Source organism: Equus przewalskii, chromosome 1, assembly GCF_037783145.1.
Source record: "Equus przewalskii isolate Varuska chromosome 1, EquPr2, whole genome shotgun sequence".
NCBI classification, from domain to species: Eukaryota; Metazoa; Chordata; class Mammalia; order Perissodactyla; family Equidae; genus Equus; species Equus przewalskii.
The window spans coordinates 14747819-15036176 of record NC_091831.1 but is presented as its reverse complement, the minus strand read 5'-3'; the positions used below and the strand labels follow the sequence as shown (position 1 = coordinate 15036176).

The window sequence follows — 288358 nt, the reverse complement described above, 5'->3', positions numbered from 1 at the left end:
TTGATGCTCCAACTCAAACCCAATCTCCAAACCTTCATCGGGACCTGCTGTCCCAAGAATGTGGGGTGGGCAGTCAGGGAGAGCTTCCCAGAGGAAGTGGCATTTGAGCTGAGATCTGGCAGGATAACTCCACAGTCCTGGGTTTCAGAAACTCCTAATAAGTAAACATCAAGGTCAGTTGCTCCCCCCGCCATCCTAGTTTTGAGTCATATTTAGCCTATTTTCCATCCGACTTTCCCAGGGAACACTAACCTGTTCTCGTCTCCCAAATGCGCAAATGTTATGTTTTACACAACAATAAGAATGAAACACACCTATTGGCAAAAGACACTGCCGAATAGTGTTTAGGCTTATAAATGGTTCTAACTGGGATCAACAGCCTATAATTAGACCTTAACAATCCAAGAGAGGAGTAATATGCACCCTGCAGGCCAGATTGGCGTCTTTTTCTTTAGTTCTGCAGGTTTGGTGGGTAGATTGGCCCCCGACTTGCCTCCTACAATAACTGTCCTGCCGAGGTAAACATGTCACAAACAAGAACAATGAGATCACCAATAATATAACACTAATACTATAAACAAAAGAAATGCCACCTTCCGTTCTGGCGGAATGAAAAACACAATGTGGACCAACTAACAGAGCTATTTAAAAAACAAATTACTCACGGCCAAGCTTCTTAGCTCTCCAAACGCAATTTTCTGGGAACCTCGGTACGAGTAGAAGTTTTTCTTGAAAGGGGCCCGCCTCTGCTGCTTTTTGGATGGCGCTTGTTTACAGATTTGAGGCGTTGGACAAAGAAGAAAATGTCCCACACAGACCCACCTCGACGCTTATTCTCACTTATTCCTCCTTATTTTCTCCCAAATCGAGATCTTTCTAGGGTCACAGGTTACTGTAAATGGAGAATCTGCATGCACATCTCCATCCATGACATTTTCCTGAAACCTCAGGCTTTTCCCAAATGCCAGAGCCCTCTGATCACAGGTCAGGCTTCCTTGATAAGGCCATCTTTCTTTATTTTCTTGAAGAATGGATAAATGGATATCAGAATGTTAGAGTTAAAGTGGACTTTAAGAGATTACTTGGTCCATCCCCTTCATTTTGTAGATGAGGAAAGAGGCTCCAGTGCAGCCTAGATGATATGAAAGGCCTCGCTGGGAAGACAGTACAACAGATCCTTAAACAAGTAAAGAAGACAGACTTGGGTATCAAGCAACATGCCTGGCTGCTTTCTTCTGGGCTTTGTAATTTGCCCTTCTTCTATGAATTAACTCATCTGACCAAGGCATGAGTAGCCAGAGTCCTCAGTTAACTTCCACGTAGCTTGACAAGAGGGACAGAGACAAGGACCAAGCCCACAGTCTAGAAAGGGAATGAATGTGTTTATAATAGGATGACTGGTGTTTGTGATAGAAGAGATGTTCCATTGGATAGGACCTTTGAGCCAACTCAAACTGGCCCAAGAAATAAAAGGCTTTTATTGGATCATATAACAAAAAAGTCCAGGGGAATGTTGGCTTTAGGCACAGGTATAGCCAGAGACCAATGATATCATCAGTTACCCTATCTCCGTCGCTCAGGTTCCTCATGGTGACGATATTGCTGCCAGACACCGCAGGCCTGCATGCTCCTAGGTTTAAGTGCTGTGAAAGAAGTGCCTGTCTCTTCATGATGACAGCAGGAGTCTCAGTGCTTCTGATTGGCCATGTGCTCATGCCTCAACCAATCACTGTGGCCAAGAGAAAGCAATGATCCAAATGGTCAAGTCAATGTCCATTCCTGATGCAAGTGAAACTGAATGTGAGGGAGAGTGGTTCCTCTTAGGAAAACTGAGGTATCCAGAGAAAGCAGCCTGGGTGCCGGATGGCAAAAACAAAGACATCCACCGTAGAGGTGAAATTGGACACAGGATAATACATAGAACATCAGCCTTCCAGTGGCAGAACCGGGCTGTGAATATTCTGGAATCCAGATGGTTATGCAGAGATTCCCCCAAATTCAGGAACAACTACTTGATCAATATGAAGTGCCTTGGATTAGCATTCTCTCCTCTGTGAGCTGGGCTTGTAAAATCAAGTCTGATTTCGGGACTATCAATTCTGCAGATTTGTAACCTAGTTCCTACTTCACCACAGACTTTTGGATGCTGGCAAGCCTCAGTTTCCTCATCTAATGGGGGTAATACAACAAAAGTGAAAGGTTTTTGTAAAACATAAAATACCACTCAGAGTATGTGAGAGTGGCTGGGGAAGCTGGGGAAGGCAGAGCCCAAGGTCACATGAGGATTCTAGGCCGTTTCAGATGAGGCACTAGCTGATGTTTGGGTGAAAACCACAGTGAACAGGACCGCTCATCTCTGAACCAAAACCCTGTGTGTGCACTGCCTCGAAGAGAGCCTGAGTTTTGACCACGCGTGAGAGGAAAGGGAACAGAAATGCACTCTTCGTTAACCCAGCTAGAACCCAGACATTCCATCCACCTGGATGGATGGCATCATCTGTGCACCTCAGGTGTGAGTCGTGAATGTGACATGAGGCCTGGGGGAAGGAGATAAGACTCAGGACAGCAGCAGCCACTTGTTGGTCCTGTCACCTGACTTGGCGAGCACTCAGAAGGTGCCACTTAGGGAACACTGGCCAGTGCAGGCCAGGGCGGTGGCTGAGGGGTGAACCCAGAGTAGTGGGTGCAGTCACCTATCAGCCTTCCAGGAGAAGCCCGGGGATGTCTGCCCCTTCCCAGACTTCTCCAGGAGCAGCTGCCATTACGGAGTGGTCACGCACTCCTCTGATGTCCTCTGAGTGCAGGAACAGTGCATCCGGTCACATTGACAAGTCCCTTCCCCACTGGCCTGCTGGCCTCCTTCAAGTCTGCAGCCCACAGCAGTGATCTGTGCTGAGCCCCGAAACCTGAAAGTCAGGGCCAATTCCCTCTGCCTCCCTGCTGGTTGCCCTCCGGGTTTGGCATAAACACCAAACGCCTATGGGCCCAAGGCAGCACCTCTCTTTACAGCTCTGTCTCCAAATGCATAAAAAAATGAAATTTCTGCAGGAGGGAAATGATCCTGAGAAGAGAGAAAAAGTAGTTATGACATCCTTACATGGTAATAAGGATGAAAACTTGGTGAATTCCAATTGTTCTAATCAACAAGCCATCTAGGGTGAGATTTGTCATGCTTTTGGATACGGCTGCAGCATCTCCTCCCTGGAAATCTGTGACTTCATCCTGGCAGCAGAACCCCACACTGCTGCATCCCCATCTGTACGGAGACGAGGATCTGCAGTAAAAAGGGGCACGTGGGATCTAGAAGCTGGAGGTAATCTCCACGTTAATTTCAATGCCTGTATAATGCAGTCTGTCACATCTGTGTTAGCACATATTCACAGGGCAGCGTGGAACAGAGGAGGGAGCCTGAGGGGTGGGGCCGGCGCTCCTGTAACTGCTGGAGGCAGGGTCTGGGTTTAGTTCCAGTTGGAAGAGCAGTTCCAGAGGCTGTGAATCCAGGCAGGGAGGGTGCGGGGGTTTGATCCTCTGGAGAGAGCACTATAGGCAGACTATAAAGGCAGGACTTCTGCTTTGGGGATCGTTTGAGTTAAATATTCATGGGAAACTCACGGTGTAGGGCAGCTGTTCTGTAAACTGCAGATCCAGCATCATTCTGCCATGCGCGCTTTCCACAAATTAGGAGTGAAGTTAAGGTGTTGTGGGTTTTTAACTGATCTTTGGACCTGATGGAAGCAGCGAGCAGCATTTTTCCCCCTCTTCTTCCTTCATAAATTCCAAGGAAGCAAAATCCAGACCTGTTCTTCGAGCTCCCTCTGGTGGCAGTTACCAAAAACCATCCAGCTCTGTGGGTTCTGCAGAGGGTTAGTGGCACAGAGGCCGCCTGGGTATTCAGTAAGAAGCAATAGGAGGAAAGATCCTCTCCTTTTTCAGTGGTGGAGCCAAGGGCCCGCTGTCCCCCTCTGCAAGGGGCTGCCATTTGGATTCTGAAGAGTTGGAATTCCTCCGGATGTCCGGCCTTGCTGATGCACACATGTGTCGTAGGGTGAATGATTTGAGCACAGGACTTGGAACTCGGCTCTGTGCCACTCTGGTGCTTGTATTCTTGTTGACCCGTTCCCAGATCAGTCTCAGCTCCCCAGCCATATTGGCAGCTTCTCCAGTGCTGAGATGGCATGCTAACCATCCTTGAAGGACGCCCCCTCGCCTCCAGCATCTAGCAGAGGGCTTTGCTGACTGGAGTGCTTCCTGGAGGAACTCTAGACCTGAGGCAGGTCACAAGGTGAAGCGCAGTGCACCCCTGAGGCTGATGCTGGGTGACTGAGCGCATCAGCCTCTTCGCCTGCCCCGTGCTGTGTGCGTTCTCATAGGTCTTGACAGATGGTGGAGGCTTTGACAGCTCATCAGCCCCTCGTGGACGCTCGTCCCCAGTCACTGCTCTCAGACTGCCAGCTCTGATTCCAAGTACCAGGCTTTTCTGCTAATGCTTTTGGCTTGGGAGGTGGGGGTGGGAACAGCGGGGTGGGAGTTTGAAGGCAGCAATGAGGGAGGTCGGCCCCAGGAATAACAGTGAGAAGTGCTCATGTTAACACACAGACATGACTTGGGCTGAACCCTCAAGAAAAGCTTAAGAGAGCAGGACGCTGTGGCACCAAGAGCACCAGACATCAAAAACACTAGACTCAGGTTCCAGGCCTGGCTCTGTGGCTCTAGGCTGGTCACTGAACCTCTCTGAACCCAGTTTCTGTATTTGTATAACAACCTTGCTGGAGATGTTTTCCAAAGATCCTTTTCCAGACCCAATATTCTCTTCAATATACTTACATATATTTTTAAATGGCTGATGATGTGTTCAGTGGCCTGGGGATATTTGCTACTACTTTCAATGATGAAAACTCAAGAAGCTGCAACTGAAGATTTTTATTAATTTGCTCCGCAACTAGGGCACCATCACCTGGACACCACTGCCCCCTTGTGGCACTTAATCTAATTTTGCAGAGTGGTGATGCAATTCTACCGCTCAGGGGCTCAGGCCTTATAAACTTGGATTCATAGCGGGGTTGAGTAGTGTCCCCCAAACTTTACTCATCCCAGGCAGGAAGCCTCCCCTGTAGCTACATCGGTTGCCTTAGTCCCTCACCCCCTCAATGCCTCGCCCCTACCTCCAGACAGTCTTTTGGAGGCAATCTTTAAGTGGATTTATAGCCAGATTACCTAAATCCACTCGTAGATCAACTCACAGGTTAAAATTTCCAAGCTTCTGAGACCTGGTGTGCTCCTCCTTCAGGGCAGAGTCGTTAAAAGGGGAAATGACACTCAGCCCAGGTGGCAGTTGTAGGTTTTAAACATCCTGTGTGTGTTAACACAATCTTTTCTTTTTATTGAGGTTTATATACCCTCAATTGAATTGCATTACATAACTAATCTCAATTTGTTGAAGATTTATACAACAGAAAATCAACCACTTTAAAATGAATGATTCAGTGGCATTTAGTAGATTCATGATGTTATGTAACCATCTGGTTCTAAAACACCTTCATCATTCCAAAAGAAAATGCCCGAATGCATGTGGTCAGTCCTCATTTCTGCCCCGGCTTCTGGAAACCACCAATTTGCTTTCCGTGTCTATGGATTTACTTATTCTAGATATTTCATAGAAATGGAATCATACAATATTTGTCCTCTCGTGTCTGGCTTCTTTCACTTAGCATAAGGTTTTGAGGTTTATACATGTTGTATCGTGTATCAGTACTTCATGCCTTTTAATGGCTGAATAATAATTCCACTACATATATACCACATTTCACTTATTCACTCATCCATTGGTGGACATTTGGGTCGTGTACAGCTTTTGGTTATTGTGGATAGTGCTACTATGAACATTTGTGTACAAGTATTTGAGTCCCTGTTTTCAATTCTTTTGAATAGATATTTAGGAGTAGAATTTATGAGTCATGCAGAAATTCTGTTTAACTTTTGTTTTTTTGCTGAGGAAGTTTCACCCTGCATTAACATCCATTGCCAATCCTCCTCTTTTTTTTTTTTTCGCTTGAGGAAGACCAGCCCTGAGCTAACATCTGTGCCAGTCTTCCTCTCTTTTGTATGTGGGATGCCTCCACAGCATGGCTAGTGAGTGGAGGATGACTGCACCAGGATCCCAACCTGCAAACCAAGGCTGCCGAAGCGGAGCACAGGGAACCTCAACCACTTGGCCACAGGGCCAGGCCCTGTTTAACTTTTGATGAATGAATCTTACATCGATGTGTCATTAGGAGAGGAAGACAACATGCTCCAGGATCAGCACTTCCTTGGTTATTCTCCAGGATCAGCTGCAGTTTTGACAGCCAGTTGGTGTGGCTTTGCTTGGGGTGGGGGTCGGGGGCTTTTGGTCGGCTCCACGTGTCTGGGACAAATGGCTCCCAGAAAATACTCGTCTTCAGATTTGTAGCAGAAGCCCAGGAACCCAAACCAATCCATGCAAACACATTTAAAAGCCTTCTCAGGCACCACATCGCTACCGCTTCACTGGCCAAAGTCGCACGGCCAAGCCCAGCTTTAACGGAGAGGAGACGTAATACTCGCCGGCTCTACCGGGAGGCACTGCAAAGTCATAGGACAGAAGGTGCGATGGATCATGGTTTTAGAGGCAAAGAGTAAGGAACTGGGCACAAGTATGTTCCCCACCATCCACAATGAGGTTTGTTCCCTCTTTGTGAGGGGCTGGGGTTATTTTACATAGTTACTTTACTTTTTCTACGTCACATTTACCTTGTATCAAAGACTTGATGATCTTGATGCAAATGTGTTTGCCCTGTGGGATGTTTGTAGTTAGAGGACCCTCCAGCCGCAGTGCCCGGCAGCCAAGCAGCCTGCCTGCCGGGAACGCCTCTGGGGAAGCTGGGCTGGCTCTCATGGAAAGCTTCAGGCTTCTTTAATCCAGGCCTCTTAAGGAATGGGAATCGATAAATGGCGTAAATCATTCCCCTCAAGGAATATTCTCGGAAGTGAACAACAGGCTGGAGAAATCGCCAGCAGAGTATTCTTACTTTTCAGCGTTTGGACCTCTGCTCACCTTCTGAATGGCTGGGCATTTCTAAACTGCTAAAAATGCAGGCCTCGGGGAGGGAAGAATGAGACTAAGTTGTGTGGAGATTTCCATGTGACCCTGAGTTATCTTTTCAGCCTCTTCTCGAGGGTCCAGCGAATGATGGTGTGGGGTGGGCTTGCTCCCGTGAGGTGCACCAGGCTGTCCCTGTGGGGTGACCTCAGTGCTGTCAGCCGAGATCTCAGAAGTTCATTCCACCATTTTGAGGGCTTTGCCTTTCAGAATGCAAAAACTTGGAAGAGAAGGGGAGGTAAACGAACATTTATCAAACACCTGTCACGTGGATACATCCTCGCCCAAGAGATAAATAATGCTTTACAAACTTTCTTTATTAGTTTTTCCCTTTAAAAAATTAATACATGACAGGAATATATAACATTAGAAAATAAAAGTAAAAAAACAGTCAGAGTCCCTTGCATTCCAGCCATCAGAGATAACCTCTGGTAATGGTGTGGTTTTCTCTGACTGATACTGGCATGTAGCAGTAGCGTCTTATTTGAACTGTCGGCAGCATTTGACTGGGTTGACTCCTCTGGGTTGTCCTCTTGGCTTCTGGGATGGCATCCTCCCTGATTTTCCACCTGCTGCTCTGGCTGCCCCACCTGAGTGGCCTCTGCAGATATCTCCTCTTTTTGCCCTGGTATGTTGGAGTTTCTCAGGGCTAAGCCATGGACCATCTTCTCTGCTCACTCCATACATGTTGGGAAGTCTTGTTCACTCCTTTACCATCCTCGTGTACCATCATATACCATGTGCCCAATTATGGATCTTCACCTCCTTCTCTCTTCTGAGCTTGGACCTAGACACCCAACTGCCTCCTGACATTTTTCACTGGTATGTCTTACAGGAACCCCAAACTTACTTTGAACAAAAGTGATGTTGATCTCTCTCTGTCAAAATCTGATACTCTCCCATCTCAGAAGTGCGAACTCCATCTCCTGAATTGCGACTTAATAGCTTCCTCTTGCTCACTCCCTTAGTTCAATCCATCAAATCCTGTTAATTCTGCCTGCAAATATATCCACATATTATGATATCTACATTTTATCAAATCTAAGAGCATGCTGCTGGTACTTTCTTTTCTTTCTTTTTTTTCCTAGACTGGCACCTGAGCTAACATCTGTTGCCAATCTTTTTTTCTTCTTCTTCTCCCTAAAGCCCCCCAGTACATAGTTGTGTATTCTAGTTGTAGGTCCTTCTGGTTGTGCTATGTGGGACACCACCTCAGCATGGCTTGATGAGCGGTGCTAGGTCCACACCCAGGATCCAAACAGGTGAACCCTGGGCCGCCCAAGCAGAGTGCATGAACTTAACCACTCGGCCACGGGGCCAGCCCCATGCCAGAACTTTCTTAATCTCACCAGAAAGCATCAGTGGAATGTTTTTACCACGAAACTACCTCACAGTTGTTTCACGGTTGATAGCACTGAAAGATGCTATTGACTGGAGAATACATCTTGATTCCAGAGAAGCATAAATGTGAAAAAAATGTGGATCTTAGAGTCAATGAAATAGAAAAACTTAAATCCATCTATTTCCATCTCTGTCACTGCTATTCCAACATAAGCCTTCTTCCATCTAGACTTCCTATTTCTTATCTCCGACCTCACGTTCACCCCTCTGCAAGCCTTCTGTTCTCCTGTTGATTGTTTGGTAAGTCCTGTTTACTCCATCTCCAAAGTAAATCTGGAGTCTGGTGATTTCTCAGTGTCTTCCCTGCTCTGACCCTAGTTCAAGCCCCCCCCCCCCCCATCTCTTGCCTGGACCACTGGTCTCGCTGCCTTCACTCCTGCCTCCTCTAGCAAGCCAGAGGGGACTTTCTAAAGAGTAAGCCAAACACATCACCTCTCATCTCAAAACTCTCCAAAGGTTTCCAGTTATCCCTGGATTACATTTAATGGCCTGCAAAGTCCAACTTGATGGTCCTCCATCTGCTGCTCCACCCTCGTTGTTCTCCCCTTGTCAGCTCGGTTGCTGTGCTCCCACCATCTGCACATCTTTCTCATGCCTCAAACATGCCAAGCTCATTCCCTTCTCAGGGCTTTCGAATTTGCCATTCTGCCTGCTTCAAAAGCTCTTATCCTGGAGCTTTGCATAGTCACCTCCTTCTCATCAGTTAGGGGTCTGCTCAAATGTCACCTCTGAGGAGAGGCCTTTCCCAAAACAGCCTCACTACAGCTGCCTCCCCACCTCTATTCCTGCCCTTGCCGACCGGTCCCGTCCTACCACATTTAATACCTGACAGTAACTGATTTGTGTATTCATTTCTCTTCCTCCCCTCACTAGAATGTAAGCTCCTTGAGGGCAGGGATTCTGTCTTGTTCACTGCTGCCACCTCAGCACCACAGTGCTTAGCGCAGTGTAGGCAATCGATGTTGATGAAATATTGGTTGATAGATGGGGGGGCCTGAACTAGGGTCAGAGCAGGGAAGACACTGAGAAATCACCAGACTCCAGATTTGCTTTGGAGATGGAGTAAACAGGACTCACCAAACAATCAACAGGAGAACAGAAGGCTTGCGGAGGGGTGAAGTCTAGATGGAAAAAGGCTTATGCTGGAATAGCAGTGACAGAGATGGAAATAGATGGATTTAAGCTTTTCTATTTCATTGACTCTAAGATCCACATTTTTTTCACATTTATGCTTCTCTGGAATCAAGATGTATTCTCCAGTCAATAGCATCTTTCAGTTCTACTCTCTCCTTTCTCTGTTGTCCTTCATGCCTCCTCTTACACCTGATTGCTAGACTGAGCCTTTAAAAATGAAAATCTGACCATGTCACTACTCTACTTTTAAAACCCATAACTGCCCATTCCAATACTTAATGCTTTAGCAGCATCCTACTATATGTGATCTGTTGTATTTTCATTCAGTTCAAAGTGCTTTGTAATTTCCCTTGTGATTTCTTCTTTGACTCACGAGTTATTTAGAAGTGTGTTACTTAGTTTCAAAATACTTGGGGATTTTCCAGATATCTTTCTGCTACTGATTTTTAATTTAATTCCATGGCAACCAAAGAACATATTTTGTATAACACGGATCCTTTTACACTTATTGAGATTTGTTTTATGATCCCAAATATGAACAGTCTTCGTAAACGCTCCATGTGCACTTGAGAAGAATGCATATTCTGCCGTGGTGGGGAGGGACGTTCTACAAATGTCAATTAGTCAGTTTGGTCGATAGTGTTGTTCAAGTCTGCTATATCTTTGATCCTTGTATCAACCATTTAGAGAGGGGTATTACAATTTCTGACTGTAATTATGGATTTGTTTATTTCTCCCTGAATTTTATAAGTTTTTATTTCATGTATTTTGAAACTCTGTTATGAGGAGTAAACTAATTAAGATTGTTACACTTCTTGATTGATTATCACTTTTCTTATCTTCTTGACCCATTTATCATTATGAAATGACCTTCATTATCTCTGACAATATTCTTTACTCTGAAATCTACTTTATCTGATATTAATATAGCCATTATAGCTTTTTCTTTTGACCAGGGTTAACATGGTATACCTTTCTCCATTCTCTTAACCTATTTGTGTCCTTATGTTTAAAGTGTGTCTGTTTTAGACAGCGTTTAGTTGGGTCTTGCTTCTTATTGAATCTGACAATCCACACCATTTAATTGGGATGTTTAAACCATATATATTTAAGGTGATTGTCGTTATGGTTAACTTTAAATCTACCATCTTTCTATTAAGTTTTTATTTGTCTCATCTGTTATTTTCTTTGTGGATCACTATCCTTTTGTTGCCTGATGTCCAGTTGTTGCTTTTTTTTTTTTAACATTATTTCCTGTAATTTGTCTTTTTTTTTTTTTTTCCGGTGGAGGGTAAATCTTATCCCTGTTATTCCACATTGACTGGACCTATTGATTGTCTTTGAGTTCATTAATTCCACCTTCTGTTATGTCCCAGTCTTCAGTGAAACCTGTTCAGTAAGTAAAATAGACTTTATGGGGCCAGCCCCATGGCTGAGTGGTTAAGTTCATGCACTCCACTTCAGTGGCCCAGCATTTCACTGGTTCGGATTCTGGGTGCAGACATGGCACTGCTTGTCAGGCCACGCTGAGGCGGCGTCCCACATAGCCCAACCAGAGGCACTTACAACCAGAATATACAACTACGTACTGGGGGTGCTTTGGGGAGAAGAAGAAGAAGGCAAAAAAAAAAAAGAAGAAGATTGGCAATAGATGTTAGCTCAGGTGCCAATCTTTAAAAATAAATAAATAAAATAAAATAAAAATAGACTTTATTTTTTAGAGGAGTTTTAGGCTCACAGCAAAACTGATCAGAAAGTACAGAGAGTTCCCATATACCCCTTGCCCTAATACGTGCACAACCTCTCTTACTATCAGCATCCTGCACCAGAGTGGTACATTTGTTACAGTCAATGAAGTTACACATCAGTATCACCCAAAGTCCATAGGTACATTAGGGTTCACTCTTGGTGTTGTACATTCTATGGCTTTTGATAAATCATCACATGTATCCACCATACAGTATCATCCAGAATAATTTCATTGCCCTAATTTGTCTATGCTCTGCCTATTCCTCCCTCCCTGCCCCCTAGCCCCTGGCAACCACTGATCTTTTTACTGTCTCTATAGTTTTGCCTTTTCCAGAATGTCATATAGTTGGTATCATACAGTATATACTCCTTTCAGATTGCCTTCTTTCACTTAGTAACATGCATTTAACGCTCCTCCATGTCTTTGCAAGGGTTGATAGCTCATTTCTTTTTTAGCACTGAATACTATTCCATTGTCTGGGTATACTACAGCTTATTTATCCATTCACATACTGAAGGACATCTTCGTTGCTTACAGGCTTTGGCAGTTATGAATAAAGCTGCTATAAACATTCACATGCATGTTTTTGTGTGGACATAAGTTTTCAGCTCCTTTGGGTAAATACCAAGGAGTGCAATTGCTGGATCATATGGAAAGAGTATGTTTATTTTTGTCAGAAACAACCAAACTTTCCTCAAAAGTGGCTGCACCATTTTGCACTCCCACCGCGATGAATGAGGGTTCCTGTTGCTCCACATCCTCACCAGCATTCGGTGTTGTGAGTGTTCCAGATTTTGGCCATTCTCGTAGGTGTGGAGTGGTATCTTCTTGTTGTTTTAATTTGCAATTCCCTAATGACACGTCATGCTGAGCATCTTTTCATGTGCTTATTTGTCACCTGTATATATTCTTTGAAGTGTCTGTTCAGATCTTTTGCCCATTTTAAAATGAGGTTATTGTTTTTCTTTTTAAAAAATGTTTATTTTATTACTTTCCAGTTTTATTGAGGTATAATTGACATTTAACATTGTGTAAACTTTGTCCATCCTGAGGCTGCATGTGTGGGCTGGACCACGCAAACAAGCTCTGAAGGCCTGGTTTTCACACTCCACTCCCACCTCCCTGCCTTCTCTCCACCAACCTGTTTGTGTTAAGACTTTCTTTCTCCAATTCCCACACTCTCTCCTAAGTGGTTAAACCTGCAGACTAGAAATATAAAGTGGGCTGCACGACTTGATTTAACACCGCAATTTGCTCTTAGGAACCAATGCCATATTTAACGTAGGAGTGTAACTGGCTCCTCATTATTTTTAAAAGAATAGGTGGCTTCTTCGTGACTGAGAAACCCACCCCCTGAATGCTTGTCCTCTCTCAAGAGTGAGAAATAGAAACACACAAACACACACACACACAGGGGAGAGAACATGGTGGCCACGTCTCTTCCAGGGCAGCCCAGGGCAGAACTCACGTAGGCCAGTGCTGCCGCTGTGGCCCCTGGGGAAGCCTGCTCAGGCCGTGTTCTTCCTCCCCAGCCTGGATGGGAAGGAATTTTCTTTGGCTGCTGGAATAACACCATCCCCTTCCCCACTGTCTGTGTACGCCATCCCTGCCTGAGTGAGGTCCCCGATTGGGTCTCAGGAGACCAGGAGTTGGCCTTAAAGCTTGATTTTATTTTATCTGCACCTTGTGTACCTGTGTTCTCTGCAAAGAGGCCACTCATTTGGAGGAAAAGAAATCTCTTGCTATTATTTCTACCCACCCTCACCTCCAGAACTAGAAAATTTGACCTCAGTCAGACCTATTACCACTGATCTGCTCTCAGTTGGCCATTATTCTGCTTGTCCTTTGACATCTTTTGAGCTTTTCTCTTTCACAAGGACTCTTTCACATCATCCCTCTTTCTTCTGACTCCATAAGCCACATAGTGTTTGCAACTCACTTCTTAATTCATTCCTCACTATATTTAAGTGTATGAATCCATGCATCTGCATCCTCTCCTTCAGTGGACAGTGGGGCCCTTTGTTGCCTTCCTATCATCTGGCCTCTAGCAGGCTCCCAGGAAGTGCTTTTTGGTTGGATTATGATGTCTATCTGATGCCTCATTAGGAGACAGATTTAGGCTTTAGGAAGAGGCAGCTAACCTGTCTCCCTTCCTACCTAGGAAATGGAGCTGGATAACCTATAGGACTGTAGGAAAATTCTTCTCCTTAAAACAAAAGGAACTCAGATCACCCCGGAGGAGGATCATGTAGTGGGGAGGGTCGGCTGGATCTCATGACCTGACTTCATCTGCAAGAGTCTCCTTCTCCTGTGGGCTTTCCCCCATTCCTGCCACCACCATCACACTGGTCCAAATGTGAACAAATGACTCTTGTACCTTGACAAAAAAACAAAACCGAGGAATATACACATTGAGTTACGTACAACTAGATAACCTGGCTAATGGGCTGGAGCTCACTTATCTTCAGTTTGTGGTCCATCACGGGATCTTTCCCTTCCAAGCTCCTTGTGTCCCCCCAGATGGTGCATGGCATCAAGGGTGATGGATACACAGGTACTTGTTATGTTATTCTTTACACTATTCTAGACGCTTGGAATATGTCTTCTAAAAAGACTTTAAAAGAGGAGTACAAATACTGACCGCCACCATCTAATACTTTCATCCATTAGCACTGCCCTCTGTGTGCGTTGGCGGTATAGTGGTGAACATAGCTGCCTTCCATTAACACTGCCCTCAAGCACACTAAATAGCACTTAGAATACATTACATAAGAAATAACAAATCTATTCTTATCTTAAAAAGTTGACTTGTGTGTGTGTGTGTGTGTGTGTGTGTGTGTGAGGAAGACTGGCTCTGAGCTAACATCTGTTGCCAGTCTTCCTCTTTTTGCTTGAGGAAGATTGTCACTCAACTAACATCTGTGCCAATCTTCATATGTTTTATGTGGGATGCCACCACAGCATGGCTTGATGAGCAATGGTAGGTCCACAACCGGGATGTGAACCTGCAAGCCCCAGGCAGATGAAGCAGAGTGCACAAACTTAACAACTATGCCACTGGGCCGGCCACTTAAAATGTTGATTCTTGGCTTGAGTAAAGAATGACGGGAGCACACTAAGGTGCTGTTCAAAAGTAATGGCCAAGAAAGACATACCATGTTCACAGACTGGAAGGCTTAACGTAATAAAGATGTCAAGTCTCACCACATAGGTCTATGGGTTTAGCGCAATTCCCATCAAAATCCCAGAGAGGTTTTATGTAGCTATAGATAAGATTATTTTAAAACTTGTATAGAAAGGCCTTACAATAGCTAAAACAATCTTGAAAAAGAAGACTAAGGTAGGAGGAATCACTGGACCTGATATTAAAGCCAATTACATAGCTACAGTAATTAGACAGTGTGGTATTAGTGGAAGGATGGACACATTGATCAATGGAACAGAAGAGAGAACCCAGAAATAGACCCACACAAATATGTTCAACAGATTCTTCACAAAAGTGAAAATAACCCAATGGAGTGAAGATAGCCTTTTCAACAATGGCGCTGGAGCAATTGTATATTTATAGGCAAAAACATGAGCCTTGACCTAAATATCACACTTTATGAAAAAACTAACTCAAATGGATCATGGACGTAAATGTAGACATAAAACTATAAAACTTTTAGGAGAAAACCTTGGGGATCTAGGGCGAGGCAAAGAGTTCCTAGACTTGACTCCCTCCAGAAGGCTGGATACAGATGTGGGGGTTGGGGGGAGACAGCGCAGTTGGCTTGTTCTAGGCTTGGAGATCTTGCCTTCTCTTTCTTAAGGGCAGTAAAGAAGCAATGAAGCATTGGCTGCTTTCCGTTTCAAACTGAGAATTACACGACCACATGCTTTCACTGTCTTCCATCGCCCCAACTCTGGGCTCTGCAGGGTTAGAGGTCCTGCTCCCAAGGGGAACACGATCACCAGGAAACCCAGCAAGGGACCCATTGAACTACATCCTATGGCTGCTGCCTGGGCACTTTAGGATCCTTGTGTCCAGGAGCCAGCAAGCAAGAAAAGGGGTGACATCTTGTTGAAGGCAATCGCCTGGTCAGCAGAGGAGGGAGGGCTGCTTTTATCCAATAGGGGCAGGGAGGAATATGGGTGGAACTCAGGTGACCCACTTGGGTACTTCTTGATACTTTGTATCCAATGGCAGCTGTGAATGGACAAACCCAAGCACCTCCAATCTGAAAAAGATATAGTCACCAAGGACTCAGAGGCCCCAGGAATGCAGATTTGGGCCATGCTATCAGGTAAGCAGTTGAGAGCAGAAGAGGTAGCAAAGGGAAATTAGAATGGATAGTGAAGGAAGAAGACACTGAGTATCAGTTTCAGTCCTGAGACCAGCGGCAGCAGAGGCTGTACATTGTCCTACTTATGTCCCTTTTCTACGTTTGCCTTTAGCACATCAATGCAACTTCATAATATCCATCCAAACTTATTATCCTTATCGTTATCATTCCTCCAAAAAGTTTTAAATGCCTGAGTCATTGCACTAGTCAACACACTGCCTTCCCCCTGCACACCATCCCAGCTCGCTACTGGCAAAAGTTGAACAGCTGGATGGCCACCTTGAGCCGAGAGCTGTCTGCCCACCACCTCCTTACCAGTTGGGTATTGAGCGACCCAGTCCCCAATTCCCATCTCGGAGCCTGCTCTCTCAGAACACTCCTGGCACCAACTATTGCAGGTGGATTCCTCTGTGAGGCAGACACGGAGATGAGTGTAAAAACCCTGCTGAGGGGTAAAGGAGAAGGGAGGAAGCAGGACGGGACAGGGGAAGCCTTCAGACCACGATGCAGAGCCGACAACCTCTCTGGCAGACCAACAGGGAGCTTTGGAACAAAGATGGCGGTTTGGAGCAGTCCCGCAGGGGTCAGCAATGGGTGAGCTCTTGTACCCTGACCTTGCTCAGTCAGTCATGGGACAGGGGCTTCCCTGAGAAGAAGGCTTGAAAGCTGAGGCAAACCTTGAAAGACCGAATAGCTGGAGGCTGTCACGAACCAAGATGCTTGAAGCTGCATAGAGAATCCTTTCATGGAGGGGGATCTGAGCGTGCGCACATCTCCATGTCTGCCCTCTGGGGCACGTTTTTCTTATGGCAGAGACGGGGCGCAGCGGAGCAGGTCCAACTGAACCAGCACATTTGAAGCCCCCGCTTACGGCAGGCCTGCTAACACCTGATTGCTGGAGCCAATCACATGGTCTAGTCTAAGGCGAGGGAGCATGGAGGTACGCTCCGCCCACCTTGAGGCCGCGGCCAGGGTGAATACGCCACACCGGAGGGAAGAGTTGGGACCAAGAGTTAGAGCCACACCGGAAAAAGGCCGTTTGTAAACGTTAGAGCTCTGTCCTTACTTGTTACTATTATTACTACCTGTCCAAGAGACCAGGTACCACAGACAACCCTTAGGAAGGAAAATCGCTTGACTGAAAAATCAGATTTAGTACCTGGAAGTCAAAATTGCGGTTCGGGATGGGAAAGGCCAAAGCACATCACCACCACCACGCCGTCCTCCAAAAGCCCCTGCAGAGCCGCTCCCAGGCTGACCCGGCTGCTGGACGCACGTCGGCCTGGTGGATCAATAGCAATTTGGGGCGCTAGCGGGGGCGCCATCTGAGTAACTCGGGTCATCTGAACACGATGAGTGCCGGCTGCTTTCCGTGTCCTTGGGGAGGCGCGCGCACCATCACTTAGCGCTGGAGCCTGGCCATTCTCGGGCACTCCCCCGCCTCCGCCTGGCGGGGCCTCGATGCTCCTGCCTCTTCACCAGTTCCTCCTGTCCTGCGCGCTCCGGGGAGGATGGAGGCTGCGGGGCCGCCCCAGGCCAGGAGGTGCTGCCGGGAGGCCCTGGAGAAGCTCTTCCCTCGCCTCTGCTTCCTCTGCTCCCTGGTGACCTACGCGCTGGTGGGTGCCGCCCTCTTCTCGGTCATTGAGGGAGGCCAGGACCTGGGGGCAGAGGATGGGGGTTTGGAGGAGTTCTTGGAGAAGCTCTGTGGCATCTTGAAATGCAACAGAACAGGTAGGTGGTTCACCTGGACAGGGCGGACCTTTTCTCGGTGGGTGGAGGCAGCCCCCAGATAGATAAGGGCTGCCTTTCAGGAGGCTGGGTCTGGGAGCCCTCTGCTTGTATCCACCCCATTCCTGGGCTACCTTAGGCAAGTGACTTCTCCTCTCTGAGCTTCAGTTTTCTCCTCTGTAAAATGGGGAGATTAAGGGCCTCTCAGGGTTTCTATGAAGAATGTAGGAAAAGCACTGAGCACCCAGTAGGTGCTCTGGAAAGACCACTCCCTTCCCTTTGCCTCAGCTCCCAGCCCCACCCAGACCCGCAGGCCCTGGGAAGGATGGATTGCTGGAGATTTGGTGAGGTGGGGTGGGGTGGTTGGGTGACCACATCTGGGGCTGGGGGTTCCTAGGCTGGTCCTCAGAACTACGCCTGTCCCACCTCATGATTCAGTTTACAGGGACTAGAATTCAAGGAACACTCCAAATTGGGGTTGGAACCCCCAAAACAGCAGCCTGCCCCCCTACTCTCTCACTTCCTCTTTCAAAGGGCCTTCTCTGTTGTCGGACTCAGGGGAAGCGGGGAGGGGTTGTGAGAAGAACTTAGCGGCCTGATTCTAGTCCCGAGTTGCTCTATCAGTTTGCTGTGTGATCCCAGGCAGACCTGTTGCTCTCTCTGGGTCTCAGTGTGCTGGGCAGAAGGGGGCCCACAGTCTCAGGGACCTGTGGGAAGCAGATGAGATAATGGACATGAAGCCTTTTAGAGGGCACACGGCACTTTACATCCATCCTTATTGCATTTCATTTGTATTTAGTCACTTATTTCTACCCTGCTCTGCTCCCCAGAGCTTGCAAAGATGTATTCAATGAGTAAGATAGAATAATAGAGAGTAAATAAGTAAAGGACAAAGGAAAAACAGACTCTAAAAGTCAGGGGAAGAACAGGATCCCTCTGCTGGTAGTCAGGCTGCTCATGGCTCCCCCCGACCTTGCTGTGGGAGCAGGTCCTTTCAGCTGGGCTCGCTAGAGGCTGGTCATGGGAGGCAGAGTCTCCCTCCATGGGGGGTCCTACTCCTTCTCTCTGCATCCGTACCAGACAGACGCATGCCTACGCAGCTGACCTGGGAGATACCATCTGCAGTTACTGCCACTCGGACACCCTAAGCCATCAGGGGTCTAGACTGTCCACAAGTCCAAGGCTTTCCAAACCTGGCCGTACATCAGAATCACCCAGGGAGCTTGTTTAAAATACGCATTCCCAGCTCTTCCCCCGAACCCACTTCATCAGGTCTCCAGGGCTGGGTTGGGAATCTTATTGTTAGAAAGTTTCCTCGGAGTGATTCTGATGCACGGAGTGATGTGGGAACACAGAGCTGGTCCGACCCCATTCTGTGCTGATTTTCGTTGGCGATTAGAACGCTCAATGAGTGCCAGCTAAGTACAGACCCTGTGCTGAGTACCTTTCTTGCATTATCTCACTGAATCCTCACACCAACCCTATGAGGTGGGTATGAATTGTTTCCCTTTTACAGATTAGGAAACTGAGGCACTGGGAGTTAACCAACTTGCCTAAGGTCATAAACTAGAAAATGGAGCCAGGGATTCCACCACAGGCATTTGGACACCAGAACCAGAGCTTTCTACCACCATGTCATGCTGCCTGCTTGATGGGGAAACTGAGGCTCAGCAAGAAGCCTGTTATCCAAGGCTTCAGGAACTAGTCAGGGTCAGAGCTGGGTCTAGAATGCAGGGGTCTGGACTCCCACGTTGGTGCTCATTCCAGTGAATAGTGACTTCCTGCTGTGGGCCAGGCCCTGTGACATCCTCTTATGACTGACTGTATCAGAGTCGGGCAAGTGGCTTCTGGGGTCCCAAAGCCCACTGGCTACAACCCAAAGGAACCATTTGGGAATCTCTCTGAGAAACCAGGGCCCCGACCCAGCTATGTTGGTCTAGGGGCGGATGTTTTGGAAGCCAAGGCTTCCCAGACATCCTCAGGCAGCTGGTGCCCACCGATCCCAGTGTGATCACCAAACTCCATCAGGCTTAATGAGCTCCAGGAGTGGGTACAGTTGCATCCACGTAACAGGTTGCATTTCATAAAAGCCTTTTTGCATTCAGTTCTCAAGAACTTGGTGAGAGAGAACAGCAGAAGTTGTTTTGCCCCTTTGCAATGTGAAAGAAATGAGGCTTAGAAAGTCCATAAAGCCCCCTAAGGCCGCACAGCAATTCCATGGCTGAGCGCAGGCAGACCCTCAGGGCGTCTCCCTTGGGTGCTCGTCTCATGGGGCTGTGTGGCTTCCTAATCTCTGCAGGCCCTGGAGCAGGACCTAAACTTCAGAGACATTTAAAAGCAAGGCTTTGATGTTGATGGGACCACAAGGCAGGGGGCCTGCTGGTGCCTCGGGCAGACCCTGCCCTTCACCTGGGTGGGACCTGTCTCGAAGGGTGGAACCCTCTTCCTCACTCTGGTTGTCTCTGTCTTGAGTTGAAGAAGGCAGGAAACAGGATCTCGGGAAGCTGCTGCAAGAGGTGAAGCCCCACTGGTTTAGCAAGTCTGCAGACTGGACCTTCCTGAGCTCACTCTTTTTCTGCTGCACAGTGCTCAGCACTGTGGGTAAGTCCACGGGCAGGGGCAGGCCTGGGAGAGGGACCTGGGGAAGAGGGTGGGGGAAGAGGCAGGCTAGGGACCCTTGGTGGGGATGCTGGAATGTTCAATTCATTTAGTGCAAGAAACGGTTGTACCGGGCCTACTGTGCATGGGTGGGCACTGCTCCCAGCTCGGGGATACAGCAGTGATCAGGGCTGCCACTGGCCCGCAAGGCACCTTTGTATCAATTAGAAAAGAGCGCCCTTCCTTCAGATGGGTGCAGCCCCATGCCTAGGCGTAGGCCCCAAGATGTGAGCATCTCATCCCCTCCCGCCCCTCAGCTGAGTGTTCTTGTACAAAACACCACCTGCCAGGGACCTGCCTGCCCAGGTTCCTGCAAGACAGAGGCACTTGGGCCAACCAAACGCTGTCAGCGTGTGATGTGCTCAGGGTATTGTGGGAGTACAGCTGCCCCAGCCTTGGGGGTGGTCCAAGATGCAAGACTTAAGTGGTGAGCACATGTTAAAGGCCCCCTGGGGGTGACAGCCATGCTGAGTCTGAGTGAGAGAGCAGGAGTCACCAGCGAGCGGGGAAGGTGGGGCCTGAAGAGGACACTCCAGGCCAGGAGGACAGTAAGGGCAAAGGCCCAGTGGCAAGAGGAATGACAGCATTGTAAGGAGGTTAAGTTAGGGGTGGAGAGGGGCGAGAGAGAGGAGGGGCCATACCATGGGAGGGCCCTGCCAGCCCGGCTAAGGAGGTTGGGTTTATCTTGAGAGCAATGGGGAGCATCCAGAGGGTTTTAAGTAAGGGAAGGACATGGTAGCCCAGCATTCCAGAAAGTTCATCCAGCTGCAGGGTGGAGGTGGACCAGAGAGGGTAAGATTGGCAGCAGGGAGATCAGTAGGGAGGTTACTGGAAGAGTCTAGGTGAGAGATGATGATGGGCTAGCCTAGACTATGGCCATGAGGGTGGAGAAGAGGGGTGGACTGCAGGAACACTTTAGAGGAAAATCTGCAGCAGGCAAATACAAGAGTGAGGGGAGGAAGATGCTAAGCCTTTAGCTTGGCTGCCCGGGATAGGTAGACTTGGGGGACGGTGGGGAGGATGCTGGGCCCGGGGGATGGAGGTGAGGATTCAGGGCCAGTCAAGGTTGAGGCTCCAGTAGTGCCTCCAAGGGGAGATGCCCAGCGCTGCTGGAAATGTGGGTCTGGGGCTCTGGGCAGGGCTGGCAAGGTGGGTTTCAGAGTCACCAGCATATAGATGGAGGAGAGCACTGGGGGGCGTGGCGTGGAGAGGGAGGGCCACATGCTGGAGTAGGACCTGGAGCACCAACATTTAGGTGAGGGAGGAGGGAGAGCTGCAGTGGTACGAGAGCCAGCAGTTACCCGTGGGGGTGTGCTAAGCTGCCTCCTGTAATGCTCACAGAGGTCTGTGAATCAGTTGGGGCATCCTGAGCCCAGGGAGGGTGATGTGAGGGGCCAAGGTCACTCAGTGAGTGGAGCTAATGCCCACAAATAGGCCTTAAGACTCCAAGCCCAGTGCTCTTTCCCCAAAGTACACTACCAGCCCTACAGGTTTGTGGGGTGCTTCAGGGACCCTTCCCACCTTCCTCAGGGAGCCTCAAGCTGTGCTTGGGAGGCAGGAGCAGCTCGGAGAAGATGGCCGTACCGGGAAGGGAAGGCAGCCGGGTTCACCTGTTCCCTGCACTTGCTTTATATTTGTCTCCAGCCCCCAAACAAAGGAAATTCCTTATGTGCAAGTCATCGACCCAGGGCAGTCCGTTCCAGAGCGTGGGGGGGACGGGGGCAGAGGGGAGTGTGCAGGGTCAGAGCTGCCCCCTGCAGTGACCACTCCCTCATCTAAAGACGGGCTCTGTGGACCCTCAAAGCCACAGACTCTCTTCTCAGTGGCCTTGCAAAGGATGGGCTCCTGGGTGACAGAGGACACTGGAACTGGGGTGAAGAGGTGGCCTTTGCAGGCAGCCTTCATTCATTCATTCATTCAACAAATATTTACTGAATACCTACGATTCCAACAGCAGCAGCTGCGCTGGCTAACACGTATGTGTTGAAGACGTGCCGGGCTCCGTCCGTTCTAAGTTCTCTATGGTGATTAGCCCATCTAACCCTCACGACAACCCCGAGGTAGCTGCTTGTTGTTATTCCCACACAGCCGGAGGCAGAGGCAGGTCCGCCACTTCTGCGAGTTGCACAGCTTGTGCGCATCTGAGCTCAGGCTGTCTGGGTCCTCACCCCAAACTCCACTGCCTCTCTGTACACGACCTTCCGTGTTCCTGTGCAGGGGCTGGACTGGCTGGATGGCTCCCTGCTCTCCTGGGGCTCCTGGTCTAATGGAGGGGAGGGACAGTGAACAGCTAAGCATGGTGGTGAGTGCTCAGGAGAACCGGAGGCTGTGGGAGTGGCTAAAGGGGATGGGGAGGGTGGTCCTGATTTGTGGGTTGGGGAGGCGAGGCTTCCCCATGGAAGTGACAAGTGACATTTGAGCTGAAAGATCAGTAGAAATTAAGCAGGTACAGAAGGGCGAGAGAGCTTTCCAGGCTGAGGACACAGTAGGGCAAAACTGAGGCTTATAGGCCCTTTCAGGAGAAGACCAGTGTGGCTGGAGGGCAGAGAACGGGCCAGGAGGGAGGCGGGAGACACTGCAGGAGAGTTGGGCCTCCGGGGCTATGGGGTACAGGGCTGGTCTTGCTCTTGGGCCCTGTGTCCCTAGGCCAGCATCCGAGGACCCTCTAGTAACGAAGGGCCCCCAGCTTCCCTCTCCTGTGGTGCACTAGGGTGGGCTGGGTTGGAGGAGCCAAGCCAGGGCTGGCAGGAGCCTCTCCTGCTGGGGGTGGGGGTCACAAGAGGGGAGGTGGTGGAGATGCCCTCAGCCACGGCTCAGGAGCTCCTGGGTCAGTGTCCCCACCAGGAGTGTGGCCCATCGCTCAGCCCCTGTCCCTCTTGGCTAGTGAAAAGGACTGGGGGCCCTGTCTTCATTCAAGAGAATACCACTCCCTGGGAGGGCTAGGCTCACAAGGGTCACAGAGCCCGGGCCCTGTCTGGGAGCTCCCCCACGGTCCCCTCACTTGTGGTGGTGGTGGAGCACAGTGGCCAGCTGTGGACTCTGGAGGCTGACCACCTTGGCTCAGAGCCGTGTGACGTCCAGTGAAGGATGCAGCCATTCAGAGCTTTGTTCCTTAATCAGTAACTCCTCCCAGACCTTCCTCTCAGAGTCAGCATGAGGATCAGCTGACAACCACGTTTGTAAGTGTCAGCCAGGACGCCTTCAGCTGCAGCCAATGGAAAACCCAACCCAACTGGCTTAAACTGCAAGAAAAATGTAACCTCCCAATGGAGGACAGCTCTAGGGCTGGTCAATGTGCAGCTCAGCTGTGGCACTTGAGCATCAGATTCTCTCCATCCTGCTCAGCAGGTCACGAGATGGCCACCAAGGTTACTCCCCGTGCGGCATAATCACGGGTGATAGAGAAAGAGGGCTGGCGGTCATAATCAGCAGGGAAACTTTTCCTAGAAGCTTCCATTCCCGGATCCAGTCCCTGGCAAGCGTATTGGATTACCAATCAGATCTATCCTTAAATCAGGTGGGGAGTATCCAAGGAAGGTTGGCAGAAGGGCTGCTGGGTGGACAACCAGTGTCTGCAGCAACACGTTTTATAAATGGGCTCAGGCTTGTGCCCAAGAGCGCCCCCACGTGGTTTCCTTCAGAACCACCTGAATTCACCTGAATGTTGATAGAGGCAGGACAGATAATGGCAGAAAGAATAATATGGAGCACTTACCAGTGCCAGGCACGGTGTCAGCGTGCTTTATATGCATTATCTTGTTTAATTCTCACAACAACCCTCTGAGGTAGGTGCTCTGACTGTCCCATTTGGTGGCAAGCTAAGGCTCTGATGAGGAACTCATTGCCAGAGAGGCAGAGGCAGGGCACGGCTGGCCTTTATCAGGGGGACTCTCAGCTCCAGGGAGCAGTTACAGGGGAGCAGCCACTACAAGGAAGATGCTGGAGATGAGCAAAGGGGCTGAGAGTCTGGGGTTGAGTTTGTTTTTCCTGAGGAACTTCAGGGGGTCGATCTAATGTGGTGTTTCTCAGCCTCAGCACTATTAGCGTCTTGGACTAGATGACTCTTTGCTGTAGGGGGGCCTGTCCTCTGCACTGTATGAGGTTTAGCAGCATCCCTGGCCTCAACTCATCAGAGGCTCCCATCTCTTTCCCTGCTGTCCCCACCAGTTGCAGCAGCCAAAAATGTCTCTAGACCTTGTCCCATGGGGGGCAAAATTGCCCTCTGTTGAGAACCACTGCTCTAATGGTTATCAAAGTGTGGCTCCTGGACCAGTAGCATAAGCATCACCTGAGAACTTATTAGAAACGCAAATTAATTCTCAGGCCCCATCCTAGACCTAGAGTCAGAAACTATGGTTGTGGGCCCCGTGCTCTGTGTTTTAACAAGTTCTCCAGGTGATTCTGACACACGCTAAATTTGAGAAGGCCTGACCTGCTGCAGGCCTTCTCAGCCCTTTCCGCACATTGGGGTCGCCTGGCTATCTTCTACATGCTCCCCTGCCTGGGCCCTACCCCACAACAAGTCAGAATCTCTAGGGACCAGCCCAGGCATCAGTCTTTTTCAGAGCCTTCCAGGTGATTCTAAGGGGAGTCCAGGCTGCAAAACACTCATCTAATGGAAATGCATTAGCTTGCTTTAAATCCCACGAAAGCAAAGCTACTGTCCACTGTCCAAGTCAATTACAACATCATGCTGTCCAGTAATTACAACTGGAAAGAGGATTCAGGGGTTTTCTGCGCTGCCCGTAATCAATGATGGTGTTGGAAGGCTGTGCTGGTAATCTTGCTTCCTATCCTGCATCTCTGGGTCACCTGAAATGTACCTGGCCTTGACACTGAGAAGGGACACCTGATGCTAGGTGTGAGGCTGGTCACTATCCAGTCATTTCCAGTTGGGTCAGCCCTCTTGGAGTAGAAAGTAAAGTGCATGGGCTATGAGATACCAGCTAAGTGGAGTGGACTGATGGCATTGGACTAAATGAATGCATGATAAGATGATATGATTTTCCATCATGCATTTCAGAATTCAGTAATTGGGGGAGTTAATGCATTCTCTTCCTGGGGGCCGTGTGCTCTCTAAGGCTTGCTTCCTTGATGCATTTTCTGGAATGTGGCATATCTTCTGGATTGTAACCATATCCCACCCAGAGGCAGCCCAAAGACTTTAGTTGTAATCCACAAAATCACATTTGCTAAGGGGAGCGTAGGGGGTGGGGGGGTGGGGGGGATGTGCAGTGGGGAGGTCTGTGGGTGAGCAGTGCACACCTTGTCAGCTGTGGGCTGTGTGACCCTGACTACCCTGTTCCTTGTCCATTAAATGCTTGGTAATTATGATGGTTGCTAGCAGTAGGGGTTTTGCTATGCAGGGAATTTTGACTCTTAAAGCCACTTTATAAATCCTGTAAGAAATGTGACATTCTTTTCTTTAAATAAAATAGATCTGACCCTGGGACCCCGTCCTGGAAGCTGGGGGGTTACTGCTGAGGAGCCTCTGCTGACTCTCCTAGGGTTGCATGAGAACTGGGGGGCTTATGCACTGTCTGGAGAACAAGGAGGACCCCTGTCTATGGGCCCTCATGGCTGCTGCCGATATCCCTAAGGGCTGATGGGGCCCATGACAAGCTTGGGCACAGGAATCTTTGCTGACACCCAGGGCTGGGACTCCTCCGGGACTGCATGGTAGGGCTTATCTGAGCTCCTGCCCCCCACCTTCTCTCTCCCTTTGATCCTGCCCCCACCATGATCTCCTCAGTGGTTCTGGGCTTTCACTGAAGCCTGGATGAGAAGCTGTCCTGAGGCCACTTCTGCAAGCTCCTCTCCCTGAGGGATGGGCTGGAGCTGCTGGAGACCTTTGGGGAACAGGGAAGGGAAATAGAGGCAATTGAAACCTCCCAGCACTCTCTCAACCCATGGAGCAAGCCTGGGTTTCTGATGGGAGGTTTGGCCAATGCAGCCCCCACTCCTGACCCCTGGAGCATGGCCCCTGCTGGGTCCTGGCTGCAGCGTCCTGCTGGAACGGAGGAGAACAGAGCTCAAGGCTCTGCTTCCCTCTCTGCTAGGAGCTCCTAGAGGGCGTGATCTCTGATCTCTGCCTGTTCGTCTTTGTACCCCCAACCCCGCCCGCAAGAGCCTGACATAAAGTAGGTGCTCAATAAATGCAGAATCCAGGATGAGTGCCTTTTTCTAATTGCACATAGAATATTCTGTTCTTTTACGTCCTTTATTGATCTCCATTTGTAATTACAGCCTCCTTAGTGTGGTTATGTGATTCATTATTTGCCCCATTTCTGCTTTGCTCACCACTGTGTCCCCAGCATGTGCAGTAAGCACCCAATATGTACATACATCAGCCCTCCATAGCCACAGAGTTTGCATCAGCTGAGTCAACCAACTGTAGATGGACAGGCCTATGACGGTTGTGTCTGTACTGAACACGTGCAGACTTTTGTTTTCTTGTATTGTCTAAACAATACAGTATAACAACTGTCTGCATAGCATGTACACTGTATTAGGTATTATAAGGAGTCTAGAGATGATTTAAAGCATACGGGAGGATGCATGTAGGTTATATGCAAATACTATGCCATTTTATAGAAGGGACTTGAGCATCTCCGGATTTTGGTATCCACAAGGGGTCCTGGAACCAATCCCGTGTGGATACTGAAGGATGACTATAATATGAATGTACATACAGAGTTAACAGCCCCTGCCATCCAATGGCGCCTCGTGGAACCAGCCTGGGTGGCATGGAGTGCTCTCCTACCCATGCAAACCGATGAGACCTGTCGAGGGCCACAGCCTTTTCCCAGGCCCGTGGTGAGCGTGGGCAACCTGAGCGCCTGCATGTTCCTGGAGGGCAGAGCCTGAGGCCAGGGTTTGGCACCGGGAGCTGCAGCCCTGGAGGAGATTGGGGCTTAGCCAGCCTAGGAAGTGCCTTCAAATTAATTTACATAATTGAGCTGGGATTTTCTGTATTAGTCATCCTTTATGGCATCAAAAATTAAACACAGACATTAAATACAAAAGCTTTTTCCTTTTTTTTTTAAAGATTGGCACCTGAGCTAACAACTGTTGTCAATTTTCTTTTTTTCCCTTTTTTTCTGCTTTTTCTTCCCAAAGCCCCCCAGTACATAGTTGCGTATTTTAGTTGTGGGTCCTTCTAGTTGTGACACGTGGGATGCTGCCTCAGCGTGGCCTGAGGAGCAAGTGCTAGGTCGTGCCCAAGATCCGAACTGGTGAAACCCTGGGCCACCTAACCGGAGCGCGTGAACTTAACCACCTGGCCACGGGCCCGGCCCTTCCCTGTTTGTTGAAGTCACTGAAGCTTGTCCACTCCAGAAGCTCCAGCCCCCTGCGCTGTGGGGTTTGATATCTCTCTGCTGCTGTCCTTCTGTGGACTAAGGGTGGGAGTTGGGGTGATGGGCGGAGGGGGCTCCTGAAGAGCACGGAGGCCTCAGCCCACCCTCACCCTTTGCTCTGCTGACCTGTTCTTGCAGGTCAGAGGATTCTGCCTCCTTGGTGATCCCGACCCAGTGGAGATAAGAGCACTGGTTTGGGAGCCAGATGACCCTGGGGGTTTGACTCCCGACTCCACTCTGTCGCATGTGCTCTTGGCCAAGTTGCTTCTGAGCCCTAGTTCCCACCCCGCACCACCCGTGAATGGTGATAACAATTCTTACCTAGGAAGGTTGATTGACACCCAGCCCACAGTGAGTGCTCCACAGGCAGCTATTTTTAGCTCCTGAGGGTGAGGACACTGACGTTTATCAGTCACCCTCTAAGTGTCAGGCACTGGTCCCATGTGGTCCTTCCAGCTAGTCAATGTACAAGGCAGGGGCTGTCATTCCTATTGCACAGATAGGAAACCTGAAATGTGGGCAATCTAGTAACTTTCTGGTAAAAGGCAGAGCTGGGATTGGAACCGAGGTGGGTAGGATTCTGGATGCTGGGGTTCTGACGCTGCCACTTGTGAACATGTTTGTCTGATCCACTAAACCACGATGGGCTCTGTGGGCAGTGTTTTTTATTCATCTTCCATCTTTCGATTGTCCCTAATACCATGCACACTGCTGTACACACCATTGGCACATAATAATTGCCTGTTATATAGAAACAAGTAAACTGAGAGGCCCAAACATACCAGGGGGACAAGGTTGGCTTCTTAAAAATGAATGCCTTCATGGAGGATGAAGGAGGTGGTGGGTGTGATCGCAGAGCCGTCCACGCCCTCTCACAGCACTCATCCTTCCTTCCAGGTGAGCCAGGCCCATCCTCACCGGGATGCTCAGAAATGGCCACGGCAAAATGAAGGGCAACCAGGTTGCTCCCAAACATGTGCTTGTCCCCTGCCAAGGGTATTTTGGGTCGAAGGTCTGGACATGAGTTTTTCCTTACCCTGCAGAGAAGCCAGGTGTCACCCCCTGCTCCCCCAGCAAAGCAGGCCTAATGCCAGACAAGTGGATGGATGTTTTAAGATGAATATTTTCAAACACGTTGTGTAAAATGTCATGCCAAGGAGGGGAACTGGCAGAAGGTCTCTTTAAAGTTTTTTGCGGGGAGGGGGCAGAGCAGACAACAATCCCGGGCTCTGTCTTCTTTTTCAGGTTACGGCCATATCTACCCCAGCACCAGGCTTGGCAAGTACTTGTTCATGCTCTATGCCCTCTTTGGCATCCCCCTGATGTTCCTGGTCCTCACCGACACAGGTGACATCCTAGCAACCATCTTGTCCACGTCCTACAATCGGTTCCGAAAACTCCCGTTCCTCCCTCCTCCCCTTGGCACATGGTGCTCCCGACTGCTCTGCAGGAGAAGGCCTGAGGCCAAGCCGGAGGACAAAGCTGTCCCGAAGATCAGCATCAGTGCCCAGGAGCTCCCGGGGCCCAGACCTGGCGGAGGCCCCTCAGCCCCAGGTGCCAACATGGAGCTGTTTGAGAGACTTCTCGCGCAAGAGAAACAGAACACACTGCAACTGCCCCCAGTGGCCATGGAGAGGAGCACCTCGTGTCCGGAGCTGGCGTCCGGGAGACCCTCATACTCCATCATCAGCAACCTGGATGAAGTGGGGCGGCAGGTGGAGACCTTTGACATCCCCCTCCCCATCATTGTCCTCGTCATTTTCGTTTACATTTCCTGTGCAGCTGCCATCCTCCCCATCTGGGAGAAGCAGCTGGACTTCGAGAACGCCTTCTATTTCTGCTTTGTCACTCTGACCACCATTGGGTTTGGGGATACCGTTTTAGAACACCCTCACTTCTTCCTGTTCTTCTCCATTTACATCATCATCGGGATGGAGATCGTGTGCATCGCTTTCAGGTTAGTGCAAAACAGGCTGATTCATATCTACAAACATCTCTTGCTGTTCTTTACCAAAGGGAAGGAAAATTTAAACACCCCGTTAAAGAGTGAAGACTCCACGTGACAGACTCTGGCCGAGATGGTTTCCTTGCCTTGTCTTTTGGGGCAATGTAGTCAGAGCTGATGGCACTGCAGTCTGTCACCTGAGACCCTGGGGCTTGGAGGCAAATCCTGCCTGAGGGCTGATTTCAGTCTTGAGGCCCTGAAGAAGCGTGGTCAATGCCCTTCGTATCAGGACTTGAGGCAAAAACTATCACCATCTCCAAAGTCCAATTAATTGCCCTGTCTTCATTTTTCAAAAGCCCCACCTTACATAGATGAAACCACTTTCCGGATGTCACTGGTTTTCTTGTGACGTGAGAAAAACTTACCTTTGTTCTTGCAATCTGTACTTTCTGCTAAATTAAAATCTTCCTGGGCTGCTCCCCATCTACCCTTGATGAAACAGAGCTAGCCTGAGCAACCTCTTTTCTTGACTGACTGTATGAATGCATGCAAGATCAGCTCAATCCCAGTCCTTGTCAGATACACTGATGCCACTGAGTGGAATTGTCACCTGTGTTCACAGGGGCCTGGGGTATTTCGGTTTCCAGATTCTGTGTAGATCAGTTTTCTCACTGACTGGCACATGATTGGCACCTCCCGAATGAGCTGGCGTGGGAGAGTGTTGATGCTTAAGTGACTGGAGTGGTACGTGAAGGGTCAGCACTCACTGGGTATACACACTCCTGAGTCATTCATGAATGGTTGGCATGTGAAGGGGCTGGTCTGGGTGCCAGGTGCTGTAGGTGCCCCACCCATATGCCTATATGGGACTCCAGCTCCGTTTGCCTGAGGACCTTCTCTGGCCACTAAAGTGTGGGCATGTGCAGAGCAGGCTAGAAGTGCCAAGGAGCAGCCTTCACCCAATGACTGATGGGAGTGGGTGGATGTATGGTGCTCAGTTTCTTGCTTCTCCCATGGGCCCATGTTCAACACTGTGCCGCTGATTTCCCCAGCAGAATCGCGCCTCAGGTGTCCTGATCACACCCTGGATTGCCCTCCATCTCCCTGTCTCGTTTCTCCACTGCTATTGAGATCACCTCCAAATAAGCCACTTGCACACAAATCCTTGTTCTCAGTCACTCCTGGGGACCCCAGCCTGGGAGAGGATGTAATGAGTCAGCATATAAACTGGTTGCCACATGCATGGGGTACTACAGGAGTCTTACTATTTCCCTGGTCGGTTATAAGAGATGTCTTCTTTGAGAGAATCAAAGTTTCTTGAATACTTCTTTGAGAAAATCTTGGAAAAATCAACTTGTGTCCTTTGATGAGCAAAATTAGTTAGTTCCTGGGTAAATGGTGAATTTTGCTCCAGGCTCTAGAACAAAAATTGCAAGAACCAATGAAAAGTGCCAGGAGGTTCCAGCTGAAGAGAAGGAAGCAGCTATCTTTTGAGGCTTCTCTGTTCTGTCTTAGGTTCTGGTAGTGCCAAGGGCCAGCTCTCAGAGGGATCTCAGGTCTTCCTTTCTGGATTTTTCCTCCTGTTCTGCACAACTATTAGGTTTTCTGCCCCTTTAACTCTTTAAGACCTACCTCAGGAAATGGAATTGACAAGGTGTGAGCAAGAACCACTGAGAGACGTGAAGCACCAAAAGTGGGGTTTCAGGCAGCAGCCGCCGGGACTCGGGTGTTACGGAGTTTCTTGACATCTCTGAAGTCACAGTAGCCCAGCTTAAGTGCAGCAAAGCCCCTTGAACCCAAAGGTAAGCAAGGCTGGCCGCTCAGGTGAGGGCACATGGTATCATTGAAACGTTCTTCAAAGTTCATTTCAACAGACGTTCCTTGAGTGCTTGCTGTTTTCCAGGCTCAGAGAGGATTCCAAAGACGAGTCAGGTACATCCTCAGAAACGTGCAGGTGATTACAGGTGGTCCCGAGTCCCTCAGCCACTCCCTTCTTGAGCCAGTGGAAAGTCCTGTTCAAGTGCAAACGTGGAGTTTGTCAGGGATACATATTATGCAAATTAAAGGTCACAATCATTTGCTTATTTCATTTGCTAGGGGGTATTCTTCTGTGGTCCTGAGGAAGTGACCCAGCATGCCTTCCTGCTCCTCGTTTCTTGTGCCTCTGCTGCATGCACCCCATATTCCAGCCTCCTTGGGCTATTTACTGCCGCCTCCCCATGCAGGAATGTGAATTCATTCCTCCAAGCCTCTGCTTGGTTCTCTACCTTGCCTCTACACTGACACCCCAGGGGCTTCACCCTCTCTCCCAAGATCCAGAAGTTATTGGTCTGGGTGCCACCTGGGCACTGGCTTTCTAAAAGGTCCCAGGTGATCCCAATGTGTGGTCAGAGTTGAGAACCATGCACCAGCTGCTCTGTCAGCATGAACGCCCTTCTCCCTTCTAGGACTGATGAAAGACTCACCTTCATGCCTCAGCCCACATGTCACCCACTCTGGGTAGTGATCCTGGAAGTGGTCTCTCTGGTCTCGCCTATGCTCCCACTGCATCTGCTGTGACCCCTTCCTCTGTTACAGGATTGTAACCATGTCCTCTCCAAATTCCAAGCTGCCCAAATAAAGCGATTGTGTCTCTTTTTATCATCATTGTTCTCTCCCCCTTTCAATCCTCCCATCCCTGCTCCACAGCATCTGCCGCAGATGGGAGAGCTCTGGGTGGAACGTAGGTGCACACAAATGCCAAGGAGAGTGGCCAGCACTTACTGCACACTTACCATGTGCCAGGCCCCAAGCGGAGTCCTTTATGAGCGCCACCTCGTCGAATGCTCCCTGCAACGCCGAGAGAACTGCCCCCATTTGTTCTGCCACATGCCCATGTGGGTGAGCAGTGTGGGATAGGTTGCCGAGAGACCAAAGACCCAGAGACAGCAAACGAGACATATGGGCTTATTGGGAGTTACTTACAGGGAAGGTCCAGTGGCGGCCAACTGGACAGCAACGTGCACCCGCTACCGCCCCCTGAGAGAAGCTTAAGTAGGCAGAGGAACAAAGGCTGCATGCTTGCCAAGGGGGATTGTCCCTGTATGACCTGCATTCCAAGGACCAGAGCGCCCCCAGAGAGCCTCTATGTTCCCTCAGACCACGAGGGTCTCAGTGCTAACTCTCCCATGAGAGCAGCTGGGTTGGCCAAGTCCAAGATAGTTATCATCTTGAGTGTTGGCACATAGCCCAGACAGGAGCCTTAAGGACACATGGTCTTTAAAGGGGCATGCCAGCTACTGCCCCTACATCATTTTACAGGGGAAGAAACTGGGGCCAAGTAACTAGCTCAAGGACTCACTGCTAGTAAGTGATAGAGTCAGGATTCACACCCAGGTCTAATTTGACTCTAAGTCAGCGGTCCTCAGTGGACCACCAGCATGCCCTGGGAACTTGTTGGAAATGCAGATTCTCAGGCTCCACCTGAGACCTGTTGAATCAAAATGCTGGGAGGTGAGCTCAGCAAAGCTTTAACAAGCCCTCCAGGTGGTTCCAATGTTTGATTCAGAATGTTTGATTCTCAGGCTTGAAAACCACTGCCCTCACTGCTCCTTCACAGCCTCCCTTATAGCCGGCACTCTGTGTGGACAGCCTTCTAGGGAAGGTGTGAGGTCCCTGCTCCTGGACAGGGGAAGGGGTTCTGAGGCGTAGGACCCTCTGGCCAGGGAGGCCTCCTGTAAGGTCACTGGAACTGACCCTGTCGCAATAAGAGCGAATACTCTGTCTTCTCCAAACTCAGGGTTTCTCTTGGTGGTCAGAGGAGGCTGCTTGCTGCCTGCCGGGCCTCACCTGGGGGCTCCTGATTAAAGCCCCAGCAGGACTTGGTTCTGTGACAGGGGCTTCCTGGGGCTCAGCTTGGCTAGAATCTGCCTGGAGAATGAGAGGGCCTAGAAGTTGCCCAGAAGCTTCTGGACTCAAAAGGCAAAAGGGAGTATGTTGGTGGTCACCTATTGCACCTGCCACTCATGGCGGAGAAACGCCCTGCCTCCAAGCACAGCTCAACTCTGACCTCCGGGCCCCGGACCGAAGCCTTTGGCGGGAGGCTGAGCCAGCAGCTGTGGAGTTCGTCCTGTCCAGGTGTCCACCAGCCTGGCACGTGGTATTTAGCTCCTCCCCCTCCCCCTTTTTTTTAACAGAAGAAGAAACTGAAGTTAAGGGGCGTTAAGCGACTCGCTGTAGATGACAGCCAAGGAGATAGAAGTGGGGGGAGGTCAAGGAGGAAGCGGCAGCTCCGGGAGGCTCAATCCCCGCGGACCCTGGGGCCTGCGGAGCGGAGCTGTCAAGGGAGGGGCACCTGGTCCCTGCTGGCGCTGCCAGGTGGGGTCGGGGAGCGGATGGAGAATCGCTCCGGCAGGCAGGTTCGCTAGGCTGGTGTCGGGCGGCCAGGCTGCCCTCGGCCGGCCAGACCGCGTTTCCCTGAGCGGCCACCAGGTGGCGCCGCCCGACCGCGCGGGCCCGCTCTCCGGGGCCGGCAGGTGGTGCGTCCTCTGCTCGGCTCCCGGCCGCTCCACCTCCCCGGGCCTCCGAGGACCGGGCCTCTGGGAGCTGATGTCTCCCGCCGTGGTCCTCCGGGAAGAGGAGCATCAGACCACGCTCTTCCTCTGTGACTCTCTGAGAGGGGACCTCTGACTTCTGTCCTCGCCGCGGTCCCCGAGGAGGAGGCTCCTCGGACCTTCCTTCCCAGGGGTGGACACTCGGGAAGGGGCACCTCGGATCCACGTCCATGGAGCAGCCCTCTCAAGAGGGCGCTTCGGACTCTTGTCCTCACCATGGCCCTGCGAGAGGGGGCGCCTTGGACCACTGTCCCCTATCCTTCAGTGCCTGAAATGTTACCACTTGAGCCTCTTGACAGGTGGTGTCCTGTCAATAACTCCCCCTTTCGCTCGCCTTCACCCTGGGCGCTGCCTTCTCCGATCCATCGGCCTCACTCCGAAGGGCAGGGCTTTTCGGCAGAGGGTCTGGAGCTTGCAAGAAAGACCTAGTAGCTTCTACAATGTGCGTATGCCCTGTCCCACCTGGGATCTGCTGGGATGGAGGCTCCGAAAGTGACACCCAAATGGCTGTGTTGTTGGGACTGTGGGTTTGCTTTCTGTTTCTAATGCTGCTGCCTGCTGGGTGATTCTCACCGCGTGGGGTTGAGAACCAGGGACTAAAGGGAGAATGCCCGAACAGGCAAGCTTTGACAGGAAGGGGCTTGGGGAGGCCCTAGGGACAGAGGGGCTGGGAGTCAGATGACCTGGCCGAGTGCCAGTCCTGGCTCTGACCCTGCCCTGCTGAGTGACCCAGACAAGTGAGGGATTGCTTCTGGGTCTCTCTGGAGAGGAGAGGGTTGGCCCAGGCAGCCCCTCTGGTCCTGCTGACCTCCAGGGCTTGAGCAGCTCCTGCTTTGATGGGTGGGAAGCAGAGGTGACCTGATCCCCTACAGCACTGGCCTGTGGGCTACCGGGTGCATTGCTCTGACCTGGGCCTCAGCTTCGGAGGGTGACTGGCAAAGGGGAAGAAGGGAAAGAAACCAATGTTTAGTGAGCAACTAGTATGTGCCAGGCTCTCTGCCCACATTACACCTTTAAACCTTTCTAGCTACATCTGCAGGGTTCATGGTGATACACCCCCTGGCCCTAGCATGGTGCTGGAGCATAGTAGGTACTCAGTAAACATCTGTTGGGTGAACAAATCCCTGTGATTGGTCTATGGAGAAGATAAATGTTGGTGCTTGGGTCATAGCTTTTGCCTCTGAATGCTTGTGCCAGACCACTGGGGTGGGCCCTGCTCAGAACTGCTGGAACCTTCCCAAACACTGCCCCCTCCCCAATTTGTGTGGGCCAGGCCAAACCCAGGAAGATGGTGCTGGAAGCAAAGGATCAGAGATGTCCACTGACTCTGATCAAGGTCAGTGTGTCACGGGCAGAGGTAATTTACCTGGGATGGACGAAGCGTGAGCTCAGGGTCCCTGGCTCACCTGGGACCTCCCATGGCCAGGAGAAGCTATGGCAGTGCGGTCACACAGTTGTGTGTTTTTGTATTTGTCAGCATTGTAATTTGTTATTTTTTCTCATTCCAAATATTCATGTTCACACCTCGTTTTGAATGGGTAATTTTGTATTTTTTTCTTAAAGAGGGCCCCTTAAGTTGAATAGGCATCCACAAAACCTGATTCCCCCCTGGCCAAGGGGTGCTAAACAGAAGGAAATGCTGTCCAGAGGGGCCACCCCTTGAGCTGGCCTCCTGCTGACTTTCTGATGTCCTCCCCAGGCAGAGGTCCAGCCTTGCTTCCATCAGGCGCTGATCCCCTCCTGCCACCTCAGCCTCTGCACACACGGTGAATAAGCTCAGGTTGGAGTCACAACGAACAAGATCCACGCCCTGGTTTCTGCCAGGTGCTAGGACTGCCCCTGTCCAGAGATGCCCAGACAGAAGGTGACTGACAGAAAGGGTCAAGAGCAAGGCAGTCCGATGCCAGCCCAGAAACTTCCCCCGGAGCACCCCTCAATGCCGTTCTGACCGGGAAGCCGCGTTGTGGCTAAGTGGTTAAGACTTTTGCCTGTGGAGACAGGCTGCCTGGCCAGCCTCGAGTCTTGGCAGTTTCTTTACCTATCAAGTCAACACCAAAATAGTACCACAAAAGGGTTGCCGTGAGGAACAAACAAGAGAATCCGTGGGAAGTGCTTTAGACCCATGCCCAGCTTTGTAAGCTCTTAAAGAAATCCTCGCTGAACCCATTCCCATGATTAGGAGGCAAACTGGCACTTTTCAGCTTTCTCCAGCACCCCCTCGTTGCCTGTGGTTGGGGGAAGGTGGTAGATCGCGAGGTGAGAGGCTGGGACCTGGTGTGTTCAGCATGAGCTTGCAGGACACTCTCAGCGAGCCACTGCTGATGCTGGGGTGGTCCGGATCTTGTGGATCCAGGCAGTATGGGCAGCTGGTGGGGCACCAGGTGACATCCCAGCATACACGGGATGGGAGGCGTTCTTCCCCAGCTCCCTTCTTGGTACCCTGGGGTCCCTGGTATTCTATGTCCTTCTTTCCCAGCCTGCGCTTGTCACTTTCTTGGCTTCTGCAACACCACGCTTGCCTGATGCTCTCCTTCTCTCATTGTCTTTTCTGGGCCCTCCTCACTGTCTCGTGTACTTAGGGCTTACACCCTGGACCCTTCGTTTCTCTCCTGTCTCCACTCCCTCCCTTTGGCCTCATCCACTCTGGTAGATATAAGCTCCATCTTCAGTCCTAGCTGCACCCCAGAACTCCAGACCCACAACTGCTTCCCTAGCCCCTCAACTTGACATGTCCAGGCTGGAGCTCTAATCTCACCCTCTGGTCCTGCTCCGCCCCCTGCAGGGAGTGCAGCCCAGCCTTCCAGTTGTTCAGGCCAGAAGCCTGGGATTGACTTGAGCTGTCTTGACTCGGTTTTCTTCTGTCTCCCACTCTGACCTGAGAGGCACATGTACAGCTTTTCAGAAGCCCCCCAGTTTTGAGTGTACCTCCCAGAGATTCTGATGTGACTGTTTGCTGGTGGGGCCTGGCATTTGTTTATTTTAGAAGCTCCCAGGTGACTCAGGTTGCTTATTCATTCATTCACTCATTCACAAGCCTTTGTTCTGTGACCACTGTGTGCCAGGCACTAGAAGTCTAGCCCTTAAGGCGAGCACTTCTGAAGTATAGGCACATAGTGGGTACTCGTGTTTGCTGGGTGAAGGTGCATCCGATGGAGGTGGTGACCCTGACCCCTCTCCCCCTAACAGAGAACCAATAAGATGGCTGGGTGACAGAGGGGCTGTGCAAGTCCTCAGACTCCCCACCCACCATAGCCCCTGTGTCCTCCCCCCACCCAGCTCCCTGGAAGCCAGGCGCACACCGCCATGGCTGGCAGGGGGCTGTTCAGGGTCTGGCGGCCTGGGAAGCTCGGTTGTTGCCATGGTGATGATGTGCGTCTGTTCAGCAGAGAACTTTGAAGTTGACTTGGATGGGGGACAACAAAGGCACCTCCATCTTGGATGCAAATTGTGGCTTCCTTTCATCCTCCTGGGCCCTTTCCTGCTCTGCTTTTGTTCTTGCCATTTAGATCAGAGAATAAAACCCTTTCAAATGTTGTAAATTCAAAACATAGGCAATTAAGGGGCCTCTCAGAGGTTCAAGGCCCCCTTAGTCTCTTTAAGAAGCAGTTGCATGTGTAGAAAAACAGAGATGATTGTGAAAAGGGAGTCAGCATCTCCTGGATGTTACAATCCAACCAACATCTACTGAGCGCCTACTGTGTGCCAGGACCCGGGAGGCACTGGGGATCCGGTGTGGTACAGGACCCACCAAATCTCTGTTCCTCAGAGCTTACTTTCAGGACCATGGCTCCGTGCCTCAGTTTCCCCAGTGTACAACAAGGAGGCTGAAGTAGCCCAGGGGTTTTCATACGGTGTTTTCTGAAACCCAGGCGAAGGTCCCAGTCGCTTCCCCCCGTTTTGGCCTGAAGAGCTTTGCTTTGCTCTGTTTTATGTACTCTGTTCCCTATAATATTGTTTTTGAGGAAAGAAGTCCAAAACAAAAAAAAACCCCAAAAAACAAAGGATGGGATGGAAATGAAAACCACTGGTCAAGGATTCCCTAAGGCTTTTTCCAGAAGGAATGTTCTCTCATGTTCACCACTAAGGAAAGTGCAGATTCCCCGGGCTGTTTGGCCACATAGAGACTCACACACAGAAGGCAAGCTGCCTTTAGGATGTACACCCACCTGGATGGCTGACATCCTGCCTTCATTTTAAATAAAGTAAGAAGCCTCAGACAGGGTTGGAAAGAGCAAATCCTGTTACGTTTCTCACCCAGTAGACCCAGGGCTTCACTTCTAAGGCATCTGTCCTTCTCAGACTCTGGACCCGCCCTCGCCCCTTCCTCAGGGAGCTTTGCCTGGCCGGCAGCCTGCAGGGCCCACGCCCTCCTCCGAGCTCCCCTGGCCCACCCTGGCCTCCACACACCCACCAGCGAGGACCTGGGGCCTGTCTTGTCTCCCCAGCGGGACCACGTGTTCTCACAGCGCGATGTGTCCTGAAGAAATGTAATTCGATGAGCAACTGGGCGCCCCGCTGGTACTGCTTGTTCTCTGGGCCCTGCCCCTCACCCTGTACCTTGCCTGGGTTGTCTCCTGAAGTGCAGGAGAGCCTGGTGGGCAGTGCGCAGAGCCACCTGCCTTCCCTCCCTCAGCAGCACCCTCCCCTCCTCCTTCCCAACAGGTGACTGAGAGACACCAGGCCTGATTACAGCGGCGACATGAGTCTTTCCCAAAAGCCATTTATACTGTCTGGGTGGGGAACCGGGAAGTAGGTCGGGGACCATGTTTTATTGACTATCTCTTGTCTTGAGGAGCCACAGGAAAGCTTTATTAACACAACCAGACAATCTCATTTAGGGCCATTGCACGGCCTGGGCCCACTTGAGGTTCAAGCCGGTATTTTACCCCGGGCTGAGTCTTCTCGTATTGATTTCTTTAGAAGGCATGTTACCTTTCTCCCTGAAGGCCAAGCTGATGCAAAGAGCAAAGAGAGATTCTGGACTGGAGAACCACTTCTATCAAAACACCCTGAGCTTGGCGAAGTCGCCCCCCCTGTGTGGGGCTGTTGAAATTGTGCTCTGTGCTTGATCATCGTGGGATCCATCCAGAGATCAGAGGCTCCCAGGGGGCTGAGGCCGTGTCTCCCACTTCGCTCTGCACGGTTCCAGGCGCACAGTGGGCCTGCAGTAGAGACAGGAGTAGGGACTGTCTGCTGCCGGGCATGTAGGACAGCAGCCTCTTGGCGTCAACAGCTTTGGGGAACCCCTTCCTTCTGGTGATGTGGAGGTTAGTGTCTCCAGCATCCCAGGGCTGCCACCCAGCCCCTCCCTCACCCTCTGGGGAACGTGAGCTGTGGGGAGCAGAGGGGATGGAGCATGTCAAGATCTGCCACAGGCTGGTGAGTGGGGCACACAGTTTACAACCCACCTTCTCATCCGGCTGCCACAGCCCAGGGATAAGCCCCGGAAGTGGGAACTGCTACTGACACATTTGGAGGAAATGGCATCTTTGCTTGTGAATCTCAATACAAGTGGTTTTCATCCAGGGACACTTGGCCCCTGAGAAATCCTCCAGCCACCAGCGAGAGGGAAGGTTTCCGTGGAGCACACACCCACACGGCCTTTTCACACAGCGTTTCCCTGAGGCTTTCGTAACTCCCCCACTCTAGAGGGGAGTGGTCCTCATTCTCCAGAAGAGGGAGGAAGCCCTGCAGAAGGTGATGACTGCCCACAGATGGGCTTCCAGAAGGCGGACGGCCCGGGCGGGGCCCTAAGCAAGGCAGATGGCGCCTGCCCCCCTAGGTGGTGGACATCAGTCTCCCTGGCCTTCAGGGTGGCCCTCTGCCCGAGGATCCTGTGGCATGGCTTCCCTTGGCAGTGACTCCACGTCACTCAGGCCTGAGGCCTAACAGTTCCCCCTTCCCACTCCCCATTCCAGTCCTCCTCGAGCCTGGGACTTTGTTCTGAGCCCTCTTCCTCCCTCCTTGCCTCCGACAAGCCCACACTGCCGCATGTGCCCCGACAGGCGCATTAACTTCCCATCCCCCACTTGGGGCCTCCCACTCACCCCAGAATACCGTAGCCATGTGGACTTGGATATGGGATTTCACCCCATACCTGTGGTATATTGATGAGCGCCCCGCCCCCACTGCACCTACCTCCCTGAGGGCAGGACAACTGGTTTGCTCAGCACTATGTCCTCAGAGCCTAGCACAAGGCTAGGCACATAGTGGGTGCTCAGTAAAAATGAATGAATGAACATCAGACAACACAAGAGCGGCCTTAAATGTGTGGCCAGACTTCAGGCCACAGGAAGGCCTCCCAGAGGAGGCCACACCCCTGGTGTTAGGCTGGAAGGCTGAGCCAGGGTCTGGACCTGGGAGGACCCACTGCTCACCAAAGGAAGGACCCAGGGATGTGAGACGGGAAGAGTCAGAACAGCCCTTGCCGGGTACCAGACTCTCTGCTAAGTTCCTTACAGCCTTTATTCATCGCAAACCATCCACAGAAGGTGCTATTACTATCCCCATTTTACTGGTGAGTAAACCAAGGGGCTGAGAGGCGAAGGGACTTGCCTGAGGTCATAGAGGCAGTAAGTGGCAGAGCCAGAAAGTGATCCAGGTCAGACAGTTTGTCTCCAGAGCTTCGCTCTAACTTGGCCATGCATCCGTCACATGTAGGGCTCTTTCTTTGGGGGACCATTGGCTTTGGCTGCAGGTCACACCGTGAAGGGGCTGAAGACCTGTTTCCTGATGGTGGACCATGAATGTGCCTGTCATTGCCATGTCGTTATTGTCTCCTTTCAGAAATCAGGAAAAACACTCTTGCTGGCCACAATTACATGCGCCTTTGGGCCCTTGCCCATCAGCTGTGTCCTGGGGACTGTCAGCCCCATGTGGGCAGGGCCCTGGCCTGCCCCATGCACTCTGCTACCCCCAGCAACACAAAGCTCCATTCCGAATACCGCAAAGACCAGTGGGGATTGACAGTGAGTGAGGGGGTCAGTGGATGGACACTCAGTAAGAGGAGATATCAAGAGTAGGGGAATTCTTGCTAAACCCCCTTAACAGGATCCTTGCTGAAGGCAGACCAGTGATCAGATGTCAAGAGTGAGGGGTGAGGAATTTGATCAGATATCGAGGGGGATCAGGTATGGAGGGTGGGGGACCCTTACTAAACTGACCTGGAAGCTTCTTGCTACAGTAGCTGAACTACAGAGGCTGAAGACAGGCCTGAGAGCGAGGCCTCAATGGAAAGAGGGCTCAGAGGCGGCCGTCTGAAGTCGGGCCAACGGGAGTCTGCACTGCCCATCGGGCTGAGGGGCTGCTCTAAACAACCTTATCCGCTTTCTTCCATTTCCTCAAAGGTTTTCTTCCTTTAGTCTCTCCTAGAGAATCTTCTCGAGAAAGATTGGCAGCTGCTTAATTGGAGCAGAGTTCAATGGACAGAAAACAAAAACACAGATTTCTCCCTGAGGAAAACAACAAGACTTTGGATTTTTGAAAGGAACTGAAGTTATTTCCTAGGGAGTCGAGGTGTTTGGGGCCAGGAGCCGAGTCTGGGGGGCCCAGTGCCGGCGGGGTGTGGGGCTGGAGGGAGGCGAACTGGGGATGATACCCATCCATGGTTTCTACTTACTTTGTGTCCTTCCAGAACCTTCAAGGCTATGCTGACCAAGGCGCTGAGACCATGGACAGCTGGCCAGGACACGCCCACGCTGGGACACCCCCCCCGCCCCCCCCACCGCTGTGAGGCTCCCAGCACCTTTCTGGACTTTGTGCCATTTGAGACAGGAGGGTGGGAGCTGTCATCAGTCACGAGCTCAGAGGACGAGGGGAGGCGACCATGGTTTTATAGCAGATGGGTGAGAGAGAGGACTCCAGCCAGTGCCCTCCTCCCTCGACCCTCCCAACCACTGTGTTCTGCAGAGAACAGCCGGGAAAGGCGGGCAAACGGGCTTTTGAAATGGGCTCTGCCTGCAGTGCAAAATGTCCTGCTCTCTGGCCCCACTCTGAGGGATTTCCTGAAGGTGGTACTTACGCAGGTGTGAAGAGGTGGGTCATAGGGATGGCTCACCGCGGCCTGATTGATCATGGACCAACAACGCAGATGTCCATCAAAAGGGAGCAATGAGGTCAACAATTGTGCGATCAGACACTGGACTCCCTCGAACACTGAAAGTGAAACTTTCCACAATCAACGTATGTTACTTTTGTAGTAAGGCAAAAGCACAATAAAAAGAATTATTGGAATGGTTTGCCACAAAAGGACATTATTATCAAAATTAAACTCACTGGGCAATAATTATGCAAAGCCTTGTGCTAAGCTCGGGGTCGGGGGAGATGGGGTCATGACATTTGATGACAGTCGGTCTTGTCCTCTGGGGGTTCACAGAGAGAGCCGGCAGGGCGGGGCGCTGACAGACAACTGACTGTGTCAGGCCACAGGAGCCCTGGAGGGGCAGTGAAGCCTGCCGGGGGAGGGCAAGGCTTGGGTTCAAGTTCTTGAGTGGTGGGAGAGCAAGGTGGAAACAAAAGCCATTGGAGGGGCTGGGATACAGGTGTGCAAGCAGGGCAGGAGGAGTCGGGGGTGGTGAGGCTACTGAGGAAGCCTTGCTTCTCCTTCCCCCTGCCTCCTCCTCCCTACTCCTTTCTTTTCATTTGCATGAAGACCTTAAAAAGACCTTTAAAATTAGCAATATTCATGCAACTCTTTTGGAAGGCATTTGGCATTGCCTGGGAAGGGGGAAGCCGCGTGTATCCCGTGATCCAGCAGTTCCCCTCCCAGAAAAGAACCCTGGAGAAACTCGTACGCAAGTGCACCCAGGACCAGGACGCACAATTCCACAGCAGCATTGCTAATAATAGCCCCAAATGGGGGATGCCCCAGTGGCCATCCACAGGCTGGACAAAGAAATTGTGATATGGTCATACAAGGGGAGACCATCAGCTGTGAACACGGATGAACTCCAGTTGCGCACGAGATGGATGAATGTCACCAGCAATACTGTACAAAAGGAACCACAGAGAGAAAGAATACCTACAGAATGATTCCACTTACAAAAGGATAAAAAATAAGCAAACCTCAATTATACGCTTGTATATAATTTTATGGAAACACCATAGGTGGTAAAATTATAAAGAGCAAAGAACAGATAATCAGACAAGTCAGGAGAGCAGGTACTTCTAGGGGACGGGAGGTGACGTGACCGAGCAGAGGCACCCAGGCCTCTGGGGCTTCCAGCCGGGTTTTATATCTTGATTTGGGTGGGAGTTGTGTGGGGCTCAGTGAGCAATCTTTCTTTACACTGTAAACATATGTTTTGTGCCCTCTTTGTGTATGTATGATATATCTCATAATAAAAACATGAGAAAGAAGCAATAGAAGCTTGTGGTAAAGAACACCTCAAAAAATATGGAAAAGCATAAAATTACAAGTGGAAAGTAACCATCGTCACCCTCCTACACTCCCCTCCCTCTGATATTTTCACTTGATGGAACTAATTACTGTCAACACCGTCATGGGTTTACTGAAACCCATCCAGAACCGATCTGTCTGCATTTTGCACTAGCACATGTCTGTACAGCCTTTTTAATAAATTCATTTGTTTTCCTAACTTGGATCATAACAGACATGCCATCCTGGAGCTTTGGTTTCGCTGAAGAATAACACGTCTTGGCTATTTTTCTATGGTCAACACTGCATTACCTAATTTTCTTAAGCGGCCACTTGGTGTCTCACTGTGAGGGTGGCCACCACTTACTTTCACAGGCCTCAGTGTGCAGACACTCAGCAGGTTTCTGGATTTTTCCTATTGGAGTTCTAAAGTCACACAAGTGACTTAATTAATTTTCAAAAGATTTCTCATCCTTAAGGATTCTCTCCCATTTAGGGGGGTTGGTGAGTGCCTGGCGTTGTGGAAGACATTCTACAGTCTCTCGACGCTGCCGTTTTAAAGGGATTTGCATTCTGCTCTCCTCAGAGAGCGAAAAATCTGCAAGAGCTGCAAAATCTGGAACTTCAAAAATGAGGGCCAGAGGCTGGCCCGGTGGCACAGCGGTTAAGTTCGCACGTTCTGCTTCCGTGGCCTGGGGTTCCCTGGTTCGGATCCCGGGTGCAGACATGGCACCGCTTAGCACGCCATGCTGTGGCAGGCATCTCACATATAAAGTAGAGGAAGATGGGCACGGATGTTAGCTCAGGGCCAGTCTTCCTCAGAAAAAAGAGGAGGATTGGCAGCAGATGTTAGCTCAGGGCTAATCTTCCTCAAAAAAAAAAAAAAAAATGAGGCCCAGGGAGTCACCCTGGTAACAGCAGCTCAGGCCAAGTGTGTGAAAACGGTGGCCTAGAACTTTTCCAAAAGACTCCTAGGAAAAAGAAAGCTCTCCCGCGCTTCCGTGTGTGTGTCTGTGTGTGCGCGTGCATGTGCGTGTGTGTGTTTGTGTGTGTGTGTGTCTGGCACCCAAATAACACATTTGCAGGGCGACAACATCTTCTACAACAGTCAATATAAACCCAATTGGACATGATGACTGGATTTCTCCCCCCTCAGAGATGGTGACAGTGATTTCTCAGATGCCTTTTAGTTACAGACAAGTTTCTGAACAAAATAATTAGGTTTGGGTCTTTGCAGCCTGCCCTATTGGACTATTGATTATCCACTAAAATCTCCTGCCCTGCGGATGTCTGGGTTGGCAGTCGGCATAGCAAGTGGGTGCAGACAGCTCTGAGCAGGGGCTGTGGGAGCCCCCACAGAGCTGCGCCCTGAGCCTGTGGTCCCTCCCAGAGTCCCGTGCTGCTGAGGGCCACCTGTGTGCACCCACCTGTTGACACCCCCAGTGTCAGACATCAGCTGTCCCAGAGCCGTGAAGGTGCAGGAAGCAGCGTTCCCGTCCTCACTGCCCTGACCTCACACCTGTGTGACCTTGGGCAAGGCTCTGGCCCTCTCTGGGTCTGCTTTCTTGTGTAGAAAAGAAAGTCACTAGACTCCAAGGCCCCTTCCAGTCCTGATAGTCTATCCCAGCATCGTCCAATAGAAATATAACGTGAGCCACAGCTCAAGCCATGTAGGTAATTTGAAAGTTTCTAGCAGGCACGTTAAAAAAAAGTAAAAAGCAGGGCTGGCCTGGTGGCACAGTGGTTAAGTTCGCACATTCGTTTCTTGGGGCCTTGGGGTTCGCTGGTTTGCATCCCGGGTCCGGACACAGCATCGCATGGCACGCCATTCTGTGGTAGGCGTTCCACATGTAAGGTAGAGGAGGATGGGCACGGATGTTAGCTCAGGGCCAGCCTTCCTCAGCAAAAAGAGGAGGATTGGCAGTAGTTGGCTCAGGGCTAATCTTCCTCAAAAAAAAAAGTGAAAAAGCAACAGGTGAAATTAGTTTTAATATATTTTATTTAACGCAAATGTGTCTAAAATATTATTTCAGCATGTAAATAATATAAAAATTATTAATAAAGTATTTTACCTTTTTTTGTACTAAGCATTTGAAATTCGGTGTGTATTTTATAATTACGCATTTTAAGTGCTCCATGGTCACATGTGGCGAGTGGCTACTGGACTAGGCAGCACAGGTCTACCCGGTCCACCCGCTGTCTGTACAGATGAGGAAACTGAGGCCCAGCTGGCAGGGGCAGAACCAGCTCTAGCCTGGGACTCCTCACTGTGCATCTGAGGGTAGTCCTGTGGACCTACCCTCTGAGTAGCAAGCCGCTCTCAGGGAGACAGAGAAGAAAGAAATCGCCTCCTTTGCTGTCCAGTTGGCAGGGGGGTGGGGTGGGGTGGTGAGAATGAACCCAGATGAAGCCACTGGGGAGCAGCGCAAGCTGGCAAATGCTTTAGCGGGGCCGGCTAGCAGGGCTGTATGCGTTCTGGGGGGTAGAACCCCAGGGAGGCTGCAGTGGTTATCCTGGGCTTGACTTCCGTGTGGAGAGAGGACTTGAGTTGGGCTCTGGGGCTACGAATAAGATTTGGAAAGTCAGAGGGATGAGGAAAATATGAACAATGTCGGGCCGGCCCGGTGGTGCAGCGGTTAAGTTCGCACTTCCGCTTCTCGGCGGCCCGGGGTTCGCTGGTTCGGATCCCGGGTGCGGACATGGCACCGCTTGGCAGCCATGCTGTGGTAGGCGTCCCACATATAAAGTAGAGGAAGATGAGCACGGATGTTAGCTCAGAGCCAGTCTTCCTCAGCCAAAAGAGGAGGACTGGCAGTAGTTAGCTGAGGGCTAATCTTCCTCAAAAACAAAAACAAAAACAAAAAAAAAAGAAAATATGAATAATGTCTGCTGCTGGGGCATTGAGGGGGCTGGTCTGACCAGAGCAGAGGGTGGGGACTGGGGGGTAGTAGCGTGGATTGTGGAAGACCCTAAAAGTCAGGCAGAAGAGTTGAGGCATGAGCAATAGGGAGCTGCCTTAGGCTCTTGAGCTGGGGAGGGACTCATGGGAAGCAGTGGTTCATGGCGATCCGATGAGCCACTGACGGAGTGGAGGCAGCCCCTGGTGCCAGGGAGGCCGGTTAGGAGGCTGCTGGAGCAGGAGGTGGTGACGGGGACGGGCAGGGGGATAAGAGGAAAGAGGAGCTATTGTGCAGAATTGGAGGAAGCCTGTGCCATGGCTGTGGGCCTTCAGCTTTGATGGTGGAAACGTGACCATGCGATGACATCTGGACGTTTTGCTTCTTCCTGGGCTCCTCAGCCCAAGGGCAGGAAGGTCATTCTAGGTGGATGGATCTGCCTCAGCAAAGACTTGGAGTCAGGGAGGAACAGAGGTTGGGGTGGGGGGCCGGGATGGCAGCAGGCAGCTGCTAGGGAGGGAGGGGCATGAATGATTCAATTACCTGAGACTTTAACAAGCAGAGACAGCAATCCCTATGGCATCATAAATTGAGTGGGATACTTTTGTGAGTCGGTGGGATGGTGGGGAAAAGGTTTTTCAAGCCAAACCATGTAGGAGGAGGTGGGGGCTTGGCTAGTTAGAAGAAAGGGGGTGACATTGCAGGTGGAGGAAGTCACTTTGGCAAAGGCTTGGGGGCTGGACCAGGCATAGAACATCCCTGGGCCAGAAGTAGGCAGCCTGTTAGGGCAGGTCAGTTCAGTGAGTTCCCTTCAGGTGGTGCTCACCGCTTAAGTGGTCAGGAACTATGCCAACCACAGCACTGACTGAGTGCTTACTGTGCCAGTGAGGCTCTGGGGGAGGATGAGGGGGCGCTTGGAAAATGGTCCTCGGCGCTTTAAAATGATTGCTAAGGCTCGTGAGCCTCCACCTGAGAAACTTTGAGGAACGACATAATGTTTACCCTTAAAGGAACTAGACGGGAAGGCTTTGCTCCGCTCTGGCTCTCTTTTTGCTCAAATGTGGCCTACAGCTCCCAAGGAAACCAGTTTCCCTCCTACGTGGGACACGACATACCACGAACGAGCCTTCCTGGTGTTGAAGGACCAATGATGCTTTGATGGCTGATGAGTAATGCTTTTAATAGTCGACCAGCAACGCTTTCAAATGGTTGATCAGCGATGCTGTCAAAGAAAGATCGCCATCCAAAGGGGAAAATATCAAGGTTCACTGTAGCGGAGCCATTTAAAAATGGAGTCAAAGTTGCCTTTCCAGAGAGACTGTTTTGCTGTCTTGAACCTTAGACTGAACCAAATTTTTGGACCAGGGCCAAATGGCAATTGTTTTACAAGCAATTGTTTGAGAAGTCAGCAGGAGAATGGACATCCTGATCACAAGGACTGAGGGCTGTGGACTCTCTGAAGACAGAATCAATAGTCAATCAACGTATAGCCAAGACTGGCTCTCCGCCTCCAGCTCCAATTAAAATTCTTTGTAATACAACCTCTCTTCTTTGCCTTTAAAAGTCCCTGACTTTTACTCCCTAGTGGGACACTGTGTGGGTTTCTACCTGTATCTGTGCTCCCTGAATTGCAATTCTTGAGACCCCAAGTAAACTTTTTGCTTCTCTTGCAGTTTATTCCTCCTATTTGTTGACACTATCCATTTACTTTCAACTTACCTGTATCTTGATCTGAGACATAAGGGCTGAGGGGGAGTTAACTCCATAAAAGCAGAAAAAAGGAAGGACATTCTAGGCAGCAGGAATGGCCTGAGCAAAGGCCCTGGGGTGAGAAGGAGCACAGGTGTATGAACAGATGGGAGACTCAGAATGAGGAAGAGGAAATTAGACGAAGAGGAAGAGGAAGAGCTTCCCAGGCAGTGCAAAGGTCCTGAGGCGGAGAACCTGTAGGGAAAGGAGCCCAGTGTGGCTGGAGGGTGAAGGCAGGGGCTGAATGGCATAAGAGGAGATATGGAGGCTGCATGGTCCAGGCCGGGGAGGGCCTCCCAGGCCAGGGCTCCTCAGGCTGCACTGCTGGGACCCTTGGGATCCACGAAGACGTCTGAAGCCATGAGGGAGCCCAGATAATTATAAGGCAATCAGAGTTTTGATCAGAGGCAACGGCAGGATGGAGGAAGTGGTCTTGGATGGACCAGGCATATCCCATTGGACCACATTGAAGACATTTGCCGTTATCCTAAGTTCGAGGCCATCGAAGGGTTTTAGACCAGGGAGTGGCATGACCACACTGGTGCTTTGGAGCTCTCTCCAGCTGGTGAGGAGAGTGGCCTGTGGGACGCCTGAGCAGGTAGCCACTGGAGGTGACTGCAATAGTCCAGGTGAGGGTGGAGAAGCAAGGCATAAAGCTAATGAAACGCTGCTCTTCACAGCTGGCTGGCTCCTCTGCAGCCTTCAATTACAGTAAATGTCCTCAGACAGGGTGGTGATTCTATTAAAGTGGCCAAACCTGGAGACCTGCGTTTTACAGATAATGCTGCACGAAGCCAGTTAATCCCGTGATTGAATTATTAAGTTAGAGCGTCTATGACTTAATTTCATTGGCAGTCAGCAAGGCATCCTTCAAGTAAATTGACATTTATTTTCCCATTCCTTCTTAAAACCAGAACAGCAGATTTGGTTAAATTTTATACAGAAAATGTTCTTTTGCAGTATGCAGAAGAATTCAGGAAAGAATGAAAATGAAATGCATTTTTTTCTAATTGTAGCTCATTATTTATATGCATGTTAAACAGCTGAGAGGGCTGGTATTAAGAAAAAAAACCCTCTCACCGACTGAGACAGACCCTGGCCAAGACCTTCCACGCACATTTGAAAAGAATGTGAAGTCTGTTATTTTTCAGGGAAAATAAATATCAATTAAGCCAAGGTGGTTGATGGTATTGTTTTGATCTTCTATGTCTGCTGATTTTTTTGTCTAAGTGTTCTATCAGTTGTTGAGAAAGAGGTGTTAAATCCCCCAATTTGGATTGTGAAATTGTCTTTTTCTCCTTTTAATTCTGTCTGGTTTTTTTTCATACATTTTGAAGCTCTATTATTGGGTGCAATACGTTATGATTATTATGTCTTCCTATTGAATTAATCACTTTTATCATTATGAAAGCTCCTTCTTTATATCTCTGTTTAAAATTTTGTTCTTAATTCTATTTTATTTGATATTAATAGAGTCACTTTAGCCCTCTTATCCTTACAGTTGGCATGGTATATGTTTTCCATCCACTTACTTTCAACCTACCTGTGTCTTTATATTTAAACAGTGTCTCCTAGAGACAGCATCGAGTTCAGATTAGTTTTTTTTAATCCATTCTGATAATTTCTGTCTTGTAATTGTAGTGTCCATTAATGCTTAATGTAATTTTTGATATAGCTGGATTTCATCTATCATTTTATTTTTTTTTCTACTTGACTCCTCTGTTTTTTTGTTCATCTGTTCCTCCTTTCCTGCCTTTTAAAATTATTCAAATACTTTATAGAACTCCATTTAATTTTAATTTTCCTCTTAGCTGTTCAGCTATTCTCCTTTGTGTTATTTTTACAGTGGTTGCCCTAGAGATGATCATATACATCCTTAACCTTTTATAGCCCATTCACAGTTAATAATAAACCATTTCACATAAAATATACAACACTGGCCACTTTATAGCCCCATAACCAGCCTCATCCTTTAAGTTATAGTTGTTATAAGTAATACACTACACGTCATAAATCCTTCAAGACAATGTTATAATTTTAAATAGTTAAAGGTTTCTAAAATTAAAAATAAGAGGGAAAAGGCAAAAAACAAAACAAAAAGCCACCCAAGTCTATTGCATTTAGCCCGACATTTACCTCTTTGGATGCTCTTCCTTCTTTTCTGAGGATCCGAGTTTCCCGCTGCTCTCATATCCCTTCCGTCTGGCTTGAGACAGAGCACAGCCCTTCTGCCCCTGGGGGACGCGGCCGGCGTGTGCCACTGTGCTCACTACAGCCACTTCTCTACTGGAAGCTTTAGCCTTCCTAGGCATCCACGTTTGACAGCCTCTTTTAGGGGGAACCTTGTGTAGAGGGACTTGAGTTGATCATCTGTCTCAGTTCTGGCCATACTATGGTCATTGGTCCTCACAAAGTCCATTTTTTGGTTTATTTCCACTTTTTTCCACTTTCCCACCTCATCCCAGATCCCCACGCCTGGGCCCCTCCCCCACAAAGGCATCCACTCTGATGTTCTTAATACACACTGTCGACGAAAATAATCCGTAACCAATCTATAAATGAAAATTTGGGAGAGTTTATTCTGAGCTAAAATGTGAGGACCATGGCCCAGGGCCTTTCTTCCCAAAGGAAGAAAGGGCACCAAAGAAGTGAGGTACACAGAGTGGTTATATAGCCCCAAACAGGATGTTTCACATATGATTGAAATGTCCCTTTTACAATAGTCATGAGACTGCTCTGTCGGCACAGTGATTGATGGAAATAGCAGGTAGGTCTGCTGTCTCAGTGGACTCTGCAGGGTGGCAGGTCTGTTGTCTTGAGCTGAGTGGTCACAGGTGAGCTGGGTGGTCAAAGGTGAGCACAGCAATCAGTTCCTAGCCTAAGGAAAGATGCTTATCCCTAAGGAAACGCCAATGTGGGGGGAAGCTGCACCTTTATCTTAAGGGCATTTGTTCTTGCCATAGGAAATGTTTAAAGCAGATATACAATGCGTGCTCAACGGCTACAGTTAGGCCCTTTTGGAAAAAACAAAGTCAGGCCGAATTAGGTTTATACCAAATGTCTTCCTCATATACTCTAGTATATCCTATTGCTTGCCATTTCTATTTGTCAACACCCTTGAAGAGGAATGAAGCCTCCGATAGAGGTAGTGGTGCTCTGTGTGCCTTTACTGAGCCCACATGGCATCGTGCTATAGAACTTGCTCTTCTCCTGCTCTTTCATACTCGACAAGTCCTAAAATCTGTGCACAGATATATGGGTAATCCAGTGTGTCCCTTTACGTGGTGCTCCACCATGAGCATCCTCCACATCTCACTTATTTATTCCCTAGTGATGGAAACTGAGGTTGCCTTCAACTCCCCACTGCCACAGATAACACTGCAATGACTCTCCTTGTTCTTGTCCCTGGAGGGTTTTCCCTGAGACATAGACAGGGAGAGAGACGGCTGGATCAGAGCGTGTGCACTGACTTCATTCCACCAGGCACTTCTGATTCCTCTCCAGAAAGGCTGCACTGTCCCCATTTCTTTACATCTTCACCAACAAACGGCATTTACCCAACTTCTTCATTGTTGCCGGTCTAACGGGCATAGCTCACTATTGTTTTAACCAGCACTTCTCTGATCACTAGTGTGTCTGAGTGTCTCTTCATGAGCTTGGTAGCCATTTGGGCTTCCCCATCTATGAATTGCCTGTTCCGCCCTGTGCCCAGCTTTCCACTGGGTGTTCCACCTCCTTTCTCTACCCAGGTGGGAACTAGTATATCAGGTTTTGCTAACCTAGGAAACATCGTGTTTCTTTAGGACACCTTTGTTCATTTCTTCTCTGACGCATTATTTGCATTTCACAGCTTAATGCCCAAGGGAGAAGTCTGTCTCCCTTATTTCCAAGTTCTCTGTTTGGGGGAGCACTTGAAGATTTCCCCATGGACCGCCTACCCCTTGCGTGTATTCAGCACCCTCACTTTTCCAACACCAGAGAACGCTCAATGAGTGTGAGCCTCGGCTCTGTGACAGGCGCCATGCAAGAATCATCTTCCTTAATCCCATGACAACTCTGTGAGGGGGGCCTCATCATGCTGGAGTGACAGAAGAGAAACTGAGGCACATAAAAGTTTAGTAACACTCCCAAAGTCACATAACTTGTAAAAGTGACCCAGTCAGGATGCTATCTATAGCTTAAATGCATGTTAGTTTATCTCTAATAATGCCTATTTCACATAACTGCTATGTTCCAGGGGGCTCCATGCCTTATCATTCCTAAATATTGAAAGTCAGCGAAGAAAGTCAACCCCGGTGGCACCTTGTACCTTCTCAGTCCCTAGTGTCTGAAAAGGGTGGAGGAAGAGGGTTGGGTGGCTGAACCCGTCTGAGTTCCCCAGGAGAATAAATAAAGGTTGTGGTCACAATGGGCATCCTCAAAGCCTGGTCCTTGAGGAGTGGTTCCGGCCGGGGAGATGGAGCCAGGAACGTACTCTCCCCTTCGGGCAAAGGTGCTTTTCTCTCTGGTTCTCATGGCTCTGCATCAGAAGGGAAGCCCACCTGCCCAGTGCAGATCCCCTTTGCAGATATTTAAGGAGCACTAACTATGTTCTGGAATCTCAGTGATGAGCAAAAAGAGTGTCCCCAGTCCTGATACCTGGGGAGACAGAGATAACTGATCACGCTTATGGGAGTATTGTTCCTCATGGGCAGATACGAGAGACATATTCTGGAGGAAGTAATGGTTCCATGAGGGTTTGTAAGAAAAGTACCTGTCTGATACTGGGGGTGGGGTCCATGAAAGGGTGGCTTCCCCTGAGAAGTGACATTAGGGCTGGTAATGAAGAATGAGAGGGTGATAACTAGGAAAAGAGGAAGAACTTCCCAGGCAGAGGAAACAGAATGTGCAAAGGCACTGAGGCAGAGATACACTGAGAGGAATCAGTGTGGCTGCAGGGGGAAGGTGAGAACTAAGTGGGTTAACAGGAGGCTGTGGAGTCCCAAAGACCCAGACCAGGCAGGGCCTCCCAGGCTGGCTCCTCAACCTGGAACACCAGGACACTGGGTATATATGAAGACTTCCCAAGCCACTGGGGACTCTTGATTTCCATATGTCCTCTATTTTAAAATTGATCTGGCAGAGATGGACCCAGGTGGAGACATGAGGACGCTCCTTTATCCCCTTCCTTTTCAACAATCTCCTGTCTCCCACTGGACAAATGAAAGTCTCACTTTTCACCCAACCTGAGTCTTACCATCTTACATTGTCCTGAGACATAAAAACATCCAGAGAGAATACTGGTGTCTCTTTTATCAAGGCTCCAGAAATCCTCTCCCATCCATCTCACTAAGGAATGTACTTCTAACACAATTTTTCTTTGTATGTTTAATAATTATTTACCAAAATTCACATTATATGCATGATCATTTATGTACTGTGAATAATTGTTACAATAACACAATCCTAAATGGAAATTTAAAACTGACAGCTTTACAGCCTTAAGAAAAATTTAAAAAGCTAATGTATATTCACGTATTTGTTGCAGTTCATTTAATAGATAAGGTGATGACTAAAGAAATGATAAAAACATTACAGTTGGATAAAATTCTGTTGGAAGTGCATACTTTGAAGGCATAAAGAAAACAATGTAAACTTTTTGACTGTTAAAGAAAATCTTGTTTGTATAAGTATAATATGGTAGTTCTGCATTCTTATAATATTTATATTCCATTGGGTACATTTAAAAGTTATAATGGTTTTAGGGGCTGGCCTGGTGCCATAGTGGTTAAGTTCACGCACTCTGCTTCAGTGGCTTGGGGTTCACAGGTTAACATGCCAGGCATGGACCTACACACCACTCACTAAGCCATGCTGCAGTGACATCTCACATACAAAGCAGAGGAAGATTGGCACAGATGTTAGATCAGGGCCAGTCTCCCTCACCAAAAAAAAAAAAAAAAAAAAAGAAGAAGAAGAAGTTATAAGGGTTTTATATATATAGGTCAATATATATGATATAACCCAACCTATTTAAATTTATGATAAAAAACCATTTTAGATGCCAACTTAAAAATGTGTGAGGCATACATATTTTTAAAAAATTCTTTTGGCAGGTGTCAACAAAAAGTCTGAAGATGCTGTTGTAGGCCATGGTGCTCTAGGGGTGGTGGCAGAGATCAGGAGGCAGGAGCACAGGGACTGGCATTTTCCCTGGCATCGTCTTCCTCCAGCTGGCCGGGGCTGGAGTCAGTGTGGCTTCCCATGTTCACCATCATGGCGTTGCTGCCAGAATGTGTAAGCACCTGAGGACGGGGAGTTTTGTCTGTCTGGGCCATGACCGTCTCCTCAGCATCGACCATAGCGCCTGGCACGTAGCAATCACTCAGGGAGTATTTGTTGGATGAATGAATGGCAGACACCTACTGAGCTCTCACGTCGTGCTGGGCACTGTGTTAAGAGGCGCCTGTGCATTCCCATTTAATCCCCACGACAACTCTGCAGTAGGTCCAGAGATGGGGAAACTAAGGCACAGAGAGGACACACAATCTGCCCAAGGTCACCGATCCAGGAAGCAGCAGACGGGGCCCCGGGGCATCCTGACATGATCCCTGACCCTTGATGCCTCTCTGCCCAGGGAGCTCTGGGACAGGGCCTGCATCTTCGGGCTCTGAAATTCTAGGCACTTTGGGGGAGTCCATGAAGGTGACACCCTTCACAGCCACATCTTAAACAGCTCTCTGCCATCTGCTCTCTCCTCCTAAGTGGTTTTCCTTCTCTCCTCTCTGTTTAATATTTAAGTGGCGCACATCCTGGGACATCCCGGAGTCCCCATGTCACTGACCTACTTACTTATCCAACCATCTTTCTCACACAGCAGGGGCAGCGGCGGGAAGCACGGGGGTCTGGAAGGGAGTGCGGAGGTGGAGAGAGCGGAGCAGCCCTCGCAGCCCTGCTGCTCTAAGCAGCCTCCCGCTGACGACTAGCGAACATTAATAAACCAGGGGCAACTCTATGGCTGAGAGACGCCACGGGATCACATTTATTCCAAGTGGCTTTTCAAGAAAATGGCTCCTGTTTCTCCTGCCTCCTAGAAGGGTCTCCAAAGTTCCAGCTATGGCAGGGGGACCATGTCTGTTTGCTTCTTTTCTGTTTATAAAATGGAGGGACTTGGAAATCAAAGGTGGGCTCTCACCCTTGCTGGTGAGGATTCCAGCTCTGCATCAGCCACAGACAGACACTGGGCCTGTCTTAACCATCTCTTAGCCAGACTCCCCCTGACACAGCCACGGCAGGGAGGACAGCACCCAGGGCCACAGCAGCTGGCCCCTGAGCACTTTTCCCAAGGCGCCAGGCACTCACCTAGTCTCCAGTGTCCCCTGCCCAGGGTGATGTGCTCCTGGTGGCCCCAAAGGCCCAGGCCCACTGCTCCTACTTTCTGAGACCTGACTTATGGGCCTGGGCCCTCACATCCCCACTCCCACTGTGGGGTGACACCCAGAGGTGTCCACAACACCAGCTTGAGGGTACCCAAGGATCTGAGGGTCAAGGACTCCAAGTGGCATCTTGCACGGGCTCCAGAGGTGGGAGAGGGGAGGGGCGGTGGGCTGGGGTGGGCTTCCCCAGGAAAGAGAGAACAGTGCCTGGCTCCCAACACCCTATGACGCCTTTCCCTGGCACACTCACCCAGTAGCTTTCATGTCCTCGTGGCCAATTCCAGGGACAGTGAGGCTCAAAGAGCAGCTCCAACCCCTATTTGGGGCCAGATGAGAGCACTAAGGCCTGACTTCTGACCCTGGCCCCTGACCCTTCACCTGGGGCCCTTGACCCATCGTCCTGGGCTCCCTGACTTCTTCCCTCTGCGCCCCAGTCGCTCCCCTTGGGCCGGGTCCCCAGGGCGCGCGGCGACGTGCAGGGTCGGGCGAGGGGCTGCTCTCGGGGCGGCTTAGGACGGGGGCGCCTCGGGGTCCAGGCGCAGAGCCGACAGGAGAGCGGGCCCGGGCAGGGGGCCGAGGCGCTGCGCCGGGCGGGGTGGGCGGAGGCCGGGGCGCCCCAGCCCCCTTCTCCTCCCCTCCCCGCGCCGCCCGTGACGTCAGAGCCGGACCCGGTAAACCGAGCGGCGGCGCCGGGGCGGAGACTGCGACCCGGAACCGCCGGACGGACGGACGGAGCCCACAGTGGCCAGGCCGGCAGCCGCAGGCGACCCCGAGGTAGCGCCGACCCCGCTTCCTGCCCGCGAGGCCGGCGGAGGGCAGGGGCACCCGACGAGGCGCTGCCCGGGGCTGCGGGGTGGCCCGGGAAAACAGGGCGCGGGGCGCGAGGCTCACAGTGCGCGGGGCTTTCCGAGCGCGCACTGGGAGAAGGGGACCCTCGGGGGCGGCGGGGAGCGGGACCGCACCGCGCGGGCCCGGGCTCGGGCCCCGACGGCCCACGGGGCGTTAGGAACAGGGAGCGCGGGTGCTCGTGGGGACGCACGCCCGGCTGGTGAGCCGAGGGGCGACGCCCGGGACCGTCCCGCGCCGCCCGTGCGCGCGGCTCCCGGACAGCCCCTTCGACCCGGGAAGTCTGAGCATCGGGGTGCGGGGATCCCCCGGCCCGCCCGGCCCCTGACCGCGCCCCGCGCCCGCAGCCGCGCCCCGGAGCCATGGCCCTGAGCGAGTTGGCGGTGCTCCGCTGGCTGCAGGAGAGGCGCCACTCGCAGAAGCTCATCCTCTTCATCGTGTTCCTCGCGCTGCTGCTGGACAACATGCTGCTCACCGTCGTGAGTACGTACCGACCGGGGTCCGCCCTCCCCGGGCGCCGCTGCCCGGGGCGCCCCACTTACCCGAGCGCGGTCCGGGAAAGCGGGAGAACAGGCTTTGCAAAAATACATCCCCCGAGACTGCAGCGCCTGGGCGAGTAGGAACCGCGTTTGTGGCTTCGTTTTCCTGGTGGTCAGGTCAAAAAATGTGACATCCGATAAGACCCAGAACTTGTGTTTCCTACTGATAATTTCCTGCTCCCCCCTGCCCACTTTCACTGCGATGAAAAAGATTTCTATTAAGGACTAGCAACTCCCAGGGTTCAAAATAATGTTATAATTATTATTATGCCCCCCGAAAAGGTGGGTTAATTGGTAACATCTAAAGGAACAAGTCAGCATCCTTCCCAACAAAACAGAGAACTGACGTTTACATATATTGTAACAGTGAATGACTAGAGATGGAAACATTTCAGGATCGTTTCAAAAGCAGTTTGAACAGTTTTGGTTTTAGCCTTTTTCCTATAATAGAGTTTTGTGAAAAACTAAATACTTGAAATCCGGATCTCTTAATTAGCTCCGTTAACAGCAAAGTATTCTCCAAGTTTTCCCTTCAAAATATACAAATTTTTAGTGAATAAAACAAGATGTTTTATTTGGACTCTCAGGGGTGGGTTATTTCCCTTCTTTGCATTTGCAGGTTCCCTCATGACGGTTTCAGAGCATCAAATAGTCAGGTTTTCACCTCAAGGATTATCAAAATGGTGGGCCCATCCCAGCTCAGTAACGCGGGCCTCAGTTCGCCTTTGTGGTGAATGCTGTTTTTATACACACGCTCAAAGCTTTTATTACATGAAACAGTTTTTCTTTGCCTTTATGAAAGTCTCAGAAATTCTTCTGTCTTCCAGGTTGTGTGAAAAATTGCAGATTCCCACTCAAGTAATAGAAAGATAAAGTGGGTCTTTTGCAGAATTTCCCGATTATTACTTCCTGCAGGTTTATTTTTTTCTGAGACACATAATGAAATTTAGGTTTCTGTTTCCTTGCTTCATTCATTTAAAGGTCTTCCTGAGAATCTGAGAAGCCCGGATTGACCCCAGGGCAGCACTGGCTAGACTTCAGACCGCATTTTGCTTTCCTAAAATAGTACCGTGAAGGACCCCTGTACTGAGAAACTCCACAAAGGACTCGAATCTGTGGGGCTGGTCGGTTCTGCACAGTCGCTGACCCTGAGGGCGGATGAGCTGTCAGAGCCGTGGGGGCTTTGTTCTTGATAGGGAGCTAAGCCGTGTGAAGTTGTTCCCGTGTCAGTGCGGGCCCCTGGCACGGGGGGCCTGTTCCTGAGGTAGATACATCATCTCCCTGGGCCTCGTTTGGCCTTTGCCCTGACCGTAGTTTTGCTGGCATTTGTCCCGAGGAGGATTTCGGTGCAATCACAGCCTTCCTGTTCTGCTCGTCCGCAGTCCCCATCATCCCAAGTTACCTGTACAGCATCGAGCATGAGAAGAACACTACAGAGATCCAGACTGCCAAGCCCGTGCTCACGGCCTCCACCTCAGGTAGCTTCCAGAGCATCTTCTCCTATTATGACAACTCCACCGTGGTCACTGGGAACACCACCAGAGACCTTCAGGGCGGGCTGCTGCTCAAGACCACCACACAGCAGATGGTGACTAACACGTCCACTGCACCTCCCGACTGTCCCAGTGAAGACAAAGACCTCCTGAATGAAAATGTGCAAGTTGGCCTGTTGTTTGCCTCTAAAGCCACTGTCCAGCTCCTCACCAACCCATTCGTGGGGCTGTTGACCAACAGGTAGGTTGTATTATCCTGGCCAAAGAGTTTTATATTTATCTCGTCCCGAGCTCATTTCCCTCTGAGCTTCTGTTCCTCATTCACTGAGCAGGGTCTGGAGAACCAGTGGTGGGTTTGCCAGGGGAAAATCAATCGCCTGCTCTTGTGTTTCTGTCCTTGGTTCATTGTGATTTCCCATTTGTTCCACCTTTTCAGTGCCACCTCTGTTGCTTAAAAAGTAAGAAAATATTAAAGAAAACAGAATAAAGAGGCCCTCCCCGAGTGGGAGAACTTTGATTCTGTCCAAACACCAGATTGCATAGGTCTGTTTGTCACCATTGCCCTTGGGCAGCAAGAACTGTGTAGCCACCACGGCCATCCTCATCGCCTTCTGTGTGCCACACTGCTTTCTCTTCTCATCTCTTCCACCCCTGGTCATGCTGTTCCCTATAGAAAGCCAGGATGGTTTCTTTAGAGCTGGCGTGGCAGAGGCTCGGGTAGGTGTTGGGGTGGGGGACGTGGGAAAAGATGGGTTGTCCTGCTGCAGAGACAAAACTCTTAGCCAACCTGAGGTCCTGCTAACAGGTAATGGTGTAACAGCTCTTCCCTCACCAGTCACTGAGCTCTGTCCATGTGCACAAAGGACGGAGAACCGAAGCTGTTTTCTGGATAATTCAAACTAGCTAATAATGCCCCACATAATGCCCACCCTACCTTTACATTAATCTGGATGTTCTGGATTTTTTTTTTTGGACTCACGTTGTTTTGAGTGACTGTTCACATTGCCGTTGTTGGTGGCCATCCAGCAAGTACCTTTCTTCTGCAGCTGAGGTGAGCCAGCTGGTCCCTGGGAGCTCAAAGCACAGGACAGGGGCTTGCAGTGGAGGGGAACAGGCAGCCCCTGAAGGTGTCAGTTGCAAAGAGAGGGTCTTGGCACAGTGCGAGTGGTGGGGGTGGGCTGCCGTGTAAATGGTGTGGCCCCAAAGGCAGAAATGCAAACAAATGGCAGAGGGCCGTGCGCAGAGTCCCACTTGTGAACCAGGCCTGGAAGCGTGAACAAAGACATAGACTAGAGCTGGAAGAGAGGAAGTAGGAGGGGCCAGGGTGAAACAAGGAGGGCAGGGCAGCGGGGACTGGGCAGGGCAGGCTATTAAGAGGCCCAGGTGCTAGGCCGAGAAGGGAGTGGGCTTTTGTTGCAGGGGTACTTGGGAGCCATTGGAGGTTCCAAAGCCGAGGTGAAGAGTCAGGGAGCCAAGCATCCCGTATAGCTGAGAGCAGGGACATCTTTACACTCACCTGGGCTTTGGCCTGGGGAAGGAGGAGGAGCACTGGCTACGTACGTTGCAGGCCCTCTTTTCAGATATTATTAAGTGTTTTAAGACAGCAGCAGTAGAGCATTAAACCAAGCATGGAGCCCTTCTGAGAGCGGGGCCAGCTCTGGGGGTAGGGGGGGTCAATGAAGGATGAGGCCTGGGGTAGTAGAGGCTCAGAAAGGGTACAGTAGATCTGGCCTTCCGCCAGCACGAGCTGCCCTTGAACACACGGAGGTTGCTGGTAATGTACCCATGGCAAGTCAGAAGGAAGCACATTATAAACTTTTGCAATTTGATTTTCTGGACCAAGTAATGCCGTTGAATCAATTTTAACCATCCCAAGCCACGTCCAGCCCTCCAGTCTGTGTCAAGCAATATTATGAAGCTGCCACATAAAGTATGCTAAGCAAATTAACCCAGCGAGGATGGGCTGATCGTGAGCCCACCAAGAAGCGCCCTTGTCAAGGGGACATTTGGCAGTTCCTCTCTCCAGAAGGAAAACCAGACAGACCTCAGTAGAGGCAGGGCTGTTTCTTTCTTTTTTCGAGACCAAGAGCACTTCTGAAAACACATCTGGTATAATTACAGAAAACGGCTCAGGGTTTTGTGTTCTGAGAAAGCAAACAGCTCAAATACTGTATGGGAAAATTGAGGGCATTATTGTAATGATGCCTTTGCCAGTCAGTTGGGCGTGAACGTTGCTAGCTGTACGGTGTAATAGTTAGAAACTCAGCTGAAGTGCTGTGGGTGTCCCGGGGTTCCAAATGCAAGTGGCAAATGAAAAGCTTTTTAAAAATCCCATTCTTGTTTTTAATGCTTTGCTTATGCCATGGGGAAAAAGCTTGCTTGAAGCAAGGGAGACCTTTCCCCTATTAAATACTCCAAATTCTTTGACATTTGGCTCACGTTTGGGGCTCCAAAAAAAAAAATTGTCTTCCAAGAGAAAAACCTAATTTGTTTTGTGACCTGTGAAATTTAGTCTATTCTGTGGTGAGTAATCCACTTTGGAACTTATCTGGAGCAAAATTTTAACTGGTTCCCTCACTCTTGCTACCAAGTGAATTTCAAAAGATTCTTTATCTTCTAGCGCTGCCTCGTAATGTGGAAACGCACACAAATTTTAAGCAGCAGAGAGAACTCTCTTGTTTCTCCGAAATGATCATGATCTGTAATTTTCCTACTATTGTCCAAGCCTGGTAGATGTGAATTTGGGGAGTTGCAGCGTTTCTGGGGGCTCCATGGCTCTGCTCAGAGAAGTGATGAATTCATTCCATTTCCCGTTGCACAGTCTTCCCTTGTGAGCCATTGCAAATAGTCTTTTGATGTAATTTGTGCCAATCACATCTTCAATTACCCACAAGATGTGTGACTCACGTTGTCGGTGTTGTAAACAAGAGTGTTTAAAACAGCATTTTACAGTTGGTTAATATGTTCCCGATTAAAGAGGAGCATCTGAACTGGAGGAGACTTTAGCAAAGGCTTTTGGGCCAGTCCTAGGATTTTATAGGCAAAGGAGTTTGCCACTTAGGAGAAAGCATCTGCCCACACCAGTGGCAGGAGTAAAGCCAGGTGTCCAGACTCTCTGTCCAGGTGTCTTCCTCCCTTCCCATTCCTGTTAGAAGGTTGTATGTCTAGCTGCTAAAAATAATACAGGTCAAAATCTGTCTTTCTTGCATCTTCCTGGGTTCTCCTTGGTCGTACCAGGCTGAACGAGTAAAGGCCCAAACAGTGAGTGATTGCTATTTGTAATCAGTGGGCAGAGAGTTTAGAAAAAAATCAGCCTGGTGTTTTGACCATGGGTCCTCCCTCACCTCCCTGGCCCCAGAAAAATAATACCTTTTTCCAGCCCCTGATGTGAGCTGGTCCAGCTTCCCAGCATCTGTGCAGTGCTTCTGACAGTGGAAAGATTTGGGGAAGCTGCCTAGAGGCAGGCTGGTGGGAACTGCTCCCTTCTAAAGACTCTTGCCGTAAGCGGGACCCACTGTGCAATGAGACACCCCACATCACACGTCGCAACCTGAACCCCTGTGTTATGACCTGGACCCTCATATTTGTGGTCCTGATACTGCTGTGTGAGTGGCTTTTGTGGGTGGGTGACACAAGAGGCAGGTTGCCTGTCTGTTGTTTTAAATATTAGATAAGATCTCATGCCAAACCCTGAAAATAAAAGCAGTTCTTTGGAAGCATCGATGTGTTCATCCAGCTGCTGATATGAGACCCATACTTCCTGTTTCACTTGCTCTGCAGGTACTGTATTTTTACTGAGAAATATGTGACCAGATAGGAAGCAGAGGACCTTTGATTTTGGCAAATGTAGTGATCACATACCCATTAACACACTTTCCAAAACCTGCGGGTGCCTTGGCTGACTGGCTTTCTGTCTTTGAGGCTCATGTGACTTATTTTATAATTCCAGTTTACCTATTCGTTTCACGATTGCAGTTGTGTGTAAAAGGGAATAGAAGAATTATGCTGGCAACACCTGTTATCATTTGGCCCAGCAAGTGAGTTTTAGACGTACACACACATAAGAGGAGTGTTCTAGGCAGGTAAACGATGTGAAAACAAACGGCTTTACATTTCTGTCTCCCATAAATCAGGTTAAGACCGTGGCATCATGGTCTTCACTTGCTTAACATGGGGCTTAAATAGTATTCACGTCTTTAGAACCGAAAGATGAACTGTGTGGCTTGGGAAAGGGTTAACTGGGTACTGGGCCGGCTCCCTCGGCTCCCTCCTTAGCTTGTCATCGTCTCAGTGTTCTGCTTTTTATCAAGCCAGTGTCAGTGGCTTAATTTATTTCCATAGTTACCTAGTATATTTGAAAGCCAGTTATTTTTCCTCACAAATCTTAGCCAACATCAGAACGACAAGGAGGAAGCTACAGGGCATGAAATCTCTATGAAATCTACTGTGGTTCTTTTTTTTTTCCTCTGGCTTCAGCCGGTGAGTCTGAAGTGGGCTTTGAAGGAAGAAGCAGTGACCTTTTCAGCTTCTCCTTGGACGGGTAAACCAGCTATTCTGGAAAGGGATCTCCTGTCCTAGACGTTGTTAGGATGGTAGGGATGGTGTGACAAGTCTTCGTTTCGGAAATCAGAAGCTGGCCGTGGAATTGGGCATTTCTTGTGGGAGCAAAGCCCCCTCTTGAGCTGTGTGTTGTCAGAGAATAGAAGTAACACCCAGGAGAGTAAGAAATCCATGGCTCCATAACTCCCCACACACCTCTAATAGCTGAACCTAAGGATTTTGTTTTATTTACAAAAATGCTTGACAGTAAACTTCCTCATATATCCTAGCAAATCTAAAGTACCATTCCATTTACTCGTGTTTACTTACCCTACCACCTTTCGGGAGCAAGTTGAGATAATTGGAAAGAGAGATGTCACCTCTTGTCTTATGTGGTGATAGTGTGTACCCTGCTGGGTTCCACACTCTGTGTCCTTGCTTTTGTCACCGCGGCAGAGGGAACCAAGGCCTTAGCAGGCCTGAGAATGGAGCTTGCGTTAGTCTCTGTGGCAAAGATAAACTAGTTATTAGCACTTTCTCTAGAGTATTGATTGTCGGTGATGATTTAGGAACGTGTGGGACTTCTCCATTGACTAGGTCTTTATAATGAGCATGACTTTTACTGTTTTACACTTTTCCCCAGGGATGCAGTATGTGATTTTTAGTCTTTTTCTAATTGGATTAACTGCTCCCTGATGCTCTACGGAGGATGACCGTGGGCCAGGATGACTCACTAGGGGATGATAATGGGACATTTGGTTAAAGGTTTGCCACGTCAGATCTAGCTCTGCTTAGCCATACTTAATGGAGATGGCATGGAATTGGAACAAGAGGCCACCTCAGACGTTTATGACTAATGTCAGTTGAGTTTCTGTCCATTTAGGAGACATTGTGGGGAAGGAGAGAGGGCGCTGGCCATCTGCCCATCGCTCAGTGACCCTGAGGCATTGGACAGCCTTGCTTCTGAGGTGGGTGTTCCGGGGGCCAGAGGAGTTCGAGAACAGAGATGCAGGAGCTGCCCATCGTGCCATCTTTGACTTGGGGCTGAGCTCCCGGGAGAGATGCTCCCCAGCACTTGCCACAGTGTGTCCCACCAGCAGCTTGGCCAGTGTTGAAAGTGTAGGTACACGTGTCCAGTAATGAGAGGGAGTCAGCGTGAGCTGAGTGGTACCCGAAGCGATTGGCTCCGCGTGGGTATCTGCGACTGTGGGAGACCTGCTCTGTCTCTGGAGCTCAGCGTTCTCACCCAGGATGAGGGTTTGGCCGGCCCTGCCTTTGAGTTTCCTTCCAGCATTGCCGTTTGGTTATTCCACACATGCTTTATTAAAATCCCAAAGGAATTAAAAAAAAATAGCTGCCGTGTTTTTGAAGAAAACACAGCGCCTGGGCTTGGTGAGAAGAATCCTCCATAAGCACACAGCCCCATGGGTACTGAGCCATCTGGTTTTAAATGAAACTGTGGACCCTCCATTCCACTCAGCCTGTGTGAACCTCTGCTCCCGTGACTGGCTTCCCCACCAAAGTGTACGCCAGCAGGACCTGGCATGCCTTAGACACTCAGGCTATGCCCACTGCTCTGAATTTGGGGCAAGTTACTTAAATTCCCTGAGCCTTAGTGTAGCCATCTGAAAAACAGGGATAAAGCCAGCTGCCTCACAGAACTGCCGGGAGACTCACAGGTGACCCTGCACGCTGGTTCTCCACTTCCAGCCTCGGAGGATGCCGGAGGCTCCTGGTGACAAGAGGCCCAACCCACCTGTGTCCTGCCAGGCGACCGTGGCCAGTGGCCAGGCTGCAGACTGGGCATGGCATCACTAATATTCCAACAGCTGGGACACATAGATTGTTTCCCAAGGAGTACTTTGAAAGGGGTGAGAAGCCTCTGTTTATTCCAGGGCAACTGCAAGTAATGTCCATTCTTCCCCCAGATGTGCAATAGATGCTGAGAACAATGCCTGCGAGTGCTCCTTACAGAGCCTCCTCGAAGTTTCCTTATCTGGTGTCCTGCAGTGCTGTGTGGGACTCCCTGTTGTGTATGGGTTTCTTTTGCCTATGTAAATAAAGAGTACAGAGCAGTCAGCGCCAGGCTAGTTGAGACACGAGAAGCTGCTGTTGGGCCATCTGAACCGCAGCTCAGAACCCTGGTGTCTTTCCTGGTTCACCTGAATGGCTTTGAGCCCCGCTTTGTGAACCACAAACTCATCTCAGGTCACAGCAGGGGAATCTTTGCCTGGGTTTGTGGGAGGGGCCTGCCTGGGAATCGGTCATGATTTTGAGTTGCTATTTGTGATTTTGGTATTTGGTTTCTGGATGCACATAAAGCAGTTATAAAAAAAAAAGAGTGTTACTAGGAGAACTTTTGGAAAGGTTCTGCTTAAAGCCACATATGCCCTTGGCTCCTGGTGCGATGGTAAAGTTTGCAAGGAAAAGCCCTCGACTGGACGGAATGGCCCCAAGCAAAATTAGCCCTAGTAGGTTTGACAAGTCACTTTTTCGTGCCTGAGTTTCCTCCTCTGTAAGATGGGGAGGTGGTCGTCTGCCCTTATCAAATCATTAAGTGCTAGAGAATTGAGTGGGAACTTTAAATGAAGGTTGCGTTATTATGATTTTTTATTCAAGCCTAAAATAGAAGAGGCCTTCCAGGCTGAGTGATGGGGCTCAGGACCCCTTGGTCCTCATTTGGTTCCTCTCCAGGATTTGTGGGGGTCTAGGCCAGAGGGAGATGAGGCCTAGAGATGCTCAGGGCTGTCCTGGGTTGACGCAGACCTCCCAGAGGGCAGTGGCTCAGTCGTTGTTGGCCCTCTTCTCAGGGTGGGGGACCAGGAAGCTCCTTTCACCCTCATGGCCCACCCACGTGTCAGGGGACCAAGCTGTCTCCTTAATCCGCAGAAACAGAGAGGCAAGAAGGAAGAACTCGAGGGAGGAAGTGAAATTTCTGAAGCACCCTCTATGTTCCAGGCCCCCTGGTAGAAATTAACATCCACATCCATTTTATATTCCGGTGCTGGCAGGTGGGCAGTGATCTCTCCGTGGGGTGGAGGGGAGACTTGCCTGGGTTAAGTGGCAGGGCAAGGTGTCCTAGCAGGGGTGAGATACCGGAAGGCCAGGGTCTTCCCAGCACCTCCATCGGCCTGGTGGCAGAGCCCTGTATGGACGGTCTTCTACAGAACAACTAGGAAGTGGAATTTTTTCACAGAAGATGAGCCTGTTTTTCTGTGCTGTCCTCATCGGGAATCTTCTTGCTTCCTAATGCCGTTTAGATCTTGTGCAGTTGTCTCTGCTGCCAGCTGAGCCACTCGGTGACCTTTCAGCAGAATCACTGGATTGCCGTGGGACCTCTGGGGAAGCTCCAGCCAAGACTATAATTAAAGAAATAATAATAACATAACGGAAACTGGGGCCGTGTGTTTTGGACGTGTTCTGGGTGACTTGCCAATATTGCATTAACATTTATTGCAGAGAAAGTTCTGTTCCGAATGGCAATCCATAAATGTATTCACGTTCCAAGATAGTCAAACACGAAAAGGTCACGTAGGAAGCACCAACTGTATGAGTTTTTAGAAAAGTTGACCAAACACTCATCCCCCTGATCCCAAAGGGCCAGCAGGAGAGACTCAATATAAAGCCTTAACAAAATACGAAGCCCTCGCCAGATTTTCCTTGTGGTTCTGTTTTCCAGAATCGGCTATCCAATTCCAATGTTTGCGGGATTCTGCATCATGTTCATCTCAACGATTAGTAAGTGTCTGATGTTTGCCTTCTGGCTGTGGGTCACCAGGTGGGCTCCAATGACCATGAGCTGGGAATTCAGAATACAACCTGGGGGTGGGGGGTTGTATATTGGCAAAAACTGCAGAAAGGAGTCGATGGAGAGAGGTCTTCCTGGACCAAAAGCACAGCGTAGTTAGTATGGAAATGCACCGTTGGGTTAAGGGGGGCTTCAGAAATGCCCGTTTGAGACAATTTGGTCATAGCATCAGCCAGCCTGCCCTGATGCGCGGTCCTGGCCCTGTCCTCTCCACAGTGTTCGCCTTCTCCACCAGCTACGCCTTCCTGCTCATCGCCAGGTCGCTACAGGGCATCGGCTCCTCCTGCTCGTCTGTAGCTGGTAGGTGTGGGAATACCTGAGTCAGTCAGTGCCCTGGGGGGCTTCGGTCTGTCGGAGGGGCCCCCAGCATTGCCCTGCCTGGCTGGCCCCTTACCGAATTAGCTGGATCATTTAGGGAATCAAGATATTGGTGGTGGTGATTGGCGGTGGCTTCTCAGAGAAAGTACCCGCCTCCTCCTTGGGTTCTGCTTAATCTCGTATTTTCATTAATCTGACAGGTTTGGGAAGATCGCATGTCTGGGCTGGAGAGGGAAGGCGAGGCATAGATTGTTCTCTTGGTGCTCCCAGAGCTTGGCTATCGATGATTTCTTTTCCTGTTTAGGCATGGGCATGCTGGCCAGTGTGTACACAGATGACGAAGAGAGAGGCAATGCCATGGGGATTGCCCTGGGAGGCCTGGCCATGGGGGTCTTAGGTGGGTAAGGTCCACCATGGAGGCGAACTGGGAGGAGGGGTCTGTCTGGCATCGGACGGCGAGTCCACATTCACGCTGACAGAGTCCTCAGCTATCCCCTTGTTATTCCCTACTCTCATGGGGCCTTTGAAAAATGATGGGAGCGTCCTGACCTGGGAGGATGTGGGCCTCCCCTGCCTCTACCCGTTAACTTGCTGGGTGACCTTGGGCAAACAAACCCCAGACTTCCGGGCCCAGATGTGAAATGAAGGCTTGAACAGGATGGTCTGCCAAGATCCTTCCTCTCGAACATTCTCCGAGTTACGATCCCACCTGAGGACCTTCCTAGCTTCCGCGTCTGCCTCCCCTACCTGCCCTGCTGACCCCCCAGAGCAGGGGCAAATATCTTCCCTGAGAGGAGATCCGGGTCCTCTCCCTTCTCTGTTCTGTTCCTGGCCTTCATTTGGGAGCCCGAAGGTCCTGTCTCTGCTGGTTTATAAGGAATGAAGTCCTCGCTGAGCCATTTTCCTGTCCTCCTTGAGCAGTGCGGTTCTGTGGCCTGGACCCTATTTACCTCTCATCTTTACCTTTGGGATGACCCTTATAGTCTCTTGCCCACGTCTTAGAGGTAGAACCGCCCGGAGGAAGTTGCCAGGGCAGCTTAGCCCTACTGAATAGGATGCAGGGTGGCCACCCCAAATAGTTTTTGGGACAAAGTAGAGAAAACACACAAAACAAATGGATGGTTCTAGTGGAGGGGATCAATGTCCCAGCCTGGCACTGGCCCCTCTTTCTCCTCCTCGCAGTGGGACCCCCTTTCGGGAGTGTGCTCTATGAATTTGTGGGGAAGACGGCTCCGTTCCTGGTGCTAGCTACCCTGGTGCTCTTCGATGGAGGTCAGTGAGTCCGCGTGGGCACCTTGGCCATGACCTCAGTGGTTGTGACCTTGGCATCTGTGTTGGCAGGTGCTTGGGGCCACACTATTTTTTTCTCTCATAGCTATTCAGCTCTTTGTGCTCCAGCCATCCCGGGTACAGCCAGAGGTAAGCCGCTGGGAAAGGAGGGGGCTGCAGTGGCCATGTCGACTCTTCTAACCCCTGTTTTTCGTTTGGCAGAGCCAGAAGGGGACACCACTAACCACCCTGCTGAAGGACCCGTATATCCTCATTGCTGCAGGTGGGGCTCCCCTCAGTCCTCCTGGTTCTCAGCCAAGGGGTGAATGACGAGGACCAGTGTTCATTTTGCTGCTGGAAACGTTGAGCTGTAGAAAAACATAAAAGGCAAAGAGGTTATACATCACAAGAAATTGTTTTCTTCCATCATTAATTTCTGACACTCAGCAAGAGAAGTTCTTTTGTTGTTTCTCATTTGGGGCAAAGATGTTGGGTCATGGAGATGCCCTGCCATCAAGGTTTGTTTTGGCCCAAGCTTGCTCACTGTGTTTGTGTCAAAGGCCATAGTTGTTTGGACGTGAACTTCCAGAAGGAGTCTGTGGCCTCAGGGCAGGCATCTTAGGTGGGCGGTCTGATCCGTCTTGGCGTGTATGAATAGAGACTGACAGCGGAGCCCCAGAGGGCAGAGAGGGTGCCTCCCTTCCCGCACAGGGCACCCTGTGCAGCAGCAGAGAAGCCGGCGGAAAATACCCTTTGGCTAAAGAAGGTCATGCCTTTGGGTCTTAGCCTAGATGGGCTCGAGGAAGCCCTGGAGTTCTGTGGCTCCCGGGGAGGATAAAGGGATGCATTTATCTAAGGGGCTGTCCCCTCAAGACCATCCCAGTGGCACAGGCTGGGGGCGGCCTAGCAAGGGGCCAGCCTTCTGCTGCCTGGGCCTGGATACTGTGGTCAGCAGCAGCCCTTGGGTTCGGGCCATGAGAGGGAAGCCCTGAAGTGTGGCATCAGACCCAGTTAGGCTTAGGTTTGTCTAAGCACGGGTCACAAACACAAGTGGGGCTGGGGGAGCCTGGGTGGACCGGGCACACCCTGCCTGTGGGCATTCCAGTTCAGCCTATTCAGAACCCAGGCTGGTTTTGCTTCAGCCTTCTGCTGCTGGGTCTGCTCAGGGCGGCACCTATGTGACCCCGGTCTAGACCCTGTCCATCATGCTTGTTGGCTGAAGGGTTGTAAGCCTGGTGTGGTGACCTCTTCATGTAGGGGGACCTCTCTGTGCCCCTGACAAGATGCAGGGAGCATTCCAGAGCCAAGGTGCTCCTGGAGCCCTGGCTGTCCAAGGGGGGATGAGGAGATGTGCGGTGAGAGTCGGGGCCCAGGGATGGGACTCCCTGCACCCTGGGGTGGACGTCCGGGCAGGCTGTGCAGCTAGGCCCCCTCCTGCCTCGGGCTTTCTTTGACTTTCACTGTCTCACCCTGACTCATGGAGGAAATACGGAGATCCACCTGGCATTGAATGTCAGGCGATGGACAGGTCCTGGCGGCCTCAAGTGGGGAGTCAGGGGCCAGGCAGTATCTCATTTGTTCCAGTGGGATTTTAATTTATGGAGGTGACTGACTGATGACATGGAGAGGTCAGCGCCATTAAAAGATTTTATTACTTACAGGTCCCGAGAAAAGGGGCATGCCTCGTCACTCAGGGCCACGTGGGAGAGTACCGGGTTTGGTTAGGAGGCAGAGAGGGGTGAGGGGAAGGCCCCCTAGGCCAGAGCCTTTATTGGGGTTTCCATGGGAAAGGCAAAGCCGGGCAGGGTAAACCGCTTAGGATTGGCTAGTTTGGATAGTTCCAGCAGGCTGTCCCCATTTGCGTGGATTTAGGGCAGGGGGATGTTGGCTTGGTGCGTGAGAATTAGACAGTGAGGGGGTTCAGAGTATGGGCTGTGCATCGCAGGAGAGATGTAAATAACTTTGGCTGTTTGGCCCTAGTTAAAAGATGGCAAATAGACAAATACCGAATCTAAGAAAACAGAACAGGTGGGTGAGGAGAGTCTGGTCATTCCAGCATAATTTCTATGTTCTGCCTTTAAATGTCACAAAGAAGGAAAAAATCTTTCTTCATCATGTGAGCACCTTGATCATGATTGCACAATGTTCTTTGAATCGGGATTCTAGCAAATTAGAGGTTCCACAGGGTGCCGCACAGGAAGCTTGCAGAACCCCAGAACAATGGGGAACAGCTCCGTGTGTCTTTTTCCAGTTGGTTCTACATTTACAAAGGGTTCTGGTTAACAGAGTGATAATGGCTATTTGTAAAGATAACCTATATGTATAGTTGATTTAAAAAAAAAAAAAATCCCTCAGCAGCACATCTGTACTGACTGCGCTGGATTTTCAGATCCCAGCGCATCATTAGAAATATCTGTGTTCATCGCCCGATGAAACATAAGCGCAGGAGCCTCACGTTGCACGAGTCTGTGTGGCCTGGAAGTGGCCTGGGCTGCTGGGGTGCCCTCAAGCAAGTTACTTGATTAATAAATTAATCCATCAAATGACCTCCACCAAATGACCTCTAAGGCTCCCTCTAGTTTCAAACTTTATGACTCTGGGGTTCTGTTTAAAATAGTAATTATCATCATCATCATCATCATAACAATAAACTGACCCTCCTCGCTATCCTCTTGACCCGTTATTTATCTTTTTCTTGCATAAGTAGGAGACGTTCTGGCTATCCCAGCTGATTGTTCTGGCTGTGGACACGTGGAGTTTAACCGTGTTTGGAAACGGGAGGGGACACTCGAGACCCAAAACAGCAGCACGCTAACCGGTTACTCTTTCTCGCTTAAAGGATCCATCTGCTTTGCAAACATGGCGATTGCCATGCTGGAGCCGGCGCTGCCCATCTGGATGATGGAGACCATGTGTTCCCGCAAGTGGCAGCTGGGTAAGGACTGGGGCAAGTCTTCTGATTTCAGAACTTTTGTCTCCAGGGTGGGTCCCATCATTGTAGCCCTGCCAAGCTGCAGGTATGAAGATGATAAATGGATTGTTTCTGTTTGACACGTAATAGGGTCAATTCTTAGGGTAGCAATGAGCTTTGGAGTGTGTTTCGGCTTCACTTTTTGTATCATCCATGATAGATGCAGAATTAGTATAGAGGCATCAGACCTGGGCAGAAATGAGAGGGAAAACGCATTCAGCATCTCCCCATGTTTCTGAACTGGACTAGTTATGTTAAATATACATGGACAGCAATAAAATTTAAGTGAAAGAGACAACAAACTTAGTGTTTAAGAGGATGAATTTTTTAAACTATTTTTAATTTGGAAAGTAATACATGCTTATTATTTTAAAAAAAGTTAAAGTACACAGGTTGAAGTAAAAATTTAAAAAATCTCATGTTCATCTTTTCCCCTCTCCCAGCCCAGTTTTCTGTGATGGTCATTGTTAACAATTCTGTGTGTCCTTTTCCAGATGGTTCTATGTTTATCACCATATGTGATATGCTTAAAAACTCAACCCAAGTGGAATCTTGGGTTGACACATTTTGGGTCACACATTTACATCATTGTGTGACCTCCTGTTTTTCCATGTTTCCACGTCAGAATGGGTAGATTTCCTTTTCAAAAGTAATTAAATTTAAATTTTATCGGTTACATATAATTTTTAAGATAAATAGCATTATAAGAGTTATCATGAAAAAATCAGGAATCTTTGCTCCGTGTCTCCCCCTCTCCAAACCCCTGCCTCAGATTCAGTCACCTTCAACCTTTTTTGTTGTTTCTTCTGCAGATTTCCTTTATGTCTCTAAATAGTATGTGTACACTCTTATTTCTTAACTTGCCAATTTCTAACATCGTCCATCAGCTTTCTAATTTAGTAGATGAGGATTCATGCTGTTAATCTCCACCTGAAAATATCAAAGAATCAACTCACATGTTTTCTCACCTTTGGTTCTCCTGAAACAGTTGTGTTGCGTTTGTTGCGTAGATTGGCATTCAGTGTTGATGTTACTGTGACTATGTAAATATTGTTCTAGGATGAGCTACGTAGGCTTCTGTGATTCTTTTTACAAACTTTCGATTTTCCTGGAGTCCCTAATTGCTGTCTTTTCCTTTTCTTAGTTTTCTATGGAGCATTTATGACTCTATCCCCCAAATTCTCTGGAAGAGATGAAAGGCCCTCTAAATGTGCCCAAGTATATCAGCAAACCTAACCTTCCTGTTTTTGCTTGTTTGTGGACATCTGTCCCAGATCACTCTGTCCTCCTGCTCCAGTCTAGACTTGTTCTCCAGGTCATCCCGGGCCTTTCCTCTTCCGGTACCTGGGCATCTTCTTTGCCTCTCTTCCGTTTCCTGTATTCCTCTCTCTTGGTTTACTCCCTCCTTATGGTGGAAACATCCTCCAGCAGCTTGCTAAGAAGAGGGTGCGTGGCAGGTAAAGTTCTCTGAGATCCCACATCTCTGCAGATGTCTCTGTGCTTGCCTCACATTGGGTTAGCTTCGTCTATTTGGGTGTATAATTCTTGGTTGGAAATCATTTTCCTTCAGTTTTGAGGCCAGTGTCCTCTTGTCTTCTAGCATCCAGGGTTGCTGTTGAGGAGGCCAGTGTGTGTCTCGTTGCCCGTCCTCTGCTGGAGCTCGAGGGATCTTCTCTTCCTCTCTAGGTTAAAGTGTCCATGATGCTGGTTTGCGGTGGGGTCCATTTTCCTCCACTGTGCTGGGCACTTGCTTGGTCAGCCTGTTCACTTGGGAAACCCCTTCTTCCAGTTCTGGGAAACCTTTTTGTATTATTTCTTTAATTCATCCTCCCCCCTCCACCATTTTCTCTCTTCTCTTTTACTGATACTCCAATTGGTTGGATGTTGGACCTCTGCATTTTATCCTTTTAATTTCTTATCTTGCCTTTCTTTTTTTTTTTTTTTTTTTGAGGAAGATTAGCCCTGAGCTAGCTACTGCCAGTGCTCCTCGTTTTGCTGAGGAAGACTGGCCCTTAGCTAACATCCGTGCCCATCTTCCTCTACTTTATACGTGGGACGCCTACCACAGCATGGCTTGCCAAGCGGTGCCCTGTCCGCACCCAGGATCCGAACCAGTGGACCCAGGGCCGCAGAGGCGGAACATGCGAACTTAACCACCGTGCCACTGGGCCGGCCCTTTGCTTTTCTTATTTCCATTGATTTCTTCATCTTCTAATCTATCTATTGAAATTTTATAATTGCTGTCATCATATCTTAAATTTGAAGAGGCCTTTCTATTTACCCTGAGTGGTTTTGTGTATGTGTCTGTGGGGTTGTTGAAATAAAACCCTTTACCATTTAGTAGGAAGATTTCCATTCATTCTCCCACTTCAGCCTCTTGTGTTAGCCCTGGTCTTCATGCTGCCTGGGTTCCTGAACTTTTTCAGTTCAGTTCCTCTAAGGAAACCCTCCTGCTTGGGTGAGCGATTGAGGGCAGGGGGTCCAACTGCTCTTAAAACGGCCTTTCAACCCTCTTTCCGTTTGGCAGCTCCAGCCCTCAGCCTTACATTCACAGTGCCTGGAGCCTTCAGTTCCTGAACTTTCTGGGTTCTGAGGCACAAAAGGTCTTGCTTCTTGTCGGTCACTCCATGTACAGATGGAAGGTTCCAGTGTCCTCTGCTGTGTCCATCACTGCTCTCCCTCTGCTTGCTCCTCCCTTATTGCTTTTTCTCCTCTCTCATTTTATCCCCTTGGGCATAGAAGGGAGGGTCTCTAGTTTTCTTTTATTCCTTTACTAAAATTTAAATGGAATTTGCGGTGGTAATGGAGAAGAGTCTATAGATTCAATTTGCCCTGTTTAGCGGGAAGCCTGCTGTTCATTTTAATGATTGCATAATGTTCTATTGCAACATTATACCATAAATTTTATTTTTTAAATTTTACTATTTGTGTGTGTGTGTGTGTGTGTGTGTGAGGAAGATTGTTGCTGAGCTAACATCTGTGCTAGTTTTCCTCTACTCAGTGTGGGATGCTGCCACGGCGTGGCTTGATGAGTGGTGCTACGTCTGTGCTCAGGATCCGGACCCGTGAACCCCAGGCTGCCAAAGTGGAGTGTGTGAACTTAACCTCTATGCCAGCGGGCCGGCCCCAATACCACAAATTTTCAACCAGTCCCTATTGCTGAACATTTGGGTTAAATTTGAAAAATTCCAGTTTTTTGCCATTAGAAAGCATACTGCAGTGAAATATGCTTTACGTGGGTTCCCGTTCGTGTTTGGAAGAATATCCATAGGGCACATTTCTCAAACTGACATGGGCATTTTAATATTTGGTAGCGTGGCACTGGCAGAGGTACTATCAGTCTTTCAGGCTTTCCCACCCAAGTGTGAGAGGAAGTGTGTAAGTCATTTTGACTTAGTTTTACAAATTCTTTATGAGTGAATTGAGCATCTTTTCATATGTTTATTAGCCATATCTATTTCTTTACTGTGTTTCTTATTAGTTTACTTTGCCCATTTCTTCTGTGGAGTTATTTGTCCTTTTCTTACTGATTTTAAGTGTTCTTTGTATATCAAGATATTAATTCTTTCTCAGATGTTTCACAAATATTGCCCTCACTTTGTTGTATGTCTTTTGACTTTATAGATGGGATTTTTTTGTTTTTTTTTTGGCAACCCAGAACATTTAAAATGCCACTAGTCAGATTTAGCAGTCTTCCTCTTAATGTCATTGTCACTTCCAGTCAAGCTTGGAAAAACCTTTCCCATGCCAAGATTTTTTTAATCAAACATGTTTTCCTCTAATAAATTTGATTTGTCTTTTACATGAAGATCTTGGATTTACATGGAATTAATTTTGCTATAAGGTGTGTGATAGGGATCTGGGGTTATTGTTTCCTCTGTGGTCACCAGTAGCCCTAGGAGTCCGTCTGTTCTTCCCGCCTCCGTCGTGCTCAAAATGACTGTATTCTCTGGTTTATTTTTGGATGCTCTCTTTGGTTCCATTCATCTGCATGCGTTCCTGTGTCAGTACCCTTCTGTTTAATTACTGTTGCTTTAGAATATTGTTTAATATCTGGAAGGCTAGTCCCTGCACACGCATCTTTTTCTTCGAGGATTGATTGATTGTCCTTCCTAGAGGTATGTTTTCCTTTCGTAGTTGTTTCAGCGTGCATATGGAGGTCCTCACAGGGCGGCTCTCAGTTCTGAATTAAGCCGCATTTACAGAGCCCCCGCCTTCCTCAGGTGACCTCACAATCCCTCTGAGCTGGTGTCCTGCCAGACCCTGCCTCCTGGTTCAGACTTGTCCCTGTTCTTCCTGCCTCTTTGCAGCTGACCCGGCCTGAACACCAGTCCTTTTGGGTTCTGCATTGAATTGCTGTGTTCTTTCATCAAATGGTCCTTCATTAAAAAGCCCCAAATGGCTGGAGAGGAGAGGCTGGGTGGGGAGGGACTGCTAATGGGTGTGGGGTTCTTTTTGGGGTGATGAAAGTATTCTAGAACTAAATAGTGGTGGGGGTTGCACAACCGTGGGAATATACAAAAAAACCAATGAACTGTACATTCTAAGAGGGTGAATTTTATGGTATGTGAATTATGTCATAAAACAAAACCAGAAACAAGCCCCAGACAACAAGAGTCATCCCGTGAAGAAGGGGCCTAATTCTTAGGAAATTTAGCTCCGAACTTCCTGGCGGTGGAGACCGCAGAGGAAAGCCAGGACTCTCAAGCTCCTGAACCACTGTGCGGGAGGGGGGTGCTTTCTCTAACCCCGAGTTAGCAAATAGCAGTTCTGCAAAAGAGGAGGAGATGCTCTTGCTGTCTGGTTGCGAATACTGGCTGTAACATCACGGAAGCTGTTTTTCCAGATGTTCTTTCTTTCTGATCCCTGCGATGGTTTGGGGCTCCAGGTGTTTTCAGGTGCCCCGTGTCCAGTGGTGCCGAATGGAGCTTCCAGGTTGGCTTTGCACCCGCTCTTGGGCTGAAATGCTTTGCTGGTGTTTCTGATGTCTCCACTTAAACGCTCATTACCCTGACTGAGCGCCTCCTGGCCGTGCGCAGGGCACTCAAGCTGCTTTGTGCTCTTCCTCGCCAGACACAGCCTGAGGCTTTAGTTATAAAGTCTTTAAAGTCGCTCAGAGACCCAGGGCCATCCGGGTTAGATAGCAGGCCACAGGCTGCCTAGATTTCATCAGCACATCCTCTCGTGGGGCTTATCACCCAGGCCAGATGCTCACCCACCAGCTCACCACAGCTTTTCCCCTACTGAGGTCATTCCTTCCCTGCCTCCGAGAGAGACTTGTGTTTCTTCAAGAGAATCGCATTTCTATACCTGATGCTGTATCATCTCCACCGTGAGGGGATAAACCCGCCTGACGTGGTCTGCAGCTTGTGGCCCAGCTCTCCCAGAGCCCCTCAGGCCCCTCAGCCTTGGCGAGAAGGGCCCTGTGGGTGACACGGTGTGAGGACCCAGCGCCAGGAGGCGGGCACAGCCCCTCCCCGTTCAGGGTCTTTGTGAGCTCTCTCCAGTCCAGTGTGGAAAGGGAAGCTGTTCTGCCCTTATGCTTCCCTGATCGTTTCTGGAGAAAGACCATAAGATTTGAAGTCAAAGCAAAACAGTCTGCCTAGCTGCGTGGTTGACACATCATGTGAACGTGGTGTTTTTGCCCATCGTTTTCAGGGGAGATAAAGTTGGCAGCCCATCCATATTCCAGAGGGCTCGCTGTGAGCCTGTCCCCAGACTCCTCATGCTGCCACTTGGGGGGTAGCCCTGGGTTTGGGTTGCTGGAGAGAGAATCATCTCATGGTATCTCTCTTTACCTCAAGTCCTGGGTCAAAGGACTCTCCCTGGCCCCTTCAGGCTTAGAGACTCAGAGTCCATGGTGAGGCCTTCAGACCCCAAAAGGGAAGCTTAGGCTGTGGGGAACAGGTCCCAGCAAGGCTGGAGCCAAACTCATTCTTCTGGTTCTTCCAGCCCATTTGTCTGTAGTGAGATGTGAGCTGGGGGAAAGAACATGGGCCTGCTTGGCAGGGGACCCATTCTGCTCCCAGCCAGCTGTGACCTGGGGGCATGTCGTGTGCCAGCCTGGCTGGGTACCAAAAGACAAGATGATTGCCAACATTCTGTGGTTCCAGGATGTGAGGACTTTGCCTCCTGAGCCTCCCTTAGCATAGGGCGAACTGGGACCATTACCCCATTGTGGTTCCCAGCCGAGCCCTTGGGGCTGTCAGGAAGGGGTCCTCTAGAGCTCAGAAGCAGCCAAGGGACTCACCCTACAGTCACTTCTATGGTTGCGTGTCCAGCATCAGCTCTCTGGGGGCTTCGTGATGGTCCAGGCCTCTCCCTCATGTGCCGGTCAAGCCTGTCGGGGAAGCCGGGCTTCCTATAAAAGCACTAGCAGTGGGCAGGTGGACTCTCCCTGTTGGTGAACTTTCTTGGGTGAGCAGAGATCAGCGAGGAGGCACAGGCAGACCTCTGAGGAGAGCAGGAGCCCGCAGAAGGATGGGCTTGCGTGTGTGGCCCCGGGCGCTGTTTGTAGGCCAGCCCGGTCAATGCTGTTCTCACTGAGTTGGGAAAAGGCCTGGAAAGACTTCTTGTTGCGTTTGCAGTGATACAAATTTGGGAGCGATACAGATGGCCAATTAGTCACAGATTCAAAAAGATTTCCAGGGGCAGAAACAAAGGCCTGAAAAGGACATGGTGAAATTCCTCTGGGGAGGATGGAAGTCCTGCCTTAGGGGTGAAGACACCCCTCTGAAGGCCAGGTGGGGCAAGCTGGTGGCAGAGCAGGTCTGTGAGGAAGAGCCCAGTGAGGGCCAGTGAGCTGGGGCTCCAGAGATGCTGGCACCGGTGCGGGCTGCCAGGAGCAGGGGAGTGGCCGAGAGCCAGACCGTGGAGAGACCCTTGGATTCATTTGGTCCTTCTTTCCTTCCTCAGACGCTAGTGATCATGTGCTGCACACCCAGCATGCAGCTGGGCTGGTCAGTTCTGCGCATCATGTTTGAAGGTAGAGAAACACCTTGAACTTGTACAGAGGGGCGGTGGTGGGCACACTGTCCCTGGAGGACACCCAGAGCCCTCATGGTTTCACCTGGGAAGCCAAGCTGTGGATGGGAGTGTCTTGCTCTTGGGCTGGTGGCTGGGCTTAGGGAGGAGGTTGGAGCCATCTTGTCTTGGCTCCAGAACGCCTCTGGGTGGAAGTGACAGGGGAAGGACTTGGTGTTAGGAGACCTACCTTTTGGTGGCAGTCGTCTCTGAAAGGGCCATCTGGAAGGGCAGTGGGCTCTAAGCAAAGTTTGATGGCCCCCTCTCAGGCCACCAGATGGGCTGCTGGCAGCGTGAGGCACTGAGGTTTCCCTGAGTTCCCAGAGGCTGAGTCTGAGTTTGTGTGATGTGGTGGAGGCCCTGGAAGGCAGAGGATGCTAAAGCAGTGTCAGAACAGGAATCTGGAACCTGGAGCCCGAGGTCCAAGGAGCAAGTGGCCCTGTCCCCAGCTTGGAAGTGAAGACAAGAGGACTCGGGGCTCCAGACCACGCCACCGTCCGTTACCCCTATGGGCAGGCTGCCGGACAAGGGACGGGGACCTCCCTCAACACTTTGGGTCCTTTGAAGTGAATGTCCTCACACAGAATCTTTCCTCTGAGTGGTCAGCGTGTTCTGGGCACCTCCTGTGTGCCACCATAGAGCTGGGCCGGGGGGAGACAGATGGAGGGGGTCCCTGCCCAGTAGGAGCTGCCTGCAGTTTAGGGAAGGCCAGGGTGAGAAGCCAGTGAGGTGGGGCCTCCATGGGGTGACAGGGCGGAGGAATCAGACTGGGAGGGCACTTCAACAAGGGCCTTCCTGAGCAGTTTGCCATTTGCTCCTAAAGCCACCCTGTGAGGTGTGTGCAGTAGGACCTGGCGCTGTTTCTCGGGCTCTAACAGGTTGAAGTGACCCACTGAAGGCCCAGCTAGTAAGTTCCGAGCTGAAATGAACACTTTGTTTCATGCCTCCGAATCCAGTGCTTTTGTGCGAGAATCATGAAATTGGGGTTTGCTGCCGGAGAGTGTTTACTGACCATGGAAAACAGGGTGCCCTCTGCTCCCGGGTCACACGTGTGAGCTGAGCAGCCCACTCATAGGTCGGGAAGATGTCGCTGACCTGTGGCTTCCTCTGGAGCTTCGACTTCAGAGCTGCGTCATCCCAGGCTTTGCTCCTGGGGTCAGGATTCACCAGGAAGGAGTTCTGGCCAGGCTCTCTGCTAGCCACTTCCTCGGCCCCGGTTTACGATGGGTGTCTGTGGGCTGAGTTCAGCTCATAGGTAGGTTTTGGTTGGCTGGGCCAGCATCAGCCTGCACAGGGATTATGTTTTAAAAAAATTAATTGCCAAAACTTAAGAATCAGGAGATTTCACGTAAGAATTCAGAGTTGCAGCTTTTCTAGAAAAACCAGATCTTCTGATCTGGGACAGCAGTCATCCTCCAGGGCAGTGATTGTCTGGGGAGAAAGCAGCTGCCTTCCTAGCTGGGGTCTGGGCTCTCCCCCTCCGTTTTCCTTTTGTTTCTCTGATGCTGAGACCCAGCCAGTGGTTCTTTATCATGGTACCAGTTACTTATTCTCTGCTTGTTTCACTGGCCCCCGTAGATGCTTATCCTGAGACAGAGGCCCCCGTGACTTCTTATGTCTCCAGACTCACTCACTTCTCTATACACACCTTTCATGGTCAGGCTTAAATACCAGCTGCTCTGGGAGCTTCGCCAGCTGCAGACTCTGGGTTCTCAGAGCACTGCATGTGTCCCTTTTTGTATCTCTAATGTGGCCATGTCACAGTTCAGACGTGATCTGTGTACTTCCCTTGAAGATGCTCTCGTTGGTGACCAGAGCCCCATTGTGGTCATTGTCTTTGCTGCAGCCCAGCACTGAGCTGGGTACGTGCCGTAGGTCATGTCTGCTGAATCGATCACCCCCAACAATTATTTGGCCGCCGTATATTGCAAAGTGTGACAGAAATGGTTTCCTGGAAGATGAAATGAGATTGCCCTTTATATTTATTTCCTGGAATCACTAAGTCTGGAATGGTTTGGTTTTGGATGTAACTCCTGGAAGCGATCATTTTGAAGTCCCTACTGTGCTGGAAGGCTTAACCTTTCTGGAGACTTGATGGTTTGTATTAGTGCCTACAGCGTACAGTGAAAGGCTAGTGTGTCCTTGAAGAGGCAAGACCACACTTGTCCGTTTGTGTGTGACGAGCTGCCTGGACAAGAAAGGGCCCTGTGCATTTGGAGTGCGGTGGTACCTGCTGACCATCTCGTATCTGCCATGCGTGTCTAATTTATGCAGTCATATGACTGAGAACAAAGCAGCTTTTACCATTTGCGGGCAAGGCTTAGGATCAAATCTGATATATCTGATTTCAAGAAAAAACACTAAAAGTGTTAAAAGTTTGAAAATCTGTCTTTTGTCCTATTTTCCTAATAATGGTGAGGACCAGAGAGCCCTGGCAGCCAAGCCTAGGCTGGCTCGAGTATGCCTTCCTCTCCAGTGCAGAGGGGACATTCAATGCGAGCATCGTCACCAGCAGCTAGAAATCAGCTCAGGCTCGACCTGGGGGTTGCGAGGTCCCTCTCCTGGGAGAGCTGTAAACCTTGGACATGAAAATGTTAACCACGTGTGACTTGGCCACAAAAAATGACCCCGTAGATATTTATTTTTTGACCTGGAAAGATGTTCATAAAGCTCATTGAAAAAAGCTGGATGTAGAACAGTAGGTATAATTCCGTTTTTTTTTTTTTGAAAGACAAAAAATCGTGTGCACACATTTATTTTTGTACACATAAACCTAAAAGGGAAAACAATGGTGGTGATTATCTGACTGATGGGGTTTGGGATAATTTTAACTTTATTCTTTGTGCTTATTTTAATGTTCCCTAATTTCTTCAATGCCCGTGTCTCACTCCTGTCATACTAAATAATGGAGGGGAAGAGGACGGGGCAGGTGCCGCCCCTGCTCACGGCACCTGTGGGGTTGTGGTTGCCTCCTCCGACAGCGGGGTCTGCTGGTCTCGGTCCACGGGTCCAGCTCCCCACCAGGCAGAGATGGAGGCGAGATGAAGCAGTTGATAGAGGAACGAATTTCCTTTCTGGAGTGTCTCGGCAGCTTTGTGCGGACGGATAAGCTGCATGGGGTCCAGACTGGATCGTCAGCCGCCGGATATTAGCTGCGTGGGTGGAGGCCCCAGGGCTTCATTTCATCTGCTCTAATCACCATGGTGGTGTTGACAATTATTAGTTTTTCTAATATTTGACTGAGATCAGTACTGATAAGGTGTCCTTTTCATTAATTTACAGGCATTGCTTTCTTGCCAGCTAGTATCTCTTATCTCATTGGAACCAATATTTTTGGGATACTTGCTCACAAAATGGGGAGGTAAGATGAAATGGAAACAGCACTCTGTTATAATAATAGAGTTCTTTTAAAAAAATTCTAAGTGTTTCTGCCTTAGCTATTGCAAGTACTTATTTTGATTTCCATTGAAAATGTGGACTGGGAAAAAAGATCGAACCGTCATTTGTTGACAGTGCTTTTTTGTGTTTTGATAGGTGGCTTTGTGCTCTTCTAGGAATGATAATTGTTGGAATCAGCATTTTATGTGTGAGTAAAAGATGACATTTGACAAGTGGAAACAGTCTGTAAATAAAATTTTTGCTTTGGGCAAGAATCACTGAGAAGTATTTTATAGCAATTTGAAGTTTGTTGATGTTTAGTTCCGTTACATCTTTCATTTTCTTCCAATTTTTTTTATCTTCTTAAAAATTTTAGACAAGACTCTCCAAGGGATAGATTTTCATTTTATGTCAGTTGGAAGTTGTTTGAATGTTTTATTACATAGTTTATATTTCACTTTTCCCCCCACTATTATCTTAAACATTACAATGTATTAAATGCTTTAGGGCATCTAGTCTGAAACAACAGCAAGATATTTTTCTACAATAAAACATCTTCTACCAATGACCGATATCTATCTCAAATGAGTCCTCTGGTCCTTGTCAAAAGTGGAGTGTGGATCAGGCTGGGCTTTCACATGCAATTGACTAATTTTTCATGGTTGTCACAAAATCTGTCTCAGCTTCAACTTTGAAAGGTTTGGAGGGTCCCGTTCTCCCCAAGCCCCACCCTCCTCCTGCCTTCTCTTTCCTTCAGAAGGGAACACATACCAGGCCAAAGAAAACATTTTTAAGACTTTCCAAGACAATTTAGAATTGAATATCATGTTATTTTAGCATAATGTTTATTTCCTCTTACAGATTCCTTTTGCGAAAAACATTTATGGACTCATAGCTCCTAACTTTGGAGTTGGTTTTGCAATTGGTAAGTCACACAAGCCTTGTGCCTAAACGTAAAACTTTGTCTACCCTATTCCTAGGAAAGATTCCGTCTTACTCCAGCAGACTATCGTTGCTTAACCTAAATTTCTAGAAACTTGAGAGGAGGCTGTGGTCAGCCGAGCTCAGGTACAACCTGTAGATCATCCACAGAAAGATACCTGCTTCCACATACTAGTCATTTATTTCCGGAAAAGCAGTGTTTTTAAAAGCCTGATATTTACACAAACCAGCTGATACTCTGCTGCTGAGCTTGGGCAAACAAGAGACTCCGTCCCTCAGAGCACGTTTGTTTGGGTTCAGATCTGTGAACAGACCTCATATGATGCTGGGGGACAGAGTGTGTTTTTTATAAGGTTTGGCACAGAAAAGGTGGACTGATGTGCTGATGACCACCTGTGCTGCAGAAATTGTCACGGGCACAGGAGGCGAGTCTTTGCAATGTGAGGAACAATAACTCACATGTTAGGAAGAATCCGGTTAATATTTTGGATAAATAGTATGTTTGTTTCTCATTTGTAATATACAGATTGATCACGATAAAAGTAAATGCTAAGTCTATCACAGGATAAAGTCAGGAGTTTATTCTCTGAGTGGCACAGTGGAAACAAAGGACCGAGCCTTTGCTGAGCCCCTAGACCAGGTTAGGTCCCCGTGGTAAAAACATGTCCTCTCACAGCACCTTCGTAGCATCAGCCACAATGGTAATCCATTTTTCAACTCATCGCCTAACGCCCAACTCTTATATTCATTTTGTTCACCCCTGTGGCCCCAGCGCCTTGTACATATTAGGTGATTGGCAAATACTAGTTGAATGAAACAATTTCCCTCATATTCCTGCTTCTGGTACTCATGGAGGTGAGGGAGCTAACATTTGAGTGCTCCGCGGGGTGTGTTCAAAGACCCTGTCTCATTTTAGCCAGTCATCATCATCTCGTTTTATAGATGGGGAAATTGATGTTCAGAGAGATAAGACATGACCTGCTCACCCAGCCCGGGATTTGAACCCAGAACTCTGAAACCACGTGCCCTTTCTTTATGCTACCTTCCCCGACAATTCAAGAGACCAGAGATTCTAATACTGATTGTGGCGGTAGTGTTTTGTTTTGTTTTTTTTAGCCAACAAAATGAGCAACCTCTTTTGATTTTAGTTTCCTGAGTAGGGCCGGATGATCCCTCAGACTCCTTCATGTTCTGGTACCTTCTGATCCTCCCTAGTACTTTCCAACTTTAATTCGTGTAGTCTAAGTATGAAGCCAAGATGTGGATGGGGAGGAGATGGGGGAGCCATGTCAGGTGTGCCCACGCTTTCAGGGCAAGGGAGAGTGGAGCAGAAAACGGTGAATCAGGAAAGCACCAGCAGGAAGCAGGCTGGGGGCCCACAGAGCCAGTAACCAGCAGCCCTCTGCATCTGGAATGGCGGGTGAGTCACCAGAGGACCAGGGCCCTCCACCATTCAGACAGTGGAGGAAGAGTGCGGCGAGGCAGAGAGCAGGCAACCGGGGGCCTGGGTCCAGTCCCAGCCGCCTTCTGCCATCTGTCCTTACTGAAGGCTTCGCTGCAGGGAGTCCGCCTCAAGACTTGCAGGTGGCGATGACAAATGGGGAAGAGCCTGCAGGGTGTTAGTTTAAGACGCAGTCCCTGACATTCAGCCCGTTTTCGGTTCACACTGGTTTTCTATGGACTGTGTTCTCTGCCCACAGGGATGGTGGATTCCTCAATGATGCCCATCATGGGCTACCTGGTAGACCTGAGGCATGTGTCTGTCTATGGGAGTGTGTATGCCATTGCAGATGTGGCATTTTGTATGGGCTACGCTATAGGTAAGGACACTGGCTCTTCAGAATGACCTTTTATCTCAATGCATGATAGATAATGCCTACAAAAAATTATTTAAACCTTTGCATCTTTCTGTCTACAAGGCATCTGGAGAGAACTTTCTCTCATTCTCTGTTTTCTTAAAGGTCCTTCCGCTGGTGGGGCTATCGCAAAGGCAATTGGATTTCCATGGCTCATGACAATTATTGGAATAATTGATATCCTTTTTGCTCCTCTCTGCTTTTTTCTTCGAAGTCCACCTGCCAGGGAAGAAAAAATGGTAAGAAACTTTTAGGATACAATAAAGTGTTTCATGATCATTTTAGCATGGTCTTCTGGATGGTTTCCTCATGGTTTAGTTCTAAAATATATTTCTGCTCCTTTTGGCCAGAACTCTCCAAAGATAAATGGTGAAAGTTCCTTTTTCGTTTATACCACATAGGACAGCTACTTCTTTTACTATACCAAACATGATTTTATAAATGTGAAGAATGAAGTTATTTTTGTACATAGGTTAGCAGTCGGTATAGATCTTTTGTCAACCAAATATAAACATGGGATAGTTCAATTTGATTTTCTATGGTTCTTGAAAATCTTGGACATAATTTTTTGCCTCCTGTGCTTTCTTCTAAGATTAGCCATTTTTGGTGCTGTTTGCATTTCTCCTAATCCTCACAGCTTTTAGTAGTAGTGTCTTAGTCTTTACTGTAGAAGATTCTAGAGGTGGTTTTAGTGCAGGTAACAGACCTGTATGGAAAACTATCATATATGCACCTTTGGCCAGGTGTGAGCATGTAGAACCTTTAAATTTATAATTTCCTGACCAGAATCATAGCTATAGGCAGGATATGGTATTGAGTATAAAGTGTTCCTCTCTTGAACAAGTTCCAACTTATTGATTCTAAATGTGAATTTTGAGATGTAACAGTTATTTTAACCTTTCTGATAATTGTCCATACCTGGTGGTGGTGATATTGCTGATTTTTTAAACATCAAATGGTGATAGATACTCATCCAGCTGAAAGAAGAATGGCTGGGATTAGAATGAATGAGATAAACAAGGCAAGGGGAGACCGTCTTTTTGTGTTTATGAATGGATGTGAGGTTCGTTTGTGATTTCTCTTGGGAGTACATCAGAAGTTCTTTCTGATCATTGAACTGAAATAGGTCTTAATGCTTTGGCATTTCTTGAACTGCCCTTTTATGATTTTCCCCAAAGAGTGGGTTTCAGGACAGACACGGACCCTAAGGTTAGGTTATGTGCAGGCTTTATTTATTTGGGGCGTTTTTTGCATTCATTAATTTGTTCGATATATTTAAAAAATATATCTAGCACTGAGCACTTGGTCTTGTGCCCTTTATTAGGTAGGATTTCACTAGAGAATGCTGAATTACTCAGGACCCATTTGACTCAGAGGAGTGGGAGGTGCTGTGGAAATATTCTGACGGCAGCCATCCCCTCTTCCTTCCTCCAGCTTAGGTGCCTCTCCAGCTCTGAACGCCGTGGCGCTTTCTCACACAGCTCTTGGGGAATCCGTTTTGCAGCCTGTTGGGTAGGGTCCCTATCCATCTTTGTTTGGCGGACCCAGCACAGTGCCTTGCCCAAACCAGGGTCAGAAAATTCTCAGTGCAACAATTGAAAACTGTCATTCTGTAGCCACCACATCAATTTGATTAAGACTGAGTGAAGGTTACTTCCAACCCTTCTTGATGGAAAAAAAAATCACTTACAAATGCTCTGTCACTCAGGAGACTGTTTAAGACTCTTGGGAGAGAGTGAAGGGCTAGCACAGGGGCTGGAACAGAACTGTCGCAGGGGGAAATGATAGCATCTGCCTCGCAGGGTTGCTGTGAGGATTAAATGAAAGAATCCCAATAGCGTGCTTAGCCTCGTGTCTGGCACACAGTAAACGCTCAGTGTCTTTCCAATACTGCCCGCTTTTCTTTCTTGCTTTACTAACTCTCTGACTGACTTTGTCAGCCCAGTGGTCCCCGAGTCTCCTCCCTTTCTTCTCTCTGTGCGGGGAGAGCTTCCTTCTGCTATTCTGGCCCCTGAGCTGCTGTACGGGCTTCCCCAGCCGAGGTGTAGACGTTAGCAGCTGTCGTCTTATCCCTTTGTCCGCAGCAGCATGAGGGCTTATCTTGGAGGAAATGGATGAGGTCAGAGGATGAGCAGGGGTAAGCTTGCCCAGCCAGCTACCATTCGATCCACAAAATGACTGGCAGGAGGCAGGCCTCAGTACGTCTTCTCTTTTCACATTTAAACCATGCTTTAGTTCCTTTAAAAAGAAAAATGCCTAAGGAAGTGGAAGAGACAGTCCTAAAAAGCAACAAGAATTACAGGCTTCCAGAAAGCCACTTTCACTGTAAAATGTCAAAATCCTTAATAAGTGCCTTGCAAGATGAGTCATTAAAATCTTGAGAAAATGTGCATCTCGCTGCCATAATTGATGCACATAATTGAAGGCGTCAGATTGGATGCCATTTGACTGGCATAATGGTAACATTTGAGGGTGGCGGCCAACAGCTGCTGCCGACTCATTGTGCAAGCAGAGCAGGAAGGAACGGGGTGGAATCCGATAGCACCTAATGATAAGGGGGAGTGAGGGCAGGGCAGCAGCGGGCGCCGGAGGAGGAAGGATCGATGACTGGCCACTTGAGAAAATCCAATGCAAACAAATGCTGACGTTCAGGATCAGCAGTTCCCAAATGCAGGGGGACGTGAGAGCCAGAATAAGACATACAGACCTTAGCAAATAATTCTTTCATTAGGCAACATGCTGATGATGAGGTGTTTGGACCTAAGCTATTCTGTATTGAAAGGTCTAACGCTGTTTCCATGGATCCCAAGGCAGAGAACCACGAACTAGTTGGTGTGCACTTGAGTTTTTCTTCCATTTGGTATATTGGATTTGTTTTTTTATAATGTGTTGAATTATCAATACAGGTGGAGAAAAAACCCTGTTTGTTACTCAAGTTCCTCTGGAAGTGTAAGAAATATCAACACTGTCATTTGAGGAAAACTGTTCCAGTCATATGACAATTACACACAGCGCGTAACTCTCAAAATATCCAGTTGTGAATAGTTGTGCTCTGGTATGGATCTTTTTTCCCAGGCTGAAAAATTATTTTTAAAGATAGGGCACCTTTCTTACATCTTACTCTTGAAGCTTCTAATCGTTGCCCAGACAGGAAACCAGGCGGTTTGGGGCTGCAGCTTTCGTTTCTTGGGTGGCTCTGGGCTCTCTGAGTCATTCCATGTAGTTCTTCCCGCTGCTCTGTTTTCTGGGTGCCGGACGTTGATGCTGTGGGTTGGGCAAGGACTGCCTGGCTAGAAGCTAAGGGGACTGAATGTGCTCTGCGTATATAATCTATTTATGGAAATGCGTCCATTTGCAGGGCATTTACATAGTAGTTATGCAAAATCATCACTAATTTTTTCTTATGTTAAATAAAACTTTTCTAGCGTGCAGGCCTGGTATCTACCCAAGTCTCGGAGCCTGGATTGCTTGCCTGTTAATGGTTTTGCTGGTTCCCTGTTCCAGCTTCGTATTTGCATTACTTTTGCACTTCATTTGGTCCACCATGTTTTTCCCGCTTTGAAGATCCTGACTCTGCGTGTGAGAGGAAACCAGGCTGGGCTTCAACGCTCAGTAAATGGGCTTCGCTCTGATTTCAAACCACCACCACCTCCTTTTTATTTTCTCTTCAGTCGAGAGTCAAATGCACCTTTCTCCCCACCGCAGTGCAGAGTGCTGTTTTCAATTACCTGGCTGCTCCACGGGCCACGCCATATACGTCCCTCACGCACACAACTTACCTACTTGATGCTGTTCATGTCTCTCTTTTCATGGCACTTTTAGAATGTTACATGCCATCCGGCTTATTTATTCACATATAACTTTTTTTTTTCTTTTTTCGGGGAGGAAGTTTCGCCCTGAGCTAACATCCGTTGCCAATCTTCCTCTTTTTTTGGCTTGACGAAGGTTAGCCCTGAGCTAACATCTGTGCCGATCTTCCTGTGCTTTTTACGTGGGATGCCTCCACAGCACGGCTGACGAGTGGAGTAGGTCCGTGCTGGGATCCGAACCCATGAACCCAGGCCACTGAAGTGGAGTGTGTGGAACTTCAACCAGTTGGCCACAGGGCTGACCCCTTATTCATGTATAACTTCTTGTCAAAGTATAACTATTGCATATTAAGTCTTTCAAAAGAGGTTCAGTAGCCAGTAACCTAGGTTTTAAAAGCTAGAAACCAGTATTTCAAGGAAGAAAACTTCTTTACCTGAAGCAGATAGGTCGTGTCAACAAATGTGGTTTGGCTGAACCGATAAATTCTGACCATTTAAGTCTGTATGATGACAAATAATCAGTCTGACTAACTTCTTCCCTTACCCTGCAGTTTTTAAGTCAAATCCATACGATGTGCCCAGTGCTCAGCTCCGGGGGGTCCTTAAGTCTACATATATGTACAGTCAGGTCTAATGGCAGATGAACCAAGAGACAGAAGGCAGTTAGGAAGAAGGTAGAATGATGGCCATCCTTTCCAAGGCTGCCTCACTGCCTGTGGCCTGAGGGTCAAGGCCCCTTGCCTGGCATTCAAGGCTCTGCACTCTGTCCCTGTGCCTCATGATCAGATCTCTGTGGTGGCCAGGCTGGCTTACTTAGTGTCCCTGTTTTCCTTAATGTCCTATTTGGTAAATAATCCATTCTACACTCATTCCCAGTTCCCTTGTTGTGCAAATCCTTTCCGTCATTCAAGGTTCACCTCAGCTCCTCTCTCTTCCCTATCGCTTTCCCTGAGCACCTACCCCACAGTGAGCACGCCACATTGAACCCTGTGGAACCTTCATTCCTCGTGCAGTGAGGTCACTGAGTTGCTGGTATAGGACCTTGAGGGCACTGATGTACATACCTAGGAGTAAGCTGTTGTCAGCTCTATCACTCTGTGATAGTCCTAGATAATGCCACATAACGAGGGCAGTGTTTCTCACAGCATGTTGACACCACTGTCATGTGAGGGTAGGGACCTGGAATTTCATTTTTAACCTTCTTCCCTCAAGTGATTCTTGGGCACATTTCTTTGAGGATCACTAGTCTAGGGAGATGAGACATTGAGCTCTTTGGGGTTAAGCTTTTTGTGTAACAAGGACACATCCACGTGGGGAAGATGGTCTTGGTGTACAATGTCTAGTGCCTTAATTACTTATTTTTAGAAATTGAACTCTTTATTACACACATGGATCAGTTCATAGTAAGAAGCATAATAAAAACAAATGGAGTTAAATTTGCAGCTGACGATTTGAGCTGGCAGCCTAACTTAGAGGCTCAAGGAAGTCCTTATCTTAACATGTCACACAGGCAGATCATTTTGGAATTTCTTGGGAAATGATAAATGGGTTAGGCACTGAGTGGACTCATAGAAGCTTATCAAATCTGGGGACAAGAGCTGGGAGGAGTAGCTAACAAACACCAAGATAGGGTGCAATAGGCCAATGTAAGGTAAATTTTAATATAGATAAATGTTTCCATTTAGATTTTCAAACTGCACAAAAAGGTACTAGGGGAATAGTTTTACATGGAGGAAAACTCTGAAAGACATACCTAATAATTCATTTTAGTGGCACCTAGTGTCCCACTGCCATCCTCTGTACTCCTGACTCTACCGTGGAGCGTTGCACGAGTAGACTTTAGCGTAAGGCTGCCTGGGCTCCCATCTGCCCCATTCTAGCTGTACATCCCTTGGTCAGTTCTGTAACCTCTGTGCTTACACAGAGGGTTATCAACCTACCAGAGGGTTATTGTGAAGTTGAGGCATTGCATCGAAAATGCTTAACACGGTTCTGGCAAGATAAACATTCGCTGTGTTATCAGACCATGTGCTTGGTCTGTACACTTTCAGGAGGAATGATGACTACAAGTGCTTATCGGTTGAAGATGTTTATCAATTGAGGACCAAGTGGCTATTTTTGCTTAATTTTCAATAACAATGAGGGCAGGCATGAGATTTTGATGTTCATAAGAGGAATATATTTTTTTAAAAAATCATACATTTGAGCAAGATCAGGCCAGCCAGGATTTGGGGAGAGGTGCTCTAGAAATGTCATTATGAAAAGAGAAGACCCTGTGATGTTTAGTCTAGGGAAATCTAAGGGGCCATGGCAATGGTCTTAAAATATTCTAAGGGTGGTCTGTGAAGATGGCTGGTCTCAGAACTGGATCTGTGAATGGAAACAATGGAGACAGGTGTTAGTCCAGCCTCGGGTACATCTTTAAGATGAGAGCTTGCCTCATTAAGGAGAGAGTACCTCCTGGTTGAGGGTATTGCCACAACGAAGTTGGTGAACAGAAGCAGGATTGGGTGGCCTCCAAGATCCCCAGACCCTAATTCCAAGATTCTGAGTATAAAAACCCTAATCTGCGTACCCCTTTCTTCCTAGCTTACAGGTTTGAGTCGACTTATGGCTCCAGTAGGTCTAACAAAAATAGTGCAGAGACAGCATCTCCTATTGTCTGGAACTTTCACTAAGTGTAGAAGTCCAGGTCTTCTAGGCCAGACACCCGGCAATGGCACCAAATGACTGGCTAATAGTGGGTGGTACTATATATAGCTTTCAAACTAGTAATCTTTAAAAACAGTAGGTTAAAACCATCTATCTTTATGAAATAATAAGTTAATCCATCTGCACTTTGCTCTCTTTTAGGCTATTCTCATGGATCACAACTGCCCCATTAAAACAAAAATGTACACTCAGAATAATATCCAGTCGTATCCGATAGGTGATGATGAAGAATCTGAAAGTGACTGAGACCTTCAAAAGTCATCAATGTATTTAATTGTATAAAACAGTGTTTCCAGTGAAATGACTCATCCAGAACTGTCTTAGGCATACCATTCATCCCTGGTGACAGGTTATTCTTTCTTTTCCATGGTTATGATCGATTGCCAACAGCCTTATAAAGAAAAAGCAGCTTTTCTAGGGGTTTGTATAAATAGTGTTGAAAACTTTATTTTATGTATTTGATTTTAAATATTATACAATATATTTTGACGAAATATAGTGTAAATCTATAAATATTTGAATTCAAATCAAATATAATTTTTTAACTTACATTCACAGACACCTGGGCAAAAAGTCTTGTATTTTTTCTGAGTATTGGTAATGAGTGTTTAAAACTAAAGCACACATTATCTCCGAGACACTTCCAACAATGAGAAACTAGGACCTCTGAAAAAACAGAATTAAGACAGCATATATTATGTAGTGACACTGAGTGCTGAGTTAAACTTGTAATTACTATCAATGTATTTATGAGTTAAAAGCTAGTTATCTCAAATGCAGAGACAAGAACTTGGAGTCAGTCATCTTTTGGATTTATCTATGAATCTTAGCTGGCATTAGTTTTCTATGTAATCACCTACCTGGAAACAGATGGTTGTAAATGATATGTTCACATGTCATGTGCTCGGCAGCAAACATTAAAGCCAATAAGGGAAAAACAGTGGGTGTTCTCAAAGCAGTGAAAAGCACCCATAGTTATGGGCAACTAGAAGCTTTCCCTTTAAGACATATACTTGTCTTACCAGATGGAAGCAAATTGAGGGTAGATGTACCTTATACTGTCAAGGTTGTTTAAGCGTGGTAAGCTGTATCAACATCTAGTTCAAATTTTAGAAAAGAACTTTAAAAGGCTAATAGCTGCTATGACATGGAAAACCCAGACCATAATCTTCGACCTGTTTGGAGGTCACCCAGTGTTTTCTAGGGGTCTATTAATTTGGAGTTGTCTGAAACTATTATTTTCTAGACTGCTGAAAGTTGTTCACATCAAGGTGAACACAAACTTTGAACATGAAGGAGTGAAATTATATCTTGAATCACATTAGGAAAACAGGTAAAAATAATAAGGTGGCCAGGACACACCCCTTTCACAGGCAGAAAAAAACAAACATCTAAAAATGTCTATGTATTACTGTACCATCTAGTGCTGTAATGTAGTGTTCCTAAGCATGACAACATTGATGTGCTTTTTCGATGTAACAGCCAATACTGTTAGTGAACACTGTCAGTTGACATCAAGTTTTGCATGAGATGTGATTGGAGTGTGAAGACTGTGGAATGTCTCAAATACTTAATTCTGTAGTTCTGTAATTGTAAACAAAAATTACCTAATGTTCTCTGTTAAGCTACAATTACGTTTCTGTTAACTTGGAGAAGGAGCAAAGAACTTGAGAACAAGGACTCCTCAACCGTATAATTCTCTAGTAAAGTAGCTAATACTTTAATTACATTTGCTTTATGAAGCTTTTCTGTGGGGCTTTTTGGAATGATTTGAAGTCTGGTTTTCAAGTGCAGTGTGTTGGAAGCAAACATGCTCCCTCGTGACGTATTTGCACTGGGCAACCTGCACAAGTCCACTGCTTTGGAAGATGGCTTTGGAGGCACTCTTATATGGCTAATGTAAAAAGGCAGATTATTCTCTACTTCCGTAGGGGAGAGTCCTCAAAAAGAACATGCTACATGACAGTTTCCTTCGAGGGTTTGTGGTTCTCCCCGCTCCCAATACCGTATAACTTACTCCTATTTTATTTTTGCCTTTAAGACTTCAGCCTCTTCAAGAATGACTGGCAAAGGCATGCCCATTGTTGATCCCTAGAGATAACAGAAAAGAGATGAGTTTTTCAGAACTGTTTTGGAAGCAAAAGGTATCTGTTATATGAGGGGATAAAAAAAGAAATTGTAAGGTCTTTTGTATGACTATATTCTGGAGTTAGCAAGACTGTGAAAAGAGAGGCTTTTTTTTTTAAAATGTGTGTATCAGGACAAAGAATATACAGCTTTCTGAACATTTATCTTTTGAGCAGAGGTGGTTTTTATGTTTGTACCTGACAAAACAGATATAAAAACCTTAATGAGGTAGCAATGAATGTTCAATTTTCTTTTGACTGCTAACTGTATCTAGCTACATCATGTTTTTAGTTTTACTTAATAAATCTTCTGAACATTACTGTGCCTGCTGTATTCCTTTATAAACAAGACATTACTGTTAGAATAAAATACATAAGGTACTGTTTTGACTGTGGATCTTCAATTAAAAACTATTCTTTTCTGCTTGCAGGCATCAGGTAAAATCCACTCCAGGTTAGTTTGAACCAGACTTTTTGACTTTGGAAAATGTTTTAAATTGAAATATGTAACTAGCCACATGATGTCAATGTGGAAAAACCAGTAAGTGATCCTTGCAGTTCTAAAGTTATATTGTTTTCCTGATTGCTAGGAACAAATAACTATAATACCAGCCATTTGACACTGTGGCCCATGGACCCCTAGAAGTTCCATAAACTCTATGGTGTGCATATTTGTATCTTTCAGGGGTAAGTGTCCACAGTTTTAGGGGAATTTCCTGTTGCCCCCTTTTTAATAAAAGAAAAGCTATTATCTCAGTTTAGAAATAAAGACAATATTTTTTAAAATTAGATTGTAAATTTATTCACTTTTAGGGGACTTAAGATTTTATTATCTTACTGTTAGAGTCAAATATTTTCAAATGCCTTTCAAAAAATTCAGATATACTTAAATTTAGAACTAGACAGTACCCTCAAATTTTTAGTTTTCTCCTCTCAAAATCACCAAATGGCCACATAGTATTTCAACTAATTCTGATACTGAAGAATAAAAGGCTTGATATTAAGAAATGTAGCCTATTAATTCTGACTCCAAAATAATGCTCAGATGTTGCTCATCTTGATGTCTAACCCATTCATCTAAATACCAATGTAGAAAATATACTTTAGTCTAATTACTAATAGCAGAGGCAAATCCATAATTGGTATTTCATTAAAGAAACAGTAAAACCAGTATTTAATGTTTTGAGGCAATTTTCAAAATAAGCAATTTTGTTTAGCAAAAGTGGACTTTGTTACGCTTGTTTGCATGGCCAAATTACACCAGGCGATAATTCCATAGAGATGCAGCAACTACTGTTTTCAGATGTCACCAAATGAAGATATTCTTGTTTTCTGTGGTAGTTTTTATTATTTTTTAGCTATAGATAACATAGCATGGCAGCAAGATTACATCAGGAATGTAGTATAGTACAAGTGTTTTCACTGAAGCCTTCTACCTTACTATCCACTAGGCTATGTGGAGTGTCCCTCTGCATTAAAGGACAACTGTGATTCCTCTACTGCCTCTCCCAGTAGATATAAAAATAGTGCACTACATTAAAGGTGTATTTTACAAATATCAATAGCAGCATTACCGAGCTTTCCATAATTGTACTTCTACAGAGTTAAATACTTTTAACACGAGTAGATTTTCATAAAACCAAAGTTTTGCATTATTTCTACAGCTCTTTCAAATGCGTCAGTTGCAGCAGCATGCTTGGATGTCACTAAAACTTCCATGATATAACCCATAAACACCAGCAACTTACAGACACTCCGCCTTCCACATTATCAATGGTAAGTTATTTTTTATGATAAGATGAAAGCTGGTTATTACATTAGGTAGATTGTTTCAAGCATATGTTACAGAACAGCATTTTAACTTTCAGAGAATAAGGTGTATAAAGACTTCTATAGCAGTGTTCTTTTAAAATGCAAACATGCTTACATAGAAAACAAAAAAGGGGGGTATACACAGATATATTTTTGTTATAAACTTGGCCAAGAAAGGTGTTTAGTTTCCTAATATTTCACTTAATAAAATAACAGGAATGAGAATTGGCTATTGATTTTAAAAGTGGAATAACTTTTCTACCCTCAAAAATGTATTTATCACCCATATAAGTCATACCTTTTATTTGAATAGCTTTTTACTGTTCAGAGCACTTTCACAGTGATGCTATTGTTTTCCTCACAACAATCCTGTGAGGTAGTTAGAGTAAGTCTTGTTTATCCTACCTTAGAGCTGGGGAGACGGTGGCACAGAGCCCTTTTGTGGCTAGCCTATTGTTACACAGTTCATCAATGGCCAATGGAAGAGCTTGAACTTTTGTACGGAGTCCTGAGCTATAGACTGGGCCAGAATCTTTACTATTGTACTATGCCCTTTCCTGCCAGCCAAAAAAGATGCTCCAACTAGTTTTAAATTCATGTCAGTTTCAGTATATATCAATTATCATAGTAGTTAACTACAAAAGGAAAATACATATACATATCTATTTTATAGGCATATGAAAGGCCAAAACTTTTATGGTATACCAACAGATGTCATGCTCACATTTTCCCTCAGTCATATGTTACTGGGATCCACATGATGGACTGAGTATCAGAGTAGATCTTCATTTTCAGAGAACTGGCCCCAATTCCTATGTATCTGTACTGTCTATTTTTATTAATTTTTTTAAATAAAGATAGTTTGAATTATAGAAGCATTCAGAATGATCCTCATTTTTTAAGCCTGGAGGATGTCAGACAAAGAACTGAATCTATTTTGCATAACTCCTCTCCTTCACAACATTCTCCTGCATGAAAATGTTTCTAACACAAAACAGCCAAAACTAGTTATCAACACAATCATTTTAAGAACAGTCCTCTGAAACTTTCAATATCCTTGCACATGCTTTATTTCCTATGGGAGAACTGAAGATGAAAAATAATCATAAATGTTTAGAACTTTCATTTAAAAAGAAAGCATCAACATTTTGAAAGACATTTCAAAATCCTACCGGTTACTGTTTTTTAGTAATCTTCTTACCCTCTCTACAAAATTCTTGACCAACTGCATTCCATGTTTATTCCCTATTACATTTTTTCAATGCAAGCTCTTCAAATTAACCACTATATTCTTACTATACTTCAAATGTATAAAAACTTCAGAAAAAAAATTTCACAGAAGCATAGAAAGCAAGCAATATATGTAAAACTTTTTTTTTTTACTAAATCAGCATAACCAACTAAAGCTGCAGCATCTGCTTTCGCGTTACATTTGGCAAAAACAAAAGCACTCCCCAAAACCACAAAACAACAAAAATCTCCAGTAAGTAGAGATGACAAACTTCATAACGCAAGGTAAGATTCAAACCTGTTCCCTCAATGATTGCTGTTGTCAATTGGGCATGCAACAAATTTGCTATAACCATGATGGAAATGAAAACATTTCAAGAATCTGGACAGTAGCCTATTTAACACTAATTCAAAAACTAGAAGGAAAATAACATCAGACATCACACATACATAAACATGAAAAGTTAGCTTACATAATTACATAATTAGAAAAAGTTAAAAATAAATTAGTAAAAATAAATTCCCAGTATAAACCCAAAAGCACAGCTATAAATGCAATCTGCAACAACCAATTTAGTGAGCTGGTCATGTTTCTGCTGGAAAACCATCTTTTTCATTCTTGTTCTTAAACAAGCAATAACTGTGGAGAAGCAGTCCAAGTGCATTATAAGAGGGTTTAAACATGGTTTTATCTGTGGTACTTTAGATGCAGCTTTCCCCCAATCAGTGGAAAGTTTAAAGAGACTGTCTGTTACACAGACTCAGATGGGCCAAATAAGTCATCTGATATGCTGCTGAAAGGCTGCGAGTCTATTAGCTGGGTTATTTCACTATCATCAAGGTCCTCTTCTGTATCTTCTGTGTACTTGCTTATTTTTTTGGAGTGCTGGTCTAAAGACAGACTTTCTAAAGATTCGATGTCTTCAATACCTGCTCTATAGTGGATCATAAGCAGTGTTAGAGCTTGTAGTCTTTCACCTGATTTAGCCAAAGCAGCAGAAAGAAGTGATTTTTTCCTTGTATCGGTTGTCTCTTTTTCTTCTCTAACAAGGGAATTATTGTGTTCCAACTCCTGATCAATTTCATTTTGCAGTTTATCCAGCATGAACTCTAGTTTCTGGATCCTTTCCTCTGTAGGCAAGCCCCTGTAGAGATCACGACCAATTTCTTTAACTGCAATGAAAACACTGTCGTCCAGACCGCCCTCCTTTCTCACTAACTTTATTCCTGTGTTGTTTCCCCGTTTAGAAGGACTGTTTGGACCACAGACCTCTGTGTCACTGCCTTCGTTGTCTGATGTGTTCGGGGTGTGTTTTGGTGAAGGTTCTACTAGATCAGTTCCTGGTTCCGATAGGCGAGTTTTAGAGACTTGACGCAAGTTTAACAAACGAGAGCTAGTATTGATAATATGTCTCGTCAAACCTGTTGTTTTATTAACTGACTTGCTAGCTTCGGAGTCAACACGAGGCGGGAGGCCTTGGAGGGTTTCTTGTCCTTCCACTCTGAGGGTTTTCAGGGTCCGCTCTATCTGCCTATCAGTTGCTCCACAAAGAGGAGTCTCGGCTAGACACTTTTCCTGACATTTTTTATGGCAAACATAAGCACAGAACATACACTGGGAAGCAGCTTTAGTCCAAACTTTTTTCTTACAGTAATCACACCAAGTTGGGTTCTGGAACTGAGTATCTTGGAAACTATGTTTATTTTCTGTTACACCCATCTGTCCAACAAAGTGCTCCTCTTTAGGTAGGGCAGAAACCTCTTCAACCAAATGGAGTTCTTTTTCTTTCTCTACGTTAGAAACTATATGGTGGTCTGGTTCTCCTTCTTTCACATATTTGAATTGAATAGTAATGTCACCAAAGCAAAATTTGTCATTGAATCCCTTCTGCATACTCAGATTGCGGAGTGCGGTTCTTGTGACCATAGCCTTAGGTGTTGGGGCTTCTAATCTGAATTTTGAAAGGTATTCCATGTTTGATGTAGCTAGGCATCCTAATGCCACCTCTTCAAGTTTTAAGCTAACATGCCCCAAACAGATGAGGCCCCCTAACTTGAAAGGATCCCTGCACCACAGTGCAACGTTTAAGTATCTGTGGCTGGCTTCTATGTCAAAGAAACAGGTCGCTCTCGTTCTTGTCCATTTTCCTAGCTTATTACGATAAGGAATTTCTGATGATTCCCACATTTGAGGATCATCCGAACTGTCCTTTGGAGGGCAGGAACTTTCTGAAGGAAAATCTTTCGCCACTTCTTGCTTTGCTAAAAACTGCTTACATGCAGCTGCATCTTCTACGTGATCTGTATTTTTTGCTTGCTTTTCAACAGGCTTATCTGCAGGAGGAAGAGGCAGCACCTTCTCTGGCTTTTCAACAAGAACATCTGGTTCTGCCTGGTTTGGGGCATCAGCAGAAGGCAAAGGAACTTTCACTTGTGGTCGTGGTGGCACGGGTGGTTTGAAAATGGATCCTTGGGTGGGTTTTGACACGTGCGCTGGGTCTGTTATCTCACAAGTTTTTAGGGCTAAGGGTTTACTTCCTTCTTTGGATGGAATTTTTGGTGGTGGTGGGTGACTTCCTACAACTAATTTACGGTTTAAAACTGGCGATATAGTTCCAAGGGGTTTAACAGAAAGTGTTGTCGGAGTACGTTTGGGACTATGACTTAGTGATTGTGCCTCATCTTTGAACTCACTTTGTGCTCTGACATCACTTGCCAAGTCTTCAAATTCAGAATCCAGGTCTCTATTTTCAGCGTCTACTGCCAACCCAGTTATTTCCTCTTCATAATTTGGTTGGCATGAGCTTGACAGAAAGTTTTCTTCCAACTGTCCAAAGTTATCTTGCAGCACTGCACCCTGATTACTCTGGCCGACAGGCCTTTCATAATACACCAGGACTCGGTCACCAGCCTGCTTGATCAGCTTCAACACTTGCAGTGTAGATGTTATCTTCACACCTGTTTTAAGATTTTACAAGGGAAAATATATAAATTAATGTAAAAAATATTACCTAAATTTGCTAAATATAACTGGCATTAATTCATGATTATTTAACTAATGGAAAAGTAATAGGGAAACCTCCAAAATACATTACTAAGTTTTTGGATGCATTCTCAAACCCTGAATGCACTGATGTCCTGGAAATGTTTACCTTTACAAACCAAATGATGACCTAAAAATCCCTACAGGGTGCCAAGCTGCTAACTCCTAACTGCCTTCCGTTCCTTCACAGGTTTAAATGACATTATTTCTGTTTGAATTGAGTAAGTGAGCCCTATTGAAAAGGATTCTAATGATTAAACCAGACTTAGAAGGATGGGAAACTGTGATTTTACTGAAGGAAATTCCAAAATATACCAGGGATTACAACTATGTAGTGAATGATTCAAATTAAGAGACCAATCCTTGAAATAAATTTAGCAAAAATACTATACTATGAATAATGGACTCTTTTACAGATTCTTTTTATTAGCCCTACCCATTAAAGTGATGTTTTTCAGGATTAGGAAGGCATAAATTGCTTTAAAGTTGAACAAGTTGGTTACCATCTGCACCTATATTGGTAATATCTAAAGTTTTCACTTTATTATTTTCTAACAGGTGCTACATTAACATAGTTCAAAACTAAAAAGGTAGAGAAAGATGTACAGTGAAAAATCTCCCTTCTACCTCCGTCTCCTAGGCATGCTAGCAGCTTCTGGGTATTCTTCTAGACATCTTCTAGGTATATTACTTAAAGGCTCAATTTGTTTCCTGCCCTCTCCCCACCCTCCCCAAAACAGTACTTACCCAAGCTACCCCTTTCTGTAGGACTTACAGAAAGGTGAGAAGGGGTCTTTGCTTTCCAAAGGTCTTAGGGCCATCCTAAATAAACCAAAGTAATATCAGCCCCATCTAGTAACCTGACTTCAGACTTCCTCAGCCTATATCCTCTCCTACTTCGGCTGCCCAAGCAAGACCATGCTTTAGACATGCTCCTCACTTGGAACCTCCACATCAAAGATTTTTCACTTGGAAATCTCTGATCACAGTCTCCTGTTTTCTACCTCTTACAATCTTGTCTGCTAACAATCTGTTTTGAGGTAATTTCCAGGTCCAATCATTCCTCTTTTGCTCTCATGGTCCAGCTGGTCCCGATACGACTTGCTTTTGTCCCCAACCTCAGTCTCAAGGTTTCAATGATGTTCACATCAAGATTTTTGATTCTTTTACCCTAGCCGTTTGCTTTTCTCCTATCTACCTGTCTTTCATCTCCAGCTTTGCTAGCTCTACTATCTCCCTTTTCTGCTCCTGAGCTTACCACCTGGATCTAGCACCGAGCTAGCAAAACCACCTTCAGCAAGGCGTTCAGTGCTGCTTTAGCAGTCTTTTGACTGAGTCTCTAAACAATTGTCTCCAAAACATCAGCTTTAAACCTCTCCTATTCCCCCCTGAAGTCTACCCTTTCTACTTTCTTTTCTTCTGTAGATAACATCGCCTTATTTACGAAAAAGACCAGCAAGAAGCCACCTTTTCTCCCTGCCAGTATCAGAGGAAGAAGTATCCTTTTACTGGTGCTTTGGCTCCTACTCCTGTCTCCCGTCCTTCAGGACTTTGCTCCATCAATTCTCCTCGCTCATATTTTTATTCCCTTCCTTCTCCTTTAAAACCTTCCTTTTCCTTGGTTTTCACAACACTGTACTAATTTGGTTCTGATTATTTCTCCTCCACTTTCTTTTTCTCCACCTATATCTGCCCATTGTTTGCAAATGTTCTCATGGTTTTGTCTGTCATTAGTTTTCTCTGCCTTTTTTGCTTTCTCCCTGGATTACATTCACTTCAGTAGTTTCAACTATCAACTTTTTCTCTGGTTGGTCTCCCTTCTTCTTCACTCTAGTCCTACATTCCCAATTACTTCTGGATATCATCACCTGGACATTTCTTTGACATACAGATTCAGTATAGTTAAAACCTCTCTTTGACGTTCTCATCCTCCTGTCTTCAACTACTATGTGAATCAACTTGCCACTCTCCCAGTTAACCCAATTTGAATCCTGGAGATAGCTGACTCCCTAGATCCATTCAGCTGTCAATTTTATCGGAGTTCCAGTCCACTGTCATCCCCTGTTCAGATCCTCCTGATCACTGGCTTCAAGTACAGTTATAAACAACTCTTTGCTGTGATCCTTTACTCAGTCCTTCCCTATTTTAATCACCAAATGTACTGCTGTCCAATTTTCCTAAAGCTTCAGCTCAAAAACCTTTAGGCTACAAACTCATCACACTGAAATCCAGAGCTTTTCAAAATGGCTCTTTATGATTTATCCAGCCTTAACTTCTACTGCTTTCTTCTAACCACACTATGTCCCAGCAAAATTGTAGCTTGACCTTTGCATAAATGAAAAATAAGTCCATCTAATGATCTGTAGTAGGCAAAAAGGTCAACTCAGTCTAAATCCATTCTTTGTGACTTAACACTTGCCCTCATATCATCTCTTCCCCACCACCAGGAGCTTTGTGGAGATGGTCACTGTGCCTCTCAGGACTGGTCGGTCAAATCTAGATTCCCTTTCTTTTGAATATTTCAAATATAATAAAAGAACTCATCATCGAGCTTCAAATTTAACAAACATTTTACCAATCTTATTTCTACTATCATCAATCCTGTTACTATTTAATATTTATTGTATACCCATATAAATGAATTACAGTTATAAGAAATGTGTATTACACCTGCCCCTTATCTCAATAAATATTATTTTTTTTTACAAACGTTAGATTATGAAGGGATGACTTATGATTTTTCATTCCACATACATTTATATTGCTTGGATTTATTTATTTATTTATTGAGGAAGATTAGCCTTGAGCCAACATCCATCACCAATCCTCCTCTTTTGCTGAGGAAGACTGGCCCTGAGCTAACACCTGTGCTCATCTTCCTCTATTTTATATGTGGGACGCCTGCCACAGCATGGCTTGATAAGTGGTGCATAGGTCTGTGCCTGGGATCTGAACTGGTGAACCCCAGACTGCCAAAGCAGAGCATGCGAACTTAACTGTTATGCCACTGGGCCAGCCCCTGAATTTATTTATTTTTGATAGATATTTACTACTTGTGTAATTAAAAAAAAAAAAAAAACTTTCATTAAAGGACATAAAAAAGAAAAAAATTAATTTTACCCTGTAGGTAAAACCAAAACAGAGCATGTACGGATATAAAAAAATTTATACTGAATTATAGTTTTAAGCTGAGGGAGAATAACTCGTATATTTATGTTAAACAACTAGGTAATGGATGAGGTCTATATCATGTCCTTGCTAGTCTGTCTACGGACCAGCAGCAGCATCTGGGGGAGCTTGTTAGAAATGGAGACTCCTGGGCCCCATTCCAGGTCTAGCGAATCAGAATCTACACTTTAACACCATGTCTGGGTGACTGGATTATATAAGAAAGTTTGAGAAGTGCTATTTACGACATGATCAGAGGGACTTCCATGTGAAAATATTGACTGACTTGGTCTAGGAGTGAGTGCAACTAAATCATTGTCATTATTTTATTGTCATGATGGATTTGAATCAAAGGCAGTTTCTTTGACGTGTACCAAGGGTAACTGCTCCTTGATTTAGGAACTGATCTACCTTGTTACTTACTGCCTTAGCTGTGAGAGAATATACCACACACTGCCTTTAAAAGGTCAACTATGACAAACTTCGTGTTCAGAAAATCTCTTGACAAGCCTAGAATGGGTGGCCCAGGTACAAAACTCTGAAAAGGTTTGGACTTCTTTCCCACTGGTGTGCACAATGAGTCCTACTGCTTATTCATAAATATCCAAGTAAATAATCTGCCTATCAACAGAGAGTTTTGTTGTTATCAATCCAATTGATAGGAAGGCATGCAGGTGACACATTTTTCTGCCAGCAATAGTGATTTGGGCTGCACTCTGAATGACAGCATATTAACAAATGGCTGACCAATTAGGGAAAATATGGGGCCACCAATATGGGGCCACTGGACAGTTCAGGTGTGCCCTCTTGGACAAGGAATATTAGTCTCTCTCCTGTTCATTATCTAGTCCTGTGTGATGCAGGAAGTAATGTTAATACTGTCAATTTTAGGCTCAGAGTAGTAATGGTGGTGGGTCATACAGAAAGGTAACCGATGACTTGCCCTTTCTTTCACATTTGATAAAAAAAAAATAGAGGAGTAGAAGGTAGGAAGGAAAGGAAAATTAGAGAGGTTATAGAAAAGCGGTCTAAAGATAAAGTATTTTAAAGATTTATACATTAGGACTAAAACAGCATATGTGTTTTAAATTAATTTTTTAAGGCTTCCTTCAGATTTTTATTTATAATAAAGTTATTACTTTCTTTCCATTATAAAAGTAACGCATGTGTATAGAAATAAAGAAGGAAGAAAGGAAAAATGCCCATATCTACTCTCTGACCTCTGTAAATGTAAGGTATATTGCTTATTAGTATAATTACCTCCAATAGCAATCAGTCGATCTCCCCGCTGAAGATCTGCAAGTGCAGCAGGTGAGTTTGGGGCCACAGTCTCAATTATGACGTGCCCAGCATACCCATCAGTTGACTGAACAAGACGAAGCGTAAGTCCGACACTTTGTAAATTCCCCTTTATTAATTCAGCCTTTGATGAAGAGAAAAAAAATCAAAGTAAGAGTCAATGGGTTCATAGTAACAGAATGAGAAACAGTGACACACTGAGAGCACTACAGTTGATGCTGATTTTTGTACCACGGGGACTATTATTACAGAGAGGAGGAAGGACATCTTTATTGTAACAATATAAATCAACATATGCTCAGACTACACATTTGCACCATCAAAAAATTTAAACACTTTCTTATCTCTGGTGTGTGTTATTCAAGATCCGTGCTCACTGTAGAGAATTTGGAAATAAACAGAAAGGCAAAATGAAAAGAAAACCACGCCTACTCATACTATCTAGAAATATTGTTAATATTTTGTACTTTCTAATATATATATATATTTTAACACAAAATTGAGATCCCATTGTGAATATAATTCTGAATCTTGCTTTTTGGGAATATAATAGGAATAAGCTTCTACGTCATTAGATATGCTTTGGAACCTCCATTTTTTATGGTGTACTGTTAAATTTTTTGTTGGGGGGCAAAGTAAGAGTTTACATTTATGTTTTACTAAGAGTTATCTTGTTAATGAGATATCCTGTTCTAACTCATCAAGATCATTTTGTTTTCTAAATGAATGTCATCCAATTTATCAGGAGTATGTATCCCAGATTCACATCATCTATGAATTAAAAAAACAAAAACACATGCTATCTGTCCTCATTCCAGTCACTGATTTTAAAAAAAAGGATAGAATGCCATATTCCTCTGGATAACAAGAATTCAATCTGTGTTTATTGAGCTAAATTACAAATCAGTCTAATTGTATTATTATTCAGCCCACGTCTCTTAGTACTGTTCTTCAAGATATCTCATGAGGAACTTTGCCAAATAACCTGCTAATATCCAAATATATCACTGTCTGTATTTTTTAATATATAAATCCCATTTAAAAGCTAGAAATTCAATTCTCCTACCTAATGATATTGGCCTGCAAAAGAGCCCTTATTGTAAATTATTCTCTGAGTGTTAACAGATTTTACAAAGTTGCTTTTAGATTAAGGAAAATCTTAATTATATTATGCTCAAGAAACGGGAAATGTAGTCAAGTTTTCTTATCACCTAAAGGTTTACAAAAAACCAAAAACCCCTTCCAAAAAAACATTATTTGTATTTAAACTGCCAAAAACATTTGTCCAGTTCTTGCCTTATGATATAGTAATCACCTCATATAATGTTGAAAGTGCTTTTTAGTTAACAAAAGCCCTTAACAACATTCTCTCAGATCCATGAACATAAATATATTCTTAATATACAGAGTGACAAAGCTAAAATTTAGAATGTAAATCTTCCTAATATTAGAAAACTGTTGATATTGCTAACTGCAGCAAATGGATAAAAAACTAAATTGTATGAGTCCGGGTACTGTAAATTCTAAAACTAACATTTGGAATGTGTTTTTTTTTTTTTTTGTGATTTACTCTTTGTGCTTAAAGTAGAATGGAGGTTGGGGGGATGGGATTGAGAAGGGAACTGAGGCTAGTACAGGTTTGGGTATAATTCCGTTTCTTAATTTATTTTCTGCCTACCAGTCATATTATTCCCTTTGCTTTTTTTATTTCAAATGATGCTTGAAGTAAACATTCCAGGTGGAAAAAGAGATAAGGTTTTCGGTAGGAATAATTAATAAGGGCAAAGACTAAATTCCTTTCCCCCGAATTTTTGCTACTGATTATTAGAAAATGCTCTTAATTTCATACTTATATAAGGAACAGAACTTCAGACACTATTTCTTTCATCTCTTTTCTTGTCAGAAGCTTGTTTTGTTTCCTTGTAAGATCACACTGCTAACTCATCTAATTTTGGAATTACAGTTTCAGCCTTCTCTGAAACAGAAACTTAAAACTTTAAGTTCTGACAGTGAGTCAAAAGTTTTAGAGTATAAAAACACCTCAATTAAAAACTTGACAAAACAAAGCATTTAAAAATGAATATCTCACACAAAATTTTATTTTAATGTAAAATTTAAGATAAGGTTTACAAGACCATCCAAATGATACCATGACTTTTGGAACAAAACTGACATCACCATTGGGGTAAAATTACTATTTTTAAACAACAATAGCCAGAAAATATATTATATTATATAATTCTCCCCTAAACACTTGTATCAATATGTAAAAATTATATATAAGACTAGTGGATATACCATGCACTATAAAACGTATGCCGAAACAGAACCTTTCAAATGATGAGGTAAACATAAATAGAAATCCCAAACATTTTTCCTATTGTTAAAATTAAAAAAGGAAACCTCAACTAAAATTGGAGTTGGGAAGGCCCGTAGAGGGAGCTGTCAACTCTACCACTACATGGTAACTATCCCAAACAGGAAGATATCAGTTACAGAGTCAGTTAATTACAGCATCAGTTATAGACCCCAACAGGAAGAGAGTACTTGGCATTCCCAAACATAAAGTACAAATATTTTACTTTAGCGGGAGGCAGGAAGATTTTCTTCTTGCCCAGCAATAAGCCCAGTCAGTAGAAACGCTGCAGCTCAGCCAATGAGAAGCTCTTGTCACCTGAACTTTTACTATTCCTCCAATGAACTTTCGTTTTTTCGTTGCTGATGACTTTCTTTCCTTGTCCCACCCTCCTTACTATAAAAGCCTTCACACTGATACTCCTCGAGAGAAGCCGCTGGGAGTATCTCTCTGCTTGCCAGATGAGATGCTGTCTAATTCATGAATCATTTAATAAAGCCCATTAGATTGCCAAATTTACTCGGCTGAATTTCGTTTTTAAACACTACAGCTGGTGGAACATGTGGCATGCACTCCCTGAAATATGACATCATTACCCAAGAGGTTTCAGTTTTTAAGATTTTATTATGGAAAATTTAAATATATACAAAAGCACAAAGAATAGGTAAAAGAACCCTATGGTAGGTTATAAAATATGGTCACAAATTACTCCTATCCTTGTATGCACATCCCTTTGCAATTATTACTTTACCACATCTGCCATTTGAGGTGTAACTTGTTTCTCCACTACTCTCTCAGCAACCAATATCATTAGAAAAAATAAGCAAAGACACAGATGATCTGAATATTATCAACCCTGTCTTAAATGACATTTATAGAACACTATACCTAACAATAGCAGAATACACATTCTTTTCAAGTGCATACTAAATTCACCAGGATGTGCTAAGTCATAAAACAATGTCAATAAAGTTAAAAAGACTGAAATTCAAGGTATGTTCTCTGAATGGAATTAAATTATAAATCAATTAACAATAAGATAACTAGGAAAACCTCAAATATTTGGAAAGTAAAACAATACACTTTTAAATAATTCATGGTCAAAGAAGAAAACTGAAGGGAAATTAAAAAATACTCTGAATAGAATGATGATGAAAATGCAACCTATCAAGATTTGTTGGATGCAACTAAAGCAGTATTTAGAGGGAATTTATTGCTTTAAATGCTTATATTGGGGGGAAAAAATCCAAAATTAGTGATCTTCATTCCTACCTTAAAAAATTAGAAACCCCAAAGTAGAAGGAAAGAATAAAGAGCAGAAATCAATGAAATAGAAAACAACAGAGAAATCATGAAAGCTGACTCAATGAAATGATCAATAACTGATAAGCTTCTAGGTTAGACTGACGAAGAAAAAAAGAAGACACGTAATACTAAAATCAAAATAAGAGGGGAGTATCACTACACAATCTACAGACATTAAAAGTATAAGGCAATATTATGGACAACTTTACGCCAATACATTTGACCTAGATGAACTGGAAAAAATTTCCATGAAAGATACAGATGACAAAAACTGACCAAAAAGATAGAAAATTTGAATATCCCTAGATCAATTAAATATATCAAATTCATAAAGCTTCCAGAAAAAACCCTCCAGGTCTAGCTTGCTTCATTGGTGAATTCTTAAGGAAGAAATAATAATCACCTTACCTGGAATCTTTCAGAAACAGAGGAGAGAACACTTCCCAAATGTTAAGTGTTAAGGTCATAAGGCCAATGTTACCCTAATTCCCAAACCCAGACAAACACAAAACAAGAAAGGAGAACTGCAGGCTAATATTCCTAATGTCCAAACATGGATGCAAAATTTCTTAGCAAAATTTTAGGGAATTCAATCCAACAATCATAACCAAGTGGAGTTGATTTCCAGAAATTCAAAGTTGATTCAAGTGGCTAAGAATCAATCTTATGAAAAGGCTTCTGGAAGAAAACGTAGGCAGTACACTCTTTGACATCAGTATTAAAAGGATCTTTTCGGACACCATGCCTTCTCAGAGAAGGGAAACAATAGAAAGAATAAACAAATGGGACTTCATCAGACTAAAGAGCTTCTTCAAGGCAAATGAAAACAGGATTGAAACAAAAAAACAACCCACTAACTGGGAAAAAATATTTGCAAGCCATATATCTGACAAAGGCTTAATATCCATAATATATAAAGAACTCTCGCAGCTCAACAACAAAACATCAAACAATCCAATCAAAAAATGGGCTGGAGACATGAACAGACATTTCTCCAAAGATGATATACGGATGGCCAACAGGCACATGAAAAGATGCTCATCATCACTAATCATCAGGGAAATGCAAATCAAAACTACACTAAGATATCACCTTACACCCGTTAGAATGACAAAAATATCTAAAACTAATAGTAACAAATGTTGGAGAGGGTGCGGAGAAAAAGGAACCCTCACACACTGCTGGTGGGAATGCAAACTGGGGCAGCCACTATGGAAAACAGAATGGAGATTCTTCAAAAAATTAAAAATAGAACTACCATACGATCCAGCCATCCCACTACTGGGTATTTATCCAAAGAGCTTGAAGTCAGCAATCCCAAAAGTCCTATGCACCCCAATGTTTATTGCAGCATTATTTACAATAGCCAAGACGTGGAAGCAATCTAAGTGCCCAGCAACAGAATGGATAAAGAAGATGTGGTACATATATACAATGGAATACTACTCAGCTGTAAAACAGAACAAAATCATTCCATTTGCAATAAAATGGATGGACCTTGAGCGAATTATGTTAAGTGAAATAAGCCAGCGAGAGAAGGATAATCTGTGTATGACTCCTCTCATGTGAGGAATTTAAAATTATGGACTAAGAACAGTTTAGTGGATACCAGGGGAAAGGTGGGGTGGGGGGTGGGCACAAAGGGTGAAGTGGTGCACCTACAACACGAATGACAAACATTAATGTACAACTGAAATTTCACAAGATTGTAACCTATCATTAACTCAATAAAAAAAAAAAAGAATCAATCTTATGAAAACCAAGGAGAGAACCATATAAATATTTCAACAGCTGTAATAAATAAGTAATCCAACATCCATTCATGATAAAAGTCCTCAGCAAACCAGAAATACAAGGAAACTTCCTAACCCTGATTATGGGCATCTACAGGAAACTTGATTATGGGCATCTACAAAAAACCTGCAAGTAATGTAATACTAAAAGGTGAAAGACAATGTTTTCTGCTTAAGATCAGGAACAAAAACAAGATTTCTGCTCTCACCACTTCAATTCAATATTGTACTGGAGGGTATAGTCAGCATAATAATGTAAGAAAAAAGGAAAGACCAAGATTGGAAAGGGAGGAGAAAAATGGTCTTTATTTGCAGATAACATGATCCTAAACATGGAAAACTCCAAGAAATCTACAAAACAACTATTAGGACTAATAAGTGAAATTAGGTCACAGACTACAAGGTCAATATACAAAAGGCAAATTAGTTTTTATACAGTAGCAACAAATAATTAGGAAATTAAAAAAACAAAATTCATTTACAATACATAAAAAATATTTAGAATTAAATTTAATAAAAGCTGTACACACCCATATGCTGCAAATTATAAAATATTGCAAAGGAAAATTAAGACCTAAATAAATGGAGAAAATACACCCTGTTCATGGGTATTGGAAAACATTATTAAGATGCCAATTCTTCCCAAATTTATCTACAGATTCAACACATTCCTAATCAAATCCTGCAGGCCTCTGGAGAGGTAAAGTATCTAGAATAACCAAAACCATCTTTATATAGGACAAGGCTAGAGGACTTACACTACCTGATTTCAAGACTTACTACAAATATTAGACTAATCAAGACACTGTGGTATTGGTGTAAGGATAGAAAAGAGGATTAATGGAACAAAACAATCCAGAAAGAGACCCACACTTATATGGTCAATTTATTTTTGACAAAGGTGCTAGACTAATTCACAGGGAAAAAGATATGCTGGAAAAACTGGATGGCTGAACGGGAAAAAAATGAACATAAACCTTACCTTACATACTACAAAAAATTTACTTGAAAACGAAAATGGGCCTAAAACTATTAAATGTACAGAAGGAAACATGGGAGAAAACCTTTATGACACTGGATTAAGCAAAGACTTCTTAAACAGGACACAAATTGTACAATCTATACCAGAAAAAAATTATAAAATGGACTTCATAAAATTAAAAACTTTTGCTCTTTGAAAGACACAGTTAAGAAAATGAAAAGACAAGCCACAGACTGGGAGAAAATATTTGCAAAACTCTTACCTGAGAAAGGACTCGTATCCATGAATATATAAAGAATTCTTAGAACTAAACCAAAAAAACTCCCTAATAACCCAATAAAAAAATGCAGAAAATATTTGAATAGATATACTTTACAAAAGAAGATAAACAAATAGCCAATAAGCACATTAAAAGATGTTTAGTCATTAGGGAAACACACATTAAAATCACAATGAGCTGCTACTACTGCTGCTGCTGCTGTTACTACTACTACTGAACAGCAGATAATACTATAATGGCTAAAATTAAAAACTGACAAGTGCTGCTAGGATGTGAAATGAACTCTCATATATCGCTAGTGGGAATATAAAAGGGTACAGCTAACTTGGAAAACAACTGGCAATTTCTTATCAAGTTAAACATATAAGTTACCATATGACCCAACAATCTTAATTTTAGGTTATTTATCAAAGAGAATGAAAACACGTCCACACAAAGACTTGTATGTAAATATTCATAAAGCATCATTCATAAATGAATCGGCCAATTGGTGAACTGATAATCAAACTGTTGTACATCCACACAGTGGAATACTCACCAACAAAAAATAATAAAATATTAATACACACAACATAGACAGATCTCAAAGACATGCTGAGTGAAAGGAGTTAAACACAAAAGACTATATACTCTATGATTTAATTTGTATGAAATTCTAGGAAAGGCAAAATTATAGTGACAGAAAGCAGATTAGTATTTGCCAAGGACTAGGGGTTGGGGCCTGGAGATTGAGGGCAAATAGCACAAGGCAAGTTTTCAAGGTGATAGAAATATTCTATATCTTGATTGGGGTGAAGGCTACACGACTGCACACAATTACCAAAATTCACCAGCTTTACACTTAGTGAATTTATCGCATTTAAGTTATACTTTCATAAAGCTATTAAAAATAAAGCAAAAACAAACAAAACCCTGAACACGCCATTTCTGTCTTAATATACTTAAATATACAGATCACTAATAATTCATTCAGATAACCATTAGTTTTCCAATTTACTTAATAAAAACAACTTGGGATGAATTTAGGTGGTCCTTAAGTCAATTAGGAAGGAGAGCAACATTTAGACGGTTTTTCCATTTAACTTATGTCAATCAAATGCATACTGACTTTTAACTACAGATAACTGGAATTACTAGACTGTAGATGCAGGATTAAACCAGACGTAATTATGAGAAGCAAAAATAAACTGTGTTTGAAAGAAAAAATACTTGAAAAATGTAACCCAAGTTTTTATTTTATTTACTGTTAAATAAAAAAAGAGTAAGAAATAAACTTTTAAATTTTTATCAAATACTTGCATGTGGTTAAAAACATCAAATACACAATAGAGCTTCTAATAAAGAGGAACTGTCTTCTGTCTGCCCATGCCCCCCACTCCCATGCCATAGCAACCACCTTTAAACTATTTAATTGTTTTTAGTTGTGGGGATTACCATTGTTTTCTCTAGATAATACATTATTTTTCTTAATATATTAAAATTTAGACAATCTGTTGACTCCCGACTATAACAGACTAGGATGTTAGCCCATTCTCCTTCCCCCAAATTATCGTAGAGCTACGTCGCTATTCTTAGATTCTCTACATAACCTCTTTATAACTTTAATTAATACGCTTACATCCCTATTTCTTATTTCATCAACTATAGACAATATTTCTATTGCTATAAGGACTGCTATTCTTCCTTTCACCTCTCTTTACACTTTCTACCTTCTAAACCCTACCATCAAAGTTCATAACTATTGTATACATTTTCTAACTATAATTAAGCTTCAAAGTTGACTGATTCTAAAAGCTAAAAATCAGCATTGTCTACAATATTGTGACTATATAAATATTATTTATTGCAAAGCTGGGCATCATTACATTTTTCTGTCTTATATAGCCTTTTGTTTTTCTTGTAGTTGTATTTTCTTTCAATGACATAGCGTTCACTTTAAATGTAGGACTTACTTAAGTACTCCTTCTGCGATTAGCTCTTAAATTCATCTACCTATTCATTTATGTATTAAATTACCTAGGGTTCAGCTGAAGGGAAGTTTTCCTTTACCCCCACCCCACTCCTGACAAAAAGAAGCCAGTTAATAAATGCAGAAGGAATGATTAGATTAGAAAAATCATCCTTTTGTAACACCCCCAAACGGTAGAGGGACTGTTTTAGATTAAAAAAAAAAAAAAAAACCAAGACAAAGAAAGACTAAAGAGATGTAACAACCCAATGTAAAGTATGAATCTTGATCAGATTCTGGTTGAGGAAAAAAGCAAGCTACAGAAAACATTTATGGGACATTGGGGACATTTTAATATAGACTGAAAATTAGGTGAAATTAGGGAATTATTAATTTTCTTCAGTGTGATAATGGTGATTATGGTTTGTAAAATGTCTCATTTTTAGAATATTCATACTGAAATATTTAGGGGTGAATTATCATGATGTCTACAACACTGCTTGCCTATAACTTCAAGTAAATGTTAACTTCTTTGAACATCACTGGTAAAATGAGATCTATCTCAGATGTGGAGCTATGAAGGTTCAGTATTTATTATTACTAGTAAGACTTAGCACTACTAGTCAAAAATGGGGATGCAAAACCACTCTGCTGTTCCTCAGCTGTATATTGAGCTAAGGAAACAAGGCAACATATAGCTGAGCAAAACAAGGCAAACATATTACGAAACAAACATCAATTCAGGACCACACAATATGTAAACTATCTTAAATCATTCAAACATTAATTTACTTCTACGGGATCAAGATTGAGAAGCTAAAATAATTTTATGATTATATGATTACAAAAATTGTCTTATTAGAAAAGACAAAGATGGTGACTGATGTCAACAGACATTTAGCAAGAGGACAACAGCCAGTTCAAACCCACTAGGAGTAATGGGCTTAATTAAGCATGGCCTTTACTTCCAAAGAGTAGAAATTATACTGATGGTGACAAACACCTACTTCTTCACAAAATTATAAGTTTTCATCCTGTGAGAAAATTTCCTTTATGCAGTAGACTAAAGATATATTAAACAAAAGGAAAAGGAAGGGGCCAAGAAGGAAACAGCAGGGAGGGAAAAACTGTTATTTCTTATGGACAAAAAAATCACAGTGAAGAAAAAATAAACATAGAACAGTATTATATTGTCCTTTAGGTTGCTGATCATGAAATCTTTTTTAAAAAACGAGAAAGGGGGGAATGAAAGTGAAGGCAAAATGTCTGTGATAACAAATACGGGTATAGACTATGGCCTATGGCCTTTGGTCAACTCCAACAATCATCATGTAGTAAGTTTTTCTTTTTCATAAGAAGCCAAATAGATGTTTTTTAAATTCCACCAAAATCTGAGTCCTCCCCATTCCAAAAGATAAGCTAACAAATCCGATTAAGGAAAAGTTAACATCTATAGAACTTCTCACTCCAAATCTTTGTATACAGTGAAAAGTTTGCTTCCTATGTTTCTTTCAGAGAACAAGGAAAACCTGGACCCTTAGCGTTGCAAGTGAGGATCAAGATTTCTGCTGCAGGGGAGGTAATAAACGGGGTCACAACAGCTCTCCCCTTTGAAATAGTCATGTGGTTACATCCATGGAATTTGTCTGGAAGTTTTAGGCCAAATCCTCCAAGTCCAAATCTGTGGCTATATAAGCTATATAAACTCAAAGGTCCTGAGACTGGAAACTCCAAGGCTCTGACCACAAGGACCCTATCTTCATCCGAGGGTTGGAAGCATTGTGGCCAATATCTACATATTGATTAGCATTGTTTTACAGAGCATCAAGTTAATTCCAAGATTGAAGCAAGATGTGCCACAAGACACGGATACAGTGTGATGGGAATTTGGGGGAGATGAAGATTGCCTCTGAGTGAGTGGTCTAGGGAAGGCTTCATATGGGGGATGGTATTTAGGTTATATCTTAAAGTAAGAGAAGAATTTGAACAGACAGTCGTGGAGTTGGGGTGAGGGGTGTGGGATGGGGATAGGAGAGGCTATCATTCTAGGCATGGCAACATTTTTAGAGCAAAGAGATGGAGACAAGAGTTCAGGGCACATCAGAAAATTAAAACCATCATGATAGTATCAGTTGAGATGTAATAGGAGAGAAAATTCCTTCTCCAATTCTAAGAGAACACATTTTAGTAGGAAAAAGCAGCAGCATTTCATGGAATATATCACAGAATCCTATGTATGCTGATTATCTAATAGAGAAAAATTCTTAAAATATGTTATCTTGTGATAAATGTATATAGAATTTGCAAACATCTATTAATATCTATTTGCTATAAACACGTTCCTTAAACCCGTACTTTATGGCATGACTGATATTTTATAAGAGAAAAAGTGAAATTAATAATACTTATTAAACGCTTACTATATGCTTAGTAAAATAGACACTAATGTTTGCCAAGTTCTCCCCATCTCTGGAACTATCTCTGCAACCCTCTAGTCCCCAGTATGGTTACAGTGGGGGATTGCCATGCTTATATAACATGGTTCCACTGCTCTGTCTCATTAGATGGTACAGGAGTACACACCTGACCCATGCTGGATCAACTGGAATTCCTTTCTGGATGGTGGGAATTCAGATTCAAAGATTCCTTGAATGTAATAAACATATATGTAGCTGTAGGCATCTGTGTATCTTCCTATGGGCTGGGAAACGGAGAAAGACAGTCTGCAGAGTAAAGAATAAAGCACATAAACAGCGAGGAGCAGAGAGGAGACTGAGGGAAAGGCCTAACAGTGGTTTAGTTTCTCATTCCAGTTTGTTCCAAAGGCCTGGCTGCACACTTGCTAAAAGCTATGCAGAGCCTAAGCCACACAACCATGAACCGTGGCCCTGACACCCACCCATGGCGTCCATGAAGCACTATGGTATCTTCAGAATAAGAACCTCTTTTTTGATTAAGCTAGTTTTAATAAGCATCTGTTTTGAACAGGTTCTAGCTTACCAGGCACTGTGTTAGAGATTGTTACACACAATATCTCATTAAAGTGCTATACTTATTAAACTGGAAAGCTACACATACAGTCATGCATCACTTAATGACGGGGAAACGTTAACGCGAGATGTGTCGTTAGGGGATTTCATTGTTGTGCAAACATCATAGAGTGTACTTATGCAAACCTAGATGGTACAGCCTACTACACACCTAGGCTATCTATGGTACTAATTTTATGGGACCACTGTCACTTATGTGGTCCGTCATTGACTGAAACATCATCATACAGTGTGTGACTATACATTATAGAGGATATAAAGTGTTTCCTCTGTGGCTTAGCCTGTGTCAACCAAAAGGTAGATTTCTACTGGAGTAGAAATACTATTTCTAGTATTTTATTCTATGACATACAAAAGAAAAAAAGTTTATCAATTGTCAAGAACTGCTGACACATACTAACTAAACAGCAATTCCACGAGCTGAATCATGAGTCAATACATTCAAGATTGCAGACAGCCTGCATTTAACTTCACCCATAATGTCAGACACAGGTAAAAAATTCCAGCTGTATGTGCATCTATCTTGTGGAAAGCGATTTAGCAAAAACACCAAGATAGCCTTTAAGAGCTCTCACACTCTGACATCCTTTTAGCCTTTCTTGGACCCAGCTGGGATACCTTATTTACACCTAAGGGGAAAAACAACATATTGATTTTTTAATCCTTTCCTATCACGGACATAATTTTATACAATCGATAAGAAGAGGATATATTGTAATAACACATCAATATAACTCTTTTACAAACTCTCTCCTACATGAGGCTGTAACATTGAGCAAAAAACCAAAAACGCAAGAAAGAGTAAAAGGATCACTAAGTGAAAGACTCTAAATTACTGTGACCAGGTATACTTTTGAACATTCTTTCATCAAGTTTCTGAAAAAGACATCATGAGGACCATTTCCTAGCTTTTTTGGTAGAGTAGTAGGGCGGGGAAGGGAGAAAGACACAATAATCTGTACACGTACGTACAAGATGCCTGTATTAGACTGAACTTTTAACAGCAGGCTTTTAAATGCAGATAGCCATTCCCAGTCTTCCTGGCCCATAATGTAAACCAATACTTATTCTACCAGAATTCTCAATCTATTGCAATAAAAAAAAGATGCCCACAATCTTCAGACACATTGGTGTATTCTACAATTCCTCTCCCCAAAATGAAATACTGGTAACATTTTCAGAAAAGCTGATGGTGAGCTAAGAAACACACATTTAACATAACCTATAGCAAAGCTACTAAGGAAGAAAAGTAATAAAGAAATGTACTAATTCATTCACCTACTCCTTCAAATGCTTAGGTATTGTGTGCCGGGTCTGGGAGGCACAGCTGTGAACAACACAGGTGAGCTTTCTTGGCCTCATGGAAGCAGGAAAAGTAGGCATGAACAAATAATTACAATATCTGTTGTGTGATTTAACAGGAGTCACTAACTAACAATTAGAGGACAGGGAAGGCATTCCTAAAAAACAAATTTAACTGACACTTGAAGGATTAGGAGTCTGCCAGGCCAGGCATGAAGGCAATATATCTAACCAAAACAGCAGGAGGTTTGAAGGGAGGAGATGAGAGCTAGCATGATATATTTGAAGAAGTGAAGGAAGTTCAGATATTATAGCTCTTTGACACGTTCAGTCTATGTGAAGAGGGAGGGAACCTTGGTTCATTCAACTAAAAAAATCTTGCAAAAGAAAGAAGCACAGTATCAACTCCCCCACTAATTTCATGCCCAAGATGGTCAAAGTTAATAAATGGTAACTACGGTATAAGAAGCATTTGAATGTGCTAATTAACGCTATAATGCGACTAGAAACTAATGAAAATAATATTTAATCCACACTGATCCATTCAAGCCCTTTTTCTTAACAAAAAAAAATCCCAATTTCATGAATATTAGCAGAAAAGGAAGGTTTTTCCCTTAAAAAAAATCTAAAAAGTAGAATGTTTAAAAATGTTTCAAATTGCTTCAAAGTTTGATTGCTTGCTATAAAACTACCATTTACAAAAAAATTTCATAAAGATACATGTATTTGTAAACTTAAGAGCTCTTTCTTCATAGGCCACTTCTACATTATCCACATCCCCACAGCTCAACTACTATAAACCTAAAACCCAAGGCCATGACAGCACAAACCTAGGGAGTCTGAAAATTGACTACTCCCATGGATACATTTTATTTACTTAACCAAAATCTGAATGTTGAGAAAGATGCACCTCATAAATTGCTAAATCAAGGCTGAAGGCTGAAGGCTGAGGCCTCAAAATATCATAAACAAAGTTCTCCTCCTTTTTCTCAGAGAAATCTGCCACTGAGATGAGCACAGTGGGACTTGGAGAGATTGCTCAGATTGAACCTTAATGGGTAGTAATGAAAGAAAGAACGCCCAAGTCCTGAATGCCTAAACATAGTGGACAAAACGGCAAGAAGCACAGAAACAGGTCTGCTCTGGGCAGCACAAGTGTTAGCTCTAAATTCCAGAGGACTAGCTCAGCCTACCCTTGCTGCCTGCCTAGCCTTAGGGCCGGTATCTAAGGGGAAAAGTCTCTGGAATACTTCTTTCCCACTCATCTGGGCAGATTGAAACCTAATTCCCCTTTCTCCTTTCCTTCCTTTTCTTGTGCAGTGGATGAGGGCCTTGAGCCTGCCACCAAAGACCCAGGACAACATGGTTAAATGGAGAAGAGAAATTACACTTAACTCAGCTCTTTTCACAGGTGGCCAGGGACTGGATTACTTCAGGACAGCAATGGCCTGGAACAACAAAAGAGCTTCCAATAGGAGCTTTCTTTTTTGAAAAACTTGGTGATATGAGATAGCTAGGTGACAAATAGCATCTGGCTCTAGAAGAGCGAAGCCTTAAAGAAGGAGCCATGTACACAGTTCAATCACCATTGTTTTTGGAATGGTATTTCCTACTCATTGCAGTATTCAACTACTACTGCACTGAATTGCAGTGGTTTCATTGCCTTCATTTTTTAAAAATTGAAAACATACTCTCAGTTCTAACATGGCTCTTTATAGACTGGCTAAGGAACCTATATAGCAGCTTATAAGGGAAACTCCATGTTTCTGTCAAGTCAACACCTTTACCCTCTCTTCCTCCTCCAGGTCTCTTTTCAGTACCAGGCCAGTTCTCCAGCTCCACCTTTCTCATAGGTTACAGAGATTTGGCCTGCTTTCCCCTCTTTAAAAACTGCTACCACCTAGTGTTGTCCTGGCTACCTAATTCCTATTACTCCAGAAAAGTGCACTATTCTTGTCGATGGGGCCTCTGGCTGGGTAAACGTCCTAAGCAGGGATAGAATTAGAAGAACAAGTACAGAGATTCTAAAAACAATTAGCTTACAAATTGAAGTTTTTGAAAATACATGCCTGGAAAATAGAACTATTTGTTTATGCTACCAAATACCATGAATATCCTGGGATTATTCAAATTTTTAAAATGGTCTTCAAAAATCATTCTATTAGTGTAGCATCCAAACATTTCTGTCAGAAGGCCACTTGGATTTACCAACTTTGGTCACCGTGTTCATTAGAATATAATACAGCTTTCGTCAAAGTAACCAAAACTCTACATGCTAAGGATTTCTGGAAGGTGACTAAAAATCATCGTTTTGATGGGCCATTTTACAGATCACCTTTACTTGGCTTGCTTTGGGATTTCACAATTGAACACTGAATAAAAGGGACCCAGGCAATTATGACTAGAGTATTAAAGATTTATCCCCAAACTCTGAATTATAATTGAGAGGTCAAGATTTCTAAACTAGAACTTTTTTTTTTTAACTAGAACAACTTTCATATTAAATAAGTTACTGAGCTGCTTGCAAGGGGAATATTTCTATATGCAACAAACTAGGCACAGAATGTGTTAGACGTGTAACTTTCTGGTCATCTCACTGAACATCAGATGTCAGATCAATCTGTTTATGGATAGAGGGCACAAATTACTGCCAGGCCAGAGACCAGTAGCTTACTCTCCATCTCAATTAGAAGCAGTAACAAAGCTGCTTCTAGGACCAGATTTCATATTTTACCATCCATCACATTTAAAAATCACAACCACAACGACGAGCCACTGGCTCCATTAGCGCCATACTAAACACTCACAAGGAGAGCAAATGTTCCTGTTCCTATTATTCTCTTCCCTTCCTCCCCTTTCTTCCTTTCCCTCTCTCTCCCATATACGCATAAACACACTTCAGTATACAGTAACACAAGCAACATTTGGCTCAATTCTGAAGTGACTGAGTTAGAACTAGAGTACTATTACTCAATTTCTGCTTATAAAGAATATTTCAATAATTTGTAATTCTAAGAAGTTAATAAGACAATTTCTAGGTTCTAGAATGAAAAAGGAAACACATATGAAAAGAAAGAAAATACTGAGTCTCTGAAGGGTCATTCTGTATCAGTCTAACCTACTTTTAAGCACAGGTAGTTTTAACAACACAGAAGAGGCAAACTGAAATAGTTCATGTAGGATAGAGTCAACTACTCGGTAACTCTGTATGTTGCTGCTTCCAAGGACTCAACTACATTCTCAACACCTTCCACTCAGGTCCCTCACTCTAACAGAAAAAAGGAGATACTGTATTTATTAGCTATCTTCTTTAGAACTGTCTCTTACCAGCAAAGAGGATTCACAATTTGGATGCACATGATCATACTGTCTTTTTCATGGAAAGTATAACTCTTGAAACAGACATATTGCAAATGTCTTGTTTTTATCTCTTGGTATAAAAGCTACTATCAACTCCCACAGAACTTTTCAAAGACCTGTCATTAAAGTTTAACCAATTTATAGTTTGTTTTTTTTTAAAAGATTTTATTTTTTCCTTTTTCTCCCCAAAGCCCCCCAGTACATAGTTGTATATTCTTCGTTGTGGGTCCTTCTAGTTGTGGCATGTGGGACGCTGCCTCAGCGTGGTCTGACGAGCAGTGCCGTGTCCACGCCCAGGATTCGAACCAATGAAACACTGGGCCGCTTGCAGCGGAGCGCGCGAACTTAACCACTCGGCCAGGGGGCCAGCCCCTAACCAATTTATAGTTTTAAATCAGAACAGTTCTTAAACTCATAAGCCGGCTAAACGAAAAAGAATCTGTCAGGTAAAGAGAAGTGCATTGCAGAAGTAAATTTTCATGCCCCCTGTCCCAAATGATGACAAAAATTATTTTTTAAAAAAAGTTCTTAAAGAAGCATATTTGAATAGTACAGGGTATAAATCCTAAATTCTCTCACACGGGTTTTACATGTAAACATTTTCTTTGTCAGGAGAATAACTAAATTTTCAGTAATTACCTCTTAAAGGATAGTTAAAAAAAAAAACAACAACCCACTGCAATCAGCCCCTCCTTAGCACCAGGGCAGATTCAAAATTCTCTTTTGAAGGAAAAAACTGGAATGTCTGGGATGGCTTTGTATTCAATGTTGGGTCTGAATGCAGGCTCTAATGTTTGCTAGTTTTGTGATCTCAGGCAAGTGATTCAGCCTCTGTCAGTTTTAACTGTAAAACGGGAATACTAATGTTTAACACACTGGGTTGTTCTCGAGATTAAACAAAACTACGGAAATAAATTTCTAGCACAATCCAGGCAGTTCCATTATTACTCCTCAGGTGAACTAGAAAGACTTCTTTCTGGAGTGAAAATACAAGTGAGAGGGCCCTCAATCTTCAAAACAGAATGCCGGCATGGCCATCTGATAACCTGGTCTCTAAAGCAACTGGATGGTAAATTGGGACTGCATCCTTTGCTTTTCTAATCTAAGAGACAGCAAGGATCTAGAAATATACCGAAAAAGTAAGGTCCATTACACAAATACAACTGATGTAAGAGATCTAAAGAACAAAAATGATCCTCTGCCGAGGTTCAAAGGCTATTTATTAGGATAGTAATCACATCCAAATGATTACCTTGTAATACACTTAGGTTTCTTCTCTCTCTTTTTAAATCTGACTGAAGTCTCCATTAATGTTTTGCTTTGAAAGTAATTTAAATTTTATACAACCATTCCAGTGAAATAAAAAGCTCTGAAAAGTATCCAAACCCTGAGGTTGCCATGGAAACCAGAGAGTAGAACACTTTTGCCCTTTTTAATTCCTTTGTGAAATAGAAACAGCTCTGATTCTGAATCACCAAGTCAACCCTCAGCTTCATATATTAGCTTTGTACTTCTGCAGGGTAATTTACATCTTACTAAGGAATTGTGAGAACCTTAGGGACAAAGTGTTTTGTATAACTTTTTATCTTAAAATAATTTCAAACTTACAGAAAAGTTACAAAAACAGTACAAAGGATTTCCATTTATCCTGAACCCAAATTTCCCAACTGTTAACATTTTGCCACATTTGTTTCTCTGTCTCTGTGTATTTTTTTCTGAACCATTTGAAAATAAGGTGCAGACATGATCCTCCCTTACCTCTAAATTTTTAAGTGCGTATTTTCTAACAAAGACATTTTCTTATATAACCACAGCACAATGAGCAAAGTCAGAAAATTAACAGTGATACATTACTATTATCGAATGTACAAACTTTATTCTAGTTGGAATGCAATTTTGAAATATTTACCAATAACCTTTTATTTCTGCATAATCTTTGACCAAGGAATCACTTAGATCAGGAGTTAGCCAAACAGCCTGTGGGCTTGGTTTTTTTTTTTTGGTGAGGAAGATTCGCCCTGAGCTAACATCTGTGCCAATCTTCCCCCACTGTGTATGTGGGATGCCTCCACAGCATGGCTGACAAGTGGAGTAGGTCTGCAACCGGGATCTGAACCTGTGAACCTGGGCAGCCAAAGCGGAGTGTACAGAATTTTAACCACTTGGCCACGGGCTGACCTCCTATGGGCTGTTTTTAAAGAAGTTTTATTAGAAAACAGTCATGTTCATTTGTTTATGTATTGTCTCTGGCTGCTGTAGAGTTAAAACTTCAGAGTTGAGTAGGTGTGACAGTGACTGTGTAGACTATAAAGCCTAAAACATTTACTATCTGTCCCTTTATAGAAAAAGTATGGCAAACCCTGACTTACAGAACAAATGTGCACTGACATTACAGATTTCTTTACAACATCAAAAAACTGAAAAAAGGCTAAATACTCACCAATAGGTGATTGGTTAAATAAATTATGGTACATAGTAGAATATCATGTAGACATAAAAACAATGACACATATATATGGAGATAAAAATATGCCCTCAGTATATTTTTAAGTAGGAAAAAAGGCAGGTTATAAAGTACATGATCTCATTTTATTCTTTAATGAATGCATAAATACACCCTGTGAATAGTGTGTGTATGCTTGTCTTTATACAGTTCTTGTAAAACATTAACAGTGGTTTCTCTGGGTAGTGAGATTATGGTTGACTTTTGTAATTTCCTTTACAGCTTCCTGAATTTCTTTTATATGGGCACAAAGAATATAGCTCATATCAATTTCCAAACATATACCACTTTAATCTTATAGACATTGCTGATTGTATTGTTAAAATATGCAAGTTTCCTCAATTTTCACAAATGAGTGTATCAACACAAAAATTAAAAGTCTGCTTCATGATACCTACTTCTTATGCTTAATGGTTTCCTACTTAGACTTCTGACAACATTCTCAGTCTTGATCAATTTACAAAAGATAATTCACATTCATTTAGAAAACAAGCCATCTGTCTACACTCTAAGAATTACTTGATAACCTTTAAAGAAATATAATGAATTACCCACAAGTAGTCTTATTTACAGTGATTAATAAAACATCCTTATCTTCCAGTATAGAGCATACTGTTTATATATAAACAGCTTTCAAATATAACTGCTATTTGTCTAGTACAATCCCATATCAATGTAAATCAACATGCTCACAAATTGGAAACACAGCTGTCCCCAAACCCACTTTAAACTCTATTCATGTTCAATGCTTATGTGGAGAAATACACAACACCTTATGGAAATATGAAAAAGACTATGTAGGACATATGAATTAAGTGTTATTGTTGCTGCCCTTTCCACTTGCCAGTCTGAAGATAATAAAAATTTCAACCTAGTTTTACTTTTAGCCTATTCATTCTAAAGTACCTTCAATCAGTAAATGGTAGAACTTCACATTTACAGTGAAATGCAAAAGTGAGTGCTTGGGAGCCCGAACAGTTTAGTACCATGAACTACTTCCTAAATGTTCTAAAACTATATTAGTAATTACAAGTATCCAGGCTTTTTTCCCAAGCTATGACATTAACACTCTTTATTCCTAAGAAATTCTTAATTTATCTTAAACCTTCATGAAATTTAAATGTTTGTCTATGCTTTATTCTCAGTTGAGATGGGCAGCAGCTGGCTGATCTCCATCCTTCTTATAACAGCCCTTAAACTTGCTGATATTCTTAAAAGTTACTATTTGGGCCTCTTGTCTTAAAAAAACCACATCTCCCATGGTTGAGGAAGCTATTCTCTTGTTTTCCTCACCTTGTTACAGGAAAGATTTAAAAGGGAGTTGGAGGGGAGGGGCAGGGGATTTATAAGGATACACAAAATATCAGATAGCACTAAAAACACAGGGGCAAAAGAGGTGGCATTTAGGTCAAGTTCAATAATAACAGTTACAGTGTGCCTCATACTGTGCTAAGTGTTTTACAGACATTTAACCCATATCCCATTACTATTATTTCTGGTTTACAGATTATGAAATAACTTGTTCATAGTCAGAGAACCAGAGTGGAAGAAGGCAGATTTGAATGCACCATTCATGGAGATGATATAGTAATTAAGAATATCAGCTCTGGAGTCACACTGCCTGGGTTTGCAAACTGTCTTTACCATCTGCTACCTGGGTGATTTGGGTAAGTTACTTTCTGACTGTGTGTCTCAGTTTCCTTATATGGAATGGAGATGATAATAGTGCCTATTCTCATGGGGTTGTTATGAGAATTATATGGTTAACACATATAAAGTCTTAAAATCATGACTGGTAGAAAGAAATTGCTCATCTTGTTAATTGCTCCTACCACTGGACTGAATACCTATGGGCAGGGAGTTATTATACTACTGCAGGATCTCTGATAACACCTTCCTAACACTTTCCTAAATTGTTTATTTCCTAGTTCTGCATCCTGCACTGAGTGTATGACTCAGAAAACGAGCTATTTGACTAAGTGGATTTCTATGGGGAAGTGCTACTGTGCCTTGAATAGGACATTTTAGTTCATGACAAAGTACAAACTGAATCAGTTTTACTTGGATCACCATCAACTGGAGGGTCCTGAGAAACATAATCCAAAAATAATATTTGTTTCATTAATATTATGTCCTTAACTTTTTCTCAAAATCTCTTTAAAAAAATATTTAGTGTCTGACTACTTCATTGTGAAAGTGTCAAAAATGACTTTAGTGGAGCCATTTTAAAATGGAGTTGGAACTGCCTTTCCAGAGAAACTGCTTTGCTGTCTTGAACCTTCAACTGGGCCAAATCTTGGGATCAGGGCCAAACTGACAATTGTTTTACAAGCAATTGTTTGAGAAGCCAGCAGGAGAACTGACATCTTGATCACAAAGACTGAGGACTGAGGACTCTCTGAAGATAGAATCAATAGTCAATCAATGTTTAGCCAAGACCAGCTCTCTGTCTCTAATTCCAATTAAAATCTTCGGAATGCAACCTCCCTCCTTTGCCTTTCAAAGCCCCCGACTTACTCCCTTACTATCTGGGTTTCCACCTGAATCTTGCTCCCCGAACTGCAATTCTTTGATCCCAAATAGTCGTTTTGCCTCTTAAACTGGTTTCTCTTTTTGCAGGCTGACAAAACTGTTCTGCTTCTCTTTATTCTATTTGAGAAAAGATATCAAAAACAGAGCATATACACCAAATAAAGTGTTCAACGTATTAGGTAAGATGTTGAAATTTTAAATAACAGCACCAAAAATATAAACACAAAAACAAAAAACAGTAGATCAAGGCAGCACATGAAAAAAATTCCATCTCTGGACTGACCTTTGATAATCACTGTACCTCAAACCTGATGTGTCCAGAAGGAGATCTTTCTCCTCTTCCTTCTCCCTCTTTGCGGCTCAGTCTTTCTGGCTTCCTCTTTCACTCTCCAAAAACCCCTCCATTTCCAGTGGTATCCAAGCCACAGTGACTCTATTTTCCATTTTCATTGCCATCATTCTGGTACAGACTTTGATTATCCCTTACCTCCACTATTCCAAGTCTTTCCCTTGTCAAATCATCCTTGACTTTATCCATTTGCTGCCAGATTTGGTAAACATATTATTTACTACCTACCATATGCTGGGTACTACACTAGACATTTTAATATATAGAATCTCACTTATCCCTCACACAACCATGTGAAACACTATCAGTCCCATTTTATAGAGGAATTACGTACTTGTGGATGAGATGAGTTTGGGGACTTTGACTAAGATCATGCTGCCAAAAAGTGACCTAGCTAAGACTCAAATTCAGAGGCAAGTCTGTCTAAAGCAAGATTCTGATAAGCTCACTTTCATTCTAAAATCCTCCATTACTCCTACTGTCTTGGAGAGTAACAGCCAAACTTCTTAGTGCAGTATTTAACACTCTTCTACAGAATGGTCCAACTCTTTTTATTCTTGTTTTGCATAATCTTCCTACACTACCGTATTCTTTAGCCAACCTGGATAACTCATTGTATCCTAAACATACTCAAATATTCTCACTCTTTACTTGGGTTTACCGCATGTCCTTCACTGTCACATCACAAAATCCTACCTACCCTACCATCAGAAATCCTACATATACTGTGAGGCTTAGCTCAAATGTCACCTCCTTAACATATTCTTTCCTGGTTTTCCCAAAAGAATACTATCTCCCCTTCATTGGAACCTCATAGTGCTTTATTCTGAAACTTAGAGCATTCATATGCTAACGGTAATATTGATGCTCATCATACTGTTGATCTTATTTCCTCATTGTTTATCTTCCTTGAAGGAAAAGACCATACTCATACTGCCTTATACCTCATACTCAGTTTCTTCTTTATCATATTCACAGTGCCTTACACTGATTTGATCTGGAGAATTGATATTTCTATATTTTAACCTAAGTTCCCACTCTTTTCACAGTATTTCACATACATATTAAACACACATAGAAAATAAGAGACAGAGACCTGCATCCCTCATTTTTAACCAAGGTGAACTTTAAGAGTGGAAATGCTGCATAGGATTTACTACTAAAGCTCAAAGGCATTTAATTTATTTAAGAAACCAGAACATTATAACAGAACAATATATATGGTTAAAATTTCACTGAGTCCCTATTGTGCTTGCAAATATTATCAAATTCAACCAACCAGAGTTTTCATAAAAACTGACATTTTCACAAAAGCTTTATTTGCTTTAATCTTTCCCTTCCTTTTGATAAGATTAAGGCTGTAAATGGCAAATGGTTAAACAGGAGCACCAAAATGCTATCTGCAAGGCATCTGGCCTTAAACAAACACACCAAAATGCCAACTCTGAAACATCTAGCCTAATGTAATTTATAAATTTGTCTGTCTAAGATATTCTTACTTGAAATCACAGTGCCTTAGGGAGCTCTTTCAGATTCTTTGTATGTACATTTGACAATATGTGGATAAAACTGAACAGATCATTCAGCAAGACCTCTAAAACTCTCTAAAACTAAAAGAGAAGTAAGACAAGTAAAATTTTACATGACAGTCAGTTTATTTAGGCTACACTGAATTACATACACGTAGAGTAAGAAGTTCTTTTGATGTTTTTAATAATGCCATTATGTACCATATCTGTAAACTAAAATATACACTCTAAAAACTAGGTTTTTCACAGAAGAAATATTGAGTAGTAAATCTCATTTTGTGCACTTTTCTCAACCTAAACATTTTTTTGGTCAAAACATACATCAGAGATAGCCTTGAAGGGAGAAAAAGAAAGAAGTATGACTAAGTCATGCTGAAACCTGAAAGTGTGAAATAAAAAGAGTTGAAGATAAATGGAGGCTCATGGCCAAGACACCCAGCTTGTTTTCTCAGAAACACTTACTGAATACCCACTAAATGCCTCGAGTGCTGTGAGCAACAACAATCATGGTATCTGCTGGAAAGGAAGATACTGGTGGAGATAACAGTGATAAAATTATCATAAAAATATAAATGTGACAAGTATTACCAAGGAGTTTCAATGCTCATTACAGGTGGTTTCCCAGCAGAATGATGATTGGTTGGTGTATCACTTAGAGTCTAACAAGGAAACAGAAAACATCTAAGTATTTGAAACAGAGGGATTTTAAAGCAGAGAAATGGCTACTCAGTGATGGAAGAACTGAGAACAAAACAGGAGACAGTGAAGCAATTCAGACATTAGCAACCAACCTCAGGCTGGAAGGACAAAGGGAGTAAGTGGTAGAAGGGAGAAGTGACTTTTGTAGAAGTCAGGGGCTGGAGCATCAAGGATAAGCTGAAGCATGGCAGGCCTGTCCTGTGAGAAGCATGGAGCCACGGAGGAGAAATAGCAGCCGCCAGACATGTTGTCTAAGGCAGAGGAGAAGAAGAAGAATACCCTCGCTCCCCTAGTCCACTCCCATTTCCCACCCAGCTAAAAGTCGGCTGACAGTGAAGCCTTAGAAATACAGCCGGCAGAGGTCAGCCCTCTCTTGACATAGTGCGGGAGAAGGGCCCAAGAATGTATCTGAAGGCAAACAAGCTAAGGTCTGGCACAAGCAGAGATCTGAAGAATGGAGATAGGTACAGGTATGCATGTGGAGAAATATGCTGGGGGAAGGATGCATATGTACAAAGGCTGTGTAGTGGACAGAGGATGGCAAGTATAAACAAGTGAAATACGGGTAGCACAGCTAAAGCAGAATGGGAGGGCAGCAGGGAGGGCTAGAGAAAGATAGTGAACAGGTCTGGGAGGTATCTCACATCAAGTAATTTTCTTTATACTAGGAGCTATAAAAAGCCATTGAGAGATTTAGGGAGGCAATCAATAGAATAAGATTTCTATTTCAAAACAGATCACTTATCGGTCCCCTCCTCCTCGGAGGACATACACTGAACAACTACAATATGCCAGGAATTCCATTAGGTGCAGGACACATAGCATAAAAAGAATAGAGAATATTTGTGCGCCTGCAAAGTCCACCAGGAAGTATGTAGTGTGCAGTACTATCAAAGACCTTTTAAGCATCCTTCTTTTAGTATTTACCATGTGATTAGCATCAGGGACACGAGATTTATCTTCAGAACCCCACAGACTTAGTTCCTTGCTCAGTAAATTTACTGATCATCCTATTACTTAGTTTTTGTATTTATATGCTTCTATTAATCATTCACTCACCTTTGTCTTTTCAGCTGAAGAATTTTTTCCCATCCATTTATCTTTATATGGCTATCTCATTTCTGTGTTTATTTTAGCTCTTTCTCCCCACCTTATCCAGCTGTTATAAATTTCTTGTATTACAAAAACCAGAAATGAACAAATAATTCTCTCTGTGAGAATTTCATGGTTTTTAAATAAGTATATTCATTTTGTGATACCCATTCTCATGAAAAGCTGAATTTCTTGTTATGGAGGCACTATGACATAGTGTCTATTTCTTTTAGGATCCTAGATCACATATATTTTAAGCATAGTTTGGAATTCTTTCTAACATACTTGTCCTGAGAGCTCTTTCTTCATTTTGTACCTCTTAACTTGGCACATCTTAGAAAAGTTTAGTGCCACGTGCAAATCTGAATATTATATTGTACGTTTCTTCTTCTAAGTCTGTGCTCCAATAAAGTAGCCACTAGCCCATGTGGCTACTGAGCACTTGAAATGTGACTAGGATGAATTGTGATGTGCTGTAATTGTAAAATACGCACCAGATTTCAAAGACTTTGCATAAAAATAAAATAATTTTTATGCTGATTACATGTTGAAATGACAATGTTTTGGGTCTACAGGTCAAACAAAACATTACTAAAATTAAGTTCACTTGTTTATTTTTACTTTTTAAAATGTGGCTACAAGAAAATTTAATTACCTAAGTGGTGTGCATTTTATTTCCATTGGACAGTGCCATTTTAGATCATTTGTGAAAACTGATCAAAGTCCTGGACTCAATCATTCAGGATATCATACCTGGTCATCTTTACCCTGTTTCCCATATCCTTAAGGCAGATCCATCTGCGACAAAATATTCTAGTAATTAGATGATTTGAGAACCTTTAGAAGAGATTTTTATCAAAAGCTTTCTGAAAGTTGAAAATGCATTTACTGTTTCCATTTCTTCTACACACTTGTTTAGCATCTTCATATTAGACAGGCCCTATACACTGTATTTTCTTCCAACTGTTTCAACCAAGTGTTTCCTGTATTCAGTTGCCTTAACCTTTACTCTAGAAGTAAAGGAAGACTCACTGGGCTCTATAATAAGGTAGATTGTCTCTGAATCAGGCTCAACCTTGGGCAATTGATTCAAACATGGCTTAAAACATGGCTGATCTTATTATGAAGGCCCTTCCATTCAAATCCTATCTCCTCATAGTTTCAGAGCTCTCTTTGCCTCTCCTCTAAAATGATTTCACTATCACCACTCTCAAACTGTCTCCTAATTATCAGAATACCATTCACAATCCAGTTTTTGTTAGAGGTAGTGGCATTTAATGGAACAAGTATAGATTCTATAGGCAGAAGACTTTGGCTCTTTGTATATGGCAAAAGTATTTCACAGACTAAAGTGTTACATGTTACATATTTGACTTGCATGTCTCTTTTTATATATTGACTGTAGTTTTTACAAAGTAGACATCATCTGCTCAAAGCTCTTTAATTGTTATGGGTGTGTTTAAACAGAAAACTGAAGGGAGACTGATAACGAAAGATGAAGTCCAGAATCTAGGAGGTGAATTCTTCTGACTTTATAATTTGGGGTACAGCTGACCCTAACAAAAGCCCTTCTTATAGCCAGTCGCAAGTTGCCAGCTGACATCATATAACCCTCTGAAAAGAATATACTCATTCTGATTAAGAGTTCCAAATTATCATTTATGGATTCTCCCCAGCTGTAACTGAATGTTCTTCAGGGATTTATTACTTACTTTTCAACAGATTTGAAATATCTTGACATCTCCTAATGCACCACAGTTCCCTCTGGTACCTGCATCGTGGGCTACACAAGACATGAAGTGCTTCTGCTTTTATTTATACTGAACATATGATTGATCCAGTATCTCTCTTCTGCCCATGTACTGTATATTTAGGAACCCAGCAGATTCCTTTCTAATTCCTTCTCTACTTCAAAACAGGAAGAAATCCATACTCTTCCTTCCTCTTTGATAGTGACATATTTATGCTAATGTAGTGATTTAATAGTTATTTGGATTTTTAACCTTCTCTCTCTAATTATAGAAGAAAAGACAAGTCTCTTATGAAAAAGAACTGCTATCAAGTGTCTGACAGTAGAGTGCGGTATGTTGGAAGGAGAGGGAGTAGGGTCAGCATCAGAAAATGTACATAAAAAAGCTTGTTTTCAAAATTAAAACTCTTTTCATCTTTTTATTCAGAATGGAGAACAAGGGAAAGAGCCAGACAGGACAGCTGGGTGCCAGCTGGTCCCCACTGCCTCTTCCTCTACCCCAGAACTCTCAGATTCAGAGGTTCCACAGCTCATTTTCGTGGTGCCTTCTCTTCTCCCCAAATAGCCTCAAGCCTTCCAGGTTGCACAAAGAATAAAACAGTCTAAAGAATCAAGTGACAGTGTGGACAACTGATAGAAGACACAGACATAGGCATAGGCAGGTTAGCTGAAACAGGTAGAGAGAGAATAAGAGAAAAGAATATTTACTGACAACCTATTTTATGTCTGGAACTAAAGGTAAAAGCAAGTGGGTGGTCAATGGTGAAGGAACTCTAATTCTGGGAGAGTAAGACTCAGGATCTCTCTCTCTCTTTAAAACCATGTGTATTTATGTGAGATTTATGTGCTCTGTTTGCTTCACCATGTACACAATAATGATTACGTGTGCTTTAATATGTTTATATGTCAGATTAATTTTATTGTGAATTTTATTTGATAAGCACTTAAATTATAGACGATATATAGTTGTCTTCATAGTTTTCTACTGAAATATCATGGCCTGAAACTTTTTTAAAATCTGAAAACTCCTTTAATTTGCTCCTTAATGAAAGGGAGGCAAATTATCATCCTAAATCTGCATAGCACTATGGACTGAAATAAATCATAAACTGCCATGTCTCTTTTGGTGTGGGCAAACATATTTTTAGTATTAACTTTGTCACCTCTTGCAAGATGATCCTTTAATTTTTGTTTGAGCCTAACATACAATTTATTCTCACCTCCGCATTTTATGGGATTCCCATAAGGAATCTGTTTTTATTTATTATTTTTAAAGACCCCACCACAAAGTACCTCATTTATCCTACGAGGTCTTTTATTTTGCAAATGAGCTAATAAGCAAGGCACTGATCTGAGTGTCTGATTTTGCTCCAAACTTTCTTGGATTTCTAATAAGGTAGCAAGTTAGCTTTATGCAGGCTATTTGTTATTCTTTTCAACTATTCCCTGATATCCCAATTTAAGAAAAATTCCTTTAAAAATAAAGTCATCAAATACATTTGAATTGGGTTTTTTTGCAGCAAGATCATCAACTAGCCACCTAAATGGCATCCATTATCTTTTCCCCTTGCCTTCTACTTCTACAAAGGCTGAAAAACGCAATGATTCCCCATATTTCCTTGCTGCTAGGGGAGATGATCTGACTCAGTTCTAGCCAATGAGCTATAAGTGGAAATCCCTGGGAGAAGATTCCAGGAAAGCATTTAAAAAGCACAAAACCTGACTGACATGTGCCTTTGGCATGCCTTAGACCTCACTCTTTTTCTTTAAAAGTGGATCCCTAGGAGCACATTAGACATCTTGCAACTGTGAGGACAAAAACCCCATGCTAAGGATGATGGAGGAGGAAGCCAATAAGAACCAGGCTCCTTGATTACAGTACTGTTGAGCTGCCATACTATCCCAGGGCTTATCATACAAGACACATCTTTTTTACTTAAGTCACCATTCATTAGACTGTGGTAATACTTGCAGCTAACATATTACAATTAATCTATCTCCACTTCCCAACATTTGCGCAAGAATTACAAATCTAAAGCTTTCCACTTATTACTGATCTTACCCTATTAACAGCATGATAAGGTACATTACAATGCTTTAAAAACTCAAAGGCACATTTAAGATATGGAAGGAATTAAGTTTCTTTCATTCTGCATATTCACTGAAATTAGTGGCTAACTTCACTGAATAAATTTCAATTTAAAAAACTGATTTAAACCTGAAGATTGTATTTATACAAAGACAGCTTCTAAGCTCATCGCATACTTTAGCATCCTTTTTAATGATGCTTTTCTATCCAAATTTGCTATATCCCAAATCATCAAATCTTACTCTGCAATGCTTTACATGGTCTTGAAGAACACTCTAATTCTGCTCCCTAGAGTTATTAAATTCAGACATATGTAATTTAATGCCTGGAGACACTTAACTTCTGCTGACATTTTTGACACCAAATGTAATTAGTAACCTAGAATTCTTTCTCCACAACTACCTATGACATATGCAAAGATCTAAAATTATGACTCAAGATTGAAGTCTCACTAACCTTTGATATAAAATATTAAAGCTGCCTAATCTCATATCTTCAGAAACATAATAAAGGAAACTGAAAATGCCAGTTTTCAAACTGGCAAAGCATGGCAAGTTATGACCATTTCATATCCAGACAAAACAATAATGCTTTTTCATGTATTTATGTATTTCAGAACAAACTGTAAAACTGGTTATTTTATTCCTGAGGAGTTGCTTGTAAATTGCTTGAGATATAACTTAAACGGAAGTTGGGGCATGAGCAACCACCAAAGAAAGGGATACTTTCCTAAAAACCACTATTTTGACTACGTCATTCCCATGCTCAAAATCTTCAACAGCTCCCTACTTCTTTCGTAAATTCAAACTGATGGGTCAGCCCATCTTCCCTTTCTGGCTTTATTTCCCCCTACTTTCCCACCCTGATCAAAATTACTCTATTTGTTCCAAAAGAATTTGACACTGCTTAATTTTTATTTAAGGATCTTCACAACAATTATTACATAAACAAACTGGAAACAATTTAAAAGTCAAAGGAACATCCATAAAAATAGCACATAACCAATAAAAGTCATACTCTTCAAGAGCACGGCAATATGCTTATTACAGACCTATTTAGAAAACTGAGAATTGTGACTATTTTAAAAAATGCTACAAAGAGTAACAGACTAATCTAGAAATACCAAAAAGCACTACAACTATAGTAGTATATTACTACTATAAAACAGCTAGGTGATACAGTTTAAAAATATCTATTCACTAGCATAATAAAGACAAAATAGAGAAATAGTTTTCCCAAATATTGGATACAAATAATAATCATAGAATTGGTTACACTGCCATGAAGAGTTAAATGTGATAGAAATAAATATCTAAGTTATTAAATACATCTTTAAAGAATACAACTATAATTTATGTCTACAAAAAACTACTGATATGCTAAATAGATCTTTTTTTTTTTTTTTTTTTTTTTGCTGAGGAAGATTCACCCTGAGCTAACATCTGTGCCAGTCTTCCTCCATTTCCTCGGCTATTGCCTAAAGTAATCAACACCTCCCCTAAGTGCCACCTAACTGATCTCTCTTTAGGTTTACTCTTGTCCTCCTACAATCCTTCTCTATACAGGCAGAAAAATTTTTATGAAATGTACACAAGTTCATGTCACTCCTCATCTTAAAACTCTCCAGCCACAAACAATAAAATACAAACTCCTTACCCACAAGATTAGGCATGACTCTTACTTCACTTATCATGCTCTAGCTATACTAGCCTTCCTCTTCTTTTTTTTTTGGTGAGGCAGATTAGCCCTAAGCTAACAACTGCTGCCAATCCTCCTCTTTTTGCTGAGGAAGACTGCCCTCGGCTAACATCTGTACCCATCTTTGTCTATTTTTTATATGTGGGACGCCTGCCACAGCATAGCTTGATAAGGGATGTGCAGGTCCATACCTGGGGTCCAAACCTGCGAACCCCAGGCGGCCGAAGTGGAGCATGCAAACGTAACCACTACGCAACCAGGGCGGCCCCTATACTAGCCTTCTTTTTGTTCCTCAAATACACCTGCTTTCACACATCTGCTGCTCCCTTTGCTTAAAATGCCTTCTACTCCCTCATTCCCCCAAAACTCTCCAAATGGCTCACTCTTCTTCATGATTCAGGAATCTCCAGTGTGAGGTTGTCAGATTTAGCAAATAAAAATAGAGGACATAGTTATACTAAAAAATTATTCATTGTTTTTCTGAAATTCAAATTTAACTGGGCGTTCTGCTCCAGTGTCATGGGCCGGCCAGTCTGTTCCAGTTTCACCTCTTTAGAGGGATTCCCTATTATCACCAGATCTAAAGTCTCCTTTGTCATAACCCTATTTTCTTCATAGTACACAGTCAATCTCTGGAAATTACTTTGTTCACTTCTTCGGTTTACTCATTTACTGCTATGTTCTACCTCTATCCTATAATGTGTGGTTCATCTCCCCTCTCTTCTAACCCTCACACCAAACCTCTACCCTGTACTAGCACCACAAAAACAAGGTGTTTTCTTGTCTTGAACTGTCTCCTCAGCATCTAACAGAACGCCTAGTAAAAAGTAAGCGCTCATAAAATATCTGCTGAATGAATGAATGCTCTGAATTTACATGCTTTCTAAGGTGTTTAGAATTAGTTTCTTCCAATTCCATAACCGTGAAACAATTTTAGAGTTCTGGCAGGAAACTTAGTCAGATTAAGTTTCTTACACAAGGAAGTGATCTGAATACTATTATTTTATGTGATTCATTTTATTACTGATGTTGTACTGCAACAAGACAAATAAATAATAGATGTTCATAATTATTTGCACATGACCAAAAATAACTCTAGGAATATAGAATATTAATAAAAGCATGCTTATAGAATACAAACTTTACACAGATGTAAAACTATGCAAATCCATTTTACCGTCTTAATAGAACTCCTTTGTTTTTCTTCCCAAACACCACTGCTCAATTCAAGTGTGCAATGAACATTTGCCTCTCTGTCATAGGATCCAAAAATGAGTAGCCTGTAGCATAAAAGTAAAACAAGGAGATTATATCAGTCATATGCATTAAAACTTTTCTTTCTGATCATTACACTAAGAAGTAATAAATTACTCCATTACTATCATAATTTTGGTAACAGAAAAAAAATTAAATCTTGGGACACCCTCTAGTGGAAAAGCGAAAAGCTAAAATTAGGCAAAATTCCAACATAAGCTTTTTCACCAGCTAAATCAAACAAACAGAAAGTAATCTATACTCATGAGGTCTACATGTAGTAGTAAGAGCTACAGATCTTCAGATCAGACTGTTGAACTTAAAAAATAAGTTGCAGAGTAATGCATATAATATGATACCATCTCTGTAAAAATTAAACACACATAAAACAGTACAATATAGACACACACACATAGATACACTTCTCCATCTACTAATGTGACCTTAGGCAAGTTTTTTAACTTCTCCAAACCCATCTCCTCCTCTGGAAAACTCAGGGCAAAGACAGTACTTACCTCTTAGAGCTGGTGAGTAAAAGAAGACAAGGTATGGTAAGGCATTTAGCATAGTGCCCAGCAAACAGTAAGTGCTAAATAAACGTTTATTATTTCTATTATCTTGAAAACGACTGTCAAGGAATAATTGCACCACCTAATCTTACTGTTTAATATTCAGATCTAAAAACGAAATCTCAGGTCCAAATCTGAGATGCTATAAAGCAGTTTTTATTATTGAAGGAAAAAAATGTTACCCATACGTCTAACTTCTATACATATTATCTATTTTCTAAACCAGAATCTAAGTCTGCCAATGTGTTTCAGGACTAAGCTTGAGAATAGCTTTAGCGTTACTCAATGTTTTGACTGCTATCCCCTTACTTTATCTCTGCATGAAGATCATGGTGGGTAGGAGTGAGAAAATGAAAGAAAAGTGCATAAAACACACTAGAGTAATATGAGAAAATTGTGTCCTAAGGTTGGAGACCTCAAGCAAATCATGTTCATACCTCACAAGCTCATAACCTGAAAAGCCTGCATAAACTCATGGCAAAAAAATCTCTAAATTTAAATAATTTTTAATCTTAAAAGGAAATTTAAACTTACTGCTTATCAACCTATTTCCAAACAGAAGGCAGGCCAAAAACATTAAGAAGATTCATAATTATAAAATACTAAGTTTAGAAAAACAAGATTTTCATTCGTCAGAGTTCTGCTGCCACCATCTGTTCAAAGGAGCAAACAACCCAAGGGCCCCTTGACCATCATGCAGAGAAGGCTGTGTACCAGCTAGTGCTCCCAAATTCCTAACAGATATTAAGCTTCAGGATTTAGGAATGAAAAAGCACAATTCCTGGAATTCTCCCCTGAAATCACAGACCTAAATATAGGAGAAGACAACATGAAAGCAAATTTTTGGGACCTTGGATTAGGCAATGGTTTCCTAAAATAGGACACCAAAACTACAAGTCCAGAAGAAAAAATAGATAAATGGGACTTCACCAAAATTAAAATTCTTGTGCTTCAAAGGACACCACCAAGTAAGTCAAAAAAAAATTCACAAAATGGGAGAAAATATTTCCAAATCATGTATCTCATAAGGGTCTAGTATAACCCAATTTAAGAGTGGACAAAGGATACGAATAGATATTTCTCCAAAGATCTGAAAATAGCCAATAAGCACATGCAAATATGCTCAACATCATTAGCTATCAGGGAAATGCAAATCAAAACCGCAGTGAGATACCACTACACACCCACCAGGATACAAGTATTGCTGAAGATGTGGAGAAACTGGAACCCTCAAACATTCCTGGAAGGAATGTAAAATGGTGCAGCCACTTTGAAAAATAGTTACGCAGTTCCTTAAAAAGTTAACATAGACTTAACATACGACCCAGCAACTCCACTCCCAGGTATATAACCAAGAGAAATGAAAGCATACATTCACAGAAAAATTTGGCATGAATGTTCATAGCAGCATATTCATAATAACCAAAAAGTGGAAAAAACTCAAATCAACTGATGAATGGGTAAATAAAATGTGGCATATACCTACAATGGAGTATCATTCAGCAATAAAAAGAAATGAAGTAATATACATGCTACAATAGAGATAAACCTTGAAAACATGCTAAGTGAATGAAAGAAGTCAGACACAAAAGACCACATACTGGATAACTCCACTTATATGAAATATTTGGCACAGGCAATATAGAGACAGAAAGTAGATGAATGGCTACTTAGGGCTGGGGGAGGAGGAGGACTAAGGGAAATAGAGATTGGCTGCATTATAATGGGTATGGGATTTCTCTGAGTGTGACAAAAATGGTCTAAAATTAGATTGTGATGATGGTTGCACAACTCTGTGAAGATACTAAAATAGACCGAATCACATATTTTAAATGGATGAATTGTATAGTATGTGAACTATATCTCAATACAACTATTTTAAGAAAAAAGAATAATGAATGATCATAACAATAAATAGTGTACCATTAGGTTTATAGTAAAAGTTTCAAAGGTTTGTTACAAAAAGATATAATAATAAATGCTTGGTTTATCATTACTATGAATATATTGTCACAAGATTACATATTTCAATAAGTAAAAGTGATTTTTATGTGGTGTTGACATTTGATAACAGAAAACATTAAAAGAAGGGTATCTTAAAATAAATTCTAAATAAAAATCCTTTAAAATATTGAAAGAGAATACCACAAATATTTAATAGTTATCATTCTTAACAACAAAATTTTAAAGTACACAGAGCATTAACTGACCTATCCAAGAGTCTTGATCTGTGTTTTGTGAAGAATATTCCAGATGTAGAAAACTTCATTTTTGAGTTGATATTGAATGGAATATCAACTTTTGGAAGTACTGGAGAGTACTCCCAAAAACACCTCAGACTAGGTGTTAGGTTACATGTTGCTTCAGATAATTTTCTTTCTTTTTGTTTTTGTTTCGTTTTTTGAGGAAGATCACCCTGAGCTAACATCTGCTCCCAATCCTCCTCTTTTTGCTGAGAAAGACTGGTCCTGAGCTAACATCCGTGCCCATCTTCCTCCACTTTAAATGCGGGACGCCTGCCACAGCATGGCTTGCCAAGCAGTGCCATGTCCGCACCTGGGATCTGAACCAGCGAACCCCAGGCCGCCAAAATGGAACATGCGAACTTACCCACTGCACCACTGGGCCAGCCCCTAAGTTTATTTCTTTTTTAATGATGAAAATATTTTGTGATTGTCCTGAATTTGGTTTTGCCATTGAAAAGGATACTACTTCTATTAATTCTGATTTCAGATCAATTTCTGATTCTATGTCACAGCATTCCATGACATTCACATCTTCTTCTCTTTACATTTCTTCTGTTAAAGTACTTACAAAGAGCTGTAGTCTATGGCAAATATTCAAATACTGGAAAAAGCCAGCAAACATTAGTACTCTAACAAAGTATGTCCTAGAAAAGTTAACAGCACTACACAGAAAGCATGCGTCTAAACTGTCAATTTAAGATTTATTTTGCTTACAAAACTTGTTATTTCTTGGGGAAAAAAAAATATTTCTTAGGATTTATATAAAGTATACTGTGTCCATAAACTTACCAATATTTAGTTTGTTTGCAAGAATGACTCACCATTAGCAACAGACACGGCAAATCTATAACCAAGACTGATTGCTTAGATCATGACTGTTTCTCTCCTACAAGCTCTAGATCTGGTTCCCAGGACACAATTCATATGTCACTGTTTCCTGGGCCTGTATTCGACTTGCAATCAGTGGATTCCTTCAACCAGTAATGACCCTATGACAACCATTAAGCTTTAAGTCTTACAGAAGAATTATAATACTTTCCTGATTTCTCGAATAGTATCTCTTGAGATTTGGAAAAACACATAAATTTCTGGAGAAATGCCAGAAAGGAGTTCCATTGGAAACACTGGTACCAGGCAGTTAGGTGAATTTACAAAGCATCTGCTTTAGTTTAGGCAGAACATTTAAAACAAAAGTATCAATTTTCATTCTACATCTCTATGCATTTACAATTCAATCTTGACTTAAACAAAGGCTTCCATTCAAATGATATAATCACCAGAAACAAGTAGTAACAATCATTGGTTAACACATATATTGAGTAAAATAAACACTCAGCATATACTGAATAAGCAAGAAATGAGTACAAACAAATTTCTACTATTACTACTTCCCACGAGGGGAGGAAGAGTCCAATAGTGCTAAAGAAATTGCCTTTAGATCCTCTGTCTCCTGAAAGAGCTCTACTGGCTCTGTGAAAGTTCTTTCCAAGTTCAAAATGTTTATTTTTACTGAAACCTCATGTTATAGACAAGCAGAAACACCACCTACCACCTACCAAGAAACAAGGAAAGAGACAGAATTTATGACTCAACACCAAACTGAGGAAACGAAAGTAATTCCAAATGCACCCTTCTATAAGAAAGTCATTTTTACAATCAAAAGTGAAAAACAAAAGGTTTTTTTTTGATGATTAAACTTAATTTGAAAGGAGAATCTTGTACCTGAAGGGAGTCAAATATCAACTCACCGGTAGTGAACAGAATCAAATTAGGCTGACCACGTACACATGCTCACCTCCTCTCTACACTCCTCCCCCGAAGAAACCATGCCCACACAGGACTCGACTCTGCAACCTATGATAAAAACTTCCACACCTAATCTCCAGTCCTCGTCTTTCTCCTGCTCCACTTGTAAAACCCCAAGCTTGCAGAAAACTTCTACAGGGAAATCTAACTACGCTCTACCACTTAAGATATGTAAAATCAAATTCATCTTCCTCTGAAACAAGCACCTCTATTTCTCCCACTAGTCCTGAAAGGCAGAAGCTGTTTCTTGCTCTTTATAGCCCCCAGTGTCTAGAATATAATTAATACTTGACCAAATCAAAGTCAGTGATACCGTAACTCTCCTAGACTCAAATCCTTAGTATTTCTTTGCCTCCCCCACCTACACCCATCCACATAGTCACTCACTCACTAAACCTGTCTTAGTTATCTCATTTGTCCCTTCTTTCCTGTTTCTAATATATGTCTTTCAAGCACTGAGCTCCTCACCTTTAACCTGCAACACCTCTTAATTTGTCTCTGGGGCTTCAATCTCTCTCTCTATGCAATCCACCCTTAAAATAGCAATCTCCTGAAAATAAGTGCTTCTTAATGTCACCTTCAGATATCTTCAATAACTTCCCTCTGATTAAAAGATAACAATCTTGACTTCTTTTGACAGTGAATTTGGCCCTGGTTTTTCACATGAAACATGTATACTTCATTTAGACAGGTCCTTAAAAACACTTCACAAATCCTCACTTTTATCTTTTTGGCTCTGTTTCCAATTACATAAAATTGACCATCCATCTGTCTGCCTGTCTTGGAAGATACATCTCTCTCTTATCTATTAAGATTCATAACAGCCTCAATTCCAAAATACGTTTTCCTTGTATGTATTTCCTAGTATGTATTACCTAAGCCTCAATTCAAATCATACAGCTGACTTGTTTATGTTATTGGTTTTTGTCTGTTAGCTTCAATTACATTTTAAGTTTCTAGAGGGAAGGCACTGGACTTCACATGTTTCTGTATTCACCATAGTACTTAGACAAATACTTCCACTACTGACGGTGGTAGTCATAGAAGACTGGTAGTAGTGGCAGTAGCAGTAGTAGCAGCAAACATTTACTGTAGGGCAGTTCTAAGAGCCTTTACAGTTATTATCTCACTCAATTTTCACAACTACTGTAGGAGATAGGTAATATTATTACCCTAATTTACAGATTAGAAAACTGAGGCACAGAGAGGTTGCGTAATTTGCCCAAAATCACACAGTGAGTGAAGAGTCTGGACTACATAAATTGTGATGAATGAGTTAAAGATATTTTGACAGAAAAAAAGCAGTCTTTTAGTTAAAATCATAAACCTTACCTGCAAATGAAATACATTGGAAGCACTGGTTGACAGTTATGGCATAATGGTGCAGAGGGAAAATTCAAAGACACAATATTCTTTTGAATCATTTTCTGACCACAGTTCATTTTACAGTTCACTTTTGTTGAAGGTGTATGTAGCATGCCAACATCACATTTAAAACATTTTGGAATGTGGCATTTTAAAATACAGCTTTGGTTTTATGTCAGCTGGGTACCTATTTAATTTTCTTAAATTCTTTTACACTTCAGACATCAGAAGGATTAAAACAGTTATGTTTTGCTATATGAAATAGCAGTGGTAATATACAATTACAAAAGAAACAATACTATTTTCCAACACGATAACCTTAGGGAAAGGGAGAGGGAAGAAAAGAGAACCTATGCAAACCCAGGACAGATGAACTCCAAATCTGGACTCTTCTGAAAAGTCTGCTTCTTGTCAAAAGCAACCTAATTATAAGGAAGATTATTTAACTATACCCTAAAGAAATGTACAAAAACTAAGTGAAAACATCACAATTTTTTTTCCTACTGCTAGAGGAACTTAGCTAAATAAATACAGGTGTAGTCTCAAGATCTCTATAGCAATTCAACTCATCTGGTGGGGTTATGTCAAAATTCACAGAGTTACAGACCTCTGTAGTTATAAATCTACATAGCTTTAAAGACCTCTAGGAATAATATTCACCAACAGCCCTGAGTAATTCTTTCCGTTTTTCAAGAGCATTCACTTTTGAATTGAAGTTTTTCCCTATATAAACTCAAATGTCTCATGTTTGAGCTAATTTCCTCTTCCTTCTCCCTCCAGGAAGAAAACAGACATTCAGTATTCGCCTAAATGATCCTCCACTACTAACACATATTTCTGTATACCAAGATCTTCTTGAAAAAACAACATATTTTTAAATAATAACTTACTCTCAAGTAGGTAAAAAATTTCCAAAATTTATCTACTTCTAAGATAATATGAAAAATTTCAGAACCAAATTTTCAAAGTTAAAAAAAAAGGATATGGAGATAGCAGATAACAGAAACACAGATCTTGGAGTGAGGCAAACCTAGATTCATATACCAGCTACGTGGTCTTGGGCAAGTAACTTATGGATTTCAGTTCTTCATCTATAAAATGGATATAATATGAATCTCATAAAGATGTTCTGAGGGCTGGAAATAATGAATGCAAGTGCCTACTACGGTAGCGATACACTGTAAATAATAAAATGCTATTAATAACAATAATAGTATTTGTAGAGTCATGCCCCAAATATCTTCAAATGTAGCTAGATATTTCTCTTTTTAAAAAAGATAAAACGTCAAACATTAAAATGAATGCAGAGAATATAAGTAACAACCATATACCAACTACTCAGAAAAAGACCAAATATTAATATTTAGCCTTACTTCAGATAGGTTTTAAAAATTTTTTATTGTGCTAACATTGGTTTATAACATTATATAAATTTTTCATGTACATCATTAAATTTCGATTTCTGTGTAGATTACATCATGTTCACCACCCAAAGACTAAGTACAATCCATCACCAGACACATGTCTAATCACGCCTTTCAACCCCCTCCCTTCCCCCTTCCTCTCTGGTAACCACCAATCCAATCTGTGTCTCTATGCATTTGTTTGTTGTTGTTGTTATCTTCTATTTATGAGTGTGACCATACGGTATTTGACTTTCTCCCTCTGACTTATTTCGCTTAGCATAATACCCTCAAAGGTCCATCCACGTTGTCACAAATGACCAAACTTCATTGCTTTTTTATGGCTGAATAGTACTCCACAGTATATATATACCATACCTTCTTTATCCATTCATCCTTTTATGGGCACTTAGGTTGTTTCCAAGTCCTAGCTATTGTGAATAATGCTGCAATGAACATAGGGATGCAATATCTTTACACATTTGTGTTTTCATGTTCTTTGGATAAATATCCAGCAGTGGAATAGCTGAATCGTATGACAGTTCTAAATTTTTTGAGGAATCTTCATAATGTTTTCCATAGTGGCTGCACCAGTTTGCACTCCCACTAGCAGTGTATGACAGTTCCCTTTTCTCCACATACTCTCCAAAACTTATTTTCTGTCTTGTTAATTATAGCCATTCTGACAGGCGTGAGGTGATAACTCACTGTAGTTTTGATTTGCATTTCCCTGATAATTAGTGGTACTGAACATCTTTTCATGTGCCTCTTGGCTGTCTGTATATCTTCTTTGGAGAAATGACTGTTCAGGTCTTTAGCCCATTTTCAAATTGGGTTGTTAGTTTTTTTACTGTGGAGATGTATGGGTTCTTTATATATTTTGGATATTAACCCCTTCTCAGACATATGGTTTGCAAATATCTTCTCCCAACTGTTAGGCTGTCTTTTTGTTTTGTTGTTAGGTTGTCTTTTTGTTTTGTTGATGATTTTCTTTGCTGTGCAGAAGCTTTTTAGTTTGATGTAGTCCCATTTGTTTATTTTTCCTATTGTTTCCCTTGACTGGCCAGACATGGTATTTGAAAATATGCTGCTAAGACTGATGTTGAAGAGCGTACCACCTATGGTTTCTTCCAGAAGTTTCATGGTTTAAGGTCTTACATTCAAGTCTTTAATTCATTTTGAGTTAATTTTTGTGTATGGTGTAAGATAATGGTCTACTTTTATTCTTTTGCATGTGGCTGTCCAGTTTTCCCAGCACCATTTATTGAACAGACTTTCCTTTGTCCAGGCTCTTGGCTCCTTTGTTGAAAATCAGCTGTCCATAGGTGTGTGGGTTTATTTATGGGCTCTCGATTCAGTTCCGTTGATCTGTGTGTGTATTTTTATGCCAGTATCATGCTGTCTTGATTACTATAGCTTTGTAGCATATTTTGAAGTCAGGGAATGTGACACCTCCAGCTTTGTTCTTTTTGCTCAGGATTCCTTTAGCTGTTCACGGTCATTTGTTGCTCCATATAAATTTTAGGATTCTTTGTTCTACTTGAATGAAAAACGTTGTTGGAACTTCAATAGGGATTGCATTACATCTGTAGATTGCTTTAGGGAATATGGACAGTTTAACTATGTTAATTCTTCCAATCCAAGAGGATGGAATATCTTTGCATTTCTTTGTGTCTTCTTCAATTTCTTTTGACAATGTTTTATAGTTTTCAGTGTACAGGTCTTTCACCTCTTTGGTTAAATTTATTCCTAGGTATTTTATTCTTTTTGTTGCAATTGTAAATGGGATTGTATTGTTAATTTCTCTTTCTGCTACTTCATTGTTATATCTTGATTTTGTATCCTGCAAATTTACCATATATATTTATTATTTCTAAAAGTTTTTCTGTAGATTCTTTAGGGTTTTCTATGTATAAAATTAAGTCATCTGCAAATAGTGACAGTTTCACTTCTTCTCTTCCAATTCATCCAAATTGGATAAATTTGTTTCTTTTTCTTACCTGATTGCTCTGGCTAACACTTCCAATACTATGTTAAATAAGAGAGGTAAAAGTGGGCATCCTTGTCTAGTCCCTGTTCTTAGAGGGATAGCTTTCAGTTTTCATCCATTAAGACTGATATTAGTGGGCTGGCCCCATGGCTGTGTGGTTAAATTTGCACGCTCTGCTTTGGTGGCCCAGAGGTTTGCTGGTTTGGATCCTGGGCGTGGACATGGCACTGCTTTTCAGGCCACGCTGAGGAAGAGTCCCGCATGCCACAACTAGAAGGACCCAGAACTAAAATATACAACTATCCTGGGGGGATTTGGGGAGAAAAAGCAGAAAACAAAAAAAGATTGGCAACAGTTGTTAGCTCAGGTGCCAAACTTTCAAAAAAAAACAATAAAGAATGATACCAGCTGTGGGTTTGTCTTATATGGTCTTTATTATGTTGAGGTAGTTTCCTTCTATACTTATTTTATTCAGATTTTTTATCATAAATGCATACTGTATCTTGTCAAATGCTTTCTCTGCATCTACTGAGATGATCATGTGATTTTTATTTTTCATTTTGCTAATGCGGTGTATCACACTGACTGATTTGCAGATGCTGAACCATGCCTGCGCCCCTGGAATAAATCCCACTTGATTGTGGTATATGATCTTTTTAACGTATTGTTGTATACGATTTGCTAGTATTTTGTTGAGGATTTTTGTACTGATGTTGATCAGTGACACTGGTCTGTAATTTTCGTTTTTTGTGATGTCCTTGTCTGGTTTTGGTATCAGGGTAATGTTGGCTTTGTAAAATGAGTTAGGAAGCTTCCCCTCCTCTTCAATTTTGTGGAAGAGTTTGAGAAAGATAAGAATTAAGTCTTGTTTAAATGTTTGGTAGAACTCACCAGGGAAGCCGTCTGGTCCTGGACTTTTATTTTTTGGGAGGTTTTTGATTCCTGTTTTGATCTCCTTACTGGTGATTGGTCTATTCGAATTCTCTATTTCTTCTTGATTCAGTTTTGGAAGGCTGTATGACTCTAGGAATTTATCCATTTCTTCTAGGTTATCCAGTTTGTTGGCATATATCTTTGTAAAGTATTCTCTTATAATCTTTTGTATTTCTGAGGCATCCGTTGTAATTTCTCCTCTTCCATTTCTGATCATATTTATTTGAGCCTTCTCTCTTTTTTTCTTCATTAGTCTAGCTAAAGGTTTGTCAATTTTGTTAATCTTTTCAAAGAACCAGCTCTTGGTTTCATTGATTTTTTTCTATGTTTTTTTAAGTCTCTATTTCATTTATTTCTGCTCTGCTTTTCATTATTTCCTTCCTTCTACCAATTTTGGGCTTTGTTCTTCTTTTTTCCAGTTCCTTTAGGTGCACTGTAAGATTGTTTATTTGAGATTTTTCTTGTTTATTGAGGCAGGCCTATATTGCTATAAAATTCCCTCTTAGAATCACTTTTGCTGTATCCCATAAATTTTGCCATGCTGTATTTTCATTTTCATTTCTCTCCAGGTATTTTTTGATTTCTCCTTTGATTTCTGTGTTGACCCAATTGTTGTTCATTAGCATTTTGTTTAATCTCCACATATTTGTGGCTTTTCCGATTTTTTTCCTGTAGTTGATTTCTAGTTTCATATCATTGTGGTCAGAAAAGACACTTGCTATTATTTCAATCTTCTTAAATTTATGGACACTTGTTTTGTGGCCTAATATGTGATGTATCCTGGAGAATGTTCCATGTGCATTTGAAAAGAATGTGTATTCTGTGGGTTTTGATGGAATGTTCTGTATATATCTACCAAGTCCATCTGTTCTAATGTGTCATTTAAGGCCAATGTTTCCTTACTGGTCTTCTGTTTGGATGAGCTATCCAATGGTGTAAGTACAGTGTTAATGTCCCCTACTATTATTCTATTGCCATCTATTTCTCCTTTTATGTCTGTTAATAATTGCTTTGTATATTTAGGTCCACCTATGTTGCTTGCATAGATATTTACAAGTGTTATATATCCTCCTGTTGGATTGTTCCCTTTATCATTATGTAGTGCTGTTGTGTCTTGTTGCAGTTTTTGTTTTAGTCTATTTTGTCAGGTATAAGTATTGCTACCCCAGCTTTCTTTTCATTGCCATTTGCATGGACTATCTTTTTCAACCCCTTCACTTTCAGTTTGTGAGTGTCTTTAGGTCCAAAGTATGTCTCTTGTATGCAGCATAAAAATGGGTCTTGTTTTTTTATCCAATCAGCCACCCTATGCCTTTTGACTGGAGCATTTAGTCCATTGCCATTTAAAGTAGCTATTGATATGTGTGTACTTATTGCCACTTTGTTACTTTTTTTCTGGGTGGTTTAGCAGTTCTTCTCTGTTCCTTTCTTCTTCTCTTGCTCTCTTCCCTTGTGGTTTGATGGCTTTCTTCAGTAATATGTTTGGGTTCCTTTCTCTTAATTTTTTGTGTAATTTATTACAGGTTTCTGGTTTGTGATTACCATAAGGTTCATATATAATAACCTATGTATAAAGCAACCTGTATTAAGTTGGACTCTTTCGTTTGACCTCTTGCTAAACGCTCTACTCTTTTACTCGCCTCATCTCATGCTTTATGTTTTTGATATCATATCTAAGTTCTTTTTGTGTGTAACTGTTACTCTCTTATCATGGAAATAGATAATTTTAGTACTTTTGTCTTTTGACCTTCACATTAGCTTCACAGGTGGTTGATCTGCTACCTTTATTGTATGTTTGTCTTTACCAGTGATTTTATTGCCTTTTTTTTTTGATGAAGGTCTTCCTATTTGAACTATTTGAAGTTCTTCTCTTTTCCACTTAAATAAGTCCTTTTAGCATTTCTTGTAAAGTTGCTTTCTTGGTGATAAACTCCTTTAGTTTTTGCTTGTCTGGGAAACTCTTTATATCTCCTTCCATTCTGAATGATAACCGTGCTGGGTAGAGTATTCCTTGGCTGTAGGTTTTCTCCTTTCAGCACTTTAAATATATTGTGTCACTCCCTTCTAGTCTGTAAGGTTTCTGCTGAGAAGTCAGCTGATAGTCTTATGGGGTTTCCTTTGTATGTAATGTGCTGCCTTTCTCTTGCGACTGTTAGGATTCTCTCTTTAATTGTTGACATTTTAATTATAATGTGTCTTGGTGTGGGTCCCTTTGGATTTAGGCTGTTTGGTGCTTTCTGTGCTTCCTGTACCTAGATGTCTGTTTCCTTCCTTAGCTTAGGAAAGTTTGCAGCTATTATTTCTTCAAATATATTCTCTGCCCCTTCCTTTGTGTCTCTCTGCTCCTTCTGGGACACCTATAACATGAATATTAGTGTGCTAGATGTTGTCCCAGAGGTCCCTAAGACTGCCCTTGTTCTTTTTAATTCTTTTTTCTTTTATCTGTTTAGCTTGGGTGATTTCCTCTAGTCTTTTGTCTAGCTCGCTGATCCACTCTTCCATATCATCTACTTTGCTACTGAGCCCCTCTAGTGAATTTTTCATTTCTAGTATTGTATTCTTCATTTCTGATTCTTTTTTATATTTTCCAATTCTTTGTTGAAGTTCTGAGTTCATCCACTCTTCTCCTAAGATCAGCAAGCATCCTTGACTATTTATTTGACTCTTTGTCAGGTACATTGTTTATTTCTGTTTTGTTTAGTACTTTTTCTGGCGTTTTGTCCTGTTCTCTTACTTGGAATGTATTTCTTTGTCCCCTCATTTTGTCTCTTTCTCTGTGCTTATATCTATGTATTAGGTAGGTCAGCTACATCTCCTGATCTTGGAGAGGTGGCCTTATATAGATGCCTTATGAGGCCCAACAGTATGCTTCCCTCTCATCGTGAGTTCGAAATGTTTCAGGAATGTCCCCTGCGAGGGCTATGTGTATCCTTCTTTTATGGCAGGGCTGCTCTTGCTGCAGGTTCCAGGAGAGGCTAGGCTGTTCCCCTGGCTGGCTGATTGTAATGCTCAGCTGTGTGTGGCTGCCATGGTCCTTTCAGTCACTCTACTGGGTATGGGAAGCCACAGCAAAGTTGGCTGCAAGGTCTAATGGAACAGTCTTGTTGCAGTTTTTCTGTTAAGTGAGTAGGCCCCCAGTGTGGCTGGTTGCTGGACTCAGGGGCTTACAATTGCTGTAGGCCTCCAGCTTGCAAAGCTGTTGTCAGCTCTCTCAGGGCTGCAGCTGAGTGGGGCTGGCCCCAGGCATGGGAGCACCCAATTGTTTCAGGCTTTGGAAGGTTGGGCCAATCCCCTATGTGGCTGTTTGAGAAGCACAAGTCTGCTGAAGCTGTCAGGCACTACCCCCCGCAGGGCCACATAACCTGTCAACACAGTCCTGTCCTGAGTGTACGCCCCAACCCACTGAAGTGGACCCAGTCACTCCACTGCAGAGGCACCACACACTCCACCAATGCAGGCCCACCCCCTCATGCACTCCCTGCCCTGCAGAGGCATATCCACTCGCCTGGCTGCAGAGGTTCCAGGCACCGTACCTATGTTGGCCCACAAGTTGCCCAAGGGCTTGCTGTTGAATGGGGCCAGTCCCTAGGGTGGGCTGCCTGCCCTGGGCTGAGCTGGATTAAATTGGTGCTATAGTGGGTGTGGCAGATCCCTGGGCTAACAGGCCAGGGGAAGAACTCCAATGACATCTGCCCACGTCTGTGTCAGCACCCCTGCACTAGCTCACAATAACGGCTGCCACAAATGTCTCAGTCCCTGGAGAGGTCTCACCTCTCACCGAGATGCACCCAGAGCATATTAGGTGAATCTCTTTTCACCAAAGGACTGTGCACCTTTCTTTTTGGTGATTTTAGGTTGCCTTCTGAAGACAGGTGAATTTGTGTGTGGGCCTTTTAAGAATAGGCTTTTTTCCCCCTTATGTCCCATAGTTTTTCTGGGAGTATTCGCTGTTGTAGTTAATAGCCAGTAAAGCCAGGCATTATGACACTTGTCTTGGTTGTGCTGAGTCCAAAAGCTGCTTATTGTGGTAACACTCCCCCACTTAGATCCCTTACTCCTCCAGGGAAAGCTTTGTACCTTAAGGTTGCTCCCAGCCAGGCATGAAGCATCATGGCTCGCAAGTGGCTTCTTTCTCTCTAGAAAGGAATTTCTGCTTCTTCCACCTCAGTCAGCACTGTCCCTTGTTGTTGGGGTTCTTTTTATCCAGTTTTAAGTTCTCTCTTGGGGTAATTGTTCCAAGAGGAGTTGTAAATTCGTTGTGTCCGTGGGAGGAGGTGAGTTCTGAGTCGACCTATGCCACCATCTTGACACTGTGTCCCCCAGATATATTTTTAAGAGTTACCATTTAAGTGAAAGATCACCAAGTAGATGTAATCAAACTCAATACTAAAATAAATGGAGGATTCACAAAGAAGTGCAAGGTAGAAATATTTTGTGGTTATAACTTCTGAAACAGCTTATCTTGTAAATGAATTTAAAAATTCCAGAATATTAACAGTCTTCTAGGGGGCTAACCACGTGGCCGAGTGGTTAAGTTTGCGCCCTCTTCTTTGGTGGCACAGGGTTTTGCCGGTTCAGATCCTACGCATGGACATGGCACTGCTCATCAAGCCATGCTAAGGCGGCACCCCACATGCCACAATTAGAAGGACCCCAAACTAAAAATATACAACTTTGTACCAGGGGCACTTTGGGGAGAAAAAGGAAAAATAAAATCTAAAAAAAAAGAAAAGGAACAGCCTTCTCTATAAAAGAACTGGCTGACTGCTGAATAAAGAAGATCCCAGGGCATTTGTCTAAAAAGGCAGGAGTGGGAAGACAAGGGCAAGAACATAAATACATGCTGTTACTGGGAGGATGGGGAGGGCAGGAGGAGTAGGGAGACAAGGTTTACAATTTGAGAATAGGCAAGTTAATTGCCCTTTAGAACATAAATCAATCATCCTCAGAAAAACATAACAGAATCTAGAGTTGCATTATCTACAATGTCCAGTTTTTAATCAAGGAAAACACACACGATCAATAGTCAACATAATAGGCAGTCAATAGAAACTGACTCCTCATGGACCCAGACACTGGGATTTGGTAGACTAAGACTTTAATGCAGCATTTACATATTTACTTTCAAAGAAAAAAATATATTCAAAGAATTGAAAGAATCTATGTTCAAAGAATTAAAGAAAACATAATAATGAGCAAACAGGGAATCTCAACAGAGAAATAGTAACTATATGAAATTGAATTTCTAGGACTGAAAAGCATAATAAATGAAATTAAAAACTTACTAGATTGGAGATGACAGAAGACTCAGTGAACTAGAAGATACATCATTAAAAGTACTGAATTTGAAGTGCACAAAGAAAAAGTGTAAAGAAACTGAACCTCAGCTACCTATGGGGAAAATGAAATAGCCCAACATACATATAATTTGGAATCCCATAAGTAGAGGTAAAAAAGAAAGAGGCAGATAAAAATATTTGAAGAAACAATGCTCCAAAACTCCCCAAATTTGGTTGAAAACATTAATACACAGATCCAAGAAGCTCACTCAAATGGAAGCAGAAAAAACAGAAAGAAAACCACCCCTAGACATAGTCAAAATGCTGAAAGCCAAAGACAAAGTGAAAACTTGGAAAGCAGCTACAGAAAAATGACATGCTGCACACAGAGGAGGAACAGTAAGATTAACTGCTGACTTCTCATCAGAATATGGGACTCACATAATGAAAAGAGCTGAAGGAAAATAAGTATCAACCTAGGCTTCCATATCACAAAAACTATCTTCCAAATTGAAAGAAAAATAAATTTCCAGATAAACAATAACTGAGAGAATTTGTTGCCAGTAGATCTAAGTAACAAGAAATACTGAAGGAAGTTCTTCAGGCAGAAGGGAAGGGAAATTACATGACAACCTGGATCTACAGGAAGGAATGAAGAGCAATAGAAATGGTAAACATACAGTAAACATAAGAAGAAATTAATTTTTCCTTTTCTTCTTTTAATTTCTTTAAAAGACACATGACTGTTTAAAGCAAAAAATAACATTTTGATGGGTTAATAACATATATAAATGTAATATACATGACAACACTAATGATGTGGGCATAAATGGGAACATGCTGTTGTGAGGTTCCTGTAGTTTACCTGAAGTAATGCAATATTAACTCTAAGTAGATTGGGATACATGAAAGATGCATACTGCAATTCCTAGAACAACCTCACACACATGAAATGCAAAACTATATAGTTAAAAAGCCAATAAAGAAATTAAAATGAAATTCTAAAAAATATTTGATTCACAAAACAGCAAAGATGGAAAGAAGGGAGAGAGAAGCAGAAAAAACAGATGAGATAAATAGCAAATGGCAAAATGGCAGACCTAAATATAACCTCATCAGTAATTACATCAAACGTAAATGAACTCCAATGAAAAGGCAGAGATTATTAGACTATACAGAGAAGCAAGAACCAAGTGTTTGTAATATATGATACACTTTAAATATAAAGACACATAGACTGAAAGTCAAAGGTTGTAAATACATACATATACATACCATGAAAACCAGAGATACGAAAGCTGTAGAAGCTATAACACTATCAGACTAAATAACACCAAGACAAGGAATATTATGACAAAGAGGGACCCTTTGTAATGATAAAAGGGTCAACATATCAAGAAGAAATATGCACCTAATAACCAAACTACAAAAAAGAGATAAATTCACAGTCATGGTTTAAGATTTAAACACAGTTCATTCAGTAACTGACAGAACTAGACGAAAAAAATCAGTAAAGATACAGAAGATCCAAATAACAGTACAGGCAGTCCTCACTTGTTAACTGCATATCAGAATTGTATCTCCACTCTGCATTGCTCTGATATACAAGGTTCTGGTTAACACAGAGCCATGCTGAGTAAGGACTGTCTGTATATATTTTTGTATCGTTTTGGGTTTTAGAAGACTGTTAATGCTCTATATATTCAAAAGTGAGAATCATTAAGGATGGAAAGGCAGGTGTAGGGGAGAGACTGAAACTGAAACAAATAATCCCAACTATATTTCAAATGAATACCATAATGACACTGAAGGGGAAAAATTAATCTAATTTATGAATATAGTACTTTACGATATGCCCTCAATCTTGGGTAGGGTAGGGGAGAACTGCAAATAAATCCTGAATTCCTTTTAGTATGTTTTCTGTCTTGTATAGACAAAGCAATTCTGAAACTATTTGAGATATATTACAAGATTGAGCAAATGAGTAAAAATGCTGACGTTTTGGGAGCCAGGGTTCAAGGGACATAAAAATATGAAAAGGGGAAAAACCAAGGTAAGGAATAACCCTACGGGAATAGACTGCAACTGGAAGTACCGAGTGAATTCATGATTTCTAAATCATGTATGTATATATGTATAAGTGTCTGCACATATATATATTTCCTAACTCTGTCTGCTGAAGGAACCTATGAATTAATGAAGTAGCAATGAACACACCCAACACCCAGACCTTGATTTCTAATATCATTCTCTACTAAAGGGAACTATTCTTTGGAAGAATAGCTGATTCTAGGACTGCAGCAGAGAAGACACAAAACGAACCGAGAACAGCTTGTTATATATACCAGAGAATAGTGAAGACATCAAAAAAACCAAACAAGAGTCACGTCACAAGCACATACAGGAGCCAGTGTGAAGGGGCCCTAGTGGCCAAATCTGTGACAATTTAGGCACCAAAATAATGAATGATAGTAAGAATCATACCCATTGAAAAAAACAGGAATCCATGAGTCCATCCTGATAACAGATAATGAGACTACAAGGGAAGAAGACTCTTGGTAATAGAGTAGAATATCAACTGCTGTGGTTTTCTGTATTTGTGTTAATATTAAAAAAAATTTTTTTAATGATGTACTTTTGGAACCCAGTAAAACAAAACAACACCTAAAAGCTGCTGAGAAAATACAGGCTTTAGAACGCTTTAAGTGTGAATCCGTGAAGAACTGACCTTAATTTGAAACTTCTTCTATCTATAATTAAGACAGGCTAACCTAAATATACTGCTTTAGAATACAGAACTCCCACATAACAGAATTTTATAGACTTTGCCTTCACTTACTATTATCTTAGGTTGCTTTTCCAAAAATGTAACTGGTTGAGAAAACCAGCCCAAAAAAAAGAAGAGAAACAGGGCTGGCCCCTTGGCCAAGTGGTTGAAGTTCCGCACGCTCCACTTTAGTGCCCCAGGGTTCATGGGTTCGAATACTTTGTGTGGACCTACACACCACTCATCAAGCCATGCTGTGGAGGCATCCCACACACAAAGTAGACGAAGACTGGCACAGATGTTAGCTCAGGACAAATCTTCCTCACACACGCAAAAAGAAAACATATCCATTACATCATTCAATGTCTTTTTACATAAAAAAGTATGTGACAAATCCCTCCTAGAATTTCATGCCAGATTTCTTTTCCCCTGAGGAATATGCACAGTTTATCAGAAAATAATAGGTAAGTAATCCATCCAGTTTCCTTTGCTGCCAGGAAATTGATCTTCTCTTTTCTATGTGGTTGTTTTTTATTTAATTCATATTCTCTTTAACTGCACGTGGCATATATTTTCTTTGCAAAATACCTCAAATTCTTGAGACAGAAAATGGACTATAAACTTAAAAATAATCTTAACAATATGATTGCAACACTAATGTGAAATAATTTAGTCTTCTAATAGCGGTACTACAAATACAGCAACTGAGTTCATCTGTGATTAAAAAAAATTAGCTTTAGTCAAAGCAAAAAAATAACGCTTTTCTATATTTGCAAAAACTATAAATGTGTTCAGAATGCGTTTTTAAAAAATGAAAATCAATTTTTACAAACAAGATTGTGTTTCTACTCCCAAATTTTTAATGGGAAATTCAAAACTATATTTCAGATAATTAGAAAAGAACCTTGCTTTAATGTGAGACCCTTTCAAATTAATAAAATTCAAATTCCAGTTCTCATAACCAAATATGCAAAAATAATACAGTTTTGTTTAAAGATCTGTTCTCTTCTTGATAAGTACTATATTAAGGGATAATAATAGAAGCTACATCTACCCTTTTTTACATCTATTTTTATACTAAGACAAAAGTTTAGAAGAAAACAAAGTAAGACTTTAATGTGAAGAATATGAAAAGAATGTTTAGATTTCAAAATGACAAGCAGGGATGAGTTGTTTATGAGTCTCCCTCATAAACAATTTTAAGTAATCCTTAAATTATGTGAATGATAACATACTGCCACAACACTAAGTAACTTTACATGGACAGGTTTATGAAGATAGTAACCGGAAAGAACTTTAGATAGTATGTTTGTTCCCAAGATTAAGCTGTCACCTGGGGAAAGGTGCTGGCAATATAACCCAAGCCTAAAGGACTAATTTATAAGCAGACTGAGAAAGAGGACTATTGTCTGTGCTTTCCCCTTCAACTCAATTATGCACTCTCTAGAAATACTGGTCTTTCAAAACTTTTTAACCAGGTGCTACAGTTATAAAAATCAAACAATATAAAAAAGTTTATAATAGAAGTTTGGCTCTCACCTTCACTCTGTCCACCATCATCAACTCAGTTTTGGGCCCCTTTGCCCCATAAGAAAATTTATTGGTTTCTAGTGTAATCTTTCAGAGATTCATTACACAGTTCCTTATTAAAATAAAGTAGGATACAAACACTCCATGAATTGCAATCCTTTTCTTTTGTATCATTTTTCTCAATTTAACATGACCTAAACAATGCCTGACTTAACACTTTCTCAATGCCATCATGCAGTCTTTGATTCAAGTCCAACAGCAAGGCTTTACGTGAGCAGTATCTCAGATAAAGCAAGAGAATGGTGAGCAAAGATGACACCAATAGCTAGTGGTTAAAACAGCCACAAGCAACAGACACAGTCATTCCACAGCCCCACCAGCAACACTAAGGCAAAAGAACCAGTGTTTTAAAATTCCTTGCACAGAACCTATTACACATCATATATGCTATACTGAACAAACATCTGTTGAATGAATGAATCAATCTCCTTCAAGGCTATCTTTGCAGGTGTGGGGATGGGTGAACAAGTAGGTAGATAGGAATTAACAAAAGGAGAGTCAAGAAATTTTGTCTAAAGCTGCCCTTCAATTGCTTATAAGTTGCTATGACTATTTTGGAAAAGGTAATCCAATGGTATGATTTTGATGCATGTGAATCTACAAGAAAATTCACTGAAAGAAAAAAAAAAGCATCAGTTCAAAGTTTCCTTAGACATAGGCCACTTGAAAAATGTCCTTCTAAATGTTAACATAACCCAGCTACTTCAAATTTAGTCTTGTGTACAGCCATATTTTTTACTGTATTTGTCATTTTACTATACATTGCTGTCCCTTTTACAAAATTTACAGCATATTTAGTCTTTCTTTGATAAAAGAATTCCTTTTCAATCAGACTTTCTGACATAATGGTACACAATACTGAGTCACTCTTAAGACACAAACACAACAAAATACTTAGCATATTAGCATAATCAAAATTAACCTATTAGCAAAGACACAAAGATTAGGTACAAAATATAACCTCTGTACTCAAGCACTCATTTTTATTATGGATTGGAAATAAAAATAGAAGTGATAAGTACCAAATAAGTGGTACAAACAAGTCTCATAGAAATGAAGCATAAGGACAGTACACTTGTATTTGGAATGATCAGGAGATACATTAAGGAGGTAGCTTTTGAGATGAACCAAGAAAGGCTGGTCTCAAGGAGCAGAAAATGGGGTAGGGCCTTCAGCCTGGAAAACAGCGGGGAGTCAACATATGGAGCTTGGTACTTAAAATATCTAAGGCAGGGAATGGTGAACTACAGTCCATAGGCCAAATCTGGCCCACTGCTTGTTTTTGCATGGCCTGTGGGCTTATCAATGGATTTTACATTTTTAAATGGTTGAAAACAATCAAAAGGAGAATGTTTCACAACACATGAAAATTACGAAATTCATACATAAAGTTTTATGGGCACACGGCCATGCCACATCCATTCATTTACTTATTGTCTGTCTATGGATGCTTTTACATTACTAGGCAGAGTTGAGTAGTTGCAACAGAAACCATGTGACTCATAAAGCCTAAAATATTTACTATCCAGCCCTTTGGAGGAAAAGTTTGCCAACTTCTTATAACCTTCTTAAGGCCTATTTGGCTGAAGCAGTGTGAACAAGGGACTGGGTAGAGAAAGAAGCTAGAGAGGTAAGAGGGGCATGGAGGCCACGGCAAGGATTTGCATCTATATTCTAAGAGTAACATGGAAGCCATTAAAGAATTTTAAGTAGGAAAGTGACAATTAGATTTGCATTTTGAAGTTCATTCTGGTTGTTGTATTAGTATCCAGCGTTAGGAGCATAAGGAGACTAGCGTAGAAAGTAGCTCAAGCAAGATAGAAGTTTAGACTACGGGGCTGGTAAAGTAAAATAAGGAGGCTGGGCAAGATTATTTCTGAGATCCCTTCCAACTCTAAAATTTTAAGAATCAGGGGTTTCCAAGTCTGTTTCTGCAACTTTCCAGGATATTTCCAATTACCACAAACAGTTTTCAAAACTGTTATGAACAGTTCTCCAACAGGCAGTAAGTCAGAAATATGCCAACAGAGCATCCTGATCTAAAAAAATCTGGGAATTAAGGCAGAATAAATGATCCCCCCATTAGAATGCTTTCTGAGACAGTTTATATATTTTGCAAGCTAGAAAGGACTACTTTTATGAAATTTACGATTCAAGAATTTACAGGTAATACAATTAAATTAACACAAAGGGGGAATAAACACAAACACTTTTTAGTACATTTCCACTGCTCTCTTTCCCATAATGTAGTAATGACAAAACAAAGAACATACCTGCTACATTCTAACAATGTAACTTTAAGGCGACCTTCAGTAAGCGCCCATTGTTGTATATGGATATGCTCTTCTTCATCTTCTTCAAATCCTTGCAAGGTTTGGAATGGAAAAAACGGCTTAAACCTGACAAAAGTAAAGAGAAGTCTAAATTTCTGAATAACAAAAATCACAGTTTAAAGCATAATAACAAAACCTACCTGTAAGAAAACAACACAAAACCAACACCTAATACTGCATGGGCCTTACAAAAGCAAAACTCACATGCTCTCCCATAACTGGCAGCAAATGGTGCCTTCTCTGTGGTATCCAGACCTGGTTTTTCGGCATGCCCTCAATGACGAGGCAGGACACTTAGAACAAAGAAAAAGAAAATCTAGAGGCCACCAGCAGGCCCTGAAACTTGGGGGGGCAGGAGAGAGATTCTTTCTGGACCAGATGGGAAGACCGTTTGTACAGTGCAAGATGAAAATTCAGAATGCACTGTTCCATGGAAACAATATAATTGATGGTGATTAGTACATGATAATGAGAATAATAATAACAACAACAACATCAATAACAATCAACAGCAGCAAAGCTATTTGTCAGAGACGTTTACTATTTGCCAAGCAGTGTGCTAAGAGCTTTACATGCTGTATCTTATTTAAGGTTCACAATCCCAAGAAGGCGATATTACTAGCTCTCCTCTCCAGATGAAAAGAGTGAGACTTAAAAAGTTTAACGAATTTATTCAACGTTATACAGTGAGTGGCAAAACCAAGATTCAAGCTAGTTTGACTCCATCAAAGCCAAACTACATAACACTTCAGTTACCTATGAATTATTCAGGCCTTTACGTGTTCATCGTTGATATTCTCGTTTTTATGGCGAAGCTTGTGTGAGGTTATAAATGGTAGGCTTTAAAAAACGTTAATTTGAAACACAATTCATATTCCTCCATTAAAGCAAAGGACAAAGAAAATGAGAAAAAAAATCAAGCTTTAGAGGCTATAGTTTTCAATTCACCCTACACTGTCACTAGACATGACATTTGCTGCTCAAAAAGTTTTAATGGCTTCTCACTAACCACACACAAAAAAGAGAGTCAATAGCCAAAAGTTCTTGGTTTCACATTCAAGGTCTACCACAATTAATACTTCCAATGGTATTTTTCCTTATTAGAAACCTTACAATCTAGGAAATGTAGTAACCTCACACACCCAGAAGATACCATGCATATTTCTGCTTTCAGACCTTTTGTACCAATTGTAGGTTTTCCCTACTCCTCAAAGCCCATCCAAATCCCAGACGCTTTTGATAACTGGCTTTAGGTCCTAGATCATAAGACATCACACGCACTGCTTTCACTCTTCTTTTTCTGGTAGTCACTTAAATTGCTGTTCATTTATGCCTTGAAATCTCAAATGTGACCTGGTTTTACAATTACCTGTATCCCTCACACACACTATCAAAACTCAAGTTATGTGTTGAGCTGATATATAAAAATCCAACACTAAAAATGAAATCAACATTAAGAAAATATTAATAGCCTGCTATAATTTATACTGAAAGATATTGGAAGAGGGAGAGAAATGCTGTTTTATGGTTCCCCAAAGAACAGGATTAAGGGGAAAACGTTTTAGGGAAAGATAAGCAGGTACACAGTGCTCAGTGCTTTTCTCTTGCTTCTGAACCAGATGGAAAACAGAAAGCCCCCTTCAGTTTCTTAATTTACATTTGAAGTCATTTGATTGAGACAGACTGGCATCAAATTTCTGAAAGGAAAAAAAATTAGGAACTAAATCTATCATGTCAATACAATGTTGCAGCTGAGTGCTTTTAACACACAAGCCTTATGGCTCCTGAAGAACATATAACTCTGTCACTGCAAAAAATTAAATATCACTATATATACTAGCAACTTCGAATAATCCAAGTTTGCTAAATCACAGCTGCTCTATTAATCAACTTTTCTTGTCAAGTATAAAGTTAAAATTCAATAAAAATTTCTCACAGGGGTGTGACTTCAATATTACATGGAGTAACGTCTAATTTGGGTTTATTAATGCCTCTGGGGGGTTTGCTAAAAAGTGTCCATGCACAAAAAAAATTAAAATCAGAAAAACATACTACATTAAAAAAATAACACACTAGGGGCTGGCCCCGTGGCCGAGCGGTTAAGTCTGTGCGCTCCGCTGCAGGCGGCCCAATGTTTCGTTGGTTCGAATCCTGGGCGTGGACATGGCGCTGCTCATCGAACCACGCTGGGGCGGCGTCCCACATGCTACAACTAGAAGGACCCACAACGAAGAATATACAACTATGTACTGGGGGGCTTTGGGGAGAAAAAGGAAAAAATAAAATCTTTAAAAAAAAATAAAATAAAATAACACACTAAACAGTGGGATAAAGCTATTTGTTCAGCAAGCTAATGAAGAGAATGCACACATTCGCATTCTCTAAGAACACTCGGTTTTCAAAACTTTTAAGTTTATGCCTTTAAGTATCCCAAATCCATAAGGAATCCAAACAATGAAGCAGGTAACTTCTATCACTTCCTTTTATCTCCCCATCCTAACACATTATCCTTCCTCAGAATTCATTAGCCTCTATCTTCTGGTAACCTACCAACTTAAAAATGTCACTGTTGTCTCACTCAAGTCCCCAGAAAACTAGCCTTCTTTAGCAAGTTACCTGTACTTCCTCCTGAAGAAAACTTTAAAAACCAACCTGGGAAAATCGACTTCTGGGATGACGGCACGAGGAGCTCCACTGACCTGCTCACCAATGAAACTTGTGAAAATTATTAAAACAAAACAAAACCAGAAACAAAACATTTAAAGCCTCTGGAAACGGTCCTAGGGGCAAACAGTACACGAAGAAACTTCTATTCAAGAAAATCCACAAAAATTTGGTAAGAAAGATGAGAGACTGTGGTGTCTGAACCCAGACCACTCCCTCCAACAAACTCAGCAAGGAAGGGATTCCACTCCAGACTGCTGCAGCCAAGAACACAGGCTGCCCTGCCCCTCTCCTCTGGAGGGCTTTCTTCCCAGGAGGAGCAGGACATCAGTGTTTCTCATCCAGCCCTCAGCTACTTGTCACGGAGGCTAAGTTCCAGGAGCTCCCTTCTTTGACCCTGCCCCCATTTGTGGAATGGACACTACCTTGGACATAGCGCATTGAGAATACTGGCCTTGCCTTGGCTCGTGACACAGTGGTTCTATGCCAAGAGAGGCAAGCCGAAATGATCACAGGCTGCTGACACCCCCCCACCCCACCTTCGTCTAGAGCCCAACTCCTGGAGTAGGGGTGTCACTCAGAGAGAAGCCTGCCATTGTCCTCACCAGTAGGCTCCAGATCCCTGGCTCAAAGATCTTGCTGAGGAGGGGAGAAGGGGAAGGAGAGGCAGGCCATAAAATAGCTCCTAATCTCTTCCCAAAGGAAATAACTTCATTTACAATAGAATATGGAGAAGCTCAAACCTAAAGGCACTTTTAAGAACAACAGCGGTTGTAGTGAGAGGCAACAGAGAGAAGAGTCACGGATTTAATGAAGATACAGCCTACAATAAAGGCTGCCTAGTTTGCAGGAGAGAAGAACCAGGAAATAAGAGAGCTGGCAGGAGCTCTCCTGCAGTCAGAACAAATGTCAAACACTGACCTCAGAAACTATTCCTTCAAAGGAGCCACAATTTGATTGGATTCATTTGTAGAACAATTCATGCTCCAGGGCATTGCTGAAAACAACAGGCACAATGTCAGAGACTTAACACTGCAGGGGGTAGACTTCACTAAAATAATCCAGGCGATCGCTAAAAACCAAACAAATAATAAGCCCTGGGAGAGGGGGACCAGTGCCCAGAGATGCTACAATACATTATTTAAAATATTTGGTTTCCTACAAAAATTATGAAGCATGCAAACAGGAAAGCATGACTCATAAAGTAGAAAGAAAGCATGAACACAAACTGCCAGTGAGTGGCCAGGTGTTGGATTTAACAGAAAAAGACTTCAAAACAGTCACTAAAAATATGTTCACAAAAAACTTTAAAAGCATGATTAAAGAAGTAAAGGGAGGTATTATGACAAAGTCACATCAAATAGAGAATATCAATAAACATACAGGAATTATAAAAAAAAGAACCAAGTGGGAATTCTGGAGTTGAAAAGTATAATAACTGAAATTAAAAAATAACCAAAAGGGCTCTCAACAGTAGATATGAACTGGCAGAAGAAAAGAATTAGTGAATTTGAAGATAGAGCAATAGAGGTTATGTAAGCCAAAGAACAGAGAGAAAAAAGAATGAAGCAAAATGAACTGAGCCTTAGAGAAATGTAGGATACCATTAAGTATACCAATATACACATCATAGGAGCACCGGGGGGAAACGGGAGGGGAGGGAAAAGGAAGAGAGAAAGAGTAGCAGAAAAAATATTAAAAGAAATAATAGAGATAGCCAGTAAGCCCCAAAGCCACAAACTGTATCATTCCATTCATATGAAAATCCAGAACAGCGAAATCTATTGTGGTTCTTTAGAGTTCGGGGTGACAGGTGGGTTAGGAGAATGATAGCTGAAGGGTAAAGGGTTTTCTTTTTGAGGTGATAAAAATGTTCTAAAATTGACTATGGTGATGGTTGCACATATCTGTTAATAGACTAAAAGACCACTGAATTTCTAAGATATAAATAGGTGAATTGTATGGAATATGAATTATCTTTCAATAAAGCTGTAAAAAAAAAAACCCAACCCAGTTCCTCAAAAATAATTTCTTGTGTCACTGCTTTGATATGTAAATGTTTGGTCAGAATTATCTGATTAAATAAGAAACAAAACCATAAATGACACAGCTCCATTAAAATAACTTATAGCCCCTTTTAAGGTTTATGAAAAACAAAGATGTATTAAATGGTTACCACATCAGGTACTGACTACATAAAACACTTATCTGCTCATTTAATCCTTAAAACAATATTTGACTTTTAAATTATATACATTAACTAAAAGGAAAAGACAGACAATACCAAACGTTGGAGAGGATGCGAAACTGCTAGTGTAGACTAGTATACCTACTTTGAAGACTGTGTGGCAATATCTACTATACTTGAATAGATGCATAATCTATAACCCTGAAACCCTACTCCTAGATATATCCAATAGAAATGTGCACAAATGTTCACCAAAAGACGTGAATAAGAATATTCATGACAGCACTATCCAACTGTCCATAAACAGACAAGAGAGAAACTGAGGTACGATCACACAGTGACTACTCCACAGCAAATATAATGAACAAACTACATCTATACACAATAACATGAATTAATCTCACAAACACACTGTTGAGCCAAAGAAACCAGAAAAACAATGACTGCATACACTATGGCTCAATTTATATAAAGTTCAAAAACAGGCAAAAAACCCCACAAAAAAATCAATGGTGGTAGAAGTCAGGATAGTAGTTACTCTTAGGCATAGCAGGGAGGGTAGTGACTGAGTGGCATACGTGGGAGTTCCTCGTTGCTGGTAATATTCTATTGCTTGCTCTGAATGCTGTTCTGTTCACTTTGTAAAAATTCACTGAACCAAATTTTTATGATTGGTGCACTTTTTAAGTCATGAGTTATACTTTAGTAAAAGTTTAAAAGAAAAATATGTTTAATTTAAAAATGTACATTACTCTGGTAACATTTTAAATATATATTTTTAAATTTTACACCTACAAGAAAAGCCAAGCCTTCTCATATGTGGATGTGAGAGAATCTTTTTTAATGTCTAACATATGTTTTTGCTCTGACTAAGATGTTTCTTCAAGACTGCTCTATAAGCACCCTGAATGCCAGCTGGTGACATCTCCATCACATGGCAGCAGTAAAACTGTTTGCAAACACTGTGATCTTTAGAGAAAAAGGGTTTACTACAAACGCCATGTAAAAATATTCTAAAGTCTACATCTACTCTGACTTCAGCATGAGCTTCTGTGTCTTTGCCAAAGTAATAAATCTGCCAGAGTTTTCAGCTCAGTAAACGGGATAACTTTCTAACCATTAGAGCTAGTCAAAAAAGGACACAGCTATCTCAATGCACTGCACACCTTCTATCTCTAGAAATATTCAGGCAGAGGTTGGATGAGGCTCTGTGAAGGAGAGAAGATGTTGCAAAAAGAATACAAAATTTAGAATCATACAAATATAGATTTTAGTCCCAACTCCTAGAAATTTGTTTCAAAATAATCAGGGAGAGGAGTGTGGGGAGATATAGATGATCAAAAGTGGCCACAAGTTAATGACTGTCCGGCTATGGATAACGGGAGTTCACTGAACTATTCTCTTAACTTCTTTGATTTTTTCCATAATGAAGAATTAGAAGAGGTTTGTTCTGTCAACTAAAGCGACTTGGGCTCTCTCTTGTTTCCTTTCTCTTCTACACTGTCCTTAGCAACATCACTTGCTCTCACAGCTTCTATACGTTCCATATATTGATGCTTAAAAGTACATTAAACATCTTTTCTTCAAACTTGCTCCTCCTCTCCTGTTTTCTCTTATTGGCACCATCAATTTCATAAACACTTGGAAACCCGAAGCCACCTTTTATTCCTCCCCTTCAAGCAACCAAGCAGTTCCACCTCCATTCCCCTGTCACATTGCTAAAAAATCTCTTTTACTGGTCCCTTCTGTGTTCCCCATTGGTCTGGTTCAAGTTTTCATTAATTACTTAGAATGTTGTGATTTCTGAAACTATGTTTCCTCTCCTTAAAAAGAGTATTTTTTTAAACCCAATATAAAAGCCTCTTTTATTTTCTTTAATAAAAAGCTACCTCACAGGACTATCACAAAAATTTGGAGAGTTCCCACACATAAAGCATCTAGTAGAGTTCCTGGCATGTAACAGGCACACAAATCTTGGTTTTCTTCTTTCTCTATGCTGGAATCCTATCAAACTGGCTTCCTCACTGAATCTTGGAAGATATCATATAATGTCCCGATTCTATTCCTTTACTATTTCTTCTACCTACCCTGTACTTCTATGCCATCTCCCCACGTCTAAAGCTAAATTATCCTTTAACAGCTCAAATATCACCTCACCCCTTCAACAAATATACCCACTTGGGACTAGAGACCAATCAAAGGTAGATACTCAGAGACTAGTCTTATTTCAGGCTCAGGAACTCAAACAACACTATATCCTGCCCAAGGAAGAGAGTAAAGCAGGCAGCTAGCTATAAACAGGCAATTGGGAGATGTATGTGGTCTTTGCCTTTCAGCCTGACAATCTTGGCTCTCTCACACTAGGAACTAGTAAACATAATTGTGCTCCAAATTCTACTAAACCAAGTATACAAACTAGATAAGTCGGGGGTGATCATTTTCAAAATGTTTCTTCATTTACTGCTCTTCAGAGGCACTTCAGTATTCTTTTAAATAATGAGTTTCCCTGCTGCATTTAAATATCCTTACAAAAACCCAATTAGCCAGAACTTTTACAGTGCACATTATTACGCAAAGTACAGCACACCAATACAAAATTGTATAAGCTAGAAAGAAAACAAAGTACAAGTAGTTCAAAATACTCTTAATTCTCTATACAGGTAAACTATGAACCTAAATTTCCATTTTTCTATTTTACACAGACAATTCAATTGATGTTACATTAAACAGACAATTCATACACGAGCTCCTCCATGCTTACCAAGGTTAGTACTGCCATATAATTTCTCCTCAGAGACTGTTTGCCTGCTAACCAATGTGATACCATAACTAGCCCCACATGGTAAGCTCCTTTTTCTACTCAAGTTCTACTTTAAAGACACCTCCTCTCTCTAACCCGGCCCTATTCCTCTACTCTAGCATCCGGTACTTGCTCCCTCATCTGTGTTCTAAAAGCACTTCATACACACTTCTGTTAGGCCACCACTCACCCTGTTTACCTGTCTCTCTCTCTGTAGCTCTCCCCACACCAGCCCCTCCTCCCAAGTAAACTGTGAGTTGCCTGAGGACAAGAAATATACATGACAGGTAGTAGAGAATAGTGATTAAAGCAGACCCTAGAGCCAGACAGCTTGGCTTGGAATCCTGTTCTGCCACTTTCCAGCATTATGACCTCAAGCAAACTCTAACTTCAAGCCTCAGTTTCCTCCTATGTAAAAGGCAGATGATAATTAAAACTACCTCACAGTGCTCTTATAAGGATTACATGAAATAATGAAAAGCACTTAACATCCCTCAATTCTCAGCTTCTTTGTGACAAGGCAGTTATTTTAAAGCAGTGTTAAGCACACAGGTTTTAGAGTCAGTACTTGGTTTTGAATTTTGGTTCTAACACTTACTAGCTTTGAGACTTTGGGCATGCTACTTCAACTCTGAGAGCCTTGGTTTCTTGACTGGTAAAAATAATAATTAGCACCTATCTTAACAGGGTTATTCTAAATATTAGATGAGAAAGTTCACATAAAGTTCACATAAAGCATTTGGCACAGTGAGGTGCTCTAGAAATATTTCCTATCAAACTTCCTACTTATCTATTTTAAGGCTGGTCTCCTAGAGACATGTCAGACAGCAAACTCCTATCCTTCTACATGGAACCATTTCGGAACTCAGCATTCACCATGTATGATGTTTAAGGTCATAGCCGTTTGTCTTCCTCAGACTTCAGATTCCAAATGGCCATGATTTTAGTCACCACACTAGTTGATTTTTTAAAAATTGTGTCCTTTGTGAGGACATCAACTTGCAAGGGCAAGGAAATACATTAACAATAGCCAGTATGCCTGCCTACCTTAGGTATCACCTTTCTACCTCTGTCTCCCTAAGCTTTATAACTAAAGCTTATATTAAACTGAATATATTAAGAAACTGACTTAAGGAACCCCATGGAGAACTGTTCTATTTATGGAATTTCTTGGTGTGCGCTATGCTGACAAAGTCCATACTTACGAAAATGATTTTAATTTCCATACTGCTGAGGAGAAAAAAGTACTTCTGAGTAGTTACGAAACTACTAAGAACAAGAAGAACAAACACTGGTAGAAGAGAACCTTCCCCATACTCATCCATATACCCTCTACCTAACATGAAATGTTCACTTTTATCTAAACGCCTAAACTTGCATAGAATAGTCAAGATCTAAAATGCTTCTCCATATTCTGAAGTGGTTTTATATATACACTGAAGACTGATAATAGAGGCTGCACGTCCCTCATAACAGAATTCAATAGGTGGTGACTCAAAGGTGACTCAATGTTAACTGATATCTTTTTCACCAGAGAGATCAAGTATCAATTGAGATGAGCTGCCCAGGGAGGGAACTGAAGTAATTCTCTTGACCATGTCTGATAAATCTGCTATCTTTTTTATGTTCATCACAACCCACAACATGAGAGTTCCCTACCATAGCCTATGATCAAGTAAACGGAAAATCTCAGCTTTCACAAAGCTAAAAAAGAAAGGCAGAACCATGAGAAGCGTCCTCAAATCCAAACTCCTATTCCTCTCTACCAGCTTCCCCAACACGCGCCTTTGAAAAATATAAAAATTACCACTTTATACATTTCTAGCATGTCTGTAAATTACATAATACTTTCATATAGATCCTTAATTTTCATGCCTCATGACAATGTACGGCAATATTAGTTTTATTTTACATATGAAGAAATTAAAGATGAAGTTCAAGTGGGTTTCTGTGATCACAGTGAATGGTACAGTCAAAACTGCAACAGAGCCACTCGACCCTGTGTTCCTTACAACACTAAGGTATACAAGGAATGCTATAAACCAACAGAAAATAATGTGTGTATGTAATACTCATTAAAGCTGACTCAGAAATGAGGCAATAGGGATACCTCCTTTACATATGGTAAAAATAAATAAACTTCAGGTTAGACCAGGAGTTCTCAAGTATTTTTTCACAGGACCCCTATACATTTTTAAAAATTAAGGACTCCAAAGATCTATTGTTTATGTGGGTTATATCTATTGATATTTACCATATGAGAAATTAAAAATGATAACACCTTTAACCATAAGAATACACAAGCTTACATTTCATTAGCCGTCAGGATGACGATGTCATCACACATCATGTAACTCTTGGAAAACACCATGGTATACCTCTATGCGAGAACAGAGTGAAAAAGGCGAATAACATTTTTGTATTATTACGAGAATAGTTTTAACTTGGTAAACCAATCCTGTGAGGGTCCTGGAGATCCAAAGGGGTCCCCAAACTACACTTTCAAACCAATGAGTTAGAGTTGGACAGTAACAACTCTTCATGGCAATTCTTAAATTCTTAAAATTGAATCTCTTCTGAAGTTAGTGGATGGGGTAGAAAAAACATCTTAAGGTAAAATTATCACCTCCCTACTATGGTAAAGACATGAAAACAATGAAGTATACAATACAAAGGGCTGGTCTTAAGCCAGTGAGACGTACCAAATAGATAAAAATTCCATTCCAGATATGAAATAAGGAATAGCAAAAGATCTAAACAAGAAAAATGAGAAAGTTAATACTTTAAGGTTATAACTGCTCCTCTTAGTTCATAATTACCTAAAGTCAAAAAACTATTAAATAAAAATATTTTTAAGATGATTTGTACCTGCCTATTTGAGAGAAATCTCTACATTAGACCTACACAGAAATAACAGAAGTGAATAATGCCACCTTATATTTGCACAATTTTTTTCTCAATGAACTTTAAAAGCTTAAGATTTTTATTTCACTCAGTCTTTTTTTTTTTTTTTTAAAGATTTTATTTTTTCCTTTTTCTCCCCAAAGCCCCCCGGTACATAGTTGTGTATTCTTCGTTGTGGGTCCTTCTAGTTGTGGCATGTGGGACGCTGCCTCAGCGTGGTTTGATGAGCAGTGCCATGTCCGCGCCCAGGATTCGAACTAACGAAACACTGGGCCACCTGCAGCGGAGCGCGCGAACTTAACCACTCGGCCACGGGGCCAGCCCCTATTTCACTCAGTCTTAACAAGTTGTATGGGGCCGGCCCAGTGGTATAGTGGTTAAGTTTGCATGCTCTGCTTCGGTATCCCAGGGTTTGCAGGTTCGGATCCCAAGTGTGGACCTACACACCACTCATCAAGCCATGCTGTGGCAGCATCCCATTACAAAATAGAGGAAGATGGGCACCAATGTTAGCTCAGAGCCAATCTTCCTCACCAAACCAAAAAAAAGAAAAATAACAAGTTGCATGACTTGCCCAAGGATATACTATGAACAAATCAACAGTAATTCCACAAATAAAATAGAAATCCCTCATCATCTAATACTACTGTTTCAGCGTAAGAGGCTGAGTTACTTTTAAGGGAAACCTTAAAAACAGAGTATCCCCAAGCTTCCAACAATTATTACCCAAGGCTGGTCTAGTAAATGCTTGTTGACAGGCATGAATCTCAAAATAACTGCATCTAAATCCTAACTCTATAGTACTAAAAAATTCAAATATTTTGAGTAATTTACTCAAATATTTTAAGTAAGCAATTTACTAAAAATGGCCTATAATTTAGATAAATTGTATTCATGGGCTCTATTACAGACTAAGACTATCACAAATTTTCTCCTCCCACTTCACTAATCTCATAATATCTGAATTAAATTCAATCTGTACTATTTACCACTCCAGTATTAATAAACAAATGGACAAATATTCTGCTACAAACATTTAGTTAAATTCTTCCCATGTCAGGAGTCTGCAATTCAAGCCAGCCCTGATGGCTTAGCTGGTGTTAAAGTTTGGTGTGCTGGGCTTTGGTGGCCCAGGTTCAGTTCCCAGATGTGGAATGGCACCACTCATCTGTCAGGAAACATGCTGTGGCAGTAGTTCAGAGAAGAACTAGAATTTGCAACAATACACAGCTTATGTACTGGGGTGCTTCAGGGAAGGAAAAGGAGGAAGACTGGCAACAGGTGTTAGCTTAGAGTGAAGCTTCCCCTACAAAAAAAAAGCGTTTGCAATTCTAGTCCTGACTAAAATCCAAAGTTAAATATTGAGAACTAATAACCTTCCCAAATATTAAAACAGACCAGATATCACCTATCCTAAATATTACAAAAAATATTATACTTAATAATGGTAAGAACAAAGTAAGATTTTCAGTGCACTATAAAAATAATTATCATATAATGAAATTAGTTAGAATAGGATGGCTCTTACTTCAGCCACAGCAAGTTTCACAGGACTAAAAGCTTTGAATTATTTACTTGCTTGACCAAATGACTAAGGTAGAAGACAGTGTAGTCAGCAATCACAATCGTCCTTAATAATGAGTATGAGTATAATCTAGTATGCACGAAAGACTACTGTGTGAGAAGGACAAGTTAGCATACAACGCAAACAGCAGATGCACTATTTAGTAGATATTGATGCCTGCATGAAATAGCTGTATCTAAGAAGAGAACACAGTCATTTTTCAAAATATAGATTGCTATAGCCAGCTACTAAACAGAAATGATATCTCCCCATTACTGCTACTTAAGATTTTACAGCAAAGGACAATAGTCATAATTGCAAATTATACAGGTAGGATATGGAGTTGATCCTAGGAGAAACACCATTTTTAAACACACACAGGTCTGAAATACCTGTTTAACTGGCACATAGCTTACCAATGAACTAAGTACACATAACAGGTACTTAATACAAAAGAATAAACTCAACTAAAACATTTTTAGTGAGCTAATCACAGCATTTTTAAGTATATATCAACAAGAACTAATTATGCTGGGGAGTGGGAAATTTTCTAGCTCTTTCATCAAAGTTATGCAAATCAAAATACAGACATCTCAGTACTCCATCCACCATATCAGTTCCATGCTCCCTATAATACATGAAGAATTCATGGGCATAAATACCCAATGTGCTGATTAGAGAAGGAAATACATGTTCTAAAGCATTCTGCTGATTTCATGAAAATTAGTAATTATGCACCAGACCAGTGACAATAAGTTTTATTATTATTCTACATCAGTGCAAGGAAAGCATAATCTATAGCTTATTGATATTGACCTTTCCTAAAAACGTGCAATTAAAAACCAAGCCTTCTGGAGACCTCAATTAGAAGAAATCAGTGTGTGTGTGTGTGTGTGTGTGTGTGTAGGGGGAAGAGGCATTCCTCTTCAATACTGATTTTACAATCAGAATTGGGTTACATATCACCAGCATAAGGTGTTTATAATGACAACCTTCAACCATTTAAAAAAAAAAAAAGGTTGAAATGTTCCACACATTCTGTTTAAGAAATTCAAAGAATACAGGTATTCTTTAGATGGACTGAATTCAAAATTTCAGCCCTTCAGTTACATGGCTTAGTTCACTTTGTGAAAATTTATCAGGAAGATACTTAGGATCTGGGCAGTTCACACACAAACACTCACACGCATATATATTACACATCAACAAAAAATTTGCACAAAAAAAAATTCTAGCATTTAAAGGCTAATGTGCGTTTTCATATAGGATAGTCAAAAGGTGATATTTAAGCAGGGACCTAAAAAGTGATGGGGTGAGCTCTTTGGTTATCTGTGGGAAAAACATTCCTGAAGAAGGACTAGCAAAGGCCTTATGATGGCCGCATGCTTGGAGTGTGAGAACAGCCAGAAGGCCAGAACAGACTAAGCGAGAAGAAGAGTTTTAGAAGGTTAGAGCTAGAATGGTCAGAAGTGAAGTAAAGCAGTGAATGAGTTAGACCCGTACATACTGCCAGGAGGGATATCCATGTTACACTTACAAACCAATCTGCAGGGTCACATTTATATTATACTCCGCCATTTTATTATTAAGAAGAAAGGGAGGAGGAGAGGGGGAGGAACAGAGAGGCACCTCAGGCTTGTATATATGTGTTTGAGCACAGTTAGGTTTACACCTCAAACTTAACACTGGGTACATCGGGGGGACGAAATTAAAAGGAAGAGGAGTACATTTTTAACTTCTTTATGCTCCTAAATACTATTTGAACATTTGCCAAAAACTGACTTAAAAACCCATAAATACATCAAAAGAAAAAACCTAGTATCTACACAAAGATATAGGGAGAAGGATGTAACAAGGAATTGGTTAACTTATAGTACTTTTGATCAATGTAATTCTAAGTTCCTCTTAAAATACACGAGGCAGGTATACTTAGAAAACCCAAGATACAGCAAGTAAAAAAAAAAAGCAAGACGCTACAGTAGGGTACCAACTATGATTCTGTTTTTATAAATTAATAACAAATTAGAATACATTGAGAAAAATATGGAATAAAAGTGCCCAAATTTAATAGTTTTCTTTAAGAATAGATATTACAGGAGATTTTTCACTTTGATATTTCATATTTTCTAACTGCTCAAATTTTTACAATGATCTTATCACTCATTCGAAAAGGGAAAATATTTTAATGTGTCACCTAGCAAATGTATGACACTTATCTAGTAAAACGCCTGACATCTCTCTAGCAAAATGTCTGACAAATGTAGGACAACCAATAAATGTGTATATTCAATTAGTTACTAAAGGAAAGATACATTTATTCAGCAGGTATCATATATGTGACATTTATTATCTCCAATCAGATAGAAATTATCTCCAGTTCCATTTTATAGATATGAAAACAGACTAGGTGAGGATACAGCCTTTTGTCCAAGATCTCTTGCTGGGTATCATGCTCAAGTCAGTATACATTACTCCAAAGCTGTATTTACTGGAATAGACAACTTAAGTACTTCTCTATAGCCTCAACCCAAAAGAATGAAGTAATTCCATAGTGCTGGCAGTCTCTACTTAGCACCTGCAGTTCCACTCATCTCAAGGTAAATAACACTTACACCCCATTTTTTCCTAGTACAAATTTGGTAAGTATGTGGTTTTACACCAGTCTTAGCAATTAGGCAAGAAAGATTTTGAAACCACTCTGCAAAACTTCTGCTAATGACCAGGTGGTTACTTTATGACTTTTCAATGAAGTGTGATGTGCTCTGACAGCCAGGCCAAAAGTGTCAGGTAGATCCTATGACTAGGAAGGAACAAAGGGATTTAATAGCACTTGTTTCCTGCTGACATTGTTCTGAGAAAATGAAGAATGTGAGAAGAAATGTTGGGTCAGTATTTAACTTCTAAACAAGGCATTTAGTGGCAGAAACTCTAACTTGAAATGTCAGATATTCTTAATGAACAACTGACTCAGAACGTCTCAGCCTGCTATAGGGAATCTTACCTTAAGAGGAAAAAAAACAGAGACAGATTACACTTTCTTGGATAAAGAGGTTTTTTAGAAATGCATGAGCCATACGAATCCTGTATATAATCAAAGAAGGCCAGGAAAATTATGAAGTGCTTAATATTTATTTTGGCATGTTAGTTTTAGTTATATTTACACAACAAAGTTGTATCCTTCTGTGTTTACTATTTAACCTGGAGTCGAAGGACCATAGACAGGTTTCAAGGGGACTATAAATTTCATGAAATTAAATGAAAATTTCTTTATGCACTTTTCTACAGAAAGTATCCACAGTTTTCATTAGCTTTCTAAAAAAGAAAGGACCCTCAAAAAGAGGTTTAAAAGTACCTTTCAATGTATATGCATATATGCTCCTTTTTTGTAGGCAATTTAAGCATTTTTTTTTGTTTTTAAAGGTTTTTTGTTTAAGCGTTTAGAGCCGGGGTTAGTAAATCTTTTTCATAAAGTACCAAATAGTAAATATTTTAGAATCTCTGGGTACATATGGTCTGTAGTATAGTCTTCTTTTTTGGGGAACAACTTTAGATGTAAAGTTTAAAAATGTAAAAACCATTCTTAACTCATGGGCCTAACACCAGCTCATTTGTAAACCCCTGGTTTAGAGTAAAAGTTAACTTATCTCTACAGAAATAATGCATTATGGGCTTTGGGAGTTCATGACTTTTTTAGGACTTTGAGAAAGTCACTAACCTCTTCTAACTCTTAAGTTTCCACACCTGTAAAAATGAGATACCGATCTCTCCTACGCAGTAGATTTAACTATTAATTTTAACTATTAAGTGAGCTACCAAGTATATGGAACTACCCACATGGTGCCTGGCATATTTAGCAAACTGATTTTATTATTCTTGCCTCCACCTCAGATTATAGATTAGTAATATTTGTAAGTCAATATTAAGTGTTTGATCAAGCATGCTCTTCCAATACAATCTACTTTATAATGATCTGCTTTGGCTATTTCCGGAAACAAATGGGGGCTTTCCTGGACAGACAACAGACCTGTACATTACTGATTAGAATCTAACAGTCTCCTCATAATTACTCTTCTCCCTTCAATGTGTAAATCAAATTTCTAGAACAAAGATTTAATTTATCAACACATTCTTTTCCATCTAAAGTATTTCAAATGCTTAAATCACAATAACTCAAAGCAGCTTAAGAAAACCCAACTTGCGAGAAGTAAAACCAGCACTAAACTGTAGTATCCTTAGGTGTACCAAGGAACCTAAGACAGATCACAAAATATTATTCAAGACAAAATATTATTCAAGACAAAGTAATCAGGTGTGAGCCTTAGCAGAGAAACTGATCTCTCCTCTTCCTGTTTCTCACAAAACTGAATCCAAATGCCATTATAATGCGCTTTAATGGTTCTTTGTTTCCCCCAGAAAGACTAACCAGCTTGAGAGCATGAACTGTCTTACAACCATTTTAACACCTTCACCATACCCACCACCACACTAGCTATAGCAGTCTTCAGGAAGTAGTTTCTGAAAATAAATGACTATTTTAAAAACGATTTAATTATTTATCTCTAACACAATGGTCTTTCAAGTCCATTTACACAGAGATATTCATCTGAGCAGCAGTACAAGAGAAAGCACAATAGATAAAAAAAATTAGCTAGTACATTACATCATTACTCCAGAACAGCTAGTGATCCTCCAATGTCTCTACTCTCCCAAAGTATCAAAGGTTAGTTATATTTCCTACTAACATTAGTAAGTAAAACTATGACTCCTACAGTCACTATGGAATTTGAGTAGCTATTTTAAAGTATTTTCCAGTCTAAGACACCTTTTAAAAGTTGTCCATATATATAAAGAAAATATGAAAGGGTAAGTGAATAAATATGGTACATTACACTTAACCTTACAAATGATTTTATCAGCTTTCAGCGAATTTACTTTGAAAGTTTTAAAGACATGGATTACTCAAAATCATCTTTACCTCAAATATCAATAACATAAAAAAGCTTTAATTAATATTAACAATAAATGTTTTTCTTCATCTCAGAAGACCAAGGAAGAAATAATTTAATTACAAACCACATTATAGAGTATGAGGCTTTCCAGACCAAGCCTAATTTAGTTCTCTGAAGTAAATGGTATATTTAGAGTAGATATAGATAAATACAAAGATGCTAAAAGCCCCTATCTAACTAAATACAGCCCTGGCCTGGAACTTAGTGGGGATAGTGGTCCTCTTTGATCTTCAGTCACTAAGAATATTTGAAAAATTTCCACAAATATGTATCAGAATGTTTTTCAGGAGTAAAAGAACAAATCAGTTATGACAAAAATAGTCATGCTCAAAAGATATTCCATGGGCTGGCCTGGTGGCACAGTGGTTAAGTTTGCCTGCTCTGCTTGTGTGGCCTGGGGTTCGTGGGTTCAGATCCCTGGCATGGACCTACACATGGCTCATCAAGCCATGCTATGGCAGCATCCCACATACAAGACAGAGGAAGACCGGCATAGATGTTAGCTCAGCAACAATCTTCCTCAAGCAAAAAGAGGAAGACTGGCAACAGAAGTCAGCTCAGGGCCAATCTTCCTCACCAAAGAAAGAGAGAGAGAAAGGACATTCCATGAACCTGAAAGGTGAAGTTTTCCCCAAATATTTGTTCCATACTCATTCATTAAATTCAAATAGTATTATTAAGTAGATATCCCCTTATTTGTAGATCAGAGAAGAAAATGCTTATGTAGTTAAAAGATCCACCTCACACTAAAGCAAAAGTCCACCAAACTCAAGCAAAAAGCAGCCACCATCTACTTACTATCACTATACTGTAGAGAACTGGAAAGTGTTTCACGGGATTTTTTTTTAAATTTCTGGTAGAAAGATTTTTTTAAAATTCAACATTATATTGATAATGGCTTTTACAAATAAAATTACTCAGTGAAAATCTCTTCAAAGATATAATGTTTTAAGAGGGGTAAAAATTCTCACCCTCTACTATCCAGCTATTAACTCTCCCTCTTTAGTAATGGTCTCAAATTCACCTAATGCTAGACAAGTACCATTAGTAAGTGCAGCAAGTAGATAGGGACTATAAACTAGGAGTAAGAGCTTACTGCAGCTGCTACTGGACTCTCTCTCCAGTCCATCACTGCTATGAGGAATGCAGGCTTGGTGCTACAAGATCTTCCAATTTTTACGAAAGGGAGCCAGAAATCCAAATAATGCAGAATCTTCCATTTTTAAATGTTGGCAATTGAAAAACAAAACAAAACAAAAACACAGGGCAGGCCAAATAAAAAGTACCTGCAAAATGAATTTGGCCTTTCGGTATACAACCAGTGCTGGCTACATAGCAACAGAACTTTAGGAACAGAAGCATCAGTAAGAATTGCAAATAACTGACTGCCAAACCCTAAACTCCCCAGGACTATTATTCAGATTTCATGCTGAAGATGGATTCTCTATCTGGTCAAGAACATTAGTGGTAATCTTTCTCTCTTGAAGACTAATTTTTGGGTTAATTTTTTAAAAATACTACTGCTTTAATTTACTATTTTAAAGTATACATTTCAAGGAAAGAAAACAATGTGAGGTGGCTGAATTTAGAATTTTATTAGTAAAATTAGAATTATAATGTGTAGAAAATGTATACATATTATAACTCATTTTAATTTAGTTGGGCAAAATGAAGTGTCAATCAGCTGGGTCCTTGGAAAGCAACCATTTGAGCCCCTTTGCATCTCTGGATGAGACATCAGGAAGTGGAAGCCCTAATGGGCCACCTTCCCTTTAGCAACATGAAAATGGAAAAACAAATAAGGGAGAAAGAAGTGACAACAACGTTAACTGGCAAAATATTTCTGTTATATAATAATTAAAAGTGCCAACTCAACCTACAACTATCTTTACTGCTTTAGCTCTACTAAGTAGATCAGATGGCTAAAAAGGATACACTAGCAAGACCTCCTATTTGGAAACAAAATCTGCTGGATTAAAAAAGAAATGCTATGTGGGGCAGTACCCAAAGATTTAACCTTATGATCTAACCTTAAAAGGATCTTCTCTCAAAATTTCCAATTTAAGGGAAAAAAAAGCTTTACAGTCATACTCTTCTCAGAGTCCTCAGTTAATTTGGAAAGATACCCCTATACATATGTATTATAGTGATTATACTGATGGCATACTTAAAAAAAAAATCCCTTAAGGACAACGTGGGATTGTCTAAAGAAAAAAGGCAGCCTGGCTTTATCAGAGCTGGATTTCACCACTTGACAGCTGTGTGACTTTAAGCAAGTTATTTCACTACTCTGAGCACTAGTCCCTCATCTACAAAAAAAGTAAACACTAGCTACTTTAATTCTCATTATGAGAACTGTGATACACCTTAAATGTATTTTAGTTCATTCTCTCAGCTGAAACTTGAATCCGCTCCACATCAGTAGTTTAAACACTTCGGGCAGAAGAGCTACACACGTAAGAGAACTCAACACTTCCTGAAGCAGCCTTTTCATCCTCATACTTCTATTATTTTCTTTTACTAAACTAAAATCAGCTTCCTAGTTACTTCAACCCCATCAATCACATTCTAGATTAAATCTTAAGTACAACTTATTCAATTCTTAACTAAACTCTAAGCTCCACAAAGGCTGAAGCTATTGAGTACTGAAGCCCCAGCAGCTAGAACAACAGTAAGCACATAGCAGATGTACAATAAATATTGGCAGACTGAGTGTCATGGCCTGCACAGCATTTACTGATAGATCCTCGAAATGCCTTCTAACATAAAGAGCACAAATGTGTACATTTCTGGAGGTGAACATTTAATGTTTAAGGTTTAAAAGGTGAAATATCATACATAATCAAAAACATGCTATGTTCTTTAAAAATCTCTTTGAACACAGTAAATGAAAGCAATTTTGCTACATTTTAAATGGTGATGGTATTCAATGATAAAGATGATAAAACTCCTTCAAAGCAGTAAACCTATTAAGGGCTCCATAACTCCTATGCATAATTTCCTTCAGATTTAACTGAATTCCAAGTCTACGTTAAAAAAAAAACCCTCAGAATGATATGCAACCTCACTGCCACTGGCTATTCTGCAAATAATGCCCAATTATAATAACTTAGTCAAATTTTATATCTGAAAGTTACTCAAAAACATCAGAATTTAAGTTGCAAGAGAGTATCAAAATCTGCAACAACTTTTTCTCATGACTTTCTTAGCAACACACTGCTATAAATAAACCTCTCCGTGTTTAAACACTAGAACGCATTTATAATTTCGTCACATATTCCAGAGCTTAAATAGTAGGTTTCATAAAATATGCTCTACTTCGCAGAACAGGAAATCAAACACAGTGAACCAGCAGTTCACCATCCTCTGCAAATCTAAGGAAACATTTCCATTACAAAGTAAATTTCTCCTGCTACTCCACAGTTTTAAGCTGTTACTCTGTGCTATTAGCCTAAACAAAATATAATTAGTAAGGTAAATCTGCCACATACAAGGTCAATAATCGATCCCAAATCCAAACATAAAAACACTTCTGGATTATCTGGGCCACTCATGCTTGAGACGGTGGTAGAAAACTACTGATCTAGAAATATGCAACTTCTACTAAAGGGCACTAGATAAGGCAAATACCAGACTAACATAATTTTAAAATAAAGGACAAAATCCAAAAGGACCAAACATTTGGAAGAACTCGAAATTAAAGGATAGAAAGTGAAATTAAAAATTCAGCTGTTTTCGAAGAAATAGCCATGGATGACCCTCTCCACTCCAACAACAAGCCTCCCCACACCAAAGTGGATGAAGCCTCTAGCCCTACAAAACTTCCTTTCCCCTTCCACTTCTTCCACAATATTACGAACCTCGTACATTAATCACAAACAGTCCACTACATAAAACTAAGCCACAGGAGGTCTTTAAAAAGTTAAAATCGCTACCCATCATTAAAATACTACCCGCAGGGAGACTTCTGGTACTGCGCGGGGACCCTAAACCCACAGAGCTGACCCAGGAGGAGCACAGCCCGGTCTGTACTACAGACCCTACCCCAAAGGACAGATGACGTTACCACACCATGCCCAGGGAACTACGTGTGCAGGCGCCCCACTCTCTTCCAGTCTGCTGTGCAAAGTCATCCTTCACAGTCCACGCTACCTCTGCCCTGAAAGTTGCCAAAGCATCACAGCCAAAGTGGCCTGAAGTTGCAAAACCTAACAGCCCTGGGCTACCAGCACATTCTTCGTGTCTGCACTTTGTAACCAGGAACAATTTCTCAACGCGGCCAAGGGAACGCTGCAGAGCTGCCCTCAATGCAGGGACCACATATCGGAGTAGTTTCTCAACCGTCCCGGAGCCGGCTCCTGGGATCGGGGTGCACTTCGCCTCCACGTGCGGCGAGCCGCGTCCACGCGCGCGGCCAGCACCCTGGGTGCGAAACACACGAAAGAGTTTCTAGATCCTATTCACGACTTTTGGAAGCAAAGAACGTGTGCACCACGGACTCGCCTTTACCTGGGGCCCTGTCCAGGCCTGGGAAGACCCCCGGGCGAGCAGGGGCTGGGGACACGCCTGCGCCCTGCCCGCTTTGCGCGGGCAGCAGCCCGGCCCCCGCCTCCCTCTCACCTGATCTTGTAACTCGGGAGGGTGTGCTTGCGCTTGATGACTTTCTTGAGCTGGTTGACGATGATGGAGGTGAGCTGGGGCATGGGCCGCCCCTCAAACTGGGAGCGCACCTCGAAGTCGATCAGCGGGTCCTCCACGAAGGAGAAGAACCAGTGGGTGAAGGGCACGCGGGTGAGGACGAAGCGCAGCCGCCCCACCACGCGGGACAGCTTGACGAAGAGGTAGGCGGACTTGCCGAAGACCAAGTCCACGTCGATGGCCAGGTGGAAGCCCCCGTTGTACTCCACCTCCGCCTCGAAGGCCAGCTCCTCGGGGGAGGTGGCGGGCAGCGCCTCCCCCTCGGCGCCGTCGGGCTCTCCGGGGGCCGAGGGCACCACGGGCCGGAGGAGCCGGATGGTCTTGATGAAGGGCACGGCCTCGCCCAGGAACACGTCCCGCAAGCTCAGCCCCTCCAGCAGGCGCCCGGCCGTCTTGGTCTGCAGCAGCTCCTCGAACTCCACCTTGATCTTCTTGGTGACCCAGCGGCGGGCCAGCGCGGTGTCCCGCAGCTCCCGGAACAGGAACAGGATGGTGGCGTTGAGGAAGTAGCAGGTCTCCCGCGTCGGCGGGGCGGGGGTCTCGGGGGCCGCGGCCGGGGTCGCGCCGCCCTCGGGGGGCCCGCCCGAGGGCTCCTCAGCCCCGCCGCCGCCATAAAGGTACTCCCGCAGGGCCAGGCCCGGCACCGGCTTGAGGTAGCGGAAGCCGTCGCCCGCGCGGGCGCTCTCGTCCGGCGGCGGCTCGGGCTGTTTGCGGTAAAGCAGCAGGAACTGAGTGAGGAGGGTGAGGAAGGAGCCCAGCACGGCCGACGCCAGGATCATGAGGAGCAGCCCCATCCCGCCACCGCCTCCGCCCGGGCCGCCGGGGCCCCTGCGTCCGCGCCCACAGCGCCGCTTTCCTCACGCCGCCGCCCCCGCTGCCTCCATCTTGAGAACATTGGGCGGCGGGGTCGGGGCGAGCGGCTCCCTGGGCCTCTTCCGGCGGCTCCGGCCGGCGCGGCGCGGCGCGGCACGGCGCCCGAGTCCGCAGCAGCCCGCGGCTCCTCAGACGCTCCCCGCCGCGGCGGCTGTGGCGGCGGCGGGGCGGGAGGGGGTGGAACGGCGCCTCCCTCCGGCCTCCGCTCATTGGACGCACAGCTCGTGACGTCAGGAACGTACTCGTTCCCGTCGGCGTCGCCTGGCAGCCGGCGTCCGGGCGCGCGCACGCGGGTCCTTCTTCACCTCACGGGAGCCCTTCCAGCCCCGCCCCCCACGCCGAAATTCCATTTCCCCGCGATCCACGTGGCTGTCGCTTCTGGAGCCGCTGTCGGGATCTGGGAGGGTAACTGTAGACACCGGTTGGAGAATAAGGTGGCCGGGCGGACATGGCGTGGCGCGTGCTTCATCCCTGTCATCCCGTTATCCTCTAGTGCGCCCATCCTCCCTCATTGGCCGCGGTCCCTGTGTGTTACCTCTGCTGCAGTGTGGTTCTTCCACTCGCGCCCCTGAGAGATGGGCTGGCAGCGGCTTTCCCTGCCAGGCAGCTCCTCGGAGAATCTGAGCTGGCCGTTCGCGGATTTCCCAAACCGAGGAAGAGAGAGAACTGACTGCCTCAGAGACTGCTGTCGCCGACCCTCAATCCGGCCAGCAGACGCTCTGCGTCCGCGGAGGTGGGCCCTGGGAAGGAGGGGACAGAGAAAAAAAAAGGCATAACATGCGAACTGACTTTACTACCCAGGTGGATATTCGAGATTTAAATGAGAAGGAAGTAAAAGAGCCGAGCGGAGGAATGCTGAGGGAGATGAATTCGCCAGATGCTTGGAAGCTGATTAGTGGCTCACTGTCAAGCTCTTGCGGCGGATTAAGCCCCCCTGTTACCACATTTAGTCCGTCTATGAGGCAGTTATTGTTTGCCCCTACCCATTCTACAGATGCGAACACTGCCACAGAGAGGCACAATAAGTTGCCTGGGGTCGCACAATAGAGCCTGGTTTGTCTAACACTAAACTCGAATCCCTTGGTCACTCCTTTGTCTCATGACACTGAGATTGCTAGAGGTGGGAGGAGGCTTATCGGTTCCCTGGTACACGGGGAGGGGGGTCAGGAGAGACTTTAGGGAGCTTTGCACATGACCAAAGCCGGAGTTAATGAAACCAGGTTGCCCAGCACCAATGTTATTCCTCATGCTCTCTGTCTACTTGGTTGTTACATCTTAAATAGTATGTGGCTCCAACCATATGGAAACTACAACAGTTCCATCTCTAATCCTAGAAGGGTCAAATATTCCATACCTAAAAGTCAGGCCAATTTGGCTGGTCCTAAGGAGACAGGGCAACGTTCCTCTCTAGCCCTTGAAGATCTTCAAGCCAGTAATTGTCTTGACTCTGGGTGATTCTAGAACAAAAACAGAATTTTACCCCATTCTGATCCAGCTGGAGCAAGCACAGAACTTTGGAACCAGACCTATCTCATCTTACTTACTCATGCCCGTGTGTAAGACCAGAATGACTCCTTTTCTATGAAAATGTACCGGCTGAGGAACCAGGCTCAAACCCCACATTCCACATCCTGTGGAAGTCCAAAGCCCTGCTGGGATTTCCGGGAGTCCCAGGCAACTTCCGTTCTTGTGATCGCCTCCGGCTCCTGGCTTCTGTTTCTGGGCTGCTGCCTCAGTTCTACACTGTTTCAACCCAAATGGGAAATGTGGACCCTTCCTCGATTATCACCAAAAACCTTATTCATAATACTCCTGCACCATTGTAGAAAATATCACGGAAGCTAGAGGAGGGGTGGAGTAAAGGAATAGTTCCTCACATTACTGAGGTACAAAATCCTCAAACTGTATACTGATTCATCCTGCATCTTAAAATATTCTTCAGCCATCTCCTCTCCAACAAGGAAAGTTGGTGGTCTTCATGGGAGCGAGTCCTCAGTCTCACTCCATCTCGAAGTTTCCTCCCTCCCCTTCCGTCCTCGCGCCTCTTTTTCACTCCTCAGATTACCTCTGGGAATCCCAAATCTTAGAAATCCGTTATACAGGGTCATTTGATTCCCCAGCAAAACTTGTCCCCTGAGGGGTGCACTTCAAATTCAGCTCCAGGAGTTCAGCATTTTTATCTTTTGGGAAGATAAAAGAAAAATACTTTTCCCTTGTGTTAAAAATGGCAACATTCATTGAACTCTTACAATAATAAATAGTAATATTGATAAAGAATTGACTCTGTGCCAGGCACGGTGCATTTTATGTGCCTTATCCCATTTAAAAATCAAAATATCATCAGGTGTTGGCGCTGTCCCTCCACCCCACCCAGGCCTAGGGTAGCCGGTCCAGCTCCCAGCTGGCTGAACCCATCACAACCCACCTGGCCAATCCACTCTGAGTTTCAGCCTGCAAATGTCCACCAGCTCGGGGGCTTTGCTGCTTTTGCTTTTCACCAGGTCATTCACCTAACCCAGGATTTTTTAACTTTGGCACTCTTGCCATTTGGAGCCAGGAAATCCTTTGTTTTGGGGGCTGTCCTGTGCATTGCAGGAGGTGATGCTAGGTTAAGAGAAGCTTGTTATTTTTAATGGCATTCCCTGGAAGAATATAAACCCAGCAACCTTTTAAAAAAATTTATTTATTTATTTATGCTAGTTCATAGAAAATCAAAAGTCTGAGAACCTTTGGCCCCAGCTCTGAAAATCTGTAATTTGGAGTATGTTTTTGAAGGAAGAACTTGTACTTAGCCTGCCTGCTGACCTTTTAATGAGTTTTAAATAACGTCATTGATTAAGCTGCCCCAACAGCCTTCCTGTGAAGTATTCACCTCAAGAGTAAAGGCAGTTGAATGCTGGAAGATGAGATGCATGCAAGACTAGCATTCTCACCAACTAGGAAGAGGCGTGGATCACTTCAGCTCCGAAACTCTGAATCCTTTCTGGTGACCATCAAATAGGATGAGAAAGCCAAAGCATGTGAATATGGAAAGTTTGTGAGTAGCATGAAAACCAGTTTGTTAAAAATAATATAAAATAGTGCAAATATAGCAAAATATGGGGGAAAGCATAGAGAAGTTTAGAATGATTACAACTATTTTTGATCATCCAGCATGTGCCAGGTTCCAGGGATACTGAATGAATAGGACAGAGTCCCTGCCCTCAGGGGTGCCAGGCCCCGGTGGAAGCAGACACACACCTACATATCTGATGTTAAGAGATAATACCAGTATGTTGTGGGAACAGAATCTTCTGGTTTAGGAGCAGGGACAGTTGATTGCCAGAAACAGAAACTGCCTCATGCTAATGTAACTGCAATTGGATTCATGTTAAGGACACCGGCCTGGTGGTGGCGGGGGGAGGGGGGGCGGAGGGGGTGGGTATCTCCAGGAACTCAGCTGCAAGGTGCTTGGCTGGGGATCACTCAGAAACCTAGGAGAGGGCTATTTCTTTCTCTCTAGTTCCTTCTGGCCCTGTCCCCACCCAGTATCTTGTTTCCACATCTCTGCAAGATTGTGCCATTTTCCTCCATAAGGCCTTTGGTTCCTACCCCAAAGCTCCAACATGCAGCCAGCTTTGGAAGGTACCAGCTCTGCACACAAGTCTAGAGGGTCTTCTGTTTCTGGTGCCTAATGTAACCTGCTATTTCAATTTCAAGTGCTGGGAGAGAAACCCCATATGGACTCTGCTAATCCTATCATTTATGCCCAAGGGGCTTGCCTCTTCTGGGCTGCTGGTAGTAGGTAGGGCACCTTCTCCAAGGAGGGGGAGAGGATTGAAGATGAGCATAGATGGCCAATTTTAGTTCAGTAGGGGACAAAGGATTAATTTTGGCTGCAGAAGGTCGGAAGCTTCTTGAGGCAAGTGGAATTTGCATTGGCCTTTGATGATTAGAAGGGCATCCTAACCAGGAGGAGGCCAAAGCTCAGAAGTTGGAAATCCAACAGAGTTTAGGGAATTTGAGACCAGGATGGCTGGAGGGTAGTATGAATAGTGTCAGTGTAGAGAGGAAGGAAAAGAGATGGAGGTAAGACAGTCTAGTAGGCTTGAGCCAAATTATGGAGGGTTTGAATGTCAGGGCAAGTTTGGCTTCTGTTTTGCAGACTTTGTAAAGTCTCCAAAAGTTTTTAAGCAAGAGTGTGGCATTAGCCCTTTTTCTTCCATTGTCTCCACCTGCAAAACCTCAACCCTGGATCAGTCCAGCTATCTACCTCTTCCCCTCTGCAGATATAAATTCATGGTCTTCGTTCTCATTTGGAACCTCAAGACAACCCAGACATTTTTCTCCATCACCCGAGCCAGCATCAACTTGATACCCAGACTCACTCATTTGGTTCAGAACTCAGGTACAGAAGAGGAGTCTTACTGATTGATCTCTAAACATCTCTACATTATTTTTTACCCCTAAGTGATTAAACATTACTGAAACAATTTCTTCTTGTGCTTCTCTCTCTCTGTTTTTGTTTGGTTTGGTTTTGTTTTTATGGCTACTGTTCCTCCATTAGCCCATAAAATTTTGAATGATTCCATGATTCTCTCCTTGGCAACCTTTTTTTCACTCTGCATCCTTTACCTAGGTGATGACATCCATTCCAAAGGCTTCAGCTCACACCTCTCCCACCACAACTCTCTCCTGCCTATTCTTGACACATCTCCAACTCAACTTGACCAAAACTGAATGTCTCCCTTCTGACGGACATGCTGGTTGCCTCTTCTCCTTTTCTTCCTTAGTAACAGAACTCCCATTTTATCAAGAATGACAATGCACCTAGATAAAAGACTCTTATTCCCCAATCGCCCTTACATCTAGATGTGTCCACGTGACTGGTTTCTGATATGTAAGAAGTGTTGTGTAGGACCTTCTGGAAGTGTCTTAGAAGGAATTGACTCAGCTGGAAGCTACACTATTTTGCTCTTCCCTCTTGTTCCTCTTCTATCTGTCTGGAATGCAGTCAGGATTTCTGGAGCTCCAGTAGCTATTTTGGACCATAACTGATGATGAAAGTCATATGATAAAGATGGCAACGCAGACAGATAGACACCTGGATCCCTGATGACTTCTTGGAGCTACCATAGCAGCCCTGGGTTTTCAGTTATATTTAGTCAAGCCTAATTCTAATTGCTTCAGCCTATAACCATCCTTCCCAAGCTGGCTCTTCCTGTGTGTTCCCTACCATTTGCCCACCTGTCCAAACTCTACTTGCCCTCCATACTCCCCCACGTTCTAATTCTGTCTCCTTAGTATATCTCAAATGTGTCCCCACTTCTCTGTCCCCATCACCAGAGCCTTATTTCAGGCCCTCTTCTTTTGCCTTGCAATGACATAAATTCTTCAGTTGTCTCCTAACTAGTCATTCTGCCAGTCTTGCCTCCTGTACTCATTCTCCACACTGTTGCTGGAGTGATCTTTTTCCAGTACAAATCTGATCATGTCACTTCATTGCTAAAAGTCCTTCAGTGGTTCCCCATAGCCATATTAATAATGATGGCTGTCATACATCAAGAGCATAGTAAATGGGAAGCACTGTGCAAAGCACTTCAGAAGCATTTACATTCTCACAATTGCCCCTTGGGGTAGGTACTATCTTCTCCATTTTATGGATGAGGAAACAGACACTTAATGCAGATAAATAACCTGCCAGAGGTCACTAGGCTAATAAGTGGAGGAGCAGAGATCGGAACAATCTCTGGCTAACCCCAAAGCCTCTCATTTTAGGGCAGTGTTCCTGTGGGATACAGTCCAAGCTCATTAGCACGGCAAGCCATCCCCTTTGTTATCTGGCCTTTCCTTGGACTTCAGCCTCCTCTCTCACTACCCTAGAAGTAGATTTTGAGGATATTATCGATGAATTTGCTTCCATTAAAGCTAGGAAAGTAAAATTATAATAAACTCTATTTCGGGTACAAACAAAATGTTTAAACTTAATGTGAACTTTAACATACCTACTATTTAGAGTTTCAATACAGTTTGACCTACTTTAATGGTCAGGAAAAAATTAGCCGTTAAGATTTAAAAATGTGTATTTAGGGATTCACATTTTTTCCTTTTGTCTCAGGAGCCAATATTTCTTGGCAAGAACACTGTCAGATCCTCTCTTTATTCAAAATCCTGATATTTTGTTTATCATAGATTTCATGTGAATTTTTGCATTTTAAGATGTTTCATTATATGTTGTTTATCTTGACGATTGGGCCTTTTGGCACCTCCTTAAATATGTGTCCAAAGTGAGTATCTCACTCACCTCACCCTAGTGCTTGCCCTGTTCATTAGCCAAATGGAGCCGTTTGCAGACACACAATGATCTGTCTTACTTCCCCTACTCTTGTCATTCGTGCTTAGCACATGGTGGGTACTCCATAAATATTTGTGGATACATGAATAATGCTTTTCCTTTTGACCTTAACACCCTTTGGTTTCTCATCCCTCCACCCATTGCCTGAATAACTCCTACTTGGGCTTTTTCAAGACTGAACTGGAATGTCACCTCCACCAGGAAGCTTTCCCTAACTGTCCTTGCCCCCTTCCCTCCTGTGCTCCTCAAAGTCTGGGTTAGGAGCTTCTCCAATTGCTCAGTGCACTTTGAACTCACCTTGGAAAAGATATTTCTTACCATGTTCTAAGATTCCTTGTTACTCGCTCTGAATCGTGACTCTACCTGTGAACTCCTTGAGAGCAAAGACCGTGGCTTTCTCACTTCTGTATCCTCAGCCCCTAACACACCCATAGGGAGCATGCTCATAGGATGGATGGATGGATGAATGAAGGAGATCATTTTAAGATATAATTGGCAGCAGACTGCAAGGGGAGTCTGTATTGAAGCAGGGTGAGACTTGTGAGGAAGCTTTGCCAGAATCCAGGTGAGAGTTGATCAGAGACTAGACTAAGGCAGTGGCAGTAGGTTGGATTTAAGAGACATTTTAGAGGAAGAATCAGTGGAATTTGGTTGAAAATTAAGTGGATGGAGAAAAAGAACTCAAAGCCAACTAAACTTTTGCAATTGAGTGAGCAGGAAGATGGGAGTTCCATTAACAAAGACGGGAGGTGCAGGAGGAGCAAGCTGTATGCCTGTCACCTCCACGGGCACTGACCCAGAGAAGGGGGAGGACACCTACAGTCAGATTCTTATTAGATAGATGAGGCCTTAATTGGTATTGTTCATTGACATCCTAAATTGTTCTCTAGACCGTTCCACTTTTCTCCATCCCCTGATGCTACACCAGTCTGGGCCATTGTTATCTTTTCCCTAAATTCCTGCCACTGCCTCCTGATTGGTCTGCCTCCAACTTTCCTCTCCTTACTTTATCCACCATTCTGCAGCCAAACCAAGTTAAGCTACTCTCTGATTAAAATCTTTCGTCAGCTCCCCATAGCCTTGTGGATGACGTGCCGATTCCTGAGCATGATCTCTCAGGCCTGTCACCATCTAGCCCTTGCCTACCTCTTCCACTCCACCTCTTAGCATTCTCCCTGTTCATGGCTGTGCTTAGCCTTCCTGAACTTGTGATTCCTCTTTGTGCCCTGCTCTTTCTCTTATCTCTAGGCCTTTTCACGTACTACTTCTTCCACCTGAAACTCTCTCCCTCTTCCCTTTGCAGGCAATCACTACCCTTCAAGTCTAAATATTCCTTTCTAGGAGACTTCCCCCGAACCTAGCCTAGATTTGGCCCCCTGATGTATGCTCATATAACATCCTGTTCTTTTCCCATCCTGCCAGTTCCCTCTCCAATATCCAAAGGTGATAACTAGAGCAGCAGTGGCCATCTTATAAAGAGGATAGATGCGACACACAAAAGATGGTTAAGCAGAAAGACAGAAGAAGCTTGAGTCACTGATGACATTGAAGCTGCAATGACACAACTTTGCAATCCCCACCTCTGGACTTCTTTTGCATTACAGAAAAATGACCTTTAAGTTGTCAAGCTACTATTTCTCAGGTCTCTGTTACTAGCAGCCACATGCACTCCTGATGTAGTGTTTGTCTCGCTCTTTTGTCATCACTTGTACAATAGCTGTCTTGTAACGCACAGTCTTTCCCAGTCCTCAGCACAGGTCTTAGCACAGAGTAAGTGCTCAACTGATATTTACTAAGTGAATGAATATATTTACATGACATACTCTCCACTTTTGATGAGAAGGAGCAGCCCTATTCTTCTCCTGAAGCTGTGAGACCACTTGTTTGAATGAAGATGCTAGGGAAGAGGAGCGCTGACCCCAGAATGCCCCATTAGACTGGGACAAGAGGCACTGATACTGGCTGTGCTCCCCTGGCAAAGCAGGGGAAGGTACCTGTGGGGGAGAGTAACAGGTGGCAGCAGCAAGAGGCTTGGAGATGGTAAGTCCTTGAGATCTGCTAGTGGATCCAGAAGTACTGTTTGGAGAGCAGTGTAGCTGTTGGGGCCACATGGCACACTCACTTCTCTTCTTTATTTACATTCACTCCTTAGGTGACCTAATCAGCCTCCTGGCTTTAGATACTATCCATATGCTTATGCTTCTAAATGTGTCGATGCAGTCTGGACCTCTTTCTTGAACTCCTCTAGAAAACTCATATACCCAACAGCCTCATGGACATCTCCACATGGGTGTGAAATGACTTACTGTGAGCAAAACTGAACTGCTATGAGCCCTATACTAGTTCCTCCAGCAGTCCTCCCCATCTTAGTTAATGGTGCCTCTGTTCTTCTGGTTGCTCAGGCCAAAAGCTTTGTGGGGTGTCCTTGACTCCTTTCTTTCTCTCATATCTACGTGGACTCTGTCAACAGCTCCTGTTGGCTCTACATTCAAAATACATTTGGAATTTGACTATGTCTTACCAGATGTACCATCCTGGTTCAAGCATCATCTTTGGCCTGAATTAGTGGAGTGGTCTCCTAAGTGGCCTTTCTACTTCTGTCCTGTCACCCCAGTTCAAACACAGAAGCCAAAGTCACTATGTCAAAGCGCAAATTTCATTGTGTCACTCTTCTGCTCAAAACCACCAATGGTTCCTATGGTGGGCAGAATAATGGCGCCCCCAAAGATGTCCACCTCCCAATCCCCAGAACCTGTGAGTATGTTATGTTACACAGCAAAGGGAAATTAATTTTGCGGATGGAATTAAGGTGGCTAATCAGCTGACTTTAAGATAGGGAGATTATTCTGGATTATCCAGTTGTGCCCAATGTAATCATAGAGTTCTTAAAAGTGGAAGAGAGATGCAGAAGGGAAGATCAGAGTCATATGATGTAAGAAGGACTCAACCCATCATTACTGGCTTTGAAGATGGACAGGGGCTAGAAGCAAGGTATGTAGGCAACCTCTAGTAGCTGGAAAAGGCAAAGAAATGGCTTCACCCCTAGAGCCTCCAAAAAGAAATGCAGCCCTGCCAACACCCTGATTGCAGTGCAATAAGGTTAGGCTTTTGACCTCCGGAACTGTAAGATAATACGTTTGTGTTGTTTTAAGCCACTAAGTTAGTGGTAATTTGTTATAGCAGCCATAAGTAACTGATACAGTTCCCTCTCTCACTCAGGGTAAAGGCAAAAACCAGGAGTGAAATCCAAGATTCCAAATGACCTGGCCCCTGTTACCTTTGAGGCCTCATCTCCCACTTTGCACCTTATTCATTATTCAGCCCCACAGCTTTGTAGAATGAATGTGTGATTTTGAAACACTTCATTTTCCAGAAGAAAGAGAGGAGAGGTGACTTGCCCGTGGTCCCCCAACAGGGACTTGAACCCAGGACTCCTGCTCAACTACCGGTAGGTTACTATCTCTAGTGCACTTAGCTTCCACTCCAGCTTCCTCCCCCAGGAAGTCTTGTGGTTAAGTCTGCCCTGGCCACCTACCAAAGTGTTTAAATTCCCTTCCAGTGAGAGAATCTTTATGGTGACCATATTATTCCCTGCCAGAAGAGTTCTTGCTGTGTGAAATTCAAATGACAAAAACATTTTCCTTTTAAAAGGCAGAGAAGAAATGTCCAGGGCATCATATTACACTGATCAAGACAGGCAAATTCCCTAGGAGGAAAAGACAGGCCTGGCTTTCCTTCAGCCCAGGAGGTTGACTGTGTGAATTCCTGTTCATACCCCAGGATGTAGAGTGAGCTACATGGAAACCTGGACACATTGCTAAGTGTTGTTGGCAGTATCAATGAGTGCAAATGGCCCTCCTTTTGGGCTGACCTGGCATTTCTCTTTCCAAATAAGAAGGTTTGATTGGTTAGCTTGTGGCCACTGAGTAGAGGGCCCCACTGGATGTTTGTGCTGAGTCACCTTGGAGCTGATCAACTTCCCTTGTGTACATCTGATATGTGTTGTAGGCTGTTCTGGGTCTGATCTCTGGTCCAATCAGCTCTGGCCACGAGAGCAGAAGTGGCTTCCCCTACAAAGCTTGTGGGTACCAGCCTGGCAGACACTGTAGGCCTATTATGTTGTTTGGATTTTTTTTGGTCTGGCATTCTTTTCTTTTGGGAACTTCTTCTTCTAGGTTGTTCTCCTGGGGTTCTCAATTCCAGCCCTTCCCCCAGCCTCAAGGATAGGCACATGACCCATGTCTGGCCAATTTATAGTACCCAATTCCTTGGACAATAATGATTGTTCTAGAGAGGATGCTCGTGGGATCTAAGCAGGGACAATCAGAATCCAACGGGAAGAACAATATACAGACTGAAGGAAGTAGACTCTCTCTTTCTATTAGGATGTCTAAACTAGGAGAACGTGAATCTGGAGCTGCCCAGTGGAGAGCTCTTGTTTGTGCAGGAAGCTAAACAGAGTCAAGCAAAAGTGAGAAGCGCAAGGAGAGATGGTTCTTGAGATGGTGAGTCCCTGGTCAAGTGCTGCAGGCTCTGTTTTCTGTTGTTTTTTCTTGGATTATCCTGAGCCACCCCACTGCCCTTCCCGCTATGTGAACCAATATGTCCCTTCTTGCTGTATAGAAGTCTTATATTGTGTTTCTGTCACTTGCTCCCAAAGGAGTCTGGCTAATATGGGGGCTTAGGTGGAAAGAAACTGATGGGCCCACCTGTCACAGACAAGAGAGGACTTAGAACCCATTCCTGCAGAGATTAATGCTACAATTCCCTCAAAGGGGGTCTTTAGAGAGCCTGGCCTGGGACATCCACAAAATGTAAGTAAATATTTGGCTCCTGAAAGTTCCTCATTAAAATCAGATCCTCATTCCTTGTCCCCTTCCCTCTTAAAACACTTTGGTGGTTTCCATGGCTGTCAGGACAAAGGCCACAATCCTCAGCAGACCTTCAAGGCCTGACCTCCATGGTCTGGACCAGGGGTCTGCAAACTTCTGCTGCAAAGGGCAGAGAGTAAATATGTTAGGCTTTGTGGGCCAGAACATCTCCATGGTAACTACTCAGCTCTGGCACTGTAGCTGAGAGAAGCCATGGGCAGTAAGTAAACAAACGAGTGTGGCTGTGCTCCAATAAAACTGTATTTATGAAACTAGACAGTGAGCAGTAATTTGCTGACTCCTGGTCTAGAAGGTCTGGAACTTTGCCCCCTATTCCCAATCCAACCTCACTGGTCTCCTCTCAGCATCTTCATGCTCCAGTCCACAGGGTCCTTCCCTCACAGGGCTCCCAGCCTGGCATGTTCTCCTGAACTTTTGTATGGGTAACCCCTACTATCACCTAGATCACTGTTCAAAGGTCACTTCCTCAGGGAAGTCCTCCCTGATACCCTGAGACAGGCCACATTCACCTAGACACACTTTCCTAGGGCACTCTACCTCTCCTTCATGGCATTTTGTATCATAGTTGTAATTTTCAGTATTTTCATGTTGATTTACTGTCTTCTGTTAAAAAACAAAATTCAGCTGAGTAAACTTTAAAGATCTTATTGGCTTTTCTCAATGATTAATGAATCGGGCAGTGTCCCATCTAGCAGATAGAAAGGAGCTCCAAGAAGCTGTACAAAATAAAAGCCTTTTATAGGCAGAGGGAGTGGAGACAAGGAAGTTACACCAGCAAAAAGCACACTGGTTGTAGCAAGGGCACTTCCCTTAAGGGGACAGCAGGGTCTATCAGGCAGAATACCTCACTAGTGCTGACCAGGTAGTTCCTGATTGACTGGTTTAAAGATTCCATTTCTGGGAAAGACAAAACTGTAATTAAAGTAAGCATTAAGTGTCAGTTTGGTGATATAGGGCTTAGCATAAGTGACACCATGTGGGGCCTGTTTTGTTTTTAACACTGCCCACTAGACAGAAGGATAAGGCCTTGTCTGTTTTGTTTAGTACCTAGCATAGTATTTAGTGCACAGTGGTACCTAAATATGTATCTTCTTGAAGAAAGAGAAAGAGAGGGAAAGGAGGGAGAGGAGGAGAAAGAAAGAAAGAGGGCGGGTGGAGGGAGGAAGGAAGGAAAGAAGGAGTCAGTCCTCTGAATTAGCCTGTTAAATGGCTGAACATTCAAGAGTTACCAAAATCAATGGGATATTTTTCTTGCTTGTGCATTGTTGAAATCAGGAGAAAATGAAGAGTTGGCAATAGAGGCACGCCTCCTTGCCTATTCAGACATTTGGTAGCCTTTGGTGCTTGGGGATGTTCCCTGGAGGTGACGTCACATCTCTAGTCTAACTGTGGAGTCAGTGGGAACGTCTCCTTGCAGCCCATTCTCCCAGCATCCTGACTCTCCCACGTTGCCTTCTGTATGTCCAGGTTCCGCATAGGGATGCACATCAAGGTCACCTCTCCCACAGTGCCCTTTCCCAAAGTTACTCAGGCCTTCTTGGGTCAGATCCCAGCTCCAGGATTTAATGGTTGTATGAAGGTGAGCAAGTCATTTGAACTCTCTGGGCCTTAGTTTCCTCTATGTAAAATGAGGATAAGAAAATTACCTGTGACATAGGGTTACTGGCAGGATTTAATGAGATAATACGTAGCAAGCACTTAATATAAAATCTGACACATGATTAGTGTCAAGTTAATTGTTATTAGTAAATTTTAGGAAAAAAATCTGAGTATCTGATTGAAGTAATCAGGCCCATCCTTAAAATATGTGGGGTCAGGGCTTGAGTACAAATGGTCTAAATGTTTGAAAATTATAAATCTAGCTGTTAAATAAAAGTTGTCTTCTCCCTTTACATTGACAAATATGGCTTCGTAATGGACAAATTTTTTAAAAACTGGAAAACTCTAGTTTTTCTATGACTGAAAGTTGGCAAAGTGTCAAAGACAACTGCGTTTAGTTATTATTGTACATGTGCTATTGATGGCCCAAAAATATTTATGTCATAACAAAGACTTCTGCTTAACCCCCAGGAAATCCCTGGAATGAATGGAGTCTTAGAAGGCAATTTTGAGCCAAGGAGATGAGCAACACCTTGTGCCCTCACTGCCCCTTCCTGCCCACCACACATCGCAAGAATGGGGTCCTTCAGCCCGGCGTGCTCTTCTGACTCCGCCCTCTATACGCTTTTGCTTGCAGCAGTAGAGCCACAATTGTTGAGTAACAAAAAACCTAGCAATCAAATGTTTTGATTCTTTATCTCCTGATTGATAGCAGAGTTTCAAGAAAGTACTTTGACAAGTAGCTTAATAATAAACGTATCAAAAGAAAACACAACTGATGAAAGAAGGATAAGACATTGATCTGCAGAAAATGCCAACACTATTATTTTATTTTATTTTATTTTATTTTATTTTATTTTATTTTTAGGAAGTTTAGCCCTGTGCTAACATCTGCTGCCAATCCTCCACTTTTTGCTGAGGAAGACTAGCCCTGAGCTAACATCCATGCCCATCTTCCTCTATGTTATATGTGGGATGCCTGTCACAGCGTGACTTGCCAAGTGGTGCCATGTCTGCACCTGGATCCGAACCGGTGAACCCCAGTGTGCACTTTAACCACTGTGCCACCAGGCCGGCCCCCAACACTATTACTTTAAAGTCAGAAAAAGATCACTAAGATGTATTTCTCTTAAATGCCTACTAGAAGCCTTTTTAAAATAAAGGTACCATTAATGGGCACCCTACAACAGTCTAGGCACTTGAATAAAAACTGAAGTAAGTATAGAATTCCCATTTTACAGAGAGGAAATAGAGGCACAGAGAAGCTAAGCAGTTTGCACACAATCACACAGCTACCAAGTGGCAAGGGCAGTATTCCAAGCCAGGTTCATTTGTGTCCAGATTCTGACCTGGTGACTACCATGGCACACTGGCTCTTTGCTCCCCTCACATCCAGAGGAACCAAATAATCAATGTTAGTAAAGAAAAATTCAGTAGGACTCCTGGCTGACCATCTTTCTCCTGCTTGCTCTTTAGGTTCCCCCAAAAACAACTCTTATTAACACTGTGCAAAGAGTTGATAAGCATGAGTTGAAGTGTTAGGTTATAAGATGTTGTAAAGCAACACTTACTGACCCACCCTTTCCTCTTGGGTAAAGACCTAACCGCTGAACTGAACTTTGAAGTACCTCTTCCCTCTAATTACAGTGTTGGCTTGCTTCATCTTACTTTTGAAGACCAAGGAGCTTTACAAGGTTCCTGCAAGTTGAAAAAGTGCCAACAGGGCCTTGAGTAGTGAGATGGGGACATGTGTTTTAGTGCCATGAAGATATTGACAGTCTCTTTATGTTTTGTCAGTATCTTTATGGTTAATGAGATTTTTTAACAGCTTTCTTGATCTATTTTTCGCATACCAAAAAATTCACCCATTTATAGTGTACAGTTGATTAGTTTTTAATATATTCAGAGTTGTATCACCGTCACCACAATCTCATTTTAGAACGTTTTCGACACCCTAAAAAAAAAACCCATACCCCATAGCAGTCACTCTCCATTTCCTCCCACCCAACCCCAGGCAACCACTAATTACTTTCTGTCTCTGTATGTTTGCTTACTCTGGATATTTCATGTAAAAGGAATCAGATAATATGTGATTTTTGTTACTGGCTTCTTGAACTTAGCACATTTTCAAAGTTCATCCATGTTATAGCATCTACCAGTATTTCATTCTTTTTTATGGCCAAAAAAATATTCCATTGTATAGAAATGCAATTTGTTTATGCATTTATCAGTTGTTAAACATTTAGGCTTTTCCACTTTTCAGCTGTGATGAATAATGCTGCTATGAGCACTTGCGTACGAGTTTTTGTGTGGACATGTGTTTTCATTTCTCTTGGATATATGCCTATGAGCACAATTGCTGGGTCAGATGGTGGCTCTGTATTTAACTCTCTGAGGAACTGCTAGTGTTTTTCAAAGCAGTTGTGCCATTTTACATTCCTAACAGCAGTGTGCGAGGGCCAATTTCTCCACTTGTTTGCTGTCATTTGACATCTTGATTTTAGCCATCATGAAGGATATGAGGTACTATCTCATTGTGGTTTTGCTGTGCATTTCCCTAATGTCTAATGATGATCTTCTCTGGAGAAATGTCTATTCAAATCCTTTTTCCATTTTTAAATTGGGCTGTTTGTCTTTTATCATTAAGTTGTAGGAGTTCTTTATATTTCCTGATACAAGTCCCTTCTCAGATATATGATTTGCAAATATTTCCTCCCATTCTGCTGAGTTTTCTTTTCACTTTCTTGATAGTGTCCTTTGAAGCATAAAAGTTTTTTAATTTTGATGAGGCCAAATTTATCTGTTTTTTCTTTGGTTGCTTGTGCGTTTGGTGTCACACCTAAAAAACCATTGCCTAACCCAAGATCATGAAGATTAACTCCTATGTTTTCTTATAGAAATTTTTTAGTTTTAGTTCTTACATTTAGGTCTATAATTCATCTTGAATTAATGTTTGTGTGGTGTGAGGTAGGGGTCCAACTTCATTTGTTTTCATGTAGATATCCAGTTGTCCCAGACCATTTGTTGAAAAAGACTCTTCTTTCCACCATTGATTTGTACCCTTTTCAAAAATCAATTGGCCATAATGTGAGAGTTTATTTCTGGACTCTCAGTTCTATTCTATTTATCTGAATGTCTATCCTGTGCAAGTACACACTATCTTGATTATAGTAGCTTTGCTGTAGATTTTGAAATCAGGAAGTGCAAGGCCTTCAACTTTGATCTGATTCAAGATTGTTTTGGCTATTTTGGTCCCTTGCATTTTCATAAGAATTTTAGCATCAGCTTGTCAACATCTGTGAAAAAGGCAACTAAGATTTTGATAGAGATTGCATTGAATCTGTAGATCAATTTGCGGAGTATTGCTATCTTAACAATGTTGAGTTTATCAATCCATGAATGTGGAATGTCTTCTCGTTTATTTAGATCTTTGATTTCTTTACATAATGCTTTGTACTTTTCAATGTAGCAGTCTTGAACTTTTTTGCTAAATTTATTCCTAAGTATATTATTATTATTATGCTAATATTAATGGGATTATCTTCTTTATCTCATTTTCAGGTTATTCGTTGCTTGTCTACAGAGAGACAATTGATTTTCACATATTGATTTGTATCCTCCCACATTGCTGAACTGGTCATTAATTCAAAATTTTCTGTTTTTTTAGTGAATGCCTTATGATTTTCTATATACACAATCATATCGTCTGTGAATATAGTTTTACTTCTTACTTTCCACTCTTGATGCCTTTTATTTCTTTTTGTTGCCTAATTGCCCTGGCGAGAACATCTACTACAATGGTGAACAGACACGGCAAGGGAAGGCATCCTTTTCTTTCTTTTTTTTTTTTTTTGAGGAAGACTGGCCCTGAGCTAACATCCATGCCCATCTTCCTCTACTTTGTATGTAGGACACCTGCCACAGCATGGCTTGTCAAGTGGTGCCATGTCTGCTCCCAGGACCTGAACTCTCGAACCCCGGGGCCGCAGAAGTGGAACGTGCGAACTTAACCACTGCGCCACCAGGCCGGCCCAGGCATCCTTTTCTTCCTGACCTTAGGAGGAAGGCATTTAGTCTTTCCCCTGTAAGTGCGATGTTAGTTGGGGGTTTGGGTAGATACCTTTCATCAGATTGAGGAAGTTCCTTTCTATTCCTAGTGTGTCAATACTTTAAGTATTTACTTCCATATCTTTAAGAATGTGCTTGTATTGCTACTTTTAATTTTTTCAGTTTTAGGCTTTATCGCTTGAGGTCTTAATACGGAAGAAGATTTAGCTTTTCTTCCCCCACAGTCCAATTCACACATTAAAATTACAATCTACTTTTGATGAGGTCAATATTTAGGTTTAATGTTATTGCGATCATATATAACTGTTTTGACTTGACTTGTGTGGTAAAGTAAATACTTTTCCTTTTCTGTATAACTTTTTATATTCTTTGGAGGTAATTGTTTGGAGGTGATTGTTTTGTTTTATCATTTCCTTGCTTTTCTAAGTACCTAATATTAATTCAACCTCAATCCTCCTGCCAGTTATCTCCACTGCCACTCAGTACCTTCATTCACAGTGTCTTCTTGAAAGTGTCCCTTCTGATGGGCTTTCATCTGAACAAGTAACTCTCTACATCTAATACATAGTGTCATCCAGGGGCCTCCCTCAATCACCATCTTGGATTCCCTTGTCCTCTCTCCTCCTTGGAATGTCCTTTTTCCTATCTTTCATGTCTTCCTCGTTACTATTTACTCTCTCATTTTAATGAAGCACATTTTCTAGTACCTTCCAAAGAAAGAGTGTGTGAGAGGTAAAATTTTGAGAATTTGCATATCTGAAAATATCTTTATTTTGTCTTCATACTTGGTTAATAATTTGACTGGGTAGAGAAATAATTTTCCCCTAGAATTTTGAAGATATTGCTGCACTGCCTTGTAGTGTTGTTATTGGGAAGTCTGAGACATTTTTATTCTGTTTCTTTGCATGCGACTTGTTTTTGTCCCCTGGGAGCTTGTAGGCTCTTCTCTTGGAACTCCTGGAGTTCCAAAGCGTTACACTGATGTGCCTCGGTGAGAGTTTCTTTTCACCCATTGTTCTCAGTACTCATAGGCTTTCAACCAAAAGCACATCCTTCTGTTGATGGCTTGGTTTTCTCTTCCTGGACCTCCTGTTATTCAGAGGTTGGATCTTCTTGTTTCCTCTGCTAATCTCTTCCTCTTTCTCTATTACTTTCCAATTCTTTTTGCTTTGTTTCCTGGAGTAGTCCTCGACTTTATCTTCCAAACTTTCTGCTGAGTTTTTAATTTCTGATGCAGTGCTTTTAATTTCCTGGAGATTTTTGTTTCTGTTTTTTGCATCTCCTCCCCTGTTTTAACAGAATCCAGCTCTCGTAACAGGATGCAATATCGTCTAACTCTCTGAGTTAGGATTAGTTTTGAAGTTGTCTTCTCTCTGCATAATTTCTTCTAGGTAACTTTTTAACCATTTGTTTGGTGTCTGCTTTTATATTAGAGCTTTTCTCAGCCGTTGGGTAATCCTTGGTTGTCTGCACAAATTTAAGACAGGTGGGCCAAAAAGCTGACGGGATCTTTGAGTATGTTGGTAGGCTTGTAGATTTTGAGCTTTGCTGTAGAATGATCTGATTCAGCCATTCTTAGGGTTGTATCTTTACACCTTTCCTCTTGGGCAAGTCAGATTCCCCAGAAAATGCTCTTGGATTTTCCTGCATTGAAGGAGTAGACCAGAATGTCAGGGTTCTGGGAACTGAATGAGGGCAGAAGTCAGGAGGAATCTCAGAAGTCCGTATACATACGTTTATTAATTATCCATGTTTTTACTACAGTACTCCGGTCCTCAGTTGTGTTTTACACTCTCCAGAATTATACCTCCCGTCTCTGGCCAGGGTGAGAAAGGCCATCACCTGGAGTGAGAGAAGATCTAACTATTTCTCAAACAGCTTTCAACCAGTCCTCCTCATTTTAGTCTCCCACCTTCACCCTCATTTCTAAAGGTACTTGGTGCCACCACTTCCTGAATCTTCTGAATTTTCTCCCTATTCCACTATATAGGTTGGCTCTTAGCTGTCCCTACTGCCAGCATAGGATTTGGCTTTCTTGTGTCTGTTAAGTTAGTTAAAACTCATCCATAGGCTCTCCAGAATTTTGATATTGTCTCCTAACCTACTCTCCCTGTCCTTGTGGGTTTAGATCTTACAAAAAATTTCCTTAATAAGTTTTAAGTGAGATTTCAGGAGGAGGAAAATTAGGGGCCAGCCCAGTGGCATAGTGGTTAAGTTCGTGTGCTTTGCGTTGGTGGCCTGGGGTTCACAGATCCTGGGCGTGGACCTACACACTGCTCATCAAGCCATGCTGTGGTGGCATCCCACATACAAGATAGAGGGAGATTGGCACAGATTTAGCTCAGCGACAATCTTCCTCAAGCAAGAAGAGGAAGATCAGCAATAAATATTAGCTCAGGGCCAATCCTCCTCATACACACAAAAAAAAGCAGGAAAATTAGATGCTTGGGATAAACCCACTATCTTTACCTGGGGATCTGATAACAATCTATTTTCAAATACCAAACGAAAAGTGAATGAGTGTAATGAAGGCCTTTCTTTTCTTCCTACTCCTTTGTTCTCTTGGAGTCCGTTACTCTGTCCTCTCCCAACTTATGTCTTACATCTTTGATTATTTATTCTTGGTTTTCTTGGCTGCCTTCTCTTCCTCTCTCTGTCCCCTAAATAAGAGGGACCTCTAGATTTTCATCCTCAGGACTCTTCTCCAGCCTTTCCATCCTTCAGGTCTTCAAAAACCATCATCTCAGAGTAGTCTTCCCAGACCATGCTTTCTAAGCTGCTCCCCAACCCCATTACTCTGTCTCATTTCCCTGATTATTCCCTTCATAGCACTCCTCACTCTCTGAAATTGTTGGTTAACTTGTTTATTCTCTGTCTCTTCCACCAGAATGCAAACTCCATGAGGGCAGGAACTGCATCTGTCTTGTTCAAACAGTGCCTGCTGGATACCAAATAGGTATTCAGTAGTACTGTCTGGACCAATGAGTGAAAGATCTGGCCGTCTCTATTTTTCTTCACTTTTCGTCTTATACGTCTTCCCTCTCTGCTCCCATATTCATCCTGCCTAACCATTAGCAGTGTCCTTCCTTTGAATACTAAGACTTTACACCTCAGGGCCTTTGCAAAAGCAGTTTTTTCATAATGGAGTGCCCTTGCCTTCCTACCAGACTCCCTCTTTATTTTGAAGACTATCTACCCCCTCCCAGGCATTCTGACACCCCTTCCTTTGGACCTCACTGTTTTTGGTACATACTTCTATCCTTTTTTTAAAAAAATTATTTTATTGAGGTCTTATTGGCTTATAACTGTGTAAATTTCAGGTGTACATTATTATATTTCAGTTTCTGTATAGACTGCATTGTGTTCACCATCAGTAGTCTAGTTTTTATCATCACCATACATATGTGCCCCTTTACCCCTTTTTCCCTTCCCCCACCCCTTCCCCTCTGGTAATCACTAATCTGCTCCCCTTATCCATGTATTTGTTTATCTTCCACATATGCGTGAAATCATACCATGTTTGTCTTTCTCTATCTGACTTACTTCATTTAGCATAATAACCTCAAGGTCCATCCATGTTGTTGCAAATGGCACAATTTTGTCTTTTTTATGATTGAGTGGTATTCCATGGTGTGTGTGTGTGTGTGTGTGTGTGTGTGTGTGTATACTACATCTTCTTTATCCATTCACCTGTTGATGGGCACTTGGGTTGCTTCCGTATCTTAGCTATTGTGAATAATGCTGCGATGAACATAGGGATGCATAAATCTCTTTGAATTGTTGACTTCATGTTCTTTGGACAAATGCCCAGTAATGGGAGAGCTGGATCATATGGTATTTCTCATAGTTCTACCCTTGACTTTGTCACTCCTTTAAATTGCTAATACGCCTGTCATTCCAACTAGACTGTACTTCTTGAGGGCAAGGACTGCCTCTTATCTGTCTTTATACCTCCAAGCCCAGGAATTCAAAGTGTGTTGAATGAATGACTTGGATACATTTGGTATATGTGAACTCCTGTGGGTAGAAGAGCACACTCAGATTTTACAACCATTAACCCTGGAAGGCACATCCATGGACGTGTTTCTTATACAAACTGAAGAGGAGCTTTGGCAATTAATGGACTCGTTGATAGGTATTGGTTTATTAAGAGACTTGTCAGGCTTTACACATATGTATTTAAAAGACATCCATTTGAGGACCTGAGTTTTCTTGAATGCTTGACTGCATTAACCAAATAAACCCATGGTTATCAAAACTCCTCTTTTCCCGGAACTCTATACAAATCGACCTAGACGCTCATTCAAACCCCAGGAAATTTTGTTCTCATCTGCACTAAAGCTGCTTCCTCAAACCACACTTGGGCTCTGAGACCTTTGGATCAATAGGTGGAAGATGCTCATGTGTTTCAGATGTTTTTACCCTCACTGGCTCACTTCCTGGCTCAGACCGAAAAAATATCTTTGGACTGAAGACAGTGCAAGAGCTGGCTATGGACATTGATCTTGCCCAATTTAGACCACATGCATTTTTATAGTCATTCCCATCAGCGTGAGAGTAATTAAGACTCTAGACTGATGAGGGTACCATCCTTTCCACAAAATTGCTGAGCTGAGCAGAGCTTTCTTCCATGTTCTTCAGTTACCTCAAAGGTCTAGGGGCACGGGGTTAGGGGTGGATCCCTTTCTTAATGAAGAGGAGCCAAATTATCTCTGACAGAGGACAGTTTCCCACCACAAGATTTAATACTCCATTCATGTGTTCTAATGAATAAAACTGACACATATTTTCAATGTAATATGAGGGTTAGGAATCTTCTGCTTTTAACTGTTCCACATGTAGACACATTTGCAAAAGATCCTTCAAAGGACGTCATATTACTTTTAACCACAAAGCCACTACAAATGGCCTTGTGTTACCCGCCTCCCCCACCCTTTGTTTCAGACTTCGGAGTTCATACATAAAGCTTGAACAAAGTGCACTTAATTTGTGAAATCAAGAATTCTCTTTTGCGCTACCTTTAGTCATAAACTTTTTATTAAAGTGGATGCTGCTCATTCTACTATCAAAACAGCAAAACTTCAGAAGAGATTTTAGAGCTACAACCTATTAGAAGCAATGAAAATGAGCAGCACAGGTCCTCTTAGAGAAACCTTAGTTGAAGAGAGGGGGAGAAAAGGCCTGAACTACACTCCCTCTCGCTCCATTCTCCCATCAGGAGCTCACCTCTTCCTCCTCCCATGGGGCAGAGAGAGGCCCACAGCCTTATTCTGATGGAGTTTCTTTCACATGGAAACATAAAGAGATTCACCACTCCCAAAGGTGCTTTTAGTCAAATAACTTTGGGAAACTCTGATAAGCAAAGTCCTCTGATTTCCTTACTGCAGACATGGGAGCCTCTAATATGCGCATGTGTGTTGTGATTCTCAAGGGAGAACGTGGCATGCAGTTTTCCCTAAAGCATTTGACTGTGGAACACTTTCTTCCCAGATCGTCTCTTTTCAAGATTAGTTTCCATGGAACACACTTTGGGAAATGCTGCCTGACAACTTTTACAAGAGTCTAACCACTGGATTTACACATTAATTCATACTCCATTATCCATACCTGGGAACTCTCCTCTCAAAGAACAGTCATTTCTCAAGGAGGAACCTTCATTCTGCTTAGGGAATCTGTGGTTTAATTCAGGGAAGTGTTGCCATGCTATTTGGCCAGAGTTAGCCATGTCCTCCAATATAGCTTTATCAATAGTAAAGGTGATATTTTCATTTCCATGTGTCTGAATCTTGTGTCTCTCAATTTGTTCAAAACTCAGGCAGACTGTTTTTACTGGGCTCATTAAAACTCTAACATAGACCCATTAAAATGGGGTTCTCCCAGACACATTTTGAAAACTACTGCTGGAGGTTAATGGAAAGCCAGGAACAACAGGATCAAATCAAGAGCTAATGGAGGCAGGGAGACCTGATCGAGTCCAGGAAAATGATGCTTGGGACCTGATCCAGGGCGGAGATGGTGAGGGGAGAGAGGAGGTCTCAGAGGGGCAGATAGGTGGGCAGGACTTGATGACTGATGGCTCTGGGGCAGAGGGGAGCTGAGGATGATGTCCTTGTTGCTGACTTGGGTGACAGTGTGGATGGAGCTGCATGAAGAGGAATAAAGGGAGAAGGTCAGTTGCGATCTTGGCTGAGCTGTGTGTCCTTAACTCTTAAGAGTAAAGGAGGAGAAGCGTACCATTGGCAATAAGGAAGAAGAGGGAAATTATGAGACTAGGGTGAGGCTTTTGAAAGAAAATCCTTTTCTGGGGTCGGATTGGAAAACTATAAACACAAGACACATGTCAAGAGAAGCCTTCTCTTTGGGGCTTGACCCTGGAGGCTGCTTCACTCCAGTTCCTATCCAGGCCCACAACTTGGGAGGTGACATTAGCAGTTTCTCAAGCAAGAAGAGTATTCTAATTCAGGAGGTAATTTGAAGATGGAGGCAGGCATTGAAGTTGTAGGGGAGGAAGACATTTCCTTTTCCCAAATGGGGGTTCGTCTGGCTGGAGAACAAATTAAATTCACATGAGACAGAATAGCAAGAGAAAATTAAACAAAGCTTTATGAGGAACCATGGCCTGGGGCCTTTCTTCCCGAAGGAAGAAAGGGCACCGAAGAAGTGGGGTGCACATAGTGGTTATATATCCCCAAACAGGGTGTTTCACATGTGATTGAAATGTCCCTCCCACAATAGTCACAAGATTGTCCTGTCGGCACAGCGCTTGATGGACACAGCAGGTAATGGTCTGCTATCTCGGTGGGCGTAGCAGGAGGCAAGTGGATTGTCTGGAGCTGGGCGGTCACAGGTGAGTGCAGCAATCAGTTCCTAGCCTAAGGAAAGATGCTTAATCCTTAAAGAAATGCCAGCGTTGGGAGGGGGAGGGAAGTTAGTTACAGGAGGTTACCAGAGAAGCACAATGAAATGCAGATTTAAGTCCTTGCCTTTGGTATCGACTAAGATTTTCTAGAGAGAGAAGGTCATCTCCTTTCTTCTTCCTGGTACAGAGAGGGAGGCACCTTTTACAGATAGAGATTTACCTTACAAATGTAAACGTGTCCTAACAAAGGGCAGGTTCCATTCCTCAGAGCCTCCTTCCCTGTCCCAGTTTATCAAAAGCAATCAGCCTCAAATAATCCTGATGCCAAAGAGACATATCTTGGGGTGGCCAATTTCAGGTCCCCACAGAGTGATGCGGCCACAAGCCAAAGAATGCCAGGAGCCACCAGAAGCTGGAAGAAGAGAAGAAGCATTCTTCTCTAGAGGCTTCAGAGGGAGCATGGCCCTGCTGACACCTTAATTTCAGACTTCTGGCCTCCAGAACTATGAGAGAATGAATTTCTGTTGTTCTAAGTCACCCAGTTTATAGTGATTTGTTACAGCAGCCATAGAAAACTAATATATAAGGAAAGAAATGCATTCACACTAACTGTGACAACAAGAAACATGGACAGAGGGCATTTTCTAGGACACAAGGGGATATCGTGGATTCCAAGGATAGGAAGTTCAGGTTGGCCTCACAAGGCACAAGCACCAGGACCTAGAAAGTTGGGACTGGAGTGGCTATCTCCTTCATAGACACTTGACCTCTTCTCTTTTGTCATTCTCTCTCTGTCTGCAGGCTGGCTCTCTCCAGTTCTTCACTCATGTGGCCAAAACAGACGCTGTTGACCTGACCCGTCTTCACATCACATTTCGAGTCCCTAACAGACCAATAAATGGCTCTGTGGCCTGATTCCAAATTCCATGGAGAGAGAATCCCTCAGTCTTGGTCCAATCAACTCCTGTCCACGGGTGAGAACTTGTATCTGGGGCCTTCGTTTGTGGGTAAAGAGCCTGCTGGCAAATATCCTTAAAGGTTTCTCTGTGAGCACCAAATATAGTTTTAAAGAGCAGACAACCTCCACTTATCCACCAACCTGGCAGGTCAGGGGGAATCTAGCCTTCTTTTCAAATTTTCTGTCCTGCATTAGACAATGTCCTTAGCCTTTTAACCTTCTGTCTCCTTAAACGCCTCTCCCCAGCATAAACCCATCATATCGCTGAGGGGGGAAAAAGCAGACGAAAAGATTAGATTCTCTTCCTGTTCTAAACATGAAGTTAATCTACTGGAAAAAAACCATTATTGATTTTTATCTTTTATAGTCTTCTCCTGAAACAACAATTGTGTGCTACAATTGGCAAAATACTTGGCTTGTTTTGGACTCAGATCTTAATTTTTAAAGATTCCTGTTTGTTGTTTTTTTCATGTTGCCTTCAAAGGGCTACTTTCGGCCAAGTGCCATGGGAGATATTTGGAGGTTGAAGGATTTTCCTTTGCCTTTAATGCTTTGATCAGCAAAGCAAAGCCTCAAACAGAAATCCAAGCCAGGCAGGAGGGTGGCAGAGCGGGAGAACGGGTTCTGGGGAGCGTCCCATTCCTTGAACTTCCTTCAGTAATCAAGGAGACCTTGTGTGGTGCCCCCTAAGTGCTGGGCGTTGAGCTGGAGCTAGGCTTACAGAGGGCAATCAGCTGGACATCGCGTGTCCCACCTGGAGCGTACAGCCGTGGGAGAGGCAGGCAGAGATAAAGAAAATGAGGCAAGTGAAGACATGCTTGCATGCTATAACAAAGGTCACGGAGGAGAGGTGCCTGGCACAGTGACAGTGCATAACTTGCGCAATTAGCCCAAGGGATCAGAGAAGCCTTCTGAGGGAGGCACATTTCCCTGAGATCTGAAGGGTGAGTAGGTGTTTAACTAGATGAAGCTCCTGGGGGTGGGAAGGTGGGGGATATTCCAGGCAAAGGGAACATTGCATGCAGATATTTATTATGCCATCCAGGGAGAAACCCATAAAATGTAGATTAGAGACATACAGAGACCCACAGACTCATGAAGGAATGAGACAGCATGCAGTTATGGTCTGCTTTTTTGCCGTCTGCAGGTACAAGAGGCTGCAGGAGCTTTTCCACCAGGTCTCTGACCCCATGTAGATCTCCTGAGAGCACTGCAAGAGGCTCCCAGAATCCCTGGCCTTGTTGAGTGCCCTCAGGGCTCTCTCTGGGTCAGCATCCTCAAGAGCGTATCAAGGAGCTGTGGGTCCACAAGAGCCTAGGCAGACAGGAAACAGTAGATTTTGTCAGAAGGAAAGCTAATTCTGAAAAGAGGAGCTATTTTGCTCTCTTTTATCTTGTCTCTAAAGGGAGAAGATGGGGTTCTTTGGGCATGGGAATATGCCCACTTGAGCTCTTCCTATCTGAAGTCTAAATATCTTAGGTGTGCCCACCTGAGGTCTGCATAGCTGAGCTTTTCCCCCCTGAGGTGTGCTTATGTGAAGTGTGCCCACCTGAGGTGTGCCCGTCCTGCTGAGAAGGCCACCTGGAGGAGTAACTTGATCACCCCAGAGCAAGATCATCATGGGAAAAAGTAGAGGACATGAGTAGGGGGCACTTGACCTCTTCCCAGGACTCTTTCTTGGCCGTCCCTGATGGCCCACTCCTTCCTGTGTCTCCCAGGAGCCTGGGATGCACCTCTCTCTCATGGCCTGCTTTATAACGCTCTGCCTACTTGTCTGTCTCCCCAACTAGTCTCTGGGCTCCTTGAGGGATTGTGTCTTTTTCATTTTTATTCTCTGTCTAGCCCCTGACATTTACATGATAAGCATTCGATAAATATTTATTAAGGGAACGAGTACATGGACCTTATTAATTTACACTCTGCTTTAGTCTCAAACATTTTGAGGTGGAATCATGTTGCTTAGAAGTAGATAAATGGGATTAAATGAAGGGTATTCCTCACATTGCCTTGCACGTGGTGGGCACTCCATCGTGACTCACCAACAGTGGTCATAAATGTCTCCACGCTCTGCTACTTATATGTAGCACAATTTATTTCTGAATGGCATTGATTTTGTAACAGAGCAGTCCTTTGGGGGAGCCTTCATATATCCCTACGCTGATTATTTCACTGAGGCAGAGATCCTCCAAGTACCATTCTCTTTGTACATAAGATCATATACTTCTGCCCTTTGATTGAAGATAGGACATGGGTGTTTTTGTCCTATCCCTGACTCTTGTAGGTCAGGCCCACGGGTTCCCCTATTTTTGCATGTGTGTATCTGTTCAGGAAACAAAGGCTGAAAGTCCGTCAGCAAAGGCAATTGAGGTTCCTGTGTCTCATTCTTGCATAATGAGTCCTGTCAGTTAAGGCCACACAAGGGTGGGAGGAGTGGCAGCTTGCCAACCTGCTCTGTGGCATTTGGATAAACAAACACCAATATTTATCAGAGCTGCTCTGTTGTCCTTCCTCATCTGCTGGGACAGGGAGCCCTCCCTGTGCTTGTATATAGTTTTCTCTGTATGAGATAAATGTTTGGGGCCATTAACAGAAAAAAAATGTTTGTACTCTGCTCCCCTGTTACCTAGGCTAATTTACCGCACCAGGAGGACTTGTAGTTCATTAATAATATACAAATACAAACCAAAGGAAGAAATTGCCTTGTTAATTGACTTTTGCGATGCTAATCTAAGACTCATTGGCTTTAAACATTACCCAACAACTGTGCTTGTACCACACACCTTGGAGAAAACAGAAAACTGTCCAACACAAATGCTTGAAATCATTGCCTCTGGGTTTTATAAACCCACACTCACCGCCACTGGTTTTCTTTAGAAATCCAGAGGTAGAAGACACAAAGAAAAGAGACAAAGAGTTGAGGATAGACTCAACCATTCTAGAATACAGCCCAGACATGCTGCAAGTGAAGGCCAGGCTACCCTGGGCCATGCTGGGCTGTGCTGGGCTGTGTAGGGTGTTGCCAGCCTCCCCATCTCAGTCCAGATTGATTAGATACAAAGATTAATTAGAAACGGTACTATTAGGCTCAGTTGACTGGTCCAATTAGGAGCAAAATGTATCAGTCTTAGAAACCAAATTTCCTCCACTGACATCCCTAGGCCAGCCTTCTGTCCCTTGTCCTCTCTGATCATTGCCTGTGGAGGAGACATGAAACTTCTATCAGTTCATTAATAATGAACTGAGAGGTAGTAGAGTTGAGTGATGAGGTTTCCCAGGACAGCCTTGATGGTCAAATGGACCTGGATTTGAATCGTACCCATTCTCTCTTTCCCTGTGACCACCAATCACCCACCCCTACAAGTCTAGAGCCAGAGTTTCAAGTCTGTGAATGTGACGTAGGCAGTAGCAACCTCGTCATCCTCTTTGAGTCTGCCAGGGCCACCTGGGTGACGAACCTGGCTCCTCCTTGAAGAAGCCACCCACCCATGGCATGGGGAGCCGTATTTGTTTTACTGTAGATTTCACAGGGCAGGCGGAGGGGAGCCTTTTCGTTGCCACAACCTTAACCCTCCTGCTTGATTTCTCTGTTCTCCCGAGCTCCTCCTTGACCGCTCTGCCTCTGGGATTTCTTCTCTCTGACTTGCCCTTTGGAGTCTTCTAGTTCCTCTCCCTCTCGCCTTTCTTGATTTAAAGAATAAAAGACAGAAATTTGGATCCGGTGTGCAAAGCTTGAGATTCATCTTTCTATTCTGTAAAATGGAGATGAAAATAATTCCTATCTTGTAATGTGAGAGAGAGAATTAAATGAGAATTAAGTAAATGAACTCTAAAGCAATGTTTTTCCAACATGAGCCATTTGAAATCAGTTTAATCAGTTGCTACTAGCATTAAAAAAAAAAAAAAGTAGGATAAAATAGAAAATATCAGAGGGCATCGTGTGTAGTAGGGGTAGATTTTATTTGTGACTCTTTTCTTTCAGTGTTATATATGTATGTGCATGTGTGTGTGACCACTGGTGGATATAAAATGGATTTTTTACTGTAGGTTATGGTAAAAAACGTTTGAAGTATTTGTCATTAAAATTCACCTTCAGCCTGGAGGAGGTGATCTCTGAGACTTAGTCACAAAACCCTAATGTTGAAAAGATCAGAGACCCCTGATCCAGCCTCCTGCCAGGAGGCTATGACGTCCCACCAAAGGCACATTCTAACAGCCCAAGGACTTAATTCTGTTCACAAATATTTTTGTTAGGTTCACATAGCATTTATGAAAAATTTTTGAACTAATTACTATCTTTTGAAAATCAGGAGATAAGACATCAAAATCTAGATTTTCAGCTTCTCCGGAAAATTTGGGAGAGTTGGCTATACCGGGCATCTTTCCTGCAGGGTCTACCCCACCTGCATCCTCATTTATCTCCTGCCTGGGCTCTGGGAGCACACAAGGCTTACTCCTTGACCTGAAGTCCTCCCCCTACCTAAGGCTTTATGTTTCTTTTAAAGAATCACAAAACTGGAACATACTCGAGGGTTCCTTTGGTCCAAACCTTCATTTGTGGGTGGAGGAAAGAGGCCCGGGGGAGGAGGAGGTAACTCATCCAAGGTCACATGGATCATTGGTGATGTGGATGGGAAAAGCATGCAGGTTTCCTTCTTCCTGAGTCAGTGCCCTGTTCAGCCCTCGGGAACAAGTGGCCACCATCCTCGTAAAAACTGAGACTTTCTTAAGCGATGTGTTGATTCACCTCAAAGGTCATCAGCCCTCACTTTTTCCCTCTGTCTCAGCCAAGTCAAATATTTACCTTGCAAAAGTGAAATTGGATCCAGAATGGTTCCTGCTTGTCTTAACACTGTATTTGCGTGGCTCCATCTTTGCCCTCCGTGACTTTCCTCATGGCCTTGCCGTGACTGCGGCCGCTTAAGTACAGCTTCTGCAGGCGGAAGACACCTGGGCAAAGGGATTCACCCGTGTGGGTGTTTGGAAAGGATGTGTACCCCCAACGTTGTCTGGCTATTTCTTTCACTCCATTTCAGTTGAAGGACAGAGAAAATCAGCTTGGAGTTCATTTTTTGTCAAGCAGAGTCACAGGCAATGCCAGCATTAGCAGGCTGACAGGTATATAGTTCCCTGATCACCCAAGAAAGGAGTGGCAGGGTGGTCCTGATGGGACCGTTCTCAGAGGGGGAAGCCACCCTGTGCTGGGCACAGGGCCAGGAGTGTGAAGGATATTTTGGATGTTTTTAATTTTTTTAAATTTGTTTCCCATTATAAAAATAGTCAAACATACAGAAAAGTAGAAAGAATAGCATAATGAACCTCCACACACCTATCATTCAGATTCAACATTCATCAAGATCTTGCTATGTATGCCTCCTAACTCCCCTTTTATACTTTCACTTTGATGTATAATTTACATACAGTAAAATGCATAGATCTTAAGTGCAAAGTTTGATGAGTTTTAAAATTTTTATTATTTTGAAATAATTTCAAGCTTACAAAAAGTTGCAAAAATAACACAAAGAATTCGGATATACTCTTCATTGGAATTCCCCAAATATTAACAAATTGCTTTATTATACTTTACACACATGCACACACATTATTGTTATTTTTCTGAACACACACTTTATTATTATTTTTCTGAACCATTGGCAAGTTGATGAGTTTTGCCAAATATTTACGCCCATGTAATCATCACTGAAATCAAGTTATAAAACATTTTCAGCACTTCAAAAGTTCCCTGGTGCTCTTTTCCACTTCTCATTTTTCATTTTTTTCATTCATTTCATTTCATTTTCATCTCAGCTCTCATTCTCGTTTTATCACCCTAGATTAGTTTCGCCTATTCTTGAACTTGATGTAAATGGAATCATCCCCCACTTTATTTTTGCTTAATTATTTTAAAGCAAATCCCAGATCTCATGTTATTTCATCTGTACCTACTTTGAAAGCATCCTTAAAAGTTATGGCCATTTTCTTAGATAAGCACAATGCCAATGAGATTATGTAAAAAGACTTCATAGCAAGCCACTCTGACTACCTCCCTTTTACAGGTGAGTGCACAGGCTCAGGGAGGAGGAACAACTTGCCCAAGGTCACCTAGGAAGTGGCTGGTGGCAGGCTGTCTTCCTTGAGCGCCTATACTTCACGCTTCTTAGTCTCGGCTCTCGGCCCCAGTGCAGGGTCCCCGCGGACCGGTTCCTGGGGAACGGCAAAGGCTGGCATCTCTCTTTCTTGTGGTTCCCCTCAGCTGGGTGCCCAAAGCACATGACAGTCTAGAAATGCCCTCGCAGTGACCCTGTGAGCACCCCTGCCCCCATGCAGTTACTCACAGCAGCATCTCTTTAAAGACAGAAGAAAGGAAACCCTCAGCCCCAGTGGCTGGAGAGACAGTGTAGGCAGATATGTCTGAAGGCTGCTGAGAGCTTCTATTCCCCAGGATCCAGACCTTGGAAAGGTGCTGAGACAAATTAATCAAAATGCAGAAAAGACCCAAGCCTTTAATATTTTAGACCATATTTGCAAATGGGTCCTAATAATACACAAACTCACATTTATTAAAACAACAAACAAACAAACAAAAAAGAGAAACTAAACCCCACAGCAATCTATTCTTCCAGGAGACAGGTAGAAACAAATCTAAAAGGATATTTTCCCCCCTGGAAGCCCAGCACAGAACTCACTAGAAACAAATAACTTATTGTATGCCTGAATCAATGGCTAGTAATCATGATTTTATTCAATCTCATAAATTGTAGGGTCCGTGTAGTGACTAGATAAGTCATGGACTTAAACGTATTCACAAATCAAACCTCATACCCTTCCCTGAGGACATATTTGTTTGGTAAAAACATCCTTACTGTTTGTTTCTAAAACAGAACTGGATGGAGCCGTATAAATGAAAATGGATTTTCAGCAAAAATATGTTTCTCAATTACTCAGAAATACAATCCTCTGCCCTTTCTCGCCGTCATCTTCTCTCTTTTCCGCATGATGGGCCAGTTGAAGATTGCAAGCTGTTTGGTGTCTAGGCACCGAGATCACAAGAAAGGCCTCAAGGGGCGGGGGGATGGGGAGTGGAGGAGTGGGGGACTGAGAAGGGATGGTTGGGGCTCCCCAGTCCCTCCCCCTTCTCTCCCTCTTACTAAGCTGTCTGGTTCCATTGTAACCTGTTTTATGGACTAAACATCTGTATTAGATTGCCTTTGAAGAACCACTGGCCTCATTGATCTTTTCTTTCTCTAGCATGTGAGATGCCGAGAAAGTCAACCTGGGAGTGTGTAATTCCCTCGATTGTTAGCACCCTGCAGCCTGGGAAGTGGCTTTGGGTCCTGCAGTTGCAGCTTCTGGTCTGATGCCCATGGCCCTGTCACCACGGTGCTTCCTCCTCTCCAATGACTTCTTGGTATCCAGAGAAGGAAAGTGTGATTTTAAATGGGAGCCAGCAGTCCACAGAGGCTTGAGAGGCCTTTAGAAATTCTTGTTGGGGTCCAGCCTGGTGGCGTAATGGTTAAGTTCACATGTTCCGTTCCGGTGGCCCAGGGTTCACCGGTTTGGATCCCGGGTACGTGCCGCTTGTCAAGCCATGCTGTGGCAGGCATCCCACATATACAGTAGAGGAAGATGGGCACAGATGTTAGCTCAGGGCCAATCTTCCTCAACAAAAAGAGGAGGTTTGGTGGCAAATGTTAGCTCAGGGCTAATCTTCCTCAAAAAAAAGTTTTTTATCTCCTTCTCTTCCTCCTTCTCCTTATTCTTCTTATTATACAGATAGATGCTTATTGAAAAATTAGTAAAACACAAAAAAGTAGGAAGAACACACAAAAAAATCCTTCATCATCCATTTTAAAACACATTTTACCATGGCTGAGATCACACAGTATGCACAACTTTGTACCCCGCTTTTCTCACAGACCTTTTTCAACCCAAGCATTTTTGCTGACTGTGTAATATCCCATTGCAGGGATGTACCAAGATTTCCATACAAGTGGGGTTTTGCAGAGGATTTTCTTTTCTATGAAAATTGCTTAAAACTTTTCCTAACTTTTCACTGGGGAACTCATTCTTCTCTCTCTCTCTGGCATGAATCAAGGAGGGCTTCATTTTGCACAAAGCCTGTGCTCACGATGATGGAGAAGTCAGCCACAAAGAAGGCCAGCTAAGAATGGACTTATTATAAATTCTAACACAAAGACTCTTCACGTGGAGCATGGCGAGGGCAGCTGAGGTCTGTGGCCCAGAACAGTGCTCTCAAGCTCTCCCCACTTAGTGGTGCTGGGGCACCTCTGGGTTCCTGCTTCTCAGCGATAAATCACTTCCTTGCAGCCATTTCTGGATGGCTTACTGCCCTTTCATCTCATTAGTCAAATGCATGCTTCAGGCTCCTGAAGCGTTTCCTAAACCTTTATTATTCCCTCCAGAGGACCCAGAAAAAGGTCCCCTCTTGTCCCTGCACCATCAGAAGCCCATCGCTAACATATTGCGCTATAGAATGTAAGGCAGAAAAAGGAACGACCGAAATACTTGTTGGATGCTGTCTCTGCACCAGGCATTGTGCCAAGGAATGATATGTATGAGATTTCATTTAATCCTCATGGGCACCTTATGCGGCAGGAATTGTTCTCCCCACTTTGTAAATGAGGAAAGCGAGACTGAGAGAGCTTGAATTACTTGCTTAAAGCCACCAGATTGGAAGGGCAGACCTGGGATTGGACCCATCTCCCTGCCTTGAACCCCGTGTCCTGCATACCAGCCTCTTGGCCATGATTTCAGCTGCATGATTTCTTACTTGGGCCAGTCAGGGATCTCTTCCTCCACCCTCAGCAGGATTCTGTCTTCATTAAAGGCAGAAAGAACTTCTATCCGTCTGCCCCTGGCTGGAGGAGCCAGTACCACCTCCTGCCGGGCCTTCCCAGCACCAAGGGCAGAGAAGCACCCTTGGCCCCTAAAAAGACCTTATGTTCTCCCCCAGAGCCTGATGGTGTTCAGAGAAATGGGGCAGGAAGAATTCTGTGGAGACAGAGCCTTTTTATTTTATCTCATTTCACAAACAATGAAAAAAAATCTTGCTAATAGGATTGCCTGCACAGCAGGCCTAGGCAAGCAATTCCAAGAAAACTTAAAGCATCCTGGCACACCTTGAGATTGATGACAAGTCAGGAACAATGACAGGCAACCAGAAACTAATCAGGAGAGTTGCCTTTCACTAAAGAAGGGGGTGGGGAGCGAGAGCAAGCGCCCGTCGCAGCCGTTATGACCAACCCCTGCTGATTTTGTGCCTGTTTCTCTTGGGGCCCCACAGATCACAGGAGCAGAGGAAGCAGCCGGGTGATCTCCGGGCTGCCCAAGCGCTTGCAGCTCTGACCACACCAGCGTCTCTTCCCATGCAGGGAGTCACACTGCATGAGAAGGAGGGGCTTCCTCTGGTCCAGGCTTATAAACCTGTGGTCCTGCGCCCCACCCTCCAGGCCTCACTGGGAAGGCACAGTGCCTTCTGGGCCAAGATGGGCCCCACCTGTCTAATATTAGTCTGGTACCAGCAGCTCTAACTTGAGGCAATGGGCCACGGCCAACCTCCAAACTGCTATCTGCCATCTCTCTGGTTGGCCTGATATCCTCTGTACTTTGCCCTTCTCCAGTCCTCTTATCTTTCACCTCCACCAGGCAGCTGACTGTGGTCAGGCGGCTGGTGAGTGAGCAGGCTGGAGTCCGCTGGGGGTGGCAGAGAAGCACAGGCTGGCCTCTGTCCTGTGCCTGTTCAGCTCACAGGCCCCTTCCTCTCTCAGGTCACAGTTACCTTGCCTGGGAAGTAATCTGTACTCAAGTCTTAGGAGGTATAGTCTGAACACCTCAGATGACATTCAGGGCCTTCATGACTTTATCCTTGACCTGACACCCTATGCTCAGGTGAAGAATTTTCCAGAATGCCCCAAGCTCATACACCCTTCCTTTCGGTTGAATTAGTTGAGAGCAGAGGGGTGCTCAGGTTAGGGGAGAATGTTGGGACTGTGGGGAAATTGCCATTCTACAACCACAGATGGGTAGGAGGAGGTGGCAGGGACCTGAGAGGTCATTCTGCCCATATCTGTTTTACCACTCAATAAGGCTGAGAGAGTTGTTTTGTTTTAATTTATGGAGATTATGAGCAATTCAGTGCTATGAAAGTGACTGAAGAAGTAACATGGCAATCAAAATTATCAGGCACCAAACTATAGTGAATACAGATGGGGTGGAGGCCCAGATCACAATTGCCCCCCTCTCTGGAGGATGCTCAGATATGCAGGACCAGGACCAAGTCTGGACTATGTGGCCCCATACCTGTGCCACACCCATGCAATTGATTGGTCCAGTGGTGGGCATCTGACCCAAGCCAGGCCAATCAGAGTTTTTCCCTGGGAATTTTCCAAATTGGAACCACTTGGAAGTGGGAGCATTGGGATTGAGATAGAAGCTGTGAGTGAGCACATTCTCAACTACATGGAGAAAACTAGGCTGCGGGGAGAGAGAGTGAAATCAAGAGGCAGAGGAAAGGGGTGTCTGAGTCCCTGGGGGCTTTCTCCTTCCCATGGTTAGGTGAGACCTCCTTTTTTCTGAGCTAGTTTCTGACACTTGCAATCCAAAGTGTCCTGACTCACAGAAACAAAACTGGATCAAGCATTTGACCTTCTTGGACCTCTTTGTTCTTCAAACCCCTGCCTGTACCTTAAGAAAGACCATACATCTGTAAGAGATGTCATGAAAGAGTTCAGCAAAACTTTGAAGTGTATGTATCAAAATTATCTTAGGTACCCAGGAAAAGCTGTCAGAACCAAACAAATAAACAAAGTGCACCTTTTGGCTTCCCCTAACCACTTCTGTTCTCAAAATATCCTCATTGCTGCTCCTGATCTCTATCCTTCATCTAACCTCGACAAGCGTGTGCTAGGGTGGAAGGAATACTGGACTGGGAGCCTTGATTCTGACCCTTTCCACCACAAGACGTCAGGCAAGCCGCTTAACCTCTCTGAGTGTCTGTTTTCTCATCTATAAAATAGGGATGATAATATTACCTGACGAGTTTATTGTGAGCCTCAAATGGGAGTATCATTCCAAATTCAAGTGCTCTGACTATTTCCTGTGAAACAAAAACAGGCCACGTGGTCTGACAACTCTTCAGTCATTCCATTCAATTCAATTCCATTTGATAAGTATTGCTGAGTGGCCACCCTACGCCAGTTCTATTTTGAGAACTGGAGATCCTGTAATGAGCAGGACAGATGTGGGCTATTCTTATGCAGCTGATGTCCTAATGAGGACAATAGAAAATAAACAAGCAAACCAAGAAATGAGCAACCAAGAAAATTTTGAATGGAGAGAAAACTTATGAAGAAAACACAACGGGATGTAGAGTGAGTGGGTGAGTGCTTGAGAAGAGAGCAGAGTGGGCTATTTGAAACTGGAAGAGTCCTAGAAAATCTGGGGCATGTGGCTACTATGATTATAAGCCCATCTCCTTAGGTCATACACCCAGCATGCTGGTGGTGGGCCTATGGCCAATGAAGGATGTGTATAATTGGCATAAGAACTCCCCATGCACATTGCCTAGCCAATTTTGGACTCTGAAACCCAAAGAACTGATATCTAGACTCATTTAAAAAAAAAAAAAAAGTGCTTTAACAGAACAATGGCTTGAGTAGGAAAAAAATGCCCACCCCGAGCTCATGTTTCCTTCACTTCCTTCCCTTGGCATTTCTTTGCTATGGCTTGTATCTTGAAACTTATCCAGGTCAAGGCTGATTTGGCATCAGCTTTTTCTTGGACAATTGGGCCCCACTCAGTCTGGGCCGAACATTTTGAAGTTTCCTGCTGCTGACATCTTTAGGAAAGACTTTCACAATTGGCTTTCAAATTCTGCTTCTATAATGATTCTAAATGTTGGGGGGAAAGTACTAAAGCCTTAGACATTGTGCCAGGCACATTGTAGCATTCAATCCTTATAAGGACTGAGCTTGGCGAGGCTGTGTGACTCACTCTAGGTTACAGTGCTCGTTACAAACCAATCACGCCTGCCTCTAAGTCCTGGGTCACTTGTCCCATCACCTGGCCTCTCAGCTTTACCATGACTCTCCCCACAACTGACAGCAAGCATCGCATAGCATGCTTTAAACAAGGCCATTTTAGAGAAGCTCTTGCATTCATTATCAATTGATCTGTACAACAGCTCTGGGAGGTGTTGTGGATATTTTTATTATGACTTGTCTGCATCCCTTACCCTCTTTCTCAGCTTCGCTTCCCTTTTTCAAGGAACTGCACCTTCTTCATCCCAATGAATTAGTTGTAGGGCCGTGGCAGTAGATCTTGCCCCCCACCCAAAAACCAAATCAAACAAAGAAACAAAAAACCACGGCCAGTCATGGTACCTCACTCATCCAGCTGCGATGATTGGCCCAGGTGTGAACATGTGACCCAAACTGGACTAATCAGAGCTTGTCTGGGAGGTTTCTTACTTTGAGCTGGAGGAATGGAACTTTTCCTCTTAGGTGGTAGCTGTGCCTATGTGAGCTCAGAGCTGAGGGTGGTCATGTTCCGGCCTCGTGGAAAGAGCAGATTTGGGGAAGGAAGCCAGAGTCTGAGGAGTGATGAGAATCCTGAAGTGTCAGAGGCCCTTGTTTTGATTCCTCCTGCCCTTCCTGCCAGTACGATTCTCCCTTTTGTCTGAGCCAGTGGGGTTCACTCTCTAGGACATACACTCAAGAGCTCTTCCTGAGAGGCCAACAGGAGCAGTTCCTGGGGCAATGACTGGGGCAGTGGTAGAGCTCGCACACAGGTTGTTTTTAAAGGCTATGTAGGGGAAATGCCCCTGTGGATGATATGCAAGAAAATGTCTATCTCTGAATGATGCAAATGGCAGAAAACCCCAACTTAAACTGACTTGGACAATAAAGTAAATTTAATAGCTAATGTAATTCTAGAGAAAAGACTACCTTCAGGTAATACTTGATCCAGGCTCTAATGATGTCCCTGAAGTCGTTTCTTTACCTCTCTAATCTGCCTTTCTCGATGTTCACAGAATGACCCCCAGAGGCTTCAGGCTTCAGCTTTCCCCTTATAGTAGCAGCATGCTCCAATTTCAGACCTTCAGAGAAAGAGAGGATATTTTTTTATCATAGATTTTGCACAAGTGCTGGGATTTACTCTTCCTTGATGGCTCAGGCTGCATCACATGCCCATCCTTGAGTCAGCCACCAGCCTGGGAAGGGAGCTATGTTGCAGGGAGGGTGAGAGACAGTTCTGTCCAGACTCCATGGCAGAGAATGTAGGAGGGAGAATTCGCTAAAGGAAAATCAAATACTGTTGGTGAGAGAAGCAGGGAATGGATGTGATGGACAGAGCAACACATGTCTACTGTAATCCTTATTGCTGAGAACACTATGTATCCAGGCTTAGGCTTTAGGGGTTGTCTGAGATGCTGGGGGCAGCCCAGCTCACATAGAGACAAGCTGAAGTGAAAGTTTTAAAAACAACAGCAGAGTCAATTAATTTATGACAAAGGAGCTAAGAATATACAATGGGGAAAGGGCAGTCTCTTCAATCAATGGTGCTGGGAAAACTGGACAGCCACATGCAAAAGAATGAAACTGGACTCTTATCTTACACTGTACACAAAAAGCAACTCAAAATGGATTAAAGACTTGAATGTAATTCCTGAAACTATAAAACTCCTAGAAGAAAATATAAGTGGTGGGCTCCTTGACACTGGTCCTGGCAATGAGTTTTTGGATCTGACTCCAAAAGCAAAGGCAACAAAAGCAAAACTAAGCCAATGGGACTACATTCAACTAAAAAGTTTTGGACATCAATGAACTGTCAACAAAATGAAAAGGCAACTTACTGAATGGGAGAAAATATTTGCAAAACAAATAGCTGATAAGAGATTAATATTCAAAATATATTAAAAGACTCATACAACTCAATCGCAAAAAACCCAAACAATCCAATTAAAAAATGGCCAGAAGATCTGAACAGACATTTTTCTAAAGAAGTCATACAGAGAGCCAACAGGTTTGTGAAAAGACGTTCGTCATCTCTGGTCATCAGGGAAATGTAAGTCAAAACCACAATGAGATATCACCTCATACCTGTTAGAATGGCTCTTATCAAAAGACAAGAAATAAGTGTTGGTGAGGATGTGGAGAAAAGGGAAATTTGTGCACTGTTGGTGGGAATGTAAATTGGTATAGCCACTATAGAAAACTGTATGGAGGGTCCTCAAAAAATTAAAAATGGAGCTACTACATGATCCAGCAATTCCATTTCTGGGTATTTATCAGAAGAAAATGAAAACACTAACTCGGAAAGATATCTGCAGCCCCATGAGCACTGCAGCATTATTTATAATAGCCAAGATAAGGAGACAACAATCTAAGTGTCCACTGGTAGATGAAAGGATAAAGAAGATGTGGTATACATACACGTGGAATATTATTCAGCCAGAAAAAGGAATGAAATTTTGCCATTTGCAACAATATAGATGTACCTTGAGGGCATTCTGCTAAGTGAAATAAGTCAGGCAGAAAAAGACAAATACCCTATGGTCTCACTTATATGTGGTATCTAAAAGAAAAAAACCCTCCAAGCTCATAGATACGGAGAACAGATTGGTGGTTGCCAAAGGTGGGGGTGGGGAGTGGGTGGAATGGATGAATGGGGTCAAAAGGTATAGACTTCCAGTTATAACATAAACAACTCATGGGGATGTAATGTGGAGCCTGGTGACTATGGTTAGTAATACTGTATTCCATATTTGAAAGTTGCTAAGAGAATAGATCTCAAAAATTCTCATCACTAAGAAAAAAAATTGTAACTGTGAATGATGATGGATGTTAACTAGACTTACCGTTGTGATCATTTTGCTATATATATATAAATATTGAATCATTACGTTGTATGCCTTAAACTAATATAATCTTATATGTCAATTATACCTCAATTTAAAAAAATTAATAGAAACGGCTGCAGAGGAAACACACTTTGGGGTGACCTGAGGCAGCTGGATTCCACTTTGCCAAGGGATGTCACATGTCCTAGGTGGCCATCTGACAACCTAGCAAATGGTGTGTGACTCAGCCTTCCTCCTGACCCCCAGATCCCCACGTGGTGGAGCAAGATTCTTAACGTTAGCTCTCTGACACTCCCGACTCGACTGCCCGTCAGGGTCAAAGCCATGTCCTCTGCCCCGCTCTCCTAGCCCTCTGTGATTCATCTCCAGGGCTGAGCACTAACCAGCTGTGCACAGGCCTGTCTGTCCTCAGCAAAGGGCAGGCTCCTTGGGGCCAGGAATGGGGGGCCATGTTTGTGAACTCCTCATACCTACAACTGAGGCTCCATCAGTGTCTGCTGAATCAAATCTTTAGGGTTTAGGCTAATTTTTTTTGAATCTTAAATTTTGGGCAGCTGAACTGAGTGCCCTGACTGTAGTGATTAGGAAGATACAGCTTCAAAACATGGTACAGGTTTTTCACTTTTGGAAACCTGACCTTTCCAAGTGCCTGAACAGCTGTCTTTTGCATTATGTATAACAGGGAAAAATTAGAGGCAGCCTCAATGTCCATTAATAGCATACCTCTCCTAAGGGACACTGGCAGCTCTATTTAAAACATGAGTTAGAATGACATGTCTTCTCGTGGAAAGATGTCTAAGAGATATATATGTATATGTCTACATATATATATTCAAGTGACAAATTATAGACCGGTATGTAGTACCCCTGCAACCCCCCCCCCCCCCCCCACTGATGCACAAAAACTGACAGGCTACACTCCAAACTGTGAACAGTGATTCTGTTTGGAGAATGGGGTTAGGGCAATTCTAGTTTTTTACTTTAATTCTGTATTGTTTGTTATCTTTGATGGTAAACATGTATTACTTTTGTAATTAAAAAAGATTAAAATAAAAAATTAAAATAACTATAAAACAAAATAGAAATAAGCCATTATGGTGGGCATGGTGAATTGGTGCTCACCATTCACTATACTGTCCTTCTGGCGTCCCTTCCAAACTGCAGAAGCCAGAAACTGAAAAACTATATTTCCCAGAATCCCTTGCAGCTAAGATTCTGGGGAGGTTTAGAGTTAGTCAGTCAGACGCCCTTACTTGAGGTTTGGAAGAGGGACATGAGGTTGAGGCTGCTCTGCTGCTGTTCGTGTTGACAAGCGCAGCCCAGGAGGGATCTGGCTTGTTTGGGGCAGAGTTAACAGAAGTCTCAGTGTCCCATCACTAACTTTGAGGGGATGTGGAGCAGAGTGCCATTTGCTGGTCTGGAGTGGAGCACTGTGGTGTGGCTCCACCGCCAGCTGCAGGGTAGAAGCTTTCCAGGTCAGCAGGTAGCTTCCTGGTGCTACAGGAGTCAGCCACTCACTTGTGGCCTGATTCTGTGTTACTGGAAATTCTACTTTTTTTCAGCCCTTCCTGTAATTCTATGAACTGTAATAAATCCCTTTCCAGGCCTACAATGTTGTTGTTTTTTTCCTCAACAGATGCACTTAAAAGGAAATCTGGAAAAAGCAGCATAGTAATATTTTGGGTTCAAAGCCCTCTGATACCTTTAGGAAACTTGAAAGAATTGGTTATTTCTTTGAGATTAAGCACTGCTAGGGAAACTAGACTAAACTTTTTAAAATTCCATCCTAATAATTTGTGAAATCTGATGGCATAAGCTGAAAGAGTCAGGAATGTAGACTTCAGTCCCGGAAGTCCCCTTTCTGTATTTTCTCTCCTGTGCACACACCATTTCTCCATCTCTGCTCCTCTTCTAATTGCATTGAGAGCCACTTTGCAGGACTAGTCTTCCTAGGCAAAGTCTCAGGCCGAATACAAATGGAAACATAAGGGACAAGTTATAAGGAAATGAAGAGGAGTGTAGTCTACTATGCAACTAATATCGACAAAAGCTTCCTTGGACCTAAGAATGAATGGTGCCTCGTATCTTTCCTTTGGGTTATGCTTCTATTTTTAAAAACCTGTTTGAGATATGGTTTTGCAATTAGATGGCCCTTGAAGTTACTCACCAATGTTTATCTCAGAGACTTAAGTCCAGAGGAAAATGCAGAATTCCCCTTCCTGGTGAGATTATCCTGGCAACCCATGGTTGAGTTTCCGAAGCTTGAGTGCAGTTGGAAATTGGAGGTGTTACTTGTCATCTGGCCAAGGCCCCCAGAGTCCTAGTACTTCTTAGCACCTCCTCACCAGCTCCGGTTTGCCCGCCCTATGCATCACCGCCTTCGTGCTAGCAGCCCCAGCTACGCAGCAATATGCCGTTTACAAAGCTTCAAAGGTGAAGAAACTAAGGCACAGAGAGTTTCAGGGCCTTGCTCAAGGTGACACAGAAGCAGCAGGTCTTGAATCAAGGTTTCTAACTTAAAGTCCAGTGTGTTTTCTAGTGTGGCTGCTTATGTTTTATTCTTCATGGTCTTACCACATTGCCTGTGATGGCCCCATTTCTCCCTATGACTCTGGAGCTGGCATTCAAATAACCCATGGGCATCTTGCAAACTGGCAAGGCCTTGGCCTGCGTTACTTGACCTCTGGCTGTAAGTCACGCAGTTCTCCAAAGTTAATAGCACCCATCGGTAGCTGTCACCCTCCGTCACTCCTCCTTCTCTGGGCAAACACCCACTGGATTCTGGGAAGAGAGAGACGGAGTGTCAGGTAGATAATTCTCTGTGACCACTGGATGTCAGTACTGATCTATGCCTGATAACTGAACGTCTTCCCTGGCCGTGGAGAGTCGCCAGCACTAGGGTTTGAAACGGAGCAGGAGAGCCTCATGAATCAAAAGCAAACTGTACGGTGACCACATATTTGAATCAAACAGTTGGGTTTCTGTGGCCTGATCTCTCACAGGCTGCTGATTGTGGATTCTGCCTCTAAATTGTTTAATCTCGCTTTCTGGACCTGATCTAGCAACCAGCCTTCCAAGAAGGGGCTCAGAACGTCTCTGTTGGCTGATTACCTCCCTGTCTGAAGACGGCACAGCTCTGGGTGTATCAAAACAGTTATAAAGCAAAGAGTTTGAGTGGTTGCCTTTGAGACAGGGAAAATTGGGAGGGGGAGCCTTGTAGAAATGCATGTCTTTAAGCTTTAAACTGAGTGTGATTCTTTAAACTCTATGAATGTGTAGCTTGAACAAAAATAGAAGCAAAAAAGTGTTAAAAGCAGCCACTAAATGTGGCAGGAAGGGGAAAGTAGGAGAAGGTAGGATGGGCTTACGGACTGGACACAGTGGCATCGGGTGTTAGAGTTTTAGTGACCCTGGACTAAGTTCTTTCCTTGTAGTAAGTCATTTACTCCTCTTTGGGCCCTATGGCAACCTCACGAGGTACTGCTTGATGAGGCTGTGGAAGTTTAGCGAGGTTAAGTAACTTTTCCAAGGCGCCAGTGGTGGAATTGTGCTTCAGATCCAGGCTTGTCTGCTTTTAGAACTCATGCTTTTAATTGCTGTTATGCTGACTCCCTTCACTTTCACCCAGAAGATCTAGGTGATTTGTCCAAGATCACACAGTGTTTGGGGCTAGGGTAAGTGGAGTGCGGTAGGGACTAAGGATTGGGGTTTCCTGACGGTCTCAAATGTGTTTTTCCATGGCCCCGCTGGGCCTTGTCCAATTGGCCGGGTCAGAACAGCGGGAAGGTGAGGCCAAGGAGCCGTGTGCTTGGTGAGCGGCCCAGATGGCCATGGCAGCCATTTTGGAGTGGGAAGACAGACTCAAGAACCACGCAAGCACAGCTCTGAACCAGCCCAATGGCTAACTCACACTTCCTGGGACCCTCCCTGCCTTTCCTCATGCAAGCTGTACCCCTCAACTTCTTCTGATATCCCCAAACTGGCAGATGATCCTTGTCTCCCACATCCCTCCTCCTGTGCCCCTGGGGACTTCTTTTAGTTCAAGGCAGCCTTCCAGGCCTGTCAGTCTGGTGCACACATTGTCAGGGGCCTTTTTCTCATAGACGGAAACCTAGCAACAGGGTCTGCACATCAAAGCTGGACCCTGGGGGCTGGTAGCCAAGTGCATTCTGACCTGGCCACCCCGAGCACAGTGTGACATGACTTAAGAGAAAGATTGGGTGGATATGTAAGGCTTTGGGGCCCAGAAACCTTTGCTGTGCGTCATCTCCAGACTGAGCATAAGTTTGTGTTTCTCCCTTATTTCATTAGGCCTGCAGTGTAGATTTCTACCCTTGCTGGAGACAGTTCCAGCCTCAGAGAGGATGGTCAGTCACAGGGCTGTGGCGTCCTGGACTCTGTGGAAAGCGGTGACCAGGGCTGATTCATGGGCACATTTAGGCATCTCTGTGGACCTTGGAAATATGAAGAAAAATGGAAATATTTATTCAAAACGTATTTTTAATAAAATTTATTTTTTAGAGCAATTTTAGGTTCACAGCAAAATTGAGTGCAAAGTACACTGAGGTCCCATATTACCCATTGCCCCTACACACGCATAGTCTCCCCGACTAACAACCTCCTGCTCCAGAGTGGTAACTTTGTTACAATTAATGAATCTACATTGATGCATCATCATCACCCAAAGTCGCCCATAGTGCACATTAGGGATCACTCTTGGTGTTGTGCATTCTATGGGTTTCGACAAATGTATAATGGCGTGTATCCATCACTGTAGTATCATACAGAATAGTTTTACTGCCCTAAAAATCCTCTGTGTTCTGCCTGTTCATCCCTCCCTTCCTCCTAACCCCTGGCAACCACTGATCTTTTTACTGTCTCCATAGTTTTGCCTTTTCAAGAAGGTCATACAGTTGGAATCATACAATACGTAGTTTTTTCAGATTGGCTTCTTTCACTTAGTAACATGCATTTAAGTTTCCTCCATGTCTTTTCATGGCTTGATAGCTCATTTCTTTTTAGCACTGAATAATATCCATTGTCTGGATGTACCACAGTTCATCTATCCATTCACCTACTGCAGGACATCTTGATTGCTTCCAAGTTTTGGCAATTATGAATAAGGCTGCTATAAATGCCTGTGTATGGGTTTTTATGCAGACATAAGTTTTCAGCCCGTTTGGATAAATACCGAGGAGTGTGACTGCTGTATAAGAGTACTTTCAGTTTTGTAAGAAACCTCTAAACTGTCTTCCAAAGTGGCTGGACCATTTTGCATTCCCATCAGGAGGGAATGAGAGTTCCCGATGCTCCATGTTCTCAGCATTTGGTGATGTCAGTGTTTTGGATTTGGGCTATTCCTACGGGTCTTTAGTGGTATCTCACTATTTTAATTTGCATTTCCCTGATGTCATATGATGTAGAGCATATTTTCATAACCTTATTTGCCATCTGTATATCTTCTTTGGTGAGGTCTGTTCAGATCTTTCACCGATTTTTAAATGAGGCTGTTTCCTTACTGTTGAGTTGTAAGAGTTCTTTGTATATTTTGGATAACAGCTCTTTATCAGATGTGTCTTTTGCAAAGATTTTCTCCAAGTCTGTGGCTTGTCTTGTTATTCTCTTGACATTGTCTTTCACAGAGCAGAAGTTTTTAATTTTAGTGAAGTCCAGCTTGCAAATTATTTCTTTCATGGATTATTCCTTTGGTGATGTATCTAGCAAGACATTGCCAATCTGAGGTCATCTAGATTTTCTCCTATGTCATCTTCTAGCATTTTATAGTTTTGCATTAACATTTAGATCTACGATTCATTTTGAGTTAATTTTCTCATAAGGTCTGTGTCTAGATTCATTTTTTACATGTGGGTGCCCGGTTGTTCTCCCGCCATTTGTTGGAAGGACTATCTTTTCTCCATTGTTTTGTCTTTGCTCCTTTGTCATTAAATGTAATTTTTACTACTGAGATCTAGGTTCTGGGAATACAGCAGAGAAGAAAACAGGTTTGTTCCTTTCCAGTGGGAGTTGATTTCTGGCACACATAACTTTCTGAAGCCAAGAAGGAAGGAACTTGGAGCAGTGACACTAGGTTTGTAGGTTCCAGTCACCACTATTGTATCCCCTGGCTGGTGAGGCCTGGACCACTTGGGGTTACAACCAGCAGAAACCAGGGGCCTGGTCTTCAGTTTTGGGTAGGGACTGGTTCGCTGGGGGCCTCAGCTGACATCACCAGGTCCCAGTGGTTGCTGGGTGAGCCCAGGGGCTTTCATGGTGTCTATACAGGAAGCTGTAGGGTTTCTAGAGAGAAGGAAGACCCAGAAAGAGACCTGTTCAGGAACACTTGCCCACTGACTTCTGTGCTCCATGTATCAGGGGATGAAGGCCAGACTGCAGGGGCTCAGGTGGTGCGCCTCAGAGGGAAGAGAAGCGCCTCTGCCCCCCAGGTCATGACAGGTGGAAGGCCCCAGTTCTCTCAGCTGTGAACTGGCCAAGTGTTGCTGGGGGACCTTTCGTGTCTGTCCTGCTGGAATGTTCTGTGTTTCTAAGGGAAGCTGAGTTTGAGGCATGGGCTGACCTCATTCACGGTGAGCAGGTGGGCAGACTCTCAGCTTACCCCTGACAGTGGGCGAGAGTGATTTAATGGAGGCCCAGTGGGTAGATGGCTGAGGTCCCGGGGAAAGGGCATGGTTACTTTCATCTTTAACCAAACGAAAATCCCCGCCCAAATTACAGCTTTGGTTTAGGAGGTGAGAAAGCTCAGCTGAGGTAAGTGACAAGATTTATAGGGAGGCTGGGCACTCTTGTAAATTCATCCCTGTCCCAAGGGAGCTCTCAGAACCTGGTGAAGAGGACTTTATGGGAGCATAATTATGGTGGATACTGATGTGGTTGAGTGCTAAGTGTGTGAGACAGGTGGACAGGTGGAGAGCTACAGGGAGGGGCCCAAGGAGTTGAGAAAAACATGAAAGGACTTTGAACACTACAGCATGCATGTGTGTGTGTGTTAAACCAGGTAATATCTGGCTATGACAATGACGTTGTGCCAGCCCTCATACCTGGATTGTCTCAAGAGCGCCCTAGCTGGTCTCTTGGCCTCCCCACTGTACCCATCATTCTTTATGTACAAATTTATCAGCCCAAAGCCCCATTTTCCTCTCATTAGCCCCAGAACTTCCTCCCCGCATGGACTTCAGGCCTTCCTTACGTGGCCATAGCCTCCCAGCCACCTTTGTTATTTTCTAGTTCCTGTCACACCCGTACACACCCAGATGCACACACACTCACTTAGGTCTCCGCACTTTTGCTCATGTTTTTTCCCACCTGCAACTCTCTCACCTGCCTGTCAACCCATCCACATTCTCCTCCGTCTTTTTTTAAACAACTTTATTGAGATTCAGTTCATATACCATACAATTCCTCTGTTTAAAGTGTGAGATTCATTGGTTTTTAGTACGTTCACAGATCCATGCAAGCTTTTCACAGTCAATTTTAATCATCTCGGAAAGAAACCCCATACCCTTTGGCTATCACCTCCCAACGCCCCCAGCCCACATCACCAGACCTAGGCAACCAGAAAACAACTTTCTTTCTCTGTAGAGTTCCCTGTTCTGGACGTTTCATGTGTTTGGACTCAGGCATGTGGCCTTTTGAGACCGGCTTCTTTCACTTAGCATAATGTTTTCCAGATTCATCCATGCTGCAGCATGGATGAGTACTTCGTTCCATTTTATGGCCAAATAATATTCTAATTCTCCCTGTCTTTCAAGGTTCAGCTTAATCCTTACCTCCTCCAGGAAGCCTCGGTAACTCTGTGGTCCCTCCTGACCTCTCCCTGGGATATTTACAGTGTAGCATGGGCTCGTTCCTGTCTCCTGTGTGAGCACTTTCATCCCCATTAGACTGTGGCACAGGCCAGTTCTCTGGGAAGCAGCCTCCGAGATAGAGATTTGCGGGCAAGAAGCTTATTTCAGAGTGCTCTCAGGGACAACCTCATCGCGGGGGGTGACAGCTGCAGGAGTGGACAGAGGGAGAAGCTGAGCCTCAGCACAGTTGCAACCGAGGTCTCAGCCAATCTCCAGGAGCTCTGGAGCTGGGAGGGCTTTCGGAGCTGGGCGAGGCCTGGGCCTTTATAGACCCCACGTCAACAGTCATTGAGTGCAGCTGCTCTGGGAAGAGAGCGTGACCTTGGGCATGTTTTCTCTCCTCAGCCCAAGGCAAGTCCAGGAGAGGGACTCAGCTGAGAGTGGCAGCTGGCAGCACTCCCAGCAGCTGGGGAATGAGGGCACCATGGCATTCACTATGGACTGGACGTCCCCTTGAGGTCGAGGCTGTGCCATCCTTCCTCCTTTCCTCTCCCTGCCCCTAGCAACTGAGTTTTGTTTGAATTCAGGCTTTGAGATCAGACGGACATGGATTCAAATCCCAGTTCTGCCACATGTGAGCTGAGGAACTATAGGAAGTTCCCAAATCTCTTTAAGCCTAAATTTCCTCATCTGTAAAATGGGAATAATAATGGTCCCTACCTTAGAGAGTTTTGTGATACTAGGTGAGTTGATGTTTGTAAAGTATTTAACAGGGTTGGTACATATCAAGCTTTCAATAAATGTTGGCTATTGTTATTATTAATGTTATTATTAGCAGATGCTTAAGGTCACCTGATAATTGGCTGACTTGAAGGAGTGGAAGCCGATATAAACTAAGGGACAATAAATGAACCACTTGTCAGTATTGAGATGTCAGCATTCTAAGGTAGAAAATTATTATTATTATTTTTTGTGAGGAAGATTGTCCTTGAGCTAACATATGTGCCAATCTTCCTCTTTTGTATGTGGGATGCCACCACAGCACGGCTTGACAAGTGGTGCTAGGTCCATGCCTGGGATCCAAACTTGTGAACCCTGGGCTGCCGAAGCAGAGCGTGTGAACTTAACCACTACGCCACTGGGCTGGCCCTGAAAATTATTTTTTAATTAGAAAATATTTTATACATTCAGAAAGGCACCAGGATTTACTGAACATTCATGTTCTCACCATCGAACTTGATTTTCAAAATTATAGCTGTATGTGAAAGCTTTGTGGAGCCCTTCCCGATACGCACCTGCCCCCAAGGTGAGTCTTAAAGGCAATGCTCATCATTCCCAGGAATGTCTTGATGCTGTTGTGCTGAATCTCTAGTTAATATGTCATCTTTCATATGTTTTAAAACTTTATACAGGGCTGGCCTGGTGGTGTAGTTGTTAAGTTTGTGCACATCACTTCAGAGACCCAGGGCTTGCCAGTTCAGATCCCAGGCATGGACCTACACACTGCTCATCAAGCCATGCCATGGAGGTGTCTCACATACAAAATAGAGGAAGGTTGGTACAGATGCTAGCTCAGGGACAATCTTCCTCAAGCAAAAAAAGAGGGGAGGGTTGGCAGCAGATGTTAGCTCAGGGCCAATCTTCCTCACCAAAAATAAAATTTAAAAAAACTTTGTATAAATGACATCATAGTGTACCATCCTGCCTTTTTCACTCAACTCAATCCTTGACATCAAGTGTGTGATTTGCCTGTGTTTTTACCTGCCGCTGTCGTTCCTTTATTTTCTCTGCAGTCTAAGGCTGAAAATCCTGCTCCAAAAGGTAAGAAGTGGAGGGAGGGAGACTCTTTCCCACTGAACTGCAGGACCCCGGTATCTTGCCAGCCATCCTCATCTTCTGGAGAGGTGGTGTGGCCTAGAGCTTAAAGCTGCTGGAGCCAGATTCTGCGGGTTTCTCCGTTTGCCAAGCAAGAAAGCTTGGGTAAGCTACTTAACTTCTGTGTGCCTCAGTTTCCTCACCTGTAGCATGAGAACAGTCACGCCTCGTGCCTACCTTATGGGACTGTTCGTAAACACTTCACGCAGGAGCTGGTATGTGGTGTAGTGCTAGTGGGTTAGCTGGTACTTTTTCGCTTGGGTTGTTTCTAAGCAGACAGTATGGACCGCGGCTCCAGGAAGCATCACCCCCATCACTAGACCCTGATGCCCGCCATGCGGGAAAGGACAGCTGCACAGTCTGGGAAGCTGACATTTGGATGGCTGACGGCTTGGTTATTTGGTTCCCTATTCTGCCTGTGGCTCCTGGTGCAGCTGTGAAGAGAGGGCTCCCAGCTTCCCCTTGAGCACTGCCTTCAACCTGCCCGGCTCCCTCAAGTCATCCTTATTATTGCTCCCATCACACAGATGAGGAAATGGGCTCAGAGATTTGTGGTGACCTGCTCATAACAAGGGGCATCCCTGAGACCAGAACCACGGTCCCCTCATTCCAAATCCCATGGCCTTTAGCCACATAGCTGGTCACCCCAATTTCTCTCAGTCGTTTTCAGCCTATTGTTTTCTTGCTTGAGGACCGTGGTGGGACCCTGGAGGCCAAGAAAGGCAAAGAAACAGTTTTCGGGGCCATGCAGCTTGTTAAAGGTGTGACCTGTTGCTGGTCTCGCATCCTCAACAATCAGATGGTAGAAAGCCACTTTCGAACCGAGGTTGTCTTATAGGTTTTTTCTCTGTCTTTCCCCAAGGACTTTAGTTGAGCAGTGAAAGTATTTTCCAAATTCCCTAAGAAGCTGAATAACCAGCAGGGTGGACGTTAGGGGAATGTGCAGGTGGGCGGCGAGCATGGAGGCAGATGGTGGTCAGCCGGCACGGCTTGCATTCATCCAGATATACAAGTTTTGGCTTGCCTCACCTTGAAATGAAGTTTTCACAGAGGAAAATACATCAAGGTAGACAGATTTTTTCCTTCACGAGATGTCAGATGACTATTCTTGCACGCAGTTATTTACTTTTAAAATAATTCATAATGTCAGAGCTCACTGCCATAATCAGCTTTTGTTTCCATTATAAATCCAATTTTGGAGGGTGACAGTGTCTGCCATTTCATCTTCCTCAGGGCTTAAACTTTATATTTTTCTCTTAAACAAAAAAAAAGGAAGCAGCTTGTGTATATCATTTAAGCAACTAAAGGCCTGGGCTTTTGGGGGATGGTTTAGCAATAGGAATTTAGGCAAGAACAAAGACAGCAAACAGGTTTAAACACCCATGTCAACTTTGATCAATCCAGTAGTGGATGACTGGAGTGTTGTGTTGAGAAGGATTCTGAGACCATGTGCAGTATCAGGGGAAAAGAGCTGTGATTGATTAGTGATGTCTGCCGTGAATCTCTGCATGGGGGAAGGGAGAGCCTGGAGAGAACCCTGTAAATATTCAATTATAAACTAGAGTAAGCTTATTCATTTTCTCCTAACAAGCCCCCTTACTTCTTTATAGAATTTGATAGCTTCAAAAGCATTTTTCATCTGCTTTATTTTCATTTAGCCATTATATCAAGTGTGTGAACTCAGTAGGGCTAATCTGTCTTCATATGAATTAATTTATGCAGTAAATGTTTACTGAGCAATTACTGCACTAGGCTGTGACAGATAATCTCTAAGGATGGCCACCACTGATTTCTTCCCTTCCTGTTCACGCACGCTGCCCCTCACCAAGAATTGGACTCGAACTCCCTTCCCCTGGAATCTGGGCAGGTCTCAGTGACTTTCTTGACGAACAGGATGCAGCTGAAATGAGGTCCCGGGGTGTCTAATTTGAGGTCTTAAGAGCCTTTCAGTCTCAGCCTGGTTGGTTCCGGCTCTGCTCTAGGGCAGAGCTTTGACTCCTGGCCAACTATAACAGCCTTTGGGGGCTGTGTCCATCCCCAGGGGGAACTAGGTACAAAGCATGGTGGACTCTTTGAGAAAGAGGGTCTCAGAAGAGGCTTGTGAAGAAACAGGACCCCTAAGCTTCCCCGGAAGGGGAAGTCTCCTTGGCAGGCACAATGATGAGCGCTGGAGTTGGGCTGCGTTGCACTGCTGATCTCCTCTTGCAAATTACAAGCCATGGCTCTGAACCCAGAATTCCTGGTTTCCAACCAATTGGCCAAATCCAGTAGCCCTGGACCAGGTGCACCAGGAGGAGGCCACTTTTGAGAAGGTAGCTTCCAGGAATAAATCCTCTTGGGAAACTCTGCAGGCAGCTTAAACCTCAAGAAAACGACTCATTAGGAGCTGGGGAGCTGTTAATTGTGCTGTCCAGCCAAGATGCAGTGCTGCCATGCCAGCCTGATGAAAAATAATGAGGTCACTAGAAGTTCCAGCTCCCTCCCTGTCTGCCCAGGATCCCCCCCTCCCCTGTGACCCTGCTGCCCAGAGACCCTTGCTGTGGTGTTCAGGGACCTGTCCTTGAGCAAGCATATTCTCAGAAGGAACACACAGAACCCTGCAAAGGGTTATTTTGCTGAATTGTAAATGTATTCATTCGAAAGTTATGTTGACAAAGGTTATTATAAAGATGAAATCACAGAGAATTACTACTCATCCCTTCTTAGAAAAGTATGAATGCTCAAGAAATTCATCCTGTCTTGGAAAAGCTGTGACTTTCAGTTACCATGGCAACATCCACCTCCTCTCCATCCTGATCCTACACAGGAATGGGCCAGTTGCAGGCTAGAGAACAGTGTGGTGGGGCAGGAAGACCACTGCAGTGGGAGCCAGGAGGCCTGTTCCAGCCCCGCTCTGATGCTAACCAGCCCCTCTTAGCTGCTGAAACAGGAGTGAAGAACTAGAGATCTCAAAAGTCTTTTGTAGCAGGAACAGATAATTCTACGGCAAATTATCTGAGTGCAGGGGACCTGAGACCCTTTGAAGGGGATCTAGCATGTGAAACCGCTTGGTACCAAGTGCATCCGCCCGCAGTGTGCGTTAAGATGGGAGGTGGGGCCCCCAGCTCATTGAGGAAGGTGGAGTGGGGCAGAGGCCTTCTCTCTGCTCTTGGCCACCAGGGGGCAGCACCTAACCCATACTCAGACAACTGGCGCCCTCTCTCCTGGGACTTGGAATCTGGAGAGAGACTCAACAGGTGGGCTTAGGTAGAGGTTATGCAGGGTGGCAGCAGCTGAGTTGCCAACTCTCTCGCTGTGATGGGGAGCGTCCAGTGGTGCCAACAGTGATGTCTCAATCAAGCTTTTTCTGTGGCACGGTTGCGACTGTGTTCTCACTGTTAACTTCCATGGTCTTGCCTTTTTTCGCCCCTTCTTGTTCAATGTTGTGAGCAACCCCATACCTCCAGTAGGGTTTTGGTGTTTTCTCTTTAGTTGGCCAGGGTTGATTTCTGTTGTTTGCAACCAGGAATCTCAATCAGAACCTTGGTGAACTAATTACCCTGCAGTTTGCTGCTCAAGATTGAAACCATTTTAAGGTTTCACCTAATGCCAAGGCTTTCTATGGTTTCAAGGAGGATGCTGACATCAGCCATACCTCAACCCAAGGCGACCACACAGACAGCACCTCAGCTGCCAGCTCTGCTCAATCGGCAGTGGCCACATGGGGCACTGTGTTGAGGAGGATTCTGAAGCTAAAACTCATTAGCAATGTCTGCCAATGGGGAGAGGGTAGGGAGTGACTTGCCCCTACCAAGCAGATGCTTTCCATGCCTGAACTCAAAGAGGGAATGTCAGGGGGTTGGGGAGATATGCTTTGTGGTGGTTGTGGGGTGTCCCAAATCCCCTCGACTTTCCTGGTTCCATGGAAGGCAGCTGAGCTTCCTTGGTCCTCGTTCTCTGGCAGGACAGCCTTTCTGACAAACCAAAGATCAGACTAGAATCCCTTATGGGAACTGGCACAGAAAGATGCAGTGTGAGCTGCTTCACTGACCGTGGCTCAGAGGCTACCAGCCCATGGAGTCAGACATCAGAGCTGGAAGGGCCCTTAGAGGTCGTCCACTTCAACTCCCAATTCACAGATGGGCAAACTGAGGCCTGGAGAGGGAAGGGATGACTTGTCCCTGCCTCCACAGTCAGTTCAGAGGCAGTTTGGGGTTTCACACATCAGTTGGCTCTTGGCCAGCGTGCTTCCCACATCACCACCATCTCATCCACTCAGCTTCCTCCCTACTTTTAATCACCTGTATCTTTGGAACATCTCATGGTATTAGTTTCCTACAGCTGGTGTAACAAATTACCAAAAACTTCGTGGCTTAAAACAACACAAATTCATCTGAGTTCTGTGGGTCAGAAGCTGACACAGGTCTCACTGGGCCAAAATCCAGATGTCAGCAGGGCTGCTTTCCTTCTGGAGGCTACAGGGAAGAATCCATTTCCTTGTCTTTTCTGGGTTCTGGTGGCCGCTCACATTCCTTGGCTCACGGCCCCCTCCCTCCATCGTCAGAGCCAGCCATGGCTGGTTGACTTTTTCTCACATCACCTCACTCTGACACTGACTCTCCTGCCTCTTTCTTTTACCTTTAAGGACCCTTGTGGTTACTTTGGGCCCAATCAGATAATCTAGGATAATCTCCTTATTTTAAGGTTAGCTGGTTAGCAGTCTTAATTCTGTCTGAGACCATAACTCCCCTTTGTCATGTAGGGTAACATTTACAGGTTCCAGGGGTGAGGACAGGGACGTCTTCAGGGGCCATTATTCTGCCCTCCACATCCACTTTCTCTCTGGGGTCAGGGTTTCTCATCCTACACAGTCATTCCTTTGATCCTGTTACTTGTCTCCAGGTGCTGCCCATTTCTCCTTTTGGATTTTGTGTAAAGCTCTTCAGAGGAAGATCTATTCTTACTGCTTCCCATCCATCAGCATCCCCTCATTCTTTTTTTAAATTGAGATATAATTTGCACACCATAATACTCATTCCTTTAAAGTATACAATTTAGCGGTTGGTAGTGTATTCACTCTAGTGTGCAACTGCCACCACTATCTAATTCCAGAACATTTTCATTATCCTAAAAAGAAACCCCATATCCAGCAGCAGTCAGTTCTAATTCCCCACTTCCTCAGCTTCTGGCAACTACTAATCTACTTTCTGTCTCTGTGGATTTACCTATTCTATCCTGGACATTTCACGTAAATGTAATCATAGAATATGTGGCCGTTCGTGTCTGGCTTCTTTCACTTAGCATGATGTTTCCAAGCTTCACTCACTCTTAAATACCTTGCAACCTGGCTTCTGTGAACTGGCCCCATGCTTCACTTGCTGAGCCTCCCAGACGCCTGTGACGCAGTCCCAAATCCCATGGCCTGTCTCAACCGTCAGTCAGTCACTGGCGGTATCCTCCTCTTTAGCACATTCAATTCTTGGCCTTCTCCTTCTACTTCCATGCTCTTGCTTCTTCTCCTCTGGCCCTAGGCTCCTCTTGTCTTCTGAAAGGAACTGCCCCTACTGGCCAGCCCTGGGCTCTCTGCTGTTTCCTGCATCCCAGAGGTTCCAGCAGTCCGTGAGCGGGCTTTGTGGTGGGACCCTCTGAGATTATAGACAACATTTGTGCACGTATCCACAACTTCCATCAGCTTCTCAAATGGATCTATGGATAGTAATGTGTTAAAAATCACGGCTATCTAATCTTTCTGCTTTGAGAGCTGAGTTAGCCAAGACTCTTTGGGTTGCAAGTAACAGAACCTAACAAGCTGAGTTGAACAAAAAGGGAATTTAATGATTTATGTGCCCAGAGTAGCTCAAAGAACTGCAGGCAATGCAGTGGCTTTGGGGGTTGTGGGGACTGAATTCAGGAAGACGTCGCTGTCAGGATTTTCTGTTTCTCAGTTCTGCTGGCCCCCACTTGGCTTATTCTCTCCAGCAAATTAGCTTTCTTCACATATCACAGAAGATGGCACCTGGCAGCCCTCGGTTCCTTCCCGCTCTGGAACTCAAAGACCAAGCCTTTCTTCAACTCCAAATTAGAAGTCCTGAGGGAGGACCCTGTGCTCCCTGTGCTGGGTCCTACACTCACCGCTGGAGCCATCGTGGGGCCAAGGGAGTTATGTGCTGGGATTAAGTGGGTCTAACAGTAGGCCTGTTGTCTACCCCTGTACCCTGTGGGGCAGGGTGCAGTGATGGCGGTCCTGTCAGATGCCTGTGGTGGGAGTAGAGGAGGAGCAGTTCTTCAAAGGGGTGTGTGTGACAGTGAAAAATGGCAGATGTCTCCTACAAGAGCTCGCTCACTGCTTCCATGACTACTGCTGTGTGGCTGACTCCTACAGCCCTCAACCACTAGACGCCTACTGATGTCTACCTGGCTGGCCCACTGGCATCCCCAAACTGAGCATCTCCCATCTTTGTCAATGGCACCACTCCCCGGCAAGTCTCCCACGCTTCTCCCAGTTCCTTGCTCTCATGAATGGCTGTTTCCCATCCCTATCTAGGTAGTTGCCAAGTCCGACTGATCTTAGCACTTTCAACATCTTTCTCAGCGTTGTTCTCATTCCCAGCACCCCCTCTCTAGGTCGGACCCTCAGTGCTTGCCTACGCCACCCTCCCAATCTCTTAGTGATTCTCTCGGCCTCAAGGCAGATTCAGACACCACCTATGGAGCCCGCCCTATGCCGGACATGTGCTGAGCATCACTTTCTTTTAATCCTCATAACAATTCCATGAGTGGACAGTGTTACCACCATTTCACAGGTTAGGAAAGTGAGCCTCACTAAAGTAAGGACTTGCCGAAGGAGCACGGGTGGTGGAAGGGGGATTTGAACTTGGGTCTCCAATTCCAAGTACAGCGTCTATTCTCGCTCCTCTCCACTGCCTTTCCAAACAGCTGCTGAGTGAATTTGTGAAAGATTGCTTTATGCTGATGTCTTTCCTCTGGCTCCCACAGCTCTTCTGAAAGCTTTGCAGCCCTGGGCCCTGCCCATCACTCATAAAGGGAGGCGCTGCTGAGCTCACGCCGATATCTGGGCTTCCCTGAGAGCTGTGGGGCCCCTGTGTCCCACTGGGTGCCTGGGGGTGTGGCCGGGGGGGGAAGGAAGCCTGTTTCCAAAAAGAGTTAAGCAGAAGAATCCAGTGTTAAGAAGTGATCACTGGGCACTTGATAACAAGTAAACATCTGATAAGTTTACTTATCAGATAGCTATAGGGTGTGATAGTTATATGATATGATAGTTACATGATGTTATATGGTATGATAGTTACATGATATGATAGTCATATGACAGTTAATCAGAGCCCTGGGGTGGGGGTGGGGCAGGGATGTGGCCACGTTGTCCTGGCTGCCCCTGGAGACGGGGTCCGCTTCTCTGGGCTACTTGCACAGGCTCCGTTGTTCGTCTGCTTGTTTACATGTTTGTTTTCAGTCTCTCCCCAGTCCCCCAGAGTAAGCTCCAGGCGAGGACCTTGCCTGTCTCCCTCTGGGCCGGTGCCGGACGTGGGAGCAGGTGCCCGATGCACACTCCACTGGATGAGATGGAGGGGTGAGGAAGAGTTTCTGCTCAAGTCCTAGAATGAGATATTTTGAATTGTTTTCACATCTGGTTATTCCACTCGAGTGACAGTTTATTTTCTACTGAGTGGACCAAGTGTGCCCAAACAGGGCAAACCTCCGCCCACCGGGCCTCGACCCGGTTCCTGAAGCCTCCTGGGAGAGCCACGGTTCGCTCCTGTGTGGGACGGGGCTGCCCTCACTGACCTTGGACGAGAGGTGTTTGCAGCGGCAGCTTAGCAGCCATTGATCTTGACTTGATTAAGCTGGCGTTCTGAAAAAGAGAACTACAGGAACAGGGACAAAAACCCCCTGTGTATTGAGGATTTCACACCATCCATTCACCCCCTTTGCTCCACACATCTAGTTCGTGTGTGCTTTAAAAAAATAAACAAACAATTAATGAATTACTGTTCAGAGAGAAGAGGAAAGCGTCCAAATTTCTCTCAGCAGGGGGCTGATGGCTGCCCAGGGCCCAGAGGGGCGCTCCTAGCCCCCACTGGGCTCAGCTGGAGGGGTCTGTCCAGCTCCTGGAGTGGGCAGCTGATCAGGGCTGGGGGCGCTGGGGTCTCCTCAGCAACTGTAAATGCTTTGGATCTGCTTTTTTTTTTTTTTTTTTTGCGGCAGATCTAGCACTTGGCAGGGCCCCTGGAAAGAGCAGAAAACTTCGTTCTCTTCTTGGCTCTGCCTGGCTGAGCTTGACTGGGCAAGTGACCTCACTTTTGGGGCCTCAGATCACTCATCTGTAAAATGAGGGGGTTGGACAAGAACAGTGGTTTCCAAACCTTTATTCTTTTGCCCTGGAATTTTTTCTTTAAACAAAAGCGAACTGGGCCACCTCTCCCCGTATGAAACATTAAAACAAAGTTGGAAAAACAGATGGGGCAGAGAGAGGCAGCATGGTCCCACCTCCACCCCTAATCTCCCATCTGAGAGGGGGGCTCCATGGAATCCCCTAGCTTCTGTGGTACACAGTTTGAAAACCACTTCAGGCTCCCAACCAGCTCTAATTGGAGTTGCTCCTCATCAGAAGGAGCCTAATGCTTGTAGCAGTTAGGAATTGCGTATGGCTGCTAGTAATAGGAACTTGACAAATAAGGGCTTAAGCAGATTAGGAGGTTATTTATTTATTCATTTATTTGATAACAAGAAGTCCAAAAGCAGGCACTCCAGAGCTGGTATGGCAGCTCCACAGCATTGTCTTGGAGAAGAGGTCCAGGCTCTTTTTATTTTTCTAGTCCATCATTCTGAGTGCATGGCTGTCATCCTCAAATTTGGCTCGTGGTCAAAATATGGCTGCTGAAGCTCCAGACATCACACTCACATTCTAAACAAGAAAGAAAGGAGGAAGGGGAGAAGAGTAGACAGGCATATGCCTATTCAGTCTAGTCCCTTTAAAAATCTTTCCTGGGAGCATTACCGGGGATTCCAGCTGGTGTCTCCTTGGCAAGAACTGTGTCACATGCCTACTTCTGGCTGCAAGGAAACCCAGAAAACATTATCATTATTTTTTAAACTGAGGTATCTTGGCATCCAGCATAAAACCAGGGTTCTTCTAATAAGGATGATGAAGAAAACAGATACTGGTAGAAAAACTACCACAACATCTAACATCCATTGAGTGCTTACCAAGCACCAGACAGCCTGTGGAGAGCTTTCCATGCATTATCTCATGTAATTCTCCTAACTGCCCAGTGAGGCCGACATTCATCATTCCCATTTTATAGCTGAGGATGTTGAGACACAGAAAAGTTAAAGGACTTGGCCAAGGTGCTGGAGCAAATAAGTGATGAAGCTGGGGTATCAAGCCTAGCACTAGGATGCTGGAGTCACAACCCTTAACCACCAGGTTACACCAATACGGTGAAGACTATAAAGCAAATGACCTCCGAGTCCTTTCAATGCTGTTTCAGCATCTTTGGAAAAAAAGGGAGACACACAGAACTCTACACACAGCACAGGGCCTGGCTTTCCTGCTCCTTTGCAGTTTCTGTGTCGTCTTTCTCCCAGTAACGGAGGCAGCGGTGACAGACTGAATTGGCTATGATGCGTTTACCAGAAGGTAAGTATTTTCGATACGGTTTGGAGGGAGTTCAGGGGAATGTTTTCAGAGACTTGACTTGCAGGATGATTTATGAAGCAAGATGAAAAGAGCTAAATATATAAGGGCTGGCACCGTATAAAAAGTGAGAAAGGGAGGGAGGAAGGCAGCCCACAAGTGAAACTCAGAGAGCCCTGAGTGTTCCAGAAATCTGTGGAAGGGCTGCGGCAGCACGAGGCAAAGGGGTTCACGATCCAGAGCCAGTTGACAAAGGAAAAACAGCGAGCCCTCGGCTCTGTCCACCAGACGATTCTTCAGCGCTCCCGCTGCCATCAGCTCTGTGATGGGAGGTGCGGGTGGCTCCTGCAAGACCGGAAATGGAGCTGCGTGCTAGGGGATAATCGCTGGGTAGAACTCAGAAGCTTGGTCTCCCCGGGGGAATAGGCAGTGCCTTTAAGTCGAGCTTTATATTTACAGACCGCTTTTGCAGCATTTTCCTCTTTCAATCATCACAACAATGTCATCCCGTTTTGCAGATGAGAACTCTAAGGCAGAGCTGGCTCAAGGGGCTTCAAGGTCAGGTGATATCACACCCACCCACCCCCAAGTCCGTGGCAGATCCAGGAATGCCGACAGTATCTTCGCTCAGTATAGACGCTGGCTTATAATAAGAGCACAATTAATGCCACTTCTTTGTATGTAATGTAGCCGTAACCAAATCTATGGACACATCCGCTGGTCAGTCAGGATTTCTCTTAAGAGAAGTTCAGCTTCAGTTTCAGTTCATTCATCAGGAGAAAGACTTACTGAATAGCAAGTGGACTCATGCCCTGCTGAGTCTAAGGAGTAACGCAGACTCAATTCTCATGCGCCAACACGGAAGGAGGCAGCTGCCAACCTGGGATTGTATTTTGTGATTGAATCATTTCTTGTTGTAAGGGAGCTTTCTGGGCTTTGGGTAACATTCTATATCCTGATCCACTTGTGAAAAGTCATTGAGGTTTATTATTTGCATACTTTTTATTGAAGTATACTAAATACACAGAAAGTTTCTTTTAAAAAAAGTGGCATCTTCAACAATGTAAGGTCCTAACTTGGATTCTGGTTAAGACTGTGATGTGGCAGAGGCCACTAGGTGTCTCCCAATTTCGCTCTCCCTCTCCTTCTTAGGAGAAGCCTCCTGATTTATTTACTTACTTTTTTTGTGAGGAAGATTGGCTCTGAGCTAACATCCATTGCCAATCTTTCTCTTTTGCTGAGGAAGATTGTCCCTGAGCTAACATTGCTGCCTGTCTTCCTCTATTTTGTATGTGGGATGCTGCCACAGCACAGCTTGATGAGCGGTGCTAGGTCTGCACCCAGGATCCGAACCCATGAACCCAGGGCTGCCAAAGTGGAGCGCACAAACTCAACCACTATACCACTGGCCCAGCCCCAACCTCCTGAGTTTTAACTGGGCACAGGGCCAGCTGGAATAAAAACTCCATCTTCTAGCTTCTCTGGCAACTAGGTATGGCCTTGTGACTAAGTCTGGCCAATGAGATATACAGCACAGTGCAATTTTCAAGAAGTCACCCTAAGGCAGGTGGCATGCCCTTCTTTTGTTCTCTTCTTCTTCTTGCTGGCTTGAAAGTAGATAAGATGGCTGGAGCTTGGCAGCTATCTTAGTCCAGGAAGTGGAAACTGCTATAGACAACGGCACACAGGACAGCTGGTTAGCATCTTGGAGTTCTCAAGCAGCCCTGAGCTGTTTTCCTCCAGATCTCTTTTTACAACGATGAATAAGCTTCTATCTCACTTAAGTAACTTTGGGGTATTCTGCTATTTGTAGCCAGACTTAATCCCAATTTCTATGAATGATGGGTACCAAATTCAGGTTATTTTGCAAAGAGAGAGGAGAGAATGTGATCAGCTTCAACTCTGTTGGTAAAACCTTTGTGTCTTAAGCTGAATGGTAGGCACACAGGTGTTAATTATATTGTACACTTTTTTTGTATATCTAAGTATCACGTATTGAATCTTTTAAAAAGACACTGGTAGAAAAGTGTCAAAGCAAAACCATGAGACACGCAGAACAGAGAAGCAAATGGTGACAACTTTTGGCCTCCCCAAGGCTCTGCATCGGGATTAGCTTAGGTGTTAGGGTCTGAGTGCAGCCTTGGAATAAGCCTCATGGAAAGAGTAGCCAAGACTTGAAGGGGCAGGGGCGGGGTTCAGCTCACTGGTACCAAACCCAGTGTTTGGAAGCGAGAAGGACTGGGCATGTTCCCTCCTCCACACAGCCCAGACCCCCTGCTGGGTCAGGTCAATAGGAAGCTCTCACCACAGACAAGTTTGAGGGTCTCTTGACCCCACCCACCCGCCGCATCCCTCTGCTCTCCAACCCCCACCTGCATTTCAACGGGGTCAAAAGTGTACTTTAAAAAACCACATTTCCATTGCAACAAATTCAACCAGATGTGATTAAAGTAAAACGTGGACATACCCGCCTCCTCCGATCTAATCCTGCCCCTCAGAGCTGGCCATGCTGAACAGTACAGCGAGCATGTGGCTGTTGGCAAAGCCAGATTAAAGGCTGGAACCCCAGGGAGACCAGGCAGACGTCGTCAGCCATGGGCGTCCTCTGCCTGGGTACAGCCTGCAGATCCTGCAGGCCGCAGCGCCTGGGGAAGGGCTTCTGCTGTTGGGGGGCAGGTTGAGGAACGCCTTGAACTTATAACTCAGGCTCACCCTGGGGTCAGGACAGTCCAGAAGAGGCAGACCTACTTCTTGCCTTGACCAGTCCTCAGCCTTTTGGCCACACCTCACCAGGTGAGGCCCCAGAACCCAGGAGGCTCCTTTCTCCCACCTTTGTGATTCTCTTTCATAAAAACGGCAGCAGCTCCAAGCACTCTGAGTACAATGGTGACAGACATGACAGAAACACACAGACGGACAGGCATTTTGTGGGATTATCTCTAGCCTGATGAATCACGTGTCAGGAAACTGGCACCCTGAATCTCTGAGCGTTCAAGGTTGCGACAGCAGGAACAGCTTGTGGTGACACGTATGAGGTGCTGTGCTGAGGTAACTGTACAATGGGACATCCCAATCATCTCTGTTTTGTTAGAGGGTATAAAAAGCCACACTCACTCCATTCCCTGGAAGAGACATGGAGACCACATTGTTGCAACAGAAATTGAGACAGAGCCTGGCAAAGGCTTTTTCTTGACTTTTCCAATCACAAACATAGAAAGACAGTTAGTCTCACTACTGAATTTCCTTTACTGAAAAGTTGGGAATGTTCTGGTCATTCAGACTCCTCATGTCTGACTCAATACTTGTAGTAACACTTATAGGCATCCAGAAGGTTGTTAAATGGATTTTTGCATGGATTATCTCATTAAATCCACATGTCAAATCCAAACATTTGGTAAATAGGTAAAAGGAAATAGGTAAAATTATCCCCTAATTACAGATGAGCAAATTGAGGCTTCGAGAGCTTAAATCACTACCAGAAGGCACACAGCTAGTCAATGGTGGAGGGCACGTCTGTACTCAGGCAGGTTGACTTCAGTGCCAGAGCCCATGGGCTTAATCAATGTGGTGTCCAGCGTCTCTGGAGTCCTAAGGGAGCCAGATTCAGTTTAGGTCCTGTGGAAGGGAGGGGAGGGCCTTTGTTACTGAAAGATTGGAAGGGTATCGTTAGAAGGGCAATTGGAACCAAGAGGCAGCCTCCTAGAATTTCTTGTCTTCTTGTGTCACGTAAGATGTTTTTGGCTGACAAAACAAGAACAAAACAAAACAACCAAAAAGACAACAAAAAAAAAGACCTAACCAGTGATTTAAGCAGTAAAGAATATTTACTATCTCACATCGCCAGAAGTCCAGAGATTGAGGTGGCTCCAGAGTTGGTGAACTTAGCAGTTCTATATCAAATGCAAGACTTCAATGGCAAGTTGAACCCAGGGTCTTGCCATGTTTTTGCTCTGCCATTGTCAGCAGAGTAACCTTTGAAAGCTTGCCCCTCATGGTGACAAGATGGCTGCCATCAATCTCACACAACAATGTCCGAAAGTCAGAAGGTCAGAAGAACACGTATCTTTTCCTCATGTCCCTCGTGAAGAATAATGGGGCAGACTTCCTTTTATGTCTCCTTTTGTGCCATAACCATGCCTTCTGTTCATTCTTAAGTCAGTCACTGGCAAGGAGAATGGAATTATTACTGTGAATGTTTGATTCTTAAGTGTGGCTGCACATTAGACTCACCTGGGGAGCTTAAAGAAAAAGTAAGTACACCAAGGTCCCAGCCCCACAGACTCTGCTTTAACTGACCCCAGATGGGATCCATTCATGGGTATCTTTTTTTTTTAAAAGATTTTATTTTTTTTTTCCTTTTTCTCCCCAAAGCCCCCCGGTACATAGTTGTATATTTTTAGTTGTGGGTCCTTCTAGTTGTGGCACGTGGGACGCCGCCTCAGTGTGGCTTGATGAGCAGTGCCATGTCCGCGCCCAGGATTCAAACCGACGAAACACTGGGCCGCCTGCAGCGGAGTGCGTGAACTTAACCACTCGGCCACGGGGCCAGCCCCCATTCATGGGTATCTTTAAAATTTTCTCAGACACTAATGTGTACTCGGGGTTGAAAACCCCTTGTTTAGGTCAGTCAGGATCCCTCCCTGGGACTGAGGCCAGGGCCTGGGCCCCACCTGCCATGAAACACATGTCACTTGACTCCTGAACAGAACTGGGTTCTATTTAGCCAGAAAGAACGTGGAATGTGGACCAGGGAAGGGGATGGCTGTTGGGTAGGCAGCCAACATCTGCCACGTCACTGTACGTCTCCCTGTGCATGGAGGCCAGGATTCCGGCTGAGTTACAGCAGTTGAGAAATGTCTTCTTTTCTGGCTCATCAGATGCCTTCAATGATGCAATCACTAGGTGAGATCACACAAGGAAAGGGGAAAATGAGAGGAGGGCAGAAAGGCCCCTCTGGCTCAATTCTTTTGTGAATCATGGGGATGCCAAACTTCAGTCTTTGACCACAGGACAACTTAGAATGCAGATTCCTGGGCTCCGCTCCGGAGCTGTGGAACTAGAATGTCTGTGGGTGGGACCCAGTGATTGGCGTTTCAACAGGGGATTCCTGTACACTCTCAGGCTTGAGCACAGTTGAATTAGATGCAGCAGAAGCAAAGAAGAAGTGGTCAAAGTTTTCAACTTCTCCAGGGGGAAGAAGCTTGAATATTAGGTTTCTTATTTTCTTTTGGGTCCCAGTGATTCAGGAAGATGGGAAATGCTTGCCTTAAAGTTGGCTCATGGGCCCAAAAAGACTCAACTCTGAAAATTCATGTGATGATGACTATTGAGTTGCCTGGAGGTGTCCTCAGCACCAGGCCCAGTTTTCCAGCTGGGGAAGCCATTGTGTGCTGAGAAGAGGGATGGCAGGGAATGCCCACCCCGAGGAGGGCAAGGGCTGGTTTCTAGTTGCTATTGACAGTTCTCTCCTGGCTCTGCGTGCGTGCACGTGTGTAAGCATATGCATGGAGGTGTGTGGGTGGGGGTGGTCCTTTAAGGTTCTCATGAAATACTGGAAGTATTATGAATTGAATCCTACTCCTTGATAAGTGGATTCTTATTCTGGAACAAATGAAAGGGAAACAGGTAGCCGAACACACTGACTTTCCAGGTCCAGCCTGTCCCAGCTGTGGCCCTCAAGCTTCAAGGCCTCCAGCCTCCCCTCTAGTCTACACTGCATGATGGATGAATGTAACCACACCATGTCTCTGACCCCAGGATCTTCCCACCCCAGAACACCCACAAGTTCTCAACAATCTGCCCCCTTCCACGTCTCCAGCTACTTACCCCGCCGCCTGTTTCTCTGCTTCACTACACTCAACCCCTGGGGGTCCCCCTCTGCTCCACCACCTTGAACCCCTGGGGGTCACCCTCTGCTCCACCACACCGAACCCTCGTGGTTCCTGAATGCCTCCATGCCATTGCTTTCCCTTCCACCTCTGCCTGGCCAACTCTGAACTCGTTCTTTAATTCTTACATTGAGGTCCCCCATCCAGGAAGCCTGTCCTGATCCCTTCTTCTCAGGCAGGAATTCCCACTGCCACCCCTGGGCCCTGCCGTCGCTCTTGCAGATGTCCTTGGAAGCACTTGCAGCCCTTTAATAGGTGGATATGAGGATGTGTCTCCCCTGGCCCCGGAGAGCCCCTTGGGAAAGGACTTATCTCTATATTCCCTAAGTTTCCTGGCTACCAGGGGACCATTAAGCGCTTGTTGACTGAATAACTAATGTTTGGCCCAAACAGCTGTTTCAAGCCGTAGCTCAGACATCTTTTGCTGCAGAAGAGTCTTGAACTTTCCTGGGAGCAAAAGCCCAGGGGAAGTAGGCTTCCTGTAGTCACCACCATCCTCTAACCTAACAAGTCACAAAAGCCAACCTCTGCTGGGCCGAGCCCTCTAAGAAGTGGGAGAAGCTTCCAGAGCGTGAGCTTGGCCTGCTGGGAAGGTGGAGGGCAACCTCTTCCTTGAGGGCCCGGGAACCAACATGGAGGGGAGAAGGCGGGAAGGAGGGCAGGAGGAAGGGGAGGAGCTGGTGCTGAAGGCTTTCTAGGAGCCCCTGCTCTGTAGCAGCGTCTTCTCTTTCATCTCCCTGAAAGCACCTCGGAGTCGGTGTTGCTCTTCCCTCCGTTTCACAGACAACGCTAGCTGGGTGAGAGACCCTGCCCCATGTTCCACAGCGGTGAAAGGAGGCCTGGCTTGGGTCAGTGTGTTTGTTTTTAGATGAGTGGAAGTTTGGGCCAGGGCATGCTATGACCTTCGCTTGTGGGAGCCAGCTGGACAGCGAGGCTGCTCACCTGTCTGGGAGACGGGTCCAACCTGAGCAGGAAGACAGCGGAGACACTTCCAGAACCTGGGTCACCTCCCGCAGGACAGGCCACGGCTCCCACGGCCCCACCCCAAGCTCGTCCCAGGGAGCCCAGGCCAACCTGGGGCCTGGTGACAAGCCACCAGAGCAGAGAGGGCAGTGTGGCAGGAAGAACACAACTGATTTATGGGCTCATTGTATGTAGATGAGCTGGAAGGAGCCCCCAGGTGCCCCCCTTGACCCTGAGCTCTGCCAACAGCTCTAGATGAGGAAGGTGCCACAACGTCACCCTCGTTCCCCTCACTGTGACTGTTATTGTTTCAGCTCTCTTGAGCAGAAGAAAGGAGAGCAAAGTAATCACAGGTGAAAAAGCACTAAATGAGATCAGTATTCAGTCTGGGATGGGTGTGTTTCAATAACTTCATGTTTGTGCCCCAGCATCCTTCTTAGAGTCGTGTGGCGAGTGGCCAGCAGCAACAACCTGGAGAGCTCGTTCAGTCTGTAATCCCAGGCCCCACCTCGGATGGCCTGACTCGGCACCTCAGGGCCGCCCGGGGTCCGGCCTCTAACAAGCCTCCTGGACATTGGCATGAGGAGCCAGGCCTGGAAACCCCTTGGAGGAAGCCCTGCCTCAGGCTGACTGAGGACAAAATGCCAATTCCATCTCCCTCTCTCCTTCTTTATTTTTTTAAATTTTTTTTTTTTTTTTGAGGAAGGCGAGCCCTGATCCAACATCTGCTGCCAATCCTCCTCTTTTTGCTAAGTAAGACTGGCCCTGAGCTAACATCCATGCCCATCTTCCTCTACTTTATATGTGGGATGCCTACGATAGCACGGTTTGCCAAGCGGTGCCATGTCTGCACCCGGGATCCAAACCAGCGAAGCCCGGGCCGCCGAAGTGGAACGTGTGCACCACCGGGCCAGCTCTCCCTTGCTCCCTGTTGGTTTGGGGGTTTTTCTTCAGGGACCCCCCGTTTCCCCCGCAGGGCAGTCTGTGCCTTGGTAGCCTCACAGAGGACCTTGAGTGCCATGGCCACAGAGAGGAGAATTCACACAAACAGAACGGCCGGATGGAAGGTTCTTCCCTCAGAGAGGTTCTGTGTTTACTGCAGCGGCTGGGCCAGCAGCCCTCCCTCACCAGCAGCGTCTCCAGTCACTGCCCTTCCCTCCCTGGGGCAGGACACTCTGGTTTGACATAGCGGAGGCAGCCTTTTGCTGGAGTCATAAGACCATTCTTGGATCCAGGAGTTCGGAAAGAAGAGAGGAAGGAGGGAGAGAGGGAGGGGGCAGAATGCATGGACAGAGAGAAAGTGTCTACAGAGAAAGCCTCCTGGCCCAAGCGGGGCTTCCTAGGGAACCAGTCGCTGAGCCAGCCTGCCCATCACGCCTGTTTCTAAGCCAGACCAGCACAGTTTGGGGCCTGGTCTGCTTCTAGCTGTCCATCGCCCCCTGACTCTGCTCACGCCCCTGGTGCCCTGCCAGCACACGGGCCCTCAGCCTGGGTCTGCACTCACCACGGAGCTCCGCTTACTGAGGCCTGGCGGTGACCTCATCATCTGCTCCCAGTGTCTCTTTGAGATTTGTGGCCTTATCCTCATTTTTCCGATGGGTAAACTGAGGCTTAGAAAGTTATGCTGAAGGTCATGCTGACAAGTAACAACTTAGATTGGATTTGAACCCTGCTTGTCTGACTCATGTTCTTAACCTTGGCGCCTCCCATAAACTGTTTTGACTTATTTAGACTAAAAGAGAATGTTTGAGTTAGTAGATTTGTTGATTTGACCTTGGACTGCTGCAGGAACACGTAAGGTTTGGCTGCGTACCCGGCGCCCAGTAAACATGCGGCGATTGTCAGCGAGTAGAATAATTAAACGACGAATTACATAATAGGAACCGCTTTCAAGGGGGGCCTGAGGTTTGACAGAGGAAGCTTAGCCTCTCACACACAGCTCCGCGGGGAGGGTGCCAAGTTTGCAGGCTGGCTCCCTGACCCTGCTGGTTTCCCTTGCCCCTCACTCAATAATAGTGAGGAGTACTGGTAACATCCCCCACACATTGTTAGAGCAGCTTCCAACTACTTTTACTTAATTCTTACTGCAAGCTGGTGAGATGGGAAGAGGAACACATTTTGTTCTCAGTTAGCAAGACAGAGAAATTGAAGCCCAGATGGGTTAAGTGACTCTCCCAAAGTAACACAGCCATTTTGAAGCTGAGCCGGGACAAGGCCTGCTAGTCCTCTTCCTCCTCACCCAAGTGTGAGATGTGCATCTAGAGATGGCCAGTAGCACAGTTTTCTAGAGCGGGGGGACCCTTCAGGGACCACCTGGTCCAAGCCCCTCACTTTACAGGTGACAGAGCTGAAGAGGAGAGAGTCAGGATGAGTCCAAGTTCACAGAGCTCTCTGGAGGCTAACAGGTGTGTGCTAGTAAGTCTAGAAAAGAAGGTGCACGCCTGGAGAGGAGAGATTTTTGAAGCTAGCTGACCTGCCACTTAGCTGAGTGACTTTGGGCAAATGACTTCACCCCACTGAGCCTCAGTTTCCTCATCTGCCAAATGGAAACAGTAATGCCTGCGTTGCATAGCAGTTCAAAGATTAAATGTATGTGAAGTACTTAGCCCAGGCCTGGGCCACAGTGAGCACTTAGTGAGTGATTATTATTATTAATGTTGTTAGTGCCACTATTAGTATACATTTTTGTCTCCTCCAAGCATCCTGCAGAGTGCTGGAATGCACCTCTGTCCCCAGCTCTGCATCTCTGGTGCTCAGACATTGCCTGGTATGAAGCTGGCAATTGGTAAAGGGCCGTTGGATTGAACTCAAGACTTGTTATTCTTCATCGTTATGTGGCTCTTCACTCTTTTTCATATCTCCTGAATATATTACTCCATTTGAGCCTCGCTAAATGCCCGTGGGTCAGGAGGGCAGGTGCTACTATCATTCTCATTTTATAGCTGAAAAAAATGGAGGCTGGGAGAGATGCTTCTTCCTGCCCTAGTGACACGGCTGAGCTGAGCCGAGGTCTGACCCTTCAGAATGCCAGTCTCGTGGCTGCTGTGTGTGAAAACCATCCACAGGAAGCAGGAGGTGTTGCAATGAGCTGAGCTGGAAATCCCCAGGGAGAGAGCACCCTTCATCAAATCCCAGTGTTTCTTGTACATGGTTTCAGAAAGGGCTTCAGAGAATGACGAGGTCTAGGTCGCCTGGACACACTGATCTTGGCCCCTCTTCCATCCCCGGCTCAGCCCTGCTCTGCCCTCTGAGCTGGATCCCAGCTGGATGCTCCTGGCCCATCAGAAAGGACCTTGGGAGCTGTGTGGCTTTGAGTGCCTTTGCATCAGGGACCACCTGGCGCTGTTGGAGGAGCTGGAAGCAAGAGACCTTGCCTGCTGCAAAGACACCGGCTCTGCCCGCTGGCCCGCTCACAGCCTCACTGATAGGTTTATTACCAGGTTTTATGACTTCCAAGCTTAGTCACCGCTTCATTTCCCCCGCCCAGAAACAAACACTTCAAAAGCCATGACCCAGATGCCTAAGCAGAGCAAGGGGCACCCCGCCCTCCGCAGAACTGGCCTCTGGAGCCAAGTCTGGGGACACAGGAGTCGTCAAGGCTATGGTTGTGGTGTATTTTGGTGACTCACACAGTTGTCCTTTATTTTCCCCAATTTCCACTACCGAGTTTTTAGGGTGTAGGAAGCAGAGGCCTGCTGCCACCAGAGACAGCCTGACCCATGCCAAGGTGGTCTGATCCCTTGTCCCCGGGGCCTTCTTTAACAGCTGAGCCTGCAGGGAGTGGGGGCAGGGTTGGCGCATCCTCTGGCAGACAAATTGAACTCCCTCTTGGCTTTCAGTTCACACACAGAAGATGGAAGCCCAAACTGACCCACAGTAGTTCAACCCCCGATTCCTATCCCTGCTGTTTTGCCCCCACCTGCACCCCGCAGCCCCCCATCGACATGGTCTCTATCCGAACCAGAAGCCTCTCCAGAGTCTCTTGAGCCTCGCCCCAGGTCTGCAGTCCGTCACCCCCCTGGGCTGCCGCAGGCCCAGATGCAGCGGGAACACACCTCTGCCCAGTGTGCGCTGCAGAGCCCTGGGGGAGGGAGGAGCCCCAACTGCAGAGCTCCCCCTCCTGCTGTAGGGACACAGGATCCTACTGGTGGCCCTTCCTCCAGCTCCTTTAGGGCCCCCCGCCCCCTGCCCCAGCCTGGAGAAGAGATGAGGTGCCCAGTTAACTGGAAACTGGCTCCAACCCAGAGTTGAGCTCTGCAGCCTGGAGCTTCAGCTGGGGAGGAAGAATTTGGCGGATTCCGTTGAACTTGAGTTGATGTCCTTACCCAGTTCCTTTACAGCATGGATGGGGCGCTGGGGTCTCATCACTGCTTTCATTCTCCAGGTTAACTCCTTCACCCAGGATCAAGTCACCTGGTCGCTTGTCCGGTTATAACTGCAAGAGCCTCCATGCTGACCTGCGGTTGGAGTGATCGCTCCACTCCAGCTCCTCAAAATGAAGATAGTCATCATTTTTTCCTTCTTTCCTTCTTGGGGATTTTTATCTTCTTAAATACAATCCATTTCCTTCATTATTCTTTCTCTCTTTCCCAAACATACTGAAGTTTTATTCTAAAAATTGCTCTTGACCTTTAGCTAATTATAATACTGTAAACCCCACTGTAATACTATTAAATCGGGACCAAAAATTCACACACACAAAATGTGGAGTGGCATCACTGATGAGTTCACACAACAATCGGGGCCAGCTTACGCAGCTGGGCAGCACCAGGCTCCAGGGACCAGCGGTCAAGTATATCATATCCAGATTTACACCGTCACATATACATCGTCCAAATTAGTGCATCACTGCAGGGTTTACTGAAGCAGCACCAGCATCTACATTTTGGACTTTAGTCCCAGAAAGTTCTAGATTTAAATCCTAACTCTGCCACTGCTCCTTTTATGACACAGGCCAGAGTATAAATCTCAATTCTAGCATCTTCATCTGAAAGTGGTAGAGAAGAATACTTACTTCATAGAGTTGTTATGAGTTTGAAACACTGTATTGGCCAGATATTGCTGTGTAACAATCAAGCGCCACATCTCAGGGGCATACAAGAATACAAGATTTACATCTAACGTTTCTGAGGGTTGGCTGGGACGAGCTGTTGTAGCTGAGTTCCGCTGGGCAGCTCTGCTTCAAGCTGCGTGTCTGGCTGACTCCATGTATCTCATTGTGGGCCCAGGCCGAAGCAGCAGCAGCTGCCTGGGGGAATCTCTTCACATATCAATGGCAGAGACACAAGAGGGCAAATCCCACTGCTCAAACACGTTTCAAGCCCCTGCTTGCACCTTATCTACTAACATCCCATTGGCTAAAGCAAGTCACACATCTGAGCCCAGTGCCAGGGATCTCAAAGCACAGGCTTCCCACGATTGGTCCATGTCAAGAGCCCGGGTGCACTGAGGAGTGAAGGGTCAGCACTGACATTCAATCAACCACAGATGACAGTGCTCATTCAGTGCAGCTATTCAGCTCCTGATACATGGCAGGGGCTTAGTAAATGGCAGCTATGATCGTTGCATGACTCCTTACACTTTGGGTAAAGCAAAATGTCTCGGTCTCATCCTTGGTCAGCAGCAAAGTCAGGAATGGAATCTGGGCCTCCAAGCATCTTGCTACCCTTCAACATTTTCTAAATGGTCCCATCATCAGCCTCCCATGTCTGACTTATCCCAACCCCATACACTGAAGGAGGACAAGAAGTGGCAATGTAGATGTGGGAAACACGGGCCACAGCAGCCAAGGTATGTCCAAGACGTGTGTCCAAGACATGTAGACTGCGCATCAAAAGGGAAATTGACCAGTCCCCCCATTCCAGTTTGCTTAGTGATGGGAACTGGTAGGAAGAGCAAGGGGGGGTTAGAATCCTGGTTCTGCCACTCACGGCTGGGTGACCATAGGCTCCCCCAGAAGGAAGCTTCCCTGAGTCATCTGCCTACATTAGGTCCCCCATGTTGTTCTCTCTCATGGCACCCTTGGCCCTTCCTTTATTGTATTTTAGAGTAATGTATAATTGTATATTTATTTGTGGGCTAATTTCTTTAAGGCCAGACAGGCTCTCCAGACCGTAAGCTCCATGAGGGGAGAGCCCACATCTATTTGGGTCAGTTATTACCCAGCGCTTGGCACAGTACCTGATGTGTTCATCTGTGGGATGGATGAATAAATTCAAACTCTCTGGGCTTTCCTATCCTCACATGAAATAGGAGATAATAATATGTTCTTTAAAGAGCCTTTTTTGCAAAATTCAAAGGAAACTATTAGGGGAATACTTTCCGTGGTGTAGATACATGGAACGTGGTAAATATGCACAGCACTCTACTCTTAATTCCTACTATAAGATGGTTACATGCACAGTCTAGAAGATTCTCTGGGAAGATCTGTACTTCTAGCCTCTCTTTCTAGCTCATTCCCCATCTTTGCAGTGGACATTGGGGACCTTTGTTCTAGATTCCCAGTCTGCCTAGCTCTTGTCTAGTCAGTAGGGAAACCCATCTTCATTGGTCATCCTCTATCTCCACCCCCTTCCTCATGCCTCCTGGGTCCTTCTGACTCAGGGCTGTTGTTTGGTGAGGACATACCGGTGAGGCTTCATTGTGATTAAAATATTGAAAACCTCTCATACCAGGTGGTGAAAAGTATAGGTTCATGAGATGACAAACGACCACCTGACATTCGCCCTGGCGGCCCGGAGGAGGTTACCAGGGCTGAGAGTGATGCTGGAGAGGATGCTGGCAGCCCTCAGTGGTACCAAGTGGCTGGGGGCAGCAAGTGTGAGTGCCACATCTGCCCACTGCTCCAGAGTAGGTGGCGTTGGTGGGCACAACAGAGCAGGTGGCGAGCCAGGCAGCCACAGTAGCAGAGGCACTGTGCCCAGACTACATGGTAGGTGTGTGTGTGCCCAGCCGTGACGCGTGGACAGGACGCTGTGCAGCGCTGGCTGCAACAGAACACCAGGTGCCAGGGACCTAGTGACCAACAGGCTGACAGGGACGACCTTGGAAGAGTTTGAGGCAGTTCCTATAGTCAACATGGCTCAGACAGGGCCTTCCCAGCTAGTGGCAGCCTGAACAAAAAAGAAATCACCCCGCAAATGAGCTGGCAATTATTAGAAGGATTGAATGACTGATTTGTGCTACAGTGTTTATCCCAAAAAGAAATTTTAGCCTAGTTTTGTTTCATGAGAGAAAGAAGGTAATAATCTTTAAAATTTGGATTTACATGTTAATTAATTAGCTAATTAATTAATTATGGCCCAGGTTGTACATATTTTGCACATTCCCTTACCCTGCGCTCCTCCCAGGGGCCCTCCTCAGGGTCCCTCATAACTTCTGCAGTCACTGCACCTGCCCTGGCCTTAGGCTGGGGCCTCTGCCAGATGATCAGGCCTTTGCTGGGTCAAAGGGAGCTTCTCTTGCATAGCCCTGATGTGGTTTTGTGCTAAGTATCCTCTCCTTTTCTTCCTTGAGCCCTGTGATGGTTAATTTGATGTGTCAACTTGACTGGGCCATAGGATGCCCAGATATTTATTCAAACGTCATTTTGGGTCTGCCTGTGAGGGCGGTTTTGGATGAGATCGGCATGTGAGTTGGTAGACTGAGTGAAGCAGATCGTCCTCCCGAATGAGGGTGGGCTTCGTCTAATCACTTGAAGGCCTGAATACAACAAAAAGGTTGACCCTTCCACAAGGAAAGAGATTTCCTCCTGCTTCACTGTTGAGCCAGGACACCAGTCTTTTCCTACCTTCGGACTCAAACTCAAACTCTTCTTAGGTCATGAGCCTGCTGACTTTCCGACTGCAACTCAGCCCGTCAGCTCTCCTGGTTCTCGGACCTTCTCCTGTTGCTCCTGTTTTCTGGAGAACCCGGACTAATACAAGCCCCAATTCCTCAGACGCCCTGTTGCCCTCCCAGTTTTGGTGTGTGCCGGTGCTATTCCATGATGAGGAACTCCTCCCGCCCAGGACTCCGTGGCCTTGGTGTTATACCTCTCATTTCTGCCGTGTCCTTCCCCTCTCGCTGCCTCCCCATCGTGTTGCTGAGTCCTGCCCCTGGGAGGGCAGAGTGGCCTCAAAATCATGGTGAATGGCCCAGAGGGGTCACTCCCCAACAGCACGACCTGTGTCTCCGGGAGACCTCCCCAGGGCTGGTCTTAGCAGAGGCTGATTTGTGTCGCATTTCCCAGAGACTCGAGGCTGAATGTCAGGGCTGCTAATCCATCTCCGAACGGCTCCTGGCTCAACCGCCACGGAGTTAAGTCCAGAATTAAAATTCAGAGCTTGCTCTGGACTCAGAGGGCAGACTTCGCTGTTCCTCAGGGAGAAGGAGAAGGCCGAGGCTGGCCTGGGAAGGGTTGCCGGGCTGCTGGGAGCCCACGGGCCCCTGGGGCGATGGGCCGTCTGCTGTGTGCTGGGAGGAGACAGAGTCCCTGTCACCACAGGGTTTGCAGATGTAATGGGGGAGCCTGAAGGGGGCACAGGAGGCTAAAGGGCCCTCAGACAGGAAGCAGCTTCCGGCCCACCCAGTCCCCGCCCGTCCACTCTCCCTGCAGGTCGGGGCTCCATTCTACTGTCCTCAGAGCTGCCATCTCCCCTTAGCCTTGCGTTAGGTAGCAGCTGTTTTCTCCTCATTTTCTAGTCATCCTCTTCCGGAGGCTGACTGGAGCCACGGCAAGAGAAAGGCGGGAGCCAGAGGGGTCCCAGGTGGAAGGCAGGTCTGCTCTCCTTAGCTCCCAGCAGCCTGCTTTCTACTCCACTCAGCTGTGCCCTCTGGCCGGTGCCCAGTGGTGCTTCTCACTTCAGTTTCCTGGGTGCCCCGTGTATAACCCAAAGATGGGGGAACCCCCATGGGACCCAACCTATGCGTGGAGGCGGCAGAGTGGAGTGGTTAATTCTGGAAGGACTGTTGGACTTCAAATCCCAGCTCTACTCCTCAGAGAATGTCTGACCGCATGTCAGTTCACCTCTGTGTGCCTCACTTTCCTTATTCATAGAATAAAGGAGAAGCATCATGGCTGCTACCTTCAGGGTTGTTCCATTAACGTCCTTAATGGATTAAATGCACGGGTTCAGGCTGATCCTAGGCACTCAGTTATGTTGATTATGATGTCTTAATTAATTATGATTAATTACAGGAGGGCCACCGTGACGTTCCTCACTGTTAAATGAGATGATGCTTGCAAGGTGTTGCCTGGTACAGGGGCCCAAGCAGGTTCTCTGGATTCTCAGCCGTTCCTTTAACCCGGGGTGAAGGTCATTTTCTCTCGTTGCTTGTTTAGGGGCTCCGCATGAATCAATAAAGCCGTAGAAAGGTAACCGGGAGTGCAGACACCTTGTCTGAGATGCCGCCTTGTCCTCCTTGGTCCAGGGTTGGGAGCGCCGATTAGTGCCCCAAAGTCTGGCTTCTAACGGTCCAGGCCCTGTGGGCCCTACAGAGTTAGCCTGCCTTCCAGTCCTGGCCCCACTGTGCAGGACTCAGAGGACACCCCGGCCGCAGACGCCACCGCCAGCCTTGGGGGGGTGCCCAGTTTTCAGCTCTCCCTTGCTTCCGAGTGAGTACTACCCTTTCCCCACTGAGTCACAGATAATCTTTTTCTCCCTTTTTCTTTGGGCGCCTCTGATGGCCAATTTTGTGTATCAATTTGACGGGGTAAGGGGGTGCTCAGATATTCAGTCAAACATTATTCTGGGTGTTTCTGTGAGGATGGCTTTGGGTGAGATTAACATTTAAATCAGTGGCCAGAGTAAAACAAAGTAAAGATTGCCCTTGCTAATGTGGGTGGGCCTCATCCCATCAGTAGAAGGCCTACATAGAACAAAAAAGTTGATCTCCCTTGAGTAAGAGAGAATTCCTTCTGCCTGACTGCCTTCAGACCAGGGTGTCGACTTTTCCTGCATTCGGACTTGAACTGAAACCTCATCTCTTCTGGGTCTTGAGCCTGCCGGACTGGAACTTACACCTGTGCTTCTCCTGGTCCTCAGGCCTTCACCCTTGGACTGGAGCTACATCATCCACTCTCCTGGGTCTCCATCCTGCCCACTCACCCTGCAGAACTTGGGACTCGTCAGCCTCCGCAATCATGTGAGCCAGTTCCTTACAATAAATCTCGCTCTGTGTACTGCCTGTTGGTTCTCTGTCTGGAGAACCCTGACTATACATGCCCTACTCTGGCGATCCAGGGACCCTCCTTTCAGGCTCCACAGCCATTCCACCATTTCTCCCACATGGCCCAGAACGTCCCCTGCACAAGAGGCTCCTCCAGTATCCTAGCATCCCCAAAGGGTCATGTCACTTGATGCCCCCATGCCTGTGACCCCTCCTGACCCATAAATGCCTGGGTGTTCAGGGAGCTCCCCTTGGCATCAGTGGGAGCATGCTGCCAATCCCCACTCTGTCCTGGCTTCACAGTCCAGGAGGGGACCAGAAAATCTGATGAAGAAAACCCATCAGAGAGCCTTGACCCGGGGGTTGGTCAGAAGCTGGTGCGAGAAGCAGCAACGTTACAATTAAGAAAATGGATGACCTCAATTTGGAGACAGTGTTTGTCGAATTGAATCTTCCGCGGGTTGACTTTCCTCATATGAGTAAAAATGATATTTGGGATTAAGTTTTCACTGCACAGAATGCATTATTGGATTTCTGCTGCTTCTTATTCGAAAGGGGACGTAACCTTCACTAAGGCGGTCTGCGGGGACCGGGACAGCTGGCATAGCTGCCGAGTGCTGACTGACCACAGGGGATTAAGGCCAAACACAACTCATTTCGCACTGAGAGTAAGCTGATTTGTTTTTGTTTTTAAATAAGCCTTATTAAAACTGGCTGCCGCTAGAGCTGGGTCTGCGGGAGCATCGCAGGGCAGGGCTTGCCTTCCCTGGCTTGGCGGTCAGCAGAGCTGCTTTCAACCAACTGGTCCTTCCTGCTTCTAATACAAGAACAACCGGGACAGCCTCGCTGCTGTCTGGGACCCTGCAGAAGGTCCAGAAGGCGTAGTCCAGGGAGCAGCTGAGTGCGGGCAGCCTTGGGCCCAATTGCTAAGTTGTGGGGGACACTGTTCCGGGTCGGGTGGGCGTGACTGAGTCTCTTGGGCCATTCTCTCTGCATCCACCAGCCTTTCCATAGCTCCTCACAGGAGAAACTTTCCCGACTGTCCATGACTTCCCATTTGGATAACCTTGCCTCCCCCTTTCCCATCCTCTCCACTGGCCCTGCCAGAGGCTCTGCCTTCATTCTAGAATAGATCAGCAGTTCTCAGTGTGTGTCCTGCGAATGTTTGGGAGTCCCCTGGATCCTCTCAGGAGACTCATGAGATCAAAACCATTTTCATAATAGAATATTGGACGTTATTTGCCTTTTTCCCTTTTATTCTCTCATGAGCGTGCAGTGGAGTTTTCCCGAGTTTCCATGACATGTGATGATGTCATCACTGTGATGGCTGTGGGAACATGTGCTTGTGTGTTCTTTTTTGCTAAACATTTCTCTGTTTTAACCTTGAATATGGAAAATATCTATAGATACAAACCACATAATATGAGTTCTTTGGGGTCCCTAACGCCTTAAGAATATAAAGAGGTCTTGAGACCAAAAAGTTTGAGAACATCCATTTTGGATCTTTTGTTTTTACTTCAAGGTGAGCTACCACATTTGTTGTAGTATTGATGTATTTTTTAACCATTTAACACGTGTAAAACTCTGCTACTACTTTTATTAGGTTCCTATCTTTTTTTTCGTGTGTAATCGATCAAGTTTTTAAGTGTTAGGCCCCAACTCCATTTCGCCCATGAACTTTGCAATTTTTATTGTATGGTTAAAAAATATTTAAAAAAAAATGTGGTACCATACACATGACATGAGTGTACAGCTCAGTGGCATTATGTACAGCCACACTGTTGTGCAACCATCACCGCCATCCATCTCCGGAACTCTTTGCATCTTGCAAAACTGACGCTCTATGCCCGTAAACAGTAACTCCCATTTCCCCACTCGCAGCTCCAGGGAACCACCACTCTACCTTCCGTCTCTATGAATTTGAGTACTCTAGGGACCTCATATAAGTGGAATCATACAGTGTTTATCTTTCTAGATCTTTCTTGATTCTACCCATCAGCAAAACTCCCTGGTCTCAGAGTCCCATAAGGTGACACAATAACTGGAGCTAAGATGCTCTTGTTCTGTAACGATCCTGATGTGCCTCTTACACACCGCTTGTGGTGAGACTGCCAGCCCTGGTGGCAGGGGTGTGTTGGAAGGGACAAAGACATCAGACAGGCCTAGTTTTATCCTCTCCTTTAAAGCTATATGGCCTCAGCATGGACCAAATGCCCCAAGCCTTAGTTTCCTTCATTCTAATACTAGGGTGAAGACTCCCTCCTCTCGGGGTGGTTGTGAGGATTAAAAAAGCTTCTGGAGTGGAAAGCAGGGAGTTCAGTGGGACGTCTATGGCTGTGCAAAGGCCCAGCAGGGAGGGCCAGGGAGGTGAGGGAAGGGCGGCAGCTCCGGTTGCCGAGTGAATACCTGCAGGTGAGGAGCGGAGAGAAGAGAGGCTGAGGAGCCGCCTCATGAAGGGTCTCACGGCTATTTGGGAAGCTTGGACTTTATTCTGAGGGCAATGGGGAGCCACCAAAGGTATTAGGCAGAAAGGGGACAATCAGATTGCATTTCAGAAAGGTCTGTCAGTGTGCGGAGAAGGCATTGTTGGGGGTGGGTCCTCGTGGGAGAGCAGTGAGGACACGGCCACAGTAGCTCAGGAAGATGCAGAAAGATGTCATCCTACAGCAAAATGCCCATAGAAATCCCCTTGAAATGTCTCAGTGCTTTCCTCAGAGTTCCTCTTCTCTGTTTCACATTTCCTTTCTTTTAATCTACAGTCTCTAAAAGCTCCTTCATTATCCTGAGCAATCCCGCTTCTGCTCTGAGTGCTGACACCCTCTCAGTGGAAGCCCAGTGGTTAGCTAGATGCAAACCGCCCCTCTTCCCTCTTGCATGCCCCTTGGGGTGTCTGCCTACCCCGCCATCCAAGAGCTCATCAAAGTATTCCCCGAGAGAAGCCAGCGGGCCTCCAGGGGGTCTCCGCCAAGAGAAGATGAGCTGATGCATTTGTGAAAATGCTTATTCCTGGTTCTTCCTGTCACCCTGGGCCCCTCCCTCATTGGGGCAGCAGGACCATCACCTCAAGAGAGGATCATTGCAGCACAATGCAGAGAATAAGAGTTTGGGTTTTGGCTTTGAGTTTTGAGGTCCAAGTCTGGAACAAAGATCTGGAAAACTGTGTGATCATCTGTGCCAGTTCCCACCCCGGGGAGAGGAGACCCTGTGCACCCCAATGAGAGCCGGGTGGAGGGATTGAAGGGGAGCAAGAGGCCTCGGGGAGGCCCCCCCTCCCCTGGCTGGGGGCCTGTGTGTGTCGTGAGCAGGAAGAGGAGAGGAAGGGGACGTGACAGAACCTTAAGTAGGTTTAGAGATCTGGGAGCAGCAGGACACAGGCGAGGGCGCGGGGGAGGGGCGGGGTGTCTATTCTGCAGCTTTGGGGAACCAGCAGGGATGGAGCTACCATCTGATTTACAGTTTTTAAAAAACGCTCTGCTCAGGGTGGAGGATGGATTAAATGAATGAACCTTTTTTAAAAAAAAAAATTTAATAATTTTTTTTTGAGGAAGATTAGCCCGAGCTAACATCTGTGCCCATCTTCCTCTACTTTATATGTGGGATGCCTACCACAGCATGGCTTGCGAAGCGGTGCCATGTCTACACCCGGGGTTCCGAACGAGCAAACCCCCGGCCACCAAAGCAGAATGTGCGCACTTAACTGCTGAGCCACCGGGCCGGCCCTTGAATGAAACTTTTTGGTGTGGAAAGGAGCGAAAACTTTGTGCTACTTACAAGCCCTGCTCCTTTTGAAAGCGGGTGAATCCCATTCTGTGAAAGGCCCTTTCTTCGTGCTGCAGCAAAACCCGGGAGTGGAAGCTGGGGAGAACCGAACTGGATTGCGGCATATTAGAAAACGGAAGGACTTATTATTATTTTTGGCAGTTGTTTTTCTGAGAGAAGGGCAGAGATATGGGGAGAAACAGATGGACCAAGTAAATCAGAAGACTAGAGCTCTCATTTCAGAAATGTTTGGGAGAATTTTTAGCAATAGGCATATTGAACTTTGAAATTTAAGTTATGTGTATCCTAAGATGTAAATCCTGCCAGTTCCCCCAGAGCTTCAGTATTCTGTTCACATGAATAACTGTGTATGAGGAGGGTGTGTTATAGCATAGGGTGCAGTCCTGGGGGCCCGGCCCAGTGGCGCAGCGGTTAAGTTCGCACTTTCCGCTTTGGCAGCCTGGGGTTCGCCTGTTGGGATCCCAGTGCGGATATGGCACCGCTTGTCAAGCCATGCTGTGGTAGGCGTCCCACATATAAAGTAGAGGAAGATGAGCACGGATGTTAGCTCAGGGCCAGTCTTCCTCAGCAAAAAAGGGGAGGATTGGTGACAGATGTTAGCTCAGGGCTAATTTTCCTCAAAAAAAAAAAAAGAAAAGAAAAGAAAAGAAAAGGGTGCAGTCCCAATATGGGGTCATCTGGCATGAGAACAGTAGCATGTGTGGGATTACAAGATGACCCAGAATGGAAGGATTTCAGGGTCACCCAGAGGGAGGAGTCAGAGGAGACCCTACAACTGCAAACGCCTCCCCTCTCCCTCCAGGAACTTCCAGAAACCCTGGCTGGGCACTGACTTGGGAAAATCTGTAGAAGGGGGATGGGAAGCACTATGACTTAGAACTTAAGGAGCGAGTCATCACCAGCTGACATCTGAGCCGTAATCGCTTTAGAGTTTAGTAAGTAATTTCACATGTTTTACTTAAAAGTGAAATGAAATCGAGAAAAGGCTTTCCCTGAGAAATTATCACCCTCTGGTCTTGGAGCTGGAGATCATTCTGAAGGAGTGTGAATTGCAGGATCCTCTTGAGAAGCTATCTGGCAGTGCCTGCTACAGTTTAATCACACGTTTCCTCTGACTCGGTGAGCCCGCTCCAGGATGCTGTCCTACAGAATCAATGCCCCAGGAGAGACGCACAGTAATTAGCACAGGGTCGCGTAAAATAATAGCAAAACCCAACCCAACCCAACCCCAACAACAACAACAGCCCAACCTGGAAACAACCTGAATGTCCATCGACAGGAGACTGGTTAATCAAATCATGGTTCCTATGGACCAAATCGTTGTGCCCACCCCAAAATTCATATGTTGAAAACTAGCCCCCAGTGGGATGGTATTTGGGGGTGATTAGGTCACGAGGGTGGGGCCCTCATGAATGGGATTAGTGCCCTTATAGAAGGGACCCCAGAGAGCTCCCTTGCCCTTTCTGCCATGTGAGGACACAGTGAGAGGATGGCCGTCTCTAAACACGGAAGCAGGCCCTCACCAGTCACAGCCTGCCAGCACCTTGATCTCGGACTTCCCAACCTCCAGAACTACGAGAAATAAATTCCTGTGGTTTATAAGCCACCCAGTCTGTGATATTTTTGTTATAGTAGCCCAAATAGACTAAGACAGTGTTACATCCACAGGACGGGATGCAACGCAGCTGTTAGAAAAGAACAAGTCAGAGGCTGGCCCCGTGGTGTAGTGGTTAAGTCCAGCGCACCCCGCTTCAGTGGCCTGAGTTCACAGGTTCAGATTGGGGGTGCAGACCTATGCCACTTGTCAAGCCATGTTGTGGCGATGACCCACACACAAAATAGAGGAAGACTGGCACAGATGTTAGCTCAGGGCTAATCTTCCTCAAGAAAAAAAAAGAGGAAGATTGGCAACAGACGTTAGCTGAGAGTGAATCTTCCTCACCAAAAAAAAAAGAAAAAGAATGAGTGAGATCCACATTTCATGAGCTGGAACAATTCCCGGGATGTATTGCTGAATTTCTTCAAAAAGCAAGTTCAGGAACAATATGTATCCTAGTCTTGTCTGGGGAAAAAAAGCCAGTAGGTCAGTGTGTTTTCATAAGCATTAAAGAAAGATCAATGATACACATCAAAATAGTAATCCTCAGAAGGGTGGGATTAGAGGAGACGGGGGAAGACCATGAACTGAAAAATATATATACATATAGAATACTTTATATATTGTGTGATTTGGTTCTATATTTACACAATAAAGTAGGGAAAAAAATCCTGACGTACTCTGAGGAGGAGCCGCCCTTCCAGGCAACAGGGAATGTGCCCTGGGGCTCTCTGGATGCCTGTTCTTCTAGGGGTCAAAGCAGGACATCCCCATACCCCATCTCTGCCCCCACCCCAAGAAGGGCCTTCTGCACAAGAATGAGTGTGCATGGCGGGGAGGGGTATAGCTCCAGCCAGTCCCTATAAACCCCTCATCCCACATCTTCATTCACAAACCCTCCTGAATAACCAAAAACGTTGGAAAAAGCCAGAGCTGAGGATGGGGTTTCTAAGATGGAGGCTGAGTTTCCACATGCAAAGGTCGTAAGCGGAAAATTTGACAAAACCCTGGAGATGGCTGGCAGAGGCCCAGGAAAGCTTAAATTATCTCCAGGCTTGAATTTTCCTGGTAGAGACTTCAGTTCTCCTCGTCTCCTTGCACGGGGAGTCCAGCTGGCAAAGGAACGTTGAACACCCTTGGCCCCTGCCGGCCATTTCCACTTCCACTGGCCAAGTCTCTCCACTTCCTGTTGCTCTCTGCTCTGCTGTCTCTGTGTTTCCTGTCTTCCGGTTTCTTTTCCTGGTCTCTACTTCTCGCCTGTCTGTCTTCTTCTCACCCATATCTTAAACTGCCACTCAATGCCCTGGGCTGGCCTGGGGGCCTGCCCTTGGTCTCAGCCCCTACAGAGTTGGCCCTTTAGAGGGAGATGTGTCCAGGAGGGCCCCCTCTGGGTCCAGAAATTGGCATGGCTTGGCGTTGTAGCAGCTGGATTCCTTTCCTGATTTAGTTTTCTCTTTCCCCCGCTTTGAGCTCCAGGAGAGGAGAGGCTGGGAGGCAGAGGGGCTGGAGAAGCTTCTCCGCCAGGTGAGCTGGGCCTTGGACTGGAAGGGAGAGGCTGGGAAGGGCGGCCGGGCTCTGCGGGGCTGGGCGGTGGAGGGCAGACTGCTCAGGTTTCCCAGGTTTCCTCAACCCTGAAGGCTTGACGAGAGGCAACTGGCCCCTCGCTCCTCCAAAGGTACCTGCCGGGAAGGTTTCTAAGGCACATTCCCCAGGGCCCCGGCCAGCAGACTGGAACTTGGGTCACTCCGCATAAAACATATTAAATGAACAACGACTCTGCACAGAAGTGGCAACTTTCCACTGGGCAGAATTGATTTTCCACTTGAAAAGCTAATGAAAACCAGTCATGGTGAAAAACCCAGCCAAAGGAAGAACTCAGGCTTTCTTTTCTTCAACAGGAGACAAACACTGCGTTCTGGGTGGTTCTTTGTGGAATCTAGACCCAGGGAGAAGAGGGGATGTGACACGTGGAGTTCCCCAGATTGCTGTCAGAAACTGGGCCTGGGGGCTGGGCAGGGAGCTGAGCGGAGTTGGCAGTGGCTGGGGGGCAGGAAACGTGCTCACTCTTTGGGGGACAGCTCTGAGGAGGGCCTCAGCAGAGGAGAATTGGGGAACATCTAAATCTCAGGGGAAGTCAGAGCCAGAAAGCCTGAGAGAGACAGGAACTCAGCTCAATAAATCAGACACTCTCTTAGCTGTTTCTTTTTCAGTTCCCCGCTCTGAGGTGGGAGCAGGGAAAATCCAGGCTGAGTCTAAAAAGCTCCAGACTCCACATTCTCTCTTCATGGCTTAATTTGACAACTGCCTTTTCCTCTCAACATGCTGCCTTCAATGGGGTTCTGGCCTGAGCTGGATCCTCCTTTCTGACAGTGCCCTGCTCCAGGAAACTTCTCAGCTCACCCACCCACGTTCTTCTCCCCCCATCACCCAGGGCACTGACAATATGACTCACTTCTACTGGCTTGGGATGTTTTAGATGCTCTCTCCCCCTGCTTAACAACCTTCAATGGCTCCCTATTGCCTCCAGAATTTCCACTTTGTAGGTTGCCATCAAAAGCTCTTTAGAATCTTGCCCCCGCCTCCCTTCACAGCTGCATCTCCCACCACTTGAAAGCCTCTTAGATTCTAGAACTAAACAAAGGGTGCATGCCCCCAGCTATACTCTTTTACACTCAGGGGCTTCTGCGCATGCTTCTCCCGCTCTAGGAATTCCTCTCCCCTTCTCCCGTGCTTGCTGGGGATTCTCTGAGTCCTTCAAGAAGCAGCTCAGATAGGGTTCTCCCCTCACCACAACCTGCACTGCTCTGAAAAGTCAGTCTCCAGCCCCCAAGGCAGTGTGCACAGGCTCTAGTTAGAGCACTGGGGACACTGAGTGGCAATTGTTTAGGACTTGGCCACAGTCTTTCTTCAGAGCCTCAGGTTCGTAATCTGTAAAAGGGGAGTAATAGGACCACGTGCATGAGGGGTGGGGGTGAGGATCACAAAGGAAGCAAAGCATGCCCAGCCCTGGGAGCACTCAGCCAACTGCCGACTGGGATTCTATCATCAGACGGCGGACATTTCGAGGACAAGGACTGCATCTCGTTCATTTTTGCATCCTGGGCTCCTAAGGCCGAAGCTGGTTGGGGCATTTTGCTGTGCTTGTGCTTGTTTGTTAAGAGAGGGATGGCTGCCTTGTGGTGTGTGATTTGTCTCTCTGGGTGTGCACGTCCCCAGCTAGCACTGAATCCTTCCTGAGGACACTGGTCCTCACTCCCCCACAGTGCATCGCTCACCAGAGGTGGTCCATAAACGCCAGCCCAGCAAATAGAGGCAGGCAGGGCAGAGACAATGGTTCCAGCGCCACCGTCTCAGGCTCCTCTGTCTTCTCAGACAACAGCTGGGGGTGCACTGCCTCCTTTCTCCAGGGACCAAGACTGGGACACCGATCAGCCCTCTTAACCGGGGCTTTGCTGGTTCTGCAGGAGAACCAGAGGTCCCCTCAGGCATCTGTGATGTCCCTGGCAGGGCCTGAGAAGGGCAGAAATGGTAGCCACCAGGAGGGGCTTCCTCAAACTGCAGTCACGCATCTAGTCTCTGGGGAGAGCCAGCGAGCACTGTGCGTTCTCCCATTAAATCTCACGGGTCCTGGGGGGTAGGCGCTGCCATTGTGCCCACTTTACAGATGAGGAAACAGGCTTGAAGACGTAAAGAGACTTCCCGAGGACGAACAGCTATGACCAGAGGGGCTGGGAGTTGAACACGGGCATCCCTTAATCCAGGGCTTCGGCACACGGTGCCAGGTGCAGAGTGGGAGGAAAATGCGCCCATACCAAGTGCGTGTGTACTTGGCAAGTGGGAAGTACTTTCTCCTGAGTTGGCCCATTCATCCAAGGACAACCCCAGGAAGGTTCTTGCCAGTTTACAGATGAAGCAAGGGAGGTTTGCTTCCCAGCTGCCTTGAACTGCAGCGGCTTCCCTTGCTGGCCAAGCATAATCTCCCTGCCCTGGTAAGCCTGTCTCTAGGAATCTGACCCTCACCACAGTCCCACTGACCCCTGGAGAGAGCTCACTGGCTCCCACCTGTCCAGGCTGTGCCCAAAGAACCAAGCCTCATGTGCAGACAGGGCATTCAGGAGCCTTGAGGGTTTGGCTAAGATGCAGGGCAGCAGCCTTCCAGGCTGGGGTCCCTCTTCAAGGTGGACCTTAGCCATCTGACTCCAGGCATCTCCATCCTCACTAGGTGCAAAGGCTCAGCTCCCTACTCAGGGCTTTGACCCCTGGCCAATTCTTCCTCAGGGGTCACAGTGCCTGGGCCCTGGACTCCCGGCAGGGAGCCTGCCCAGTGGTGGGGACCAAGCTGAGCTATGGCTGAGCAGGTGCTTCTATTTGACCCCTAGACACTGTTATCAGAGCGGCCGTCCCCAGATGTGTCCTTAACATGGGGTGGGGTGGGACTCTGCCGGGGGTGCTGGTGGCTGGATGGGAGCTTTACCTGTGGCCTGAATCCAGAGGTTTGGGGGATGAGCCAAGTTTACTTCCATCAACAATTTTAAAAATATCCCTGTGTGGTTGGGGTGGCTGGGGTGGGGGGTGTTGGAGTGAAAGGAGAAGGCCAGATCATGAGAAAATACCAAGGGAGGCTCCCTGAGCATCTTTGCAAAGTTCAAAGTATACAGGAAGAACACAGAGCCAGTTAGCAGGGCTCACAGTGATGGGTAGATGGCCTGAGGACTGGCTGAGCAGGAAGTCCTGCTCCCATCGCCCTGCCAGGCGGAGCCAGAGCCCTCAGTCTCCACAGCCCCCTGAAGGGCCCCCTGGGATTAGCTGGGAAGGTCCCTGTTAAGGCTGGAACCCCAGCGCACATCTCAAGGGCACATCTCAAGGCCACTTCCTCCCATTTAGGGACAGGAGCTGAGGCCCAGAGGCTCTCTTTCTTCCTCTGTTACTCCCATTCCACGTATGTTGTACCTTTTTTAGTTGTCCCACGGTCCTTGGATGTTCTGTTCTGTTGTTTTCAGTCTTTGTTCTCTTTGCTTTTCAGATTTGGAGGTTTCTGTTGACATGTCCTCAAGCTGAGAGGTTCTTTCCTTCCGCTGCATCTTTTTTAAGAGCTTTGTAAGTGAGGGAGGCAGTAGTGGTGAGGGATGCTCAGGTTTATTATTTTCGGCAACTTGTGGCCAGGTTGCTTTCTCTGTGCATCGCAAATTCCTACCTGTCCTTCCAGGTCCTGTTAATTTGCTGGGGCTGCCACAACAAAATGCCGCAGACTAGGTGGCTCACACAACAGGAGTGTGTTGTCCCACAGCCCTGGAGGCTGGAAGTCTGAGATCGAGGTGTCAGAAGAGATGCTTCCTTCTGAGGATCTCCCCTCCTCCCTTCTTCCTGTGGCGGAGACTCTGCTCCAGGCCTCTCTCCGACCTGCTGCTGTTTTACTGGTAATCTTCGGCTTTCCTTGGCTTGTGGACTCACCACCCTGACCTCTGCCTTCATTTTCACCTAGCATTTCCCTCTGTGCATCTGTCCTCCAATTTCCCCTTTTTATAACAACGTCAGTCATATTGATTAGGGACCCACCCTACTTCAGTATGACTTCATCTTAACTTAACTACTTCCCTCTGTAATAGCCCTATTTCAAATAGGGTCACATTCTAAGGTGCTGGGGGTTAGGATGTCAACATATGAATTTTGGGGGGACATTGTTTGATCCATAAGAAAGGCCCAGGAGAAATCTCAGCTCCTCCAGGAAGCCTTCTGCACCCACTCAAGCTAGTGGAATCTCCCCTCTGGAACTCCTACAGCACGTCGCATCTGAGGAACTCAGCGGCCCTGGGCATGTCTGGCCTCCTGGGGTGTTTATAAGTCTCCCTAAGGCTACTCTTAACTCCAGGTCCATAGTATTAGCAATTTTTGAAAACAAGCGCAACACAGCAGAAATCCTCTTATCTGATGATTATTAGGACTGGTAGTTAGGTGGTAAATTAAAAATCTGAAAGGAATGCCAGTGGAAGGCTCTCTAGCAACACGGGCCCAGCAGGTGGCGGGCAGCAGATTTATGCAGGAATAGAAGGCCGCAGCTAACCAGGCACCGGTTTAATAGAATTTGGCTGGAAGAGATTCTCCTGCACAAAAAACAAACAGCAGCCCCCAAACCCCAAGATGAAGGAAAACGGCATGCAAAGCTGTCCAACCTCCCATGGAGAGTGCATTTTTTTTAAAAAAAGAAACTATCAACCCTCTGGACCGTTTAAGACCCCTCCTATCTGTCCTGGATGTTAAGGGAAGTGGCCATACAGAACCATTTGGGGGGGTTAGAAGCGGAAAGGAATTCTGAGCCACAGTGAGGGGCCCTCAGAACCTGGATACAGAGAAATACGGTAGTTTTCTGAGAGTCAAACTATAAAACAAACGGAATAGGTCAGAGCAGAGAGCAGCAAAGTCTGTTTCACCTGATTCACAGTATTACCATATCCACAAGAGAATGTGCTCATCCGAAGAGTGTGTGTGTGTGTGTGACTGTAGGTGTGTGTGTGTGTCATTGTGCATGGTTGTGTGTGTATGTATGTGAGTACATGTGAGTGTGAGCAGGTGTGAATTGTGTGTCATTGTGCATGCTTGCGTCTGTATGTGAGTGTGTTTGAGTGTGAGCATATGTGTGGGTGTGTGAGCTTGTGTGATTGTGCAGGATCGTGTGAATGTGTGTGTGTGTGTGTGTGTACAGCCAGGGAGGCCCAGGGAAGAGAGAGGACACTGCCTTTGCTTAGCCAGACTTGGAAGCCAAGCAGAGTGTTCTTGGCTGTCCCCAAGGGAAAGAGGGGGATGCCGGGCTGGGAGCCCCAGTGCCCAGCCTGTGCCGAAGGTCTGTCCCTTTAGGGGAGATAGGTACATCAGAGGAGCATCAAGTTTTTATAGTGTGAGCCCCTGCGATCAATGTTACCCACATCCCCCAATGCCCACCCCCCACCGGATGCCAAACTCACTCAACAACTGGGTGTCATTCGGCTTCCCAGGAGCTCTCCCCGCAGGGAGGGAATGTGCTCAGGAGCAGAAACAGAGACCCGGCCGGGGGGGCGGGGGCTCAGAGCCTGGACTGGGGCCAGCCTGCCTGGGCATCAATCTCATCTCCTTTCCTTGCTAGCTGGCGTCCTTTGGAAAGCTACCTACCTTCCCTGAGCTTCAGGTGGCTCATCTTTGAAGTGGGTTTAATGACAGTGCTTGCCACATAGGCTGTGGTGAGGATTAATGAGACGGCCCACGTAAAGGGCTTAGCACAATGGCGGGTACATAGCAGCCTTTACAACGTGTAGCTACTGTCACCATAATTATAAATATCACAATAAATAAATGCATCAATATTATTTTTTATACATCAGCCACGTGCCCTTGGGAAATGGACACATTCCCAGGGGGCTGACCGTGCAGTGAGCTCCATGAGGGCACAGTCTGCTTCTTCAGCTCTGTACCCCCATGTTGAGCGCAGTGTCTGGGGTAATAGACGCTCACTAAGTGTTTGTTGAAGAAATGAATGAATGACTGAGTTAGTGAGTGGCAAGTCAAGCTTTGGGCTCATAGGCCCAGCACTGTGATAGATTCACAAATGTAAGCTGCCCTGTACACTTGAGCCTGGCGACCAGCCCTCCTTTCCCTGGGGACAGCTGACCCCCAACCAGCCCGGGCCCTTTGCTCACTCCTGAGGGAGTTGACAGGGGAGTTGGAGAAGGAGCTCCTCGTGCAGCCATTTGGTCACTAGGCCAAGGATCGGGTCATTTCACCAAACGTCCCAGGCTGCCGGACCGGGTCATCTACACCTGCTTGTTTTATAATAGTTTGGAGGGAAGCACAAGTGTCAGTGAGCCACGGCAGCATCCTCCCATGGCTTGTTACTTGTTCTAAGTGTGTTCCACGGACCAGCAAAATCGGCCTCAGCTAGGAGCTTGTTAGAAATGCAAACTCTCAGGCCAGCCCTACGGAATCAGAACCTGCGTTTCCACAAGACCCGCAGGGGCTGCGTGTGCATCTGAAAGTGTGAAGGTGCTGCTCTCGTGCAGCCTCCACACAGAACTTAGTCTGGTCATCTCTGGAAGGAAGTCGAGCACTTAGGACTTGCTCCTTCTCCCCCACTCCAGAATGTGCATCCCAGCGTCTGCCCAGTAGCATGAGGTTGCTGGGGCAGGCACTCTGCTCTTGCTCCGTCCTGCCTTCTCTCCTCTCTGCTTTTCTGAAACTCTTACACTGTTCAACAGCCCTGCCTTTCTTCAAGATTATAATGAGAAACCTCTGCTGTTTGCTTGAAAAGATGTCGTTAAGTCCAGGGACTTAACCAAGCTTCATGGCTGTGAGTTTTATCACCCCTCGGTGGCTTCCTGGTGGGAACTGCCCCAGGCCCTGGCATGCATTCTCTGGCACTCAGGGAGCAAATAGGATCCTCAGACTTCCAGACAACCCCCACCGCCCTGCTCCCGTCTTTCCGGGTCTGCCCGATTTTGGTTTTGCAGACCTGGCACACGGGGACGCCCTCCCTTCCTTCTCCCCACCTCTTACCTGCTCTAGATAGACTACAAACATATGTCAATGACAACACAGTAAAACCCAATGACAGCCCAAGAACTCCTAAATCTTCCAAATTGCTGTCTGCCCTTCCTCTCACTTTACATCCTGGATGCCTGAGCAGACCTGCCCCCCGGATCCAGCCCCAGCAGCTGCAGTCAAGTAGCAGCTCATTCCAGCTGCTCTGGGAAATGCTGGGGCTGCAGGTACCAGGCTCCTCCTGGCTGCACCTTCCAGAGTGGGAGACAGCTAAGGCGCGGGGGCCCAGGGGGGTGGGAGAGAGAGAATGAAGCCCAGAACTCTCCCAAGCCCAACTCTTTCAAAGGCTTCTTCGGCTTTCCACACGGAAAACCAACCAACCCACCAAACAATGAATAAATTCAGTGAATTTGCCACAGGCATCTAAGGCAGGACAAAGGGCAACTTCCAGAACGTAGAGTTGTAGCGAAGGGATGGTTATCTCTTTCCCAAGCAGCTCTATGCTATACATGGGAACTCAAAAGAAAGGTCTAGAACTTCCCTTGAGCATGGAAATTAGGCTTCTGGCCTCAGGTTCAAGTTGAAAATAGTGGTTGGAATTCTGCTGTTAACTTTGCCAGGGAATGGGGCTCAGGAAGCTCCCTGGAGGTGGCGTTACATTGTGGTTGCCTCCTGTGGCCCCAGCATTTGCGAAGGGCTTTGTGATCAAAGGCCCCGTGGTGGTCCCCTAGCTCATCGCAGGTGTGGAGGCCGGTGCTCTGCCTCCAGCCCTCCCCTTCACTGGAGCAGAATCTTTCAGTTCGGATGAGAGAAGCAAAGCCATTTAATAATTCATTGCTTAATGAAGAATTAGTCATTTTTAAAGCCTCCTGCCTCTTTTACCAACTGACCCTATAATTAGACAAAGCATGATCATTTCCTTCCCGCTGCTGGCTCCCCAAAGCAAGATCTATTAGTCAGGTCTATCAGGAAACAGATGGCATGCTTAAAATAGGATAATTTAAGGATTCTTAAAAAAAGGACGATTTACAAATGTGTGGGCAGGGTGTAGGGAAACCAAGAGGGAGAGCGGAGGATACTGGGGCTAATAACTGATTGTGGGGCTCTCACTGGCCCTGCAGGTGTGAGGGAAGAGAGCATTATGGGAATTTGGAAGGAGACAGTCAAACAGGGAGGGTCATGTTGAGAGGAGCTGGGACCTTCAGCTGAGGGGTGCAGCCAACATGAGTGACCCTGAGAGAAGGGAACCAGATGAATAAATATCCCATCTTCCTTCTCTTCCTTCCCTCCAATCTTCTGCTAAGTCCTCATCCTGCACCCAGCCTGACCAGGAGCCAGAGGGAAAGGAGCTTATTAACGCAGTCAGGTCACACAGGTCAGCCTCTCGGGGCAGGAAGCAGGCGGGAGAAGGGTAAAGAAGGAATCTGGAGGGGCCAAGAGGAGACACCTGGCACATGAGCCGTTCTTACATTCATCCTGGACTCCACCTGATCAATTCCTTCTTAAGGCTGCAGCTACACAAACATCTTGTCATTTCGTTCTTGGACTATCCACTCGTGTCATTATCATTATAGGTTGTCTAGATATCTTATTTGCCAAACCGGCTTGTAAGCTCTTCACAGAAAGATGGTATGTCTTATCTTGAATTCCCCCCACGGCCTGGATCCTTCCTTTGCACACACAGTAAGTAAGTAAGGTACTCAGTAAGAGTGTGTGTGTGTGTGCGCGTGTATGTGCAATAGTGAGGACAGGCCAGGTTATGTTGCAGTAACAAGCACCAGATCTTAGCGGCTTTACATAATAAATGCTCTCTCTTGTTCATGCCACCTGTTCATTGCAGGACAGCATGGGGTGCTCTGCATGTCAAAACTACTTTGGGACCCAGGATGGCTTTGTCTTGACACACATATCCACAAGCACAACAGAAGACAGAAGAAGATGGAGTGAATTATACACTGGCTTGAAATTTCTGCCCAAAGTGGCACTTCTGCACACATTTCGTGGGGCAAAGCAAGACTCATGGCCATGCCTCGCTCTTACAGGCGGGGAAGCAGAGTCCCGAGGTGCTCATAAAGCAGGGGGCCAGAAAAGATTCCTGAACAGTCCCCCCAGTGGGCAAGGGTGGTCTCCACGGGGAGCCCTGGAGGAGCGATTGGTGTGTCTGAATTTAACTGAATAGTAGGTGTCACTAAAAATTAAACGAACAATGAGTCTATGCCTTTTGACGTATTTAGTTCAAATTAGTCAAGTCAGCAGCAGCAACAAAAAATCAGCAAATCAGGTGCCCAGCGATTATTGAAATCAAATGATTTTTAAAATGGACAGACTCGTTAATATGACAATATTCTCTTTCTGGCTGGCCTCAGCATAGCCTGTGTTGCTTGACATAAATTATTCCTGGGATGTGGATTCTTGTTTTCCCTCCATTAGGTTATGTCATTATTTTCCAGATTCTTCGGCCTTGGCTGTTCTTTGAGACTCTGACAAATCGATATGGAAATGCTTGTTGATCTTGGTGCCTTCTTTGGCTCAGCTCCAAGGAGACTGTAGCTGCTGCCACACTCCCTTCCCACTGTGTGTGGGGTGCTCCCCAGGAGTGGTACCCTGTGCCATCCCCAGGCATCAGGTTACATAGTTGCCCAATCCTAGGCCCCCAGGAAATCCCTGGCCCCTATAGCAAGTCACCTCACCTCAAAAATAGGAAAGGGTGAAAAAAATCTTCCAGATCTAGGCAATCTCTTTGTTGAATGAAAATATTACAAAATTGAAACCAAGTTCTCAGCATTATTTTCCAAAGTAGAAAAGCATATTCACTCATCTTCAGAAATTGTCCACACTTAAGAACTGTTTGTGTGGTGACTGTGGCCAGCTGGCCTTACCATCAGATTATCCCGTCTACTCGGCTTCCCAAAGAAATTGCCTTCAAAAAGCGTGCAGACACTGTGACTAAAGGTGTAAAAGATGGTTATAGTTAAAAGCACCCTACACTATCTCCTCTCTGCTCCCTCTTATTTTTTTGTAATCTTTCGCACACTGTGAACCCTGAAAGCAGACACCAACACTGTTTCCTCACAGTAAATTGTTTAAGGAATTTTGACGGCTGGACTTAGGCAGATGGATGCTTTATTTCCAACAGCAAACCAGATCTCCTGGAACAAACATTAATTCACAAGATCTCAAGGGGCCTCTGGGCAGTGAGAAGAGAAGGATGAAACTGACCTTTGTGACTTGAAATGCACATGGTCTTGATGATAAAGTTATTGCAGCAGCAATCTCAGAAGCCTCCAGAAGTGGGTGGCTAGCAGGGTCCCTATCTGTCTCCCTGAGGGGGTCTGTGTCAGTTCAGCTCCAGGACCTTCCTGAGGGTCTTTCAGTGGCCCTGCCTCTCATCTTCAGCTTTTTTCAGCGATACATATTCTGATACGAACTGCCACGGAGGGAGTGAAAATGATCAGAAATAGCAGTCCACACTTTTATAATTCCTTCACTTGACTATAAAAGTAGTACAGGCTGATTGCAGAGAACTTGGAAAATAGGAAAGATAAAAAGAAGAAAATAAAAGGCAACCATATTTGCCCACACAGTGATTAATTATCAGCAACTTCTGATGCCCCCCTCCCCCTTTTAACCTTCAGCCTTCTCTCTATTGATTTTTAAGCTAAATATTGCCATTATCATTTACCCTTATTTTTTGAGCACACACTATTTTCCTGTTCTTAGCATTAGTGATATAGCAGTAGAATAAATAGATAAAGTCTTGTTCTCGTGGACATAAAATAATTCAGAGACAGTTATTAAAATTCAATGAGTAGACATATGTGGAAGATAAACAAACACATGGACAAAGAGAACAGCTTAGTGGTTACCAGGGGGAAGGGGGTTGGGAGGTGGGCACGAGGGGTGAAGGGGCACATTTATACGGTGACTGACAATAACGTACAACTGAAATCTCACAATGTTGTAAACTATTATGACCTCACTTAAAAAAAATCCCACAAAACTTCAGGAAAAAATTCAGTGAGTAGAAAGACAACAGGGAAGTCTCCAAACGCTTGGAAATTAAGCAGCATACTTCTAAATAATTCATGAGTCAAAGAGGAAGTCTCAAAGGAAATAAAAAAAACACATAGAACTTAAGTGAAAAATAAAATATAACCAATCAAAATATGTGAGGTGCAGCTAAAGCAGAACTGAGAGGGAAATTTATAACACTAAATGCTTATATTAGAAAAGAAGAAAGGTCTCTAATCAATAATCTAAGTTCCCACTTCAAGAAACTAGTAGAAGAAGAACAGCACAACCGGAGGCACTCACAACTAGAATATACCACTGTGTACTGGGGCGCTTGGGGAGAAGAGGAAAAAAGTAAATAAACAAGTAAATAAATAAGTAAAAGAACAAATTTAAACCCACAGTAAGCAAAAGGAAGGAAATAATAAAGGTAGGATCAGAAATCATTGAAATTGTAAACAGGAAAACGATGGAGAAAACCAAACAAAACAAAAAGTTGGTCCTTCAAAAACATCAATAAAATTAATAAACTTTTAGCAAGACTGACAAAGATAAAAAGAAGACACATATTATCAATATCAGAAATGAGACAGGGTATATCAACACAGATCCTGTAGCCATTAAAAAGACAGTAAGCGGATACTTTGAACAACTTTATGTTTAAAAATTCGACAACATAAAAGAAATGGACTAATTCTTTAAATACGACAAACTCCAAAATTCAACCAAGACGAAATAGACAATCTAAATAGCCATATAACCATTAAAGAAATCAAGCTTGTAATTTAGAAAGCTTCTGAAAAAGAAATCTTCAGTCTCTGATGATTTCACTGGAGAATTCTTCCAAACATTTAAAGAATTAAGAGTGATTTTATATGACCTTTTCCAGAAAGTAGAAGAGGGGACACATCCCAATTCATTTTATGAAGCTAGTGTCATTCTGATATACCAAAACCAGACAAAGACAGTACAAGAAAAGAACACTAGGAGACTTCCAGCTTCCAGTCTGGCATTTAAGGAGCTTAGATGTTGCCACTCTGTCCTGACAAACAAAAAGCTGAACCAACTGAAAAATCAACAATTCCTTTTTTTTAAAGAAGAGGTTTCATTCATTTATTTTTTTTTAGCAGGGGATTGTCCCCGAGCTAACATCTCTTGCCAATCTTCCTCTTTTTGCTTGAGGAAGATTGTCCCTGAGCTAACATTGGTGCCCATCTTCCTCTAATTTGTATGTGGGATGCCGCCACAGCATAGCTTGACAAGGGGTGTGTAGGTCCATGCCTGGGATCTGAACCCGTGAACCCCAGGCCACTGAAAGGAGCATGTGAACCTAACCACTATGCCACCAGGCTGGCCCGAAACAATTCTTCTTATATCTAACAGAGAAGTGAGGTCACAGGGCAAATGGCTGTTCCAAAAATTGGAGAAACAGGAAGACACTGAGAATCACAACTTACTCGAGCACAAACCCCCTGGAGGAAACCTCTGCAGAACTCAGCGCAGGGGCAGGAGACCTGAACTGTAATTGACCAGTAGCTAGAGGCTCAGTGTGGACAAGTGTGAGAATTAAAAACTCCAGGGAGCTCAATCACGGTGGGATCCTCATGTTTTGGTGAGTTTTATCTCCAGGAGCTCCACCAGGTTCTCACAGTGAATATCAGAGAAAAATCCCCTTGTCCTTCCAGCAGGGGGATGAAAAGAGGAACCATTTTGAAATACGGAGAAGAAGTCTGTTTTTCTTCAAAAGGCCTGCCCTCAAGAGAAACTATTTACTAGAGATTAACCTAACGGGGTTTTATCAGCGTCTACTGACCTGGGTGAAAAGAAATAACCAACTCCAGGCCCCTTTAGCCATCATGTCCCACCTAAGCGTGTGTGGGGAAAACAGATGCACTGGTGAGTTCACAGCCTAGGGGCATGGACTGGTCAAAAGACTGAGACCTAATCACAGGACTAAAGAACGCTTCCCCCCAACATACCTTACCACTACCTAAAGGCCTATTGACAGCAGTTCCTGTTACCTGGTACATCATGTCTGGTTTTCAACAAAAATATTGCAAGGCATACTAAAGGCAAAAAACGCAGTTTGAAGAGAATAACAAGCATCAGAACCAGAGTCAGATATGGCAGGAATGTTTGAATTATCAGACCAAGAATTTTTTTAAAACTATGATCAATATGCTAAGGGTTTTAATAGAAAAAGTACACCACAGACAAGAACAGATGGATCATGTAAGCAGATATGGGAATTCTAAGAAAGAATCAAAAATAAATGTTAGAGATCAAAAAGACTGTAACAGAGATGAAGAATGCCTTTGCTGGGCTCATTAGCAAACGGGACATGGTTGAGGAAAGAATCTCTGTGCTTGAGGATGTCTCGATAGAAACTTCTAAAACTGAAAAGCAATGAGAAAAAAGACTAGGAAAAATGGAACAGAATATCCCTGAGCTGTGGGACAACTCGAAAAGGTGTAACATATATTTTATGGGAATACCAGAAGGAGAAGAGAGTAAGGAACAACATGTGAAGTAATAAGGCCCAGGAATTTCCCCATATTAATGACAGACACCAAACCACAGATCCAGGAAGCTCAGAGAACACCAAGCAGGGTAAATGCCAAACAGAACAGAACAACAAAAAACCACGTACTCAGGCATATCATATTCAAACTCCAGGAATTCAAAGACTAAGGAAAAATCTTGAAAAAGCCAGAGGAAAAGAAGCACCTTATCTACAGAGAAGCAAAGATAAGAACTGTATCCCACTTTTCCTCAGAAATCATGCAAGCAAGAAGAAATAAAATATTTTGAAGTATTGAGAGAAACAACCCACCAATCTAGAATTCTGTGCTCTGTGAATTATTCTTCAAAACTAAAGGAGAAGGAAAAACTTTCTCAGATAAACAAAAATTGAGGGAATTTGTCACCAGCAGACTGGCCTTGAAAGAAATGTTAAAAGAAGTTCTTCAGAGAGAAGGAAAATGATATAGGTCAGAAAGTCGGATCTACATAAAGAAAAGAAGAGCATCGGAGAAAGAATAAGTGAAGATAAAATAAAAACTTTCATTTTCCTCATTCTCAACTGATCTAACAGATATAGTTTGTTCAAAATAACGGCAACAATGTATTAGATTATGTATGCTTATGTGTGTGTGTAAATATACACGTACATATATATATACTTACGTATAAGTGAAATGAATGGCAGCAATGAAATAAGAGATGGGAGGGAGGAATTGGGATTTTTGTTGTTGTTGTCAGAAGGTACTTTCACTACCTGTGACATTGGAAAGCATTATTTGAAAGTGGAGGACTTGGAGTAAACGTAAATGTACATTGCAAACTCTAGGGCAACCACAAGTTTTAAAAAAATAAGTATAATTGATAAACTAAAAAAGAAGAAAATGGAATCGTACAAAATGTTCAATTAAAACCGCAAAAGGCAGAAAAACCGAGGAAGACAAATACAGGAACAAAGAATGAGGAAAATGGATAGAAAATAATAACTTATATGGTAGATGTTAATCCAATTATATCAATAATCTCTTTAAACATCAATGGTCTAAATATCCCAATTAAAAGACGGATTGTCGGTGTGGATCAAAAAACAAGACCCAGGGGCTGGCCCCGTGGCCGAGTGGTTAAGTTCGCGCCCTCTGCTGCAGGCGGCCCAGTGTTTCGTTGGTTGGAATCCTGGGCGCGGACATGGCACTGCTCATCAAACCACGCTGAGGCAGCGTCCCACATGCCACAACTAGACGGACCCACAACGAAGAATATACAACTATGTACCGGGGGGCTTTGGGGAGAAAAAGGGAAAGAATAAAATCTAAATTGCTATTAAAAAAATATATGACTAAAAAAATATATATATTAAAAAAAAAGACCCAATTATATATTGTCTACAAAAAAGTCACTTTAAATATAAAGACACGTATAGATTAAAAGCGAAGGGATAAAGAGATACTATTGTAACACTAATCAAAAGAAAGCCAGAGTAGTTATATTCATTTCAGACAGAGCAGACTTGAGAAAAAGGAAAGTTATCAGGGACAAAAAGGGGCATTACATAATGATAAAGGGATCAATTCTCCAGGAAGACATAACCATCCTTAAGGTGTATGTACATAACAATAAAGCATCAAAACACATGAGGTAAAACCAGAGGGAACTGTAAGAAGAAATAGAAGAATCCAGTATTATAGTTGGAGACTTTAAAACCCCTCTATCAGAAATGGACAGAGCCAGCAGGCAGAAAGTCAGTAAGGACATAGCTGAACTCAAGAGCACCATCAATCAACGGGATCTAATTGACATTTATAGCCTAGTTCATCCAACAACAGCAGAACACACATTCTTCTCAAGCCCACATGGAACATTCACCAAGATAGACCATATTCTGGGCCATAAAACATACTTTAACAAATTTAAAAGAATAAAAATCATGCAATATCTGCTTTCAGAACACAGTGGAATTAAACCAGAAATCAATAACAGACAGATAGCTGGAGAATCCCCAAACACTGGGAGATTAAATAATACGCTTGTAAATAGCACATGAGTCAACTAAGAAATCTCAAGAGAAATTTAGAAATGTTTTGAACTAAATGAAAATGAAAATGCAATTTATCAATATTTGTGGGATGCAGTGAAAGCAGTGCTTAGAGGGAAATTTATAACATTCAATGCACATATTAGAAAAGAAGAAATATCTAAAATCCCTAATCTAAGCTTCCACATTAGGAAATCAGAAGAAGAGCAGGGGCCGGCCCTGTGGCCGGGTGCTTAAGTTTTCATGCTCCACTTTGGTGGCCTGGGGTTTGCCAGTTTGGATCCTGGGTGTGGACGTACACACCACTCATCAAGCCATGCTGTGGCTGCATCCCACATAGAAGAACTAGACGGACTTACAACTAGGATATACAACTATGTACTGGGGCTTTGGGGAGAAAAAAGAAAAAAAACAAGAGGAAGATTGGCAACAGATGTTAGCTCAGAGCCAATCCTCCTCACCAAGAAAAAGCATACTTAAAAAAAAAAAGGAGCAAATTAGCATAGGAGAAAACCTAGATGACCTTGTGTATGGTGACTTTGTAGATACAACGCCAAAGGCACCATCCATGAAAGAAGTAACTGATGAGCTAGACATCATTAAAATAAAAAACTTCTGCTCCATGAAAGACAATGTCAAGAGAATACGAACACAAGCCACAGACTGGGAGAAAATATTTGCAAATAACATATTTGAAAAAGGACTGTTATCCAAAATCTACGAAGAACTCTTTACACTCAACAATAAGAAAACAAACGACCTGATTTAAAAACTGGCAAAAGATCTGAACAGACCTCACCAAAGAGGGCAAAAATCTTATGAAACCGTGCTGCACATCATGTGTTATCACAGAAATGCAAATTAAAACAACAGTGAGATACCACTGCACACCTATTTGGAATGGCTAAAATCCAGAATACTGACAACACCAAATGCTGGTGAGGATGTGGAACAGCTGGAGCCCTCACTCATTGCTGGTGGGAATGCAAAATGGTGCAGCCACTTTGGAAGACAGTTTGGCGGTTTCTCACAAAACTAAACATACTCTTACCGTCTGGTCCAGCAATTGCACTCCTTGGTATTTACCCAAACGACCTGAAAACTTGTGTCCACACAAAAACCTGCACACAGAGGTTTATAGCAGCTTTATTCATAATTGCCAAAACTTGGAAGCAACCAAGATGTCCTTCAGCAGGTGAATGGATAAATAAACTGAGCTGTCCAGACAATGGAATATTGTTCAGCACTCAAAATAAATGACCTATCAAACCATAAGAAGACATGGAAGAACCATTAATGCACATTACTAAGTGAAATAAGCCAATCTGAAAAGGCTACATATTGTATGATTCTAACTATACTATGTTTTTGAAGAGGCAAAGCTATGGAGACAGTAAAATGATTAGCGGTTCCCAGGAATCAGGAGGGAGGGAGGGATGAATAGGGGCAGCACAGAGGATTTTTAGGGCAGTAAAACTGCTCTGTATGACACTACGATGGTGGATACATGTCATTATACATTTGTCCGAACCCATGGAAGGTACAGCACCAAGAGAGATCTCTGATGTCAACTGTGGACTTCGGGCAATGATGATGTGTCAGGGCAGGTTCATGAGTTGTAACAAATGTATCGCTCTGGGGCAGGATGTTGACAATGGGGTAGGTTGGGACCAAGGGGTATATGGGAATTCTCTGAACTTTCCTCTCAATTTTGCTGTGAACCTAAAACTGTTCTAAAAAAAGAAAGTTTAATTAAAAAAAAAACTACATCCAATATCTTTCATGAACTTAAATGCATAAATCTTCAACAAAATATTGGCAAATCGAATCCAGCTATATAGTAACATACATTTAGGAGGTTGGATGATTTAACGAAATGAGCTAAGACTTCAAATTTAGATAGACAGTTTCACTGACCAGCTTCCTGTTGACGCAATAACTCGCTGAGCCCCAGTTTACTGATCTATAATTCAGAAATAACAGACACAATTTAGGGTTAGTATTTGTACTTAGTAAATGAAATAATATATCTAAAAATATCCAGTGGAAGTTATCATTTTGCCATATTTGCTTCAGGTTTTTTCTTATAGAGAAATAAAAGGTTACAGTTGCAGCTAAACATCTAGGTTCATATCCCATTCTCTCCTCTCTCTCTCTCTCACATTATCCAGGGAACGTTATCCTGAAGTTATTAGTGTGTATATTTCTTGTAAATGTTTTAATAGTATTACTATTCAGATACATGTTAAAAAATATTTATATAGCACGATTTGTATTTTTTAAATAAACATCAATGCTATCATACAGTGTCTATCCCTTGGTAGCTTTCATTCTTTAAACATATGCATGTATACGTGTGTACAGACACACACACACAGACACACACACATACTGGGAGCACACCCGGTATGTGCTCTTAGAAACTTGAACACCTGCTTTCGAAAGTTTGACCTCTTGTGCCAGTTAGCATCACATCCTACTAGAAGATACACTCCATGAGAGTTCATCAGCCCCCAGCACCTAGGCCAGCACCTGGCACACAGTAGGTGCTCAATAAATACCAGGGACATAACTGACGATCCCTTTCGTCCCCTCAAATACTCCACGGGGTGGGTATTTGCCTTCCCGCGGGAGCAGAAGCTGAGAGATGTTAAAGAACTCGCCTTCCAGCCCTGAGTTGGGAAGTGGCAAATACAGGATTTAAAGCCACACAATCGGCCTCCAAAGTTCATGCACTTCTTATCTCTGCGCACCGGGCAACTGAGTCTAGTCACGACTTCGGCATTCCAGGAGATGGTTGCCTCCTTGAGGCACGCAGTGGCAGGTCTTACCCAACTCTGCGCCCTCCATCAGAGGCTAGCTGCAGGGCGGGCTCCGCTCCCGAGAGGAGGGTGTGAAGCAGAAATTGCAGAAGCAAAGACATCGGGGTGAATTTGCAGGACGGAGGGAAGAGGAAGGACAGCCTGCTGTATGGAAACATGCCAAGGGACGGAGCACTCCCTGTCACAGCGCCGGGGCAGGCTGGGTGGGGGAGGGAAAGGTGGAGGGCTCTGGCAGAAGGCGCCCCTGTTTCGCCGGACAGGTACTTAGCAACCATACTTGTGGGGCAATTTGTTTATTTTGGAGGGGGCACCAAAATTAAAGAATGAAGCGTTCAGTCACTCAATGAGTGTTTGCTCAGAGTTACACACACATACTTACACTCACAGAACAAACACACCCCCACAGGCTCACTCCCGTGCACACACTCACAGGCTACACACACACACACTCCTCACCTTCAACACACATGGTTTGACTTTATTTTCCCCATTTTATGTATGTGTTTGCTGAATGAATGAAGAGAATTACCAGACTGGCTTGTGTTTTCGAGAGCATTTTCCAGATGTCTTAGCATCGTGGCACTGCAGCCCTGGCTTCCTCTCTGGAACAGCATCTCTGAAGGAAAAGCCAATGTTAAAGAACTGAATGTTTGTGTCTCCCCCTAAAATTCATATACTGGAGCCCTCATCCCCGCTGTGATGGCATTTGGAGACGGAACGTTTGGGAGGTAATTAGGGTTATATCAGGTCATGAGGATGGGGCTCTCATGATGCGATGAGTGGCCTTAGAAGAAGAAGACAGAAAGAAACTGAGGAGCAGCCACGTGAGCACAGCAAGAAGTCGGCCCTTTACAAGCCAGGACGTGGGTCCTCACAAGAAACTGAATCGTCTGGCATCTTGATCTTGGACTTTCAGCCTCCAGAACTGTGAGAAACAAAAGTTTTCTGTGTAAGCCACCCAGTCTGTGGCATTTGTTATGGCAGCCCCAAGCCAATCAAGACAGCCACGGTCCTTCAACAATGGCCCACAAGACCCTGCATGTCCAGCCCCTCGCCTGCTTTCTGACCACCTCTCAGACTCCTCTTCCCTGCTTGCTTTCTCCAGCCACCCTGGCCTGCTTGGGATTCCCTGAATGCACAGAGCACATTCCTACCCCATGGCCTTTGCAGCCCATCCCTTCCGCCAGGTACACTCTTCTTCCATGGCAAAGTCCTTCATTTCCTTCAATCCTTTATTCAAAAGTCACCTTCTCAATGAGGCTGACCATGAAAACTATTTAAAACTGCAACTCACCTCCCCCACCCAGCACTTCCCATCCACCTTACATCTTCCACTTTTAAATTTTTTTTCCACGCACTTATCGCTTTCTGGCATACGGTATTCTTTATTATGTTTCTTGTCGATTGCCTGTGACCACCTGCAAGAATGTATCTTCCAGAAGAACAGAAATACTTGTCTGTTTTGTTCACTGAGGAATCCCAATGGCCTAGAACTATGCCTGGCACACAGTTTCTGTTCAATAAATATTTTTTGATTGAATGGGCAAACCTCCTCACCCCTGGTGAAACAGCCTGCTAGCCAGGGAGACCATGTCATACCAGGATTGCCCAGCAGATGGCAGCCGGTGAACGCCAGAGACAGCCGGGAGCCTACGCTGAACTCAAGGTTCCTCCCAGTTATTAGTTCAAGATAGCAACCCAGGAAACAAAATCGAGTTCAACTTACTCCTAAGGCAGACTTGTATTCATGAGAAAGAGGGTGTATGTAGGAGGTGAGCTGCTGAGCTGATAGAGCCTTTATCTGATACAGGAGGCTGTTTACCCACAATTCACGGTGAAAAACTGAAAACAGCTGTTGAGAAGAACCGAGGTCCCAGTCCTCCCACGGTGGGAAAAGGGGGTGAAAAAGGTCTGCAGCCGGGGATCTGCATCCCTCCTCCAAAGGATGGCAAAGTGACATTTTCCCGCTACCACCGAGGGAAAGAAGTGACACTAAGAACTAACGCATCGCCTGGGAGGTGGACGTTTCCTGCCTTCCTCCGAATATGCCGGAAGATGCTCTAGTGCAAGAACGTGGAGTCTCCCTCTGCAATACCGTCCTCTGGGCCCTCCCGAAGCTGCCCTCTTCTGGGTGCTTCTGTTACCCGTGCAATCAGGGAATTGAGTTCCCCTGGTAACAAAACCTTCAAAAGCCAAGTCCAAGGTGAACCTACCTTGGATCAAATTCGGCATTTGAGTGCGTCAGGCTGAGGGGAGGCTCCAAGGCAGATGCTGCTTGTGAATCTGAGTCTGCTGACCGAGAACTCTCTAAGCCAGCAGGTCAACTTGGTTTCTGCTGCGCTGACGACAAGGGCAAGCATTTACTGGGCACTTCCTGTGTGCCAGGCAAGTGCTGAGTGCATCACCTGAACTAGCTCATTAATCCTCAGAGAAGCTCTCTGAAGTCCACACTGTCCTCATCCCCGTCTCACAGAGGACACAAGAGAACTGTCACTTGCCCCAGGACCCAGCAAGTGGCTCTCAAACTCACTCTCAACCACAGGGAGGGAGGGATCTGCTGAGATGCACCATGGATCCTGATGGACCTCAGAGAACAGTTAATCCGGTCCCTCTGTTCACAGATGGAGAAGCTGAGTCCCAGAGAGGGGAAGGGACTGGCCCAAGTCCACACAGAGAATGGAAAAGCCTGCCCGAGCACAGCACACTAAGAATTATCCTGCGCCTTGACATTCTTGGCTAGTGTCAGGAGGTCCCCCTAAGCCCTGAGTCACAGGTTGTTATTTTATTTTCCCCAGATTCCAAAGTGGCTTCAGTCCTTCCTGGGACTAAACACGTCGGCATAAGATCTTGTCAAAACAACAGCACATCCCTTGTTTTAGGACTTTCATTGAGGAGTAGACTGTCCCACCAGGATCACCGGCTTCTCGTGATGTGAATTCTGGCTTCTGCAGGTCATTAGCTCGTGTCCCTGGTCAAGCCACTCAACCTCTGAGCTGGTTTGTTCATCGGTAAAATGGGGATACCAATATTCGAGAAAGGGTGTATTATATTCCAGGCCAGTGCTGTCCAACACAAATGTAACGGGAGCCACAGGTGCCAGCGAGAGTGAGAGTTGGCATCCTTTTATTTCTTTTGCAATAACTTTCTTAAGCTCAAGGATGGAGGCGTGTTTGATTTTGAATTTTTTCCTTTTTCTTCTTCTCCCCAAAGCCCCCCAGTACTTAGTTGTATATTCTAGTTGCAGGTCCTTCTGGTTGTGCCATGTGGGATGCCGCCTCAGTGTGGCCTGACGAGCGGTGCCATGTCCGTGGCCGGCATCTGAACCGGTGAAACCCTGGGCCGCTGAAGTGGAGCGCACGAACTTAATCACTCGGCCACAGGGCCGGCCCCTGTGATTTTAAATTTTCTAGTAGCCACATTAAAAAAAGGGTAAAGGAAAAAGATGAGCCAAAGCACTTGACAAGCATGCTCCATTATTAAGTTTTATAAGTTGTTTCATTTAGCCCAATATATTCTACATATTATCATCTCAATATCTAATCAATAGACAATTGATTGAAATGTACACAATTGCAGACAATTGATTACAATGATAAGCAGATACTTCACATTTGATTTTTATATCAAGTCTTCACAATCTGGTGTCTATTTTGCACTTACAGCCTATCTCAATTTGGACTAGCCACATTTCCCATGCACAGCAGCCAGATGTGGCCAGTGGCTACTGAATTGGACAGCATTGTTCTAGGCTTTGATAAATATTCTGAGCACATGGCCCCATGTTAAGAGTCTGTGTATTACCACACAATCCAGCAATTCCACTTCCGGGTATATACCCGAAGGAAACGAAAACAGGATTTCAACAAGATATATGCACACCTATGTCTATCTCAGCATTATTCACAATAGTCAAGATATGGAAACAGCCTAAATGCCCATTAATGGATGAATGGATGAGAAAGATGTGGTATATGTACACAATGGAATATTATTCAGTCACGAGAAAGGAGGATATCCTGCCATTTGCAACAACATAGATGGGCCTTGAGCACATTATGCTAAGCAAGATAAGTCGGACAGAGAAGGACAAGTACGGTATGAGCTCACTTATTCGTGGGATCTAAAAGTCAAACCTATAAAGAAACAGAGTAAAATGGTGGTTACCAGGGATGGGGGGGCGGGGCGTGAATAAGACTGATGGTGTTTAATGGTACAATCTTGTAATGAGTAGTAAATAAGCCGTAGCGATCTACTGCCCAGTATAATGAATATAGAAAATAATATTTACTATAATGATGTAATGTGATAAATATTGCTTCAATGGCAATCATATTACAATATATAAATGTATCAGAGTAACATGCTGTGCCCTTAAATTTACAAAACTTAACAGCAAATTTATCAAATTTAAAAAAAAGTCACCTGATTGTAGATATTAATCTCATCTACCAAATACTTTCACAGCAGCACCTGGATTAGCGTTTAGTTGAGTAAATGAGGACTATAACCTAGTCGAGCTGACATATAACATCCGCCGTCACCATCACCCCAAGCACGTTCTGATGAGTTCTGCCTGCTCTTGGACTTCAAATAAATGGAATCGTAGACTTAAAAAAAAAAAAAAGAGTCTGTGTATTTATCCCTTGTCTGGGGCAGACCATGTCCACTGCAGCCTGAGGAGAACCTGCTGGGATCTGACAGGTCTGGAGGGTCTGCCTTTAGGCTCGGCAGCAGGAGGTGGTACAACCCCAGCCCCTCCCTGCTCTGAGCAGGTCACCAGGTGCCTTTGAAAACCTTCCCTCCCCAGATCCGTTTCTCCAGCATCATAAACAGGACTTCTGCATTCTCTGCAAACATTCCTGCCCATTTTCTCCTTGGTGCGACCCCAGTGTTGTTAACAACTACATAACAGACTGAGATCCAATGAGGATGAAGAGCAGAGAGGAGGGTGAGGTGACAGGAGAGCTGTAACCGTGTCCTCCCCGGCCCGCGGATCCTGGGGCCCAGGGCTCTGGTTAGGGCGGCTCCCGGACGGGGTTCCTGCTTTCCAGCTGAGAACCTCCCCTCGCCACACCCAGCTCAACTGAAACAGCCTCCTTCCGGGGAGCTTCACCTCTGCGGCCAGTACTTACATCTGATAATTCTTCAGCTTGGGGTGCAGTCGTGCATGGGCTGTGCTCAGAGAAACACAAGGAGGCTCAAGCCAGGCTTCACCCTCGGGGCCTGGGACGGGGGGCTGGAGCCAGCCGGCGTCTGCCTGGGTTCTCCTGACAGCAGTGGCTACTGGGGTTCCGGGAGAGGGCCAGGGTGGGACGGCTGATGAGGACAAGGTGGCGCCTTGTTGTCCTGGGCTGGGACAAAGTGGGAAATTTAGGTGGGGTGGGGCAGTTCACACACAGGGGCCCTGGATTCCCAGACAGTTCCTCCCTTCCTTCCTTCCAGAAGGCAGGGGTCAAGGGCCAGAGCTCTGCCTTCAGGCTGCCTGGGTTCAGATTCCGACTCTGACACTTGCTGTGTGACTTCAGCAAGTTATCTAGCCTCTCTTAGCATCAGTGTCCTCATCTATGAATGGGAAAATAACTCCTTCCTAGGTTTGTCTGAGGATTAAATGGGCAACAAATGTGGGACAGCATCGTGCCAGGCTGCTGTCGTATATTTTACTGGGGAGAGAGCTGTTCCCTGGTACTCTGTCTCGTACTCAGGATAGAATACTCAGGAGGCCCCTTATTAATTTTCTCAATTAACTATTTTTATGGATTCAGAACACAACATTAATGTAAATCTCTGCTGCTAGAAAACAATCTCTGAGATATTTGTTAACTGCAAAAAGCAATGAGCCAATGTGGAGGGTGTACGTGTGGCCTGCATTTGGAATGGGACAAAAATGACTCATGGGGAGTGATGCCGGAGGGGCCCTGGGGATGGGGTGGAGAGAGGTGGGCTTTTCGTGATCTAGCCCCTGTAGGATTCACATTGTACCAGGAGTGTGTATTACAGCCTTTCTTCTTTTTGAGCATATGGTACTTTTTCAATTAAAAATAAACTAATTAAAACATCCTCCCTTTCTCCCCACCCCCCCACCCCCCACTAATTACAGAGGAATGGTCACTGGAGAACATTTCCAAAGTTTGAAAGAAGAGCATGAAAAAGCTGTGTCGTTTCATTGCTGGGGGCTGGAGCACCCAGGGTCCCTATCTGGGGAGATGGTTTGCTCCTAAATTCATTTTCCATGTGTTGCCATTTAAGTATCTGTTGGGATTTAATTGGGGTGAAAGGAAAAGACCAAAGGGGCTACTAACGTATATGAACACATACGCACCCAACAAACACTCCACACACACACTAACAGCCAAAGGGCTGCACACGAGCCCCTTGACAACCAACTACTTCACACCCACGTGCCAACAAGTGAAGGGCTCCCCCCACAGTGCCCAACCACAGCCCAACCCCTAAAGTGTTTCACACTCACAAACACATGTACCCCAACAACCAACGCTCTTTACACACACACTCATCTTATGTGCTTCACACACACACCACCCCCCCCAACCAAAGCATCTTACACCCCCCCAAGAGTTTTACTCCCTCAACCAAGGTGCTTCATACACACCCCCAACTACCGCAATGCCTTACTCATTCACTCCAACAACCAAATCTCTCTGTCCAGACTCCCCCCACAAAAGAGAACCCCCAACACTCGGATTTGTTTGCCCC

The 288358-nt window shown here is 44.4% G+C and overlaps 3 protein-coding genes and 2 long non-coding RNA genes across 8 annotated transcripts; 3 read left to right on the top strand and 2 right to left on the bottom strand.

The window, feature by feature from the left end:
- Nucleotides 1–16638: 16638 nt before the first annotated feature.
- Nucleotides 16639–32062, top strand: KCNK18 (potassium two pore domain channel subfamily K member 18). Its single transcript, XM_070592301.1, is given in 4 exon segments — nt 16639–17458; nt 19928–20056; nt 28717–29489; nt 29492–32062. Coding segments are annotated over 4 exon segments (1152 nt in total). The 5' UTR covers nt 16639–17238; the 3' UTR covers nt 29522–32062.
- Nucleotides 32063–56088: 24026 nt separating this feature from the next.
- Nucleotides 56089–93394, top strand: SLC18A2 (solute carrier family 18 member A2). Its single transcript, XM_008525453.2, has 16 exons — nt 56089–56219; nt 56639–56774; nt 58213–58564; nt 66542–66600; nt 66887–66970; nt 67293–67385; nt 68171–68260; nt 68364–68407; nt 68480–68540; nt 71097–71192; nt 81534–81612; nt 81786–81837; nt 82491–82554; nt 84272–84391; nt 84533–84666; nt 91090–93394. Exons 2-16 carry the CDS (start codon nt 56654–56656, stop codon nt 91192–91194), a joined length of 1554 nt encoding a protein of 517 aa, XP_008523675.1. The 5' UTR covers nt 56089–56219; nt 56639–56653; the 3' UTR covers nt 91195–93394.
- A 1008-nt stretch (nt 93395–94402) lies between these two features.
- PDZD8 (PDZ domain containing 8) lies at nt 94403–180647 on the bottom strand. Of its 2 annotated transcripts, XM_008525730.2 has the most exons (5): nt 179528–180647; nt 157719–157844; nt 135421–135523; nt 103588–103750; nt 94403–99074 (listed from the first exon to the last, which is right to left on the bottom strand). In XM_008525730.2, exons 1-5 carry the CDS (start codon nt 180397–180399, stop codon nt 96868–96870), a joined length of 3471 nt encoding a protein of 1156 aa, XP_008523952.2. In that variant the 5' UTR covers nt 180400–180647; the 3' UTR covers nt 94403–96867. The 2 variants fall into 2 exon arrangements, with proteins under 2 accessions (XP_008523952.2, XP_070448109.1); XM_070592008.1 differs by lacking the exon at nt 157719–157844 and having other exon boundaries at nt 179528–180534.
- Nucleotides 180648–181961: 1314 nt separating this feature from the next.
- Nucleotides 181962–184951, top strand: LOC139079113 (uncharacterized). 2 transcript variants are annotated; one of them, XR_011532451.1, is made up of 2 exons: nt 181962–183515; nt 184747–184951. It is a non-coding gene; the product is annotated as an uncharacterized lncRNA (long non-coding RNA). The 2 variants fall into 2 exon arrangements; XR_011532434.1 differs by lacking the exon at nt 181962–183515 and adding an exon at nt 183988–184102.
- A 76114-nt stretch (nt 184952–261065) lies between these two features.
- LOC139079005 (uncharacterized) lies at nt 261066–286869 on the bottom strand. Of its 2 annotated transcripts, none has more exons than XR_011532296.1 (3): nt 282101–282260; nt 273479–273686; nt 261066–261300 (listed from the first exon to the last, which is right to left on the bottom strand). It is a non-coding gene; the product is annotated as an uncharacterized lncRNA (long non-coding RNA). The 2 variants fall into 2 exon arrangements; XR_011532269.1 differs by lacking the exon at nt 261066–261300 and adding an exon at nt 283858–286869 and having other exon boundaries at nt 272475–273686; nt 282174–282260.
- Between the last annotated feature and the right edge of the window lie 1489 nt (nt 286870–288358).

What these genes read in the sequence shown, in the direction of transcription:
- SLC18A2 (XM_008525453.2), top strand. Translation starts at nt 56,654, where the DNA reads ATGGCCCTGAGCGAGTTGGCGGTGCTCCGCTGGCTGCAGGAGAGGCGC. An exon ending in GTGGGGCTGTTGACCAACAG is followed by an intron (nt 58,565 to 66,541) that starts GTAGGTTGTATT and finishes TCTGTTTTCCAG; the next exon opens with AATCGGCTATCCAATTCCAA. An exon ending in CATGTTCATCTCAACGATTA is followed by an intron (nt 66,601 to 66,886) that starts GTAAGTGTCTGA and finishes TCCTCTCCACAG; the next exon opens with TGTTCGCCTTCTCCACCAGC.
- PDZD8 (XM_008525730.2), bottom strand. Translation starts at nt 180,399, where the DNA reads ATGGGGCTGCTCCTCATGATCCTGGCGTCGGCCGTGCTGGGCTCCTTC. An exon ending in AAAGGAGTTCTATTAAGACG is followed by an intron (nt 103,751 to 135,420) that starts GTAAAATGGATT and finishes TCTTCATCAAAG; the next exon opens with GCTGAATTAATAAAGGGGAA. An exon ending in TCGACTGATTGCTATTGGAG is followed by an intron (nt 99,075 to 103,587) that starts GTAATTATACTA and finishes ATCTTAAAACAG; the next exon opens with GTGTGAAGATAACATCTACA.